Below are 245637 nucleotides of genomic sequence, written 5' to 3' on the forward strand. Positions count from 1 at the left end.
GTAAATAGGCTCACAAAAACCGCTGCGTGGTGATTAGCGGGTAATACTTACCCAAATAGATGCACCGATTTTGAAATGTGGGGCTGATAGTGATACCACTGTTTAAATTAATTTGGCCTACCGCTGACGCCTATATATTTTTTTGTATTTGTTAGATTTTCTTCTTTAGCCAACCAAAAAAAATCTTTATATAAAAAAATAATTTTAAAAGGTTATTCAGCTCTTCGGCTCTGAATACTTTGCCTGTGGGAAAATGATGTGACACAACAGATGAGTGTATGTATCAGTAAATGTCATCTCTGCTGATACATCCATATCAGTATCAATATCAGATATTGGTATCCACTGATATTGGCCCTACTGCATTCAGAAGTCTTGTAAAAAGAAATAAAGTTTGTACAGGACTCACCACAGTGCACCCCATCATTCTGTAGCTTGAAGAACCAACTTTCGGAGCAGTAACTTCTGTATGACTTTATTAGTCGCTCTCATCATGGAGGAATTTTGACCCACTCTTCTTGACAGTGTTGCATCAGTTCATTGAGGTTTGCGGGCATTCAGTTTTGCGCAGCTCTCTTAAGTTCCTGCCACAGTATTTCAGTCAGGTTGAGGTCCAGGCTTTGACTGGGTCATTGCAACACCTTCATTCTTTTTTTCTTTTTTTCTTTTTTTTAGCCATTCTGCTGGAGATTTGCTGGCGTGATTGGAATATTTGTTCTGTTGCACCTAATTTGGTCCAAGCTTTAGCTGTTGGAGTGATGGCCTCACATTTGACTCTTTGATACTTTGGTATACAGAAGAGTTCATGGTCGACTCAGTAACTGAAAGGTGCCCAGGTTCTCTGGCTGCAAAGCAAGTCCAAATAATCACACCTCCTCCACCGTGCCTCATACAGTTGTTGTGAGGTGTTTGTACTGATGTGCTGTGACTGGTTGTGCATTATGATTGGACATCTTCACTTTGGTCTCCTCTGTCCAAAGGACATTATTATTTTAGAGGGCTTGTAATTTGCTCACATCAACTTTACAAACATAACCCATGCTGCAATTTCCATCTACCAACCCTTCAAAACAAGCCATACTTACTCAATTGTACTGTCATGAGAAGGGGGTGTTTTTCAGGAGTTGGGCTCGGCCCCTTAGTCCAGGGAAAGGAACTCTTAATGCTTCAGCATACCCAGACATTTGGACAATTTCATGCTCCCAACTTTGTGGGAACAGTTTGGGGATGGTTCCTTCCTGTTCCAACATGACTGCACACCAGTGCACAAAGCAGGTCCACAAAGATGTGGATGAGTGAGTTTGGTGTGGAAGAACTTGACTGGCCTGCACAGAGTCCTGACCTCAACCCAATAGAACACCTTTGGGATGAATTAGAGCATCCAACATCAATGTCTCACAAATGTGCTTCTGGAAGAATGATCCAAAAATTCCCATCAACACTCCTAAACCTTGTGGAAAGCCTTCCTAGAAGAGTTGAAGCTGTTATAGCTGCAAATGGTGGGGCTGACATCATATTAAACCCTATGGATGAAGAATGGGATGTCACTCAAGTTAATATCTGTGTGAAGGCAGATGAGTGAATACTTTAGGCAGTATGTGCTCACCATATTCAACATATTACTTAGAATTAGCGTGCTGACATTTGCTGCTTAGAAAATGAAGAAAATGAAGTAATGAACTGATGGGACAGCTTTTATTTACATGCATTTATTAAAATAAAAACCTGAAATAATGACTGCATTTTTTTGTTTGTTTTTTTAAGGTTATTTCAATTTTGTCAGAATTCATTATAAGAAAAGCAGAAATGTCAGCTCCAAATTTCAGGATCCCCAAAGTCACTAGATTTCATCATCTGGGAAACTTGAATATCTTTATAACTGTTTTTGATAATTTATCAGATAAGTAAGATGTTTAATTCAGGACCAAAGTGATCATACGACTGTCTGGCAGAACCCTAGAGAGGCACTAATATGAAGAAAAACAGCCGACAGCGGTGCACCAACACAGTATTCGTATTAACTGAACCTCATAGTCGTCTTCTGACATAATTTCCCGTGTAGTGTCTGAGGCGAAAAGCCAAAGTTTGTCTTGGCATCATGCATCATTATCATAGTCTTAGAGGAAACAATCAGAGCAAGCCTCTGTAAACAAATTACTTCCAACTTCCTGTTGTTCAGAAAGAAGATAAGGATGAAGTCTGATAGCAGAGCATGGATTTTTACTTGTTGCACGCCCACAAAAGAGGAAACATCCAAAGGTTCTTTGATGCCCATCTTAGTTATGGGTTAATAAAATGTCACACTTTAACAGTTAGGTGTGATATCAGGCCTTCATTCTAAGAAAATATGATCTTCTATCTGTGAAGCATCCTCTCAAGCAAATGAAGACATAGTAAAATGTTCCCACATTGGATAAACTGGCCACTATGAAAGAGATAATGTGTGCTTTATGTTAGTACCGCCTAATCTCAGAGATTCTTACCTGTCTACAGAAATAAAACTTTAATTTTCTCCTGAAAGAACATAGAGAACATGTTTTTAGGGGCATCCCAGTACAAGCAGAGATCAGGGAGCAGAAATTAGCACTGGCTTGTCTGGAGAATGAATCCCTTGGTTTTGTTTACCTCATTCATTTATTCATATTAGATAGTTTAAAAAAGTTCAATTTGACATTTTCTGTATCCGTGGATGGAAGGTTAATGCAGTAGATTCCCACTGATATGTTTGTAACCTTATTTGGATGATCTGCCAGGAGCAAAAACAGGAAGTGGCAAATGCACTTAAAAATTTATCAATGAGCTAGCAGTCAAAAAGTGTTTACAGCTCAACCCAAATACAGTGAATAACTGCCTCAAAATTATTAAGATTGACAAACAAAAGTGACTTTCCTGCTGATGATTTCTTTCAGCATCTTTGCAGCTTAAAATTACCTTTTTTTCTCTATTACATTATGTAGAAGACTTGAGGTTTAAGACTGCTGTACAAGGTGGTCTTAAATTAGGTACGGTAAATGTATAGTGGTGTATGTGCTGTACTATAGGCCTCTGCTACATAAATCATTAGTATCACTAACTATTATCATTAACTACAGAGGCTGCGATGTGACAGCAGGAGACTTGAGTGTGTTGCTATCTGAGGAACTTAACAGTTTCTTTGCTCACTTTGAGACACCACAGGAACACTCATCCCCTCCACTCTGTGCTGAGCCATTTGGAGCATCAGCAGAGCTACGCCTGGATGTTCTTTGTGGATTACAGCTCAGCTTTTAGTACAATCATCCCAGACATTCTCATCACCAAACTGCACACCCTAGGCCTCCCCCCTCTCACATGTTTCTGGATAAAGGACTTTTTAACCAACTGGCCCCAGATTGAGACTTGGCCCCTCTACATGCACACTGAGCACTGGCTCCCCACAGGGCTGTGTGCTGAGCCCACTCCTGTACTGCCTCTATACCAACGACTGCAGTCCGGCCCACAAAAACAACACCACAGCGGTCGGACTCATCTCAAGGGGAGATGATGCAGCCTACAGAGAGGAGGTCCTGAAGTTGACAGCCTGGTGTTCAGCGAACAACCTGCACTAAACACCATGAAATCCAAATAAATGATTCTGGACTTCAGGAAGCACAGGATTGACCCAGCCCCCCCTCTACACCAAAGGTGAGTGTGTGGAGAGGGTCCACACCTTCAGGTTTCTTGGTGTCCTCATCTCTGCTGATCTCTCTTGGTCAGATAACATCACAGCTGTTATCAAGAAGGCTCAGCAGCGACCTCACTTCCTCCCGCTCATCCATTGAGAGCCCGCTGACCTACTATATCACTGTATGGTACGGCAGCTGCACTGAGGCAGACAGGGTGAGGCTTCAGAGGGTAGTCAAGACATCACAACGCATCGTTGGCTGCCCTCTCCCCTCCCTGATGGACATCTACACCTCCCGCTGCATCAGCAGAGTCAGAAACATCATCAAGGACAGCTCACACCCTGGCTTTGACCTGTTTGACCTGCTGCCCTCTGGCAGGAGCTACAGGAGCATCAAAGCCAGAACAAACAGACTCCAGAACAGTTTCTTTGATTAACCGCACTCTCTTCTGATTGTTCTGTTGCCTTTGAGTTACTGAGAAATGTTAACTGTAACACTGGTCCCACTGCAGTTAACACACATTTGTGAACAAAAGAAGTCGCAGTCAAATAAAATGACACTATACTCTTGTGACTGACAGGTCGCTACATGCAGTTTCCATCAGTTTCTCAGTCAAATTCGTCCTCCATTCGTCACATTTGGCTCCCAAAAGCTAAGATGGCAATGAAGCCTCCATCAGTAACTCTCACTATGTTCAGATTTAAAGACCTAGTGTCTAGGATTTAAGAGGCTCTATTGTATAGTATTTACAATTATATTTTAATTAGTATAGAATTGCTTGAAAATAAATGTTGCTGCTTCATTATCTTCAAATTAACCCTCTTTCATGGCGTTTGCCTTGTTGCACAGCCATGCTAATAGAGTAGTAGAGTCATTGGTCCAGAATTGACAAAACAAACACCGGCTTTAGTACGAGCCCCTGATGTTTTCATATTTCACATTTGGTTTTCCTACATGGCTGAAAGGAGAGAGTGAGGTAAGGGGTATTCAGATGGTTTCAGTCTGCAGCTTTGCTGCTGAATGCCAAACAATAATGTACTTACCCAACTTACATTCAAATAAAAATATAAATGTAAATATATGCAGTACACAAAATTAGACTATAGACAATGTACAGTAAAGTGTTTTATTTTAAAAAACATACTGATTTGTTACATCAGGTTTCTGCAAGATTTACAGCCAATAAATGACATTTAAATAAAATCAATGTGGCTTAAAACTCAGGAAAGAGGTTTAATTTCCTCTGAGGATTCATCTAAAAGTAAAACATCTCTGATTATCCTTTCAGTGTAGTGCAGTCAGGGTAAATACATTAAATCGCAAGTTATACAGATTAGGTCCATAAAAGTATGACTGAGGAGTAAAACAGACACTGGGCCAGGTGAGCTCAGAAACCTGAAACATCCAGTGATCAATTTCTTTACCCATTGATGATGAGTGAGCTGATTTGCTGCGGCATCGTGTAGACAATGAGGGCAATGAAGAGTGTGAGGATGGCGATGATAACCAGAGCAATGATATACTTCTTGTATTTCTTCCAGATGAGGAAGACGAAGGTCTTCATCGGGTTGACAAACCAGGCGAAGCTGGTGGTGGGACGACTGGAGAGACAACAGAAGACAGTTTACATCTGTTCACACCAATGTTTTACCACAAAATGAGTTTTCACTGGGGGTGACCAGAATGGACAGGATTAGAAATAACTTCATCAGAAGGACAGTTCAGGTTGAGTAGTTTGGAGACAAAGTTAGAGAAGCAATGCCTAGATGGTTTGGACATGTGCAGAGGAGGGAGAGTGGATATATTAGATAAAAGATGTTGAATATGGAGCTGCCAGAAGACCACAGAGGAGGTTCATTGATGTAGTGAAAGAGGACAGAGGAGGATGCTAGGGAAAGAGATGATCTGCTCTGGTGACCCCTAAAAGAAGCAGCTGAAACAAGAAGATTTTAGCTGCAGTGATCAGGTGATTTGTTTACAAGGGTGAATAAATGTGGTGACATTTGAGACAAAAATTTACGCCATTAGCCAAAAGATCGACTTTTGTGTGTGTGTGTGTGTGTGTGTGTGTGTGTGTGTGTGTGTGTGTGTGTGTGTGTAGTACTTTGGTTTGTCCAGAGGCTCCGGCTCCTTGCGGGCCCGCCCCACAGGGTTGGCCTCCGCCTGTTCCAGTGTCACCAGTTGAAGCTCCGCCTCCACCTTTCCCTTCATAGAGACAATACACAATATTTGTTGATGTTTAGTAAAATATCAGCCAAAAGACACAGATTTTATCTAATGTAACTAAATATGTAGTTACTGGATCTTGAACTTGTCTCTGCATTAGCATGCAATTCACATCGATGTACCATTAACAGGAAAGTGTTGCCCATGCTGTCGGTGTACTGGATGTCCTCCTCCCTCAGCTTGCTCCTCTTATCCTTGCTCTTCTTTTTCTTCTTGTTTCCCTTCTTTTTGGCTTCCTCCTTCTCCTTCTCCTCCCTCTCAAAATCCTCGGCCGTCTTCAGACGAATCATTGGCCACCAGCCCTTCATCTTTTTGGCACGAAAGATCGAGAAGCGAGGGCTGGCCCGATCCTTCGCCATCTCAATCGTACACTTACTGGATGTCTTTGCTGGTCGGACCATGTCACTGAGACGCAACTCTATGGCACCTGAAGGAGAAGGAGCAAAAGAGGGATGACTGGGTGGAAGATGTTAGTGTCAGAGGTGATAACGCTTTGAGAAGCATTCTGAACGGTGACGGGAAAATAATGGATCAGCACCGAGTTAGTCAATCTGAACGGTTCAGTTTAAAGGGTCAGTTCAACTAAAAAAGGGAAAAAAAAAATTAGGCATCCCTGTCATAAGTTTCTAATGTGTGTTAAGGAATGAAATGTAAAACTGTATTTACTTCAGTATATAATTAAAGCTGTTAATGGCAAAGTTTTCTATTATATTTATGAAATAAAATACTTGCCCCAATGACTAACTCAGTGAATTTTTGGCTACTTTTCATGTTGATGTTGGTCAATTATTTATTTCTTTGTTGTAACAATACTTCTTAGCAGTAAATCTTATAATGTGGGGATGTTAAATGGTGCCACATTTGTAACAAAAATGCATTTGTGGGTTGAGCAGCAGAGTTGAGCATGTGGGTTGTGCCCATAAAAAACTTGACAAATCTTCTGTGTGTGTGTGTGTGTGTGTGTGTGTGTGTGTTAATATAATGAATAAAACAGTCTGAATGCCTCACCCAGAAAGTCATTGGCAGCAATGCGATCGTAGTCCCAGACCTGCAGCGTTAGAACAGCCGGCTGACGAAACTCTGACTCCTCCAGAGAGAAGATGGATTCCTTCTTCTTGTACACGACCTCTTTCTACAGAAGGAGAAGAGAAGATGCGTTTTTTAAAAATGTTGTGTCTCCAGATGCAAACTAATACTTGTTTATACTATCACATACAACTACATGAAATAGCTGCCACATATTTCATGTATTGTGGCACTGTCTAATGTTTGTGTGTTGTGTTCACTGTAAAGAAATTTAGTACGATGTGTGGTCAGAAGCTTAAATGTTTACCAAAGCGAGCACGACAATCAGTCAGACGTTGCAAACATCAGTTCTGTAAATGCACAAAAAGACGTTTCTGCTCCCCACTCTTACCAAGTCCTCCTTCATATGGGATACTTGGATCATTGAGGTTTCTATCTGTAATCTTGTAGGATCTTTACCTTACAAAATCGTTTGATTTGGTGATTTATAAATAAAACCAAACTGAAATCATGATTTTGTGTTTTTTTTAAAGCTAAAATGTGTCTTCGGGGTTGCACTAAAGCAGTGGTTCCCAGAGTCAAGAGTGCTGCGGGCCCCTTAAAAACCAGAAAATCCCATGGGGCCCCCGACTGCAACACAAACTTCAATACAAGAGCATTAAATTTAGGTCAGAGTAATGAGTAATTTCACAAACTAACCACCTCCTATTAGCACTTTTAATTCACTTTTTATATAAAAGTAAATACATTTATATAAATATGTAACTATGCATAATTGTGAGTAATTTCAAGCTGAATTTCTGTCATTACTGCGGCCCCCCCTGCAATACCGTCGGGCCGCGGCCCACACTTTGGGAACCACTGCACTAAAGGAAAGAATATCACCATCTAGATTACAGGATTCACATTCTGGGCAAGACCAGAAAGACCTTAATAGTTCATTGATACCTTTATGGATTATGAAAATGGTAAATCCATCAGTTTTCTTCTTTTTTACAGTATATTTTGCTTTAGATTTTAGGGATGATGCTTTTTATTTAAATAGACCTAATGATTATATAATTGTAGCCCTAGACACTTGAGCAAAGATTAACTGACATGTAGACCGTCAGCAGGTCCAGACTTCACCAAAATGTGCAGGTACCTCAGTAGGAAGGTAGTTGAAACGGAAAACAAATCTCCAGTTGAAGTTTCCTTCTCCAGTCAGAGAGTTGAAGTGGACATCGGTCTCCTGTTTTTCTCCTTCCAGTCCTTTTATCCAGCTGCACAGGGAATACAGCAGAACAGTAAGCCCTACAGGCCAAGCAGGAACACACATAACAGCTGCTGAGCCCATCAAGATTTGGACATGATGATTGATCAGGCCAAGTTAGAATGAGGCAACCTTACACCAATGCAAACCAGCCTTAGTGTGTGTGTGTCTGTGTGTGAACCTAACCCTTTAACATAGATGTCAGAGGACGGGTCGCCTGTGAACGGGTTCACGTCATCCAGAAACACATCATCCGTGTTCCAGATGATCACACGCAGCTCGTATTGTTCAGGCAGGCGGGGCTTTATGTCAATGGGGGGTGGAGGTGGGATGTCAGTGGGAAACATGTCCACCCACATATGAAGGTAACCCTGCAGTACACACACACACACACACACACACACACACACACACACACACACACACACACACACACACACACACAGTTGAATGCATTTATTTGCACCGGTTGCAGTATCTCATCCTTAACATACCTGGGTGTGGTTACCTGTGGCAGTCCAGGATTGTCGTGGTTCATCAGAGATCGGACCTCCAAGTGCTCTGGCACCAGAGGAACAACTCCAGCGATGAACTCGTTCATTTCACCCCAGCGGTGCAGCACACTCAGGGCTGCATGCTCCTCCATCTCTGCCCCCTCCTCTGGAGTCCGCTGGTTCTTCTTCAGCAGATCTAACAAAAACAGCGGCAGCAGCAGGAGTGCTGTTAGAGCTGCTATTACCATTACTGCTATTAGTTATTAGTACTGTGAGAGCTGGAGGCTGCTGTATGAAAGGAGCAGCAGAAGCAAAGTACAGGGAATTGTTATGGGGCAGTTTTGGAACCACCAGATGGATATTATGATTCATTTACAGAGGTACAATTATGCACTGTTTACTTAGGCATCAGAGTAAGAACTACTTTACTTAGTATCAGAGTCTAGATAGATCTAGCTGAATCTCCACCTGCCTGTCTGTTTTTCTTTCTGTCTTACCTTCAGGTGTTGCATCTGGTGGTATTTTGAAGATCTTGTTGAGGACTTTGACTTCAGATGGCCTGTACTCAGGAGACGGGATGCCGTACTTCCTGCAGAGCTCAGTTAAGATAGTTGACGGCTTCTTTGCATCACGCCACATATTGTAACCATCACTGGAGTGAGACACAGACAGACTGTCATTTTAAAGACTTCATGGCAAAGCACTCATCAGCCACTTCATTAGTTACACCTTGCTAGTACCAAGCTGGATCAACTTTCACCTTCAGAATTGCCCTAATTCTTTGTGGCATTAATTCAACAATGCTGGAACCATTTCCTCAGAGATTTTGGTCCATATTGACATGACAGCATCACATAGTTGCTGCAGGTTTGTCAGTTGCACATCCACGATGTGAATCTCCTATTCTACCACATCCCAAAGGTGTTCTTGTAAAATGAGATCTGGTGACTGTGAAGGTCATTTGAATAATTGTCATGTCCAAGAAACAAGTTTGAGAGGATTTGAGCTTTGTGGCATGTTATCCTGCTGGAAGCAGCCAACAGAAGATCAGCTTGTTTGACACTAACAGCCATGCCATGTTCTACCCCATTCTGAACTTCGGTTTGAACTTCAGGAGGTCATCTTGACCTACATGCGTAAATGCATTGAGTTGCTGCCATGTGATTGTTAATTAACTTGTTAATTTACATTAACAAGTAGTTGAACAGGTGTACCTCCTAAAGTGGCCTGTCAGTGTATACTATGTGCATACGAGGTGCAATCATCAAGTTCTGCCCAAAACATTCAAAATTTATACCTGATGGAAATACGACCAAACTCTCCTTCAAAATCACAAGAAGGCAAATGTGCCCATTATTTATTGGGTGGTGAGCAAAGATTTTGTTGTGAATTTTTAATACAAAGCACCTCAGGACATTACAAGAAAACTCCACATTGGTACTCTGACCCTGGTGGATGGACTCATGGTGCACAAACCCATGAAAGTCTGTTTGATCAAGTTTAAGGTCCACGGTAAAATCACAGATGAGCATTATTAGAATTATTATAAGAAATCTAAAATATAGTTTCTGTGCTGGAAGCAGTCCAGAGGTATATATAGAGACACCTTGAAGGGGCGACTGACCAAATTTAAATAAGGTATGTTTTTTGCTTTTCTAGGTGGAGTCACTAAACAGTATAAGTGCACCTTCTTTTTTTTTTTTTTAATTTAACCTTTATTTATACAGGTAGTCCCATTGAGACTCAGTGTCTCATTTGCAAGGGAGACCTGTTTCCAAACATACTAAATTTACAATAATAAAATAATTCAATAAATAGTAAATAAAAATGCCAAATGTTTACATAGTCATACAAAACAAGAACAGGGTTCCAGTGATGATGTGACAAAATCATTTACAAGTATTTTGAAGTCAGTGGGTGAGAAAAATGAGATCTGGTGACTGTGAAGGTCATTTGAATAATTGTCATGTCCAAGAAACAAGTTTGAGAGGATTTGAGCTTTGTGGCATGTTATCCTGCTGGAAGCAACCAACAGAAGATCAGCTTGTTTGATCTTCTGTTAGAAGTATAAGTGCACCTTCTACTTCTAGTATCAGTGTTGTCAGAAACACAGTGTTTCTTATGTATCCCAGTTCTGGTGCTAGCATGTAGTTTGATACCACCAAGTTATAGAATGGGTTTTAAAGTGCCTTAGTCCTAAGACGTGAATAACTTGCGGTACTTACGTGTCGTAGTAAAGAGCCAGACCACAGGAGGCTCTGTGGTTGCTGTAGAACCGGTTCTCCAAGTCAATCCGTGTCTCTCCGATACGGTCATCGACCCCCACGAGATCGTGATCCATGACTGTAATAACCAGCTCTGTCTCCAGCGGGAAAGACACGGTGAGTTCAAATACCCTGAGATACAGAGTGAGACAGACAGTGAGATAAACAGACAGGTAAACAAAGAATGAAATGCAGCTAGACTGACAGGCAGTAATTACAGTAACTACAACAAAATAAAAATGCACATGAAATGTCGTAGTTTTATTCTTTGTCAACTTGGACAAGCTTCCTGATACAGCTGTTCTGAGGAGGCTTCGGTGCAAATGATCAGGAGTGGGATATCTATATGTTTTTAATTCAAGAACTTCAGAAGAGTACAATCATACAACAAAACAATGCAATCTGATATCACCAGCACTATAGTAAGTAATTAAAACTAACATTAAATAGAATAAAACTAAACCAATAAAATTAAAACGAGCAGATCCTAAAACAAGTAAAGTGAAATGACAGATGTTACTGACTCTCCAAATACGGGATTGAGCTGTTTGGGGATGTATCGATCTTTGGTGGTCATACTCTGCTCTCCCACCTGGACGATGAGGTAAGGGTCGGCTTTACCATTTGGGTCTGTGGGCGCCAGGCTGGTGGCCTGCAGGCGACAACTAGATATGAGAAGTAATGGCAGGAAACCAACATCAACTGGGTCCAAACAGATTTGAACCCAGTGTAATGCAGCTGAAGGCACAAAAGAAGTGCTGCATAAAATTAATAACTGTTCACAAGAGAAAGACCTACTTTGACAATGTAGACTCGGACTAAGACTTTAACTGGTGAGTTTTTGGGGATTCCTTTGATGATCTGACAGCTGGTGTCTTCGGTGTCTTCTGGTTCGATTGGATAAACCAGGAAGGAGCCCTGAGGACAGAGAACATGAAATGATAAATACTTTTCACCAGAATAATACACAGACAGACAGATCTGTCTACGTTACCTTGTATTTTCCCATCAGCCTCTCCTCTTCATCCTCCTCATCATCCTCACCACTGGCTCTGCCTTTATACACAGGGAAAACCCGCAGCCAGTCCTGAAATTGACTGAACTCCGCCTCCAGGTCGCCTCTATACAGCTGAACACACACAGATAGAAATTTCTAAAAATCGACCCCAGTTCCTAATCTAGTCTGCTTTCACTTATCTGTCAGCATCACGACTGAGGAAAAACTAAACTCAGAAAATATTCACAACCAAAACTTATGCTTGACAATTACTGAGGCTACTGTGCTCCTAGGAAGCATGGCCATCAGCATCCTGTTTTTTGAGCGGGAGCCAGAAGTGGCCCTATTTAGACAAAAGGGTGGACTGCTGAGGTATCAGGCAATTCTACTGAGCTCAGTTAGCAAGCTGCACCCATAAACTGCGCAGATGCAACAGACAGATATCAGCCAACTAGTGCAAAGTGACAGACTAAGAAAAGCAAAATTTCACTCATCAAAACTTGAGGTCAGTCTTCATGGATGGGCTGTACCACACAACAAGCCACCTCATTTGTCGGGTAATTTCATTATTAATGCTCCACAAGGCACTACCACCACAAACCTGACCCAGAGGTCCAGTTTAGTGAAGTTACAGCTGCCTGTGTTGGCAGCCACCTGTCACTCAAAGGGGCCCCATCTCTAATAATGCACTACTGTAAGGTTTAATGAAATCTCTTTGCTGTTGCAGATGTCATGAAGGGGCAGATTAGACCAAAATGCTTTGTTTTTTAAAAGCATCTTATAAACATATTATTTATTTAAGCTAACGTAGGGTTTTCATGGAAGTCTATGGAACTGATTCGCTTATGGCACTTGTCTTAAATGGCCATTAGAGAAACTGCAGTTTTTAGTACTTTGCTTTGTTTGGCAACTGGGGAACACTCAAAGCTTTGAAAATGTTTCAGTATTTTTATTACTCAGGAGGCCCACAGTGAGTTCTTTGGATTTTGTGTTTGTCCTGACATTCACTGAATTCTGGGACATGCATGCACAGATGTGTTTTTCTATGTGGACCTGAGACCAGCTTTAGAAACCTCTCTTTAACAATTAAAACAAACAGCTTGCTTTTGACTACACTTTCAGTTTATCATTTAAAGTGCCTGAATTTCTAAAAAAAAAAAAAAAAGGACAGTATCTGCCTTTTTCTCATTAATCTACATTCAGTAAATCATAATAATAAATTTAAATATACACAACGAGGTGTGCAAAAAGTGAAGGGCCCTGAATACTTTGGGAATATTTCTGTCTGAAAAGAGAAAGGTTGCTATTGAAGTTGGCATCTGAGACTAACTGGGCTTGGTAGGGTCGCAGCACATGGTTCCAGTTGCCTTGTACCTAAATCAATCCAAGTGAGTGGAGGTCTCCAAGTTCCCCACTTTGAATGGGTTTGGATGGTAAACGCATCAGTGTGGTGCCATGTTTTTCTGACACAGTCTTAAAGCGCAGCTACGATGATCCTTTTTAGCAATGTGGCTATAAAATTATGGACGAATTACTTCAGACTGAGGATCGATTCTTTGTGAAGTCACCTTTAGTGTTGCGATCTTTTTGCGTTTGGGAGGCTCGGGCTCCTCCATCACAGCTTCCTCCTCTTCCTCTTCAATGTTCGCCATGGTCAGCTGGGCTCCCTCTGTACAAAGAAGAATTTCATTAAACGCCAACAAACCAACACACACACACACACACACACACACACACACACACACACTTAGTGTCCTTTTGGACTGGCGTGATTTTGCTGGGGTTGGAACCACTAATGCCGCAGCATAAAATCATATTTTAGAAAATGTGTTTGGTTTGTGTACATAAGGTCCTTTTAGCTGTGTAAAAGCTGCACTTTGTTCATATTTAAAGAGACAAGTTGAATCATTTTCCCATTCAGTTCAGTGTAGTCGTGATTTTATTGCATGAGCATCTAGTGGAAATTAGAAGAATTAGAAGTTAACGAACTCTGTTGATGACCTGTTCTCTGGAAAATATCAACTGTATGTGTTGTTAATATTTAATAATATAAACAATATATTATTTTATATTTTTAGTGTGTGGAAAATGTATTATTTTAAATTAAAGTAATAGTTTAACTGTACCTGTCTCTGCCTGTTCCTCCATCTCCAGCATCTCAGCCGCCTGCAGACAGGATCAAATCATTAGGACTAAGACAAAAATTTCCTGATTACAGAAATTATTTATTTCTTATAAGTTTAAACATATATATATTTAAACATGTTCAGTGTAAAGAAATAATTATAACATATGGTCTGTTGCTGAACTTTCTTAATTACGCACCGTTTTGATTGTTAATTTTTTTAAAGTTTTTAGTTATTACAGATCCCTAACATGTATACATGGGTCTATGTTTAATTTATATCAGCATTATTTTTTAATTACATTTATTCAAGAGTAAAACTAACAGGTGCACCAGGTCAGTATCTCACCTGCTTCTCGAGCTCCTCCAGTGAGGCGTAGTATTTGGACCACCAGTCCAACTCCTCCTTCTCTGGCACCTCCTCCTCTAGCTCCTCCTCCTTGTTTTTAATTTTTTTCAGAGGTGCCTAAAGAGGTTTATTCATCTCTATCAGCATAACATATTTTTCCACTGTGAATGGTTGAAGTCTGATTTTAAATATGTCTGAACAAAACGCCCAGAGCAAAGTGAGTGGGAGATTAACACATACATTGACCAGCTTTAAGGGATTGATGGGAATCTTGGACTGTTTGACTGACAGGCTGCTGAGTCCCATACTCCTCATTGACATCAGAGGGTCCATCTTCATTGAACGCTTCCTCACTGAAAAGACACAAAAATCTTAAGGGGGTGCCAAGAAACTTGTATATTAAAGCCTTGTGGAAACAGGAGCATGGGTTACTAACTTGCATTTTCAGCAAACAGCTCTGGACACCAACTGTGAACTTTACATTCCTTTTGTAGGTCTAACCTTTTGGTTTTGGCTCCTCTTCCTCCTCTGGCTCACCGCCAGCCTCACGCAGGCCGTAGTCCATGAGGTTCTGGACCACATGGGACCCAACCAGAGCAAGGTGGCCAAACGCTCGATGCTCTACCACGAACACTGTGAGAGGAGGGTGGAGGTACGACTCCTCCGGCAACTCCTGATTGGACCAAAAGGAAAAAAAGAAAACACAAGAACTGAAATTTTGACATTTTTAATTTTTACAGTGGTGTGTTCCTTTAAACCTGATTTCTTCTCTTTAGTATCTGTAACTAGTAACTAGTAACTCACCACGTCCATGTATTGGACCACCTCTTTGAAGTTTGGGTAAGTCTTGTAGCTTTGGATCTCCTCGGACTCCAGTTGTTGTCCTGCACACTCGATCCTCACCAGAGGGTGCTCCACCTCAAAGAGCTGCACCCGCTTCAGGTCCCGCAGACCCCAGAGGAGCACCTGAATACATACAGAAAAGGACACAGGATTCGCTAAACAGCCAAAAGTCCACAAAATATATATATATGTGCAACACATCGAGTAGCTGTGTGTGTGTGTTTGGCTGCGGGTGTCTGACCTCAATCCTGAAAGTCTTCAGGACAGGTCGGACTCCCTCAGGGATCAGGTAAAAATTCTGCTCTTCCTCGTAGGTCAGTTCCTGGGGCTCCACACTGCTGGGGAGAGAGGGCTGCAGGGGGAAATGATTTTGTAATTCACCACGTCTGATCAATTCAGTCCTACCACCCGTATGATTTTTCAACTACTCTGGTTTAAAAGAAATCTGATCTTCTGTTGGTAGTTTAGACCATGTTTTCTTTGGGGTTTTTTTTTATATCATGAGTTAAGGGCTAAGCGTGACAGGGTATGATGGTTATTTAAGTTTCGTTATTAATATCTTTAGTGTTGATATTTTCACGTTATTTTCTGGAGCGTTGGACATTCCTTGTTTTTGTGGTGTGTGCGTTTTGAGTTCTGTTTTAGGTTTCGGTTCGTGGTATCTCTTGTTGTCCCCATGTCCCCTTGTGTCCTGTCTGGGTGTTTGTATCTTTGTGTACCTGCATTTGTGTCATGTTTGGTCACTTCCTGTTTTATTTTGGCAGTCCCTTGTTTGGTGTATATAGTTCACCTGTTCTTCCCTGCAGTCTCCACTCTCCCTGGTTGCCTTGCCTGTTTTTAAACCCTTAGTTTTTTCAGTTTCTTATTGTGTCGTCATCTGTTTCCCTCCAGCTGTGTGTGTATCCTTGTTCTTTGTTTTCCCTTTTCTTCCTGAAGGGTTTTGTATTATCTAACAGGACAAAGCTACAAAACCAGATAAAGAACGGCATGAAGAACAGAACCAGGAATCCAAGGTGTTGACCCATTTGAGTATCTGTCCTCCAAAACTTTCCAGATCCTAATCCAATCCAGCATGCAGGATGCAAAGGATCTAGTGTCCTTGTGCCAGAAACCCCAGAGGTCCCGTGTCCATTTGCTGTTCAGATGTAAATGAGGCAGGGGACAGGAACCCACACCATATGAGGCAAATGTTCGTTTGTTTGGTTGGTTTTGTTGTGGCCGATTGGTATAAATCCAATTATAGTTTTATTTAACTTCCACCACTAGACTACAATCTGCTCAACAATGACAGCAATTTTATATTATCACTGTGCAAAGAGGCAATGATTGATCAACTGATAGACTTTACCTCTCCAAAACTGGAGTAGTCCAACTCAATGAGCTCGAAGGCAGCGAGCAGCTCTCCAGCGGAGACCCTCCCCTTGTTCACGTCAAAGAAATGGAGGCGAGGCTTTTGGTACAACTGCTCCACAGTTTTAAATTCCGGCTCGGCAAAAGCTCGACCCAAAGGCTTCGGACCACCCTGCTCACACACACACACACACACACACACACAAAAAAAAACAAATACACACAACACACATTAGCTGCTATGACATCACTTCCTGAATGTACAGTAACAGGAGCCAGATGTGGAAGGCAACAGTAGAAAGTGTCACTGGTTTAAATTCTCATTTGAAGCATTTTATTTTAATGATAAACAGCTTTTATTTATTTTTTTTAAAACTTTCAGCTGCCCCCATTGTGTCCCCACAACAGATCATCTGACCCCATCTCACCCTCTCCCTAGTATCCTCTTCTGTCAGTCCAACCCTCTGCGTGTCCGCCACCTCCTGTCTCCAAACCATACATCATAGCAGGTCTCACCACCATCTTGAAAACCTTTCTTTTCACTCTTGCTGCTGTCATTCTGTCACAAATCACCCCTGAGACTCGGCTCCACTCACTCCACCCTGCCTGCACTTGCGTCACCTCTGGTGCACTGACATTGCTTTGGACTGATGAGCCCATTTAAACTTGCTTCTTGCTTCAACTGACTTTCATTCCTTCTCTCCAGTGCATACTGCCATCTCTCCAGGCCCTCTTCCACCTGCTTCCTACTCTGAATAAATCATGTTTTGGTTGGTATTTGACATTCAAAAATGACAGTGACCCAGGAGAAATGTTGCTCTGGAGAAACAGCCAGTTACAGTGCAAATATGGATTTTAACTGTAGAAACATATTCAGCTACTAGATCATTAAAAGATACGTATCATGTGTTTCCAGCTATGCCACATACACTCTTACAATGTTGGACGCTCCTATAATACATGGCTAAAGTTTTAAGAACTTAATCCCCGTGAACCCAAAGCTCAATTATGGGCTCCCATAAATGCCTGCTATCAGACAGTTTAGCGTACTGTTGGGCCTACATGATGTCAGTGAGAAAGGATATCCTAATCCTAAGTTCTGTTCATGAGAGGGGCAGCCAATCAGTAGAAAGGTGACTTAAAGTGAGTCAGAAGGGAGCTAAAAGGTTTGTTTCAGGTAGCAGAGAAGCCGAGGGGCTGCACCGTGGCCCAATATAGGCGCAGTGGTTAGAACTGTTGCCTCACAGCTAGAAGCTCCTGGGTTTGATTCCACCTTGGCCCAGGCCTTCCTGTGAGGAGTTTGCATGTTCTCTCTGTGTTTGCATAGGTTTTCTCTGGGTACCCTAGTTTCCTCCCACAGTCCAAAGACATGCAGTTAGTGGGGTTAGGGTAATTTGAATGGTTGTCTGTCTTTGCATAATTCACAGTATAATACTTTCTATTTAAAAAAAAAAAAAAAAAAAAAAAAAGGAAAACTCTCATAAAATAAACTTTACCACATCATCATGGTCGTAGATATTGATGATGATGAGGGGCGGATCCCGTTGGAGATCTTCTTTTGTTCCCTCTAGTAGCACTCTGTCAAACATCAAGCACTCACACCAGGCAGGAGACAGTGTGTCTCGCAGAATCTGAACATAATGAAAAGAGTGCATCACGGCTTCTGTGGGCTTCAGGACGACAAACTGCAGGTGTCAAGTTTGAAAGAGGTCGGCTTTTGTATACAAGGTGAGATGCGCTAATGTAAGATGCTATGCTGGTATGGGAAATAATGTGAGCAACATTAAAGACTTGAGTGACACGTAAATGTAAAGCGAGACCCAATAATAGTTATGTTTTGTCACCCTTAATTCTCAGTTTAGCTCATTTCATTCTCAATCATTTTATTTTGAAAGAGAAATGTATTCTGCCGATTCTTGGATGGGGTTAATGCATACACATTTGAAAAGTTATACTTATGACTGTTAAATCTGTGGCACCTACCCTTGTGACCTGGCACTGTGTAGTGAAGACCACCTTGGCAAAAGGGTCAGACAGGCCATCATCATCTGCAGCCATCAGGCCACGCCCCTGATACAGGTGACATCGTAACTGGTAGTACCTACGGTCTGTAGAGAGCGAAAGAGATCTATATTAATCTGACCCAAACACCCAAAATGTCATGATCAACAAGTCAAAATAGAAGAAACTACAAGGCTTTTGCTTTGAAATACAAATTAATTGCTTCTACCGCCATGCAGTAGAAGCAATTAATTTGCTTCTACTGCATGCCTCTCACCTTGGCAGGACAGTCCGACAGGAAGTTTCCTCTTCCCCTCCGTGACAGCAAGAGCCCTCTGCTCCTCCTCGCCCACGTCCCCCTCATAGAGCGGCACAAAGTCCTCAGGTAGGGAATTGATGACCTCTTTACTGTACTTGGTAAGACCAAGCCACAGGTAGACCTCAATCTTCACAAAGATCTCGCTTGCTGGACCCCCCGGAGACTAAAAGGACAGACAGATAAATTTTATGTATACAAATTGCCTCTAATGGTACTAATAAACTAAATTAAATTATGATGTGTCTCACTGATGATTTTAGAGACAGAGCGGATACCTTCATGTAGAGCGTGGTAACTTTGCCACAGTCCCGCCCCCTCTGCTCCTCCACCAATGAGAACAGGATGGAGTAGGCGGGGATCCTCACGTAAGCTAGCCTCTTGTTTCCACTCAGTAACCAGATGAAAGCATCTGGGATGGTGCTCTGGGGCTGAGGAGAGCACAGTGTGGGAGGAGAAATCAGACCTTCAACAAACTGTGCACACAACAATTTTTTAACAACTTTTTTGGTGAACTCTCTTTGAACTCTGACCTCTACAGCCAGTAGGCGGAGCTTCTTAAGGAGTTTCTTGCCCTCCATTAACCGTTGTTTGGCGGTCCGTCTGGTAATCCTCCGCCTGGCTCTGACCGCCTGCCTGGCCAGAAGGATCTGGACAAATGAAGGCATTCAGTGAAACAGAAAGGCCCAGGCGGGTGGATGGTGATGGGTAGAAAGACAGTGCTGAAAACAGACTCACCAAATTCTTCTTGATGAAGTTCCTTCTGCATTTATCAAGGTTGTTGGGACGAGACTGAGATCTCCTGTCTGAGAAAGCACTGAACTGTCTGCGGAGAGAAAGAAGGGAGGACAGGGGAAAGGGGAACAGACCAAAAGACAAATAAAATCAGATTAAACCAAACCAGACTGAACTATTTCTAAGACAGCTTCCAAAAGGAGGACACTGACTTGCAGGAGGCCACAAGTTCCAGCAGCACCTTGTCCAGACGCTCCTTCGCTTTACTCCTCGGCCTCCTCAGGAGCTTTTCCACCTCATCAAGACCGATCTCCTAAAAGAGGAGAGAGGAACAATACGGATGACACTGTATGCATGATTTAACACACATTTCATTTTTGAAATTGGAAGTCCATCGAGTCTCACCAGCCTGTCTGCCATCTTGCTCAGCCAGTTAGCCTGATAGAGGCGAAAGCTGTGGTCCTCAAACTGACTCCAGACAAACAAACAAGGCTTTGATTTCACTAATGGGGGAAGAAGTTGAAGACACTGGAAAGACCTAAAAGGCAAGTAGAAAGATGCAAATAAGAAGTCTGTATGATCTGTGAGTCACATTGGGATGATCGTCTGAAGATACGGGATGACAGTAAATTGTATAATAAATTATATAGTGGTTACCTGTTGTACTCGGTGGGCTGGGGTCTCATGGAAGCAGACACAGATCTGTTCTCAGGTTCAGGACTTTGCACCACCTCGCGGTCCAGCTCGTCCTCTGAATCCAACAGATTCTGCGTCTCCTCGCTCAGATCCTCTCTGCTGCTCCTCAGCTCTTCTCTGCTCCTTCTCAGTTCATCCCTGCTCTGCTTCTTCTTTGACCTCCTAACCTGTACCGCTTTCCCATGATTCCCTGTCAGAAACGCAACAGTAGATGGAGGACAAAGGTTCACGGTTGGAAAAAAAATGTCACATCTGAGCCCCATTTCGTAGGATTTGACCCAGTCTCTGACAAACATTTTACTAAGAAATAAGAATCAGATAAACTGGAAATTAAGATAATTTCTAACTGCAGTCACACAGTGTGTAAACCAGCAGTTCCCTAATCCTGCACACTGAATACACTATTTACCTATGGAGAGTTCAAAGGTTATCGGTTTGGTTCCTACAGATGGGTCCATCATCGTGACTTCAAAGAGAGATGCAAACAGCAGAAACTCCTCCTTCTGTCCCAGAAAACCCTGAAGAGCAAAACAAGAAGAAAATCTGAACTGTGCTCAACCTCCAGCTCCTCAGAGGAAACTGTGCATCATTTTCTCATATTGCACACCTTTTCACTCAGGCAGGTGAGACAACGTTTTAAACAAATTCATTGTCTCAGCTATGCATAATGATTATACCTCCAAGATTTAATTAGTCTGCCTGGAAGTAATTGGTTCTTACCTCAGGGAGAGGGTGGATCTCCTCGACGTCCACAGTTGCGGCCTCAGGTACCTCAACACCCGCCTCCCCTGACTCGTCAGGTCCACTCGCAGCCTGAGACACTACTGCAACAACAAAGACACCACTCAAGTGGATTCTTTTATTCTGTACTCATCCAATGCAAGATTTTAATTCTCAGTTTCACAGGCTGGCACACCCATATCTTTCAGACCTCATTCACCCTTACATCCTTTCCTGTGCCCGCCACTCCGCCTCAGCTGCTCTCCTGACTGCTCCTCACTTCGGTCTTAACACCATGGCTTTTTCTGTGCTGCACCTTCATTAACTAGATTCTTTGACACAGTTCAAATTGCACCTGTTTTATACCACCTGTGCTATAACCATCTTCTTATGTTTTCATTTATTATTCCTGGATTTGAAATCTGTTAATATTGTTCTTGCTGTTATTCTTGTGTTGTAAAGTGACCTTGAGTGTTTTGCACCAAATAAAAATTTTTATTATTATTATTAGCAGTTTTTTGCTCTGTTTTTACTCTAAACGCGTTAAACTCGCCTTAACTGGACACTCAGACAAGAAGACAGAAGTTAGTTAGTTAATCAGTTAATTAGTTAGTTTGTTTGTTTGTGCTTTCAAACTATTTTCCAACCAGAATTTCTTCTCTTCACCACAAATTATTAACTTCTGTTTACTTCAGCTCCGTTAATGTGGCATCATGGAACATAAATCTTATGGGTCAACACAGGCAGTGAGATTCCATTTAGAGTGCATTTTTTAAAATTAAATAACGATGATTTGGCAATCATAAGGTGTTATAATAGGAAACGTTATGCTATGCTCAATCTGTTATGCTTCCTATTTTCTTACATATATAATGCTGGAGTGGGGGATGGGCACAATAAACATAAGGTCACCATATGTGCAAGTCTTCACTCTCTGTGAAAATCGTGGGCTTCAGGCTGCCCTAAATACTTTTTTCCAACTGTTGGATCTGTATGATGTCACAGAGAGTGACTATCCCCAGTGAGGTCATTTCAGCTTTGGCCCCTCTCAACCGCTGTTCAAACCTTCTGGTTATGAGAGGGGGATCCAATCAATAAGAAGCAGGTTTAAGGAGAAGGGGAACACAGCTAAAGCAGCTTGTTTCAGTCAGAGGATGAACTAAATCCTGCACCAACGATTCAGATGGACCAGATGGACCAAGCAGAGAAATGCACTGAAAAATTGTCAGAAAAGCTCCCCTTCTATCTCTAATGGTCTAGTTTTTCTTGACAAAATGCATTTTGGCAGTTTAAACTTTACTTTTTTTCCCCTCAGTTTGACTGACCTTCGTTCTTCTCTTTTTTACTGCTCCTTTTCTTCTTTGAGCCCAGCTTACCAAGTGCTCCTTTCACCTTTAAGGACAAAAGCACACAAGCAATAGATTCATAAAGGGCTGAAGAGTTTCCCAATTCTCACTGAAGTTTCAGTTATTCGTGTACCTTTCCCAAGGCGGCAGAGCCTGTGTCTGCAGTGACAGCCGAGGGGGAAGAATAAATGTCCATGCAGAGAGTGAGGAGGATTCGACCACGGTAGAAGATTCCTTCACCTAGACCCTCATTCAAAGCCTGAAAAAAAGAGTGATACTGTAAACTAGTGTGAAGTCCTCCAGTTTAGTCTATTTAATCCCACACAGCCTGCACCTCATTCCTGTAGATGTCTGGAGACTGAAAGAAATTCTTAGAAATGTTATGTGATTTCTTCCCAAAATTTGGGTAAGAAAACTGATACACTCTCCTTTCTGTATGCAGTGTATAAAGCATCAACCAGCAGCCGGTTAACTTAGCTTAGCATACAAACTGGCAATAGTTAGAAGCCACCAACATTACTCTGTACAAGGGCAACAAAATCCACCTACCAGTACTTACAATACTTAATAATAGGCATATTTTGTTTGATCAGCTAATAAATTAAATATAAAAATTCAAATTGTGGTTTTATGATGATGTTCATGCTACACCATTTCTTGGTGTGAGAAATCATTATTGTTATTGGGAGGACATCAGAGGTGGTGTTATTTTCAGAAAGAAAGCAAAAAACGTGTATTAAACATCGAGTTAATGCTTTAAATGCGGAGTTTGACTGGGTCTGGTGTACCTGGTGGACATCTCCAAGGGTGGAGTTCTGAGGAGAACCGTAAAGATTAACCCAACTTGGGCCAAAGGTGGGGTTGAACCCTGAAGGCAAAAGACAGAAATAAATTCTACTGTTTCAATTAATTAACAAATAAAAAAATGTATTTTTCAAATAAGGTCAGTCTGTCAAACATGTAAAGATGACAAAACCAAAATGTTGATGCTTACTCCTTTGTTGAAACCCTTTCATTTTAACAACGATATAATTTTTATTCACTGATCACAGCTTTGGAAAGCCTTTCATGAAACATTTGTAGAAATAAAGTTTATAAAAAAAAAACAAACATTATGTAATTTTGGGGATGTACCATTCCTGGTCGGGTCAGAAATCTGTTGCAAGTCAAGATAATGAGTTGCAAGAGCAATGTCTCCCATCTTAGAGTCATCAAGGATCTGTACTTTGATTCGCTGCGCCAGAGGAGGAAACTGCTCAATGAAAGAGATCTCCTCATTCCAGACTGGACAGTTAGTGGCTGTGGCAACAGATGTTTCCCCCTGAAAGCAGACACACAGCAAGATTACAAAATCTGACAACTCCATGCAGCTTGCTTTGTGTTCGATGTCCAAGACAAATTTCCCCATGGGGACCATAAAGTATATTTGAGTTTGAGTTGAGTTGAGTTGTAATCAAAAAGAAAATCTAAAAACTAATAGGACTTAAAAATTACCTATTCTGCTTTTTCCTTATTTTCTGTCATATATGACACATGGCCTGTGTTTCAGATAGGTCAGTATATGTAGAAGCCAGAAGCCAAAAGCAGCCCTTGGACTGCCGAAAGTGTTCAATAACAGATATCTATCTATCCATCCAATTTCGTCCGCTTATCCGGGGCCGGGTCATGGGGGCAGCAGCCTAAGCAGAGAAGCCCAGACCTCCCTCTCCCCAGCCACTTCCGCCAGCTTATCAAGGGCACCCCAAGGCATTCCCAGGCCAGCCGAGAGATATAATCTCCCCAGCGTGTCCTGGGTCTGACCCGGGGCCTCCTCACGGTGGGACATGCCAGAACACCTCACCCAAGAGGCACCCAGGAGGCATCCTTGTCAGATTCCCAAAATACCTCAACCGGCTCCTTTCGGTCAATTTAGTCATTTCTATTCCTGACCCTGCATGTAGTCGGTCAGATGGGACATCTCTAATATGGTCAACTCAGGTTCACAGCTTTAGCTGTCAGTATGAAAGCACCACCTGCCTGCTGTCCAGACCTTCTGTTTGTGAGGGTCAGCCAATCAGAAGAAATTTCTCTTAAAGGGGGAGGAGCTAAAGCAGATTATTACAGACCATGAATGAACTGAGAGCATGCAAAAAGGCTCAATATGAAATAAATTTGGACAATTTTGAGCTCTAAAGCTGCTCTAGTAAAATCCAAGAAAAAATAAATATAGAGTCAGAAATTAGCAGAATAGGTCCACTTTAATTCTAGAACTGAACTCTGAACAGTAAAAAGTCTCTTACTGAAGATCTCATGAATGGGTAAGTGTGTCCAGACTTTTGACTGGTCCTATATATCCGAGTACCTGTTGGCCAGCAAAGGTGACCTTCACATAGGGGTCAATGAATACTGCCCTGTCAGTGACAGACATCATGGCCATTAGCCCTGCCTCCATGGTGGGCAGACCCTCAGCCCTGTAGATCCGGACACGGAACCGAGCCCAGGGGCGCTCAGAAGGCATACCCCGAGGAAGCAGCAAGTTCCTGCGTGAAAAAAACACCAAGATCACAATCCATGAATGATACGATATGTGTTGTATGCTTTTATTAATCTGGGATTTATTAGGTTGTTCACAAAAACTAGACCTGGTTATTATATACCCATAAGCTTAAAACTGAATTGAATAAATGTTAGCAACTGATATTAGACCCTTCAAGCAAGAGCAAAATTACTAATGAGACAGCTCAGCATTCTAATCACATCCTCAAAATGCAGGTTAATATTTAAGTTTAAGAACAAATAAGAACAAATGTTAATGATAATGATTACTTTAAAATTAATAACTATGATACCACTGATGCATTAGTACTGACTTTTCAATGTCTTCGCTGGCTCCAGACGAGGAGGACGATGGCAGGCTGGGCATGCTCAGTGTGTCTCCCTTCATTAGCACATTGAGGCTGGCCTTGACATAACCCTTGATCCCTGACCTTGTATCTGCTGGGTCAGTGAGAGGAGCCCACTTCTGGTAGAATCGGTGGTCTGAAGAGGCAAGAGGTCAGTGAGTATTGCACTATCCAAATCAGAGTACCACACTGTGAGAATCCACTGGTACCTGTCTGGTTGTATACGGTGGAGATGTCAATCTTAAAGGTTCCAATGTGGGTCATCAGAAAGGCCAAAGTCCGTCTGTGGAACACCTGGCAGGAGGTAACATCATAGGTGTTCACTTAGCCTACACCCTCAGGTTTCTCACCATGGCAGCAGCATTAGAAACAGAGAGGAAAACTCAGTAGACCTGACCTTTATCTCGATGACCTTATCAAGGAAAGTCTGTGCAGGCTCCTGAAAGTCAAACTGGAAATTCTGAAAGAGCAGAAGATGAGTGGTAAACAGCTGTACAGGACTCTACTGGACTCTACTGTTCTGCTGTTATCTCCACTCTGCAGTACCTCATTGTAGAACGGGCAGTTGGTGGATTTCTGCGTCGCTGTGTGTCTTTTCTGGTTTCCCACTCTGACGAAAACTGCAGGGTTGATATTCACTCCGACCAGCTTCTGAGCCTCAAGGATGTTCACGTTTACCTACACACACACACACACACACACACACACACACACACACACACACACACACACACACACACACACAGGTGTGTGGTCTTTATAATATGCAACAATTTAAGGTAAGGTCATGGGGGGGCTGGAGCCTATCCCAGCTGACATAGGGTAAGAGGCAGGGTACACCCTAAACATGTCGCCATCCTGTCGCAGAGCTAACACAGAGCGACAGACAACATCCACAATCAAATTCACACCTATGGGCAATTTAGAGTTTCCAATTAACCTAACCCCAGTAAGTGCATGTCTTTGGACTGTGGGAGGAAACTGAAGTAATCGGAGAAAACACAACACTAACATTAATTACACATGTTGGAACTTCATGAATGGAGGTCTAATACTCCCCATTTTAACTCTTCAGAGGGAAATAGTTTTTTAAATTTTTTAGCAGCTAAATTTATACATTTTCACCAAAATAGTGCCTTCTGCCCTTTGTCACCAAGCTGCTAGAGCGAAGCAGTTTTTCCCCCGGCTGCAACAGTGACTGTAGATTGATTATTCATCCTTTAATTAATTGCTTTCCAGATACTTCTAACTGGGACAAGATTCCAAGGTACAAAGCAGAGATTACTTAATTAGGGGTATCAAACCTCTTTTAGTTCATATGTATACCATTCTGATGTCAAGGTGGAAAGACTATAAAACTGTAATAAATTTGTTGTGGCTTAATTATGTGTGAAGAAGCAAAGAAACATGAACCATCAGTTATGATAATGAACGGTCTGAGATGTTTTAAGGAAATAGTGCTGCTAATACAAAATAAAGAAAGGCATTAGTCAAACTCATGACCTTACTTCAGTGTAGTACAGCACGCTATAAGTAATGGATTTGCCATTAATAAGCCTGTAAAACTTACAATGATTCATCTTTGGCTCCAATGTTCTAAAATACAAAAATTCCCAAAATTGTGCCCCCTTTTCCTGCATTTTTCCCTCTTTGCAAAGCAATGCAGTGGACTTAAGATTTGTCCTGAGAGCAGGTTGTGGCCCACATGCCACATGTTTGACATCCTTGACTTAAACCATCTGGCATGGGACTGCCAACCTCAGAAACAAATAGATGAACGAACTCACCTGGAAGCTCTGGACTCTGGGAATCGCTCCAACAGAACTTTTAGACAGTGGCCTGCAGCGACTGCACAGGCGTACACGCACGCACGCACGCACACACGCGTGCGCGCGCACACACACACACACACACACACACACACACACACACACACACACACACACACACACACACACACACACACACACACACACACACACACACACACACAGATTAAACAGCAGACAGAAGTCAGTTTAACTTCACTCAGGTGACATACATGTATTATAAAATAGACAGATAACCAGACTCACCTCAACAGTGACGTAAAGATAATATTCAAAACCTCCATGTCCATCATGTCATCATCATAATCATCATCATCATCCTCATCTTCTTCATCCCTCGGAAGCAGACTCTGCCCCAGACGCCGAGCCTCTCTGTCCCACTGATCGAGGCGGCCGGCTGTTCGCTGGCTGGGAAAATATGAGCGACTCAGCAACAAAATCAGAGATAATTTACAGGGAAACTTATTCCAACAGTGTTCAGACATGGACCAGAGTGAGACCCTGTGAATGGTCACCGAGACTCGGTGTGCTTTTCTAAATGGAAACAAATTCACGGAAAACACTCACATTCCCGTTCCACGGTATGAGGTGAGCTTTAGGGAGGGTGAAACTCTTTGTAGCTCTGACAACTCGTTTCTATAATGATTTCAGTTTTGATTCGAGTGTTTTATTAACTGGCTGTTCAGCTCCGCTGGTGTTACCTTTTCACAGATCTCACAAGTCAATAATCACTATCAGCTGAGTTAAAAGACTGTGCAAGTGATGTAAATTCTCACCCCTCAGGGTCATCAAATCCTTCATTTCTGATGACCAGAGTTGATCTGAGGATGAACAAGAAAACAAACTGTGACACTGTGCAAAACTAGACTAAGAACATCCTGCAGCAGCTGCTTTCACAAAACAGGCATTTACTGTGGATAAGATAAAAAAAAAAAAAATACTGTAATATTTCAGTTCAGCATGGACATCTTACTCATCCTTGTCTTCATCTGTGCTCAGGAAGTCAAGTCCATCCCAGGATCCTGCTGTTCCCTCAAGTGGATGAAATCGAATTTCCAGCTCTATATAGATCTAGAGGAAGACAGAAAGATAACCAAGGGTAAGCGTAAGGTAAGTGCAGCCAAGATCCAGACTTCTTCATACAACATGGTGTGCGCTTGTGTGTCCTTACATCGGTCAGGCTGTGGTTGGCATCAGTTAGTGGTTCCCGTACCACCAACCTGCCAGTATTCACAACATGTTGGAGGCTAATGATCAGTCTGCCAAGTAGTCTAGAACAAACAAACATACATTCAGTATAATTTGGACAACATTTCGTGTTTGTACTTAAAACTACAATTTAGACGTTCAATTAAATTCTTCAATTTCATTTATACGGCGCCAAATCACAAACAATTGCCTCAAGGCGCTTTATATTGTAAGGTAAAGACACAAAAACAATACAGAGAAAAACCCAACAGTCAAAACGACTCCCTATGAGCAAGAACTTGGCGACAGTGAGAAGGAAAAACTCCCTTTTAACAGGAAGAAACCTCCAGCAGAACCAGGCTCAGGGAGGGGCAGTCATCTGCTGCGACCGGATGTTCAGGGTCACCTGATCCAGCCCTAACTTTAAGCTTGATCAAAAAGGAAAGTTTTAAGCCTAATCTTAATAATAGAGAGGGTGCCTGTCTCGAATCCAAGCTGGGAGCTGGTTCCACAGAAGAGGGGCCTGAAAGCTGAAGGCTCTTATGATGATGACATGATGGACATGGAGGTTTTGAATATTATCTTTACTTCTCTGTTGAGGTGAGTCTGGTTTTCTATTTTATAATACATGTATGTCACTTGAGTGAAGTTAAACTGATTTCTATGCTGTTTAATCTCTGTGTGTGTGTGTGTGTGTGTGTGTGTGTGTGTGTGTGTGTGTGTGTGTGTGTGTGTGTGTGTGTGTGTGTGTGTGTGTGTGTGTGTGTGGCAGAAGGAGGCTGGAGCTGGCAGCAGAGACACAACATGAGCAGAGCCGGTTGGTTGATGAGCCATGTGCACAGAAGAGGAACTGCAGTTCCTCTTGTGGCCACTTGGGGCTGGTTTGCATGTTCAACGTCCCAGCATCTGAGGGGTGTGGCCACTTCCTCATCCTGGCCTTCACCTGCACTAACTAGATTCACTGAGCTGGACCACTCCACCATGACTGTGATGTTGCTGCATTTTGGAGCATTTGATTGGACCGATCTGACAAAAACTTTCTATGTATCAATTTGTACAGAAACTTTATGCAGCAGTTTTGCTTAGAAATTCTAGTATTTTCTTAGCCTGTGACTTTGCACTAATTAGCAGGTATCTGTGTCTGAGCATTGCACAGATTATGGATTCAGTATGCTAACTAGGCTTGCTAAGTTTTGGTGATAACTCCATCCTCTCATCCAAATCAATGATCAGTTACATATATCTATGTTAGTTCCTCTCAGCAGAGATGTGTGAGAGAGGATGATACATCTTTATTTAAGAACTCCCAGAAACTTCCCCCTTAATTAAATCCAGTTATTTATTTCGTGGACATAAATTAATAGTAAGATATGATGCTTTATGCTGATGCGAGTTCTGGCAATGATAGAAGTACCCAGAGGTGCGGCATTACCTGTTAGAGAAGAATTTACTGCAGTTGAAAACGCTGACAGTCAAAACTTCATTGCCGATCTCTTTACCGTAGTGAGGCCAACGGAAATGCTGCAAGTGCACACACACACACACACACACACACACACACACACACACACACACACACACACACACACACACACACACACACACGCACACACACAGAGGTTAAATTCTAAGTTAACCTTCAATGATTGGTCCAAACCTGACAAAATCCTTATAACTTAGAAACTATGATTCTTACAAGCGTGGTGTGTGTTATCAACATATGGAAAATACATATAAAGATTTATGATATCATGCCACATTTCACCTCTGACCTCTCCTTCAAAAGATTTATCTGAAGCCCAAAATAGTAATAATGGTGTATAGAGCTATTTAAAGCTGTTTCTTACTGCGCTTGTTTGTATTAATAACATACAGGCATATAGGGAATGACATAATGTGTTTCTAAATATCACCTTACTTTGGACCTCTGACCTCTTCATCAAGGTCAAACTTTCATAAAATGTATTTTATCTTTAAATTTTTGCTTCTGCTGCCTTTAGTTAGTATTGACAACATATAGGAAATGATACTGGTATTTAGAGCCAAGATGGCGGCGTGCATAGACGCTGCGGCTCTCGGCTCTTATTTTCAGTGCTCTTTTTTGTACTCTCTAATGTCACTGTGCATTCTGTTTAATGACAATAAAGGCATTCTATTCTATTCTATACGGGGATTCTAATTATCATATTACAGTTTGCATCCAAATTTCATGTCACATTTGACCTCTGACCTTACTTTTACATTTCACATCTGACTTTTTTCAAGCTGACTGCAAAATGTAATTTTATCTTTTATCGTCAAGAGAAAGAGAATGAACTGCCTAATTAGTTAGAAATTAAATTTTCATGCATTCTCACTTAAAGAATTTGAGCTCTAAACAAATAGAAAAATTCAATCTAGATCCAGGAAGGAACTTTGGACATTTTCCACTTCAGCCGTTAATCATCGTGTGATGGTCACACCTGAAGAGCAAACAGCTGCCTGACTCAGTGGCAAAGAACTATACTCAGATATGCTCAAGTCACACAGAGGTTCCTGTATTACTTTGTCTGACGGCAGCGTTTATGTCAACAAACAGATGGTGGTGTAATGAAAGAGGCTTTCCATCTATTTTTGTTTCATTTGTGAAATTATGTCACAGTATTTGTTTAACATGTTGTCACTGTGCTGAAGTTAGAAAGCACAAACACCAGATGAAATGAATCCTCCTGCCTGAAAATGATGGCATGTGCTTCTTTTCAGCTTCATTAGGAACAGCAAACGTGCTGCATGGTGTCGAGGGCCTTTTCTGGGAAAAGCAGACATCTCTAATGTGATCACTTACTTACGGTTGAAATGACACTGGTGCTTTTTGCAGCAACTACTCGCTGATGTGTTTAAGATTCGTGTATGTTTGGCCAATTGGACTTTTCTCTGTATATGTGTCTCAGTCGGGCAAGCAACAGCATAACCCCTCGACACTCTAATCGGCCGGCTCCGTGACCTTACCTGGCTGCCGCTGTGACTCTTAATGTGGGTCAGCCTGATTTACATCTGGTCTGCTCTTTTTTGGAATCTTCTGCCACTCCTCACTCAATCTGTGTCAGGTCTCCTCCAATTCACGGCACCTGTCTGTACCTCCGCCAGTGACCCTGCGTCCCCACCCAGACCCTGCTGTCCTGCCTCGCCAGAGATACATTCACCGAGGGTCTCGCCAAAACTTCCAGCTCGACAGGCCAAAACCCATCCACTCAGTCTGGTCCACCACTCGTCGGCCTCACAAGAATGCCAGCCGGTCTGCTGACTGGATACCACCTCCATCCTTGTTCATAGTCTTGTTACCATCCGTATTGATTACTGAAATTCTTCTATTTGGCCTCCCTCTCAGATCCCTCCAAAAGCTTCATATGGTTCAAAATTCAGCTGCTCGCATTATCACTAACACTACCACCACCCCCCATTTCACCACATCACCCCAGTCCTACAGCAAATGCACTGACTCCCAGTTCAATTCCAAATTCAATTCAAAATTCTTTTGAATATTCTGAATACATTCAAAGCCATCCACAACCTGGCCCCTCCGTATCGATCTGATCTTCTTCTCATCGCCTCCCCCTGCTTCCTTCGTTATTCTTCTTCCATCAGCCTTACTGTACCCCCTGCCCGCCTCAGTACCTTTCAATTCAATTCCATTCCATTTTTTATTTATATAGCACCAAATCATAACAAACAGTCGTAAAGACCCTACAATAAAACAGAATGAAGAAAAGACTGTGGAAGTCTCTCCCTTCAAAACACAACTCAAAACTCACCTGTTTAAAACAGCTTTCTCACTTTAGTTCCCGGGTTATTTGAATTCTAGTTCTTTCATGTTTTTTTTTTGTGGACCCAAGGACACTTAGATCCTTGGGTCACGAAAAAAAGGTGCCTACAAATAAAATGTATTATTATCATAATTAACATTGCCGTCCTCCTCGATAAGTCATTGCCAAAATAACTATATAATATTAAATAATGTAACAACATGCACCGAACCCTTTAGTGCCAGTTACAAATGAGAAAACTCGAATTATAGATCCAAAACAAGGCATTGTGAATTCATTCCTTTACTTTGCAAAGATAAACTTAAAACAAAGCACAAGTTTAACGTGTGTTACTTTATGTTTGTGTATAGTGGCTATAAAAGCCCAACTAGGGGCATGGGTTGGAAATTAGCAATAATTACAAATTCCCATGGTCATCGCATCTGTGGCAGTGGAGCAGTGGGTAGGCGCTCGCCCTGCAGACCGCAGATGCTCGTCTCTGGATGAGTGATCTGGAACCATCATTTCGTTGTGTGCCTTGTGCGCACAATGAGTTGAATCTAATATCTGCCCCCAACTACCACAACAGACCACCAGTCTGATGGATTTTCTTGTAGCCTTCTGCAGTCTTCAAACCACAAATAACTAGAAAAAGGTGCCTTGTTGGTGTCTTGATACCCAGAACTTATAACTGAGGTTATTTTTGTTTTGTTTTTTAATGTGCACTAAAATGTTTGTGTCTTCCTTGTAAGTGTTTTATGAATTCTCATGAAATTGTATGCACACAATAATGTCCTCTTACAGATGAATTCCAGCTGTGTACCTTTTGCCATCATACGTTACTGCCTTTTTTTCATTGTCTGTGAACTTGACTCTCTGGTGGATCACCCAACCAGCTGACAGACCCTAAGGCATGCTGTTGTTGGCAAAAATCAATCCCATGTAAAAAAAAAACAACAAAAAAACACATATATGTATATTAGTTCAAGAGAACAGATTCATTTGTCTTCCTCCAGGTGACTTGTGTTAATAGAGTGCAGCAGAATAAAGTAGATTCATGTCACTAGCAGGTGCGTGTGTGTGTTGAAGGAGTGGTTGTGTGTGTGTGTACTGTAGGAGGGGTGTGCTCTCATATCAGCTCAATTAAAATAGTTTCAATCTGAGGCAGGCACACAACAGCAGCTCCCACCTCCAACACCCACAGACTACTTCTGTCTGTGTGAGGACCCTCACCCGAACTGTGATTGTTTTCTGATTGTTTTCTGATGCATTTCTGTGATTGGTCAATGGCACTCGGAATACAAGTGGACAGCAAATGGAAACCAAAAAGTTTCCAGCACCAAAAATCTTGTCATTTGGTTAGAGATTGTACATGTTCACATGTAGAATAATAGGGTTTACTGACCTCATTGAAGATAGCCACATTCTCACACTGCAGGACTCTGGTTTTATGGCTGAAATCTGGAGGAAGGACAGACGGGTTACGATGCTTTTTTTATTATTATTATTATTATTTGCTTCATATTTATTATTCCCACTCTTGATTCTTTAAGAATAATAATAATAATAATTCAGTAACTTGGTAAGATCCTTTTGAGGAGCTGAACAAAGTAATTTTCACTTTAAGTTGCAACATTTCAAAGAGAAATGTACCTTGTGTTTTTTTGTTTTTTTGCATAGAAAACATTGAGTGCTATTAAATTCATCTGAAATTTCTTTTGAATGAAACTACCTGACAACTACCTACTGTAACTAATGACCAGTCAATTCAAAGTAATGTGATTCACAGTATTTTACATTTATATTATTATACAACATGAATTATTACTAAACCAAATTAATCAGTTGTTGGACCGAAAAAATAATCAGATTGTTCCCTCATGAAAAGAATACAAAGATCTTACCAACAAGCTCTATCTGAACAACAGTAACATTTTATATAAATCTTAATGATTAATGTCTAATAATGTAGTATATAATGGAATAGTGGTCACAGCCAGTCATGCTCGAATACTTTTAAATGCAGACTTTCCCTCCTTCCCTCTTACTGCCCCATCAGTCTGTTGAATGCAGATTTTAAGATGCTATTTAAACTATTGGCAATGTGCTTTGAAGCTTTCTTACCCTTTGTCATATATTTTGATCAAACAGGATTTATTTCCAATAAACACTTTGTGAATCTCAGGCGGGTTTTTAATGTTGTCTCTGGCCCCTCTTTAACACAGATGCTGGAAGCATTGATAGCTTTGGATGCTTTGATAGAGTCCAGCGGGACTATTTGTTCTTCGTTTTGTCAGGTTTGGTTTGAGAGAAATTTTGTCTTGTGGGTAAGATTATTATCTGCATCGCCATATGCTAGTTTAAGATCAAAAGGCATCAACTCAAAGCATTTACTTTTATATTGCTCCACTAGGCAAGGTTGCCCACTGAGTCCCTTATTATTTGCTAATGACTCTTTTGTCTATTGCATTGTGATCACCCAGAAATCCATGGTATAAGCAGAGCGAGTACTCACATGTAGGATCTTGGGGACAGGTTTTGTCTACCTCGGAGTTTATGTTGCTGACATTCTGAGTAATCTATACTTCTGCCCCTTGCTTACAAAAATGAAATCTGACTTTGAGAGATGGTCCCTCATAAACCTTTTCACATATAAAATGAATATCTTCCCACACCTATTATATCTGTTTCAATGTATCTCAATCTTTCTCCCTTTTTCCACAAAATAAAGAGTCTCATTCTACATTTAATTTTGAATAAGAAATTGTGCTATCAGGTGTTACAGAGACCTAAGACTTTGGGTGGAATGGCTTTACCTAATCTTCTGGTCACAAAAATTAGAAACCTGAATTAATGGGCCCAATACCAGGACATGGGCTCTCCCACTTCCTGGCACATTATGGAGGGAAATTTGGTTTGTCCAATATCATTAAAAGCTTTTTTATACTCCCCGCTGCAATCTTCTACCTCCAACTACACTATTGTGGCCTCTTGTCTTAAAATTTTAACCAAAAAGTGTCCCCATTTTGCAATTGATGTAGCTGCCCTTCCTTCAACAACTCAAATTTTCAAAACTCTGTTTAACGTGACCAGCCGGGGCATTGCCCCTACGCCTTAGTAGCCCTCTTTGGTGTCTGCCCATCACGCCCCTAGCATTTCCCCTATGAAAAGAAAAATAATAACCTTCACAACTCTGTTTTATTACAGTTCATGGCATGTTCATTTATTGGTTGTCTCTTTGAAACTTGGTGTCTCTGGTTTTCTGTAATTTGTTATAAAATCCAAGAAATAGAATCTTTAATAAATAAATAAATAAAAAGATCTGCATACTTCACCATTGTGATGCAGGGACTATATTTGAATAAAGTAACACCCATACATGTACATGTGTAGCAACTGAGGCCCGTTTACACGACACCGTTTCAAAATGAAAACGGCGTGGTTTTGATGCGTTTCGGTCTCCCGTTTACACGACAATGGAGTGAAGACAATGTGTTTCGGAAACAGGATCCAGAGTGGAGCGGTTCAGAAACGCACCGGCCTGCGTTGTTGTGTAAACGGTTGAAAACCGGGTGATTTGAAAACGGGTGACTGCCACAGTTTTCCGCACATGCAAATTGATAAACAGCACTCGCGGATTCACGAGTACTTCTTGTGTTTTTACCGTTTTGTATTTCAGCATTGTGTGCAGCAGCGATCCAACCTCATCATCAGTCCACGCAAAACCTCTCACATTGCCGCGCTTCCTACTGTGTCCCTCCACGCATGTGCGTTGTGCGTAAACAAGCTTTGCAAAGAAAAAACACACGGCAACTTGTGGCCTGGCATGGGAACTACGTCGTTTTCATCGTTTCACGCGTCACCGTGTAAACAGAGATCGTTTCTGAAACACTACAGTGTAAACGGAAGGCTGAAACGCATCAAAACGACACCGTTGAAACGGTGTTGTGTAAATGGGGCCTGAATGTGCAGTGGGGAAAAAAGTATTTGATACGCTGCTGATTTTGCAAGTTTTTCCACTACAAAGAATGGAGAGCTCTGTAATTTGCATTTTATTGCATGAAATAAGAATCTCATCACACACCAACCAGCAAGAATTCTGCCTCTCACAGACCTGTTAGTTTTTCTTCAAGAAGCCCTCTTATTCTGCATACATTACCTGTATTAATTGTACCTGTTTGAACTTGTTACTGTCATGGTCCTGGGCTGGTGGCCCGGTGTTTTGAGGTCTTTTAGTAAAAATCTTTTTTTTTGTTTGTTTTAATTCTGGTTGTGTTTGTAGTTATGTATTAGGATTTTAGCTTTCCTTTGTTTTGTTTTTTTTGTTTAGTTTTCCGTGTTGGTTCCTGTTTCCCTCTTGTTGTCCTTCCCGTGATACTGTGGAGTCTCTTGTGTCTGTCTTCTAGTGTTGTCAGCCTGTGTGTTCAAGTAGGTGTCTGTTTAGTCACGTTTCGATTCCCTGTATCAGGCTTTCGTGTGTCAAGTCTGCGTATGTGTCATGGTTGGCCACTTCCTGTTTTGACAGCCTCTTGTTCCTTGTACTTTGTGTTTAGTTTTGCTTCCTGTGTGTAATTAGTTTCATTTGTTTCACCTGTTGTTTCCCCATAAGGTCTTGTCAATGACCTAAAGAGACCACAGTCTCAAAGATGACATTACTAATGCACTATGCCATCATGGATTAAAATCCACCAGGTCACGCAAACTCCCCCCTGCTCAACACAAGGCCCATTTGAAGTTTGCCAGTGACCATCTGGATCAGGGGTCTCCAAACTTGCAGCCCGCGGGCCGCGTCCAGAGGAAGGAGGAGGATGAGTACAACCCCAAGAACACCTTCCCAGCCATGAAGCATGGGGGGGGGGAAACATCATACTTTGGGGGGGCTTTTATGTAAAGTCAAGTTTATTTATATATTTAAAAAAAACGACGTTGACCAAAGTGCTGTACAAGATCTATAACCCCAAGGACTATACTCAAATAAAAATAAATAAATAAATATAAATAAATAAAAACATTAAAAGACAATAAATAACATAAAATAACTAAAAACATTTAAAACAAATACCATAAAAGCAATCGTCTAAAGGGAGGTAGCACTGCAGCCAAATGCCAAGGAAAAGAAATGTGTTTTTAATAAAGATTTAAATGTGTGTATCATATGAGCTGTGCGTATATGGAGAGGAAGATCATTCCATAGCTGTAAAGGGGACAGGATGAGTGCACTGTATTAAAGGGAGGGTAGATAGGGTCATGTATTGTGAGATTTTGGCCAACAACCTCCTCCCTCTGTAAGAGCATTGAAGATGGGTCTGGCTGGGTCTTCCATCATGACAGTGACCCTAAAAACACAGCCAAGCAACTAAGGAGTGGTTCCATAAGAAGCATTTCAAGGTCCTGGAGTGGTCTAGCCAGTCTCCAGCCCTGAACCCAATAGAAAATCTTTGGAGGGAGCTGAAACTCAATGTTGCCCAGGGACAGCCCCGAAACCTGAAAGATCTGGAGAAGATCTATATGGAGGAGTGAGCCAAAATCCTGCTGCAGTGTCTGCAAACTTGGTCAAGAACTACAGGAAAAGTCTGACCTCTGTGACTGCAAACAGAGGTTTCTATACCAAATATTAAGTTCTGTTTTTCTATTGTAACAAATACTTATTTCATGCAATAAAATTCAAATTCATTGTTAAAAATCAAGCAATGTGATTTTTAAAATTTATTTAAGATTCTGTCTCTCACAGTTAACGTGTACGGACGATAAAAATCACAGACCTCTGCATTCTTCTGTTTGGTTCTTCTTATTTGTTCATTGTGTAAAAAATTTAATCCATCGTGTAAATTTCTGAGCTTAATGGACTTTCATAAAACTCCACACACCTTAAGTCTTAAACTAAAAACTTTTTTCCCCCATTTGGCAGACTTGTTTTGCTTTGTGTATTCTTTCTCTTCTTCATTGCACTAATATCCCTCGTGAGGAAGTCAAGCAGGACAAAATCAGATCCTGGTGGAACTGAGTCTCATTCTAACATCAGTCACAAGTCTAAACAGAGAAATCAGAACTTACAGGCGTGTTTGATTCATTTTTAAAGGTTAAACCAAATAACAGGATCTAAAGCTGCAAAAACTAACTCTGCACAGATCTGTTACCACAGTAACAGATCATGTGCCCAATGGCATGTGCAGACATCACACGCATTACTGACCTCTGAAGCACAGCTCGACCTTCCTGTCACATCGTCCTGGTAGGTTGAAGATCCTCTTCAGATTCACAGTAATGGACATGATAACAGACCCCTGTCTTTCTGTGTGTCAGTCTACATCATATCCTTGTGAAGTTGACTCATTGGTTCTTCTGTCTTCTCAGTTCAGTGGTATGAAACTGTGTGTGGGACTGTTCATCTAGTCTTGTTAAAGTGTGTATGTGTGTGAAGGGCAGGTCCTTTTAAATGTTTGAGAAAGCAAATATAGTTGCTCAACTAGTTTCCTCCTTAGAAAGCACACAGGTTTCTGCAGTGCTCACCTGCGCCCTGTTCCAGGAAGCAGTTTTAACTCTGAGTCACTGAACTTTGGGATAGGGAAACAAATTTTTGGTTGCAGCCCAGCTGCTCAGTTCCTTTGAGTGCCTCAGTATGCTCACCTTAAATGGAAAAAAAAAAGTCATTGGAGAACATAAAGAGCAAAGCCTCCACTTTAATCCCATGGAGCTGAAATATGAATGGAAGGATGTTTTTGTGGGACATCACTCATGCTGAGAAAAGTTAAACACACCATCTGGAGGGTAAGCATTGTTCCCCTCAGTTAGTAAAGATAAGAATAAAGTCATGTTTCTACTTCAACAGCAGCAACTTTTCCAATGAAACACAATAATGACGTTTTCTTTTTCCCAAAGTTGCTTTTATTCTTGCATCTTGCACCCTTCAGACAGACAGGTTTATTGTTGGTTATACTGGTTTAGTTACACCGGTAAGTCAATAGTAGTTAAGTCTATTGAGCAGTGGAGCTGGTGATTACAGGAGATGTACTACTTTATTGTTACACCTTTTTAAGCTTAATTTGTTGCTACTGAGAGTTAATGAGATGAGCACCATGTGACCATACAGTGTGTACAGCTAAACTAAGATCATTGTCTCTGAAAATACATTTTGCTATGATCAGAATTGTTTTAGCATTAAACCTGTAAAACTTTGGTGGCAGGAGGTAGAGAATGCGATCTGGGGCTGGAATGAAGAGATATGAAAGCTTGTTTCTGTAACAAATAAAAACATAAATTTTAAAAATTGCCATCTGTAACTTGACTTAAGCTCCTCAAAGTTTCACATTAATAACTTAAAATTTTGAGTTTTGAAGTCATCAGCTGTCCAACAGATCATTGATTCCTTTAATGCAGCCGTTTTGCCACTAGAGGGCATTCAAAAGGGCTGACGACACTTTGTTCACGTTTGACACTGCCAGCTCATTAATACCACCTAATTTTTGAGTGCCCCTGTGTTGGCGTTATGTCCTTCCGGGTAGCAAGGAAATTGCTTCATTAAGGGAGCTTCCTCATTGGTAGAGCTAACGCAAAATTTCGAAGTATTAACATCAAATTCACTTGTGTTCTCTAAATTTGGAGTTATTAACTCTAAATTTTGAGATACAGATGGTGATTTTTTTTTTTTTTTTTTTTTTTTTTAAGTGGCAGAAACAAGCTTCCACAGGGTGGGCATGAGGAATGTTCGAGTGAGCTTTGGGACATGTGGCGTGCAGAGTTTAGTATTTGGGAGCAGCCTGAGATTTTGCTGGGCCCAGGCCTTTCATTTTAAAATAGGAGACCACCTGATTGGGAACCTCAGCGAGGACAGCCTGAGCCAGAGCCGTCTGGGGAGCCTGAAAAGAAAAGAGAGAAATATTAATGTCCATCTTCCTTTGAGTCTGTCTTGAAAACTTTCACTATCTGTCCCTCGATAAGTGTTACTACAACATTACTTTAAAATCAGTGTTTTATCATAGTGAATAAAAATTAAACAATATCTGTGCAATAATTTTCCAATACATACATTTAGATTTTTAGGTATTATGGTTAGTTTTTTAGTCTAGTCTAGAATAGAATATCTTTATTGTACATCCTGTATAATGACAATGAGATTGGAGGAGGAGTTCATCATTACATTAAACGTTTTAAGATCTACTTTTTTACAGTGTCTAATTCTTCAATTTCTGGGTTAACAGTGGTACATATGAAGCTCAAATGTCTCAGATGAGTGACACTAGTAAACCAGCCATGCAGGGTTAAAGTAGTGATCCCCTGGACCTTCGGACTCGGTTCTGAATTAATAAATATTTTCTATTTTTTTTTTTTTTAGTTATTTATTTAAAACCATGACAGAAAAATCTGTCACTTTGACAGATCAGAAAATGGATGGTGGATCTTCCACAACATTAAAGAATTAACATGCAACACTATTACGAACAGTGTTGAGCGCATCAGGGGTTTGATTCCTTTATACTGTAACAACAAACACATTGTGAAGTTCTCATCCAGATCGTGCAGCATTTGTGACAACTACAGGATCAGAGGTGCGTAGTGCAGTGGAGACATTGGTTGCAGGTACCTGCCCCGACTAACCATGAACAGCTGGTTAACACTAAACATATCACTGCAAGGCGGATGATTAAATGGAACTTTGAATTACCATAATTAAGGGACCGAATGGCGGCACTTTTGAAGCACGTTTTTTCACAGACAACACATTCAGTGTTAGACCAACATTTCAAAGATCAATTTTGTTCCCTATTGTTTAAGTTTAGAATACCAAATTCAACAAAAACACCCGCCTCCTTTTTTCTGATCCAATGTTGCCACCTTTTGTGGAAGAAAACTCACTGTTCTGCTGTCTCAAAAGGACAAAGCGAGGTCTGGGGGGCTGGTTGTCAAAGTAAGGTCGGGGGTCCCCACCCTCGGTGCCAAAGCAAGGTCTGGGCAATGCCAAAGCATATAAAGGGAGCATACGAATGCGATACACACGGGGGGGGAAAAAAAAAAAAAAAAAAAAAACACACACAGTGACATGCTGGAAACCTGAATCCGCCCCATCAACACTACCAAAGTCATCAACGTCACCAGAAAAAGTTGCTACCTTTTAACTAGTCGCTTTTGAGAAGGGGGTCTGAGAAGCCGCTAAATCTAGCAACAAAGTCACCAAGTTGCCAACACTGCTTGCTGTGTTGTATGAGAAGTAACCAGCCTATGTTTATCGTTCCTCTGCATCGCCTCATAAATGCACAGATTTTTTCAGTATACACATTGAGTCATAAAGACAATAAATAAGTTTCATTATAACTAAACAATAAAATTCTAAGTGACAGGCCCCATTTGAGCTGAGCCTAAACTTTTCATTTTTATTCTCACATATCGCACACACACACTTACATCTCTGAACTTTTTGTACGGCACAAACTGGACAATGTCTCTGGCGACGGCCTCTCCCGCTGTTGACTTCAGCACACCATCATCTCCATCCAGACGCTCCATGGCCTTAAAGTCGGACGATCCCACCCCCGCAATAATGATTGACATGGGAAGCCGTGATGCCTTAACGATGGCGTCCCTGGTCTGGTCAAAGTCAGAGATCTCTCCATCAGTGAGGATGAGGAGGACAAAGTATTGCTGCAGAGACAAACAGATAAAAGTCAAAGTCAGACTGTGTCTTTCAGGTTAATTTTCTTTTGCAAGTTTCTATGAGTTCACTCACAGTGGCAGCATTGGTCTGTGCAGCACTGGCAGCAGTGGAAGCTACATGGTTGATGATGGGGGACAGGTTTGTTGGTTCAGAGAGTCTGAGCTTAGGCAAAACAGCCCTGTAGGCGTCAAAAATCCCCTGGACGCCTGAGAGTGACAGCAGAAAAACAAAGTAACAAAAGTGAAATGTTTGTCATTTTCAATCCAGACAGGAAGAGGAACAAAAATAAAAAATAAAAAATAGGGTGAATGTGAGAATTTGACATTCCTGTGTTAACCATCATTTCTTGCATAAAACACAGAAACCTGAGATTTCTCACTGCCAGTATGATGCCGAGTATGATCCCATCATATTTACAGACATACACTTGGCAATCAGTGATGGCATAGTTACCTTGAAAAAGTAATCTGATTTCTAAATACACCTTTAAAAAGTAACTTAGTTACTGTACTGATTACTTCATTTTGGAAGCAACCAAATTACTTTATTAGTTACATTTAACAGCTGCCAGTGTTGTGCTAAAAAGTGATTGTCTGACAAAAAGCAATTTTCAGTATTTGCTATTAAAAAAAAAAAAAAAATGATTGCCTGTATTTAAACAGCTGTATATGACTTGACGTATAATGCGTGAGTAGAAGCTGCACTCAGTTTTTGGCAAAGTGACTTTTATATATTTGTTGTTTATCAAGGTAAAAACTGCCACTGACATTACAAATGATTTTTAAAACAAATATGGCTCAGAAGGCTGCAGAAATCACAACAAATATAACGTCACAGTTATATAAAAATATTTTAAGTGGCCAAAAGCACTGGATTGATTATAATGTAGGTACAATAACACAGACGCCGAAAGATTCTCGCAAAACAGGTTAGCTCTTCATTTTTTCAATAACCCTTCATAAAGCATGTTGACTGCATTCTATTTACAATATAAGCAAAGACATTACACATAAAAAGCACACAAACATCAGAATCACTTTATGGCAGACAATCACTTTTTGGCACAACACCGGCAGTATTTTTTTTTTTTTTTTTTTTTTTTTTTTTTGACTAGATGATCCCCTGGGCAATCACTAAGCCCACAGCCTTGAACTGATGTTAATATACATAGACTGGCTCTTTACTTAGGAATTTGGGATTCCCCAGTTCATCACTATCTAGCTACTGCCAGCTATTCACTGACCTAGGTCAGTTGCTAGACATGGGGAATCCCCATTTTTGCCATTTGAGTCAATAATGGACAAGTATATATAGCCAATCACAGCAGAACATGATCACCGTTTTGTTTTGTTTTGTTAATAACCTTTTTGGATTTCACAGTGGGTTGAAGTTAGAGGCCTTGGTAGCTGTGATTGGTGGTTGTCCCAGCATGACACAGGAAGCTGTAGCCAGTTTTAACAACTTGGCAACTTTTGTCACTAGATTTAACAACTTTTAAGACCCCTGGTGACTTTTTCCAAAAAGCGACGAGCAACAAATTTTGCAACTTTTTCTGGTTTTGAAGAGTTTTGTAGATAGGCCAGAAACCTGAAATCCTCCACTTTTGCCATGTTTTGTGTACATACAGCCGTCGTACCACATCCCCCTCATACATTTTGGCATCACTCGGACCGCACTTCGGCACTACATGGAAATGACCATTTATGCATTTTAGCCATGACGTCATATGGCGATTTCTGGTGACTTTTAGGACAACCAATAATTATTTTCCTTACTGAGGAGCTGGCAACAGTGGCTGTAACAATAAATTTCACTGAAATTTATTTAAGTCACTGAACCAGACCTCTGGACCATGTTTGCAGCACTGTTGCAGTTTAGAGCTTTTTAAAATGGCATAATATGCAAAATAATATCACCTGCTTTAAGTTACAACCTGTACAAAAGGTTTATACTTTAGTTTTTTGTTTCTTAGAACTAAAATGCAAATGTGTGTGATTTTACTCAGTTTATAGACACATCTTGCTAACCGCAATTGCTACATTTAGCTGATAATACAACACTTCACCTTCTCCTCTAAATGTGTTTACTGCTGGCTCCAAAAAATACATAACACATTTAAAAAAATAAATAAATAAACAAATAGGATTAGGTAAGAACAAGTCTATCATCTAGAAAAGCTTGGACATGTGCACACTTGTTTTTCATCTTTATAAACAGTCTACAGTAAAATTCTACACACTAACAGTCTAACATTGCTGCTTACATAACCTCTGTCTGGGTGTGTGTGTGTGTGTGTGTGTGTGTGTGTGTGTGTGTGTGTGTGTGTGTGTGTGTGTGTGTGTGTGTGTGTGTGTGTGTGTGTGTGTGTGTATACCATAACAGTAAGGGCTTGCTGGGTTGAAGTTGAGGGGAAAATGATGGTTGTCCACCTGTAGGATCAAGAACAGTTTAATAAACCCAACAACATTGATTTGGTTCAATCAAATCAGAAAATTCCAAAATAATTTTACACCGCTGGGATTAAAATTATATCTCACTTCAGAAACAAACAAACTACAGAAAGCAGTGCTGTGACTGGTCGGTTAGAGAGCTGACCTGGTAGTCTGGAGGCAGTTTGGCTCCAAAACCAAATGCTGGGAAGAGTTTATCACTGAAAGGGAAACAAAATAATCCCTGTTAAGAGTCAAAGATTATAAACACCTTCATTTTAATAGAAGAATTTAGAGATTAGGGTGCAGGCAGAGGGGAAAAGTGTAGGGTTTAAAAGTAAGAGGCTGGTATAGACCGCAGAGTTTAATGTTCAGGTTGGAGGTGTGTAGTTGTTTGGGTGAAGTCTGTTTGAGTGTGCACTGACGTGTCATAGTCCTGGACCACCTGACCCACAGACCACAGAGCATACAGGTACTGGTTCAGCCCATCTGGACTCATATAGTGGAGAGAGTTGGGTGTGTGAGGATCACCATTAGAGCTAGTGAAGTCGATCCCAACCTAAAGTGTTCATATAAAATTAAAAGATATTTATATGTTATTTTCATCAAGTTTATCATCTTCTTTTGAACTGGTCAGTTAGTTAAAAGGTGATGATTAGTAGCTGCATGTGTCCCAGTTGATAGGTCCATACAAAGACATCATCCTGTAAATAAAACCTGTTTGAATCCTGTGTACTTGAATGAGGCTGCTTAGGCAAAATAAACCATTTAAAATGTGTGCATGTGAGCTGATGTTTACATACAGTGAAGTTGATCTGGCAGCCGCCCATCACATAGTCCAGGAAGGTGTACTGACTGGTCAGCTGCACACAAACAGAATCAAACAGGTTTCAAACACAGCTCATAAAGCTTCATATTTCAATACCTCACAAAACTGATTTCCTTTTGATTTTTATTACGTTTTATTTGTGATTTCATAAATAACCATTTAAATTAAACAAATATCCTGTTCAGACACACCTGTAAATAAAGATTGGTGCATCCACAATTCAGTTCTGCAATGCATGAAGTCACCGAAATCAAAGTGAAAGGACAATGAACCCCGAAAAGTGAACCGCTCTTTTATGCTGCACTAATATACTGCATCTTAATTTTATCATTTTAATAACCTTGCAACTATGCCTTCTTTGCCAGATCCCCACTGGGGAGGAAAAAAAAAAAAAAAAAGAAAAAAGATTTAAATCTTAAGAGAATTCCCTTTTAAATAAAGTTGAAATAAAAACAAGCGTACAAAAATACAGCTGTTATAATGTATTAACTCTGTTGTCACAAAAAATATGGAGAATATGGAGAATAATCATGCAAGGTTTCATCAGAATCCTTCAAACCATTTCTTAGAACAAAGACTTAACCACATGACCTTGACCCCAGTGACCCCATATTGCTATGGTCATAAGCTATCTACCCATGAAGTTTGGCAAGTGTAGGTTCTTGGGTAATTGAGCGGACACTTCCATGGATGCCCACCCGCCTGCAATAGGTGATCATATAATATGTTCGTCTTTTGCCGGCAGATAAAAAGTAAACAACTAGAAGGGAACTCTGTCACGTAGTCTCTACCTCACAGCTCTTGACAATCACAACTCCAGAGTTCTTCTTCTTCTGCTTCTCAGGATTGATGCAGTCAAATTGCACCTGGAGAACAACACGACACAGTTCAATGACCTCTGACCAGCAAACTGAAATATGTCACACAGCTTATTATTGTGAACTCACCGGTGAATTGTTTGTGGCTTTCTTCAGCTCAGAGACTTTGGTGGTGAAAGAACCAATCAGATCATGAGATCCATTGTCGTCATAATCAAAACAATCCACCTGCAGGAGGGAGGAGGAGAGTTAACGGAACGGTTGAAGTTGATTGGCTGTCATGAGCTGAAGTGGATACTGATTGGTGTAACCTTCAGAGGTCTTTCAAGGTCGCTGCTGCAGAAGGTCTGCAGAGGAACGGTGAACTTCTTCCAGGATGGATTCAGATTGTTCTTCACCACCTACAAACAAAACACAAACAAACAAACAAAAAAAAAAAAAAAAAAAAAAAAAAAAAAAAAAAAAAAAAAAAAAAAAACACACACCATACTCATTATTATTCTTCTGAATATGCTTTTCTTCATGAGCAAAGCTAAAAGTTCCAAATGTTTAATCTAAGACAGACATTTCATGTTTCAGCCACAAGAAGTAGCTCCAATGTAACATTTTAGCTTTTGAATACCCCTCTATACTGATTTGCAGAAGTTATGACATACTGTTACTACAGTGGTACTGGATTGCTAGCATGTGTTTGTATTTGTTCTTATGTGTGTTAACAATACAGTATCATAACAGAAGTTGTCTGAATAGTACCATCAAAGTTTTTAGCATCACTTTATCCAAGTGAATTCTGCCTACTGTACATACATACATTTTATGCATGTATGGAATAATACATAAAATCTTGGCTGTGAAATGGCGTTTACCTCTGTCTTGTGGACCAGCAGCCATTTTCCATCATCACCTTTTTTGAAAAACTCCAGGAATGGATCAGACTTCCCAAATGCATCCTAGACAGACAAAACACCACATGCCACAAATTTGTTTTAGTAAGCTGTGATGTTAGCAAAACCCCCAATACAGCTGCACACCAGTCAACCAAGGAGAGTTCATTCTCCAAACACTTGATATTAAAAACAACTCTAACCAAGGCTGGAGTTTCAGAAAAGCCTACACTTGAAAAGCTAGTACAAAAAATTGAAAATATATTTTTAATTTCATGCTCAGACACAGGTCCTCCATGAATCACCACCTTATTGTGATGGAGGGGTTTGTGTGTCCCACTGATCCCAGAAGCTATGCTGTCCATGGGTCTCCCATGGCAAATTGGTCCAGGGTGAGGGGCCAGATTTAAAAAAAAATAAATAAATAAAAAAGCTATTCCATGGAACACAGATCAGGCAAGCAAGCAGTTTATTTGCAGATGACAGGGTTAGAGTTGCTCCAAGGGTGCTCCATCATCCTACTGGGAGACTTCAACACTCAAATGGGATATGACAGCGAGACCTGGAAGGGCAAGCTCTCCCTTGGTGGTAACGACTTCTTTCACGTGAAACAATCGAGACCTGAGATCTTTTCATGTGACCCATTTAGGTCACCTGAAGTAAGGTGTGGCTGGGGGTTGAGGGGACATGTCAACAGTGAGTCAATGGCCAGAACTCTCCACCTTTTGGTTTTAGAAGTAAAGAAACTTCTTGAATGAGATGTTTTCATTTATTTTTTTTATTTTTTTAAAGAAGTTCAGTTGCCTTTTATTCAAGCTCAGATGTTCATTGCACATTAAGAATTAAGAAAAGTAGGAAGCAGAAGTTACCTTGGATTCAAGGTTTTTAGCTGCCACCTCCAATGTAATGGCTCTGCTGTCTTTTATCTCCTCTGCTGTGATCTACACACACACACACACACACACACACACACACACACACACACACACACACACACACACACACTAATTTACTATAAAGTCAGTCATCACAATATTGTTTTATCAGTACAGTGATACAATACATACAGTAATGGTTCCCTTCCCTGCAGGTTTGTCCTTCTTCAGCTGCAGAGGTTTGGTCACAGTTTTACTGGAAACCAACTGAAACACACAGTGGAGGTAATGTTTTCATCTTAATCACTGACAGCCAGCTTCTGAACCTGAATAACACAGTTGATCCAGCAGAGGGCAGTAATGATCTTAGAGGACCTGAGAATTTTGTTTCTTAGTGAATACTCATTGCTTATTAAAAGCTATAATGTGTTGTGTTGATATCAAATGATATCAGTTTACATGCCTCAAACCTGCAGAATCAGACTGATGAAAAAAAAAAAAGAAACCTCGTCCTCATGGTTATGACTTAAAAACAGCCAATCAGCACAGAGCACAGACAGTATAATGGGTCAATGTGACCACCAGAGGGAGCCAACACTTCAATAGAAAACTGCAAAGCAATCTGCATATTACAAGATTGGAACTGATGAATTTTCAACCACTCTGTTTAATACTAGTTAATATTTGTTGAACATTCTTTGATTTCAGATTCTCAAATTGCTTCTTTCTTGGTCATGTTCATAATTTTCTGCATTTCAACCATTTTCTGACTCATTGAAAACAAAAGCCCTCCTTTAAGAGCTTTAATTATAGGAAATGAAGACAATTTCACTAATTTACAAAATGCATTTACTTATTCAGTAGACAAAGTAAATGCATTTTGTACGTTTTTAAGTCTGATGCTAGATATAATCCACACCTGGAAAACTGAAAGTAACAGACTGAATGCTAAAATTGAAAGCTGAAACAGTAGGATAGAAAAATAATAGCAAAAACAAGCATGACTACATCCTAAAGAGCTGAATCTGAGACAACTTTAAAAAATATTTAGAATAAATCAGGTTTTACTTTGGTCATGTTTAGTGTTTACCTGTCCAAGTGTTATCTCCACCGCTCCCAGGCAGTCATCATCTTTAAGGTCAGATGTGGAGTTATCAATGTCGTAGACACCCAGCTTCAGATTCTGAACCGTCTCAAAGCGGTAATCCAGCCGGAAACGCTGACTGAAGGACGGGTTGGAGGTGTTCTTTAGCTTCTCAGTGCGGCCCAGCTGACACAGACAAACACCAGAAGGTTTCTCACATTAAAATGAAATCTGAAGCAAAACAAAGATCTATTCTGAAGTGTGACTGCAACATTACCTCGGTCCATTTATCTCCTCCAGAGCTCTGCAGCAGCACGCACAAAGGATCAGAATTTGATCCCACATCTTTATCCAGCAGGTTAGCACAGGAGACACTCAGCTCCACTTTGGCTGTCATCTGAAGGGGAACAGAAACATTAAAATCTGCATATTTTAGAAGTTTAAGTTCAATGTCAGCATAAGAACAGCTGGCAGTAACTTCAACAGTCAGTTTGAAACGTGTTCAAGAGCAGAAACATGAGAGGTCCATATATATCTGAGGAAGTAAATCTGTTGCCTTACTAAACCCAACTCTGTGCATTTTTTGGCCCACTTTCAGTCAACAATTAAACAAAATTTCCTTTAGTATGAAGCAAATTCAATGTGATTTTTTTAAAAAAAGTCTGTCTTCTCTGCAAGAACACAGATTAAAACTCGCCTGACATGTTTTCTTATGACCTGCCACCTGATAAACTGTTTTAATTAAATACAGAAACAGAGGGAGTAGCAGGTCGTAAAGGCAACGCCAACAATAATTTAGGGAGCAGCAGAGATTGACCGGAGATTTGACTTAAGCTGCAAAGCTGGTTAAACGAGTACAGTTCACCAGTACACACAGTTCACACACTCCCACACCGACACACATACCGAGAGAATTAGCATTATAAACCTCATCAGTCACCAGTCGTATTGGATCCATTATATATTATCACATTTAAACGACAAGAACAGATATCAAGGGCGGTGGACAACCAGTCACACAACCCTCAAAAGTAAACTAAACCTTGTTTTCCTTTTTAAAAACAATACAGAGTGCACTAAACAGTATCAATTAGGTACCAATTGCTCAGAATTTCTAGAAAAATAAACAACACACTTACACTGCAAGCTTCTGGTAACTGCGACGAAAGTCTGTTGGTCTTCCCTCAGCAGCTTTAAATAACTGGAGATGTGTTGTAGACAGGTAACTATTCAGTGATTGGACAGCCAGTCGAACACTCGAGTCTTAATTGGACAAAGTAGTGCCCATTTTTTTCAGAGCAAGATGGCTCTGATGACGTAACCAGCCTCTGGACTCCTTCAGAATAAAAGCACTGTATAGATTATCCACTATGTGGATAATCTACATTTCTTTCAAATGAATAATTATGTTAGAGTAATATGGGCAAGAACAACAAAGAGAAAAGTGTACTGGAACCTTCTTAGTCAGGATAGCCACAAGTTATTACATCTGAAATCTGAGTGATTCCAAAATCCTACCAATTGCTGTACAAAGGGGAGAAGATGTGGAAACAACACTATTGCCAAAAGTGCATCCCAACCTTTGAATTCAGGTGTTCTAATGCCATCTGTTGCTACAGGTGTACAAAACCTAGCGAGGTCAATGGATGCTGAGGAACACAGTGAGCAGAGATCAACAACTTGCTGCAGAGTCAATCACTGCAGACTTCCAAACTTCATGTGGCCTTCAGATTAGTTCAAGAACAGTGAGCAGAGAACTTTATGGAATGGGTTTCCATGGCTGACCAGCAGCATCCAAGCCTTACATCACACAGCATAGCGCAAAGTGTGAGATTCCATAGTGTAAAACAAGCTGCCACTGGGCTTTAGAGACGTGGAGCTGTGTTTTCAGGAGTGACAAATCACGCTTCTCTGTCTTGAAATATGATGGACAGGCCTGGGTTTGGTGGTTACCAGGAGAACAGTACCTGTCTGACTGCATTGTGCCAAGAGTAATGTTTGGTGGAGGGGGGGATTATGGTGAGGGGTGTTTTTCAGGAGTGTAACTCAGCCCTTAGTTCCAGTGAAATGTACTCTTAATGCTTCAGCATACCAAGACATTTGTTTGTGGATGGCCCCTTCCTGTTCCAACATGACTGAAGACCAGTGCACAAATCAAGAACCATAAAGTCATAGATGAACAAGGTTGGTGGGGAAGAACTTGTTAAAAAGACAGAAGGGTGCAGTGGTCAGCTCATGCGCATGTGCCAAGACTGTGCTGTGCATGATTTTTTTTTTCTCTCTAAGCCAAGTCAGTCGGGCTTCTACACCATTATGAACACTAATCACTGGCTCACCTGAAAATCAACCTTAGGGCTCACATGGTTGTGGATTTATTCACCTTAGGGCTGTGCAATTAATCAAAATTTGATTTTGATAACAACTGATCACAAAAACAGCGTAATCGACAAAAAGGATTATTGCTAAAATAATTTTGTCACATTATGCTCTGTAATCTCTTAGCCCTGATTTGCTGTCTTTGCGACTCTACCATGTCCCTAACAATATTCACACTGTGGGTGTAATTTGCACTGCACCGGACCACGATTGCCCTGCCCCGGGAAACGGAATGGATTTACGTCCCTGCCAATGTTAATATCAAACCTTTGAATACATGTACGGGATTTTACAGTATGTGAGCAAATTTATTTGGTCTAAATAACTTGGATCTTCCTAATATTATTAGTCATGATAACTGGCATTACCTTTCTATTTATCCATCCATCCATTTTTTCTTCCACTTATCTGTGGCCAGGTCACAGGGGGGAGCATCCAAAGCAGAGAAGCCCAGAGCCAACTCCACCAGCTCATCCGGAGTCACCCCAAGGCGTTCAGGCCAGCCGAGAGATATAACCTCTCCAGCGTGTCCTGGGTCTGCTTCAGGGCCTCCTTCTAGTAGGATATGCTCAGAACACCTCAAATGACTCAAGTGAACCGGATCACCTTACTGAATGACTCAGAATCCATAAGATTAACTGAATTTAGCACCACTGTTTATGCACACGGTGAGCAAGGCAGCAGAGCCATTATCGAGACCATGAGCTCAGGTGGCGTCAAAGAAAAAACTTTTCTGTTGTGCAAACAGGTAGCACTTGTTCCTGTAATCACTGGGAAAAAAGCAAGGAGGAGTAATTTATCCAACCGCCCATTCAACAAGCTTTGTTTTTTTTACACAGCAAACGTCCACAGTAAAGCTACAGAAGCTCAAATAAAATATACAAATGAACTGTTAACTTAGTCTGATGTTTAAACCAGCCAACTTGCTGAACCAATCCTACTTTTTATTGCAGTGATACCTGCAACAAGTAGAGACCAGTCTATGGGGGGCAGGGGTTGTACCAGACCATATGCATTTCAAGGCTTTATTGTGAATTGTATAAATATTTTGCATATACACTTCCAGTCAAAGGTTTGGACACACTTACCCATTCATATGAATGGGTATATACATTTTTTCCCCCAGATGAGCAAAAATACACACAGGCCAGTAAAACTCTGACCTGGGGACCTGGGACTGTTAGGCTGGACAGTGAATTATTATTATTGTTATTAACAGCTACACCATCAGAACGTATGTTTTCTGCAGTAAGAAAAGTTGTATAAAAGCACAGGACACACCTCAGCTCTGAGAATGCTGATCTGCTTGTTTTTCTTCATTGCAGTCACCATATGCTCCTTTAAAGGCCAACAGACACACAAAGTCACTCATTCACTAGTGCACAAACACATGAACACACACCAAATCTAGATGTGATTCTGTCATAATGCTTTTTGCTTGTGCCGAATGTTGAAAGCCTTTCAAGAAGGCAGAGTAAAAGCGATTGCATTTTACACCTTAGTTTACGTTGCATGCATCGCTTATTTTGACATTACTGTACCTGTGATTATTTATGTATTTTTACATTTAAGAAAAATGTATTTTAATATGCAATTCTATTTTATTTATCTCAAGCCACTTTATATTGTAAGGTAAAGATCATACAATATTTACAGAGAGATATCAACAATCAAACCAGCACCCTATGAGCAAGCATTTGGTTACAGTGAGTATCATCTGAGCTGTGCAAATATGGAGAGGTAGATCGTTTCATAGCTTTGGTGCTGCTGCTGAAAAAAGCTCAGTCACTGCTCTGTTTTAGTCTAGTTTTAAGGCCTCTTGAAGAGCAGCTGTGTTCATGCTTTTTTTAATACCAGTTAAAGACGACCTGCCACATTCTGGACTACCTGCAGGTGATGCACAGATGATTGATCTATGCCAAGATATAGGGAATTACAGTAGTCGAGGCAGAGAGTGATAAAAGCGTGAAAAACGTTTTCCGGGTCTTGTTGTGGGAGATAAGGTTTTACCTTTGCAATGACTCCGATTTGATGAAAATGGACTTTGGTAACAGCACTTATTTGCTTCTCCATTTTAAAACTGCTGTCAAAAATAATACCGAGATTTTTTCACAGCAGCATGACAGTGGGGAGCTAAATAACTCCGAGTGCCAGAAGAGTTGTTTGAGGGGTCAAATTTAGCAAAGCATATAACCTCAGTTTTGCTTTCATTAAGATTTAGGAATTTGTTTCTCTTCCAGGACTTAATGTCACTTAGAAAACATTCAGCAGGGGCTCCCATGGATCTCTGCTGTTCTGTTTGATGGGCATATACACCTGGATGTCAGAGAAACAGTGGAAAGAAATTTTATGTTTCCTAAACACAGACTCTAGATGCAACATATATAATGAGAAAAGAATTGGGCCCAGAATGGACCCTTGAGGGTCTCCACCAGAAAGCTTTGCTGCTGTCTCCTAGATGGACAGAGAAACTTCTGTTGGTAAGATAAGATCCGAACCAAGTCAGAACTGTGCCTTTAATTCCAATTAAACCACCAGAGTCAACAGATCATTAAAACCTCTTAAAAGAGCCATCTTTGTGCACAATCTAAAACCTGACTGAAACTTTTCCCACATTACATGTATGCTTAAAAATACCTGAAGTTGCTTAAAAACAACTTTTTCAAGAACCTTGGGTAAAAATGGTAATTTAGATATTAGTCTGTAGTTCGAGAGAACAGCAGGGTCAAGGTTCTTCTTTTTAATTAGAGGCTGTACAACCACATGCTTAAAGGCAGCTGGCACACAACCAGATGCAAGAGAACTGTTAATCAGAGCAAGGATAGTTGGTCCCACTGAATCAAAAGCCTCTTTAAAAGGTGAGAGGGAGCACAGTCTGTGGGAAAATTTACAGGTCTCAATTACTTGAAACGCCAAGTAATAGCTGAATAGCTGAAAGGCTTGGCTTCAAATATATATATATATATATATATATATATGCTTTTCTACTGTGACCCTACTGTGGAAACAGGATTCAGTTCCCCAAAAGGTTCATGTGGTGGAAACATGCCTTCAATACACAGAGGCAGGCATGTCACTGTGCTGCAGAGGCGACCATGTTGGCTCCCTGGAAGAAATTCAAATGTACTCAAAAAGGCACTTTACTCTTGATGCTCTGCAAGCTTTCACTCAGTGGCGGCACTAGGGGGTGCTATAGCTCCCCCTGGAAAAGTCATAGCACCCCCAAGAAAATAGTTTGTCTCTGTGTTTGTTGAGAACTCAAAGAACAAATGATCCTTCATAACACCCTCAGTAAAATGCTTAGCCCCCCCCCCCTATTAGCACCTGCAGAAAAATATTTCTGGAGTCGCCACTGTGTTCACTTTATAAATTTGTTTGATATATTGCTTCATCATAAAACTCACGACATTTTCTATAAGTTATGAGACAGCAATTCAAAAACATTCAGGCTGCAGTCGTTGAGTAGCAAAATAGAAGCTAAATTAAGGCCGTAAAGCAGTGGTCGCAAACTCCGCATCCGGCCCCGCCCCCTACAATCAGGGGCAGGTTGGGGTTGAAATTCAACCCTTGAGCTTGGTTTGGAGAGGCCTTTTATCCACTCATACAACGGACAAACCACAATTTTAAAACGAGAACTTTATTTGCAGGTGCGGACTTCATCTGTGACCGCAAGAGCTGCAGCGCGAGCGCTGCTGTGCTTAACTGGGTTAAAAGAAAATTCTGATCACCGGCCGCTCGGGAACTTCTCGAACCTCCCGATGGCCCCTGCCTACAATTAAGAGGAGTTAGCGAAATAGCAAAAAAGTAACTTAAAGGGCCAAATTGTCTTATATTTTGACATCAATTCGTGGATTGGGAGTAGGGGGCGGGGCCGGATGCGGCCCGTGAGTTTGAGACCTCTGCTGTAAAGCTGTAGGTGAAATATCATTCATAATACAGCATACAGTTTTCCAGCATTTATTTGAAAAGCAAAATGCAACATGTTGGCACTTGATTTAAAAAAAAAAAAAAAAACAAACAAAAAAACTAATCTGAGCCACACCCAGAGCAGAGAAACCAGGAGCTGCAGTACCTCTCATGTTCACTAGGGGCTGCTGTGATAAAATGTAAATGAATGGGAAAACCCAAATATCTGTACAGTTTTTAAGAAATCTCTGCTGTCACTCTTCTTTATAATACATGTGGAGCAAAAACAAAAAATGCTAGAGAAGAAATTGGGGAAACAGATTAGATTTGAAAAAAAAAAACCAAACATATGCCCCTGGCATCCTGACTGGCAAACAAATCAGGGTGGTCCTTGAAGACCTGTCATTGTTGGTGGCAGGAGGTTGAGTGGAAGAATGTGATCTGGGGGCTGGAATAACACGAGTGGGCCTTCAACTTTGTGGTGTTGGTTTTGGGACATGTGGGGGGTGGAGGGTTTAGTATTTGGGAGCAACTTTTGGTGGGTCCAGGCCTTTCACTTTAAAATATGAGACCAGCTGGTTGGGAACCTCAGCGAGGACAGCCTGAGCCAGAGCCTGGGGCCCCTGGAAAAGAAAAAAAAAAAAAGAGAAAGATATTGTTAATGTCTGTTTTCCTTTGGGTCCGTCTTAAATTCTTTCAACACCAGTCCCTCGACAAGTGTTAATACAACATTAGCATTTTAAAAAGTGCCCAATTGGGCAGTTTTCGTTATCGATATCCTTAGCACATACTGCAGTGGAGATGGTGGTTGCAGGATTGGGAAATATTTCTTCAACTATAGAACTGCACTGGTAATTGTAGTGTGGCAGTAGATGGAGGGTTAAGCCTTCAGAATAAAAGAAAACTGGATGCCCAAGTTTGTCCTTGTGTTGGAAAGATGTAATATTGGCTCTGCAGCAATATTTATGGATTACTTTCAAGCAAGAACCCAGTTTAAGTCTGTTTAGTTCATAGTTGCCTGTTTAGGAACAGTACTGCAGTGGTTTAGTGCAAAAACACACACACAAAAAAAGTTTCTTGCTGTTGGCATGAGACGTGACCACACTGTTTATCTTTTCTCTGCATGCCTTCATAAATGCACACTTTTTAATATAGAAGTTATTATTAAGGTGTTTTTTAAGTTAAAATACACACACACACACACACACACACACACACACACACACACACACACACACATACTTACATCTTTGAACTTTTTGTATGGCACAAACTGGACAATGTCTCTGGCGACCGCCTCTCCTGCTGTTGACTTCAGCACACCATCATCTCCATCCAGAAGCTCCATGGCTTTAAATTCAGCCGGTCCCACCCCCACAATAATGATTGACATGGGAAGCCGTGATGCCTTAACGATGGCGTCCCTGGTCTGGTCAAAGTCAGTGATCTCCCCATCAGTGAGGATGAGGAGGACAAAGTATTGCTGCAGAGACAAGCAGATATAGGTCAAAGTCAGACTGTGTCTTTCAGGTTACTTTTCTTTTGCAAGTTTCTATGAGTTCACTCACAGTGGCAGCATTGGTCTGTGCAGCACTGGCAGCAATGGAAGCTACATGGTTGATGATGGGGGACAGGTTTGTTGGTTCAGAGAGTCTGAGCTGAGGCAAAACAGCCCTGTAGGCATCAAAAATCCCTTGGACGCCTGAGAGTGACAGCAGCAAAGGAAAATAACAAAAGTTAAACATTTTTGTCGTTAAAACAATCCAGACAGGAAGACAGAAAAATATAGGCTGAATGTGAGAATTTGACATATATTCTTGCATTAAAACACAGAAGCCAGAGATTTTGATGTTCCGGTATGATGTAATGTTTGAGCAGTCCCCATAGATTCACATGCAAGTGTTGGAGTATGACTGTTAGACAGTAAGCACTTAGCTTAGTTTCATATGGAAGTGCTTATATGAATGGGTGTGAATGGATAAATGCAAACGTGTTGTATAAAGTACTTTGAGTGCTCAGAGCAGAAAAACACTATATAAGAAATAGTCCATTTACATGTTAATACCCAAATTTGCAGCCTTAAAAAGCTTGTTTACAACATTTACAGCGATGGGGAAATCCTTCTACCATCAATCAAAAATATACAAGTTTGGATAATATTACAGCCCCATTTTCATAACAAAACTCTTCAGCAGACATTTGCCCTAATCTTTTATCCAAATACTTTTAGTCACCCCTGGACTATATAATGAGGGACCTGCTCTTTGTCCATAAAAATTATGAACAGAATCAGAGCCAAAGGCCAGCCCTGGCAATCTCCAACACCCACAGGAAACAAGTCTGACTTCTTGCCAGCAATATGGACCAAGCTCTCGCTGCAGTTGTACAGGGACTTGTGTAACCAATATGTCTAATAAACAGCCTGCAGTGTGTGTGTGTGTGTGTGTGTGTGTGTGTGTGTGTACCTCGACAGTAAGGGTTAGATGGGTTGAAGTTGAGGGCAAACTCATAGTGTGGTGCCTGTAGGATCAACAGAAAATTCCAAAATAATTTTACATCTCTGGGATTAAAATTATATCTCACTTCAGAAACAAACAAACTACAAAAAGCAGTGTTGTGATTGGTCGGTTAGAGAGCTGACCTGGTAGTCTGGAGGCAGTTTGGCTCCAAAACCAAATGCTGGGAAGAGTTTATCACTGAAAGGGAAACAAAATAATCCCTGTTAGAGTCAAAGATTATAAACACCTTCATTTTAATAGAAGAATTTAGAGATTAGGGTGCAGGCAGTGGAGGGGAAAAGGGTTTAAAAGTAAGAGGCTGGTATAGATCGCAGAGTTTAATGTTCAGGTTGGAGGTGTGTAGTTGTTTGGGTGTAGTTTGAGTGTGCACTGACGTGTCATAGTCCTGGACCACCTGACCCACAGACCACAGAGCATGCAGGTACTGGTTCAGCCCATCTGGACTCATATAGTGGAGAGAGTTGGGTGTGTGAGGATCACCATTAGAGCTAGTGAAGTCGATCCCAACCTAAAATGTTCATATAAAATTAAAAGATATTTATTATTCTTTACATGTTATTTTCATCAAGTTTATCATCTTCTTTTGAACTGATCAGTTAGTTAAAAGGTGATGATTAGTAGCTGCATGTGTCCCAGTTGATAGGTCCATACAAAGACATCACCCTGTAAATAAAAGCTGTTTGAATCCTGTGTACTTGAATGAGGCTGCTTAGGCAAAATTAACCATTTAAAATGTGTGCATGTGAGCTGATGTTTACATACAGTGAAGTTGATCTGGCAGCCGCCCATCACATAGTCCAGGAAGGTGTACTGACTGGTCAGCTGCACACAAACAGAATCAAACAGGTTTCAAACACAGCTCATAAAGCTTCATATTTCAATACCTCACAAAACTGATTTCCTTTTGACTTTTATTACATTTTGTGTGTGATTTCATAATTAACCATTTAAATTAAACAAATATCCTGTTCAGACACACCTGTAAATAAAGATTGGTGCATCCACAATTCAGTTCTGCAATGCATGAAGTCACCGAAATCAAAGTGAAAGGACAGAGTTGAATCAACGTGTCCTTGAAAAATTAACCCCTCTTTTATGCTGCATCTTAATTTTAATAACCTTGCAATTGTGCCTTCTTGGCCAGATCCCCCACTTGGGAGAAAAAGGACAAAAAGATTTGAATCTTAAGAGAATTCCCTTTTAAATAAATTTGAAATACAACAAGCGTACAAAAATACAGCTGTTATACTGTATTTACTCTGTTGTCACATAAAAAAAAAAATAAAAAAAAAGATTTATTAATTATGTGACTTTGACTTTTGACCTCGGCATAATTTCTTGATATGGAGAATAATTATGCAAGGTTTCATCAAAATACTTCAAATGATTTCTTAGAACAAAGACTTAACCATATGACCTTGACCCCAGTGACCCCATATTCAATCCCAACCTTGCTTTGGTCCTAAGCTATCTACCCATGAAGTTTGGCAATTGTAGGCCGAATGGTTCTTGGGTAATTGAGCGGACACTTCCATGGACGCCCACCCGCCCGCAATGTGTGATCACATAATACAGGGATGGGCAACTCCAGGCCTCGAGGGCCGGTGTCCTGCAGGTTTTAGATGTGTCTCTGCTTCAACACACCTGAGTCAAATATAGAAGTCATTAGCAGGACTCTGGAGAACTTGACTGCATACTGAGGAGATAATTCAGCCATTTGACTCAGGTGTGTTGGATCAGGGACACATCTAAAACCTGCAGGACACCAGCCCTCGAGGCCTGGAGTTGCCCGCCCCTGACATAATATGTCTGTCTTTTGCCGACACGTAAAAAGTAAACAACTAGAAGGGATCTCTGTGTCATGTAGTCTCTACCTCACAGCTCTTGACAATCACAACTCCAGAGTTCTTGTAGCTCTTCTTCTTCTGTTTCTCAGGATTGATGCAGTCAAATTGCACCTGGAGAACAACACAGCACAGCTCAATGACCTCTGACTAGCAAACTGAAATATGTCACACAGCTTATTATCGTGAACTCACCGGTGAATTGTTTGTGGCTTTCTTCAGCTCAGAGACTTTGGTGGTGAAAGAACCAATCAGATCATGAGCTCCATTGTCGTCATAATCAGAACAATCCACCTGCAGGGGAGGAGTAGTTTTAATGGAACAGTTGAAGTTGATTAGCTGTCACAAGTTGAGGTGGATTCTGATTGGTGCAACCTTCAGAGGTCGCTCAAGGTCACCACCACAGAGAATCTGCAGAGGAACGGTGAACTTCTTCCAGTTTGGGTTCAGATTGTCCTTCACCACCTACAAACAAAAACACAAATACAGACACACCGTCCTCAACTTGGTCATCTTCATCATTTTCCAGTGTGTGCTCTTCTCCATGAGTAAAGCTAAAAGTTTTAGATGTTTAAACTGAGGGCATTTTGTGTTTCAGCATCAAGAAAGAGCTCCAATGTGATATTTTCTCTTTTAAACTCCTGTCTATACTGAAAGCGTGGGTTGTGTCATTTTGTAGCGTTCCGGATCTGCTGCCTGTGGTCACCACAGTATTCCTGACTAGAATAATCTAACGTACAGCAGGAGGTCTGCCTTCGTCCACAGCAGTCTAACAAACAGTTATTTGCACAGATGGTTGCTGAAGTTATGACACACTGTTATTATAGTGGTACTGGATGGTTAGCATATCTTTGCATTTGTTATTATAACAGAAGCTGTCTGAATGGTACATAAAAGATTTTAACATCACTTTATCCAACTGAATTCTGCCTACTTCAAGCCAGGAAGAAAAAGTTAAATACATAAAATCTTCCCTGTGAAATAACCTCAGCCATTCACTATGTTCCTGAAGGAGCCCGCCTACACAGCGAAAAAAAGAAAAAGCTTTTGGTGCTTTTAATACATAAACATATTTAAACTAAAAATAGGGGACTTTGAAAAGAACCATCATCATCTCTCACGTGAAATGAAAGTATACATGTGTTTACCTCTGTCCTGTGGACCAGCTGCCATTTTCCATCCACTCCTTTTTTGAAAAGCTCCAGGAATGAATCAGACTTCCCAAACGTATCCTAAACAGAAACACCACATGCTGCAAATTCATTTATGGTAGATGTAGAAAGTTGTGAGGTTAGATTAGAGAAAAACTACCTGAGGAAATCTTTTTTTCTCCCCACCAGCAAAAGCAAGACACAAACCTCTAATACAGCCGCATATCATCAGTCAACAACAGAGGATTGTGACATTAAAAACAACTCTAACGAAGGCTGCCATTTAAGAATAGGTTAAACTTGAAAAGCTAGACACAAAATTTTAAGATATAACTAGTTTTAAATTCATGCTCAGACAGAACTCTATTCTTTCTTCCTGCCCTCTGAATAACTGCAAATCCTGTTTTTTTTTCTCTCAATACCTTAATCTGTACATTCAATTCAGTTTTGTTTATATAGCGGCAAATCACAACAGTTGCCTCAAGGCACTTTATATTGTAAGGTAAAGACCTGAGCTGTTCATAAGACTGTACTGTATGTACTGTTCTCAGTCGTTCAGGTCATGAGAGTCTCAAAAGCTTGAAAAAAGGTGACAGGACTTCTTTAATTAAAAAAACATGTTTCACCTTTCCTCTGTGAATTGCCACCTTATCGTGATGGAGGGGTTTGTGTGTCCCAGTGATCCCAGGAGCTATGTTGTCCAGGGGCTTTGCCCCCTGGTAGAGTTTCCAATGGCAAATTCCACCATCCCCTATGGAACACGCATCAAGGGAATAGTTTACCCTGCCCAGGATAGGGTTAGTGGGACCCCATTCTGGAGCCAAGCCTGGGGGAGGGAGCTTGTCCGATGGCTGGGCATTAGTCTGTGGTGCCCGGCCAGGTGAAGCCTGAAGGGGAGATATGAGCCCGCCCTCCTGTAGGCCCACCACCCACTGGAAGCATTGTAGGGGTCAAGTGCAATGTGTGTCGGGTAGGGATGTGCCGATCCAATGTTCAGTATCGGTCCGATCCTGACCTTAATTACTGGACTGGATATCAGGAAGGAATTAAAAAATGCAATCCAATCCATTAAATAGTGTTTCACCCACATTACCTGCATTACAATTCTGCTGTTGTCTTCTTGTGGGTTTGCGGTTGACCAAAACAGCTTAGAGTTGCATTACCCTCACCTACTGGAATGGAGTGGGGATGAGGAGTAAAAAAACTCCTCAGATTCTAAAAAGTTCTCAGTCACTGCGACGGATTTCCTTTAACACTAAGTGGATCATCACTGACATGTTTTTCCACACCTCCACTGCTCTCTAACGTGTTTGTGTGTTGTGCTCGCTGTGCTGAGAATTTCAGGTGTTATTTTTTTCTCTACTTCAGCTCCCAGAGTGGATCGTTATAACCGCAGTTTGCTAGCAAGCGCTGCCATTAGCACTAGCAATCATTCGGTACAGAAAAACCCTTTCCCTGTCAAAATATATTTTATTCTTTAATCCCTGATTAATGACTAAAAATAGACCTGCAGTCATGGAATATGGTGGGGAAGGAGCCTGAGCTAGTGTGTGAAGTAGAGAGATACTGGCTAGATATAGATGGGCTCACCAAGTGGGTGGGGGTTAAGGGGACATAATCAAGAGTGGGTCAATGACAACCTCCAAAGAGGACAATTCCCACTAGGGGTTAAAGACCTGGGAGTCTCCACCTTTTGGTTTGAGAACTGAAGAAGCCTCTGGGATGAGAAGTGAAACGTCTTCTAAAAAAATAAAGTCCAGTCGCTTTTTTTATGCTCTTCAGATGTTCACTGTGTAATAATTAAGAATTAAGAAATCTAAGAACTGACCTTGTTTTCAAGGTTTTTAGCTGCCACCTCCAACGTAATGGCTCTGTTGTCTCTTATCTCCTCTGCTGTGATCTACACACACAAACCACACTAATTTGCTTCGACATCAGTCATCACAATATAGTTTTAGTATCAGTACAGTGATAGAGTACATACAGTAATGGTTCCCTTCCCTGCAGGTTTGTCCTTCTTCAGCTGCAGAGGTTTGGTCACAGTTTTACTGGAAACTATCTGAAACACACAGTGGAGGTAATGTTTTCATCTTAATCACAGACAGCTCCTGTACCTGAATGAGGAGAGCACAGTTAGTCCAGCAAAGAGCAGCAGAGGTGGCCAAAGTACTGACATTCTGTACTTAAGTAGAAGTACAAGTATTTGTGTTAAAAACTACTCTGGTAAAAGTTGAAGTACTGGTACAACTTCTTTACTCAAGTAAAAGTAAAAAGTACAGGCTCTGAAATCTACTCAAAGAAAGTAAAAGTAGTTCTTTGGAGGACATTTCAACTCTCTTACATCTTTCTCCATCAGTGAAGTTATCGCTCATTCTTTGCTCTCAGTGGAAATACAGCAGCTGTTCTTTCAGCTAGTAGGACACACTGTGTGACAAACTGCACACACTTATTGTCCTTTATGTTTTCTTTATGTAGCTTCTATGTAAAGCACAACTTCCTGTCTTTCCGGTCTCCATGCGAGCTTTGCAGGACCCTCTTCCTGTACGTGTGCGGCTTCCAAAAAAAAAAAAAAAACAATGCTCGCAATCAGGAGCCGGCTCTGGCATTGACCAGGAATGCAAACGTTTCTCAGACGCATTAAACCTAAACGAGCTTGTTTTGAAAATGTAAGAAGTAGAAAGTACAGATATTTGTGTAAAAATGTAGGGAGTAAAAGTAAAAAGTAGTCAGAAAAATAAATACTCAAGTAAAAGTACAGATACCTGGAAAATCTACTTAAGTACAGCAATGAAGTATTTGTACTTCATTACTTTCCACTTCTGGAGAGCAGTAATGATCATTCTAAGATCACTGATTCTTAGTAAAAATCCATTGCCTAAAATGCATAATGTGTTGTGTTGGTTATTATACGCTTCAAACCTGCAGAATCATCTGACTGTGGGAAACGAAACAAACCTTCTCATGATGCTAATGGCGTAAAAACAGTCAATTAGCTGAGAGCAAATGGTATATATGAGATATGGCTCAAGGCGACCATCAGAGAAAGCAAACACTTCAATGGAAAACTGCAAAACAATCTACACATTTAAGAGTGGAACAGCTGGGGGGCCAGGGTGGCTCAGGGCATTAGGAGGCGACCATAGTAAAATTCAGCATTCTGCTGGAAAACTTTAAAAAGGCTGACTGCAATAAGTCTTGTAGTACGTCATGTCCTTGTTTAGAAATTTGGTATTCAGGTTGTTTTTGTTTGTTTTGGTGGTGGTGGTCTTCATTGAGTCCACTTTTAGTATAATATTACATCTAATCCAAACCCAGAAAACTGGCTTTACTTTGTGAGTTAAACCTGGTCATGTTTAGTGTTTACCTGTCCAAGTGTTATCTCCACCCCTCCCAGGTAGTCATCATCTTTAAGGTCAGACGTGGAGTTATCAATGTCATAGACACCCAGCTTCAGATTCTGAACCGTCTCAAAGCGGTAATCCAGCCGGAAACGCTGACTGAAGGACGGGTTGGAGGTGTTCTTTAGCTGCTCAGTGCGGCCCAGCTGACACAGACAAACATCAGAGGTTTTCTCACATTAAAATGAAATCTGAAGCAAAACAAAGATCTATTCTGAAGTGTGACTGCAACATTACCTCAGTCCATTTATCTCCTCCAGAGCTCTGCAGCAGCACACACAGAGGATCAGAATTTGATCCCAGATCTTTATCCAGCAGGTTAGCACAGGAGACACTCAGCTCCACTTTGGCTGCCATCTGAAGGGGAACAGAAACATTAAAATCTGCATATTTTAGAAGTTTAAGTTCAATGTCAGCATAAGAACAGCTGGCAGTAACTTCAACAGTCAGTTTGAAACGTGTTCAAGAGCAGAAACATGAGAGTTTAAAGCAGTTACAGGAACCTGTATCAGAAAAATAAGTAAAGTTTATCCAGAAGTACTGAATCACTACAATCACAAAGTCTCAGCTTATCCAAAGTGGTCACAACAACTCATCTGCTACAGATCGATAGAAACACAATATCTAATCACTATCATACTCTTTGCATCTTTTTTTACAGCAGTTAAACATCTGCTGAGTTTAAAAAAAAAATGCATTGTAACAAGATTTTACTTTTTAAACCAAAATGAGTCTTTGTGGTGTGTCTATGCCTGCGAGCATGATTGGTCCATATATAACTATTTGAGGAGGTAAATCTGTGTTGCCTTAATTAACCCAAGTCTGTGCATTTTCCTGCTAATTTTGGTCTGCTAATTTTAATGTGAAATTCAATGTGTTTATAAAAAAAAAAAAAAGCCTGGCTTCTCTGCATGAACACAGATTAAAACTCGCCTGACATGTTGTCTCATGATCTGCCACCTGATAATCTGTTTTAATCAAATACAGAAACAGAGGGAGTAGCAGCTCAACACCAGCAAGAATTTAGGGAGCAGCAGCCTGAGAGTGGCTGGAGATTTAACTTAAGCTGCAAAGCCAGTTAAACCAGTACAGTTCACCAGTAAACAGTTCCCACACTCCCACACCAACACACATAGAGAGAGAGTTGTATCATTATAAACATTATCAACCACCTTATTGGATCCATTATATATAAACTCTTTAAAATCACAGGAACAGAAACCAAGAGCGGTGAACAACCACTTCCACAATGCGTGAAAGGAAAGTACACCTTGTTTACCCTGTTAAACACACAGACTGCAGTAAACAGTATCTGACCAATTGTTGAGAGTTTCTAGTAAAATAAACACACTTACTGTGCAAGCTTCTGGTAGTTGAGAAGAAAAGTCAGTTTGCCTTCCCTCAACAACTTTAAATAACTGAGGGCGTGCTGCAGACAGGTAAACTATTCAGTGATTGGACAGCCAGGTGCACCCTTGAGTCCTGATTGGATAAAGTAGCACCCCTTTTATTCAGAGTGAGATCGCTTTGGTGACGTTTCCAGCCTCTGAACTCCTTCAGAATAAAAGTGCCATTATAGCAAATATACTTTAAATGGCATGATTGGCTGCAAAAAATTAGAAAAGGCAGGTTCTAAAAATATGATAATCAATCATCCTCATCATTTGACTTATCAATCACACTACAGCCCAGCAGGGATAATCTATTTCATATACATATTTCATTCTAATTAATAATTATATTAGGGGTAATGTGGGCACAGGGACAAAAACAACAACAAGGAAAGCCTACTCGAGTCTTCTTACTCCAAACAACATTAAATTAAAACAATCCTCTGCCACATATTAGTACAGCTGTAATGTGAGTGATACCAAAATCCTACCAATTACTGTACAAAGTTGGCCTGAAGGCTAGCACACAGGCACTAATCATAGCAGCACAGAAACAAGCTCTAAGCATAAGATTGATAGCGGCAAAGCCCCAGATGCAGGCTATGCAGAGATGCACCGAGGCAATCCAGCACATAACAGCAGGGTGCAAGATGTTAGCAGGTAGGGCATACATTGAACACCATAACCAAGTGGCTGGGATAGTATACAGGAGGACTCTGCAACTCCAGGCCTCGAGAGCCCCTGCCCTGCAGGTTTTAAATGTGTCCCTGATCCAACACACCTGAATCAAATGGCTGAATTACCTCCTCAGTATGCAGTCAAGAGCTGTGTCCAAATTCAGGGGCCGCATCCTTCGAAGGACCCGTCCTACGTAGACTGGGTCCACAAAGACCACAAAGGCCAGAAGTGAGCGGCCCCTGAATTTGGACACAGCTAAGTTCTCCAGAGTCCTGCTAATGACTTCTATATTTGACTCAGGTGTGTTGAAACAGAGACACATCTAAAACCTGCAGGACAGGGGCTCTCAAGGCCTGGAGTTGAAGAGCCCTGGTATACAGGAACATCTGTGCCGAGTATGGCCTGGAAGTCCTGGGGTCAAAATGGGATACACACACACACAATGACAGACACACACACACTTAACCTATGGGCAGTCTTTATCCTCCTCCGAGCTTGGATCCTCTACCAGAGGCCTGGGAGCTTAAGGGTCCTGCACAGTATCACTCCTTATGTTGCAGATTTGTCCGGCAAACTTAGAATTTTCTCAAATCATAACCTCCCAGTGTGCTGACAAAAACTGGTTCATCCCAAGGACAAAACTCCAATCTCATTGTACATCCTGTATAATGTACATCCTGTATAATGACAATAAAGGCATTCTATTCTATTCTATTCCATTTTATTCTATTCTAAACACAACCTAAGCAACATAATGTATGCTGTGCAGTGCACTGAGGAGTGGTCGGACCTCTACATTGGACAAACCAAACAGTCACTCTACAAACACATGGCACAGCAGAGAAGAGCCACCTCTTCTTCTTCTGCACCTAAAGGATAAAGGTCACTCTATCGAGGATGCCTGGGACTCTCCACCTTTTGGTTTTAGAACTGAAGAAGCCTCTTGGATAACAGGTGAAACATGCCCGAAAAATTAAAGAAGTCGAGTCACCTTTTTTCATGTTCTTGAGACTATCATGAGCTGGATCACTGAGAATCTACTCAGACAATAGAAAAAGCACAAACAGGTAAATGCAGTTTGGGAGGGTGTGTAGGTTGGGAAGAGGAGGGGCAGAGGATTGTTTTCATTCCTGTGCAGCTCTCTCACACAAACCCAAAGAGCTTCTGCTGCAGTGATTCTCTTTCTGTAAAGATCGCCTTCCCTGAAAACTGATCGCATCCTTTTGTAGAAAACCCACATCTTTTGCACTTAATTTTGGGAAACGTGTCTAAAGTAGCATGCAGCCTCAAGAAAGTACTGAAACAAGTCTGCACACAAATCCACTCTCTATAATAATGTCACTAAGAGCTAAATATGGTGGACTTAAGGTTATTCTTCTGAAGCCCTGATTGTTTGTTATGCTCATCAAAAAACCGCATTCTCAAAATTAAGTTATTACCACATCTATCAGCTATCTCTTGTGAAGTATGACTGTATTTAAGGCCATAAAAGAGAAATGGTGATTATCTCCAGTTCCATCCACTGCCACAGGATCTATAAGAGCCCACAGAGCTCTGATTACTCAGTTTTCCTCAAAAATGCTCAAGCAAAACTTTAATGCATGTTGTCTGTGTAGATTCTCAGTTATCCAGGTCATAGTAGTCTCTGGAGCTTGAAAAAGGCGACTGGACTTCTTTTTGTTTCTTGAAGACGTTTCACCTCTCATCCGAAAGGCTTCTTCAGTTCTCAACCAAATGGTGGAGAGACCCAGGTATTTAAACCCCTGTGGGCGTAGTCCCCTGGAGGTGGTTATGACCCTCTATTGATCATGTGCGTGAACACATGTGCCCAGGTGTGAAGAGGGCGTGGGTCATATTTAATCAGTGGTTTCAGTTGAAACCAATTTAGGACTCCGCTCCATTGTTTCCTGTGGCCTATTGAGGTCACTGGAACAAAGGTGTGAATGGGGGTTGAGACGTCTGGGAAGGGAGCTCAGGACAGCACTGTAAGCGGGGGAAAGTTGGTGACGTAATCCACCTCCTCTGTTCAATGATGGTTGTTCACAGTGGACATAGATGGCTTCTTTCACTCCTCTTTCAAACCATCTGTTTTCCCTGTCCAAAATGTGAACATTGGCATCCTCAAAAGAGTGCCCTTTTTCCTTCAGATGCAGATGTACTGCTGAATCTTGTCCTGTCGAGGTGGCTCTTCTATGTTGTGCCATTCGTTTGTGAAGAGGCTGTTTGGTTTCACCAATGTAGAGGTCCGAGCACTCTTCACTGCACTGAACAGCATACACTACATCGCTGATCTTGTGTTTGGCGGGTTTGTCCTTGGGATGAACCAGTTTTTGTCTTAGGGTGTGACTTGGTTTGAAGTATACTGAGATGTCATGCTTGGAGAAAATTCTTCTGAGTTTCTCTGACAAGCCTGACACATATGGGATGACAATGTTGTTCCTCTTGTCCTTCCTATTCTCTGTAGTTTGTGTTTGGCCTTCATTCCTGTGCATCTTAGCTGATTTGATGAAGGCCCAGTTGGGGTAACCGCATGTTTTGAGGGCTTTCTTAATGTGTGTGTGTTCCTTATGCTTCCCTTCTGCCTTAGAGGGAACACTTTCCGCACGGTGTTGTAGGGTCCTGATCACCCCAAGTTTGTGTTCCAGAGGGTGGTGGGAGTCAAAGAGGAGATACTGGTCTGTGTGTGTGGGCTTCCGGTAAACTTCAATGTTGAGGCTTCCATCTTCCTCGATAAGCACCGCACAGTCCAGGAATGGTAACTTGTTATCTCTGGTGTCCTCCCTGGTAAAACGTATGTATTTATCCACTGAGTTGATGTGACGAGTGAAGGCTTCTACTTCATGGGTTTTGATTTTGACCCAGGTGTCATCTACATATCTGTACCAGTGGCTAGGTGCCATCCCTTTGAAAGAACCAAGAGCTTTACTTTCCACTTCCTCCATGTAAAGGTTGGCTACAATGGGAGACACTGGGGAGCCCATGGCACATCCATGCTTCTGTCTGTAGAATCCATCATTGTATTTAAAATATGTTGTGGTAAGGCAGAGATCTAAAAGTGCACAAATCTGATCTGGGGTGAGGCTGGTTCTGTTCAGTAAGGAATCGTCTTCCTGTAGTCGTCTTCTGACGGTCTCCACTGCCTCAGTTGTGGGTATGCAAGTGAAAAGTGAAACCACATCAAAGGACACCATGGTTTCATCTGGATCCAGTACAAGATTCTGGACCTTGTTAGTAAAATCTGTAGAGTTTTCAATGTGGTGGGGTGTGATGCCAACAAGCGGTGATAAGATGGTGGCGAGGTGTTTGGAAATGTTGTAGGTGACCGAGTTTATACTGCTGATGATGGGTCGAAGTGGGACTCCTTCTTTGTGGATCTTTGGGAGTCCATAAATGCATGGAGTGGCTTCTCCAGGGTACAGGCGGTAGTAAGTGGGGCGGTCAATGGCTTTTTCCTTTTCAAGTTGTTGCAGGCAGCAAACAACTTTTTTCTTGTAGTTGCTTGTGGGATCACGTCTCAAGACCTCATAAGTATTGTTGTCACTGAGGAGTGTAGTAATTTTGTTGTGGTAATCCGATGAATTCAGCACAACCGTGCACCTCCCCTTGTCGGCTGGCAGTATGGTGATGTTTTGATCCTTGCTTAGGGCTGTGATGGCCTTCTTCTCCTGAATGGTGAGGTTGGATGGAGGAAGTCTTGCACTGGAGAGAGTGGCTGAAACTTTCATCCTGATCTGTTCTGCTACAGGATGAGAAAGTTTGTTATTTCTTATAGCGGTTTCTGTTGCTGTGATGAGGTCTACTATGGGAAGCTGTTGTGGGGCTATGGCAAAGTTGAGTCCTTTGGCTAGCACATTTTCTTCTGGTTTGGTGAGGACCCTGTCTGATAGGTTCTTCACCCACTTTCCTTGGTTTCCATTGCTTATCGTGTCGTCCTGTTTGTTAACAGATGAATGGTATGCCTTGGTTTGCAGAGTTTGAAATTTACGTAGTTGTCTTTCCTTGCCTTTGATGTGTTGTGCGAGCTGGGCTTTGTCCACAAATGTAGAAACTTCTTCTGCGATGGTGTGAGGTAAGAGTGATGAGAGTTTCTGCTGAGTCTGGTGGATTTTGTTCTGGAGTGCATCTATGGTGAAATGGACCTGTCTTATCCTTTCACTCAAAAGGTGGTTCTGTGCTCTCCATAGAATTTGGTCAGCTCTATGTCCTTTTACTGTGGACCCAAGGTGCAAACTCTTGGGAACCAGTCTGGACTGTCTGCATCTCAAGTTGAAACGAAGGTGGTTCCTGTAGTCCGCTAGCTTTCTTGAGTCCCTTTCATACTCCCACACCAATTGAAGGGTGTTCCTCCCAAAGTGCAAGGCAATATGAAAAAACACCTCGCCACCATCTTATCACCGCTTGTTGGCATCACACCCCACCACATTGAAAACTCTACAGATTTTACTAACAAGGTCCAGAATCTTGTACTGGATCCAGATGAAACCATGGTGTCCTTTGATGTGGTTTCACTTTTCACTTGCATACCCACAACTGAGGCAGTGGAGACCGTCAGAAGACGACTACAGGAAGACGATTCCTTACTGAACAGAACCAGCCTCACCCCAGATCAGATTTGTGCACTTTTAGATCTCTGCCTTACCACAACATATTTTAAATACAATGATGGATTCTACAGACAGAAGCATGGATGTGCCATGGGCTCCCCAGTGTCTCCCATTGTAGCCAACCTTTACATGGAGGAAGTGGAAAGTAAAGCTCTTGGTTCTTTCAAAGGGATGGCACCTAGCCACTGGTACAGATATGTAGATGACACCTGGGTCAAAATCAAAACCCATGAAGTAGAAGCCTTCACTCGTCACATCAACTCAGTGGATAAATACATACGTTTTACCAGGGAGGACACCAGAGATAACAAGTTACCATTCCTGGACTGTGCGGTGCTTATCGAGGAAGATGGAAGCCTCAACATTGAAGTTTACCGGAAGCCCACACACACAGACCAGTATCTCCTCTTTGACTCCCACCACCCTCTGGAACACAAACTTGGGGTGATCAGGACCCTACAACACCGTGCGGAAAGTGTTCCCTCTAAGGCAGAAGGGAAGCATAAGGAACACACACACATTAAGAAAGCCCTCAAAACATGCGGTTACCCCAACTGGGCCTTCATCAAATCAGCTAAGATGCACAGGAATGAAGGCCAAACACAAACTACAGAGAATAGGAAGGACAAGAGGAACAACATTGTCATCCCATATGTGTCAGGCTTGTCAGAGAAACTCAGAAGAATTTTCTCCAAGCATGACATCTCAGTATACTTCAAACCAAGTCACACCCTAAGACAAAAACTGGTTCATCCCAAGGACAAACCCGCCAAACACAAGATCAGCGATGTAGTGTATGCTGTTCAGTGCAGTGAAGAGTGCTCGGACCTCTACATTGGTGAAACCAAACAGCCTCTTCACAAACGAATGGCACAACATAGAAGAGCCACCTCGACAGGACAAGATTCAGCAGTACATCTGCATCTGAAGGAAAAAGGGCACTCTTTTGAGGATGCCAATGTTCACATTTTGGACAGGGAAAACAGATGGTTTGAAAGAGGAGTGAAAGAAGCCATCTATGTCCACTGTGAACAACCATCATTGAACAGAGGAGGTGGATTACGTCACCAACTTTCCCCCGCTTACAGTGCTGTCCTGAGCTCCCTTCCCAGACGTCTCAACCCCCATTCACACCTTTGTTCCAGTGACCTCAATAGGCCACAGGAAACAATGGAGCGGAGTCCTAAATTGGTTTCAACTGAAACCACTGATTAAATATGACCCACGCCCTCTTCACACCTGGGCACATGTGTTCACGCACATGATCAATAGAGGGTCATAACCACCTCCAGGGGACTACGCCCACAGGGGTTTAAATACCTGGGTCTCTCCACCATTTGGTTGAGAACTGAAGAAGCCTTTCGGATGAGAGGTGAAACGTCTTCAAGAAACAAAAAGAAGTCCAGTCGCCTTTTTCAAGCTCCAGAGACTTTAATGCATGTTATACAAATTAGGGCTGAAATGATTCACCGAGTAACTCGAATAACTACAGAAGTTCATATAACATGTGCAGATGAACTGTTAACTGAGACACTTCTAAAAGTTGCAGGCCTGGACTTGAGGAGCCCTGATCTACACCATCAGAATGTCTGTTTTCTGCAGCAAGAAAAGTTGCATAAAAGCACAGGACACACCTGAGGTCTGACAATGCTGATATGCTTGTTTTTCTTCATTGCAGTAGCGACATGCTCTATTAAAGTCTTACAGACACACAAAGTTCGTGCATTAGCAAACACACTCACTTGTGTATTGGAGTTTGTGTCCCAGTGGGTGGTGGGTCACATATTGGCATTAGCACTTTACATATGACTGGGTAGTATAAGCAATTTCTAACCAACGGCCTGGGTTATTTATGTTTTTTTAATCAAATTTTCAAGGAAATCCATCACTTTCTGTTGTATATTGATGAGAGTGAAGACAGGCTTCTATCCAGGAATATTTCACAGGCCGCCACTCTCGGGGGGGCCCCATGAGATTTTCTGTTTTTTAAGGTTGCCGCAGCACTCTTGACTTTGGGAACCACTGCTCTAAGGGTTACATATGAAGCTCAAATGCATTAAGAATCACAATTCTTTGTTGTGAGCAGACACACAAACACAGTGATGGTGCTCCCAGCTAAAACTGCTAGAGTGGAAAAAAATGATTTCACATCAATCCACAAAGCTTTTAAATAAACTGACAAACACAGGGGAAAAAAAAAAAGTCATGGAAGAAATATTCCTTCAACTATAAAACTGCACTGATAATTGTACTGTGGCAGTAGAGGGAGGGTTCAACCTTCAGTAGGGGCGCAGCTATATGCTTTCTGAGGTGTATGCGGACACATTTTTAGGGGGCAGCAGCCTAAGTAGGGAGACCCTACTTATGCTCTACAGATGCTCAAATTCACACCATAGATGCATCTACTAAGAAGAAGAGTTTGAACCTTGATGACCTTGACTTCAAGATAAAGGTCAGAATAGGAGTTTTCTGAAACTGTGATAAGTCAAGAGCGATGTCACCTAGGATGTTCAAATTCATGCATTTACTAAAAACTTCGGATGATTTAGTTCTTACCATAATAATGCCAATCACAGAAAGTGAGTGTTCTCAGTGGTTTATATTTCTTATGACTTTAGCATTTCTTATTCCTGATTCTTACTTAGCCATTTGCAAATCACTGAGGCTCATGTGCACCCCATTAAGATCTACTGAGACCTGCTAATTATATGTTCTAGAACTTGTGCTTCCAGGGCATTTGTGCCACCTAAAGATTCTACTGCAGTGTTTTAAATTACATCTGCTGATATAACACTGCAAGAACAGCATTTAACATCAGCTTTTAACTATGACACTGAAGCTCCTTTGGTGTTAAGACTGACTGGTATTAAAACTACCCTTTCTGGGTTGAAATGTTTGGAGTCTGAGATTTAAACACAGCATTTTTTTACCATGCAGGAGATTTCATATATGTGACTATTACTGAGAACTAAACGCCTGCATTTTTTTTAAATTTCAAGTTGACTTGTGTGTGGTGGCATAGTGGTTAGCACTGCTGCCATGCAGGTAGAATGACATCTAGAAGGTCTGGGTTTGATTCCACCTTGGCTTGGGCCATTCTGTGTGGAGTTTGCATGTTCTCCCCGTGTCTGCATAGGTTTCCTCCCACAGTCCAAAGACATGCACTTACTGGGGTTAGGTTAATTGGTCACTCTAAATTGCCCATAGGTGTGAATGGTTGTCTGTCTCCGTCTGTGTTGGTCAAATGACAAGCTGGCAACCTGCACAGGGTGCACCCTGCCTCTCGCCCTATGTCGGCTGGGATAGGCTCCACCCCCGCAACCCTGAAGAGGATTGATGTCCTTGTGTTTTATTGTTTGGATTTTGTATTGGCGAAACAAAACAATGAAAGGATTCTAGGTTAGAATATGGTTTTTGGTTTACTTTGTTTTATTTTGAGATCAATAGGGTCTAGAAAGCATTTCAAGGCATGCTATATTACAATTTCAAGATCCTACAATGTTAGAGAGAAAACCCCAACAATCAGATGATCCCCTGTGAGCAAGCACTTGGCAACATTGGGAAGGAAAAACTCCCTATTTATGGGAAGAAACCTCCGACAGAACCAGGCTCCAGGAGGGGCAGCCATCTGCCATGACTGGTTGGGGGTGAGGAGACAGAGAAGAGATAGAAAGACTAGAAAAAGCATTTCCAGAAGAAAATGCACTGTGAATGCTGAAAGATGACAGATTGGAGCTGAAATGCCAAGAAATGCTTCAAAGAGCTGAAACTTGATTTGATGAATGAGCGTACCCAGCTGAAAAAGACAAAAAAGAATGTGAAATGCAAAACAGCTGAAATTGTCAAGAAAGTAGCTAAATTGAACTTGATTTCTCTGAAAGTGAAGAAGTGAAATGAATGCAGAAGGACAGAAAGAGAGCAGGATCAAGCTGAGTCTGAATCCCCAACTGAAAACAGCTGCCCAGAACTGCAGAAGTGCTGAAACCTGTGTGTGTGTTTTATTTTGATAAAGTATTTTCTATTTACCTGATACTGGCCCTGTATTTACTAAGTATCTATCTATACTAAATCTTGCAGTATCGCTCACCACTAAGACAAGCAACCCAGCATTGAACCCAGTGACGGCACCGGGGGGGCGCTAGGGGGTGCTACAGCTCCCCCTGGAAAAGTCATAGCACCCCCGTAGCACCCCCAAGAAAATAGCTTTTGTCTGTGTGAGTTGAGAACTGAAAGAACAAATGATCCTTCATAGCACCCTCAGTAAAATGCTTAGCCCCCCCTTAGCACCTGCAGAAAAATATTTCTGGAGCTGCCACTGATTGAACAACTTGTATGCTGAAGACAAATCCACCAATCAGTTTACAGTATAATCAGCCAATCAGAATGCTCCTACACATCTGCCAATTGAAAAGAGCTGCCAGGTGCACTGTGTAACTGTAGAAATGCAGGCACTCCGGGTCAAATATCTGTTAAATTTGCCTCAGCGCGTGGTCGAACAAGTACTTCAAAATCAAAAACCGTAGTGCCTATCAAAATGATTTTTGAACTTTGATCATTACAAGGACCTGCTCTAAACAGTGGTATATTTTTTATAGATAAGATAAGATAGTGTTTATTTGTCACATGCACAGTTATACACAGTACAATGCACAGTGAAATGTATTTTGTACCTGCAACCTTATATACACACACATATAAATAAGAAGAATAAAAATAAAAAAAAGTAATTCACACTATACACTATACTCTATATACTATACACTATACACACTTTTTAAATTATAATATTTACACTGTGCAATAATGGTCCAGTTAGGGCTCAGAGTTGAGCAGACGGATGGCTTGTGGGTAAAAACTCTTCTTCAACCTTTCAGTCTTAGCCCTCAGGCAGCGGTAACGCCGGCCTGATGGGAGCAGGGAGAAGAGAGAGTGTCCAGGGTGGCTGGGCTGTTTTAGGATCTTCATGGCCCTCAGCCTGCACTGCTTGGTGTAAATGTCCTGCAGGTTGGGGAGGGTGGTTCTGATGGTCCGTTCAGCTGAACGAACCACCCTTTTTAGGGCCATGAAGTCCTGCTTGGTGCAGTTTCCCATCCAGGTGGTGATGCTCCCACGCATGATGCTCTCGATGGTGCAGGTGTAAAAGTTCCTGAGCACCTTGAGTGGGAGCTTGAAGTCTCTCAGCCGCCTGAGGAGGTAGAGACGCTGTCTGGCCTTCTTCACAGTGATGTTTATGTGATGAGTCCAGGACAGGTCCTGTGAGATGGTCACTCCCAGGTATTTGAAGGTGTCCACTCTTTCCACCTCAGCACCACTGATGACAAGTGGATGGTAGTCCCTCTGCTGCTTCCTGCTGAAGTCCACGATCAGTTCCTTTGTTTTGCTGACGTTGAGCAGGAGGTGGTTCTCCTGGCACCAGTTCTCCAGGCGGGAGACCTCTCTCCTGTAGGCTGTCTCCTCATTGTGAGAGATTAGTCCCACAACAGCAGTGTCGTCAGCAAACTTGATGATGACGTTGGACTCTGACGTGGCCTCGCAGTCATGGGTGTACAGTGAGTACAGCAGAGGGCTGAGCACACAGCCTTGGGGGGATCCAGTGTTGAGGGTGAGGGAGGATGAGGTGAGGTGACCCACTCGTACCACCTGTGGTCTGCTGGTCAGGAAGCTGTGAACCCACCTGCACAGGGATGGGCCCAGGCCCAGGTCCAGCAGCTTAGAGACCAGCCTGGAGGGAACTATGGTGTTGAATGCTGAGCTGTAATCTACAAACAGCACTCTCACATAGTTCCCCTTACCAGTGTCTATGTGTGAAAGGGTCTTGTGGAGGAGGAAGGATATGGCGTCGTCTGTGGATCTGTCTGGCCGGTATGCAAACTGTAGTGGGTCGAGGGTGGTGGGCAGTGAGGAGGTGATGAATGTCTTGATGAGTCTCTCAAAACACTTCATCACCACAGAGGTGAGTGCTATGGGCCTGAAGTCATTGGGGCTGCTGGGGTGTGGTTTCTTTGGGACAGGGACTATGATGGACTTTTTAAAGCAGGTGGGAATCACACACAGTTTCAGTGAGAGGTTGAATATCACTGTAAACACAGGTGCCAGCTGGTCAGCGCAGGTCTTAAGGACACGTCCACTAATACCGTCTGGTCCAGCCGCTTTCCTGGTGTTTACACGTCTAAACGCCCTCCTCACGTTGCGCTCCGTCACAGTGAGTGTCTCCGCCCCTCCGGCCGGGAGCGCAGCGGGCTGTCGGCTTCCCGACTCAAAGCGCGCAAAGAAGATGTTGAGTTCATCAGCCAGAGAAGCGTCGGCACTCACCGGGTGTGTGTGTGGTGCTTTGTAGTCCGTGATGGTGCGTAGTCCCTGCCACAGTCCCCTGGGGTCAGACTGTTGTAGTTGCTGTTCCAGTCTGCGGCCGTAGCGATGTTTTGCCTCTTTCACCGCTCTGCGGACGTTGTATGATGCAACCTTGTAGTCCTCCATGTTCCCAGAGGCGAGGCCGGAGTTGTAGGCAACGGTGCGGGACCTCAGGGCGTCGCGGACAGATTTATCCACCCACGGCTTCTGGTTGGGAAAAGTCCTGATGGTCCTCCTAAGTGAAGTGTCTTCAACAACTTTCCCAATAAATCCCACAACAGTTTCCGTAAACTCCTCGATGTCTCCGCCCGCGCTGCTGCGAAACATGTCCCAGTCGGTTGAATCCAACGCACCCTGCAGAGCGGCCTCTGTTTGATCAGACCACCGTGTCACTTCTCTCACAGCAGGGGGTTCCTGCCTGAGCCGTTGTTTGTATTTCGGCATGAGAAGTACAGAGGTGTGGTCAGACTTCCCAAAAGACGGAAGAGGCTTTGCTTTGTAGCCATCTTTGAATGGCCATCTTTGTAGCCATCTTATTTTCCTGGGTTCAAAAATGTGGTTGTGGGAGCATTTTAAAAAAAGGTCTCTTTTTGGGTTTTGAGAAAATCTCCTCCCTAAAATTACTATGGAGCTTAATTGAAGAGTTGGAAGGTATTCCCTCTGCTTGAATCCTCACGGTTTAAAAAGTTTACATTTGTCAGGGTTGAGATACACATTGTTTGAAAGCAGAGAAGTGGCTCTACGTTTTGATGGTAAAATGATGGCAGTAGAGTGAACACTGTGGACACAAGATATCAACAAACCAAGTAATACATAAATAGTTCAAAGTCTTGGCTTCGTTTTAAAGCTTGAATGGTGTCTCTAGCTGAAAGTCTGCTGAAGTAGTAGTTTCAAAGTATGGTGGTTTTGAAGAGGATTTGAAACTTTCCCCAGTCACTGCTACACGAACAGGAGCTGCAGTAAAACTGTCCAGATACATCTGTCCTTAGATGTAAGCTTCTACTGTGACTCATCCTACCGACTGCGGTTCAGACAGACCCCAGATTTCGTTCCTAGTGTCACATCATTGTTTTCTATTTCTGCTTTGATTATTGCCTCTAAAAATGTTTTAGGGTCTCCTGGGACCCTAAAACATTTTTTAGGGTCCCGACACTGTGACACATTCTAAAGTGTCACAGTGTCGGGTGGGTTCAGTCACTCTGTCACAAGAAGAAAGACTCAGATGTCATTCATTATCTACAGGAGGAGCTCCTCAGACTGGGAGTTATAAGTCGCTGGTGTTCCAGCGTAATTATTTAAAATCATCACGTTCAAGCTGTTTCTTTTATTTACAGCATATTTAAAGAGCAGCATGTGTCATTACACAGCATCACAGAGAAAACGCTGGCTTCATGTGCAATTTTCTATTGGTTGTGGGTGACTGTGGAGAGGCGTTTCCAGGATTTTGAAGCAGGCTGGTCTTTAAGTCCGACGTCATTTCCAGGTCCAAATGCTCCTAAATAAACAGCAATGGCATAACCAATGACTGTTAACTATCCACAGGTTTCTGTTAGAGAGTATGTAGGCTGCCATGACAGACTGCTACTTCCGCTGTACGGTTTTATACTTCCGGTTACCCAAAGCCAGAGCCAGAGCTAATGACAAAATTTGGTTACTTTGTGCTGTAACGGGCAGCTTTATTAGTTGGAAAATGAGCTCGGGTTCAACTTGTGCTGTTGTCGGTTGTCACTACATCAGTCTGTACATTTTTTCAAATTATTTTATTCTGTAAATTTGTTCTTTTTCCCCAAAATTATACTACCCAGTTGCACATCCCATTACTATAATTTTTCCTTATGTTTTAAGTTTTCCTTTAATGTACAGCCTCTTATTTATTTTTTTTTTACGTTATTTTATTTATGGTGTGACATTACAGCATGCAGCCTACACAAAGCTTTAACAACGTGTGGCTTCCACATGTAAACACGTAGCAGTTAGCAAGATGACAGCTGCGTGTCTCCCCGATCACAGCCCACGGCCAGTCCAGTGTTTCTGTTTCAGTGATCTGAACATTCTGATATCCAGATAAGTGATTTACCTTCCACAGAATAGCTGCCGCATCACTACATGATTTCCCTAATCAGCGATACAGGAACAGCTGACTGTCTCCACCACTCCACTTTCCCTTAGCATGACCCATGCTAAGTGCTTAGCTTGACCCATGCTAAGTGCTTAGCTTGACCCATGCTAAGTGCTTAGCTTGGCCAATGCTCTGGCTCGCTCTACAGCTGCTTTAAGGAAAATAACGTCGCTTTGTTTGTTCAGTATTACTTTATCGATTTTATTGCTTTGGAGGTAATCTGGTGCTCTTATAATTACGTGATTCCTCGCCATCAACAAGTTCGGAAAATACAAGGTAATAAATAATGTCGATGTAGCTGACTTTGGGCCATAATTTCATGTCATCTACCCAGTCAGTGAGAAGTGACGGGTGAGGCACTGTTACTGAATTGTCCTCGCTGCTTTTTAAAACGTTCTTGCAATGTATCCACCTCCGATATAGTACCATTTACACCAGGTAAAAGAAACTGCAGCAACAGCGCAAACGGAAGTAAAACACCAGCTTCCGCTATGAATGGCGCTAAGTAAGGAATGCTGTGGATTAAAGAAGCTTGTAACATACCTTATCAACTGCAGCCATTTCCACTTCTCTTTCTCATCAGTAAAATGACAGCTGAGTGTGTTCTTTTTTTTCGACTCGGATCTGTTAAAACGTCCAGGGACACAGCATTGCGGCATATTGATCACGTGACAGTTTGGACCCGGAAATGGAATTCTACGTCATCAACCGGATTGCGTGCACGAGGTGTTGTCCGTGCGTTCTTGATTGCGCATGCACGCGCGCGAGATTAAAGAGTTCAAAGAAGCAACGTCATATTAAGAACCTTTGAGCTTTTTTCCTTAAAGACAGCTAAACACCCACTAACACACAAAATTTAGAATAGAATAGAATAGAATGCCTTTATTGTCATTATACAGGATGTACAATGAGATTGGAGATCTTGGAGATTTGTCTGTGAAGAAAGCTGACACTAGACATAGTTACTGTGAGACGAACGAAAAAATGACATTTGAACCTTTGAGAAAGATTGAACTTGACAACAAAATGCCCAGTTTGTCCAAGATAGAAATGGAAAAGGTAGGAAAAACAACTTTGGCAAAATTATTAGGCCATATGTCAAGAAAATAAGAAAACAATTTTTAGAAATCTGTTGAAAGCTTGTTTAAAACTTATTAGGCAAATAAGAAACTGAATTCATGTTTTTATACCCAAATTTGAGCAGACTGGACTTCTCTAAGAAGTCAGAAATTAATCCAGCGTAACAGTCAACTACTAAAACAAATTTCTCTGTTCAGGAGTGCCACTAAATAACTAATCTGCCTTCCTAATTAAAAAAAAATAACCATATACTTTACTTTAGTATGGGGAATGTTAATATATATATATATATATTTTCCACACATTGTTAATATCTAACATTGAACTGTTAATTTCTCTCATGTAATACTTCAAGTTACTTATTTTATCTATTGTGTGTGAATGCAGACAGCTTTCATGATTTTAAAGTGCCATCACAATGAGAACTTTTTGTTGATCTGTATCATCTGCCTCCTTACTAACTAACACCTGTCTGTCTTTCTTAGATCCCAGTAGATGAATGTGGTGAAATGATGCGTAGTCATCTAGACATGCCTTTGGTCACTTTTCCACTTATTGACAAAATCCTAAACAAGTGGATACAAAATGTATCAGATGAGTAAGTCACACGTTTATTTTCATCAAGCATATTATTACCATAGACACAGAAATACAGTGGCTAATTTTTTTTCTCAATCATTTTCAATGTTTTTCTTTCAGCCAATTGTTGGGTTTAACCCGTGGTGACACTGCCATAGATACGCTTGCCCTGGTGTCCGACATGTCCCAGGCACTTATTGAAGAAATTGGCATCTTTTTACTGGAGGACTTCAAAATCCAGATTTCAGCCAACCCACATGAGCATGTTCCCTCGGACAACAAAAACACCTCTGCTGACACGTCTAAGCTGTAAGTCCGAAGCTTCCTCAACAGCAAACACAATTTTATGCACTCATATTTTCTTTTTAAATGAAGCACATTGCATGATCATCGGGTGATTGTGAAAGTTTAAAGAGCAACAGAATTGCTTCCTGTTGCCTATTAGAATGTTTTCCATTGTGTTAAAAAAATCATTCATGTCTTTTGTTCTAATGAAGCTCTTAAATTGTGAAAAAATAGGGAGAAATAACTAAACACCTGACTAAATTCTCTTTTCCTTTTCTAAGAATGAATACTCAAACTCTGACTGAGGGATGCAGTTACTGCAGGGTGACGCAGGATGATGTTCAGTCCAGCTTTGGAGACCTTTTTGATACATGTTTTGGTAAGTTCCTGGAAACTGTACAAAGGCGGTCCCACGACTCAGTCAGGCTTAGTACTTTACTTTCAGTGGAGATCGCAAAGAACGTGAACTTAGCCCTGAGTCATAGTACAGCGGAGACATCTGTGCGACGGCGTAGATCCACACCAGAATCAGAGTTGAAAGAAATAGCTCTTCACGTGATCAACATTTTACACATATGCATGAACACCACGTGTGCTCCACTTTGCACTCAGAGCATCCAGAGTAGTGATGCAGAGAGTTCTGGCTGCTCAAGCTTAGAGGAACACATTCAACCAAACCCTTCAGAAGGCTGCAGAGTGATTCGGCCTCTGCCAAGGAATAAGAATCCTGGCTCCCCAAACTTTGAAGAAGTTGAAGATGAAGATGTTCAAGAAGGCCCCTGCAGAAAGACCCTTACTCCTTCTCCATGTGTGGTTAGACGAGACGTGGGTAGCAATGGCAAGAGTCCTGACTTTCGAATTACTGAGGCTAAAAATCTTGAGCAGCACCGTGTGGAGAGCTTTGAAACAACTCACTCCACAAAGCAGAGTACTGAGTCCTTATCACATTCAACTGAATGTCCACATCCACAGCTTCCTAAGTGTTCAATTGATGAGATCTTTCTCAGGGCCTGTCTTGCAAAGTTAATTGATCACATTGCTGAGAAAACCCATACATCATTTGCAAACGTGGATTTCCATCAGATAGTGACTCGTGTGACAGAGAGGCTTGTGGGAGAAGAGCGTTACACTACACCACAAAATGTTAAAAACTTCCACATCACCATCTACAAAGAACTGTGTCGCAAATTTAGATCCAAATATGTGCTCCAGGTTCTGATGGAAACGTGTGATCCGGCTTTTGTAGCTGCCTTAGTGGTGACGTTAAACGGACAGCTTAAAAAATTAATGAAAAAAAACAAACATTTTTAAGAAGATCTGGAGAAAATTTACAAGGAACAAGGTTTCTCGTGATTGTGAGATTAACAGAGAAGAGTCTCACAGTGAAGAAAATGAAAAGAACAGACAGCGCAAGCGGTACCGAGAGGGCCTGCTCTTCCATATTTAGTACAGGGTTTATACAGGAATCCTAGAGTTAAATTTACTACCTTTTACTACCTATTTTTACTACCAGGATGAAATCGAGCAGCAGCCTTTTTTGGGGTAGCGGGGGATTCACAGCACTAAGCCATGAAAGATGATCGCCCATCTCTCACCAAAGACAAAACTGTATAGGCTTGCTATAGGTATTAAAGGTACTGCACTGCAGTGGTTTGAATCATATTTTTTTAAGATAAGATAAGATAAGATAGTGTTTATTTGTCACATGCACAGTTATACACAGTACAATGCACAGTGAAATGTATTTTGTACCTGCAACCATATATACACACACATATAAATAAGAAGAATAAAAATTAAAAAAAAGTAATTCACACTATACACTATACTCTATATACTATACACTATACACACTTTTTAAATTATAATATTTACATTGTGCAATAACGGTCCAGTTAGGGCTCAGAGTTGAGCAGACGGATGGCTTGTGGGTAAAAACTCTTCTTCAACCTTTCAGTCTTAGTCCTCAGGCAGCAGTAACGCCGGCCTGATGGGAGCAGGGAGAAGAGAGAGTGTCCGGGGTGGCTGGGCTGTTTTAGGATCTTCATGGCCCTCAGCCTGCACTGCTTGGTGTAAATGTCCTGCAGGTTGGGGAGGGTGGTTCTGATGGTCCGTTCAGCTGAACGAACCACCCTTTTTAGGGCCATGAAGTCCTGCTTGGTGCAGTTTCCCATCCAGGTGGTGATGCTCCCACGCATGATGCTCTCGATGGTGCAGGTGTAAAAGTTCCTGAGCACCTTGAGTGGGAGCTTGAAGTCTCTCAGCCGCCTGAGGAGGTAGAGACGCTGTCTGGCCTTCTTCACAGTGATGTTTATGTGATGAGTCCAGGACAGGTCCTGTGAGATGGTCACTCCCAGGTATTTGAAAGTGTCCACTCTTTCCACCTCAGCACCACTGATGACAAGTGGATGGTAGTCCCTCTGCTGCTTCCTGCTGAAGTCCACGATCAGTTCCTTTGTTTTGCTGACGTTGAGCAGGAGGTGGTTCTCCTGGCACCAGTTCTCCAGGCGGGAGACCTCTCTCCTGTAGGCTGTCTCCTCATTGTGAGAGATTAGTCCCACAACAGCAGTGTCGTCAGCAAACTTGATGATGACGTTGGACTCTGACGTGGCCTCGCAGTCATGGGTGTACAGTGAGTACAGCAGAGAGCTGAGCACACAGCCTTGGGGGGATCCAGTGTTGAGGGTGAGGGAGGATGAGGTGAGGTGACCAAAAAATTAGAGCTAAACCTAATATATACAAACAAAGCGTAGGAGCAGGTACGACGGCTGCTGACCTCACCAGCGCCATCTTGGCAATCACTATTGGATTTATTCTATCCTTCTCTGTAACTTACATACATTTCTGCCATGTTCCCTTATTAAATTATCAACTGCTATCAACAAGATTGCACTAAAAACAAATTTTTGTGCATGTCAACTTTTCTCAGTGTAGCATCAAAGAGACAGTTATTGCCTTTATTCAAAGCATGCTCAAATAAACCCTTGCATGAGATTAATTGTAGCTGCAGTGGAATTTTAAGTATTATACTTTATTGCCCTACTGATTTTTGAAACAGACACACCCTGACATAATGACATGAATTAGGAAGTGCGTCTACCACTAATTGCAGCAAACTTGCCAAAGCATTTTTCTGGGTATTTTCTTGATCTTTTGCATGACTGGTGCACATGTAAATCTCTGTTGAGGGAGTTTGACTGCATCCATAATTGTAGAAGACTCTTCATACAAGAGCCTGATATGGTCATTAACAGTGAATAACTATTTTCCTGCGCAACCCACTGCTGAATAATGTAGTGACGGTCTATGGGCTCTGGTTGTAGTATAACATAATAACATAATTTTCTTAGAAGTATAAAAATATATGCTCTATATTCTCTGCTGGACATACAGGGGTTGGACAATGAAACTGAAACACCTGGTTTTAGACCACAATAATTTATTAGTACGGTGTAGGGCCTCCTTTTGCGGCCAATACAGCGTCAATTCGTCTTGGTAATGACATATACAAGTCCTGCACAGTGGTCAGAGGGATTTTAAGCCATTCTTCTTGCAGGATAGTGGCCAGGTCACGACGTGATGCTGGTGGAGGAAAACGTTTCCTGACTCACTCCTCCAAAACACCCCAAAGTGGCTCAATAATATTTAGATCTGGTGACTGTGCAGGCCATGGGAGATGTTCAACTTCACTTTCATGTTCATCAAACCAATCTTTCACCAGTTCTGCTGTGTGTATTGGTGCACTGTCATCCTGATACACGGCACCGCCTTCAGGATACAATGTTTGAACCATTGGATGCACATGGTCCTCCAGAATGGTTCGGTAGTCCTTGGCAGTGACGCGCCCATCTAACACAAGTATTGGGCCAAGGGAATGCCATGATATGGCAGCCCAAACCATCACTAATCCACCCCCATGCTTCACTCTGGGCATGCAACAGTCTGGGTGGTACGCTTCTTTGGGGCTTCTCCACACCGTAACTCTCCCGAATGTGGGGAAAACAGTAAAGGTGGACTCATCAGAGAACAATACATGTTTCACATTGTCCACAACCCAAGATTTGCGCTCCTTGCACCATTGAAACCGACGTTTGGCATTGGCACGAGTGACCAAAGGTTTGGCTATAGCAGCCTGGCCGTGTATATTGACCCTGTGGAGCTCCCGACGGACAGTTCTGATGGAAACAGGAGAGTTGAGGTGCACATTTAATTCTGCCGTGATTTGGGCAGCCGTGGTTTTATGTTTTTTGGATACATTCCGGGTTAGCACCCGAACACCCCTTTCAGACAGCTTCCTCTAGCATCCACAGTTAATCCTGTTGGATGTGGTTCGTCCTTCTTGGTGGTATGCTGACATTGCCCTGGATACCGTGGCTCTTGATACATCACAAAGACTTGCTGTCTTGGTCACAGATGCGCCAGCAAGATGTGCACCAACAATTTGTCCTCTTTTGAACTCTGGTATGTCACCCATAATGTTGTGTGCATTGCAATATTTTGAGCAAAACTGTGCTCTTACCCTGCTAATTGAACCTTCACACTCTGCTCTTACTGGTGCAATGTGCAATTAATGAAGATTGGCCACCAGGCTGGTCCAATTTAGCCATGAAACCTCCCACACTAAAATGACAGGGGTTTCAGTTTCATTGTCCAACCCCTGTACTTGCCTGTCCATTAAGATTAAAGGGCAAAACATTATAAACACAAAATGCTGAGTAATATCAAGCTCAGCCTCAGTCCTGGTAGACTAACTGATCTCAGCATCACACAACATCAACTCATGACTCAGATGATTCCCTTCTCATAACACTTATAATGAAACATGAGTATGCAATTAACTTTTTTTAATAGCTGAATGTGCTGGAGATGTCAAATCAAACACAATCAGCTCGCAAATTTAAAACCACAAGAATAATTATTTATACAAATTAACTAAATAAAGGCTCTCCTTGCACAGTACATTTGTAATCAGAACCCGACCAATTAATCCACAAGTCAATATTATCGGCCTATATTGGCTATCTGCTGAGTTACCATTATTGGTATTTATAACGGTCAAGAGAAACACCCTTCAACTGTGTTTAGGTTGAAGGGTGTTTCATGGCTGAAACACCAGGGGGTACTTTGCAATTTCTCTAGTGGCAACATTTTTTGGAATGCTACAAACACAACAACCAGCTAATTCAAGCTGAGTTGGGCAGTGTAAACAAGTAAATAAATAACTACACATAACGAATGATAGTGAAATTAGAAACTTTGCTTTGCTTAGATTTCACTGAGAAGAAAAGTAATGACACAAGCTTGGATGTTTCTTAGCAACTACAGATGAGACTAAATTTCTATTTTGGGTCTTCATCTCTAAAATGGCTTTTCAGTGCTCAGCCTTCAGAAGGGAACAAACATGGATGATGATATTTTCCAGCTACAATCTACTGCCTGCAAAGTTACTTTCCGAAGGACCTTTTTTTTTTTTTTTACATAATTAAAAACTTAATGAAAGTCTGCTAGAGAAATAAAATGAGTCAGTGTATGGATATAAACTAACATGATCATTCTCAGTACTTTGCGCAGTTTTTTTACAACACAAACAGCCTAGATACATACCTAACTAGAAAAAGCATTTTCAGAAGAAAATGCACTGTGAATGCTGAAAGCTGAAAGATTGCAGCTGAAATGCCAAGAAATGCTTCAAAGAGCTGAAACTTGATTTGCTTACCCCTCTGCCCCAACAAACACCGGGTAAGTGTGTGTCTATGTTTTTAGTCCAAAAATTGAAAAGCAGACATTACAAAAAAATTTGCCCAGGCTGGGAATTGAACCCAGACCTTCATTGCCCCAGTCCAGTGCTTAACTGTGACACAGCTGGCTTTTTATTGGTGCATGCACACGTTTTCCCGCCCAAACTGGGGCAGCTGGAGAGGAGAAAGTGCTCCAGATATACCCCCCAAACAAACGCTTATTATACAAAAACTGGAGGTCCCAATTACAAATTTTTTACAGTGTGAGTACAAGGAGAACCTGCTGAAGTAGGAGATGTATTTATTATCTATCTCTAAAATTGGCTGAGAAATGGCAGTATAAAAAATGCCTTAATTTCGGTTTTTGCTCCAAGGAGAGGAGAAAATTTAACATTGCAGTGAATGAGAGATGGGGAGGGTACACCTGCCACTCTGAGGCTCCTAGTTTAAATTCTGTAAGTGGCAGAGTTTTGGAAAGCACGTTTTCTGAAAGAGCACAACCATAGCTACAATTTGAAGTATAAATTTTTGGGGGAAATAAAGAGAGCTGAAAGAGAAAAAAAAAACTAAAAATTTAAAAAGCTGAAATTCAGTTATTCTCCTGCATGCTATCTTTGACTAGCTTATCAGTAGGCTAACGAACAGTAGCTACAGTTATAGGCTAAGACTGGGCCACAAACTAAGAGCTAATGTCTCTCTAAAGTTCACACTGACTGTATTTTTGCTCTCCTTATTTTACTTTTATTTGGTCTGAGTGTAAAATAAGGCGTCAGTCGGTTTAAGTCACCAAACATCTGACAACTACTCACCTCTGAGGACAAGGAGCAGAATGGTGGTTTGTTTTTTTTTCCAGCTGAGACAATAGGAGGGGGAGTTCAGGGGTGCTCGGAAATTTCAGTGCCAGACTAAAACGATGGAACGAATGTGAAAAGCAAACTCATTACCCCACTTTGATGTCAGTTGACTGATACAGATGTACTTGTTTTGCAAAACATTGCTTTAATTATCAAATTTTGATTTTCCATGGTTTTCAGTCCATTCTTGAGTTATGACAGGCGTTACGAAGCTCATCACAAGTAAGCATGAAAATGAAATCAAGTTAGGTGGAGCAGAGAAACAGTAAAAGCCCAAAATAAAATAAAAATTAACCTGAGGAGTATTGTTGAATCACACTGACAGCATAAATTACACTGTTCCCACAATGTTTTTCTGAAATAGCTGTTTAAATAAAAGCAAACTGCAAAACGTAGGGATTAAATCCATCAAAATGAAATCGAACTGAAAAAACATAAAAGGTAGAGTAATACCTGAATAGTTGAAAAGTTAGATTTTTTTTTTCTCTAGCTCAAACTATGCTGAAGTAGTTAGATCTCAAAGTAGGGTGGGTTTGAAAATGATTTGCAGCTTTCTCCATTGATTTCAAAGGCCCCAAAAATTCATAAAAAGTGTGATATTTTAAAAATTCATAACCGTTACATAAAAGAAAAGTAATAGCATAATTTTCCAGAATAAGCTGAACATTATTATACCAGAATGGTTTCTGTAGCACAAAGTATGCAGAAAGAAGATTTGAGCAAAATGCCTAGATATGTTTAAAATAACTGAAACTTGATTTGCTGAAAGAGCTTAACCAGACCATGAAATGCAAAACAGCTGAAATTGTCAAAAAAAAAAAAAAAGAATGGGGGAGAAAAGGGGAGAAAAACAGCCTGAATTTTAAACTGGAGCTGAAGAAAAACCATAAAGGATGTTGAATAGATTCATAGTTCAATGTCTTGACTTCATTTTAAAGTTTGAATGGTGTCTGTAGCTCAAAGTATGTGGAAATAGAGTTGAAAGAGGAATCTAAGTTTTTTTTTTTTTTGTGTTTTTGGCCACAGTGGCTTTTGTTAGCAGTGGAGAGAGACAGGAAATAGGGGAAAGATACAGGGGAAGACACGCAGGCAAATTGGCGATGTTGAACAGGGCTGGACTGGGACCAAATGGCATTTTTGGCATAGACTGGTCTGCAACTGTGTCTTAAAAACTTTTGACCCTGTCTTACTCTTATTCAATGTGGGCATACCTTTTGCTAATAATACTTTTATACTTTTTTTACACTTACTAAAGTAATGCTTAAATTGCAAAGCTTTTACTTACCAACTCAGTATGTTTTTTAACTCAGAGTTTAGTGAACCTGCTTCCTGAAAAAGGGCCCAGGAGGTGGATTTACACATTCACACTCAAACACTTTCTCAACTAAAGATGCATAAACGTCATGTTTGATCACATTCTCTAACTTTTATTTTATTTTTTTGAGATTAGTTTCCTGGAGATCTGAAGCCCATCTTTCAGGCTTTTACTTGGCTGACTGTGAGCTCTTCATATCTCTCTGACCTCTCCTGCAGTTTCTCTATTTAATTTGTTTTGTTTTTTAAAAGGCAGAAAAACAAAGAATTTTAATTCTTTTTAAGTGGTTACAGTTGAACCTGTGGCTGCAGTGCATTTTGTAACAAAATTAAATGTAACAAACTCAAACGTGGCTTTGCTGTAAGCATAAATTGGCACATTTTAACACTGTTTGTGCGTCCAGCTCATCCCAGGCTGGAGGAACCATGTCAATATCTGTCTATTTTACGACTTCACTTTTGTGTGTGCCAATACAAACCATGATCATCCCAATTGAATAAAAGCTCAGTCTAATTATTAAGCACTTACTTTTTCACCTGATGTTTCCTCTCCATTAATGATTAACAAAGCATTCAAATCTGAAAAGTGTCACGTTTACTCAAAAGGGCACTTTACTCTTGATGCTCTGTAAACTTTAACTCCATTTATAGATTTGTTTGATAGATTGCTTCATTATAAAACTGACATATTTTCGATAACGTCCAATGTCGATACTAACATAATGAGCAGAACTGGTGTGTTCTGCACTGTGATCGAAAATGGAAACATTAAGAAAACAGGCAGTTAAAAGAAATCAAGAAACATTCAGGCTGCAGTCGCTGAGCAGCATAATAAAAGCTAAATTAAGGCTGTAAATTTTATAGTAAGGCTGTAGGTGTGGCTATACTATATATCATTCATAATACAGTTTTCCAGCATTTAGCCCAAAAGTAAATAGCAAAGTATTGGCACCCAATCAAAAAAAGCGAATCTGCGCCACACAAAAGCAGAGGAACCAGTAGCTGCAGTACCTCTCATGTTCACTAGGGGCTGCTGTGATAAAACTGTATTTAAATGAATGGGAAAACCCAAAAATCTGTACAGTTTTTAGAAAGCTCACATCTCCGCTGTCAGTCACTCTTCTTTTATAATACATGTGCAGCAAAAATTTTTAAAAATGCTTTTTCATCTGTGTGTGGCTCTCATTTCTAAACATATGCTAGCAAACATGTGATCTGCATAGTTACTGTGGAAGCAGCAGAAGGAATAATCATCTAATATAGAGTATAGATTTATCATTCCACCAATAGAAGAGGAAAAAAAAAATCAGGAAACAAAGAGATTAATACATTTTGAGAAAAAAAAAAAAACATGATGTTTGCCCATGGCATCCTGATTGGCTAACAGCTAAGTGCTGTTCTGTGATTGGCTAACACATCAGGGTGGTCTCTGGAGCTTGAAAAAGGCGACTGGACTTCTTTTTGTTTCTTGAAGACGTTTCACCTCTCATCCGAAAGGCTTCTTCAGTTCTCAACCAAATGGTGGAGAGACCCAGGTATTTAAACCCCTGTGGGCGTAGTCCCCTGGAGGTGGTTATGACCCTCTATTGATCATGTGCTTGAACACATGTGCCCAGGTGTGAAGGGGGCGTGGGTCATATTTAATCAGTGGTTTCAGTTGAAACCAATTTAGGACTCCGCTCCATTGTTTCCTGTGGCCTATTGAGGTCACTGGAACAAAGGTGTGAATGGGGGTTGAGACGTCTGGGAAGGGAGCTCAGGACAGCACTGTAAGCGGGGGAAAGTTGGTGACGTAATCCACCTCCTCTGTTCAATGATGGTTGTTCACAGTGGACATAGATGGCTTCTTTCACTCCTCTTTCAAACCATCTGTTTTCCCTGTCCAAAATGTGAACATTGGCATCCTCAAAAGAGTGCCCTTTTTCCTTCAGATGCAGATGTACAGCTGAATCTTGTCCTGTCGAGGTGGCTCTTCTATGTTGTGCCATTCGTTTGTGAAGAGGCTGTTTGGTTTCACCAATGTAGAGGTCCGAGCACTCTTCACTGCACTGAACAGCATACACTACATCGCTGATCTTGTGTTTGGCGGGTTTGTCCTTGGGATGAACCAGTTTTTGTCTTAGGGTGTGACTTGGTTTGAAGTATACTGAGATGTCATGCTTGGAGAAAATTCTTCTGAGTTTCTCTGACAAGCCTGACACATATGGGATGACAATGTTGTTCCTCTTGTCCTTCCCATTCTCTGTAGTTTGTGTTTGGCCTTCATTCCTGTGCATCTTAGCTGATTTGATGATCAGGGTGGTCCTTGACGAGCTGTCAACATTGGTGGTGGGAGGTCGAGGAAGAATGTGATGGTGGGCTGGAATGGCATGAGGGTGGGTTTATTTTTTGGAAGCAGCTTTTGGTGGGTCCAGGCCTTTCACTTTAAAATAGGAGACCAGCTGGTTGGGAACCTCAGCGAGGACAGCCTGAGCCAGAGCCGTCTGGGGAGACTGGGGAGGAAAAGAAAAAGAAAGAAAGAGAAAAATGTTGCTGTCGGTTTTCCTTCAAGTCTGTCTTAAAACCCTTTCACCACCAGTCCCTCAACAAGTGCTAATACAGCATTACTCTTTAAAATCAATGCTGTATAATGGTAAATAAAAGCTGCCAAGCACAAAAAAATTAATTAATTAAAAAAAAATCACAATCTCTGTGCCATCATTTCCCATACACACATTTTTAGATTTTATGTATTATGGTTACAGTTTTTAACGGTTACACAGAAAGTTTGAAAATCTGGCTTCTTTACGGTGTCTAATTCTTCACTTTCTGGTGTTAACAGCGGTACTCTAAAGCAGTGGTTCCCAAAGCGTGGGCCGCGGCCACCTGGTGGGCCACAAAGGTACTACAACTATGCATAGTTAGATATTTAGATAAAAAAGTGAATTCAAACTGTTAATAGGAGGTGGTTAGTTTGTGATATTATTCATTACACTGAACTAAATTTACTGCTCTTGTATTGAAGTTTGTGTCCCAGGCAGGTGGGTCACTAACTGACATAAGCACTTTACATATTACTGGGTAGTATTAGCAATTTATAACAGCCTGTATTGTTTATGTTTTTTTTTTAAATCAAATTTTCAAGGAACTCCATCACTTTCTCTTGTAGTTTGATGAGCGTGAAGACAGGCTTCTAGCCAGGAAAATTTCACAGGCCGGCGCAATGGGGGGGGGGGGGGGGGGGGGGGGCACTGCTCTAAGGGTTAAATATGAAGCTCGAATATCTTTAGAATCACAATTCTTTGTTGTGAGCAGACGCACACACTGTTACGTTTCCGCCACCGAGGTGCCGGTGCTCCTGCCAGTGCTGGTGTCGGTTTCAATGAACCGGCGAAACGCTTACGAACGAGCCTGCGTTTCCATGGCGCCTTGTGAACTGATGAGTGTGGGCGGGTCCTCGTCTGGACACAGAAGCCGAAGGGCACAAACGTGGGAGAACACGCTCCCCTTTCTTGTGCTGCCAACATATTTTACAGTCCACACCAACTACTGCAGCATCTGTGTGCAGCACAGAGGTAAACACAGACAGTGATTACGAGCAAGACGACAAGAATGCACTTTGTGTCCTTTTATCTGGGATGGGAACTGATACAAAGCAACAAGTTCAGCCTTAGGGCCCAACCTAATTCACAGCCATGAAAATCGCATTGCTTTTCTCATGTAATACACACCATGCAGTGAGATAGTGGTTAAAAACTTTATGTTGAGACGACAGTCACGCCCTTCTGCTGCTTTTGTCACACGTTCTTCGAAGTTCAAGACCAGCCGGAGCTGAACCCGTTTTTTTCGGCCGAGTAAGTTCACGGTGGAAAAACCGCTAAATGGTTCAAATACTGACACCTGCATCCAGCCGGTGGAAAAAGGGCCAGTGAGGTGTTGGATGGTGCTCCCAGCTAAAACTACTAGAGTGGAAAAAAATTTTTCATTTTAATCCACAAGGCCTTTAAATAAACTGACAAACAGAGCAAAGGTCATTTTATCTATAATTTCAGTTTGTTTTAGTTAGTTTTGTAAACCCACAATACAGTTTCAGTTATCATTTTTTTAATTTAATTATCATTTTTATTTATTTCAGTTAATGAAAATGTTTTTTCAATTCCAGTTTTCGTTAACGATAACCTTATGGCACATACTGCAGTGGAGGCAGTGGTTGCAGGATTGGAAAATACTAAAGACTTATCACACCTGTGGAAGAAATATTCCTTCAACTATAAAACTGGTAATTGCAGTGTGGCAATAGAGGGAAGGTTCAGCCTTCAGAATATTTTAAAAAAGAAAAAAAAAAAGAAAAACTGGATGCCCAAAGTTGGTCTGTCTGTTGGAAAGGCGTAAAATGGCAACATATTACCTTTGCATCAACGCTCTTTGATTACTTTGAAGGAAGAACCCAGTATTAGTCTGTTAAGTTCATATTTGCCTATTTAGGCACAGTGACTGCAGTGTTTTAGTGCAAAAACACACACCTTCTCACATGTCTCACACACACACTTACATCTTTGAACTGTTTGTATGGTACAAACTGGACAATGTCTCTGGCAACGGCCTCTCCCGCTGTTGACTTCAGCACACCATTATCTCCGTCCAGAAGCTCCATGGCCTTGAAGTTGGCCGGTCCCACCCCAACAATAATGATTGACATGGGAAGCCGTGACGCCTGAACGATGGCGTCCCTGGTCTGGTCAAAGTCAGTGATCTCGCCATCAGTGAGGATGAGGAGGACACAGTATTGCTGCAGAGACAAACAGATAAAAGTCAAAGTCAGACTGTGTCTTTCAGGTTAATTTTCTTTTGCAAGTTTCTATGAGTTCACTCACAGTGGCAGCATTGGTCTGTGCAGCACTGGCAGCAGTGGAAGCTACATGGTTGATGATGGGGGACAGGTTTGTGGGTTCAGAGAGTTTGAGCTTAGGCAAAACAGCCCTGTAGGCGTCAACAATCCCCTGGATGCCTGAAAGTGACAGCAGAAAAACAAAGTAACAAAAGTGAAATTTTTTTTATTGTTAAAACAATTCAGGCAGACAGGAAGACAGAAAAAAAAAACAGGCTGAATGTGAGAATTTGACCTGCCCAGGTTAACCAGAATTTCTTGCATTAAAACAGAAACCTGAGAAGAGCCAGTATGATGTAATGTATGAGCAATCCCCGTACAAACATGTTAAAATACCCCCAATTTACAGCATTAAAAAGCTTGTTTACAGCTTGAAACACACAAGACTCATCACCCACAAGAACATCCTCCCACCATCAATAAAAATATACAAATCTGGATAATATTACAGTCCCATTTCATAACAGAAATTCCTTCAGCCGACAAATTCTGCAGAACTATTTTTGCCTTAATTTGGAGGTCTTGCCCTAAACTTTTATTCAAATACTTTTAGTCATCCTTGGGTTAGTAAAAATAAAATACACATTACAGCAAAATTATGTTTTCAATATTAACAAAACTCATTCAATCAAAACATTTTTTAAGCAAGCTGTAAGAGATTGATATTCTGTGATTATGTTTAATATTCCTACAGACATTTTGGTAACCACATCCTAGAACAGACAAAAAAAAAATTTCCATGGTAAACAAATTAGAGAAAGACATTATGTATATATACACACACACACGTCTTTCTATTCATATATTCTATAATAATAAGTTGGACATAACACATACTTACGAGATATTTGCATTATATTATACTTGTGTGTACAGGAATATGACTACATAATGCACCCATACTACATACTCTGCTAATATCAATGCATTATGTATAACATCACTATAATCATAAGGCAATGGCGTACAAACATAATGTAACCATGTTGTTTACAGTTGAGCAATATTGCTGAGGAGCAGGGTTATTATAGTTAACGAAAACGAACGAAATAACGAAAACTGAAATAAATAAAAACTATAATTAAAAGGAAAAAACGATAACTAATTAAAACTGAATTGTGAGTTTACAAAACTAACTAAAACTAACTGAAATTATCGATAAACTGACTTTCATTTTAAGCCTTGTGGATTGATATGAAATCATTGTTTCCGCTCTCGGAGTTTAAGCTGGGAGCGCCACAGGACAACTGTGTGAGTGCGCATGTGCGTGCGCTCACCGCGCTGGTCCGCAAAGTAATTGCTGCGGTCTGCCGAGAAAGCGGCAGAGTCCCGTATGGAGGTTCTTTGAGTACAAACACCTGCACACGACCACAAGGTAATAACACACACAATCCAGCTACACAAGCATAAATGCGGACATGAGGTCGGCAACTTCTGTAGGTTGTGTACAGAGGCCGCAAAGACCCTGCAGGTTTAATTAGCGAGCATCTAACAAGCTAGCTCCAAAACAGAAGCAGCTTCAGGTGGTGAGAACATCAGGATGCAGCTGGATTTGAGCTTTGACTCCTTCAAAGAGTTTGTTTTTGTTTAACACCACATGTAGGCGTTATTAATCTGCTGCACTGATGCTGAAGTTTATTGTGGAGTTTATTGTAGAATTTATTGAGTTTGGGAATTCATGTTTTTCTTTGTTTCTCCCTGTTGATGTTCATGTGTGTCCTTAATATTACACAAATTGAACAGCTCGTTGTTGAATATATTTCTTTAAACGGTATCTTTTGTCAAGTTTTCATTACACAATAGTCACTTTTGCGCCTTGAATCTTGCACCTGATCAGGTATGAAAATACTAAAACTAATACTGAAACTAACTGAAACTAACTAAAACTAAGCATGAAACCAAAAATAAAAACTAATAAAAACGAGCAAAACCACTCTGAAAACTAATTAAAACTAACTGAATTAGAGAAAAAAAAGTAAAAACTAACTAAAACTAAACTATAATGTAAAATCCAAAACTATTATAACCCTGCTGAGGAGTAGGTATGACTTTAATATTGCTCTCTGATGAGTCATAGTCTGAACTATTTATGGCCATGAGTCATACCTGACCAACATGTTAGACAATGCTCAGCCAATCAGAAGTTGGCATCGCAGTCTAATCAATAAGGCTGCAGCCTAGAACTGATGTTACTATAGAAACTAGAAATCTGGGATTCCCCAGTTTCTCAATATCAGTTGCTGTCAGCTGTTCAGTGACAGGTCAGTTGCTAAATATGGGGAATCCCCACTTTCTCCATTTGAGTCATAATGGTCAAGTAGGTATAGCCAATCACACAGCACAATATGATCACATTATTAGGCTAAGCCAATCAGATATGAGAAAAAGGCTCCATATCATTGTCATATATTATCATAGCATTAGAAGCCTGAAATCCTCCATGTTGTTCACGGGCCACTTCAGGTAAATACAGCCAAAGTGTACAAAAAGGGTATTAAACATCCAGGAATACGAATATCGTGTTGCACATCTTTGAAGAGTAAAGAACACATACTCTACCAGATAGGTAAAACCTTATGAATAGACGCCCAGACAGACACAACGACGACAATATCCTCTTGCTTTATATCAGGTGGGAAGATGGTTTGGGTCTCTATAGCCACTATCCCACTTTCTAACAACTGCAGTTTTTTTGTTGTTGTTTGTTTTGTTTTTTTAATAACTAACCTTTTTGGATTATGCTGTGGCTTGAAGTTAGAGGTGTGGCCGTTTAGATTTACAGATGTCCCAATGTGATACAGGCAGCTGTAGCTACAGGTTTCACCTCAGCAAACCGAAGTCACTGGACTGGACTTCTGGGCCATATTTGTGGCACTGGTGCAGTTTGGAGCTTTTTAAAAATGGCATAATCTGAAATCACCTACTTTGAGGTGATTTTATATACACTTCTGGCTCCAAAAAAAATGTGTGTGTGTGACTATATATATATATATATATATATATATATATATATATATATAGATATATATATATATATATATACACATATATATATATATATATATATATATATATATATATATATATATATATATATATATATATATATATATATATATATATATATATATATATATACATATATATATATACATATATATATATATACATATATATATATATGTGTATACATATATACATATATATATATATATGTGTGTATACATATATATATATATATATATATATATATGTATATATATATATATAAAAAAAAGCCAAATCACTAATGTGCAGGGTTCAAAAACCAATAGGTCGCGCCATGTTGGCTGTGTCCATCCCAAAAAGGGAAGGTATATTTGTACAATTTCTATAAAAGTACTGTTTTGCTATGTAGGATTAAGTAGGAATAAATCTAGCCTCTAGAAAAGTTTGGATATGTGCACAATTGCTCTTTTTTCATCTTTATATACAGTCTACAGTAAAATGCTACACATTAACAGTCTAACATTGTTGCTTACATAACCTGTTACCCGCAGAGAGTACTGATAGTTGTAATTAAAACATTTTTGTGTGTGTGTGTACCTTGACAGTAAGGGTTAGATGGGTTGAAATTGAGGGCAAACTGGTGGTATTCCACCTGAAGGATCAAAAGCAAGAAAGATCAATAATCCCGACAGCACTGATTTAGATCAATGAAATCAAATCAGAAAATTCCAAAATAATATTACACCTCTGGGATTAAAATTATATCTCACTAATATATCTCACTTAAAAAAAAAAAAAAAAAAAAAAAAAAAAATTATATCTCACTTCAGAAACAAACAAACTACAGAAAGCAGTGCTGTGATTGGTCGGTTAGAGAGCTGACCTGGTAGTCTGGAGGCAGTTTGGCTCCAAAACCGAATGCTGGGAAGAGTTTATCACTGAAAGGGAAACAAAATAATCTGTAACTGTAGAGTTTAGAGTTTAAGGTTCAGGTTGGAGGTGTGTAGTTGTTTGGGTGAAGTCTGTGTTTGAGTGTGCACTGACGTGTCATAGTTCTGGACCACATGACCCACAGACCACAGAGCAGACAGGTACTGGTTCAGCCCATCTGGACTCATATAGTGGAGAGAGGTGGGTGTGTGAGGATCACCATTAGAGCTAGTGAAGTCGATCCCAACCTAAAGTGTTCATATCAAATTAAAAGAGACATTTATTATTCTTTACATGTTGCTTTCATCAAGTTTATCATCTTCTTTTGAACTGATCAGTTAGTTAAGAGGTGACGATTAGTAGCTGAAAAGTTTGGATGTGTCCCAGTTAATAGTTACATAGAACAACACATCATCCTGTAAACAAAACCTGTTTGAATCCTGTGTACTTGAATGAGGCTGCTTAGGCAAAATAAACCATTTAAAATGTGTGCATGTGAGCTGATGTTTACATACAGTGAAGTTGATCTGGCAGCCGCCCATCACATAGTCCAGGAAGGTGTACTGACTGGTCAGCTGCACACAAACAGAATCAAACATGTTTCAAACACAGCTCAGCTGGAAAATAAAGCCTCATATTTCAATGCCTCACAAAAGTCTCGAGGAATTGATTTCCTTTTGAGTTTTGTTATTTTTTAAACAATAAAATAAACAGTAATGTATTTTTTCTGCCCTAAGCTGTGTCTTCAGGTATCAAAGCTTCCATAAAACTCAAATCAGAACTTCAGTTTAAGAGAGGAGGAATCACTTCAGAGTCTGTCTGGCAGCTTTAGAGTGCCATCCATCCATTCTCTTCTGCTTATCCAGGACCGGGTTGTGGGGGGGCCAGCAGCCTAAGCAGAGAAGCCCAGGTTTCCTTCTCTCCAGCCACCTCCACCAGCTCATCCAGAGGGACCCCAAGGCATTCCCAGGCCAGCTGAGAGATATAATCACTCCAGCGTGTCCTGGGTGTAACCCAGGGCCTCCTCCTGGTGGGACATGCCTGGGAACACCTCACCCAAGAGGCGCCCAGGAGGCATCCTAGTCAGATGCCCAAGCCACCTCAACTGGCTCCTCTCGATGTGAAGGAGAAGTGGCTCTGAGCCCCTGTCGAATGGATGCACTCCTCACCCTATCTCTAAGAGAGAGGCCAGCCACCCTTCTGAGGAAACTCATTTCTGCCGCTTGTATTCGCAATCTTATTTTTTTGGTCACTACTCAAAGCTCATGATCGTAGGTGAGGGTAGGAACGTAGATCGACCGGTAAATCGACAGCTTCGCTTTTACACTCAGCTCCCTCTTCACCACGACAGCCCGGTGTAGCATCCGCATCACTGCAGACGCAGCCCCGATCTGTCTCCCACTCCCTTCTCCCGTCACTCATGAACAAGACCCCGAGATACTTGAACTCCTCCACCTGGAGCAGGAACTCATCCCTTTGCCAGAGTGGGCGCTCCACCCTTTTCTGGCTGAGGACCATGGCCTCAAACTTAGAGGTGCTAATTCTCATGCCAGCCGCTTCACGCTCGGCTGCGAACCATTCCACTGTGAGCTGGAGGCCACCACCTGATGAAGCCAAAAGGACTGCATCATCCACAAAGAGCAGAGATGAGACTCTGAGGCCACAAAGTTTGAAGCCTTCCACCACCTGGCTCGCATTATAGTTTAAAAAGTAAAAGTCAAACTGCTTTTCTGCAGCTGAGCTTTATCTGTATTACCTTCTCATTTGCTTATTTCTGTCACATCTGTTTTTGTGACATTTGAGTTTATCATTTTAATTGCGAGAATCATTATATCATGGTAGAGGGGTTTGTGTCCCGCAGTGATCCCAGGAGCCATGTTGTCCAGGTGCTTTGCCCTCTGGTAGAGTCTCCCATGGCAAATTGGTCATGAGTGAGGGGCCAGACAGAGCTATTCCAACGACCCCTATGGAAAACACAGCAAGGGAACCGTTTACCCTGCCCGGGTTAGGGTTACCAGGCCCCCACCCTGAAGCCAGGCCTGGGGAGGGAGCTTGAGGGAGAGCGTCTGGTGGCTGGGAAGAGGAGACAATGTAATGTATGTTGAGCGGTGGCCAAGGGCAGAGCCCCTGGCAGACTGACCCCTGGCTGTCGGGACATGGAATGTCACCTCTTTTGTGGGGAAGGAGCCTGAGCTAGTGTGTTATGTTGAGAGATACTGGCTAGATATAGTTGGGCTCACCGCAATGCATGGCCTGGGCTCTGCAACCAGTCTCCTGGAGAAGGGCTGGACTCTGTCCAGTCTGGAGTTGCCCTCAGTAAGAGGTGGCAAGCTGGGGTGGGTATTCTTGTATCCCTTCGGCTTGCTGTCTGTACATTGGAGTTTTCACCAGTAGACAAGAGGGTTGCTTCCCTGTGCCTTTGAGCTGGGGAATGTGTCTTGACTGTTGTTTGCACTTATGCACCAAATGACGGTTCAGAGTACGCACCCTTCTTGGAGTCACTGGGCAGGGTGCTCGAGGGTGCTCCATCCAGTGACTCCATCGTCCTGCTGGGAGACTTCAACGCTCATGTGGGCAATGACAGTGAGACCTGGAGGGGCGTGATTGGGAGGAACGGTCTGCCCAATCTGAACCTGACTGGTGTTTTGTTATTGGACTTCTGTGCAAACCACAATTTGTCCATAATGAACACCATGTTTGAACGTAACGATGTCCATAAGGGTGCGTGGCACCAGGACAACCTAGGTCGCAGGTCAATGATCCATTTTTTAATTGTGTCGTCAGATCTGTGGCCGTGGAGAATAGAGGTGCTGATCTGTCAACTGATCACCACCTGGCGGTGAGCTGGATCAGGTGGCTGGGGAGTATGCTGGACAGACCCAGCATGCCTAAATGTATTGTGAGGGTGCACTGGGAAAACCTGGCAGAGGTCCCAGTCCACGAGATCTTCTCCCACCTCTGACAAAACTTTGGCAGCATTCCAAAGGAGACTGAGGACAATGAGTTCAAATGGACCATGTTCCACACCTCCATTGTTGAGGCTGCTACTCAGAGCTGCAAGATGGTTGGTGCCTCTTGTGGTGGTAATCCCCGAACCAGATGGTGGTCTCCATAGATGAAGGGAGCCATCAAGCTGAAGAAGGAGTCCTATTGGGCTTAGTTGAACTGTGGGATTCTGGAGGCAGCTGATGGGTACTAGCAGGCCAAGCAGAACGTGGCTCAGGTGTGGGAGGGGTTCGATGAGGCCATGGAAAAAGACTTTCAGATGGTATTGAAGCAATCCTGGCAAACCGCCAGGCAACTTAAGAGAGAAAAGCAGTGCTCTACTCACACGGTTTATAATGCGAGTGGAATGCTGCTGACTTCAACTGAGGCTATAGTCGGGCGGTGGAACAAATACTTCAAGGACATCCTGAATCCCACTGACATGCCTTCTCTAGAGGAAGCAGAGTCTGGGGACAATTGGGATGACTTGCCCATCACTGAGGATGAGGTCACAGAGGTGGTTAAACAACTCCTTAGTGTCAGGGCCCCTGGGGTGGATGAGATTCACCCTGAATTCCTGAGGCTCTGAATACACTGTGTGCAGAATTATTAGGCAAGTAGTATTTGATAGGAGTCTTTTTATTATTGAACAACAACTATGTTCTCAATCAACCCAAAAGACTCGTAAATCTCAAAGCTTAATATTCTTGGAAGTTGGAGTGGGGTTTTTTAGATTTGGCTATCTTAGGAGGATATCTGTTTGTGCAGGTAACTATTACTGTGCAGAATCATTAGGCAACTGAATAAAAACCAAATATGTACCCATCTCACTTGTTTATTTTCACCAGGTAAACCAATATAACAACAGAAAATTTAGAAATAAACATTTCAGACATTCAAAAACAAAAACAAAAACCAATCAGTGACCAATATAGCCACCTTTCTTTACGATGACACTCAAAAGCCTTCCATCCATAGATTCTGTCAGTTGCTTGATCTGTTTGCGATCAACATTGCGTGCAGCAGCCACCACAGCCTCCCAGACACTGTTCAGAGAGGGGTACTGTTTTCCCTCCCTGTAGATCTCACATTTTATGAGGGACCACAGGTTCTCTATGGGGTTCAGATCAGGTGAACAAGGGGGCCATGTCATTATTTTTTCTTCTTTTAGACCTTTACTGGCTGTGGAGTATTTGGATGCATGTGATGGAGCATTGTCCTGCATGAAAATCATGTTTTTTACAGGACTTCTTCCTGTACCACTGCTTGAAGAAGGTCTCTTCCAGGAACTGGCAGTAGGTCTGGGAGTTGAGCTTCACTCCATCCTCAACCCGAAAAGGCCCCACAAGTTCATCTTTGATGATACCAGCCCATACCAGTACCCCACCTCTACCTTGCTGGCGTCTGAGTCAGAGTGGAGCTCTCTGCCCTTTACTGATCCAGCCTCAGGCCCATCCATCTGGCCCATCAAGAGTCACTCTCATTTCATCAGTCCATAAAACCTTAGAAAAATCAGTCTTAAGGTATTTCTTGGCCCAGTCTTTTTATCTTATGTTTCTTGTTCAAAGGTGATCGTTTTTCAGCCTTCCTTACCTTGGCCATGTCCCTGAGTATTGCACACCTTGTGCTTTTTGATACTCCAGTAACGTTGCAGCTCTGAAATATGGTCAAACTGGTGGCTAATGGCATCTTGGCAGCTTCACGCTTGATTTTCCTCCATTCATGGGCAGTTATTTTTTTTTCAACACGCTTCTTGCGACCCTGTTGGCTATTTGCCATGAAACGCTTGATTGTTTGGTGATCACGCTTCAAAAGTTTGGCAATTTCAAGACTGCTGCATCCCTCTGCAAGACATCTCACAATTTTTGACTTTTCAGAGTCCGTCAAATCTCTCTTCTGCGAGCTGGAGGCCACCACCTGATGAAGCCAAAAGGCAACTTCCTCTTCTGACCCATTTTGGGTCAGAAGAGGAAGTTGCCTAATCAGGAAAGGAAGTTGCCTAATAATTTAGCACACCTTATATAGGGTGTTGATGTCATTAGACCACACCCCTCCTCATTACAGAGACGCACGTCACCTGATTTACTTAATTGGTAGTTGGCTTTCAAGCCTATAGAGCTTGGAGTAGGACAACATGTATAAAAAGGATGATGTGGTCAAAATACTCATTTGCCTAATAATTCTGCACACAGTGTATTGTAAGGTTATCTTGGCCACTGGATTGGCAGACTAGGGTGGTGGTCTCCATGTTTAAGAAGGGGGACATGCTGTGGAAGAGAGCCAGAGATTAATATCAATTAATGATTAAATGCAAAGCGGAGTATAAACAAAGTAAATAAGGTGAATGAAAAGAAACAGTGTATTGTGGGAACCCCCCCAGCAGCCTAGGCCTATAGCAGCATAACTAAGGGGTGGTTCAGGGTCACCTGATCCAGCCCTAACTATAAGCTTGATCAAAAAGGAAAGTTTTAAGCCTAATCTTAAAAATAGAGAGGGTGTCTGTCTCCCGAATCCAAGCTGGAAGCTGGTTCCACAGAAGAGGGGCCTGAAAGCTGAAGGCTCTGCCTCCCATTCTACTCTTAAGTATCCTAGGAACCACAAGTAAGCCAGCAGTCTGAGAGCGAAATGCTCTGTTGGGGTGATGTGGGACTATGAGGTCTTTGAGATAAGATGGGGCCTGATTATTCAAGACCTTGTATGTGAGGAGAAGGATTTTAAATTCTATTCTAGATTTAACAGGGAGCCAATGAAGAGAAGCCAATATGGGAGAAATCTGCTCTCTCTTTCTAGTCCCTGTCAGTACTCTAGCTGCAGCATTTTGGATCAGCTGAAGACTTTTCAGGGAGCTTTTAGGACAGCCTGATAATAACGAATTACAGTAGTCCACCCTAGAAGTAATAAATGTATGGATTAGCTTTTCAGCATCACTCTGAGAAAGGATGTTTCTAATTTTAGAAATATTGCGCAAATGCAAAAAGCGGTCCTACATATTTGTTTAATATGTGCATTGAAGGACATATCCTGGTCAAAAATGACTCCAAGATTTCTCACAGTGTTACTGGAGGCCAAAGTAATGCCATCCAGAGTAAGTATCTGGTTAGACACCATGTTTCTAAGATTTGTGGGGCCGAGTACAAGAATTTCAGTTTTATCTGAATTTAGAAGCAGGAAATTAGAGGTCATCCAGGCCTTAATATCTTTAAGACATTCTTGCAGTTTAATTAATTGATGTGCATCATCTGGCTTCATTGATAGGTAAAGCTGAGTATCATCTGCATAACAATGAAAATTGATGCAATGCTTTCTAATAATACTGCCTAAGGGAAGCATGTATAATGTAAATAGAATTGGTCCTAGCACAGAACCCTGTGGAACTCCATAATTAACCTTAGTGTCTGAAGAAGACTCCCCATTTACATGAACAAATTGGAATCTATTAGATAAATATGATTCAAACCACTGCAGTGCAGTACCTTTAATACCTATAGTATGCTCTAATCTCTGTAATAAAATGTTATGGTCAACAGTATCAAAAGCTGCACTGAGGTCCAACAGGACAAGAACAGAGATGAGTCCACTGTCAGAGGCTGTAAGAAGATCATTTGTAACCTTCACTGATGCAGTTTCTGTACTGTGATGAATTCTGAAACTGACTGAAACTCTTCAAATAAACCGTTCCTCTGCAGATGATCAGTTAGCTGTTTTACAACTACTCTTTCAAGAATCTTTGAGAGAAAAGGAAGGTTGGAGATTGGCCTATAATTAGCTAAGACAGCTGGGTCAAGTGATGGCTTTTTAAGTAGAGGTTTAATTACAGCCACCTTGAAGGCCTGTGGTACATAGCCAACTAATAAAGACAGATTGATCATTTTTAAGATAGAAGCATCAATAATTGGAAAAGGGAGCAGAAGGGAGCAGGAGATTGACAGATGGATTAGGCATGCATCTGCAGTGATGTGAACACTGCACCAGTCTGTCCTGGTGAAGAGGGAACTGAGTGTGAAAGCAAAGCTGTTGATTTACTGGTCAATCTACGTCCCTACCCTCAGCTATGGTCACAAGCTTTGGGTAGTGACAGAAAGAATGAGATCGAAAATACAAGCGACAGAAATGAGCTTCCTCTGAAGGGTGGCTGGCCTCTTCCTTAGAGATAGGGTGAGGAGTGCGGCCATTCCAGAGAGGATTCAGAGTAGAGCTGCTGATCCTCCACATCAAAAGGAATCATTTGAGGTGGTTCGGGCATCTGACTAGGATGCCTCTTGGGTGAGGTGTTCTGGAAATGTACTACTGGGAGGAGGCCCCGGGGCAGACCCAGCACACGCTGGAGAGATTATACCTCTCAAATGGCCTTGGAGTCACTCCGGATGAGTTGGAGGAGGTGGCTGGGGAGAGGGACGTTTAGGTTTCTCTGCTTAGGCTGCTGCCCCTGCAACCCAGACGCGGATAAGCGGAAGAGGATGGATGGATGTTTAATAATTGTAACTGTGCTTCCTTGGCCATGTTCTCACTGGAAAAAAGATTTGAATCTAAAGGGAATTCCCTTTTAAATAAAGTTAAAGTTAAATTAAAAGGTAAACTAGAAGGGATCTCTGTGTCATATAGTCTCTACCTCGCAGCTCTTGACAATGACAACTCCAGAGTTCTTGTAGCTCTTCTTCTTCTTCTGTTTCTCAGGATTGATGCAGTCAAATTGTACCTGAAGAACAACACGGCACAGTTCAATGACCTCTGACCAGCAAACTGAAATATGTCACACAGGTTATTATCAATTAACTCACCGGTGAACCATGTGCAGCTTTCTTCAGCTCAGAGACTTTAGTGCTGAAAGAACCAATCAGATCATGAGATCCATTGTCGTCATAATCAAAACAATCCATCTGCAGGGGAGGAACAGATTTAATGGAACAGTTGAACATTTGATTGGCTGTCATGAGTTGAGGTGGATTCTGACTGGTGCAACCTTCAGAGGTCTTTCAAGGTCACCGCCACAAAAGGTCTGCAGAGGAACGGTGAACTTCTTCCAGGTTGGATTCAGATTGTCCTTCACCACCTACAAAAAATAAATAAATAAAATAAAATAAAAAATACAGAGACACCGTCCTCATCTTGGTTATCATTTTCTGAATGTGCTCTTAAAGCTAAAAGTTTTAGATGCTTAAACTGAGCACATTTCATGTTTCAGCATCAAGAAAGAGCTCAAAAGTGATATTTTCTCTTTTAAACTCCTGTCTATACTGAAAGTGTGGGTTGTGTCACTTTGTATAGATCAGGATCTGCTGCCTGTGATCACCTCAGGCCTGCATTCAAGCAGTATTCCTGACTAGTTTAGAATAATATAATGTCCAGCAGAAGGTCTGCCTTCTTCTACAGCAGTCTAACATTTACAGCAGTCTAGCATTTGTTTTTATATGTTTACAACAATATAACATAACAGAAGCTGTCTAAATGGTGCATAAAAGATTTTAACATCACTTTATCCAACTGAATTCTGCCTACTTTAAGTCAGGAAGAAAAAGTGAAATACATAAAATCTTGCCTGTGAAATAACCTTAACTGTTCACTGTGTTCCTGAAGGATCCCACCAACACAGCAAAAAAAGAAAGATCTTTTGGGGCCTTTAATTCATAAACATATTTTAAACTAAGATTAGGGAACTTTGAAAAGGACCATCATCATCTCTCCCATGAAATGAGATGTATACATATGTGTTTACCTCTGTCCTGTGAACCAGCTGCCATTTTCCATCAGCTCCTTTTTCGAAAAGCTCCAGGAATGGATCAGACTTCCCAAACGTATCCTGAACAGACAGAAGACAACATGCTGACACAGACAGTGAACCAGATCCACGAAAGGAGAATTCACCACACACGGCCGAACTCTTTGTCTTAAAAACAACTCTACCTGAGGCTAAAGTTTAAGAAAAGCTTAAACTTGAACAGTTAAACAAAATTTGAAGATATAACAATTTTAAAATTCATGCTCAGACACAGAACTCTATTCTTTCTGCCTGCCCTCTGAATAAATGCAAAACCTGTTCTTTCCTCAGTTTGTACACTTAAACAAAGTGATTCTTTTAGCACAAAGGTGAGGGGAAGACAGGATATAAAGGACGAGTACCAAGACAGCCAGCAGCCATCCAGAGCAGCAGTTCATAAGATCAAACTTCAGTGGTGTAATATGTCTGTAGGTTCTCAGTCATTGAGGTCATGATAATCTAAAGAGCCTGAAAAAAGGCGACTGGAGGGCGCCCAGGTGGTTCAGTGGTGGAGCAGGCAACCACATGCATACGTCGCGTTGTGGTGCAGGCGGCATGGACTCGAGTCCCGGCCTTTCGCCAGTTTGCACGCGTCTTCCGCTGTATCTTTCCCCCATTTCCTGTCTCCCTCTAATGCTGATAAAAGCTGCTGTGTCCAAAAATGCGATATTATTTATCAAAGGTTGTCCCCTTTAGAGGTGGTCATTGACCCACTGTTGATCATGTGCATTATCATATGAGCCAAGGTGTGGAAAAGTGTTTCGGGTCAACAACTGAGACCTTGTCCCATCCTATCATGTGACCTATTGAGGTCACCTGAGGTACGGTGTGGGTAGGGGTTGAGGGGACATGATTAATAGTGGGTCAATGACAGCCTCCAAAGTGGAAAATCCACACCATAGTTTAAATACCTGGGAGTCTCCAGCTTTTGGTTTGAGAACTGAAGAAGCCTCTTGGATAAGAGGTGAAATATCTTCCAAAAAAAAAAAAAGGTAAAGAAGTCCAGTCACCTTTTTTCAAGGTCTTCAGATGCTCACTGTGTAATAATTAAGAATGAAATAAAGTACGAAGTAGAATTTACCTTGTTGTCAAGATTTTTAGCCGCCAACTCCAATGTAATGGTTCTGTTGTCTTTTATCTCCTCTGCTGTGATCTACACACACAGAAACACACTAATTTATTCGATGTCAGTCATCACAATATAGTTTTATTATCAGTACAGTGATACAGTACATACAGTAATGGTTCCTTTTCCTGCAGGTTTGTCCTTCTTCAGCTGCAGAGGTTTGGTCACAGTTTTACTGGAAACTATCTAAAACACACAGTGGAGGTAATGTTTTCATCTTAATCACAGACAGCTCCTGCACCTGAATTAGGAGAGCATCGTTAGTGTCATCTGACTGATCATCTGACTGTGGTGAAAAAAAAAAAAAAAATCTTGTCATCATGGATATGACTTAAAAACAGCCAATCAGCTGAGAGCACAGACAGTAAATAACGGGCCGTGGTTTAATGTGACCACCAGAGGGAGCCAAACTGCAAAACATTTAAGAGTGGAACAGCTGATCACTGAATCTTGTTGTCAGTTCAAAGAGATTGAATTTGCAACCAGTCTGCTCAATAATTGCAGCAGTTGTTAAACATTCTCTGATTTCAGATTCTCAAATTGTTTCTTTCTTGGTCATATTCATAATTTTCTGCATTTCAACCATTTTCTGACTCATTGCAGACAAAAGCCCTCGTTTACAAGCTTTAATTAAAGGAAATTATAATTCCACTCAAGTTAAGGTTTCACTAATATACAAAATGCATCTACTTATTTCAGTAACTTTATAGTAAAATTCAGCATTCTGCTGGAAAACTGTAAAAAGGTGGACTGCAATAAGACTTAAAGAAGTTTGTCACATGCTTGTTTAGGAATTTGGTATTTAGATATTTTGGTTGGTTTTTTTTGTTTGTTTGTTTTGCTCACAGGAAATGTAAGATTTTTCAGTGGTGGTCTTCACTGAGTTTTTCTTTTAGTCTAATATTGGGTCTAATCCAAACCTGGAAAATTGTCTGAAAGTGACAGACTGGAAGTTAAAAATCAAAGCTGAAACAGTAGGATAGAAAAACAAAAACAAACACAAGCAGGACTTCATCCTGAAAAGCTGAACCTGAGTCAACTACAACAAAATAGATCCTAATAAATCAGGATTTGCATTGTAAGTTACACCTGGTCATGTTTAGTGTTTACCTGTCCAAGTGTTAGCTCCACCCCTCCCAGGTAGTCATCATCTTTAAGGTCAGGGGTGGAGTTATCAATGTCGTAGACACCCAGCTTCAGATTCTGAACCGTCTCAAAGCGGTAATCCAGTCGGAGGCGCTGACTGAAGGATGGGTTGCAAGTGTTCTTCAAACACTCACTGCGGCCCAGCTGACACAGACAAACATCAGAAGGTTTCTTGCATTAAAATGAAATCTGAAGCAAAACAAAGATCTATTCTGAAGTGTGACTGCAACACTACCTCAGTCCATTTATCTCCTCCAGAGCTCTGCAGCAGCACGCACAGAGGATCAGACTTTGATCCCACATCTTTATCCAGCAGGTTAGCACAGGAGACACTCAGCTCCACTTTGGCTGCCATCTGAAGGGGAACAGAAACATTAAAATCTGCATATTTTAGAAGATCAAGGTCAGCATAAGAACAGCTGGCAGTAACTTCAACAGTCAGTTTGAAACGTGTCCAAGAGCAGAAACATGAGAGTTTAAAGCAGTTACAGGAACCTGTATCAGAAAAATAACTCCAAACAACAGTAAAGTTTATCCAGAAGTACTGAATCACTACAATCACAAAGTCTCAGCTTATCCAAAGTGGTCACAACTCATCTGCTACAGATCGATAGAAACATAATATCTAATCACTATCATACTCTTTGCATCTTCTGAGTCTCAAAAATGAATTGGTAACTTGTAACCACCTGCAATTGAATTTTACTTTGTAAAGCCAGTTAAACCATTACAACCAATACACACAGTTCACACACTCCTGCACCAACACACATATACAGAGAATTATATCATTATAAACGTTATCAATGACCTTTTGGATCCGTTATATATTAATCCCTTTTAAACGCAGAAACAAACCCAAGGGCGGTGGCCAACCACTCCCACGATCCACGAAAGGAAACTACACCTTGTTTCCCTGTTAAACACACTACAGAGCGCACTAAACAGTATCTGACCAAATATTCAGCCTTTCTAGTAAAATACACAACACACTTACAGCGAAAGCTTCGCACAGCTGAGACGAAAAGTAAGTCCGTTTTTCTTCCCTCGACAGCTTTACTGGGGCGCTAGACAGGTGAACTATTCTGTGATTGGACAGACAGTCGCAAACTCGACTCCTGATTGGACAAAGTGACGCCCCCTTTATTTTCAGAGCGAGATCGGTATGGTAACTTGCCATGTCTCTGTACTCCTTCAGAATAAAAGCGCCATATTAGCAGATTCGCCGTAAACCAAAATTCTTGAATGAACTGTGGCTGAGCAGCTTTACACTTACCTCTGTGAATATAATCTCTTTGAAGAATTTCAGTCTGGTCCCCTACAGAGTACCGAGACAGCTCTGGTTAACATCACCAATGATCTGCTGGTGGCAGCAGAATCTGTATTTATTCTCATCCTCCTCGATTTCAGTGCAGCTTTTGACACTATTTCTCATTCCGTCCTCCTTCATAGATTAGCTTCTATAGGTTTCACAGATATCCCCTTTCCTGGTTCCAGTCATATCTTTCTCGTTGCACTCACGTTTTTGCTTAAAACCTCCAAATCTTGTGTCACCCCATTCTCTTCTGGTATTCCTCAGGGTTCTGTTCTGGGTCCTCTCCTTTTCATCATCTACCTCCTACCACTTGGGCTTTTTTTTAACCAGTCCTGTCCAGCAGCTTAAGCAACCAAGACTATAGGATCTTTAAAAAGGCTCCTCTTGTTTTCTTTTTTTGTTTTTATATACTTTTATATGCTCTTTGTTTCTTTGTTTCTTTTATTTTATTTTTTTTACTGATATTGGTATGATGTAATTTACCTAACAGGCAAAAAAGAAGTGAAAGAAGGATGGGAAGGGGGTCTTAAGACAAAGCAGAGCACATATAATTGGTTGCCAATTGCTGCGTTTGTAACAAAGCAAAAAAAAAAAAAAAAAAGGAACAAACAGCCCCTGCAACACAAAACGGAAATAGAAACAAGCACCCAATCTTGCTTTTTTTTGTGTGTGAGTGAGCGAGTGAAAGTGTCTGTGCATTCTGTGTTTGTCATGAAGCCTACTTGGCAATGAGGGTGAGAAGCTGCAACGACGCCTCCCAGAGACAGAGAGAAAAGGACCCAGAAGACCCAGACTTCCTGCCGGACCGAGGAGCGGTGAAGAAACGAGGTCACACATCCTGATAAAATCCGCATACCAACCCCAGCAGAAGGACGAGGGAGGCCCAGCCAGAGCCCCCATGGCCAAAGGGGAAAGAGCACCAGAGAACCAGAGGCAGCACTGAGAACAGGGCCTCAAGCTCCCAACTGGCACCCTTGCTTCAGGAGGCCTCAATAAGTCACATGATAGAGTGGGGCAAGGTCTCACAGTGGTTTCACCCCAAACCTCTGGTGGTATGCCTTTTTTCACAGCTTGGCTCATGTGATGACACATATGATTAATAGTGAACCAATGACCACCTCTAAAGGGGACAGAAAAGTTGAGAAATGGTGATCATCTCCAGTTCCATCCACTGCCACAGCATCTACAAGAGCCCACAGAGCTCTTACTCATTTTTCCTCCATCGTGCTCATGCAAACCTTTAATGTACGCTATGTAAATTAAGGCTGCAATGATTCACCAATTGAAATATGTGCAATTTTTTTTTTTTTTTTTTTTTTTGCTTTGGTGCTTCAGTTAATGTGGATCTGTCTACTGATGCTGGCCGGTTCTTGAATCACCCGGTTTAATGAGTCAAATCTTCCTACTGAATCAGGAATCATGAATCCGAGGTCTCGATTAACCTGGATCACATGAGTCCACTGAGTAGCTGCTGCTGAGTACAAAAGGTGAGTGAGTGAGTGAGTGAGTGAGTATTGTTTTATATTCAACTTGTACTTTTTGCACATTTGACATTCTTTGTTTTATTTGGTTGTTGTTCTACATTTAATATATTTTAATTTTGGTTATCTTGTAATTGCAATTTTCCAACGCTGTTCAATTTATTGTTTAAGTCTTTTTGTGTGTGAAATTTAAATAAAAATGTAAAATAAAAACGTGTAACTTAATTAATCTTATGGTGGGGCAGGACGGGAAACTCAAGTGACTCAAATGAACCATTAGTGAATGACTCAGATTAACCGGAGTCCCTAAAATGAACCAAGTTTAGCACGACTGTCTAAACACACAGCAAAGAGCAAGGAGGCAGAGCCGTTACCGAGACGTGAGCTCAGGCGGAGTCAAAGAGAACATTTGTCTGTTGTCCAAACCAGCAGAACTTGTTCCTGTAATCACTGGGAAAAAAATCCTTCATCAAACCGCATGTTCAACCAGCTCTAACCTGAAGAAGAGAGAACTTTGTAGCTGCTGCCATCCACCACTGTTTGTTTTACACAGCAAAACTCTACAGTAAAGCTACAGAAGTTCAAATCAAATATGCAGATGAACTGTTAACTTAGTCCGATACAATTTTTAAATCTGTCGGCAGCCGTCCTGCTTTCTATCAGTCTAAAGGGGGGCGGGGGTATACTAGTCCATATCCATTTCAAGGCTTTCAAAGGCCTGTAAAAAATATATATATAGATGGGCCAGTAAAATGCTAATCCATTGGTGTTGGGCTCAACACTGAATTATTATTAACATTAATTATGAGTAACATCTACAGCATCAGTTTTTCATCATCTGTGTTCTGCAGCACAGGACACACCTCAGGTCTGAGAATGCTGATATGTTGGCTTTTCTTCATTGCAGTCACCACATGCTCCTCTAAAGGCTTATAACCACCCACACTCATTCACTAGCACACCTTAAACACACACACATGAACACACACCAAATCTGCCTCATCGAGGAAACATTACACTGTCAGAGCTCTTTTTGGTTCCACCAAATGTAAGAAACGCTTCAAAGAAGACAGAGTAAAGACGATTTTATTTTATGTCTTAGTTGAGGTTGCACACATACCTTGTTTTTTTATGTATTTATTTATTAAGCCTGTTGTGTCTGGCAGTTTTCACAATCAGAATGATGACCTGAATGCGCTGGTGTACCAAACACATTTGCTTTTACAAGAGCAGCTCTATAAGTGTTCTACAGGCTTCTCTTGTTAATGTTTGTGTTTTTATTTTTATTTTATTGATTCATGCCAGGCCTGACAGGAAGGAAGGAAGGAAGGGATAAGAAGAGGGATAAAAAAGAAAGAGAGAGCGAAATAATACAAACCGGAGAAAACAGAAAAAATAGATACAGAAACACAAACACATAATCACTACACACATTCATATACACATACACACAATCTAGCTACACATACCTTATTTTGACATTACTGTACTTGTGATTATTTACGTATTTTTACATTTAAGAAAAAGTTTTTTAATATGATTTTAATATAGGACATAAATACAATGAACAATGAATGAACTGTTCACACCAAACCCCAAGCGAAGTTTTGCCTCACATTACTTGAACCAGTACACTTGCAGTACACAGTGCAGTGCTGCCATTGTTTTCAGAAGAAGCTCTTCAAGTTTGCTCACTTGCCTTCAAGCCCTTTCCTGTTTTTCCTGTCCCTGTTTAAGAGTTGGACCACACAGCTCCAGCTGCCCACAAACACCAACATTAAACTGGTCCTTCATTTCTAATTGTTGGTGGTGTCAAAAGACTCCACAGTCTCTAGGAGAGCTAAAGATGAGATACATAGAACTTGCCAGATGTAGATTTACCTTTATTTGCACTGTGCAGCATGAATTTGTGTAGACTTTGTTTATAATTAATGCACCATTACTCTTTTATGCTGCTTTGTATAAATTGGATCAATGGTAACAGTTGACTAGAGTTTAGCTAGCAATAATGATTTTACCTCATCTCAAAGGGGAAAAAAATCTTTAAAAATGCAAATCTCCAATGCTTGGGCCTTCCCAGAGCATCGTCTTCCTAGCTCCAATCTGACCCCTGTGTCTGGTGTGAGGGGAGAAGAAGCTGCCACATTAGAGATGCAAGGAGATAGAAGAAGAAGAAGAGGAAGAAGAAGAAGACTAGAAGAATAGATGGTAGCAGTGGTAGTAAAGCACACTTGTGGAGAAGACTGAGTAGCAGTGAAGATGCCAACATGTTGAAGAGAATAAGAATAAGAAGACTGAAGAGCAACGGTGGAAGTGACCGCAGAGTCAACTCTACTGAAGAGCTGATCAAGTTCATCAGCTCTTTCCACGTCACCCAGAAGTGGCTGTCATTCCTTTTTGTTCTATCCAGAGGTGGTACTGATTCCTCTCCACACCTCACAAATGTTACTGTTTTGCAGGTTCATATTGTGTTCTAGGATTGCCCATGTAATAGTTGTAAAAATGTATCTATGTATTAAAACGAAGAATAAATGTAAAAATAAACAATAACAAATATTGTGACAAAGGATAGCCTAAATTTGCTGTTAAGCTACAGCCAATCAGTATCTGGTGGGTGGTGAGAAAGGGAAGTGGAAAGGGAGCATGGTGGAGCTCTGTGTGTGTGTGTGTGTGTGTGTGTGTGTGTGTGTGTGTGTGTGTGTGTGTGTGTGTGTGTGTGTGTGTGTGTGTGTGTGTGTGTGTGTGTGTGTGTGTGTGTTTTACAAAGGCATCATCAGACAAGTTATTGCCATGTAGATTATGTGTTCATATTCATATGACTTGCACAGTTTATGCAATATTTTATGATTTATTGTTGCATTGTGTGGCTGCATAGCACACAAGAGCTATACAGCATTATGTTAGAGCTATATATTATTAAGGCTTCATTGTTGCTTTGGGTTATTTGTTCATTTTAAGTATTGATTTCTGAGCATTATGTTTAAGAAATAAGCTGTCAGAAAGAAAAGTATAGGTCCAGATATGTTACACTGCATGTTATACAGCAGATGACGATCTGAACCACACACACCTACAAAGAAACAAGCCCAAAACTGTAACTTGCACTTATTTTCAATAAAAGGAGCACCATTCTAAATGATCCCCCCTGGTGGCCACATTTTTTTTAATGAACTGGCAAAATATCCTCCTTAAATAACAGAAACAAATATAAAATTAATAATGATAAGTACAAAATAAACAATAAATATAAAAACAAACAATAGCAATAGCTCATGCAAGACAGCAGCATGAACAAGCATATGCAAAAAAACCAGCAGCAACAGCAGCATGACTTTGTGCAATATTAAGATGGACGGAGGGAGAGCAGTACAGCTACACGTCCCCACCAGAGTTCAGCAGACTTGTAGCTTCAGGGAAGAAGCTGTTCCTCAGTTTGGTGGTCCTGCTCTTAATGCTCTTAATGCTCCGAACAAAAAATGTGTGTGTGCTGTGTGTGTGGGGTCCTTCATGAAGGCTGCACAGAGGACTGTCAGTGTCAGCTTCTCCACCACCACGGACATTTACACCCCTTTTTCCTGCATCTAGAGGTGTAAATGTCCGTGGTGGTGGAGACGCTAACACTGACAGTCCTCTGTGCAGCCTTCGCCACCCTCTGCAGATCTTTCTTCTCTTCTGCAGAGCACAGGATGCTCTCCACCACATATCGGTAGAGCGAGGTGAGGAAACTTCTTCTGAAACATGCACGAAAAAAGTTTTTTAAAAATAGTGCACACAAGCCACAAAGAAGCTCAGCTGTTGAATGAAACAGAAGTTGAGTGACTTGTCTTTACAGGACAGATGAGCTTTACTGAGGATTTATAGTTTGAACTGGCCTGGTGCATGTGTGCTTTAGAAGAAGGACAAGATATCACAGATGACAAATGAGTCTCTCAGTTTTGTGTCTAGTTACCTATGTTGTGGTCTTGTTCCTCTAACGTCGGTGTTGTAGTCCCCCAATATACCTGCTTCCCTGTGCTGTGTTGCCAAGTTGGCGTTTCTGTGTCTGGTCATAAAATTAGAATATCATGAAAAAGTTGATTTATTTCAGTAATTCCATTCAAAAAGTGAAACTTGTATATTATATTAATTCGTTACACACAGACTGATATATTTCAAATGTTTGTTTATTTTAATTTTGATGATTATAACTGACAACTAATAAAAACCCCAAATTCAGCATCTCAGAAAATTAGATTTTTGTGAAAAGGTTCAATATTGAAGACACCTGGTGCCACACGCTAATCAGCTAATTAACTCAAAACACCTGCAAAGGCCTTTAAATGGTCTCTCAGTCTAGTTCTGTAGGCTACACAATCATGGGGAAGACTGCTGACTTGACAGTTGTCCAAAAGACGACCGTTGACACCTTGTACAAGGAGGGCAAGACACCAAAGGTCATTGCTAAAGAGGCTGGCTGTTCACAGAGCTCTGTGTCCAAGCACATTAATAGAGAGGTGAAGGGAAGGAAAAGATGTGGAAGAAAAAAGTGTACAAGCAACAGGGATAACTGCACCCTGGAGAGGAAACAAAACCCATTCAAACATGTTCACAAAGAGTGGACTGCAGCTGGAGTCAGTGCTTCAAGAACCACCACGCACAGACATATGCAGACATGGGTTTCAGCTGTCGCAGTCCTCGTGTCGAGCCACTCTTGAACAAGAGACGGCGTCAGAAGCGTCTCGCCTGGACTAAAGACAAAAAGGACTGGACTGCTGCTGAGTGCTCCAAAGTTATGTTCTCTGATCAAAGTCAATGTTGCATTTCCTTTGGAAATCAAGGTCCCAGAGTCTGGAGGAAGAGAGGAGAGGCACAGAATCCACATTGGCTGAGGTCCAGTGTAAGGTTTCCACAGTCAGTGATGGTTTGGGGTGCCATGTCATCTGCTGGTGTTGGTCCACTGTGTTTTCTGAGGTCCAAGATCAACGCAGCCGTCTACCAGGACGTTTTAGAGCACTTCATGCTTCCTGCTGCTGACCAACTTTATGGAGATGCAGATTTCATTTTCCAACAGGACTTGGCACCTGCACACAGTGCCAAAGCTACCAGTACCTAGTTTAAGGACCATGGTATCCCTGTTCTTAATTGGCCAGCAAACTCGCCTGACCTTAACCCCTTAACCCTTGATCAAGGGTTGGGCCTGCCAACACCACTCCAAGCACGCTTTCCATTGTGCTCGGTGATGTAAGGCTTGTATGCAGCTGGATCATTGGTGTGTTACTGACCTCTGAAGCACAGTTCAACCTTTCTGTCACATCATCCTGGTAGGCTGAGGTTTTTGGTTCCAGCACAGCCGCTCAGTTCGTTTGATCGTCTCAGTATGCTCACCGTAAGTGAAAAAAATCATCATGGAGAACATAAAGAGCAGAGCCTCCATTTTAATCCCATGGAGCTGAAATATGAATGCAAGTATGTTTGTGTGGGACATCATTCATGAGAGGTAGACGAGCTAAATAAACACACACCGTCTGGAGGGTGAGCATCCCTTCCCTCAGTAGAAGAAAGCAAAGTTTCTACTTGAACAACAACAAATTTTCCAATGAAACACAATAAGAACATTTTTCTTTTCCCAAAGTTATTTTTATTATTGTCTTGTAACATGCATTCTTCAGACAGGTTTATTATTGGATATAGTGGTTTAGTTACACCGGTAAGTCAATGGTAGTTAGCTGAATGAGCAGTGGAGCTGGTGGTCACATGATGCTGTGGCATCACCAACTATTCTCATCACAGCCTGCACTGTGGATTTATGATTACTGGAGATGTACTACTTTATTACTGTTGCACATTTTTAAACTTAATTTATTACTACTGAGAGTTAGTGAGATGACAGCACCATGTGACCATACAGTGTGTACAGCTAAACCACAATCAGAAATCAATCATGGTCTCCTAAAATACTTTTTACTATAATCAGAATTATTTCAGCATTCGACCTGTGAAAATCCTTCAAATGTGGGAAAACAGAAGTTTCCCTTCGATTAGAAGCAGCAGGTGGGGCGTGAAGGTAACTAACAAAGATGGCACTGACAGAAACAAATGTTACCTATTGAATCTACTAATGTTTGGCAACAAAAATAAAAAAATCTGAATAATGATTCACTTCATTATCTTCTCTGATTGATTTCAAATGCATCTCTCATCTATTGGAGCTACTTTGTTGTAGGACGACCTTCCTGCTCATACAAACTTCAATTTTCTGGTTGTTTTGAGCAAATACTGCAGGTATGTTTTCTAAAATGTTCTGCCACAGATTTTTTTTCCTGGGATCTTAGAGTTTGCATTATTTATTTATTTATATATTATTTATTTATTTATTTATTGCATTTTTGGCCACAGTGGCTTTTTATCAGCAGTGGAGAGAGACAGGAAATGGGGGAAAGATACAGGGGAAGACACGCGGGCAAATTGGCAATGGGCCGGGACTCGCACCCGCACCACAACACGGCATATGTATATGGGCGCCAGCTTCACCACTAAGCCACCCGGGCACCCCAGAGTTTGCATTATTTTGTGAGAATGAAACAAAAATACATTAAAAATTGAACACTGATTCACAATGGGGGTTTTTTGCATATCTGTCCTGTTAATGTTTTTTATTTTTAAAAAAAAGGCAAAAAAACCTAACAATTTTAGGTGTTTTTAAGTGGTTACAGTTGAAGCTGTGCAGCAGTGCATTCTGTAACAAAATTAAATGTGGCTTTGCTGTAAACTTACATATTGATACATTTTAACACTGTGCGTCCAGGTCATCCCAGGCTGGAGAAACCATGTAAATCTCAACTATCTAACTAATCTAACCATGATTATCCCAATTAAGGCTGTAAAGTTTATAGTAAGGCTGTAGGTACAAAGCTATATATCATTCATAATACAGTTTTCCAGCATTTAGTCTAAAAGCAAAGCGCAAAGTATTGGCACCTGATCAAAAAAGCTAATCTGAGCCGCACGCAGATCGGAGGAACCAGCAGCTGCAGTACCTCTCATGTTCACTAGGGGCTGCTGTGATAAAACTGTAAATGAATGGGGGAAAATCCAAACATCTGTTCAGTTTTTAGAAAGATCACATCTCTGCTATCAGTCACTCTTCTCCTATAATACATGTGGAGCAAAAATTTAAAAAAAAAGTTTTTACTTCTGTGTGTGGCACTGATTTTTAAACACATGCTAGCAAACATGTGATCTGCATAGTTATTGTGGAAGCAGCAGGACAAATCAATCTATACTCTATGATTATCATTCCAGCTATGGAAGAGGAAAATCTGGAAACAAAGACTATTAAATGGAATTAAAAAAAAAAAGAAGAAAAAACAAGGATCTTTGTCCCTGGCATCTTGATTGGCTAACAGCTGAGTTCTGTTCTGTGATTGGCTAATTCGTCAATGGTGGTCCTTGAAGACTGGTCAACTTTGGTGGCTGATAGCCGAGTGAAGGGACGCGATCTGAGGCTGGAATGACATGAGGGTGGGCCTCTAATTTTGTGGGGTGGGTTTGGGGAATATGAGGGTAGGTTGGGCACATGTGGGGTGCAGGATTCATTATTTGGGAGCAACCTGACATTTTGGTGGGTCTAGGCCTCTCATTTTAAAATAGGAGACCAGCTGACTGGGAACCTCAGCAAGGACAGCCTGAGCCAGAGCCGTCTGGGAAGCCTGGGGAGGGGGAAAGAAAAAGAGAGAGGAAAAAATATTGTTAGTGCTGTTTTCCTTCAAGCCTGGCTTAAACCTTTTTTAACACCAGCTCTTTAAAATCAGTGTTGCAAAATAGTAAACACCAATATCTGTGCCAACATTTCCCAGGCTCCCACCACTCAAAATCTCATCTCTGCTTTTTGCAGATGATGTAGTCCTGTTGGCTTCTTCATATGGTGGCCTCCAGCTTGCACTGGAACAGTTTGCAGCTGGCATAAGAATTAGCACCTTTAAGTCTGAGGCCACCTCAGCTCTTGGGTGAGGTGTTCTAGGCATGTCCTACAGGGGAGGAGGCCCCAGGGCAAACCCAGGACACACAGGAGAAATTGTATCTCTTGTCTGGCCTGGAAACACCTCAATGTCCCCCCGAAGAAGCTAAAGGAGGTGGTTGGCGAGAGAGAGGTCTGGACTTCTCTGCTAAGGCTGCTGCCCCCCCATTCCAGCCACGGATAAGCTGAAGAAAATGGATGGATGGAGTTAACTGTTATATAGAAAGTTTGAAAATCTAGCTTTTTCTTTTTTGCATTTTTGGCCACAACAGCTTTTATTAGCAGTGGAGAGAGACAGGAAATGGAGGAAAGATACAGAGGAGGACACGTGGGCAAATTGGCGACGGGCCAGGACTCAAACCCGCACCGCCTGCATCACAATGCGGCATATGTATATGGTCGCCGGCTTCACCACTAAGCCACCCGGGCACCCAAAAATCTAGCTTTCTTACAGTGCCTAATTCTTCAGTTTCTGGTGTTAACAGTGTTACTCTAAGGCAGGGGTGGGCAAACTTTGCCGATCCCAGAGTTGGTCAGCCCAGAGATTGTTTTTAGACTCAGAGTTTGTTGATCATGCTTTCTGGAATAGGCCCCAGGAGGTCCTCAGTAGTACACAGATCATTACAGCAGACAGACGATCAGAAGAATCAAATACCAAATCTGTATGCCGCAAAGTCCCTGCACATTAATGCTGCCAGAGACAGGTTAGATTTTAGAGCAGGGATCCTCAAATCCAGGCCTCGAGGTCCAGGGTCCTGCAGGTTTTAGATGTGTCCCTGATCCAACACACCTGAGTCAAATATAGAAGTCATTAGCAGGACTCTGGAGAACTTGACTGCATACTGAGGAGGTAATTCAGCCATTCGAATCAGGTGTGTTGGATCAGGGACACATCTAAAACCTGCAGGACCCTGGATCTCGAGGCCTGGATTTGAGGATCCCTGTTTTAGAGTGTGCTCAGACCTTCTGACTAGGTTTAGAATTAATCAAATGTTTTCCATCATTGATATTTATTCATTTATTTTTTTTAAAAAGTGATGGAAAAATCTGAAGACCGTCATTTTGACAGAAAACTGATCATTGGATCTTCCACAACTATTAAGGACAGTGCTGAAAGCATCAGAGGTTTGATTCCTTTATACTATAACATTAAACATGCATTGTGAAGTCCTCATCAAGATCGTGCAGCATTCGTGACAGGATCAGAGGTGCAGTGACAGCTGAGGGGCACGAGGAACACGTAGTGCAGTGGAAACATTGGCTGCAGGATTGGAAAATACTAAAGACATTTAGAGACCTTTGGTGACTTGCACTGGTCATTCTAGTGCGGGAGCAGAGGGAGGGTCTAGCCTTCAGAATTAAAAAAAAAAAAAAAAAGACTGGATGCCAAACGTTTTCCATCTGGTGGAAAGATGTAAAATAGTAACAAATTGCCTCTGCAGCAACATCCGTTGATTATGGTCAAGCAAGAAACCATATTTGCCGATCACTTCATATTTGCCTATTTAGGCACAGTGACTACAGTATTTTAGTGCAAAAACACTAAAAAACATTTTTGTTTCTTGCCGTGTTGGCATGAGAAGCAACTACAGTCTGTGTTTATCTTTCCCCGTCATGCCCTCAAATGCACACACTTTTTGCATACAAGTTATCGAGTTGTTTTTGAAATTATAATGTTATAATGCTGTTAATTAAATAGGTTTAATTATAATTAATGAAAATTAAAATGACAGGCCACATGGAGTGAGTCCTCATTTGAGATGAGCCTGAACTTTCCGTCTGTCTTCTCACACGTCGCACACACACACACACACACACACACACACACACACTTACATCTTTGAACTGCCTGTACGGCACAAACTGGACAATGTCTCTGGTGACGGCCTCTCCCGCTGTAGACTTCAGCACACCATTATCTCCGTCCAGAAGCTCCATGGCCTTAAAGTCGGCCGGTCCCACCCCAACAATAATGATTGACATGGGAAACCGTGACGCTCGAACGATGGCGTCCCTGGTCTGGTCAAAGTCAGTGATCTCGCCATCAGTGAGGATGAGGAGGACACAGTATTGCTGCAGAGACAAACAGATAAAAGTCAAAGTCAGACTGTGTCTTTCAGGTTAATTTTCTTTTGCAAGTTTCTATGAGTTCACCCACAGTGGCAGCATTGGTCTGTGCAGCACTGGCAGCAGTGGAAGCTACATGGTTGATGATGGGGGAAAAGTTTGTGGGTCCAGAGAGTTTGAGCTTAGGCAAAACAGTCCTATAGGCTTCAACAATTCCCTGGATGCCTGAAAGTGACAGCAGAAAAACAAAGAAACAAAAGTGAAACATAATATGAAATATATTATTTATTAAAACAATCCAGACAGACTGGAATACAGAAAAAATGGGCTGAATGCAGGGATTTGACATACCCAGGTTAACCAGAATTTCTTGCATTAAAAAAACCTGAGATTTTTCAGTGCCAGTATGATGTCATGTACGAGCCTATAACATTTACAGACCCACTCCAAATTCAAGCGGCAATATCTGAGGCTAAATAATCTGAAAAATGAAGCCAAAGCATAATTTAAATAAAAACAAACAAACAAACAAACAAAAACTGCAGTTCCGCTGCTCTAAAGTGAGTCAATCCTCAAAGACTCATGTTTATATACAGTCTGCAGTAAAAGGCTACACATTAACAGTCCAACATCACTGCTTATATAACCTGTTACCTACATGAAGTCACAGAGAGTACTGATACATGTAATTAACATGCTTTTTGTGTGTGTGTGTGTGTGTGTGTGTGTGTGTGTGTGTGTGTGTGTACCTTGACAGTAAGGGTTGGTTGGGTTGAAGTTGAGGGCAAACTCATGGTTTGCCGCCTGTAGGGTCAACAGAAAATTCCAAAATAATTTTACACCTCTGGGATTAAAATTATATCTCACTTCAGAAACAAACAAACTACAAAAAGCAGTGCTGTGATTGGTCGGTTAGAGAGCTGACCTGGTAGTCTGGAGGCAGTTTGGCTCCAAAACCGAATGCTGGGAAGAGTTTATCACTGAAAGGGAAACAAAATAATCCCTGTTAGAGTCAAAGATTATAAACACCTTCATTTTAATAGAAGAATTTAGAGATTAGGGTGCAGGCAGTGGAGGGGAAGAGAGTAGGGTTTAAAAACAAGAGTTTGGTGTAGACTGTAGAGTTTAGAGTTTAAGGTTCAGGTTGGAGGTGTGTAGTTGTTTGGGTGTAGTTTGAGTGTGCACTGACGTGTCATAGTCCTGGACCACCTGACCCACAGACCACAGAGCAGACAGGTACTGGTTCAGCCCATCTGGACTCATATAGTGGAGAGAGTCGGGTGAGCGAGGATCACCATTAGAGCCAGTGAAGTCGATCCCAACCTAAAGTGTTCATATCAAATTAAAAGAGACATTTATTATTCTTTACATGTTGCTTTCATCAAGTTTATCATCTTTGAACTGATCAGTTAGTTAAGAGGTGATGATTAGTAGCTGAAAAGTCTGCATGTGTCCCAGTTAATAGTTACATAGAACAACACATCACCCTGTAAACAAAACCTGTTTGAATCCTGTGTACTTGAATGAGGCTGCTTAGGCAAAATAAAATATTTAAAATGTGTGCATGTGAGCTGATGTTTACATACAGTGAAGTTGATCTGGCAGCCGCCCATCACATAGTCCAGGAAGGTGTACTGAGTGACCAGCTGCACACAAACAGAATCAAACAGGTTTCAAACACAGCTCAGCTGGAAAATAAAGCCTCATATTTCAATTTCCTTTTGGCTACGTTCACACTGCAGCCTGAAGTGACCCAAATCCGATTTTTTCAAATGTGACCCAGGCCACTTGGATATGTGGTCCTAAATCCGATACGTATCCGATCTGTGTATGTACGGCCAGGTCGCATTTATCCGATCTGCACGTCATTGATACTCGACAAACGTCACTATAAAACATGTGTGACTTCTGCAAACATTGAGCACGCTCGCTACATGTTACATTATCGCGTCCTCCAAAAAATCAGAATTGGGTCACTTCAGGCTGCAGTGTGAACGTAGCCTTTGAGTTTTATTATGTTTTATGTGAGATTTCCATAAACAACCATTCAAATTAAACAAATTTTGCAAGAAGTGAGAGAGCTGAAACATATCCCTCTCTTATGCTGCATCTGATGCGAATTTTGGTCCTTTTGACTCCATAAATGACTCCATATAAAATATGATTTTAGACCTCTATTATAAGTCCTTTCTTTAAACAATCAAATCAGTTTTTTTTTGTTTGTTTATTTTTGCCCTAAGCTGTGTCTGCAGGTTTCATATCTTCCTGCAAGGCAGTGCACAGCTTCCAGAAAACTCAACAAATCAAAACCTCAGTTTAAGAGACGACGAATCACTTCAGAGTCTTTCTGGCCACTTTATAGTTTAAAAAGTAACTAGAAAGTCGAACTGCTATTCCTCAGCTTAACTTTATCTGTATTACACTCTAATTTGCTTATTTCTGTCACGTATCTGTTTTTAAAATCTGTCACACTTGATTTTATAATTTTAATAATTGTAATTGTGCGTTCTTGGCTGTATTCCCACTGGAAAAAAGAGATTTTAATTTGAAGGGAATTTCCTTTTAATTAAAGTCAAAGTTATATTAAAAAGGTAAACTAGAAGGGATCTCTGTGTCGTGTAGTCTCTACCTCGCAGCTCTTGACAATCACAACTCCAGAGTTCTTGTAGCTCTTCTTCTTCTTCTGTTTCTCAGGATGGACGCAGTCAAATTGCACCTGGAGAACAACACGTCACAGTTCAATGACCTCTGACCAGCAAACTGAAATATGTCACTTCTTATTATCAGTGAACTCACCAATGAACCGTGTGCAGTTTTCTGAAGCTCAGAGACTTTAGTGGTGAAAGAACCAATCAGATCATGAGATCCATCGCTGTCATGATCAGAACAATCCACCTGCAGGGGAGGAGGAGAGTTAATCCCACAGAGTTAATGAAGTTGATTGGCTGTCATGAGCTGAGGTGGTTTCTGACTGGTGCAACCTTCAGAGGTCTTTCAAGGTCACTGCTGCAGAAGGTCTGCAGAGGAACGGTGAACTTCTTCCAGGATGGATTCAGATTGTTCTTCACCACCTACAAACAAAAAACACAGAAACAGAGACACCGTCCTCATCTTGCTCATTTCAGAAGTTTTAGATCTTTAAACTGAGGATGTTTTGTGTTTCAGTAACAAGAAAGCACTCCAACATGATATTTTCTCCTTTAAATTCCCGTCTATACTGAACGTGTGGGTTGTGTAACTTTGTATAGATCAGGATCTGCTGCCTGTGATCACCTCAGGCCTGCATTTGAACAGTATTCCTGACTAGTTTAGTATAACATAACGTGCAGCAGATGGTCTGCCTTCTTCTATAGCAGTCTAACAAACAGCTGATATTTAACAGCTCAGCTGGATGGCTAGCATGTGTTTGTATTTGTTTTTATGTGTGTTTACAACAATACAGTATCATATCCAACTGAACTCTGCCTACTTCAAGCCAGGAAGAAAAAGTGAAATACATACAGACATGGACAAAATTGCTAGTACCCTTCTGTTAAAGAAAGGAAAAACCCACAGTGGTCACTGAAATAACTTGAAACTGACTAATAAGTAATAATAAAAATTTCCTGAAAATTGGGTAACAAAAACAAGGCATTGCTTCTGAATTGTGGTTCAACAGAATTATGTTAAACTAAGGAAACTAAGGAAACTGGCATGGACAAAAATTATGGTACCCTTAAACAAGACTGAACATAAGTTGGCCAAAGGGACACGTTTAAGGTCCACGGGACAGCAGCCAACCTCCCCGGATGTGACACCATCTGTCGCTGTTTGAGTCCAAGTGGACTTAATGGAAGATGACCGAGGAGGACACCGCCTCCATAAAGGGAGACTGGAAATTGCCAAAATGTATACTGACGAGCCACAACGCTGCTGGGAGAATGTCGTTTGGACACACGAGACAAATTTGGAGCTTTCTGGCAAAACCATCAGCTCTGTGTTCAGACGCAAAAATGAAGCATAGAAAGAAAAGAAGACTGTACCTACAAAACAAAAACAACAAACAGATTTTTATTGCCACATACACATGCATGTAGTGAAATTTAGTCTCTGCATTTAACCCATCACGCATGCAGCAGCACACACACACACACACACACACACACACAGAGCACAATATGCGGAACAGGGGGCAGCTAGAAAGCGCCCGGGGAAACATGGAGGAGGCTCGGTTATGTTCTGGGGCTGGGACTCTGCCTCTGGCACAGGGTGCCTTGAATCTGTGCAGGTACAATGAAATCTCAGGACTATCAAGGCATTCTGGAGTGAAATGTGCTGCCCAGTGTCAGAAAGCTTTGTCTCAGTTACAGGTCAGGGGTCCTCCAACAGGATAATGACCCAAAACACAGCTACAAACACCCAGGAATGGCTAAGAACTAGGGCTGCAACAATGAATTTGATTATAAAAAATCCACGACACAAATTTGTTGCTTTGATGCTTCGTTTAAACTCTGCAGCTCAGGTGTCTCCATGTAAGCGGAGCGTTTCACCCACATTAGCAGCATTAAAGTTCTCAGTTACTGCGACGGATTTTCGTTATTTGGAAAAATAACTCTTTAACACTGAGTGGATCCTCGCTGACACGTTTTTTCCACGCCTCTCTGTGTATGTGTGTGTGTGTGTGTGTTGTGCTCGCTGTGCAGAGAATTTCAGCTGTTAGCTACCAGAACAGATCGCTATAACCACAGTTTGCTAGCAGGCGCTGCCATTAGCACTAGCGACTGTTCAGTACCGAGAGGAACCCACCCGGTCATCCCTTCAGTACCAAGAGGCTCCATCAAAATACTTTTTATGCATTAATCCCTGATTAGTGACTAAAAATAGACCTGCAATAGAAACTTGTTTAGGCGGATGGTTGTGGATACAAAGCATTACAACATTAAGTTCATGCAGACCCCAGTTTTTCAACATAAACACTGATAACACAACAGCAGCAGCTGTTTTACGTGCAGTCTGTCTGCGCACACGCAGTAAGCACAAAGAGGCGGCGCCGTTACAGAGACGCTGAGCTCAGGTGGAGCGAAAGGAAATGTTGGAGGAGCCCCTCATCAACTACCTGATCAACATGTGTCAACAAGAAAAGAGAACTTTGTAGCTTCTCCATCCACCGCTGATCGTTTCAATGAAAAACTGCAGAAAAGGTACAGAAGACGAACACTAATAATAAGACAAAAGTATTTCTTATCCGATTACTCGAATAATCCATAGAATACTCGATTACTCAAATAATCGATAGATGCAGCCCTACCAAGAACAGACCACTGGACTATTCTGAAATGGCCTTCTATGAACCCTGATCTAAATCCTATTGAACATCTGTGGAAGGAGCTGAAACATGCAGTCTGGAGAAGGCAGCCTTCAAGCCTGAGACAGCTGGGGCAGTTTGCTCACGAAGAGTGGGCCAAAATACCTGTCGACAGGTGCAGAAGTCTCACTGAGAGATACAGAAATCACTTGATTGCAGCTTAAAATATTAAGTTAAGGGTACGATCATTTTTGTCCAGGCCAGTTTCAGGAAATCTTTTGAACCACAATTCAAAAGCAATGTCTGATTTTTCACTAGTTAATTTTCAGTAATTTATGTATTGTTACTTGTGTCAATTTCAAGATATTTCAGTGACCATTGTGGGTTTTTCTTTAAAGGAAGGGTACCAACAATTTTGCCCACGTCTGCACATAAAATCTTGCCTGTAAAATAACCTAAACTCTTCCTGATGTGTTCTGAAGGAGCCCGCCAACAAAGTAAAAAAAAATTAAAGGTTTTCAGTGCATTTAATTTATAAACATGTTTTAAACTAAGATTACAGGAAATTATCTCTCACATGAAATTAAATGTGTGTTTACCTCCGTCCTGTGGACCAGCTGCCATTTTCCAGCATCTCCCTGTTTGAAAAACTCCAGGAATGGATCAGACTTCCCAAACGTATCCTAAACAGACAGGAGACAACAGACAAAACTCCAATACAGCTGCACATCTTCAAAGCTTAAACTTGAAAAGTTAAAAGATGAAGAGCACCAAGACAGCCAGCAGCCATCCAGAGCAGCTGTTCCTAAGATCAAACTTCAGTGTGTAATAATTAAAAATGAAGAAAAGTAGGAAGCAGAAGTTACCTTCTTATCAAGCTTTTTAGCCTCCAACTCCAACACAATGACTCTGTTGTCTTTTATCTCCTCTGCTGTGATCTCCACACACAAAAACACACTAATTTACTTTAAAGTCAGTCATTACAATATTGCTTTATTATCAGTACAGTGATACAGTACATACAGTAATGGTTCCCTTCCCTGCAGGTTTGTCCTTCTTCAGCTGCAGAGGTCTGGTCACAGTTTTACTGGAAACTATCTGAAACACACAGTGGAGGTAATGTTTTCAACTTAATCACAGACAGCTCCTGCACCTGAATTAGGAGAGCATCGTTAGTGCAGCAGAGGGCAGGATGATCTTAGACAACCTGAGAATCATTTTAGTTTCTAATAAAAACCCATTGCCTAAAATGCTTAATGTGTTGTTGTGTTGTTAGACATCAAATGATAAACTTGTATCAGTTTACATGCCTCAAACCTGTGGTAAAAAAAAAAAAAAAAAAGAAAAAAAACCTTGTCATCAGGGTTAGGACTTAAAAACAGCCAATCAGCTGACAGCAGACAGTATATAATGGGTTATGGCCCAATGTGACCACCAGAGGGAGTCAACACTTCAATGGAAAACTGCAAAAGGGACGCTTCACAAATATCGAAACTGTGCGCTGTACTTACAATATAACAGATCATAAGAAAATAAATAAATAAAAAGCCTAAGCAGGCTCTTCTTATTTAGGCTGCTGCCTTCGCGACCCGACCCAGATAAGTGGAAGAAAATGGATGGATGGAAAATAAAAGCCTGTAATAGAAGTCTTGTATTTTATAAGTCCATTAATAAGTGAGATCTGCACACATGAACACAGTAAACCTTGAGAGGGTGTGTGCTGTCCCCCTCGACAGGTCCGGGCGATGCCACAGCGTACAAGGGGACGCAGTAGGAGCGCTGTATGTACACAAAACAGGGTGACAGCGGAGTTTTCAGGTTTCCGGTGTTGTGTCAAAAAGGGTTTTCCTTTTTTTTTTTAATGTTTTTTCTTTGCTTATATCGGTAAATATACTGGTGCACAGGATTTATGAAGGGCTTATGTATAAAATGAAGAAATGACTTGTTCTTACCCTCATTAAAAAAAGAATATATTGTAGCGTCTGTTAACACGTTGAAGAAGATGGTGAGACATTGCCAGCAAGAGTTGCTCTTTTATTACCAATTAAAGGGTTGCTGTGTGCCGCAACCACGCCAAAAACAACAAAACTGGACTCCCTCTGACTCTCTCTCTCTCCCTCCCTGCACACACAAGTTCAAAGACCAACAAAACGGTGGGAAATCACAGAACATCTGCACAGAATCATCTAACAGAATCGCTACAATATGAAAGTCACTTTGCCAAAAACTGACTGCAGCTTCTACCATGTGACAAAAATGTTCTTTATGACTCAAAATGATGTTTGAGATATGCTTGACAGATTATAGGCCCCGCAAGTCATTTACAACAATATAAATACCAGCAATAATTTTTTTGGGCAAAAACCGGAAATCACTTTTTGGCACAAGACCAGCTATTCAGATGACAAATCGCTCCACATTAAAATTCAAATCAGTTTATTGCACCCTATAAATTCTAATATATAGGTATATCTGTTAATTACAGGGTGTACCCTGCCTCTTGCCCAATGACAGCTGGGATAGGCTCCAGCCCTCCCGTGACCCTGAAAAGGATAAGTGGAAAAGAATGGATGGATGGATTTTTATTAGTGCAACAATACAATGTTTTAATAGATAGGAAAGAATATATTTGATACCAAGATCTACAGAAGATTTACAGAACCCCGCAAGGGACATGGGAGAAAAAAGAGGGGAAAAAAGAGAGACGTACTTTTGTGAGATACACACACACACACACACACACACACACACACACACACACACACCCAGCTTGAGCTTTTAATTTATATATATATATATATATATATATATAGATAGATAGATAGGTATGTGTCCTCCATCACTGTGGTTGTTTATGAGCTGAGTGGCTGAGAGGAGAAGGGGCGGGGCAGGACTGTGTGTGTTTGTGGCGATGGAGTGATGCAGTGATGGCGTGAGAGCGAGACACTCAGTCAGGGTCAATCCTTCATGTTGGTACAGTTTTGCCGTGGTTGGAACCAACAGAAACTGCTGAATTATAAATTAAAGGCAACTTTTGCTGCAATCTCTCGCCGATCCTTTCAACGTCTTGACGGATGCTGCCGTATCAAGATTAACGTGGAAGTGCATGGCCTAAAATGAAAAGGTTTTGCAAGATCTAGCAAAAGTACATCTCTTGTTTTTTTTACTCCCATGTCCCTTGTAGGGTTCCATAGTTTTAATACTTCCTATTACATTACAATACCAAAGAACCAGGTGAAATTAAATGTCATGAAAAAATATCAACATTTTCTTTGTACTTTTTTTTTGGGGGGGGGGGGTCTGAAAAAGAGTACACTTTGTACACTCTGGAAAATGTCGATATTTGTGAATTGTCCCTAAGAGTGAAACAGCTGATCACTGAATCATTACATCAATTGAAAGAGAATGAATTTGCAACCAGTCTGCTCAACAATAATTTCAGATTCTCAAATTGTTTCTTTCTTGGTCATATTCATAATTTTCTGCATTTCAACCATTTTCTGACTTGTTGCAAAGAAAAGCCCTCCTTTAAGAGCTTTAATTAAAGGAAATTAATTATAATTCCACTCAAGTTAAGGGTTCACTAATTTACAAAATGTATCTACTTATTCAGTAACTTTATAGTAAAATTCAGCATTCTGCTGGAAAACAAACTGTAAAACGGTGGACTGCAGTAAGACTTAAAGAAGTTTGTCACATGCTTATTTAGGAATTTCAAGTATTTTTTTTGCTCACTGGAATGTAAAATTCAATTCAGATAACAGCTGTTCTAATTTAATTTATGCCAATTTTGTGAACTTAAAGGCTCAGATATTAAAAAAATGGATTAAACCTAGTCTTAGACTAAAAGCTTTTTTCAGTGGTGGTCTTCACTGAGTTTTTCTTTTAGTCTAATATTGGGTCTAATCCAAACCCCAAAAACTGGCTGAAAGTGACAGACCGGAAGTTAAAAATCAACAGTAACAACAAAACAATAAAAACAATAAAAACAAAAAAAAGCAGGACTACATCCTGAAGAGCTGAACCTGAGTCAACTACAACAAAATAGATCCTAATAAATCAGGTTTTCCTTTGTGAGTTACACCTGGTCATGCTTAGTGTTTACCTGTCCAAGTGTTAGCTCCACCCCTCCCAGGTAGTCATCATCTTTAAGGTCAGAGGTGGAGTTGTCAATGTCGTAGACACTCAGCTTCAGATTCTGAACCGTCTCGAAGTGGTAATCCAGTCGGAGACGCTGACTGAAGGACGGGTTGGAGGTGTTCTTCAAACACTCAGTGCGGCCCAGCTGACACAGACAAACATCAGAAGGTTTCTTGCATTAAAATGAAATCTGAAGCAAAACAAAGATCTATTCTGAAGTGTGACTGCAACATTACCTCGGTCCATTTATCTCCTCCAGAGCTCTGCAGCAGCACACACAGAGGATCAGACTTTGATCCCACATCTTTATCCAGCAGGTTAGCACAGGAGACAGTCAGCTCCACTTTGGACACACAGTCTGCCATCTGAAGGGGAACAGAAATAGATACTAAAATCTGCATATTTCAGAAGTTTAAGTTCAAGGTCAGCATAAGAACAGCTGGCAGTAACTTCAATAGTCATCAGTTTGAAACGTGTTCAAGAGCAGAAACATAAGTCTTTAAAGCAGTTACAGGATCATGGTTAAATTAGTAGACCCCGTTTATATGCCTCATTGGTGGTCTTGGGGTGCCACCATGCCATCTTCTGGTATAACAGCATAATAACACAATTACAGCACTGGGCCCAGTTGCTGGTTACTTGCATTCAGTATTATTCCATTGATGCCCAAAGATTTTGCATGCTGCATAATTGTTATTTATATATTACAAATGGATTATTTACTAGTCTGTAATTAGTTGCATTTGCATAGTTATGCAAATATACAAATACATCTTTTGGGTGAAAACAGTGTGTTTGATGGGTAGTTTGCTGGTATGAATAATGACACTGAACTGCATCTGTTTCAACTTCTGCAGTTGAGACAGGTCAGTGGACAGAACAGATGTTGTGATGGCTCACTTTAGTATACTGTGTTAAGGTATAATTCACATTATAAAATATGATGTCTCTACAGGTCCGTCAATGTCTGCACCCACTGCTATAGATGACTCATCTACTCCCTCAACAAGTGTCAGCTTTCAAGATGGATCAGCAGCGCTTCCAGTTGACCCAGCAGACTGGTCACTTGCTCTGGACTGATCTGGTCAAGGGCCACTGCCAATTAGCGACAACTTCACATTTCCCCATAAAAATCATATGGATGAAGCTTTCACTGCCACTATGTATATAGGCAATTAGACAGTGGGTAAAAAAATTAGAGATATGCTGGCTCACTTACTCAATGACAAATGATACGGTCTTCTGCTTTTGCTATAAATTATTTTCCCCAAAGTCCATAAAATTGTCTTCCAAGGAACTGCTGGATTGGGGGAAATATAGGTGCACTGCTTAGACAACATGAGAATAGCCAAGATCATTGTGACAATATGGTAAAGTGGAAAGATTTCAGCCTTCATCTTTGTAAGGGGAAGAGTATTGATGCAACAGAGATGGCTCTTTTAAAGGCATAAAAAAAATCATTGGAGAACTGTTCTAATCCATCTGATCAGTAAAATTCTCTCTTTGCACTTAGGGGGTCTGTTGGTACTACATCAGTACAACAATGGCAACTTTCTCAAGGAGGTGGAATTGATGGAATTGATCCAGTCTAAAAGATCACATTAGACACAGATAGCATACCACGTACTTGGGCAAAACTATCCAGAATGAGTTGATAGGCTGCATCAGTGATAAAATAATGCAGAGAATGGTGAGGGAAATCAAAGCACCTGTAATATTAGATTGTACGGCAGACATCCACCACCAGGAACAAATATCTGTTGTGATCAGTACAGCAAGCCTGGACAAAACACCACCCATGAAGGAGCACTGTCTTGGATTTTTAATTGCACCTGAATCCGCCGGCCTGGGCTTGCCAAAGCTCATCCTGAGTAGGCTGGGGGAGTTAAACATCCCCTTCCGGGATTGCCTAGGTCAATCGTATGACAATATGGGGCAAATATGCACAAGAAACAGGTCCCACAAAGGCAGGACAAACGGACTGAGTAACAGTTTTTCCCCCAAAATATCCAACTTCATAACAGTGAAGCTCAGGTGACAATTTAGTTTCAAAGCTTGGGCCGACCCTGCATAAGCCCATATGACTACACTCATTTATCATTTCTACATTCAAAAGAAGCCACCAGTCATCCAACAGACACTCACTAAACAGAGGACACCTGTCAGTATCGTCTTCAACAGCAGCCATAAAGAGAGTCTGGCTTCTCTGCGCGAACACAGACTGAAACTACCCTGACGTGTTTTCTCACGATCTGCAATCTGATATACTGTTTTCACTACAAACGAAATAAACAGAGGGAGTAGCAGCCCCTGAAGGCAACACCACCATGAGATTGAATGAACATTTGATTTAAGCTGTAAAGCCGGTTAAACCAGTACAGTTCACCAGTACACACAGTTCACACACTCCCACACCAACACACATACAGACAGAATTGTGTCATTAAAGGCTGATTAACTTTTTGGTGCTTTTATATTGAAGAGGACATCCTTAGGCCGGAAGTGCTATTATCGCCTTATTGGATCCGTTATATATTATCCCTTTTGAACCACAGGAACTTCAAACACGGGCGGTGGACAACCACTCCCACGATCCACGAAAGGAAACTGCACCTCGTTTTCCCTGCTAAACACACTACAGAGCGCATTAAACGGTATCTGACCAAGTGTTCAGAGTTTCTAGTTAAATACACAACACACTTACACTGCAAGTCTCGGGCAGCTTGGACGAAAATAAGTCCGTTTATCTTCCCTCGACAACTTTTGTTATCCGGGGCGTGTGGCGGTGGTAGACCAGCAAACTATTCTGTGATTGGACACGCAGTTGCAAACTCGAGACCTGATTGGACAAAGTAACGCCCCCCCCCCCCTTTTTTTTCCAGAGCAAGATTCTATGGTGACTCCTTCAGAATAAAAGCGACATGATAGCAAAATGCATCTTAAACAATGAGATTGGCTGCAAAAAAAAATCATCTCGTTAAAATGAGAAAAGGCAGGGTCTAAAAATATGATAACAGTCAGTCATCCTCGTCATTTGGCTTTCCAATCACACTACAGCCCAAGAGGGAGAATCTATATTACTTTCTAATTATAATTAGAGGTAATGTGGGTACAGGGACAAGAATAACAAGGAAAGCATACTGTAGCCTCCTTCTTAGTCAGCATAGCCACAAGTTAGTACATCTGCTTCTGAATTAAGCTGCTGTCTGCAATCCCTGACCCTGAGATCTTGCATAACTAAGGCTTTAACCTCCAAAGACAAGCCCAACAAGACTGAAAGATGGTTAAAGCATCTAGACATACAATTACAAAGAATATATAGAATAGATATAGAACAAATCACGACTACAAACTAACAAAGATAATGTCTTGGTGACAAACGGCTGCTGTGACAGCATCCACTGACAAATAAATAACTGCACCTTTCTAAAATACTTATTTTTAATACCGGCTTTATGTTTGAGGACAAAAGATCATGTGCTTAAAGGCTGATAAACGTTTTGGTGCTTTTATGTTGAAGAGCACATCCTTAGGCCGGAAGTGCTGTTGCAGCTGCTGTTAAATGAATGATGAAGCTGATGTGCTGACCGAGGTGATCAGAAGAAAAGTCCGGATAGACTGAACAACAGTTAGAGCAGCGAAGAAACAGAAACTGAACACAGCATGAGGCACCCTCCCCACAGAGACCGATACGGCTTCATTTTATTCATCCTTTGCAAGAGAACCACAGTAGAGTCTGAAGCATCCCTTCCCTCAGTGAGTAAAGATAATTAAATTAAGTTTCTACTTGAACAGCAGCAACTTTTTTCCAATGAAACACAATAATGACCATGTTTTTCTTTTCCCAAAGTTATTTTTATTATTGCCTTGTAACATGCATCCTTCAGACAGGTTTATTATTGGTTTACTGGTTTAGTTACACTGGTAAGTCAATGGTAGTTAGTTGAATGAGCAGTAGAGCTGGTGGTCACATGATGCTGTGGCACCACAAACTATTCTAATCACAGCCTGCACTGGATTTATGATTATGGGAGATATACTACTTTATTACTGTTACAATTTTTTAAGCTTAATTTGTTGCTACTGAGAGTTAGTGAGATGACAGCACCGTGTGACCATACAGTGTGTACAGCTAAACTACAATCAGAGATCAATCATGGTCTCCTAAAATACGTTTTACTATAATCAGAATTATTTCAGCATTCGACCTGTGAAACTCCTTCAAATGTTGGAAAAATTAGAAGCAGCAGGTGGGGCGTCAAGGTGACTAACAAAGATGGCACTGACAGAAACAAACTACCTACTGAATCTACTAATGTTTGGCAACAAAAATTAAAAAAATGATTCACTTCATTATCTTCTCTGATTGCTTTCAAATCTTTATATGTATATAAACTTTCAGGCTTTTAATTGGCTGACTGTGAGATCTTAGAGCCTGCATTATTTTACGAGACCAAGAGATGAAACCTAAAATTCAAATTGAAAGAAATACAGAGTACAAATATTTGACCTAAAAAACTGTAAACCTGTTTTTTTGCATATCTCTCCTTCGTCTCCTGTAGTCTGAGACTACCCTGACCTGGATGACTGAGAACCTTCACAGACGTATTCCTCTTCGGTAGTTTCTCACAGGAAAAAATAAAGGCACAAAAAATTAAAGTGGTTTAAAGTGGTTACAGTTGAAGCTGTGACAGCAGTGCATAACAAAATTAAATGTGGCTTTGCTGTAAACTTTTTTTTGACACATTTTAACACTGTTTGTGCGTCTAGGCCATCCCAGGCTGAAGGAACCATGTCCAACTATTTTACGATTTCACTTTTTTGTGTCAATACAAACCATAATCATCCCAATTAAATAAAAAGCCAGTCCAATTATTAAGTGCTTAGTTGTGCACCGCTGCATTAATGCTCAACAAAGCCTGGACTTTGTCATCAGTCCATCTATCAGTGGATTTTTTATGTAGCTCCATGATGTTGCCGTCAAAGCACAATGAACAAAAACGAAATGCACTTTTAAAAGTTTTGAAAACGTCCACAGTAAAAGTTCCCATACTTTTGGAAAGATCTATCCCTGAGCAGAGACCTTCCGGTGGAAACAGAGAGGAGCTCGGATAGATGGAATTCAAGCTTAAATCCGAATTTTCTTATGAATTTAAAATTAAAGCATTGAAATATTTTTCCCTTGACTTCAAAAAACATCTTATTTGCACAGGATGCAAACAGCATGAGCCAGCAGTGACGTCACTGTGCCACAGAGGCAGCCATGTTGGCTCCCAGGAAGCACTCAGATCTGAAAAGTTTGTCAGGTTTATTCAACAAGGCACTTTACTCTTGAAGCTCTGCAATCTTTCAATCCATCGATAAGATGTTTAATAGATTGCTTCATTACAAAACTCACATGATATTTTCTCCCAGTGTCACCTGTGTTTCATACACAGCGCCGTCTGGTGTCACTGTCCATAAATGGAGCAGATAATGCTACAGTGCTGTGAGGTGAACAATCATACTTTCAAGACAATTACACCAACTGATTTGAGTTTAAATGATGAGGTTCAGATTTACTATCTGAACTGCAACCGTTACTGACATAATGAGCATAACAGAGCTGGTGCGTTCTGCACTGGGAGCCAAAATGGCAGCAGAGTTATAAAAGAGCAATCCAGAAACATTTAGGCTGAAGTTGCTGTGCAGCGAGAGAGAAGCTTTTTTTTTTTTTTTTGGTGTTTAAGGATGTATGGTTTTCCTGTGTGTTTTCTGATTTACTTTTTATGTGACATTTTACTGTTGTGATGTAACCTGCCAAGGGACTGCATGTGCAAATTAGCTTTAAGCTTACTCTGGCACAATGCATGAAATGGCATCATTTATGTTATATTGTACATGGTCCCTTTGAATAAAGTAAAAATAAGTACGATAAGGCTGCAGTAAAGTTTATAGTAAGGCTGTAGGTGCAAAGCTGTATATCATTAATAATACAGTTTTCCAGCATTTAGTCTAAAAGCAAAGTGCGAAGTATTGGCACCTGATCAAAAAAGCTAATCTGAGCCACACACAGAGCGGAAGAACCAGTAGCTGCAGTACCTCTTGTGTCCACTAGGGGCTGCTGTGATAAAACAATCAATCACATCTCTGCTGTCAGTCACTCTTCTTTTATAATACATGTGGAGCAAAAAACAAACAAACAAACAAAAAAAAAACACTTTTTCTTCTGTGTGTGGCTCTGATTTTTAAACCCATGCTAGCAAGCATGTGATCTGCATAGTTACTGTGGAAGCAGCAGAAGGAATAAATTTATACTCTATAGTCTATGATTATCATTCCACCTATAGAAGAGGAAAATCTGGAAACAGATTTTTTAAAATGGAATTTCTTTTAAAAACGTGGATCTTTGTCCCTGGCATCCTGATTGGCTAACACGTCAGGGTGGTATTTGACAACTGGTCAACATTGGTGGCACGAGGTCAAGTGGAGGAATGTGATGTGGGGCTGGAATGACATGACGGTGGGCCTTCAACTTTGTGGGGTGGGTTTGGGGAATGCGAGGGTGGAGCATCTAGCATTTGGGAGCAGCCTGAGATTTTGGTGGTTCCAGGCCTCTCATTTTAAAATACGAGACCACCTGATTGGGAACCTCAGCGAGGACAGCCTGAGCCAGAGCCGTCTGGGGAGCCTGGGGAGGAAAAAAAGAAAGAGAGAGAGAGAGAGATGTTATCTTTCCTCTGTATGTCCTCAAAAGGCAAAGACTAATAAGTATACAACTTATTGAGTCATTCTTGAAGTTATAATGCTATTAAATAGGTTTAATTATAATTAAACAATAAAAATCTAAATTACAGGCCACAGGAAGTGAGTCCTTATTTGAGCTGAGCCTGAACTTTCCATCTGTCTTCTCACACGTCGCACACACACTTACATCTTTGAACTGCCTGTATGGCACAAACTGGACAATGTCTCTGGCAACAGCCTCTCCAACTGTTGACTTCAGCACACCATTATCTCCGTCCAGAAGCTCCATGGCCTTAAAGTCGGCCGGTCCCACCCCAACAATAATGATTGACATGGGAAGCCGTGATGCCCGAACGATGGCGTCCCTGGTCTGGTCAAAGTCAGTGATCTCGCCATCAGTGAGGATGAGGAGGACATAGTATTGCTGCAGAGACAAACAGATAAAAGTCAAAGTCAGACTGTGTCTTTCAGGTTAATTTTCTTTAGCAAGTTTGCGTGAGTTCACTCACAGTGGCAGCATTGGTCTGTGCAGCACCGGCAGCAATGGAAGCTACATGGTTGATGATGGGGGAAAAGTTTGTGGGTCCAGAGAGTCTGAGCTGAGGCAAAACAGCCCTGTAGGCGTCAACAATCCCCTGGATGCCTGAGAGTGACAGCAGAAAAGCAAAGAAACAAAAGTGAAATATTTTTATTTGTTAAAACAATCCAGACAGACAGAAAGACAGAAAAAATGGGCTGAATGCAGGGATATGACATGCCCAGTTTAACCAGAATTTACAGACACACTCTTGGCAATACAGCATTTTAACATGATATATTTTAAGCTACAGTTATTTCACAAAAACAGAATTTTGTGAAATAAGTGTTTTGTTTTTTTTTAAAAAAGAACTACATTTTTAATTCTTCCCTGTCTTAATCTCACAACCTGGATTACACAAAGTAGTCCAAAGTACTATTAGAGGTGGAGCTGGGTCCAAATTCAAGCAGCAATATCTGAAAAATCTGAAAATGAAACCAATGCATAAGTGAAAAAAAACAAACAAAACCCCCTGCAGTTCCACTAGTGGCCTCTTGAGGCTGCTCTAAAAGTGAGTCAATCCACAAAGACTCACATGTTAAAATACCCAAATTTACACCATTAAAAAGCTTGTGCTTCAATTTTTTTGTTACTTAGCAAGTATGTGTGATTTTACTCAGTTTATAGATGCATCTTGCCAACCGTGCTTCTAAGTAGACTATATTGCCAAAAGTATTAACTCACCCATCCAAATAATTTAATTCATGTTCAGAGCAGAGCTCAGAACAGTGTGCAGAGAACTTCAGTGAAATGGGTTTCCATGGGCGAGCAGCTGCATCCAAGCCTTACATGGACTAGTTCTTATATAGCGCTTTTCTACTCAGTATGAGCACTCAAAGCGCTTATACCCATGCACTCCCATTCATACAAGCACTTCCATTTTTATGAAGCTAAGTGCTTTTAATTAACTAACATTCACTCACATTCATACTCCGACAGAACGGTCAGAGAGCAACTTGGGGTTAAGTATCTTGCCCAAGGATACATTGGCATGTAGCCCGGAGTAGCCAGGATTCGAACCGCTGACCTTCCGATCAGTAGGTGACCTGCTCTACCTACTGAGCTACAGCCACCCCAAGCACAATGCAAAGTGTCGGATGCAGTGGTGTAAAGCACGCCACCACTGGACTCTAGAGCAGTGGAGACGTGTTCTCTGGAGGGATGAATCACACTTCTCCATCTGGTAATCTGATGGAGGAGTCTGGGTTTGGTGGTTGCCAGGGGAACAGTACTTGTCTGACTGCATTGTGCCAAATGTAAAGTTTGGTGGAGGAGGGGGGGGGGGGGGGGGTTATGGTGTGGGGGTGTTTTTCAGGAGTTGGACTGGGCCCCTTAGTTCCAGTCAAAGGAACTCTTAATGCTTCAGCATACCAAGATATTTTGGACAATTTCATTCTCCCAACTCTGTGGGAACAGTTTGGGGATGGCCCCTTCCTGTTCCAACATGACTGCACACCAGTGCACAAAGCAGCTCCATAAAGACATGGATGAGCCAGTTTTGGGGTGGAAGAACTTGACTGGCCTGCACAGAGTCCTGACCTCAGCCTGATAGAACACCTTTGGGATGAATTAGAGCAGAGACTGTGAGCCAGGCCTTCTCTCCAACATCAGTGTGTGACCTCACAAGAATGGTCAAAAATTCCCATAAATACTCTTAAACCTTGTGGAAAGCCTTCTCAGAAAGGTTGAAGCTGTATTAGCTGCAAAGGGTGGGCCCACATCACATTAAACCCTATGGATTAAGAATGGGATGTGACTCAAGTTCATGTGTGTGTGAAGGCAGACGAACGAATACTTTTGGTAATACAGTGAATGTTTACTGTATTCCCAGGGCTCAAAATGTGCAGGGTTCAAAAACCAGTAGGTGGCACCATGTTGGCTGTGTCCATTCAGAAAAAGGAAAGTACATTTGTACCATTTGTACAAAAGTAATGTTTTGGTACATAGAATTAGGTGGGAATAAATCTGGAATCTAGAAGTTTGGATGTATGCACACTTGCTCTTTGTTCATCTTCATATACAGTCTACAGTAATGCTACACATTAACAGTCTGCTTACATAAACTGTTACCCACATGAGTCACAGACAGTACTTACACTTATAATTAAAAGGCTTTGTGTGTGTGTGTGTGTGTGTGTGTGTGTGTGTGTGTGTACCTTGACAGTAAGGGCTAGTTGGGTTGAAATTGAGGGCAAACTCATGGTGTGCCGCCTGTAGGATCAACAGAAAATTCCAAAATAATTTTACACCTCTGGAATTAAAATTATATCTCACTTCAGAGACAAAAACTACAGAAAAACTACAGAAAGTAGTGCCGTGATTGGTCGGTTAGAGAGCTGACCTGGTAGTCTGGAGGCAGTTTGGCTCCAAAACCGAATGCTGGGAAGAGTTTATCACTGAAAGGGAAACAAAATAATCCCTGTTAGAGTCAAAGATTATAAACACTTTTATTTTAATAGAAGAATTTAGAGATTAGGGTGCAGGCAGTGGAGGGGAAGAGAGTAGGGTTTAAAAACAAGAATTTGGTGTAGACTGTAGAGTTTAGAGTTTAACCATTTATTTACCACGGGCCCACCGGCAGGCCCATTAACTCCAACAGTGCTGCCATTCACAGACCTCTGACAATAATTATCATTATAACCCTATGTTGCCTGTGATGAGGATTATCTCAGATTTCAGAAACTGAATTTTTCCGATAGGACAAGTGGTCGCATAATTACGGTAATTCAAAGCACATTTGATCAGATGTTTCAGCAGTGATACGCTCGGCGTAAACCAGCTGTTTCACAGCAAGTAAGGCAGGTAAGAGGTGCATCAGCAGGAATCACCTGCTGTTAAAGGGTTAAGGTTCAGGTTGGAGGTGTGTAGGTGTTTGGGTGAAGTCTGTGTTTGAGTGTGCACTGACGTGTCATAGTCCTGGACCACCTGACCCACAGACCACAGAGCAGACAGGTACTGGTTCAGCCCATCTGGACTCATATAGTGGAGAGAGTTGGGTGAGCGAGGATCACCATTAGAGCCAGTGAAGTCGATCCCAACCTAAAGTGTTCATATCAAATTAAAAGAGACATTTATTATTCTTTACATGTTACTTTCATCAAGTTTATCATCTTCTTTTGAACTGGTCAGTTAGTTAAGAGGTGATGATTAATAGCTGAAAAGTCTGCATGTGTCCCAGTTAATAGTTACATAGAACAACACATCATCCTGTAAACAAAACCTGTTTGAATCCTGTGTACTTGAATGAGGCTGCTTAGGCAAAATAAACCATTTAAAATGTGTGCATGTGAGCTGATGTTTACATACAGTGAAGTTGATCTGGCAGCCGCCCATCACATAGTCCAGGAAGGTGTACTGAGTTGCCAGCTGCACACAAACAGAATCAAGCATGTTTCAAACACAGCTCAGCTGGAAAATAAAGCCTCATATTTCAATGCCTCACAAAAGTCTAAAGGAATTGATTTCCCTTAGACTTTTCTTATGTTTTATGTGTGATTTCCACAAACAACCATTCAAATTAAACAAATATCCTGTTCAGACAAATCTGTAAATAAAGATCAGTTCATCCAGTTTTACCGAGGGCTTATAGAGCAGTACGTACTCCTCAGTGTTAAACTATGTGTGAGATGTATTTTGATAATCCCTCAGATGACAAGGGAGGATTCACAGGTACGCAGCGCTACAGCACTTGAAGGTGGGAGCACAACTTTGGTGGTGCAGCTGTCATTGCGGCAATCACCAACAGGGCAAGCTAACAGAGCTATGATTAGCAGTTAGCAGAAGCCAAGCTAGCAGCTTGTTACTAACTTCACTCATGCACAGTGCCTCCACACTCTGGATATTTTCATAACATGCTAAAGGTTAAATGCCAATTAACTGGCTCATGGCGAGCAGAAACAGAGTGAGGCAAAAGATCCACAATTCAGTTGTGCAATGCATGAAGTCACCCTAATCAAAGTGGGAGAAGCGAGTGGGTCGAAACATATGAATCCTCCCCAGGAGAGAGCTGAGTTGGCGTGGCCTAAAAAAAAAACAACCAAAAAACTCTCTTTTATGCTGCACTACCATACTGCATCTGACATGGAGTCCTGGTTAGATTCACGTCTAAATTTATAAAATATCACTTGTTTTAGCTCCATAAATGATGTGATTTTAGACCTCTATTACAAGTCTTTCTTTTTTTGTCCTGAGCTGTTCCTGCAGGTTTCTAAGCTTCCAGAAAACTCAAATTAAGACTTCAGTTTAAGCGAGGAGGAATCACTTCAGTCTGCCTGACAGCTTTATGGTTTAAAAAGTAACGTAACAGCTTATCAGCTGAACTTGATCTGTATTACACTGTAATTTGCTTATTTCTGTCCCATATCGGTTTTTGTCACACTTGATTTTATAATTTTAATAATTGTAATTGTCCTTTCTTGGCTGTGTTCCCATTGGAAATAAAATGTTTTAATTTTAAGGGAATTCCCTTTTAAATAAAGTATAAATACATTTTAAAAAGTAAACAACTAGAAGGGATCTCTGTGTCGTGTAGTCTCTACCTCGCAGCTCTTGACAATCACAACTCCAGAGTTCTTGTAGCTCTTCTTCTTCTGTTTCTCAGGATGGATGCAGTCAAATTGCACCTGGAGAACAACACGTCACAGTTCAATGACCTCTGACCAGCAAACTGAAATATGACACATCTTATTATCAGTGAACTCACCAATGAACCGTGTGCAGTTTTCTGAAGCTCAGAGACTTTAGTGGTGAAAGAACCAATCAGATCATGAGATCCATCGCTGTCATGATCAGAACAATCCACCTGGAGGGGAGGAGGAGAGTTAATGGAACAGAGTTAATGAAGTTGATTGGCTGTCATGAGTTGAGGTGGTTTCTGACTGGTGCTACCTTCAGAGGTCTTTCAAGGTCACTGCTGCAGAAGGTCTGCAGAGGAACGGTGAACTTCTTCCAGGATGGATTCAGATTGTTCTTCACCACCTACAAACAAAAAACACAGAAACAGAGACACCGTCCTCATCTTGCTCATTTCAGAAGTTTTAGATCTTTAAACTGAGGATGTTTTGTGTTTCAGTAACAAGAAAGAACTCCAACATGATATTTTCTCTTTTAAATTCCCGTCTATACTGAACGTGTGGGTTGTGTAACTTTGTATAGATCAGGATCTGCTGCCTGTGATCACCTCAGGCCTGCATTTGAACAGTATTCCTGACTAGTTTAGAATAACATAACGTGCAGCAGATGGTCTGCCTTCTTCTATAGCAGTCTAACAAACAGCTGATATTTAACAGCTCAGCTGGATGGCTAGCATGTGTTTGTATTTGTTTTTATGTGTGTTTACAACAATACAGTATCATATCCAACTGAACTCTGCCTACTTCAAGCCAGGAAGAAAAAGTGAAATACATACAGACATGGACAAAATTGCTAGTACCCTTCTGTTAAAGAAAGGAAAACCCACAGTGGTCACTGAAATAACTTGAAACTGACTAATAAGTAATAATAAAAATTTCCTGAAAATTGGGTAACAAAAACAAGGCATTGCTTCTGAATTGTGGTTCAACAGAATTATGTTAAACTAAGGAAACTAAGGAAACTGGCATGGACAAAAATTATGGTACCCTTAAACAAGACTGAACATAAGTTGGCCAAAGGGACACGTTTAAGGTCCACGGGACAGCAGCCAACCTCCCCGGATGTGACACCATCTGTCGCTGTTTGAGTCCAAGTGGACTTAATGGAAGATGACCGAGGAGGACACCGCCTCCATAAAGGGAGACTGGAAATTGCCAAAATGTATACTGACGCGCCACAACGCTGCTGGGAGAATGTCGTTTGGACAGACGAGACAAATTTGGTGCTTTCTGGCAAAACCATCAGCTCTGTGTTCAGACGCAAAAATGAAGCATAGAAAGAAAAGAAGACTGTACCTACAAAACAAAAACAACAAACAGATTTTTATTACCACATACACATGCATGTAGTGAAATTTAGTCTCTGCATTTAACCCATGACGCATGCAGCAGCAGCACACACACACACACAGAGCACAATATGCGAAACAGGGGGCAGCTAGAAAGCGCCCGGGGAAACATGGAGGAGGCTCGGTTATGTTCTGGGGCTGGGACTCTGCCTCTGGCACAGGGTGCCTTGAATCTGTGCAGGTACAATGAAATCTCAGGACTATCAAGGCATTCTGGAGTGAAATGTGCTGCCCAGTGTCAGAAAGCTTTGTCTCAGTTACAGGTCAGGGGTCCTCCAACAGGATAATGACCCAAAACACAGCTACAAACACCCAGGAATGGCTAATAACAGAACACTGGACTATTCTGAAGTGGCCTTCTACGAACCCTGATCTAAATCCTAGTGGAAGGAGCTGAAACATGCAGTCTGGAGAAGGCAGCCTTCAAGCCTGAGACAGCTGGAGCAGTTTGCTCAGGAAAAGTGGGCCAAAACACCTGTCGACAGGTGCAGAAGTCTCACTGAGAGCTACAGAAATCACTTGATTGGAGCGATTGCCTCAAAAGGTTGTGCAACAAAATATTCAGTTAAGGGTACCATCATTTTTCACCATTGTGGGTTTTCAGTGCCTTTAATTGATAAACATGTTGTAAACTAAGATTAGGGGAATTTGAAAAGGATCATAGGTATCTCTCACATGAAATGAGATGTGTGCACGTGTGTTTACCTCCGTCCTGTGGACCAGCTGCCATTTTCCAGCATCTCCCTGTTTGAAAAACTCCAGGAATGGATCAGACTTCCCAAACGTATCCTGAACAGACAGAAGACAACAGACAAAAATCCAGTACAGCTGCACATCATCAGTGAACGGAGAATTCATCACACCCGGCCGAACTCTTTGTCTTAAAAACAACTCTACCTGAGGCTGGAGATTAAGAAAAGATATAACAAATTTTAAATTCATGCTCAGACACAGAACTCTGTTTTTTTCCGCCTGCCCTCAGAATAACTGCAAAACCTGTTCTTTCCTCAGTTTGTACACTTAAAGTGAGTCTTTTAGCACAAAGGTGAGGGGAAAACAGGACATAAAGGAGACAGATGAGGAGCACCAAGACAGCCAGCAGCCATCCAGAGCAGCAGTTCATAAGATCAAACTTCAGTGTGTAATAATTAAAAATGAAGAAAAGTAGGAAGCAGAAGTTACCTTCTTATCAAGGTTTTTAGCCTCCAACTCCAACACAATGGCTCTGTTGTCTTTTATTTCCTCTGCTGTGATCTACACACACAATAACAACAATTTACTTTGACGTCAGTCATTACAATATAGATTTATTATCAGTACAGTGATACAGTACATACAGTAATGGTTCCTTTTCCTGCAGGTTTGTCCTTCTTCAGCTGCAGAGGTCTGGTCACAGTTTTACTGGAAACTATCTGAAACACACAGTGAAGGTAATGTTTTCATCTTAATCACAGACAGCTCCTGCACCTGAATTAGGAGAGCACAGTTAGTGCAGCAGAGGGCAGGATGATCTTAGAGGACATGAGAATCATTGTAGTTCTTTTTAATAAAAACCCATTGCCTAAAATGCATGTTGTGTTGTTGAATATTGAACGATAAACCCATATTGGCTTATATGTCTCAAACCTGCAGAATCAATCTGACTGTGGGAAAAAATAAAACCTTGTCATCATTATTTTGAGTTAAAAACAGCCAATCAGCTGAGAGGAGACAGTATAAGGGCTATGGCTCAATGCAACCACCAGAGGGAGCCAACACTTCAAGAGTGGAAGAAACTGATCGGTGAATTATCAGTTGAAAGAAAATTAATTTGCAATCAATAGTAATGAAAAAATTGTGAAACATTCTCTGATTTCAGCTTCTCAAATTGTTTCTTCCTTGTTCATATTCATAATTTTCTGCATTTCAACCATTTTCTGACCCATTGCAGACAAAAGCCCTCCTTAAAGAGCTTTAATTAAAGGAAATTCATTATAATTCCACTGAAGTTAAGAAGGTTTCACTAATTTATAAAATACATGTACTGGAAAGAGTTTGTTGCTCTATAAAAAAAAAAGCCGTCCATAAAGCTAGGATATCTTACTATTCATCACTGATTGAAGAAAATAAGAACCTCCAGGTTTCTTTTCAGCACTGTAGCCAGGCTGACAAAGAGTCAGAGCTCCGTTGAGCCGAGTATTCCTTTTACTTTAACTAGTAATGACTTCATGAATTTCTTCACAAATAAAATTTTAACCATTAGAGAAAAAATTATTCATAACCTCACAAAGACATATCTTTATGTTTGGCTGCTTTCAATACTACTGACATTTATTTAGACACTTTCTCTATGATTGATCTTTATGAGTTAACTTCAATGGCTAATTCCTCCAACCCATCAACATGTCTATTAGACCCCATTCCTACAAGACTGCTCAAAGAAGTCCTTCCATTAATTAATGCTTCAATCTTAAATATGAACAATCTGTCTTTATTAACTGGCTAAATATCACAGGCTTTTAATTAAGCAGTTACTTAAAAAGCCATCACTGACCCAGCTGTCCTAGCTAATTATAGGCAATCTCCAACCTTCCTTTTCTCTCAAAGATTCTTGAAAGAGTAGTTGTAAAACAGCTAACTGATCATCTGCAGAGGAACGGTTTATTTGAAGAGTTTCAGTCAGTTTCAGAATTCATCACAGTACAGAAACAGCATTAGTGAAGGTTACAAATGATCTTCTTAGAGCCTCTGACAGTGGACTCATCTCTGTTCTTGTCCTGTTGGACCTCAGTGCAGCTTTGATACTGTTGACCATAACATTTTATTACAGAGATTAGAGCATACTATAGGTATTAAAGGTACTGCACTGCAGTGGTTTGAATCATATTTATCTAATAGACTCCAATTTGTTCATGTAAATGGGGAGTCTTCTTCACACACTAAGGTTAATTATGGAGTTCCACAGGGTTCTATACTAGAACCAATTCTATTTACATTATACATGCTTCCCTTAGGCAGTATTATTAGAAAGCATTGCATCAATTTTCATTGTTATACAGATGATACTCAGCTTTACTTATCCATGAAGCCAGATGATGCACATCAATTAGTTAAACTGCAGGAATGTCTTAAAGACATTAAGGCCTGGATGACCTCTAATTTCCTGCTTCTAAATTCAGATAAAACTCAAGTTATTGTATTCGGCTCTACAAACCTTTTAAAACATGGTGTCTAACCAGATACTTGATGGCATTACCTTTTCCCCCAGTAACACTGTGAGAAATCTTGGAGTTATTTTTGACCAGGATATGTCCTTCACTGCACATATTAAACAAATATGTAGGACCGCTTTCTTGCATTTGCGCAATATTTTTAAAATTAGAAACGTCCTGTCTCAGAGTGATGCTGAAAAGCTAATTCATGCATTTATTACTTCTAGGCTGGATTATTGTAATTCATTATTATCAGGCTGTTCTAAAAAACTCACTGAAAAGCCTTTAGTTGCAACATTTTGTATCAGCTAGAGTACTGACAGGGACTAGAAAGAGAGAGCAGATTTCTCCCATATTGGCTTCTCTTCATTGGCTCCCTGTTAAATCTAGAATAGAATTTAAAATCCTTCCCCTCACAAACAAGGTCTTGAATAATCAGGCACCATCTTACCTTTCTTCTTTGGAACCAGCTCCCAGTTTGGATTCAGGAGAAAGACACCTTCTCTCTTTTTAACGTCAGGCTTAAAACTTTTCTTTTTGATCAAGCTTATAGTTGAGGTTGGATCAGGTGACCCTGAACCAACTCTTAGCTACGCTGCAATGGGCCTAGACTACTGGGGGGGTTCCCATAATGTACTGAGTGTTTCTTTTTCACTCATTTCTTTTCACTCTCTATGTGTTTATACGCCACAATCATTTGTGTTATTAATGTTGTTGTAATGTTTTTATTAATGTCTGACTCTCTTCCACAGTATGTCTTTTGTTCTATCTCCCTCCTCTCAACCCTAATTGGTCACAACAGATGACTGCCCCTCCCTGAGCCTGGTTCTGCCAGAGGTTTCTCCCTGTTAAAAGGGAGTTTTTCCTTCCCACTGTCCCCAAGTGCTGCTGATAGGGAGGTTGTTTTGATTGTTGGGTTTTCTCTGTTATTATTGTAGGGTGCTTACCTTTGAATATAAAGTGCCTTGAGGCAACTATTTGTTGTGATTCAGTGCTATATGAATAAAATTGAATAAATCAGATTTTCCTTTGTGTTACACCTGGTCATGCTTAGTGTGTACCTGTCCAAGGGTTATCTCCACCCCTCCCAGGTAGTCATCATCACTGAGGTCATGGGAGGAGTTGTCAATGTCGTAGACACCCAGCTTCAGATTCTGAACCGTCTCGAAGTGGTAATCCAGGCGGAGACGCTGACTGAAGGACGGGTTGGAGTTGTTCTTCAAACGTTCAGTGCGGCACAGCTGACACAGACAAACAACAAAAGGTTTAAAATGAAATCTGAAGCAAAACAAAGATCTATTCTGAAGTGTGACTGCAACATTACCTCGGTCCATTTATCCCCTCCAGAGCTCTGCAGCAGCACACACAGAGGATCAGACTTTGATCCCACATCTTTATCCAGCAGGTTAGCACAGGAGACAGTCAGCTCCACTTTGGACACACAGTCTGCCATCTGAAGGGGAACAGAGACACATACTAAAATCTGCATATTTCATAAATTTCAGTTCAAGGTCAGCATAAGAACAGCTGGCAGTAACTTCAATAGTCATCAGTTTGAAATGTGTTCAAGAGCAGAAACATGAGTCTTTAAAACAGGAACCTGTATCAGAAAAATAACTCCAAACAGCAGTAAAGTTTATCCAGAAGTACTGAATCACTACAATCACAAAGTCTCAGCTTATCCAAAGTGGTCACAACAACTCATCTGCTACAGATCGATAGAAACATAATATCTAATCACTATAATACTCTTTGCATCTTCTGTAAACATCTGCTGAGTCTCAAAACATGCATTAGTAACAGGGTTTCACTTTGTAAACCAAAATGAATGTTTGTGGTGTGTCTATGCCTGCAAGCATGATGGGTCCATATATCTGAGTATCTGTGTTGCCTTAATTAAGCCAAGTCTGTGCATTTTTCTGCCACTTTTGGTCAGTGATTAAACAAAAATGTACTTAAATCTGGAGCAAATTCAATGTGACTTAAAAATGTTTTTATGTTCCTTTTGGTAGAAGACCAAAACCTCATTATTGGTACGTCACTTAAACCGGAAGCTTTCAGCTGAGTTACCTAAGACGACCCCAGCGGAAACAGCAGCACAAAACCACCAGAAATGCAATCATTCATTAACCACAAACAGCTACAGAATTTTACTGAAGTCTGGTCAGATCGTAGTTTTGTCATCCGGAATTATTGTACAGTCATAAAACAGTACAAATGTAAAAGAGGTTATCTGACTGTGAGAGAGGATAGCTGTGATGATTAGGAGTCCTAAAGAGTTTTACATCAAAGATTATTCATTTTATCCTGTCACACTTGGCCTCTGTAACACTCTTTCAGCCATAAACCCATATTACTGCATTATCTTTTCCGCATTCAAAAGAGGCCACAACTCTTCCAGCAGACACTCAGTAAACAGAGGACACCTGTCAGTATCTTCTTCAAAAGCAGCCATAAAGTGAGTCTGGCAGAAGGAGTAGCAGCCCCCGAAGGCAACACTAGCATAACACACACTCGCATCAACACAATATGTATATAAACTGTGCCATTACAACCGTTATCAATCACCTTATTGGACAGGTTATTTAATATCCCTTAGAACAGAAACCAAGGGCGGTGGACAACCACTCCCACAATCCGCGAAAGGAGACTACACCTTGTTTTTCCCGTTAAACACACTACAGAATGCACTAAACCGTATTTGACCAATTGTTCAAAGTTTCATGTAAAATACACAACACACTTACACCGCAAGCTTCGGGTAGATGAGATGAAAATAAGTCAGCTTGTCTTCCCTCGACAGCTTTAGATACCCGAGGCGTGGGGAGTGGGAATAGCGGGGTGGAAGAGAAACAAACTATTCTGTGATTGGGCAGACAGTTGTAAACTCGAGTCCTGATTGGATAAAACAAGTGTCAGTAACGCCTCTTTTTCTGAGCCTGTTCAGCATGGTGACGTTACCAGTCTGTGGACTCTTTCAGAATAAAAGTGACATAAGAACAAATACTCAAACGGCGAGATTTGCTGCAAAAAAAAAAAAAAAAATCAGCTTGTTAAAATGAGAAAAGTCAGGTTGTAAAAATATGATAACAATCAGTCATCCTCCTCATTTGACTTTCCAATCACACTACAGCCCAACATGGATAATCAATATTTCTTTCCAATTAATATTTATATTAGGGGTAATGTTGGTACAGTGACAAGAACAACAACAAGGAAAGCATAATGGAGCCTTCTTAGTCAGCATAGCCACAGGTTAGTACATCTGCTTCTGAATTAAGCTGCTGTCTGCAAGTATCGGAATCAGTATTGTAAAGATTACTGTACCAACAGCAAACACCAAAGCTGATAATGCCAATAACACAAAGATGACAGGACCAAGAGAAAAAGGCTCAGTGTCCCTGAGCTTAAACCTGTTGGACAGTCCTGTTGTCCTGTAATGTATCTTCATTAATGTATCTTCAGTCCTGTTGGACAAGTCCAACAGGACTGAAGATACATTAATGAAGATACATTAATGATTCAAGGATCTAGACACATAAGTACAAAGAATATATAAATGATCATGACTATACAGAAATCACATCAAAGATGATATGCTCCATTTTTAAAATTTTCGCTACTGCACAGTGCATCTGTATTACACTGTACTCTGATTTTACTAAAGTCCTGCATGCTTATGAAGCTGTTAAAATTACAGTAAAAGCCAGTAACAATACTTGGAGATCAAATTTATGTATTTGCAGTTCAAGATGTTACCGTATTTTTGTTTTCTGACAGTGGGTGTGGTGATTAAATATCACATCAAAAATCTGACCTGACAGAAAGCCTTATCTCAAGGTCCCTTTAACACCTTTCAATCTCATCTTCATCTAATCTAATCCATCTTCATCAATCTAATTTCCTTCAAAATAAGTATCTATCGATCTATCTTGTCCTCGAAAGTGGATTGTCATTGCTCCTTTGTAATAAAACTAACAGAAAGATAATGTCATGGTAACACATGGCCGCTGTGACAGCATCCACTGAAAAATAAATAACTGGACCTTTTGAAAATACTTATTTTTTAAACCAGCTTTATGTTTGAGGACAAAAGATCATGCGCTTGTTTTGGTGCTTTTATGTTGAAGAGCACATCCTTAGGCCGGAAGTGCTATTGCAGCTGCTGTTGAATGAATGATGAAGCTGATGTACTGAGGTGATCAGAAGAAAAGTCCAAATAGACTGAACAACAGTTAGAGCAGAGAAGAAACAGAAACTGAACACAGCATGAGGCACCCTGCCCACAGAGACCGATACGGCTTCATTTTATTCATCTTTTGCAAGAGAACCACAGTAGAGTCTGAAAAGCATCACATTAGAAACACAACAGTAAAGGCACAAACAGGTAAATGCAGTTCAGAGGTGTGGGTGGCAGAGGTTTGTTTTAATTCCTGTGCAGCTGTCACACATAAACACCACAAACACAAAGAGCTGCTTCAGTGATTCTGCAAGGTCACCTTCCCTGAAAACTGATCACGTCACCAATCTGCAGCTTCAAGAAAGTGCTGAAACAAGTTGGCACACAATCCACTATCTATGATAATATCACAAGAACGTTAAGCTAAATATTCAGGACATAAGGTTATACCATTCATCTGAAGCCCTGATTTATCAAAAAACTGGATTTCAAGATTATGACCACAGCAGCTATCTGACTGAGTAGGAAAAACATATATTCTTGTTAAGTTCATCGGGACTGCATTTAAGACCAGAAAAGTTGAGAAATGGTGATCATCTTCAGTTCCATCCACTGACACAGCATCTACAAGAGCCCATGGGGCTCTGATTACTCAGTTTTCCTCCAAAATGCTCACGCAAACCTTTAATGTATGCTTCGCAAATATATTGCAAATGTAAGATTGTTAAGGCAGTTTCCATCATTTTAACATTAAAATTACACAATCTACAGGCTACCAGCCATAGATGTAAAACACCAAATATGAGCCATCAACTAGTGCTGTGTTATCATTTGTGCAGCATAACTGTACAGCAGGTGCATGCCAGAGGAAATATGATTGCAATGTAAACTAACTGGAAATACTAAGTATTTTACGCACTAAATGATTACATTGAAATAATGTGTAATATAAGGTCACATTTGTTTATGTGAAAGTGAGTGAAAAAAATTATATTATACAATTAATATATTAATTTTATATATATACACACACACACACACACACACACACACACACACACACACACACACACACACACACACACACACACACACACACACACACACACACATTTGGTGTTAAATTGTTTGCATCATTCTTTACAATATAGATGCCATGTTTCTTTGCATCATGAATTAATCAGATGTAGGCTGTGGATATACATTTCTGTAAAATGGAAATACTAACATATTAAAATTGTTCTTTTTAAAGCTGAAGCAGTCAGGAATCTAACGCAATTGCTTCATATGTCTTTTTAAAAAAAACAGTGATCAGTCCTGTCATTAACCTATAGCACAACTTCCTCCATTTCCACTAGTTGACCAGTAGTTCTTTCTCAAACACCAATTGAGTTACAATATAATGAAAAGATTTTCATTACTTTTTTTTTTTTTAATCTCCTCTGTGAATCGCCACCTTATCGTGGTGGAGGGGTTTGTATGTCCCAGTGATCTGAGGAGATATGTTGTCCAAGGGTTTTGCCCCCTGGTAGGGTCACCCATGGCAAATTTGTCCTGGGTGAGGGGCAAGACAAAGAGCAATTCCAACAACCCCTATGGAACATACATCAAGGCAACAGTTTACCCTACCCGGGATAGGGCTACTAGAGCACTACCCTGGAGCCAGGCCTAGGGAGGGAGCTCGAGGGAGAGCGTCTGGTGGCTGGGCATTAGCCCGTGGTGCCCAACTAGGTGCAACCTGAAGTGGAGACATGGGCCTGCCCGCTGCTCAGAGCTGCGGCTGAAAGGCAGTCGGTGGGTGTTGTGGTGGTAATCCCCGAACCAGATGGTGGTCATTGCAGGTGAAGGGAGCCATCAAGCTGAAGAAGGAGTTCTATCAGGCTTGGTTGGCCTGTGGGATTCTGGAGGTAGGTGACAGGTACTGGCAGGCCAAGCAGAACGCAGCTGGGGCAGTGGCGGAAGCAAAGATTTGAGTGTGGAAGGAGTTCGGTGAGGCCATGGAAAAAGACTTTTGAAGGGCCTTAAAGTAATTCTGGCAAACCATCAGGGAACTCAGGAGAGGAAAACTACTCACATGGTTCAATAGTGCGGGTGGGGTGCTGCTGACGTCAACTGAGGCTATAGTTAGGCAGTGGAAGGAATACTTTAAGGACCTCCTTAATCCCACTGACATGCATTCTGCAGTAGAAACAGAGTCTGGGGACAAGAGAGACTCGCCCATCACTGGGGGTGAAGTCATTGAGGTGGTTAACCAACTCCTTGGTGGCAGGGGCCCCTTGGTGGACGAGATTTGCCCTGAGTTCCTGAAGGCTCTGGATACTGTAGGGCTGTCTTGGCTGACACGCCTCTGCAATATCACGTGGAGCTCTAAGGCAGTGCCACTGGACTGGCGTACTGGGGTGATGGTCCCCATCACTAAGAAGTGGGACCAGAAGGTGTGTTCCAACTATCGGGGGATCACACTCCTCAGCCTTCAAGGTAAGGTCTATGCCGGGGTGCTGGAAAGAAGGGTCTGTCCATTAGTTGAACTTCAGAGTCAAGAGGAACAATTCAGTTATTGTCCTGGTTGCATAACACTGGACCAGCTCTATATCCTATTGAGGATATTCGAGTATGCATGGGCGTTCAGTCTACATCCATCCAGTCTACATGTGTTTTGTTGACTTGGAGAAAGCATTTGACCGTGTCCCTCAGGGTATCCTATGGGGGGATGCTGCAGAAGTATGGGGTATCTGGCCCATTGTTGCAGGCCATTCAGTCCCTGTACAAATGCAGTGAGAGCTTAATCCTGAATGCCAGCAATAAGTTAGACTTGTTTCCTGTGGGCGTTGGACTCCATCAGAGGTGCCCTTTGCCACCGATTCTGTTCAGAATTTTTATGGACACAATTTCTAGGTGAAGTCAAGTGGCAGAAGGCTTCTACCTTGGTGGCCTCAGGATCTCATCTCAGCTTTTTGCAGATGATGCAGTCCTGATGGCTTCATCAGGTGGTGGTCTCCAGCTTGCAGTGGAACAGTTCACAGTCGAGTGTGAAGCAACTGGTATGAGAATTAGCACCTCTAAGTCATGGTCCTCAGCCAGAAAGGGTGGAGTGCCCACTCTGGCTCAGGGATGAGTTGCTGCCCCAGGTGGAGGAGTTGAAGTATCTTGGGGTCTTATTCATGAGTGATGGAAGAAGGGAGCGGGAGATTGACAGATGGATTGGGGCTGCGTCTGTAGTGATGCGGACGCCGCACTGGTCTCCTATGGTGAAGAGAGAGCTCTACCCTCACCTATGGTCACAATCATAGGTGACTGGCCTGGGAACGCCTTGGTGTCCCCCCAGATGAGCTGGAGGAGGTGGCTGGGGAGAGAAAGGTCTGAGCTTCTCTGCTTAGGATGCTGCCCCTGCAACCCAGCCCCGGATAAGTGGAAGAAAATGGATGCATGGAGATTTTTTTTTTTAAATACAATGCCACCAAGACAAATTACCTACCCTAGCATCAGTTCTTTTTTGTGTTGCATTTATTAAACTGCATATGTTTCAAAATTTTTTTGTTGTTTTTATTAAGAATTATTTTCTTATGTCTTCATACTATTGTATATTTGGGCTTTTTTTATTATCAGTATGATAGGAGACATTTATTTTCACATTACCAAATTAATAATGAATAAGAAGGTGGCAACTTTATCACTAAATGCCAAAGTCTTCCAAGCTCCACCATGTATGCCACTAACTACTATATAAACTCTACCATCTACCAGCTGCCAACTATGAGCAACAGGTACTAGTCTGTAATATCTAGAGGTGACCATCTATGATGTAATGTCTCAATTTACATTCCACCATCTTCCTTCACCAATACAAATTCCACCACCTACAGCAGTGGTTCTCAAATCCAGGCCTCGTGGCCCGGTGTCCTGCAGGTTTTAGATGTGTCTCTGCTTCAACACACCTGAGTCAAATATAGAAGTCATTAGCAGGACTCTGGAGAACTTGACTGCATACTGAGAAGGTAATTCAGCCATTTGATTCAGGTGTGTTGGATCAGGGACACATCTAAAAGCTGCAGGACACCGGGCCACGAGGCCTGGATTTGAGAACCACTGACCTACAGGTTACCATCTACCTTCTGCACCATCTAGAGGCTATCAACAGTCAAATACTACCTACAGAATACTTCTCACAGAGCACTATGCACCATCCAGCCACTACCTTCTGTAGAGCACCATCATTCAACAATCACTTTCTATCTGCAGGCTACCATGTGTTGGTTATTATCTAGCATCCACAAGCCTCAACCATCAACAATGGCTTATACAACCAATGAAAGTTTACATAAGCTACCTTTTGCACCATCTATTGGCTACCAACAATCACTATTCCCACACTACTATTCACAGAGCATTATCTACCATCTACAGAATATCATTAACCAACACTTATTTTCTGCACGCAGGGTACTATCTACAAGCTATGTACTGTATTTAAAACCAAACACTATGCTATCATACACATGCCTCTACCTGGCATCATCTACATTATACAGCCATGAAAAAAGTTTACCATTTTAAGCCATCTACCACCAGTCACTTTCTATCCCTAAATCACCATCTACTGGCTACCATTTATAAGCTACCTGTCTTCCCAACAACTCAAGACTCTTTAGGCTACCATCCACAAACCACTACTATCCAAACAATAAAATCTAGAGGGCATCATCAACTTTATACAATCGTCAAAAGCTTCTGATTTTCATGGTACATTTATCAGAAATCATGTTTTGTCTACATGCCTCTATCCATTTGGTGCTATGTACAAGCTACCTTACTTGCCTACAAAAAAATATTATCCAAGATTTCATCCACAGGCCACTACTGGGCACTATTTACCTTCTACATCATCTATAGCCTCCCTTTTAGAGGGATACAACATGCCATCAACATATGCTACCTACAGCTCATTCATTTAACATCTAAACACTACCATCTGCCTTCTTACCATTTACAGCCTACCACCCACCAACAATCACATATCTAGAAACGACTATTTTGACTACCACCCAGGGGCGGAGCTTCTGGAGGGGCTGGGAGGGCGGCACGCCACCGGCCCGGGGCTAGAGGGGGCCCGGATGGGAGAGAGGAGAGGAGAATAAGATTTCAGGTAGCCAGGCCTCTGTCACGTCCGAGGTGAGGTGGAGAAGGAGGGCCCTGTCTTGATTATATCGCAATATGCATGGCTCAATGTGCACAGTATACAACCCACTATACATAACCCATCATTCATGTTTTACACGGGGGTTTTAAAGGTTGCCACAGTCAGGACTGAGTCATGGTTGCTCAAAACTTTACAAGACCGACTGACTTTAGTGATGTAGTAGGTGTAAAATATTGAATAAGATGTTGGACTGCATGACTGGCTTTATTTTCACTCTAAAGGCCGTTTCACACCGGACGCGCTGCGTTTTTGCGAATAAATCGCCCTCATAAAACGCACTGTGAAAGAAAGGAAGTCGACATCAAGCGATGATGTAATGAGGTTGTGATGTTTCTAAACAAGAGAAGGAAGAAACAGATTCTGGGTTCCTCCAACTCATAAGAAAGCAGCAGCAGGGAGAGTTTCATGGTTTGATCCAGGAGTTGAAGCTGCATCGCGGCCGCTTTGGCGCATACTTCAGGATGTCAGTGGGCAGTTGTTATTGGCAGAGTTGGGATCACATGTGAGGAGGCAGAGAATAATTTCAGAAAGCCGACTGGATTAGAACAGCGTGTAGCTGTGTGTCTGAGGTAAAATAGTATGAGTTTACTGTTCCCAGCTGTATATTCAGTACATCGGTGCGCGTTTTGAGCTATGAACTCGCATGTTGCTAAATGCAGCGCTCTGATTGGTCAGATCCGTTTGTGCGTCTGGTGTGTAAAGGACCGGACGCATAAATTTCGTGCGAATGTTTCGTGCGTTAAAAACATTTTTCGGACTCGCCTGTTCTTAATGCAGCCGTTCACACCAACCTCGTCATTTCACAGGACGAATTTGCAGCATTTATTTTTCGGTTCAAGTTCGATTTTTCTGAACAAACAGGTCTGACCAATCAGAGCGCTGCATTTAGCAGCATGTGAGGTCATAGCTCAAAACGCGCATCAATGTACTGAATATACAGTGATATGGGACAATAAAATCATAATATTTTACCTCAGACACACAGCTACATGCTGCTCCGGGTCAGTCGGCTTTCTGATATTATCCTCTGCCTCCTCACATGTGATCCCAACTCTGCCAACAAGAGCTCAAACTGTCCCACTGACATCCTGAAATATGCGCGAAAGCATCCGTGATGCAGCTTCAACTCCTGGATCAAGCCATGAAACTCTCCCTGCTGCTGCTTTCTTATGAGCTGGATGAACACATAAACTCTCTTTCTTCCTTCTCTTGTTTAGAAACATCAGGGCCTCATTACATCATCGCTTGATGTCGACTTCCTTTCTTTCCCAGTGCGTTTTATGAGGGCGATTTATTCGCAAAAACAGCGCGTCCGGTGTGTGTGTAGGTTACGCGACAAGTTCACACCCGAAAGATTCGGAATTTCATGTCGTTTTTACGCAACACACCCGGTGTGAAACGGCCTTAAAAAGGCCTTAAGTGGAGCATTTTTACGGACTAAGCTAAGATGAGTGGCATTTCATAACATACACATTCCCACTGTTCTGGGCATGTGTATGTTGTAAAATGATGTTTATTATTTGGGTATAAAGGGCCCGGTCATTTGCCCCGCCCCCGGCTCTGATTTGCTCCGCTAGTGCTACCACCCACTAGTATCTTCTACTACCTAACCACAGCATCCATCTGCTAAAAAAGAACCACCTACAATCCATCTACAGGAGACTTTATAGCCTAGGCTACACTTCCTATTCACAGGCTACCATCTATTAGCTACTATCTACAAATGAAATGCGATGTAGGCTCCCACCCACAGACCACTATCCAACCAACATCCATAGGTCACTTTCTTCCATCTATACAACCAAGAAGTTACAATCACCTATCTATCCAATGGCTACCATATGGAAGATACCTTCTCCAGCCATCTACAGGGTATTTATAGGATTAAAAAACAAACAAAAAAAGAACCCTACCAACTACCATGGACTTTCTACAGGTTAATAGCCATCTGATAGCTACCATAGGCCCATTAACTTCACTTTGATTGTTGTTTTCCATCTAATGGGCAATGTCCACAATCTAGTGATTCAAAGGTATAAGATTACCATCTGCTCCCATTTTAGCAAGATTAATATAAATGAATTATGCCCTTGTAGAGTAATCTAAGAGTAATGATAATGATGATCTACAGGCAGCACCAGAAAATTTTCAGGCTATTGTTGATAAATTATGTGCTTTGAATTTCACTCACCTGCAAGATCTGCCTTCTGGATGTGTATTTATCAGGAGGGTGGAAACTCAGTAGCTGAATGATTGACAGCTTAATAGCAGTCACTCTGGGATAATTTTACCCCTGCCTTACACTCACTCACTCACTCACTCACCAACACACACACTGGACAGACTTACTTGTCAGGATTTGACAATCAGGATCAATTGTCAGGCTTTTTTTTTTTAATTTCCATTGCATTTTACTTTCTCCCCAAATACCAGCTTCACAGCACAGACACAGTCATCTTTCCCAACGACCGTTTTTTAAAGACAGTACTTAAGTTCACTTTATTAAAGCCTGCTTAGCTCTCACACACAAAATTCAGCAATGCATGCACATACAGTTGAACATCATCATTGTACCTGCTTGGAGGTTAACCATAATCTTAATGCACTATATCATATAACCATACCATTCTTAGAGCCATCAACTTCCCTGTTAGCATCAGAGGGGAGGTGGTGAAAAATACAGAATAATAAAGTATTACAATTTTAAAGAATTGATAACATCTACTGTGAACTTGTGAGAGCTCAGTTACTGGGCATTTGTTGTTGTAGTTTCATAAAGTTAATGGTTATATGAACAATGGCTGAAGCCTGGATATTAAAAAAACAATGAATACTTTTGAAGTACTCAGTAGTTGGGGATAGAAGTTGAGAATCAGTTCCAAACAGCCCAGGTTACAGGACTTCTGTGTTTCTGAGCTTAATGCTTCCTTTAAAGATTACTGGCATCCTAGTCTGAGAGCTGCACATTGTAAAACTTTCATGTCAGACCTTTTTGTGTTTTTTTCTATACTGTCATCCGACTCATAGAATAAAACAGTTGTGTTGATGCTGAAACCCTATGTATGCCTCCTCCCCCTTAGACAAAAAACTCTACTTGGTAACAAGTAGAAGGAGAACTGATACTAGTATCAATATTAATGCCTACTCATACTACATTGATGACTGACATTAAAAGGTCATCTGTACTGGAAACAAGTCCAACCGAGTCTTCCATTCAGCTTCTACAAAAACAACTCATAATCAGACGGTGAAGAGCAGTCAGAAAGAGCTCATCGCGGGTGAGGAAGATCCTTTTATTAGCTAAAGCAAAGGCGACTCCACATCATATAGGGTTATACGTTCATACAAGTTTTCACACTGACAATAGAGAAAAACAAACATAAGCTTATAGAAGAAAACATCCAAAAAATTATGAAACATACAACAAAAAGCTACCAAACTAAAAACACTACAGACTTAATCTTATCGCTCTATAGTCCAAATATCTACTGAGCATGTGCTGCGGAAAAAGGGTAGCATTGTTCAAACACAGCAAGATGATTTAAAAAAAAAGTGAAAAATTAAAGATATTCAGCAGCCCACTTTTACAAAATTATACAGGAGTCAGAAATCTGCCCATCCCACATTCTCTCATATCAACAGATGACTGTTGCAACATAGATTTCAGTCAACATTTACTCCAGCAAGTGTCTTTCTTTTACAATGGCCACAGAACTTGATGTCAGTATAAGTTTTTCCACAGCAAAGGGGCATCTCAACATTTTACCAAAGCAACATTTGATCATGGCAACATACCTTATTTTAATCATTTTACCACAGCAACATGGAATGTGGAGAATTACAGCAACAGAGCATGTTAATATCGAACCACAGCAGCGCAGCACATTTAAGCGTATACAGCAATATTAGCAAAGCAAAAAAACAGGTGTGTTCAGTGCGTCAAATCTTGATATGATTTCACAATAAACTTTGTTGTCATTAATAACTGGAAAAGAAAGGACCAAAATCCTTCCATCATCATCATCATCATCATCATCATCATCATCATCACAGCAATCTTAATCATGAGACCGTGCTATCAAAGTCAGTAGAGGAGTTGCAGAAAAGAGCAAAGTCATAGTTTCCTACTAGACAGACTGGAGGGGATGTGGCTTACCTCCCAATATCTACACAAAGGGTTAGTCACAGAACAGGGCAAGGTCTGAACTGCATCCAGAATCTGGTATGGTTTAGGCTGGCTTTGTTTCTCTTTAATGATTGATCCTGGTAATTGTATCATCTTATTTACAGTCAGTGTAGGGACTTTAGCCCAGGCTTATCTTGACTTTCCGTGCCCCAATAGGTCGGTCATTGAGGTCCATAACTGCAGCAGAAGCCTCCTCGTGGCTCTGAAAGGCCACCATGGCCTCTCCAGTTGGCAGGCCTTTTTCATTAAACTGTAAGCAGACTGAACCAGGTAGCACCTGGTAGCCATAGAAGAAATCCATGATTTCGTCCACTGTTACAGTGAAGGGCATGTTCTGCAGCTTTACAATTGTTGGGCCAGTGGCACCACGTTGACTGCTGGGATTATTGGCTCCTCCGGGGGCTGGCTGGTTGCGGAGACTTTCAGCCCCTGGAGTGAACACTGGCTGTCCAGCCACCCCACCGCCTGGACGGCCCTGGTTGTTGTTGGCCCCTCCCCCTCGGTTCTGTCCTCCCCCACCTCCTTTTCGGTTGGCATTATCAAAGGGCACCAAGCCTCTCAGCCCATCTTGGTTGAATGGAGCACCTCCTGCAGCTCCACTTCGAAAACCGGGTGGCTCTAAGATTGGTGCTCCAGGAAGACCTGCAACTAGTGGGGGAGCCACACCCAGATTCACATCTCCAAGCCCTGCAGCCAGTGGAGGGAGAGGAGGAGGGCCTGCTAGCCCATTTCCTGGGGCTGAAAATGGAGTCACAAAGGGGGGGCTGTTAAGGTTCCCCATAGTGTTTCTGAGAAAGTTGAACTCTTCACCACTAATCCCAGCAAATGGATTGATCTGGGGTTGCTGGGGGTTGGTTTGGGCTTGCTGGTGCTGGTTTTGGTTCTGCTGGTTCTGGTTGCGTTGGCCCCTCTTATTTTGGGGCGGAGGATTTCTTTCAATTTCTTTCATCTGCTCAAAGGTCACAAGATGCACAAAGGCATCCCGTCCATTGAGTTTTTGACGGTGCAGTCTTTCAGCTTTGCGAGCATCTTCCTCAGTTCGCAGTTGGAAGATTGCTTGCCCCAAACCATTTCCATGGCTATCTGTCAGGACCTTCAGGGTCTCCTCATAGATCCCCACACCCTCCAGAAAGGCTCGAACATCCTTCTTGGAGATGTTGTAAGGGATGTTGGTGATGTGGGCGCAATTTCTGGGAGCTTTTAAGCCATCCTGGCTCTTGCCATCCCCCTGTGATGCTTCACGCTTACGGATGGCATCAATCTTTTCAAGCATTCCTTTACGGCTAATTGGGTGAACCTGAATGAAGCGGCTGCCCATATACTGCATATGAGCACCCAGAGCACCCTTGTAGTCCTGTTCTGATTTGAACTCAAGAAAGCCCTCTCCTGTGGCTCGCCCATTGGGGCCATAGGCAATGTAGATGCTGTCTTCTACAACGTCCAAATTCTTAAAGAACTCCTTAATCTGTTTTTTGTCTGCCTCATACGGAAGGCCTTTCAGGTAGACACAGAACTCCTGCCGGTGTGGAGATCGTGACCTTGCTCGTTGATCCCTACTTCCTGCCTCAACATTACCACGGCGGTGCTGCAGATCCTGTGACTCATTATTTGATTTGCTGCTATTGTGAGGAGCATGGCCTGCCAGCCCATCATTGAGGCTGGCCCACTGACGCTCAGAACCTGGGGTGATCTCAATGAATCTTTGGCCCATCATGCCACCGCCACGCTTCACTGCTTCAAAACTGTCCTGAGGTGAGAAGAATTTCACCATAGCTCTACCAGTTGGCCGACCCTGTCCATCCCTCATCAGGCGAATGCCATCCACCCCCAAACCTCGAAAAAATTCTCTGACTTCTACCTCTGAGCAGGAAAACGGAAGATTCTGCAGAAGGACAAACAACTCATCAGGACTAACAGCTCCTGCCCCAGTGGCTACAGCAGCAGCCGCTTTCATGTGGGCTTGAAGGCCAAGTGAGGCCAAAGGAGAGAGAGGGTTAAACAACATGGGGTTAGGTGTCCCAAGAGGAAGGCCAGAGCCCAGTCCAGCTGGGGGAGGTAGAGAAGGGTTGAAGGGCGGTAGGGAGGACATATGTGGAAGGTGTGACATAGGAGGTACTGGAGGTCCTTGGGACAGTGGGGAGATAGTAGGAACAGGAGGAAGTGAGGACACTGGAGGAGGAACTGGTATTGTAGGTAGTGTGGGCATAGGAGGCATGGAAGGCATACTGGGAAGTGGAGGGATGGGTGGGGGGCCTGCATTAAGAGATGCCAGAGCTGTGGTGATTGTGGGGGCAGAACTGTAGCTGTTGGGGAAACTGGGTACCACGCTGGCCAAGCTGGTTGCTGCCTTGTTGTTTGGTGGCTCCTGAGATGAGCTTGCTGCCGTCACTGTGGTTGGGGTGTTACCAAAACCCTGGTTTCCATGGCTACTGCTTCTTCCCCCTGCCCCAGACTGTACTGTGGGTATAGGGGCAGCACTTGCTTGACGGTTGGCATTTCCTGCTGTAGGTGCAGCAATCTCCACAGCCCCTGCTCCAGCTTCAAATCTGCGGCGGCTGAGTTCAATCATATTCTGCATTTCTGTCTTGCTGCTAAGCAACAGCGACACTTTGGAGCCCTTAATGGACCCACCTGTTCGCATCATCCCCAGTCGTGCATCCTCATCAGTGGCAAAGACGATGAAAGCTTCGCCATGTTCACCCCCCACGATGTGCACTCCCCCATCAGGAATGGTGAGGCCAGAGAAGAAGTGCCTGATGTCCATGGTGCCGGCCACTATGGGCAGACCCTGCAGTCTGATGACTACCGCCATACTGACTGTTAAACAACAGCCCTAAAACCTGGGGAGAAAGCAACACTGCCATCAGATGAAGAGCAGAAAGAGTGACCAATCGTTTCCAGATGCTTGCCTTGTAAATTTAGATGAGTCTCTTTTGCATAACCAACAATGCTTATAATTTTAACTGCTTCATAATAACATATTTTTAATTTTTCACTGCTTTTTGTATATTGCCATCTGGAAACCAGTGGTTTTTGGAAGGGGTTTAGGGAATGGGGATAAGAATTTTGCAAAATTTGCAAAAACTGTCAAAAAAACAAACAGTCTCTCTGAGCCACTTAATAAGTTAGCTAAGCTTTCTTTTTGGCAATTATGTTATCCTGCCTAACATTTTTTCTAGATCACAACAGAAGAAGAATCTTAAACATTAACATAGCTTCAGTTTTTAATAATTGCGAACTGTTGAAAACAATGCACAGCAAGAATAAATAAATTAAGGAACAGCAAGAATTTCAGGCAGGCTTAAAGAGAGGACAAAAGAAAAAAAAAAACACTCCAGATAAAGTTGATATGTATATTCTCTCCTAAAAATGTCATGAATTATAAATATAGAACATTTAAAAAGACCAAAATGTGTTTGACATGCCAAGCTGTAAAAGTCATTTATCATCTGTAATATCTTGTCCTCTTTCTAAAGCACGCATGCACCAGGCCAGGTCAAATGCCATAAATCCTCAGTAAAGCTCATCTGGCTTGTAAAGACAAGTGGCACAGCTTCTGTTTCAATCAACAAGCTTTTTCAGGTTTCAGCAGAACTTCTTTGTGGCTTGTGTGCACTTATTTTTTTAATAATCTTTTTATTGCATGTTTCAGAGGAAGTTTCAGCAAAACAGCTCAGCCCACTAGCAGGTTTGCAAATAAATCCATAAATTAAAAAAATAAAAAATAAAAAACGTATTTAATTGGAAATTAAGAATTACAGTGTATCTGGAATGAAGTGATTGCTAAATTACCTAACAGAATCTGAAAGTCCAGGGTTTCCACCAGTGTTTGGGGCCTAAGCACTTCAAATTTTTGTAAAGTTTTTTTTTTTTTTTTTCCCCTTGAGACAAGCTAAAATTATTGCTAGCTACACACTAGTCTACTGTTACCACTGGCCATTTTTACACAAAACAGCTTAAAAGAGTAATGGCGTATTCACACCAAATGCAAAACAAAGTTTTCATGATTACAAACGTCTATGAAAATTCATACCGCACAATGTAAATAAAGGTAAATCTACATCTAGCAAGTTCTATGTATCTCATCTTTAACTCTGTTCTCCTAGAGACTGTGGAGTCTTCTGACAAGTTTAATGTTGGAGTTTTGTGGGTAGCTGGAGCTGTGTGGTCCAACTCTTAAGCAGGGATGGGGAAAAAAAAATGGGCTTGGAGACAAGTGAGCAAAATTGAAGAACTACTTCTGAAAACGATGGCAGCACTGCAATCCTACTTGTCCCACTGGCTATTATGAGTAAACATTTGTGGGTTTCCAAAAACACCTGAGCAAGTGTACTGGCTGTAGTAATGGGAGGCAAATCTTCGTTTGGGGTTTGGTGTGAACAGTCTTAACAAAAAATTAAAATAAACACAAAAACACAACAGTGAACTGACCCAGGAAAAAGTTATGATTTAATACCATTCACCTTTAGCTTTTCAGCTGATATCTGTCCACTACTTAAAGCAGGTAAAATTGTCTCTCATTATATGTGTACAAGGTTAACCGTAATTCATGTTGTCCACGATAATATCAGTAGGGCTGCAACAATTCCTTGAGTAACTCGAATAATTTGATTATAAAAAAAATCCTCAAAGCAAATTTGTTGCTTCGATGCTTTGTTTAAACCCTCAGATGTCTGTGTAAGTGGAGTGTTTCACCCACATTAGCATTACAGTTCTCAGTCATTGTCTTCTTGTGGGTTTAATGCCGATGGGCAAACCAGCTCAGAGCTGCATTACCGCCACCTACTGGACTGGAGTGTGGATCAGGCGTTAGAAAAAAAACCTCCTCAGATTCTAAAACTGCAACAGATTCCCTTTAACACTGAGTGGATCATCGCTGACATGTTTTTCCACGCCTCCACCGCTCTTTGCCGTGTTTGTGTGTTGTGCTCGCTGGGCTGAGAATTTCAGCTGCCATTTTTTTTTTCTCTACTTCAGCTCCCAGAACGGTTCACTATAACCATAGACATAGTGCTAGCGAGCACCACTGTTAGCACTAGCGATTGTTCTGTACCGGAAGGACCCCTTCCCCGTCAAAATATTTTTTATACTTTAATCCCTGGTTTGTTACTAAAAATAGTCCTGCAGTAGAAATGTATTTAGGAGAATGCTTGTGAATACAAAGCATTACAACATTAGGCTCTTGTAGCCCCCAGTTTTTTGGGGTTTTTTTTGCATTTTTTGGCCATAGCGGCTTTTGTCTACAGTGGAGAGTGACAGGAAATGGGGGAAAGATACGGGGGACAACACGCGGGCAAATTGGCGACGGGCCGGGACGCGAACTTCACCACTAAGCCACCCAGGCGCCCAGCCCCCAGTTTTTGAACATAAACGCTGATAACACAACAGCAGCAGGCAGTCTGTCTATGCAAGCCCAAAGAGGCGGAGCCGTTATAGAGACTGTGAGCTCAGGTGGAGCGAAAATAAATGTTTTTCTAGCATCCAAAGGAAGCTTTTTTTCCCCCTGTAACCACCATTAAACCTTTACTGGGAAACAGCTGGAGGTTGTTCATCAACCACCTAATCATCAAGTGAAGAAAAGAGAACTTTGCAGCTGCTCCATCCACCGGTGTTTGTTTCACACAGCGAAAAACTGCAATACGGAAGTTAAAAAATTGCAGATAAACTGTTAATATGAAAAAAGTATTTCTTATCCAATTACTCGAATAGTCAATGGAATAATCGATACTCAATTACTAAAATAATCGATAGTTGCAGCCCTATATACGATTTAAAATTTTTACATGACATAAAAGTGTCTTTTGTTTTTTAAATCATTGCTGTAACAATGCCATGCGCTTATGTAGTGCGTGCAACAAGAAGACAAGCCCCGGCACATCTGAGAGCAAAAGCTGCCTTGAATGATGCGATGATGATTTAGTTCAAAGTGCTGTTACAGTAAAGTCTGAACAAGTGTGTGAATTTTGATAGCTGTAGCTTAAGGTTTTATGGAACAGATGCCGCTGACACTAGGGTTTAATCCCGGGACCCGGGATTCCCGGGAAATGTGATCAGAACCATTTCCCAATTCCCGGGAAACGTCAAGACGGGAAACTGGGAAAAAAGTCGCATTATATAGCCTATAAAATATGTCTGCCCTGAACAATAAAGAAACATCTGTTTAACTTCGAGTGTTTCTTTTCCTCGTTTGCAGCCGCTTACTAACAATCATGAATTAGGATACGGGCCTAATGTGTGAAGAAAGTATCATGAAATAGATTACTTAACATATTTCGCTTTTAAAATGGAGTTGAGTAAAATGTATATTTTTTTGGCTATAAGGATTGGCCAGTTTTTCAATAGACGATTCACAACGAACCTACTTTAACCCTTAGGCATGGCGTTATAAATTTGCTGTTGCCAGAATGGCAATTACCAAGTTGTAGTGCATTACTCAAGGCCCTGTGTTATGTCATATTATAGTGTAGTACGGTAGTTAACTTTTCAATGACTATTACAGCGTTCCACTGGTGGAACGGTGTGCACGACAGCGCAAGTGGCTGAGCCTTTATCAATGCTGTGTGGAGATGAACCGTATTGTTTTGCGCCAGCAATTGTAAAATAGCTTTGTATAATTCCATGTACAATGCAGGAATATTCAAATTATATTAAAGGGAGTGTTGAGGAACGATACAACACCGCATAGCTCGAGCAATCGAATGCCGAGATGTAGATTTTATTGCATTAATCAAGCTAACGTCGCCCCCTACTGGGCATAACAGGACATAGCTGGAAAGCTACCTCTACAATATCAAAATAGGTTAAGCCCGACACAGGCTACAGAAGGCCTAATTAAAATTTAAAAAAAACCAACTTTTTCCCAGGATTCCTGGGAAATGGCTCGTCTTTTCCCGGGATTTGATTCATGTCATTTTCGGGAAAAATATTAAACCCTAGCTGACACCAAGGTTATGACTATAGCTTGACTTTTTCTTTAAACAGCCAAGCTAATAAAACTGCAAGTATCAATGAAATTTTTTTTCTCCTATATCATCACTGAAATATTGTTATGTAGTTTTGAGGCACCCCTAGCACCCTCTCGCTGACATTCTCTTTATGTGCACAGAGTATTCATTAGTGGGTGAATAGTGGCATGTTAATCCTTTCTTCACCTTGTTCTAGCCTCAGTGACCTTAAGAAATTTATTACTTTTCTGGCAGAAACCCAGCTGAAGCCCATTTCCAATATGGGATTTTCTTTTTTTTTTTTTTTTTTTTTAAATAAGAAGCAGATGATGAAATGTCCTACAACCCAGTGCATCTGAGGTTTACCAAGGCCTTCAATCTCACCAGTGGTGCTCTGTGTATCAAGCTCTGTTTTTAACTTATAAATTGGCTGCAGTTAAGTTCATCAGGTTGCCTACCATGCAATCCAGCAATTCTGCTTGTTTATTCAACTGTGAAATATTTCGTGCAACAGTAAGCCTTCATAAATCTCATGCAACTTGCAACTCACCAAAGCAACTAAGCTGTGTGTATAGTTTCACTGTGTAACTGACAGAGGTTTTCTGCTGGATACTGAAACCTGGTGAAAAGGCCAAAGAAACAAGCATTCCTGTTTTTAAAACATCATGACTGAATTCAACTTTTCACAGAACAGAATGACAATAAATGTTATGTTAACATTGAGCCATTGACAAGATGGTTTTGGCAGGATGTGCTTTATCAGTTTCAAGTCTTTGTGTTCACTCGGTCTCAAAAATATATGGAATATTATCCAAGTGGTGTGTGGTGGAAGAGGTTAGCCCTACAACTAAAAGCTTGTCTTAACACAGAAATGCACACCAAAATCGTTCTAGAAGCTCTGCACGCTAAACTTGGAAATCTTTTCAAACAGATAAACATCTTAACAAGACAGCAACAAAAACTCCTGGCCAGAAGCAAAGTGGAACACCGGTCCAAAGCCACCTCATCATGACCAAGACTTGCGGTGCACACCACATATCAAACTAAACTCAAAAATTCCTCAAGTTTAGGAAACCAGCAACATGAAGACCTCAGCTACAAAAAAAATTTAATTATCAACAATCAGACAACCACCACCTTTGGAAACAGTCAGCAACAACCAACAAATGCCAAAGCAACACCCCGGCAAAGATCACAGTGATAACCAAGTCCAGCAGACAGAACTTCAGCATCTTTTTACAAAAACAGCACAACAAGAGGAACATGGCAACCAGCAAATATGCAACACACAGTCAACAATGAGCACAAATCTTTGGCACAACTTTTACAGGAGTAATAGCAGTAACTTATCAATAAAAGCAACATCTTCAACATTTTGACAAAAGCAATCTCAGGTACATGTCAACCAGAGCAACATTAGCATTACACCAACCAGAGCAACATTAGCATTATATCAACCAGAGCAACATTAGCATTATATCAACCAGAGCAACATTAGTATTACATAAACCAAAGAAATATCAGCAACTGATTACCAGCACAGCACCAAAGACAGCAGCTGATCAGAGGAAAAAGTAAAAAGCAATGAGGTGCAGAGCAACATGTTTGTATGCCAGGATGCCACCCACAGCTCAACACACCCATCAAAATCATTCCCGATATTAACATTAGCATCATCAGTGCCAGCAGTGCACAACTTCAACACCAGATTATCAGCAAATATACCCATTGCGTCTTCGAAATGAATTTTAAACAGATTTTTATTCAGAACATCCACTACCAACATCAACAGCAGCAAGAGGATAAAACACAGCAGAAGAGGAAACAGCAACAAACAAAACTGTCAAAGGCTCGAGTAACCAGAAGCAAGTTTGAACGTTCAGCTTGTATCAACACAACAGAAACACACTGAAGCTTATAAATGACAGGAAGAACCCTCTTGCAAACAGCCAGAAAACCAGAAACGTATTTTCAATAAAGCAAATTCAGAATCAAAGGGGGAAAAAACAAGCTGCCTTCATTTCTCAGTTCAACGCTGGAACGGGTAACTGGTCACATGCTGTCAAAGCCAATCAAACAGTGAAACAGAACATGAAGCCCGTAAGACCATAAATAAACCCAATGCAAAGACGGGCACTACTGAAGAACAAGGATAAGGGACTCTCCATTCACCATCCAACATGGAGATCAAGTCTCAGATCGAACAATGAGACTGCATCTGGGAAGAAGAGCTCCACTGACCTGCACAACCTGAGAGCCAACAGAACAAACAAAGAAACACCACCAACACTGGGGAAACTGAGGTAAATATTCCTGTTTCTGTGTTCAGCATCCAACTCACCAACTGGTGATGGATTTACTGACGCAACTAAAGCCCCTTTCAGACATGCACCTTATGTTAATGTTTTGGAACACTGATATACAAGTCTTATGTTTGATTAATAGTGTACATAAAAGTAGGGACGCACCAATATATATCCAAACGTCAATATGGGCTGACTGCTGTGCTAGAATTAATCATTACTTTCAAATATTCAAAAAGTCATAAAATTATCCATTTTCAGGTTATACGTTGCAGAAACTTGTGTTTTTTTTTTTCTAGACTAGTCAAACATCAAATTTGAGTGAAAATTTTTAAAGTTCACAACATTGTTGTATTGTCTTGTTGTGGAGCTACCCTCTCTTGGTGCTTCTTCTATCATGACTGATCTATGATGACTGATGATAATACGACCTGCGTTTGCAGATGTCATGTCTGAAAAGAGCGCATGTTCATAACTCAAGTAAACACAACCATTACCAACCACCAGAAACACCCCAATACTGTCTCCATGACTACCCAGACTCACATTCCAACAACATCCTCTGACGTCACAGCTCATCCTTTAACGTCATGACCCAAGGGCGTGGCTAGCGGTTTCTAATGGTCAGCGATAGGCGACACCTTAACCACACAGCGAACTGGGCTACAGACAAAAAACGTGCAAACCCTCCAACATCCTCTCCACTCCACCCAATAAATACAACACAAGAACACGAACCGACCCACAGTGAAAAATACAAATAAATCTCGGCTTAAGACACTATTTTACACCAAACTTATCTACACTTTTTCTTATGTTATCATTCATTAAGCTAAACAAGCATTCAGACAGTACAAGAGTTTATAAAGTCGCAGCTAACTATCAGATTCTCAGCTTGTAGAGCTTAGCTTCCTAGCAGGCTAACACTCCATTAGCGACCTAGCTGGCTGTGATGGTTGCTTTGTGTGTGTGTGTGTCTGTGTGAAGTGAAGCGGAGCTACGAGCAGGATGCGTCGTTTTATCGGCTCCTGTCGCGCTCGGCTCCCGCTGTGATTTCGTCTTTTAGCGAGCAGCCGCGGGTGTGTTCTTACCGAGAAATTTGTCAACAAACACACTGAGGTTTAACTCATGAACGCGGGTCTTTTCTTCTCCCTTCTGCAAGCTGCTGCTACTGCGCGAAATGTCGGCGCAAACACCGCGATGACACACGTGATGACGCGAGAAGACGAATACTGACTGCAGAGCGACAACGCCGCCTGTCGCCTGGGAGAATGAGGTACTTCACTGCGTTAATCATATCTGTGAGTACTCTGCAGCACAGCTGCAGGGCACACGCTCCCTCCTAATAATTAGAACACGTGCATTGTTCTCCAGTAAAAACGTAAAAAAAAAAAGAAGAATCTCCTCTGGTGCCATGCACAGGAAGGGGCCACTGGAAATGACTGCTTGGTGCATGTGATTACTGATGCACCTTTTAATCTGCTCATACTTTGCATAGCTATTCCACCAAATTTTTATGCAAATATTGTACTTTTTACTGATTAGGATTTCCTTTAAAATTTTGTTAGTTTTTTTTTCAGATTAGAAAATACCAAACTTCTAATATATTATATTATACACAGTACTGTTCAAAAGTCTTGTGCCAGCTTTCATTTCTTTATATTTTTCTAGGAAAATGTGTGCAACCATATATGAAAATATGTTGTATAAGACAGGGTTTGTACAATTTCAGCAATATATACACACACAGACACACACAACGTTTTGGGGGGGGGGGGGGGGGGGGGGTTGGAGTTTTTAAAAAAATAAACACAAGTAAAATTCATCAAAAGTCGATTGCATAACCAGAAGCAGCAATTTTATTTGATATTAATGTGCAATGACAAGTAACAGAAGACAGTAGATGCTGGAGTCCAATAAATATATCAAAAAGAGGCTCAGACTAAATCTAAGATCACAATACAAGAATACCCCCCCCCCCCCCCCAACAGTGTTGTCACAAAAACCCACATTTATCAACCAATCGTTTCTTTCTGTTTAGACTTTCTCAATCATCTCAGGATTTCTGTCATCAGCCACAGACGTGTGACAGAAGTCTATCTTTAAAATCAGCCATTGTGGTCAAATTAGACTAAGAGAATAATGAAACTGCTGTTGCTAATACTGTCTTGTTGGGTATTTCACTGAGAACTGCTGATGATACACTGACATGGTACTAATGAATGGCTACTGAACACTGACGTGGGAACATAAGACGAGAGTATGAGACACAGAGGACAGTTTATAATCTGCAAACAGTGCCGGAGACATAAATCTTTGACTCTCTAGTGAAAAGGTCTGACTCAAATAATTACTGGGTGAATCATCACATCCTGCTGTCTTCAGTTGCTTTCTCTAGTTTTGCTGAAGCAGCACAGCTCTTTGTTTCACTCAGGTTGTTGCCTGTGTTTTTTTTCCCCCTTATTCATCCGGCTAGCTTTGAGGTTAACTGAAGTCTGATGGTATCACAAAGCTTGGTCAGTAAACAGTAACTGTGCGCCTCAGTAAATGTTAGATTCCAACTTCTTTTGTTCTAGTTGAGTGAATGTGTGACGGGGCCTCTCTGCAGGGAGGCTGATTACTGGAATTCCAACAATGAAAGGGCTACAGAGAAGCACCTGGATGCAGTTCTCCAAAAAAGCCACAAGTCCCTGACATGCTGATTGGCTAAAAAGCTTTTCAGGTTTCACTTCAGTTTTATAACTTCTTTTACACTACATTCCTGACTGTTGAACATATTTTTGACACTGCTCTCAGGTGACAGTACACAGCAACAACATGAGGGGCTACAAAGCTGCAATGATCTATCAGCTGCAGTAGCAACGTGACATCTCGATGCGTCTTAATATCACTTTTTGCTGCCTCAGTAATACAATTTCCTGCAGGTTTCAACATTTCTTCTCACACTAATCACTCCATTTATAGTTCTGATGATACTGCGTGTAACTGCCACTTCACACAAGCATGCTCCCAAGTGTATTTGGTGTTAACGAAGCTAGCTGTTAAACAGCTTCATGATACCTGTCATCAAGATGTTAGATTTAGTGGAGCCAGATCACCCAAAGAGAGTCAGATTAAAGGGACCTCTATGCCATTTATTCCACATCTGTCACACTGTGCAAGAGCAGTCTTAGAAAAATCTTGGCCTGATCATACTGAGATACTGAGGCATGTCAAATTGTGCGATGGATGCGTAGTGGATGACAGCTGCAATGTTTTTAGGAAAAAGAATGAGAACAGAGACATCATCATTAACTAAAAAAAAGAGATTCTTCTTTGTCAAAAGTCGCAGTTTTGTTTTGATTGTTTTTTTACTTTACAGCCATCACTATGTGCCTGCAAGTTTGTTTTCCCCCTAAAATATGAAATGTTGTGCCAGCTGGTGTATTCTGCATTGTTTTGTTATCATATTCTGATTAGCTGCTTTGTTGCAGCAGCCCTCCTGTGAAAACGTCCTGGATGTCTCTCTGAATTGCAGCAGGGGAAGTCTTCAGTTGTTAAAGCCCCAACTCAGCCTCTGGTGGACATGTCTCACAACAAGTACCATATTTTTGTTGAGACACATAAAGAGTGCACTGGATCTTTTGTCTCATGAATATCATCTTAGATCTCAGAGCGTGTCACAGCTTCTGAATAATTTTCATTTGAGACAAAGTATTAGCCTTCTGGGCAATAGAAGAAAAAGAATAGATTGCTGTGCGTTGGTCAACTGAGCAATATCTTCTGAGAGAGCAACTGGAGGAGCTTCTACAGAGACACTGAGCTACGGCTACAGACAGACTTCAAGTCGGGCAGGAAGTTTGTGCGTGTTTGTTTACAGGAAGGAAAAAGCTGGTCCGTTCCACGAATTTTTTGGAACAAGACGTGGAAAGAGTCTAATGCTGCGTCCACTTGATGCTCTTCAGGTCGATGCCTTCTTGAACCATCTCCCACAGAGGACTGAGAGATGGAAAGAGAGAGGTAGGGAGGCGGGTTAGTGATTGTTACCAAAAACAAGGTCATCATCCAGCATTTTGTATCAACTGTATTTATGTAATTTACAATAAATTTCTGCACTGTGGTGACCGAGTGCTGTCAAGCTAAGCTTACCTCATCTCTCGGAGTCTGCGGACCTGCTGGATGCATTTCTCTGCCGTGTAGTCAACCTCTTCTTCAGTGGTGAACCTGCCAATACCAAACCTGACACAGACAGAAACACCGACATTGAAACTGAAACTAGAGAACAGACAGGCTGCAGGTAACCATTTCTGCTTATCCTAGTTTGGATATTAAACAGGTTTGTTCTCCATGCATTTAATGTAATGCTAATTTTGATCAACATGAGAAACGGGGTCAGAGCCACAAGGAAGGTCATCATTAACCTCCTGGATCAGGATTATGATCAGTGTTTGTACCTGATGGAAGAGTGAGCCAGATCTTCATCTGCTCCAATAGCTCTGAGGACATATGACGGCTCCAGAGACGCTGATGTACATGCACTGCGCACACACAGACACACACACAAAAACCTGGTCATCTTTTAAGACTTTGTGCACACTAATACAAGGTTTCCGGGTTGTATAATAAGGATATACCTGTACTCTCAATGCAGGTGGTGTTACTGACATTTATATCCAATTTATAAAAATAGCCCATTTCATGGCCTTCAAATATTTCAGCAAACTGTTTTAACTCATCTCAAACTTTGCAAAGTCTGTAATTAGACTGAGTCAACCGTGGACTACATGAAACTTGTTTACTCTCTCTAATGAGGAGTGGGCAGCACACCTCCTCCAGCCCCTTCCCTTCAGTTGAAGTCTGAAATCATGTTTATAACATATATAATGATGGCTTTCACACTATTTTGCTTTTGGGACAGTGGTTCTGTGATTTTGAGCAGAGGATGGGGAATGAATTGAGGGGAGTGGAGGTGCTCATCATTGGATATCCTCCAGCAGTCTGAGTCTACAGCAGCATATCCTGCCTCCTATTCTACTTCTGGAAAGTTTGGGAACCACAAGTAAGCCTGCAGTCTGAGAGCAAAGTGGAGCTTCTACTGGGATAATATGCTATGGACTCTTTAAGATCTAATAGTGGCTGATCATTCATGACTTTGTGTGCGAGGAGAAGGTTTTAAATTAAAATCCAGATTTAAAAAAGGAGCCAATGAAGAGCAGCTAGTGTGGGAATTGTACCGTGTCCGCACAGGTGGAGATGGTAGGACAGTTGATCCGTAAAAAGCACAAGAATTGTTCAGCATTTCCTGTTTCACGCAACCATGCCCTCTTTTCAGTTTTTGTATGCAGTAGGTAACGGTACACTTTAAAGGTGCACGAATGTGCATGAAAAAAAAAGTCTGTCTGACCTCCCAGATGACAGAGCAACATCCTTCAGGGCCATCAGCAGACTCTCTCCTTCCACGTAGGCAAAAGAAAGGTTGATACATCCTGAAAACACACAAACAGCCAGAGACAGAAACACACACACACACACACACACACACACACACACACACACACACGGTCAGAGGTGTCTGTCTAACTTCCAACAGAAGTCTGGCCCCCACTTTGGCAGTCTTTTAAAGGGCCGTCTGAGGTTTAAGAGTTGGTCTCGGGGTTCAGGTTGGAATCAGGTATAGGTTAAGGTTAGGATAAAGTGCTAAGGAATGCATTCTGACAATGAATGTGCTCATGAAGACTGCTATACAAACAAGTGTGTTTACCGGGGTAGCGTTGTTCCGGATCTCCATTCATGATGACGTCAGGAATCTCAGACATGATCTTTTGGACCAGACGATTAGCCAGCATGGACACCCGCTGATGATCATACTACACACACACAAATACAGACGCATATTAAGCTGCACTGGAATTTGGGAGCATTTGGTAAGTCTTTGGGATGTTTCACTCTGTTTATTTTACCTCCATTTCCTTCTGGGCGATGCTGCAGGCAGCTCCCAGTCCAACAGCCAACGGGGTGGGGACAGTGCCAGAGCGCAGCCCCCTCTCCTGCCCGCCCCCATTCTGTAGCGGCTCCAAACGCACCCTCGGCCTGCGACGTACATACAACGCACCCACACCTGGACACACACAGCAATTTGCATTTATCTTTCAAAAGACAATCACGGTCTAACTTCATCAGTTGACTGAAAATAATTAATGTTGAAACTCAACGGATTGAAAAACAAATGCACGTTTAATTTCAATGTAAACACAGATTTGAATAAAAAAAAACTAAAAGTTAAATGAAAATAAAGAAACCTCTTTTCCAAAAAGGAAATTCTTTGGATAAACAACCTACAAACTCTCCTAGTTTTATATAATTTATATGTAAAACTAGAAATGGCCCCTGTGAGTGAAATGAGCTCAGCTGCCTCGCTCTGCCCATCAATTAATTTAGGGTTATACTTCCTGCTGACAGCACTAAACCTGACCTTTGGGTCCGTAGATCTTGTGACCGCTGATGGACATTAGATCAATTTTCCAGTCAGAGATGCTGACGGGAATCTTCCCAATGGCCTGAGCGGCATCAGTGTGGAAGAAGACTCCTTTTGAGCGACAAATCTGACCTGTGGACGGAAAGAGTTAACGCTCAGATCAGAGCTCTGAATCGGCTCCACGTAAGCACAGTAATCTGATTTATACCGGATTGCTGGCAAATTATCCCAAACTACTTGTCTGCAGACATTATGATTGTATTTCATGTGTTATTATGGTATGTTTGTGTTGCCATGCTTACCAATCTCCTTGACCGGCTGCCTGACTCCAATTTCATTGTTCACGGTCATCACCGACACCAGCGAGGTGTCAGGACGGATGGAGGCCTCCAACAGCTGAAGATACAAACAAACACGTAGTCAGAGACACTGTAAGGAGGAGACGCAGCAACGCTAAAGCAGCGGTCACCCACTCCTACCCCCAAAGCGTCAATCAACTTTTTTCAAATTTTATACATGACCTATAGGGGCCAAATTAAATTTTTTGAGCTACATATCATTTACCATCTTCAGTCAATTTATATTTAGTAATATTGATTATACATTACATGGATACTGTCTGCATGCACATGATGTGTGTGATCTCTCTGTTTACCTCCAGGTCCAGCAGTCCGTTCTGCTGGACCGGCAGGTAAGTAACGTTGAATCCTTCTGCTTCCAGAATCCGACACGAGTCTAGGACGCATTTATGTTCGGTCTGAGTGGTGATCACATGATTCTTTTTGGCCTTGTAGAACCGAGCTACACCCTGCAGGAGAGGGAGCAGAGAGATACACTGAATTAGAGAAAAACATTTTTTTTTTAGGTTTTCTCACACTTTTCATTTTCTTTCTGCTTCTATTTCCTTCTTTGTTCTATTGTTACTGTGTTTTCATTCTGTATTCATGCTGTTATTTCTACAGTAAGTCGTGTTTCCATCACAGGGACTTTCCCCCTTGAATGGAGAGCAGTACTTTCTGAAAGTTTAGGAACTCAGCACATTGAGCCTAGCATTTTCTGGAGTTGTGAATCCAGTGTGCACGAACTCAATTACCTCATTTAAATCCAGGAAATCAGAATCAACAGCAGCGTGACTTTAATTTCCTTCCTCTATTCTTACGGTTACTGCAGTGCTGCTTGTTCTTTGCTATTCATGGTGTCTTTGGTAACGCAATCCTACTGGACTGGAGTGAAGCAGTGTGTTTTAGATCCTCCTGGCCCAGTGACTTTTGTCCTCTGTAGCAGATGTCACATATTCATGCACATCGTTTAAGTTTTTCAGGAAACTCAATTAAATCCTGTACTCTAAAGAGGACATCCTGTGCTTTCTGAGGATATGTCATGTGACAGGCTGGCATGTCGGGAACTTTATTTTGATCTCAATCCAAAAAATCCATAATGGCCGGCCTTGCGGCAAGCACATTTTTTGCAAAGAGGAGAAGTCAAATACTGTTACCTTTTTGTTGTTTTAATCACAGTTATCAGATATGATTTTGTTTGTAACAGTATTTTCAGTTTTAAAAGCAGTTAAATAATTTATATTTTGAAATAATGGTCTTTGAATAAACTGTCAGGACCATCTGTATGAACTTTGATACCTAACCCTTGTAGGTAACAGGACTGAGGCAGAGAGGATTCTGTATAAGATGGTGCAAAAGTACAAGATTTTACACCATCCACTACGGCTGCCCACTGGTACCGCAGGGGTCTGCTTGCCTCCTGGTGTGCAGTCCATCAAATCGACCCTTCTGAGGCCTCAGCCAGGACATCCTGGCATTTTCTAATCTCCCAGTTACTTAAAGGTGCCCAGAGGCTTACAGTTCACAAGCCTGGACCCTCGGTTCCCCCATGGAACCCCCCATAGTCATCGGTGCTCTTCAGCATCCTCAGGAGGTAGCTCTGCGACAGGCTGCTCTGTGCCCTGGCTGGATCTTGACAGAGTATATCAGGTGCACACAGATTTTTAGCAAGACAGATCAGCTCTTTGTCTGCTTTAACCCTGGAGCCTCGGGGAGACCCAGACAGTCAAAGTTGTCCATTGGGTAGTAGAGGCCATTTAGCAGGCGTATGCATTTTCAGGTCCTCTCCTCTCATCCAGAGTACAGTGCGGACACTTCATGGGCATTGTGGAGGGCCATTTGTGCCACTGCAACATGGTCACGCACGTTTTCCAGATTCTACATCTTACTGAGGCAGCCAGTCCCTCCTTCAGAGATTGGGGGTGCATCTCAGTAGTAGCCAACTGGGCACCGGCTCCACAGTCGATCTAGCGTCTCGTGGACCAATCAGAGCGGTTGCTCCATCACGGCTTTCCCTCTGCGTCTTCCCTGTCAAAGTGGCCAGTCACATTAAGCTCCAAAAGCTCTGCCGAACCAGTCAAAAGTCTTAGCAGGCGTAGAATTCAGCTTTGCATGCGTAGAGTTTCCTCACGAGAGTGTGAAACTACAGCAGCGCAGGCACAGCAGACACTCACGTAGGCGATGCTTCTTCGCACGTGCAGCTGTTGAATTTACTCGTGAGGAATGAATAAACTGACGTGTAAAAACAGATGCTGCTTTTTCTTATGAGCTGATTTATCTGCCTCATCTTCACAGAGGTCTTTAGAAACACAAACAACCAACTGAAGAAGTCTTTCAGAAATTTCCTTTAACTAAAAGTTCTCAAGTGGTTGACAAACTGGTTTTATCACAACCTTTTATACTCAAATGATGTATAGTTTGATTTCTCTATTTCCACACTTTTATTAACTTGTTATCAATGTGTTATGTATTTTTATGCAGTTCTTTTTTTAAATTCCTCAGGTGTTTTTCGTTCTTTTTTTACAGTGGTCTTGTGTTCTAATCTGATCTCCACACTTTATGTTCTGGATCAATTTTCACCAAACCTCTCACTGTGGTGGAGAGGAAAGTAAAGGCTTTCTGTGTGTGTGTGTGTGTGTGTGTGTGTGTGTGTAGCTGATAATGAAGAGGAGCAGAGTAGGACCTTGATAGCCATGTTGTTTGACTCTGTGGCTCCGCTGGTGAAGATGATCTCTCTGGGATCAGCTCCAATCAGATCAGCCACCTGCTGCTCAGAGAAAAACAAACAGATTCAGTCAATCATAATCACTCACATGATTAAGTGACTCTAATCTGATTTTTCCATATCAGATCTGGGCCACTCCTATACAAGTATGTAGATAAGACTGCCAGATCAAAATTCCCTGACATCCTGCTCCTCCGCACAGACTGTCTCTCGACTTTGCTGTCGTCACCTCACAGGCCGATAAAATTTAACAAGGAGGGAGAGCAGCAACAGTGAAGAAGGTCAATGAAGAGACAAGGACATTTCTGATTTTTGGACACATATAGGAGCTTCAACTCAAACCAAACTACACAGGACTTAGAATATTACAATACTCCTGTGGATATTTGTTATGACACTGACTGTATATCACCATCATGCAGTTTTTCTTTGAAACTTGTGTGTTCTGCGTTAGCTTGAAGCTGCAGTGGAGGTGATCTCGTCCATTTACTCTGAGACGTGCATGAGGCCTGGGGCTCTGTGCAGACCACAGCTACACCCGGGTGAGCCAAAATTATGCCAAAACGGGCCAGATTCAAATTAGCCACAGCCTCTTTACACTTCAGATGGAGCGACGCTCTACCTTCCGAGCGGTCTCCATGGCGGTTTCGCTCTCCCAGCCGTAGGCGTGTGTTCGGGAGTGAGGGTTACCGTAGTAATTCACCTGGTACGGCAACATGGCATCCAGCACCCGGGGATCCTAAACACACACAAACACACACATATTAAACTGTACAAAGTACAAATAGGTTTAAGTCCAACTCTCTCTGACATCAGTTGGAAAAGCCTTAAACTATGACGGCATCCTTAGGAACAGTTACCATGGGGGTGGTTGCCTGGAAGTCCATGTAGAGGGGGCGAAGCTCATCCTGCTCAAGTTTCTTGATCAACTCTGGAGCACAAAATACAGTTAACTGAAGACATTCAAGAAGTTTTTAAACACCAAATTACATTTATTAATGTTTCAAAAAATTCAAAGTGTGAAAATGACGGGAAAACAATTACTTCAGTGCTTCCTGACAGTGAGTTTGATTTAAATAAATAATTTATTAATAATTTATTACTGATCTCAACCTGAGTAAGTAGCAGAAAATGGATAAATAGATTAACTAAATTCTAAAAATTGGATATTTTTCATACATTTATTGTGGAAGTTTTATAAATCAGTAAAGTCACAAGATGTTCATTATATTTATTAAATATAATGAATATCTTGTGACAAAAGTCACTGTGATTTTGTCACAGTTTTCTGTTGGTTTTTAAATGGTTTAAATATAAAAAAAAAAAAAACTAAAGAAAAAAGAAACGCAATTACAACAGAAAAAAAAATGGTCATATGAATAAACTTAGATTTGTATAAAATAATAAATTAAAAATGACTTAATAAATTAAGGCTGTATCTAACACTCCTTTAATAGAGGTACATTAACTATGCTTCTTTATTTTAGTGCTCCTCTGAATGTCTTCTTAATTCAGATGCTCCCTTTAGGGCTCCTCACAGCGGCTCGTCTGCCTCCATCTCACCCTGTCCCTACCATCCTCCTGTCACACCACCCCCCCCCTCTCCGTGTCCTCCTTCACTACATCCATGAACCTCCTCTGAGGTCGTCCTCTTTCCCTCCTGCCTGGCACCTCAATATTCAGAGTGCTCCTCTGAGTGTAGGTTTCAAAATTCAAACAGCATTGAGAGTGCTGGAGAAAATGTGGTGAGATAAAGACAAACTACTTGAATATAAACAAGGAAACTCTGTTTAGTGTTTTATAAGACTTTAAGACCTGCCTGAAAACAGCAAGTCTTATTCAGCTGGTTTTACTCAGTGTTTGATCAGATCTGCATGACCCTGGAATAAAATACGGGGTAAGAAAACTGTACCAGGTAATTGTTGGATTAATCATTAGTTGTGCCATTAAAATAACAAATGAATTACCCCTGAATCAGCATCAAACCATATCTGTATGGACGGATGGATGGAAAACAAATACATGGGAGTGCATTTTATTATTACTCGTTTCTCTTCATTTAATGAGCAAAATCTTCCCATTAGTTTACCTGTAGAGCGGTTTCTTTTTTCACCTGTGTGTCCAGTAAAGAGCTGAATTCATTAAATTCACTCACTCATACACCGGCAGGTCAGTGTGGCGACAATGAGCACTAATTTCACCCTCACCCCACATAATTTAATGCATATGTGCAACAACCACTTTAAACACTGATTCCCGCTTTGACCTTATGGTAATGAAGTCCATCAAAGATCCAGAGGAATGTGCCAGATGTTAACATTATAAAACATGAAGAAAATTAAACAGAAAATATGAAATTAAAGCCTTAATTATTCTGTCACATTGCTTATTTTAATTTTGCGCCAGTCAGCCAGGTCCTGTGAACTTCTCGTTTTTAAAAGATTTCATTGATTATTTGTTTACATTTCTCCGGCCTGGCAGATGTTTCAGTTTACAGATGTAAAGTTTCCTGCCTCCCCACTAAACTGCGTCACTGAGGGATTAGCTTCGTGCTAGCTGCTCCCGGTGGGAAAACCTTCCTAGTTTGCCCGGGGGTGCTGTTACCTTTCTGCGGGAAGCTGGCGGCCGTCCGCTCGGAGCTCAGCCGGAGAGGAAGCCACGCGGCGGGCCTCAGCAGTCGGGAGGAGAAGGTCCTGCCCGGGGCAAGCATCTGGTCGGTGAACTGGCTTCAGCTGGAGGACCTCTATCACAAACAACACGCTGATCGTAGATTAAATACCAAAAAATATGGCTCAGACCAGTTTAACTCACTGGTTCCAGAGCGAGAATATGATTTTAAATAACGATTTAAGAGCAAAGGTTAAATTTGAGTGAAGTTTGATGCCGCTGCCGCCTGTCAGTGACGTCCAGGTACAAACAGAAAACGTTAACGTCAAGGTAAATAGTCAAAACGAACACGTCCGTGTGAGAATTTCAAAACAAAAGTTTTTCCCAACCCGAACTTAAAATCCACAGGCGACTAAAATTAAAATAACTTTCTCTGAGCTCTAATACATTATGATCATAACCCTAACCCTAACGTCATGTTTTGGCGAAAAGTAGAATGGATTTGTTTTCTGGTAATAAATAATAATTTTTTTTAATGTTGATTGTTAGTAGGATTATTTATTGTTTTTGTCCTCATATCATCAAATGAGATAAAAAATTGAAAACTAAATAAATACAAATGAATAATTAAGCAAAAAAAAAAAATCATTGCTTTAGGTTAGGGTATTCAGTGATGATGACTTGGATCTCACAGGATTAAAACTTTAGTATTCAGTAGTTTAGGTTCTGAATTTAAAATAAATGATAATCATAACAATATAAAACCAACAGAAATGATCAAATCTATCAGAAATTAGTTATAGCCTGAGACCGAAACATCAAAACACACAAAACATCAAAACATAGAAATATATTTTTTATCTTAAATTTTCTTTATGTGTATCCATTACATGTATGAATATTGATTTGGTAATATTTTCTACTACTGCTACTGCTAATAATAATTATTATTATTTATCAGATATGTAGAGAATTTTGATGGCATATTTTGAGTTTGAAACTTAACTATAAATATGCTAAGTTGTTATTAAACAAAAATAGAAATGACAATTAGATGACCAATAGAACAGATGTCTGCAAAAATGGCTCATTATTTAACTATTTAATTATTTAATTGCAGTGGAATATCTGTTAATTATGTCAAATAAGATAACAGAAGATATACTTTATCACAGAAATTGGGGAATTTCTGTGTTATTCCCCAAAATAGTAAACACAACCCACTGCAGAATAGTTTCATAAAGTCGAATACATCATTAAATGCAATTTGACACAAAAAAGGAGCTCAGTTGGTGTAAACAATACTCAATTCAAATTCAGAATGTTTTATTTTGACATTTCCGCCTTTCTGCAGCGCCTCCGCTTGGTCACTTTGTTTAGTTTGACGCAGTTCGATGTCGATGCTGTTTCATGGTTGCACAAGAAACGAAAATAAGAGGCGGGACTTCCTGTATACACTCGTCTCTTTTATTGGCCAATCCTTTGTGTTTGGGTGCTGCTTCAGCTTTCTGATTGGCTAGAGCAAAGACTTTATGCAACGTGAGTTCAGTCTTTTCTTTACAAATTACTTTTTTGCTTCGGTAAAATTGTCGCTTCAAAATGACTGTTTTATAACTACTTGTGTACGTTTCAAGAGAAACACTTTACATTCAGCATAGTGTCAAAATAGGAAGTTGAAAAAGCCACCTCACGAAAATTTTAAAAAGCAACAAAAAACAAATAAATAAATGGAAAAAAGAAAAAAAATCTGTCTGGAAGTATTTTTTAACTTACCTCCAAACCAGCAGGTGGCGCTGTTGATGGTCACCAAATACACCTCTAAAAAAAATGAGACGAAGAAGAAAAGGGAGACGCGGAAGGAAAGAAGAAGCAGAAACCGAGTTTAGCCCATTAGCTAGCGAGCTAGTTTACTCTTTAAAAAGCTATATGTTATTATTTTAGCTTTTTAAAATGATGCCGGAAATGAGCGGCTTCTCGCCGCCGCGGTGGCTCTCTCTCTGAGGTGAGTTTGGGGTCAGTTTGTGTCCGCTGATGATGATGTGGAAGCGCGCAGAGAGCAGCTAACCTGTCAGTATGCCGCTCCGAGGACGACATGAACGTTGTCTGGGGCTTTTTATTTTTATCCCTGTCAAATAATCTGACGGTGTTATGTTTCAGGTAAATTAACGAACACGTTAGCTAGTGGTTTATTAACATTTTACACGCGTTTCCTGCCTGTAGCTGCTGCACTGATGGTAGTTTTTAGAAGATGAGATCAAACTCGTTTCCTGCACCTTACATACCAACACTTAACCGTCTCCCTGTTATTTACAAAAACGAATAACAAAGACAAAGGAGAGCTCAGCACTGAGGAGTTCAAATTTTTGAGTCAAATATGTTGGCACCGAAACCTGCAGTATTTGTATTGTGTGTGTGTAATAGTAGCATTATTGTATTTTGTGTCAATATTATTATATAAAACAAATATGTGTGCACTTTTTCATCAGTTCACCTACAGTTCAATAACTTGTGTGGAGACAGTAACCACGAATTTTATTTTTTTTTGTCATATTTAAATGTTTCAGATCACATTTTAATACTAGACAAAGATAACCCGTGTAAATACAAAATGCAGTTTTAAGTGGTTTCATGTATTAACTGGAAAAAAGCTATCCAAACCTACCTGACCCTGTGTGAAACAGTGATTGTCCCCTAAAACCTAATAGCTTCAATCAAGTGTTTGTAATTTGTGAGAAGAGTCTTTCACATCGCTGTGAAGGAGTTTTGGCTCACTCTTCTTTGCAGAATTGTTTTAATTCAGCCACATTGAATGGTTTTCCAGCATGAACTGCCTGTTTCAGGTCATGCCAAAGCATTTCAAAGTGAATTTAAGTACAAACTGTGACTGCTCCACAACCTTCTTTTTTTCTTTTTTTTTTTTTTTTTTAGCCATTCAGAGGTGGACTTTGCCACTAACCCTGTGTTATCAGAAAAGGGCTGTTTTCTAAAGCCAAAGTTATCTGTGACTGTTATACAGTCCTGATCAGAATATGGGCCACAGATCATCTTGATCTGGGTCCTTAAAAAAATCAGTAAAAGCTGTAAGTGTAAAAGGAGGCTCACCCCATTTTCTTAAAAACTATAGTTTTTAGCACTAATTAATAGAACAGGCATCAGATGTCTTGCCACTGAGTTTGTCGTCGGGTGGATGGACTTTAGCTCTGCAGCTGGTTGTCCTCGATCTGCTCTGCAACTTTGATGAGCTCAACATAGCAGTACATCAGCTAGTTCCCCACCTGCTGCAGGTTCTTGTTAGCGTGTGGCTCCACCTCGCAGCGGTGCTCCAAAGCAGAACAAGACCTACTCTGTAGCTGGTGTCTGTTGAAGCCCGGAATGAGATCCTGGGGAGCCCCGCAACGTTAGTTAAATTTTAAATTTAATTATTATTTAATTATTTAAATGCATTTAGATTTGACTGGTCACTGGGACCATCAGGTCAGTTGGACAGAGGTTACATGTCTTGCCTGTCTTAGAATCTGTTAGATTTCTGTCCCAGAGACAGAACTCCGATAAGTGATAGAAGATGGATGCGTGGTGGTCACCAGTGCATAAAAATTGCATGTTAGAATCACCATCAAACTGTCTGTTTTTGAAAGTTGTTTTTCCTACTTTTGGTGCTCTCTGGTGACATAGAGTGTGTATTTCCTAACAAGGTCTCAGGCACACAGCACTGACAGTAAGCAAAGAAACTGCACCCAGCCTTCTGTTTGTGAGGAACAGCCAATCAGCTGAAAGTTGGCTTAAAAGAGGGAGGAGCTAAGACAGCTTGTTTTAGGCAGTGGATGAACTGAGGGGCTACCCTGAGGTCCAGTACAAAATAAGACTTATTTTTGACTCATGTAGCGCTAATCTAATAGAGTCAAATAATAAACATTTGGAGATGGATATGAGCATAATAAATCCGCTTTAATTGTTTATCAAATTAAAATGGTAGTAAAAATGTTATGGTAAGCCACAAATTATTTTAGATAATGTGTCCGCAACTCAAGAGCAAACCTTTTTGTGTGAGTGGCCAAGAGTGCAAGCGGGATAAACAATGACCAGATTCAGATTAAATATATAACAGTTTACACAACATCTGCCCTTTCAGTCGTGGTGGCTTGCTGAAAGTTGTCACGTGACAGTTGATCTCTTGGGTAAACTCACAGGTGACGCAATGCTCCAGGAGCCTGCAGCAGCTGAAGATCGACGCGTTTGACTAAGAAGCCGCAGCCACCGCCGCCATCATGGGAACAACGATGAGCGAGCCGTGTATTTACGATAAACTGTCCGAGAGCATTGACATCCTCCGTCAGTCGGGCTACCGCTACGGCATGTCGGAGAGGGAGATCGAGAGGTTCATCAAGCAGGTCTTGGAAACCAACGAGCCCAGAAGAGATCCACCACAGTTCCCCATCCTGAGAGCCACCATCAAGGTCCAAATATAAACAGTTACACTGCTGAAACAGATTAGTAACTGAAGACCTTTGTCACATAGAGGGGCTTTGGTTAGAGTTTAGTTTGTTCGTGTTGTTAATTAGTTTGACAGACTGCTTTAAGACTTGAAGTATCAAAATCCAAAAAAGTAACTTTGTAGATGATCCAGTAAATTTTCTTGCTCTGAGTTTACGCTTCATGGCGGTTCAGTCGTGTTCTGTCCTGATGAAGGAGACATTTGTCTGAGTTGTAAAGTTTTTTTTGTTGTCTCTTCAGTTTGTGGTGGCTGTGGGCTTCCTGCTGGTGGTGGTGCTGGCCTTCACTTACCCCCAGAACGCCCCTCAGCTGGGTCTGGTCAATCTGGGCTGCTACAACTGGTCGTCCCCTCTCAGCCACGTCCGCCTGCTCTCCCTACCCATCGCCAAGAAGTACAACCTGCAAGGTGTGAATTATTTCAGATTCTGTTCACGCTCAGACACACGCACACACAAGATTTAGAGGAACTTCAGTTTTTGGCAGTGCTTTTGCTGTGGCTGTGATGAAGACGTGAAACACTATTCGAGATACTTTTTAATGTGTCAGTTTCCCCGGCACAAGCGGGGGAATAACAAGAACAAAATAACAAGTTGGCTACAAATAACGAGTTAGTTGTGTAAATGTTTGTGTTTGTGCTGCAGGTTTTCATGAGTGGTGGAGTGCCGGCTCTCTCAGACACAGTCTGGTCAACTGTTCGGGATGTGCGGAGATTTCCTCGGTGCTGGAAGTCCCCGAGAGCCTCAGAGGGACTGTGACTCTGCGACGGGGGCCTCAGCTTGTCCTGCTGAAGGTCAGAGGTCGATGCAGTCAGGGTGGCCATATGATCTGCCTCATATCATGCCCCTGAGAGCAAACCTAGTTAAAAATCCCTTTAAGATAAGAAAGGACTTTATTATTTATAGTGGGGAAGTTCACCTAATAAACAAAGTGCATAAACATCACTTTCTGCCTTTTTAACAATTTAACCTGTTTAGTTTCTGGCTGTATTGTTTCTTAGCGTAACCGCTGTCTTTATGAAATATGTAGATGTAAACTTTTCTTTCCAAATAATTAATTTTTTAATGACAACACTTGAAGAATTAAGAGCAACATAATAACAACTACTGTGCTGAATAGATAATATATGTGCATATTCGGGGAGCTGTTCAGACACGTGCCAGAGAGATGAGAAAAGTGTTGAAAACAGTTACCACACTGGAGAATGTCAACACCAGTGGACCTGTAAAAAAAAAAAAAAAAGTGTTAATGTAACCACAGCCAGTGACACCATGTGCAAAATGTTAAGTTTGTTCATCCTTGTTTTTTCCGTTTCTTTGTCCGCGCTGCTCTCTCCAGGGCGGGGAGTCCCTGAGCGTCCAGCGGCAGCAGCTCGAGGAGCTCTATTTGGCCCATTCGGGCTCCATGTCCATTCTGCTGGAGGAGGACGATGACCTGCACAACCACAACCTCGGCCTCCCTCAGGGACCTGCCAACTTCACGCTGCTCTGGTACTCAGCTTCTTTAAAGTGGTGCTCCATCTGCTCACCACTAAACCAAAAGTAAAAGCTGCACCACTAAAACATCTTCATGCAGGTGGACACATACACGGTGTAATAGATGGTCGAAAGTGCCTTAAATCTGCATTCACCAACAGGAGGTGACTCATCTACTTGTAAAGTCTGGTGACTGTAGACTTTCAGACAATAGACTGACTATGCTGTCCCTTTGATCTTTAAAACTTGTGGTCCCAATTAGAGTTAAAAGGGTAAGAGAAAGCCAGATTATGTTTTAGGGTGAGCCAGCCACCAGGTTGCTACCCTATGAGTGTGCAGACTCAGCTTGAGACATTAAAAATTGGACTTTGCAAACCCACGGGTGAGCTGACTGTGGCCTGTTTTTTTTTTTTTTTTTTTAAAAAACAGAATCTATGTGTGGTCACAGCTGTGCATATTACTTCTGCAGGAGGTTCAGCTCTGGGACCCGGGAGAAAGTATTGAGGTGGCTCTTTCCAAAGGCTGAGCTGTGCCCCCTGCTGGACAGCGCCGGGACCATCCTGCAGCGCTGCCTGGTCACCCACAGCACAAACTCTCAGAGCAAGGTGAGTTCAGCTGTGTTCATATTTACTCTCACTGAGAGACCAGACCAGACATATTATATAGAGGTTGTCGGTCTCTCTGTGTTAGCCCTGCTACAGGCTGGCGACCTGTACGGGTGGTACCCTGCCTCTCGCCCCATGGCAGCTGGGATTGGCTCCAGGAAAAGCAGCTAATTGAAGTGTGCGGTTGTGTTTATTAGCAGATCGTAGACCTTGAGTGGCCTTATGCAGTCGTCTTCTTTAACAGCAAAAGCACACCTTTCAGCCTTTGTTGTAACCTGCCGATTGTTTTTCAGGGTGTCAGGGTGCTGGGCTGGCTGGTGGTGGGTGAGGGGCTGCCAACAGTTCGAGTTCTGCCTGTTCAGCGCTGCCAGAAACACTGCAGCTCCTTCAACCTGTGGCTGACACCTGGAGACATGGGTAACACCTGCTGCACCTGCACATTTTTACACACCAGACTAAATACAGATTTTTAAATAAGAATATAGTTCTTTGTTAGGCTGTTGTTAGTTATGACTCGTGTGCACATGAAAGAAAAGCTTAAAGTAATATCAGTGAAAAATAAAGATGTTATTGTGTATGTATGTTTAATTTAAATTTTTATGCAGGTAAGGACATTATTTATGTTAAAACCACTCTGTATATCTTCTAAAATCAAAACATTTAATCTTTTGTGTGGCTGCTGAAGCCGCCTGATCTCAACACTTACTGATGATTTGCTGTCCCCTCTGACCTTTGACCTGCACAGTATACGCTGACCCTCGGTACTGGCAGATGGAGCTCTTCCCCGGCCGAGGCCAGAACATCATCTGCGATGGGTCGACCTTTTAAAACGTCAGGCGGTGCGAAGAGAAGAAAGGAGCAGTTCAGGGCTGGACCGTAATGTGCAGGTTGGCGTTTCGGAGCTCCTCTGCTTTTCTGCAGCTCCGCCCACTGATGCCTTACAAAGTCCCGATCTTTTTTTTTTTTTTTCTGGTGCCCTTTCTTTGTGATAATCCTTCCAGCATCTTCGGAGAGCTAGAATCACTGCACACGTGGAAGTTTGAGGAATGAAAATTGATTTTTCTTTTAACAGCTGAAAGTAATCTGTGCTCGTGCCATAGCTTCACACAGATCTTGGGTGCGTTTCTCTTTAGTTTGCCAGGTCCAAGATCTCCGAATCACCACCAACACCTCCGACTAGTCAGTGATTTTTAAAGCCATGTCTGCTGTTGTGCTTGTTGGCAAGCCCTCCTTTGGTTGGAGAGGGGAAAAAAAAACAAAACTAATGGGATAAAATTAAGCACATTATATATTTTTTTGTCTGTTTATCGCCACGAGGGTCAGTGACACGAAACCGGAGACACCCTGAGCACCACGTAAGACCGAATGCTGAAGAGAAATGAAATGAATCCGCTGCCTGCTGGCAGCTGACACCGGGCTGGATTAACCTGGAAAACTGTGGCATTTAATCTATAATAATTTGATTAATTGATCAATATAAACTGAAACTGGGAGTAATCCAATTATAACCAGTAGGAACGCAGGGAGACCCCACAGCTTCTTCTAATGCCTGCTTACATTTTTGCACTTTCTGGGAACTTTAAAGGAATTTTGGTGTAGCATGGATTCATATGGACGTGTTAAGGGAGTCGGACTGTGGTGAGAACGTCCAGCTGCTAACGAGCAGATGATGCTCCTTCTGAGTGATGTCTCTGAGCTGAGTGGGAGCTGAGCTGCTCGGTGCAGGAGCAAACGCAGAAACTTGAACAATTTTCCAGCTTTTCTAATGCATCCGTGAACAATCACCACCTGTTCTGGCACACCTGCAGCTTCGTCTGGTTTTTTCCTGTATGTTAAAGGAACAGTTCATCCAAATTTTTTGAAAACCGCACTATTTTTAGTCATCTCTGTGGTCTCTGAAACACAGCAGATTTTATTTGAAGTCTTTTTCAGTCTTTGCATAATTTAAATAATTTCCTTTAAAGGCGATCTGTTATTGTCCTTTCCAGCTCCTACGTACAATTTCCATGACTCACAGTTCAAAATGATCTTTATTTATTTTATGCTGGCTTGATTCAGTCTGTCTGAAACAAGCCTAGCTCCTCCCTTTATGCCAACCTCAGCTGGTGGGTGGGGCTTCTTTCACTGATTCTTATTATCTTTTTAATTTGGTAAAAACTCTGGCTGTTTTTAGTTTATTTTAGTCACAATACAGCATCGATTGAGATTTAGTGCTGTTCGTTCTCCAGCAGCCATCATCTAAGCATGATCACTGGGAGGGTTAATGTAGAGGAGAGGCTCACTCTGGTGTTTTTCAGCAGCGACACGCCCCACAGTCCACTCTTACAGAGAAGACGGAAATCGTACAGACATAAGCCACAAAAATGAGCATGAACTTGAATTACAGGTGACCGAATCATCAATCACTTTGGGGATTTGAGACGATATTGTGAATTTTGTTGTTCGTAAAGCTGGTGAAGTTGAAGTTATGTTTAAAAAGTCAGTTTTTGTGCGTGAACTAGAAGGGAATCCATAAAGTGGCGTCACGCTTCACCTTTTTATTGTTTGTTCTCTCTAAAACGTCTGTCAAGGCAGAGATGCGAGAGAATATATGGGTGAACTGGCCCTTTAACAGCCAGTTTGCAACACTAACAGCACACAGCAGGAGACGGGACAGCTCTTACTGATAATACACACGAAAGCTGCTTCTCTTTATTTCAGTGTCACTATTTATTGTTATGGTTGTATAGAAATAGAACCATTAATTTTAATAATAAACTGTTGTAATATTATATTTTTGATTATAAAGTGGGATCGTCAGCACAGAGAACAGTGGAGGATATATTTTGCGCTCAATCGGGGTTTAAAAGTCTGAATATTGTTGGATACGTTTGCCAAAGTTTCCGCATTTTAAACATTTACAGCAGCAAAGCAGTTAAAGCAAAGTCAGGGGCCGCATCTATGAAATGTTCGCTTTGCAGGGCGATGTAACACTTTTATGAGGAAATTAAAACTTATCATGTATTATTTGTTTCCATCTGCGTGGAGTCATTGAGTCTGTCTCACACGTTTCATTAAAGCAGTGTCTCGTGATTGTATGGACTTGAATAGATGTGAGTGTGGATGGTTGTCTGTCTCTTTGTGTTAGCCCTGCAAACAGGCTGGCGACCTGTACAGGGCGTACCCTGCCTCTCATGCCTCTCCCATGGCAGCTGGGATAGGCTCCATTCCTGTTCTGCTCTTTGCACACTAGTTATATATATATTTTACAAATGCTAAGGCTTAATGTCCAAAGCATCTACATATTGTGTTGATGAGAGGTCAACTCAAGCTAACTCAAGCTAAGATTAAAAAGAAATTTGAGCTTTAAAAAAGCAGCACCCATCCCAAAACACTTCAACACAGCCACTGGTACAATGCTGCCCCCTGGTGGTGAAAGACTGCAGTGCCATTTTAGAAAGTAGGAGCCACAAAATGTTTTAACAAGCTTATTTTCTACTGGAAATTAAACTTCTACGACAGTCTTTGCTGTTGTACAATTCTCTCAAATTTTAGTTAGAAGACTGGTGTGCAGATTAACACATTCACTTGGCAAGTGAAAGGGTGACGGTTCAATTCCACCCAGAGGCACAAAACCCCTTTGGTGTTGCGTCAGGTGTAAAACTCAACCAAATCAAACATGTGGCACTACCTGTGACCCCTTGTGGCAAAGGAGCACCTGAAAATAGTTAACCATTTGCCTGCTGTCTTTCTCTTAATGCTGCTGGAAAAGATGTTCTGAAAACACCAGTTTGTTCTCCAGCTCCTGAGAGAACCATCTGGAGCTTAAGCTGCTAAATGCTCACCAACCAAACCAAAAGAAGGCGCTAAATGAGACCGGACGGCTCCACAGTGTGTTTATTTAATATCAAAATATTCGCATAGATAAAACTGCAGTTTACATGTCTGTAAAGCACTGAAACATAAGTGCATCTTTGTTAGTCTTCATGTGAAAATGTACAACAGATACCAGCAAACATCACAGCACAGAAACGGGGTGAAAAATTAGAAGCTTGTTACTTGAATACATATCTGTATGAGTAGTTCTCAGGTAACTGGCAGCAGGGGAGGTGTCGTCTGTAGTGTGCCAGGAGGATATTTAAAGGTAATATCATTAAGGTTTAAAAAATAGTAAACAGAGTGGTTTGGACTTTAACATGACAGTAAACAATTTTTCCTCAACAGCGCACCTTTAAAGCAGCTGTAAATGACAAATGTTCCAACAGGTAAAGTGGACTGACTTTGGAAAGCTTAAAATCCTTTTAAAAAATGTGCTAATCTATAAGAAAGTGAGTTATAAAGTTACAGTTTTTAGTCTTTCTGTAGGAATGTTTTAACACCTTTACATTTGCTGCATGAAAAAAAAAACCCACCCAGCATGCAGATAAACTTATTTCAGTTAAATGACAGTTTAAAGTCGGGAAAACTGTTTGCTGACCTCAACGAGCCGGCGGCTCGACTCCAAAAAACTGGCTCAGATTTAAACGGCTCCCACAGACTCGTGAAGGAACAGCAGTAACAATTTTTATAAATCAGCACAAATAATTTTTTTTTTTTTTTAAAGAGCAAAGTGCAGAGAGATTACATGGTTTGACAGAATAGTGTAAAAGCATCACATTTACAGGGTCAGATCACACACACACACACACACAAATCTCTCCTGTCAGTATCATCTCTCCAGTCAGACGGGTTTCATGTAGTTTCTCTTTAGACAGTTCTTTCTCCACCAAAGAGTTTTGGGGGGGACCATAAATGCACACAGGTGTGGGTGTGCTGTGTTTATTATAACGTCTCGCTGCTTTTAGGACTCTGATTTAATGGTTTTTAATGCCGTGAGCAGCTAAATTCACTTTCACGTCATAGAGGCAGAGGAAGAAACCTTGAGCATAAGTGTCAAACCTTAATATCTGACTGCATATTACAGTATCATAAGAAGGAGGACACATATGTGTGTTCTGACCCTGTAAGAGCCACCGCAGCTGTCATAATACTTTTATAAAATGCCTTTAAATTTAATGTTTAAAAAAAAAAGGGGGGGGGGGGTTGGTGAAGGCCACGCTGCTCATCATGTTGCTCCCGCCAGCAGTGGAGACGCTTCAGAAGGTGCACGCTTGTTGTGATGTGACGCAGCGATGCGTCTGTGAGTCGAGTCATACAGGTGGCTGCTCTGCAGGTCGACTTCTGCTCGCAGAGTTATTTTCTTCATTAAAAAGAAACAAAGAAAAAGTTAGGAAGATGCGTCTTTGTAAATGTGGACATAAAAAAAGGAGAGGATGGTACTGATCTCATCTAACTCGAGAGTTAGCAGCTGCTGTGTGCTGCTGTGTGAGTGAGAAGAGGAGTACCTGAAAATCTCTGATGTAGGTTAAGAAGAAGCTGATGAAGGAGAAGGCCAGAAACCACTCTGACACTGTGCTGACAATGTGAGCCGTGTAACCCTGAAGGAAAAACAACAATAATGCTAAACAGAAAGAGTGTCGGCAGCTGGATCAGCACTTTTCTGTTCCTGGCTCAAATCAAAGTTCTTTCTAAGATCTAATATATATATATAAAAAAAAACATATTTCTCAAGTTGAGTACAATCTTAGTAGCACTTCTGAAACTCGAAACTTTATTACTGTGAACACACAGAGGGCTACTGACCGTCTCGCCGGGAGTCCAGTGGAGTTTGCGAGGAACGTCCACTCCAATCAGACTGGTGTACATGATGACTGAAGATATAAACACTGACAGGCTGCTGAGGATCACACACGGTTTTCAGAGTCATCAGGACATGAAATCAGACACGAGAGACTGATATAGAGATAGATGCAGCCGCTGTGATGCACCCGTTGGTTATGGAGTGCATGTTTTTATCCTCAGTGGTGGCATTTTGATTGATTGCCTGGTGCCATTTTTACGGGGGGGGGGTTAGTGCTAAATGATCAGCTCACACTAGCTAGCATGATAAACTGCAACACGTCAGTTACTCGACATTAGCGTCAAAGTAACTGACTGAATTTTGTGCACTCAAACTGAAGCGCAAACTTCTTGAAGAGGCTTCAACGTGATTTGAGCCAAATGATTTCTCAGATGTCTCCATTAAATACGCTCCAAAAGGCACCGAAATGGTCAACGGGTCAAAGTTAGTGAAGATGAGGCCCAGCAGACGGCTATTATAGGCACGCTTGCCAATCAAAGCAGGGTTTTAACTTTAGTCTGCAAAGCAATTCACACAAAATACCAACTCGAGGTACTTCTGCTTGGTTTAGATAAAAGCTGCAAAGAGAAGTAACTGAATATAATCACTGCAACTCTAGAGTCTGTGCATCACCGGGTCTAAGGATACTGCTGATGATGCTGCCCAAGGTCCAGGCCCCGATACCGAGGCGCGCCAGGTAGACGGTCCTGCTGTGGATGTGAGGGTGCATGTAGTACGAGAGCAGCGTCTGAACGATGATGTAAAGAGCCCCGAACCCAAAGGTGAGAATTGCCCCCACGAGGTGCATGTAGAACAGCGTCGTCTTCTGCTCTGACAGACACACAGATGAAACGCTCAACACTTCAGAACCCGAGTGGGCGGAAAACGATCCCAGACCAGCCAGCGGCACTCACCTGGAAGTTTGCCACCACGCACATGCCGAAGGAGCTGGTCCAGCCCAGCCAGAGCCCGATGCAGTTCAGCCTGAGGAGTTTGAAGTCGTCCTCACCCAACAGACCCTCCACCTGTTTGTAACGCACGTACATCGTGGCTATTCCTGCAAACACAATAAGCATATCAGCTATAATGTGTGTGTGTGTGTTCACTGGCATTTTTTACACACAGAAACAGGTTCACATGTGTTTTATATGACCATCTTTAGAGAATGCAATTTAACACAGAGCCTGTGTGTGTGTTACCTAAAAAGGCAGACACGTCCAACATGATGCCAAACACACACCTCTCTGGCGCCATCGTTCCTGTGTCACTGCAGCACACGACAGGTCGTAAAACTTTGGTTTATTTGTTATAAAAATGAAGGTTAAATGAATTTGTCTTCAACATCAAAGAGATGAAGAGTTTTAGGACGTTTATGCATCGAAAATGGCAACAACAAAAAAATTTAACCTGGAATAATGTTTGTTTATAAAGCATAAAGCATGAAGTCCGATGCTGATGTTTATTTACTGCGAAGAAAACCTGAACTTTAAAAATGTCTCAGCAAATCTGAGTGTTGCTGTTTTACTTTCTGTCTGAAATCAGAGACTCGTTATTTCAAAAGTGCCTAAAAACTTTGCATCAGCCACAAACTGTGAAATTAAATACCTGAAGAGATTTCTATGAAATTTAAATTTCAACTAAACAGCTGCTCAAATCATTAAAAATATTACTAACAAAGACACTTAAAGTGACTAAAATGATTCCTGTAGCCTCTCTGTGGGCCCATGAAGAAATCTGATCAGAGAAATTATTCCACAGCGTCCTCATTTTCAGTCCTCTGTGTGTGTGTGAGTGTGTGTGTGTGTGTGTGCTCAGACCTGATGTACGGCACAAAAGGATCCACGTGTCTCAACACCACCGCTGTGATGTAAGCAAAGATGAAGGACGCGGCCGTCCAGATGACCAGAGCAGCGGGCAGGAAGCACAGACCCTGCTGGAACCACCACATGGTGTCCTCACTGTTGCTGCTTCACCCTGGCCTGTTCCAAAACATCATCATCGTTATTCAATTATCTGGGCATATTTAACGACTCAGTGCAAAATGTTACTTTCATACTGTAAAAATAAGACAGAAGGACTCACAGCTAGAAGCTGAGCCTGGTATCTAAAATGCAGGTAAAAAGAAGAGCTTTCATATGCTCTAACTTGGTTTGATCAGCTGCTATTCATGGTGATGTGGCCTGTTAATGTTTACCCAAAAGGTTTCCTCCAGTAATAAAACATCCAGAGTGCCAAAGCCATTGAAACTATTACATATCCCATTACACTGATATTCAAAGTAGGTTATTAAAAAAAAAAAAAACATGCATGCTGGTTAGATTTCAGTCTGACTTGTTTAATCTGTTAAGAGTCCAACAGTCTATTTATTACACTGATGTTGAGACCTGACCGAACAATGAAAGAAGTCTTTATTTTTCCTTTCCTTCAGTCTCACGGGCACAAATACCTGTGAGAACATTCAGACAACAAACGATGAATAATTTATACATTTTGTTTGCATCTGCATGTGGACGAGTTTGAGTTGGGTCACGTTCACGTACATTTAAAAAAAAAAAAAAAAAGCTGTTGAAAGTAGGAAGTAAAATCTGAGGTTAAAAGTAGGCCAGCGTGACGTGGAATCTTGAATACTTTCAGTTATGTAGGAGACATTTTGTATCCAGTAAGGAAACTTTCAAATAAATATATCTGCGTACTCACTGGGAGGCATTTTAGTGCTTCCAATACAGAAAGTGAACTTTCTTCAGTGAAAAACAATATTTTTCAAATGCGATTTTCAGTGTGTTTAAATAAATATAAAGACAGTGTTCAACATAACATTTTCCCCACGTGATCAGACTTTCAGTGGTCCACTAAAAAAGCCAGTTTAATTACTTTGTATGCTGCTATTTATAGTTAGATTTAAATTATGTATGTAGGATGAAAACCATTGTACCTAAAGCTTTAGAATAAATGTAGAGGAGTGCTGAGCCACTCTTTAGATTCACCCCTGCAGGCATCACTGACAGAAACACCGACGGGACGGCTGCTGTCAGCTTTCAGCAAAGTTTACAAGAAATCTGCCAAATTTAGAAGTGAAACGATTTTTAAGATTGTGGCAAATGAAACAGTTTGACTGCAGCTGTAATTTTGATGTGTGTGAAACAAAAAGGAAGTGGACGTGAACATGACTTTCCTTCTCATTTGAACTCTTTATACAGGCGGTTTGATTAAAAACTTTGGTTTGAATTTTAACGAGAAAATACAGACTGTAAATAAACGTATCCACAGTCACCGGATAAAAACAGGCCAGCAACTGGTTGTTCAACATGCCCAGCATACTTTCCCCCCCCCTGGCTCTGAGCCATCATGGCATCGTTTAACATGTACAGTTTAAAGAACACGTCTCTCATGCTTGGAGTAGGGTGGCCAGACGTCCCATTTTATTTCCTCCTTTTCCCACATACTGACTCAAGCACAAGTGCTGATCTGGAGATGCGTTCCTGCTGAAACCCCAAAATAATGTTTATCATTATAAATAAATGTATTAAATATATTTTAAAATGATAATTAGATAGTACCAACCCCCCCCCCCCCCCCCCCCCCCCCCCCCACACACACACACAATTTACTGGATTATAGGAAAAGCTCCTCTGAATGATAACAGGTATCATTTGGTCAGTATCAAATGATACCTGTCACATGACAAATGTTTGTGTCATATTTCCTGATATGTTTTATGTCCCTTTCTGTCTGACAGTGTGACTGATCTGCTGCAGGTCCTGCAGAGTTTATGTTGCCTCACACAGGAGGATGGACTTCATTTTATTTTGTTAAGCCGAGGTGAATTATTGTTTAACTCATTTTAACTGATAAAAATGGTGAGTAGCACAAAGAGGAGCTCTGGAAGTCCCCTTCTATTCACTGAGGAAGTGAAACAGAAGTATCTTTTAATTAGCGCACAGAGAGACGTTCACATACAGTTCCAGGATTTTGACATCAAACTACGCTGCAAATGTCCCACGAATTTAATTATAAGAAAAAATAAACACCCAGCTACTAACGGAAGGAGCAAAATACTTATCGAGCTAAGCTGGCAACATTTTGCCAACAAATACTGATAAAAAGCTTTACAAAACATGCTTAAAACATGGCTAAAATCACTAAATTAATAGCAGCCAGTTAGCCACCTACAGCTAACTGAGTTAAGCAGCCTCCACTCATTAACAGGCTGAATGTGACATCTTTATTTCAGGTTTCTCTCCTGAAGCAGACCGCTGTGACAGTGAGGAACCAGCAATCACAAGGACAGAAAGTCAAGATTTTTTTTTCTGCCTCAACATAATGAAACTCACGTTATTCGAGTCCCGCAGCGACCATGAACCTGCTCCGCCGACAAAACTGCTCCAATCACGCCTTTGCAAAACCGAACCAGCCGCTCAGACCGCCGGTGACCGCCGTTAATCGTCGGAAAAGTGGCCGACTCCTATTCAAAATATAAACTTTTAAATGCGCCTACAACGTCCGTGTTCCTCACTCGCAAACTGCGCATGCGTCTTTAAAAAAAAAAATCAAAAAAAATCTCATGGTTACCTTATGCCCTGAGTTTGGACTGGCAGGCGAACCTGCAGGTATGGAGGACAAACAGGCTCAAAACTGACAAACCAACATAAATGACTCAATGGGAAAAAAAAATCTCATTAAATCTGCTAAACATAAACTAAAAATATAAATATGTGATTTGATTGATATTTATGATTTTGTTTTTCTTGACTGATTTTATTATTGCCTTGATTTATTTAATTTCTCAGAGCAACGGGCAGTGCACAAAGAGATGGTGAAAAGAGTTCAGGTGGGGTGGAGTGGGTGGAGACACGTGTTGGGGTAAGTTGTGACTAAAGGATAGCAGCAAGAGTGAAAGCGAAGGTAGGGAGCCCTGCTATGATGTATGGTTTGGAGACGATGGCGCTGACAAAAAGAAAACAAGGACGAGCTGAAGATTTTCTATGGGAGTGACCAGGATGGACAAGATTACAAATGAGTACATCAGACAGCTCAGGCTGAGCACTTTGGAGACAAAGTTAGAGAAGCAAGGCTGAGATAGTGTGGACATGTGCAGAGGAGCAATAGTGGATATGATGGACAAAGGATGTTGAAGATGGAGCTGCCAGGCAGGCAGGAGGAGAAGAGAAAGACCTCAAGGGAGGTTCATGGATGCAATGAAGGAGGACATGCAGAGGGCTGGTGTTGACAGAAGAGGACAGGATAGGGTGGGATGGGATGGAAGCTGATGATCTGCTGTGGGGACCACTTTGTTAAGTAATTCAGTCACTTCAATCCTGCTTAAGTATTTCCATTTATATATTTTATTTATATAGTCAGTTTTGATTGTCCATGATGTGGGAGACACAAACTCAGCCTCAGGGCATTTGCTCTTGCTTTAATTGCATATAGTAAATATTGGATTTTCTCAGCATATTACAGATGGAATGAATGTTTCCTATTGAAGAGCATCACAGGCTGTTTGTAGATTTGTACCCCCAAAATATTTAGATTCCCAATCATCATTTCATGATGCATTATCCCGAGTGTATGTGCCAAATTGGAGCTTTAGTGCATGTTTGGAGTACAAGACACGAAGCCAAACACAACTTCTTTAAGGCCAGTATAAAAAAATTTCAAGAACATAACAATCCTTTTCAAAGAAACATCAGATAGCTCTCACTTATCTTTGGGAATCCTTGTCTGTTAAAGGCACTGAGCCTGAGCCTGTCAAATCCAAATCAGAGCATTTTCAAATTTAGATGTCAAATGAAATACATTTTAACTCGGTTCAAGCAGACTTTTGGTATCAGAGATGGAGTCGACAAATGCATAAGGTTAGAGTTGCTACACCTCATGATTAGAGATGCTTGAAAGCCCTTTGATGTTCAAATGTCTTATGGGGTACAGACTCATTTTTCTATGTTGTGCCTGATGGCTGGTTTGCACTGGGCGAGCAACCGTCCTCAGCGACCTCATGTTCAGAGCACTGTTTTGTTCGGGGTCACTGTGCAGAAGCCGTGCTCACCTGCTGAGCCCAGCGTCAAACCCTTGGTGAGAAAAAAAGCACCTGGATGGTGGAACAGGTGCACTAACTGATAGTGTTAATGTAGGGAACACGGTGAAGCTGACTTAGAGAGAATGAGCCCTAAACTGCTTTAGTGTTGACCTGTTACTCTGTTACTGTGTCGCATGAGTCATGTGTCATTGATGAACTTAATCCTACTTCCATCAGAATATCAAAAGTTGTTTTAAATTGTTTTAAATTTAAAATGTTCTTTCAGGTCTTGGCAATCAGGAGAACATAATCATTTTTCAAAAGTCATTGCTCAAAACCAAAAATGAACAAAAGAAAGTCCCTTTGGAGTCTTTGCTGATGATCACTTAGACCTAAAAGGGTTTAAAGAGAGAAAAGCTACAAGAACAAGAAGATACAATTTTCTTTTAATTGTGTTTCATGTAAATCTACTTCAGCAGAGTAGGAGAATTAAAAATATGGAGCTGGAAATCAGCATTTAATCCCATTTATGTGTTTTATGTGCATGTTTGTGTAGCAAACCTTTAATTCTGTGGCTTAAGGCACTTTAGATGTTGAGATTCTTATCTGTGAAGCAGAACCTCCAGGGAGGCATCTGATCCTAAATCCTGTTGCGGCACGACAGCGAGCCCAAACATGCTGCCAGATTCAGCAACAAGAAAAGAAGGAGCTCCAGCAGATGGTGGACCCCACAGAGCTCTGATCTTCACATATTACATTCAGTCTGGAGTTACATAAAAAGACAGAAGATAATGAGACAAACTAAATCCACGGGGGATCCGACAAGCTGCTTCGGGAAGCTTTCTAGTACCATGAAAAACTGTGTGCAAGTGTGCAAGGAAGAGGAATGGTGGCATTTAAAGGAGCTAATGTCACCACTGGGTGGCAGTATTTTACCAGAAACTGCTAGTATAGCTTGAAAGAAACAAGATTAGTCAGCATTTGGAGTGGGGTCGGGCAGTGCCTTTGCACTGTTGCCTCACAGCAAGAAGGTTCTGGGTTCAGACTTTCTGGTCAGCCGGGGCCTCTCTGTGGAGTTAAAGGTGAAAGATCTTTAATCATGCAGTTTTCCAACTTCCAGTGTAAAAACGTATCATAAAACAATACACAAACTAACTGCAGTCTTTAAGAACTTAAACTGATTTGTGGGCTGGATAAAATTTTGCACTGTGCCAGTCTCAGTCCCCAGGCCTGGAAATTGACACATGCGGACTGAAACTGTGACTTTAGCTTTAACCTCACTGGAGGGGTCAATAGTTAGGTTTTTCTTTTGTTACCCATACAGAATGCCCAGATAAACTTAGCATAAAAAATAAGGATTTATATAATAATGATAGTTTGTGTTTGGTAAATTAGTTCTTTGTTGTAACAATGCTTCTTGGCAATAAATCTTATACCTCTGGAAAGTCTGTTTAATTTCCCCTCCACCCTGTTTGGTGTTATTGGATTGGATGACTGCTGGTTGAAGAATGTTAGATTCAACTCATTGTCATTGTGCGCACAAGGCACACAACGAAATGATCGTTCCAGATCACTCATCCAGAGACGAGCATCTGCGGTCATGCAGCCAGAGACCGGGGCTACCGTTAGGCAACGTGGTTTAACCGTCTTGCCCAAGAACACAACACAGCGCAGGGACAGGGGCTCTAACCGGCAACCCTCCGGCTGCAAGGCGAACGCCTACCCACTGCGCCACTGCCACTGAAAGCTTCCTCCACACCATCAATGGGATGCTATCCCACAGCACTGTGTGATCAGCATGAGGAGGAGGTGCCAGGCTGTTGTGGCTGTGCATGGTTCTTCCACATGCTGCTGAGACCTGTTTGTTAAATGAATAAATTCAGACCTCAATCATCCAATCCAACAAACACCATCAAACAAGAGTCAGCAGTAGAATAAGCTGTTTGGCAAGTTACAAAATTCAAAGACAGTATGAGATTTATTGCATTGTTACAACAAAGAAATAATCAAGTTTCCTTACTTTTTGTGCTGAATTTGTGAAATACCTTGTGTTGTACTTTCAGGGGGTTAAAATGATGTCTGGTACTTGAGGAAAGCCAAAGAGAGTATGTATGTATAATCCAATATGAAAAAGTTTCCTCCACACCATCTAGTCCCTGGATTCAGAAGGATATCACAATGTGGATACATTTTGTGATTTTTTTTTTGGATATCAAGCCCGTATCATTTTGACATGCATTTGTGAATGGTAAAGAATTCTTCCAAAAATTCCTGGATCCAGATCCAGGAATGAGACAAACTTGCAGGTGAATCCATCACTTTGATGTTTACAGTTAAAAAACACAAGTACAAACCTGGTTCCGGGCTGGAGTATGAAATTTATTTGCAATGGAGCAGGAGAGATTGTCAGGTGACTGTGATTACCATCTGGGAACACAGTGTAGCACACACTGGAAAAATACCTGAGCTTCAGCAGTCTGACCATCAGAACCAACACACAGTGACCACACGCTTCGTCTCGGTCCGAAACAATAGAAAACAAACGTGTTTAAGGCAAATCTTTACTGGTAACAATGAGAGCGGTGACCTGACATCAGGAACTATAAGATGCACACGAGCATTTGTTGATACTGAATTTCACAGAGTGGTTATGAAAAGTTGTTTTTCCGATCATACAAACACTCTCCGGCTATAGTACAAAACTATACAGCAGGATACACGTGCAGATTAGAGCATCAGCTTGTTTTCTCCTACATCACTGAACAGACACCAACTGCAGAATTCAAAGGGATCAAAAGATTAAATGTAACATTCAGTCAGCGCCGCTCTTTAATGCATTAATGTGCATCATTTACAACTATATATTAAAATAAAACAAATCAACAAAGGGTGGACTCCTTAAAAAGACACTTCAGCCAAATCACAAAACAGCCTCTGACCCCCCCCCCAAAAAAACTTTTTCTCTCTGCCTCCAAACCAAAATGGAAATATTAGAAAACTTAAACAGTGGCTTTCGCAAAAAATATTTCAAACCTTTTAAAATTGTTTTCCCCCCAAAATTGAAACTAAATTCTGACATTTAAAAAAAAACTTATATAACTTCTTAAAATGAACTTTCAGAATTTTAATTCATTTTACTCTAATACTGCAAATTAAACTGGCATTTAATTCTCAAAATTACTTACCTACTTCACCCTACAAACTTTACTTTTTATTGTGCAACATATTTTTAATGTCCTTTTCACTGGATACAATTTTATTCTCAGAGTATTGTAAATTCGTTCCTTTCCTTTACCCGCAGTGCTGCTTTGAGGAATTACTGTAGCTTTATTCTCAAAATGTTACATCTTCAGTCTGAATCATTTTATAAATTTTCTTTGCTTAAAAAAAAATTCAAGAAACTAAGAAAAAAAACATAAGCTATCAAACCTTCACTGTTGAAATATCGGGATTATTTTGTAAGTGTACAACTTTAAATATTTTCCAGTTTTGTCTGATTACATTTTCTTTCTGTGATGCCTTAATCTCAAAATACACAGAACTTTAAACTTTACCCTCATTGCAATGTTTTTCTTTTAACCTTTATTTTCATTACACCCGTTTACTCAAAATGACATTATTTGTATGGTATAAAACATAATACACAGCCATAATATTCCATCTTAAGGCATTAGAGGACAATGGGTTCTGTGATTCTGGGTGAAGTGGTCCTTTAACACTTATGTGTAGAAGGCCTTGTTCCTATGAATCAATAGCCAACATTCTCTCCTCATCCAGATAACGCCACCCGAGCTCATCCAGCTGAGACAGTGACACAGCTCTGAAGACTGTACACAAAAAGCCTCTTGCTTCAGTCAACACTTGGCATTGTGGGTCATTTTAAACAAACCGCAGAGGCATAGCACAGCATCTACAGGCGGAAGTGTTCAACAACAACAACAAAAAAAAAAGTAACACAGGCACAAAACGCAAAAGCGAGAAGCTAACCTCTGCTGTTACGGACAAACATGAGCTCCACATGAACACAGGCCATCACTGCAGGTCCTCTCCGGAAGCAGCGACGCTCAACAGTCGGTTCGAGGTGTAACAGCATCAGACGACGACGTGGAGGCAGAGTGAGCAGCAGCCACATTTCAAATTAACACATTTTTATTAAGTTTGATCTGGTTCTCTTCAGTCACCACCTTAAAAACTGTGACATCATGTGACTTCACCTCCTGCAATCTCTCACGTGCACCTGTTCTGCTGCAGCGGGCGTGCGTTTTGGAGGAAACAAGATGTACTGTGCAGGGGATGGTAATACTGAAACACAAAGCAGCGACTGAGCGACGTAGGTGCAACACAAGAAGGCCCGACACTCCAAACTTTGGGAAATGTCATGAAAAGGAAGCAACTGACCTAAGAAGAGTGGCCTGTGTACTAAAACCTGACAAATCATTAAAAATGAGCTAAAATGTTGCACTGCTTGAACATACAGTGTAGTTTTATTTTGACTCTCATAACCTGTCACGCTGCAGGGAATGAAGAAGACCACTCCCCCAAAATGTGCCATTTCTTCCTGACTTGTTTGGAAAAAGCACACAGACAAAATGTTTCAGAAAAATCATCCGAAACAAAGAAGCAGGCAGGCCGATTAGTTTACTCATTATTGTGGAATTTGATGCTTAAAAAACAATAAATAAAGCCACCAGTGGAGAGGAAAATAGCAGAGATCAGTGACAGAGCTGTCTGGAATAAGCAGCTGCTTCACACCATCTTAAAACATTTTGATCTTTGCTCACATCAACTGAAAAATGAGGAAACCTGAGAGTTAAATCATTCATGAGGTCAAAAGTAGCTACCGAAGCCTTTCACACACACACACACACACACACATCTGCACAACTACAACTCAGTGAATGAATCTGTGACTTATTGTGTCTTCCACCCACTTGCTCTCGTGCACAACCCCCCTCTCACATTTACTATAAAAACAAATGCAATCCCAGCCCCAATAACAAAAGTACCACCTTCACAATGAACATATCAGCAAAGAGCTTGAAAATAAACCAAATCCCCAGTGCAAGTGGCAGTGAATTAATCTGCAGGTTTGTACAAAAAGGACGTTCAGGTTTGCTTTAAAAAAAAAAAAAAAAAAAAATTCAGTAAAGTTGGCATCAAGTTTCCTCCAAAACCACATTTTGCTGATGTAAAACAGCTGCTCCGTTTTGTGTAGTGGGATAAAGTGTCTTTAAAATCATATACATGAAGGAAGGTTTAATAAATGTGTCACAGAAGGATTTTTAACTTAAAAAGAGAAACACAGACATTGTAACAGTTTGGTATTTACAATAGCAAAAAAGGTAAAGTTACAAAAATTATAATCATGAAAAGCAAACAGAATGAGTCAGTTCCTATACATTTTCTTGCACACGAACCGTTAAAACACACCGTTAAGTTTCTCTCCTTGAACACACTGAGTAGCACCTGTACTCTCCTGAAAATTTTGCTCTTTGCAACCATAAGTTTGTCAGAAGATTTCTTAGTACTGGAGCAGAAGATGAAACTGGTATAAATTTAATTCTGCACTGGTGAAAAAGAAACAATGACAGTAATAATCCAGTATCTTAATATATATTATTTGTCCTGACATTCAGTTGGCAGAAGCACACAGTTTACACCCCCCCAACTACGTGGAAAACAGAGGGAAGAAAAAGGTGAGTGCAGCTAACGGGAAGGGGGCAGAGTCAGTAATGGCCGGCGTGTCCTCAGTGAGAAGCTGAGCTGAGGACTGAACAAGGCTTGATTTTGAAAACAAAAATGTGAAGATGGCAGGCAATCTGGTTGCAAACACTGACACAGTAACGCACCAAGTCAAACAAGGAAATGATCTGCAGGAGAGAAAGAAACAAGGTCACTCATTAAAGGGCAGAAAAAGTAGCACTTTCTATTATGGCTCAGTAACTGTGGGGAAATAAGAAATTCAGAAATCCTAATTAAGTGGTAATAACTTGCTAAGTGATAACCAAGTAATATCTTGTACCGACAATGGGTTTAGCTGAGTAATATTACACCGAAATTTATGTAACTGGGTAACAAGGGAGAGGTTAGTGCATTAGGCATGCATGTTGTGTAGAATGCTGGAGACATAACGTAGGATTAATTCCATCATTATAATATGGTAATAGCATCCTAATAAGTTGAAACATCAACCAATATTGCCTTATTATTATGAGGTTACCACCACTTTAAAGTCAGCATATAAAAATTTAAATGCACAGATGTTACCATTTTATCACTAAAAGGTTATCCTAACGTTACCAATATATTACTATATTAATTGCTAATTGGCTTTGCTTCAAAGTCATACACTTGTTTCCACATTACCTCCCCAGTCTCTAAATGCTTACTACCCAACCGCATACATTACAGGGTAATATTATTACCCCACTATTGTCACATTTTTGCTCAGCTGCAATATTAAGTGAAATCAAAATTACTATTACTTTTATATATATATAAAAATTGCGGTGGTGTGTAGGTCCTAGGTTTGATTCCACCTTGGCCAGGATCTCCGTGGGTTTTCTCCGGGAACTCTGGTTTCCTCCCACAGTCCAAAGCCATTTAATTGACAGTTAATTGGTGATTCTAAATTGCCCATAGGTGTGAATGGTTGTCTGTCTCTTTGCGTTAGTGAACAACCATTCACACTTATGGGCAATTTAGAATCACCAATTAACCTAAAGCAAGTAACTGCATGTCTTTGGACTGTGGGAGGAAACCCACACACAAACGGGGAGACCATGCAGCAGGAGAGCATGAAGTACTCAGTTATATCTTTTAAAGCGCCAAATTGTTTTTAATGTCAGTTTGGATATTTCATTTTAAGAACTTTGGTTTCTGTAAGTATGTGGATTGCCAGCATTTGATTAAGCAGAGCAGTTTATCCTTGTAATTTTTGTATTTGTTAAAAACAAATTAAGTTGTCTGGGCTAATTTGGAAATTGTGTCATTGTCATTTACAACAGACTGGGCCCTGTCTGCAGCACATACAGCAGAGTGTGTACCACAGCAGAGCAGATGGTGGTGCAGACTGAAGCAAGGTCCTCATGGGGAACAAACATCTTTTATTTCACTTGTCATAGTTGTAAAAGCTCGTCTTACTCACTATCTTATTTTGGTCCATTTTGAATGACTACATTTTTAACACTTCATATCTATAAACTAAAGGCAATAATGGGCTTCCATACAGCACAGACAGCAATCAGTGAGAAGGTTCGACGATTACTGATTAAAACAGCAGCAGTAACTGAGCACAGGTGATCTACACTGAGTACACCTGAACATCAAAGCCCTTTAGACATTGTGACTATCAGAGCAGGAAAAGGAGATGTAAACCCTGAATTCTACCACTACCAAACCGCAGACACGGCCCAGCTAAATATAACATCCATCATTAATGATATTAGTTACTGATGTGATTTTCCTGCTTCTCTCTCTCACACACACACACACACACACACACCATGACCATATCTATCCAAACATTGTGTGTACTTACCAGTGCAATCCAGAGCACCAGGTACTCATCAATAAAACTATTGAAATACTGATCCAGGAACAGTAGCCCTGGTCCCAGGAAGGCTAAATCGTGGAGATGCATCTCGCTTTTTGTCATATGTGCTACCTGGAAACACACACACACACACACTTTCAATTAATCAGCCTTTTCTGCAAGGCACAGAAGTTGTTTGAAGTTTCAGTTTTACACACAAATTGTGTTTAACTTCTTCTGCCACAGTTTGGTTTGGTAGCCTGACTAATGAATCTTGCATGCATCTTAAATTACTGAGGAGTTTGTTCCCCCTTCTCTGCTCTCATTTTTATAAAGTTTGGGCTGTGAACATCTTCAGAGACGCCTCTCATCCAGCATCTCTCGTCTACGAGGAGGAAAAGAAGACAGTTTCAAACAGGAGATGTTCAGAAGTCTCTGCCTGGGGATTTTTGTGAGAGTATATACTAAGCTAGGATAGGCATGATTAACCTCGTTTTTGTCAGTGGAAACCTGGGTGAGAACATGCAAAGTTCACACCAAAGGTCCCTGCCTGGACTTGAACCCCTCTTGCTGCTGTTGGCAACAATGCCAACAAACTGACAGACCATGCTAAGTACTAGTAAGCTCAGTTAAATGCTATCCTGCCTGATCCAAGAGCTCAGCTAGGCTTAAAGCAACAGCAATAAAATTAACTGCAGAAAAATCCCATTAATAAACTAAAGAACCCAAGAGTTAAATGTTGGGAATGTTATGTTCCAACTGGGATTCACAATTGTAAAGCAACTGTGATGGAAAGACCAAGATCGCGGTTACAAGCGGTGGGAATTGAGAGTCTCCTCATTGTCTGGGCTCTCAGAGATAAAGTGGTCATTTGGGAGGGACTCATAATAGAGTCACTCCTCCTCCACATCGAAAGGAGGTGGGTGTGGTGGTTTGGGCATATGATCAGAACGCCTCCTAAATGGTGAGGTGCTTCATGGATTTTCAACAGGGAAGAGACACCAGCGCAGATCCAGGACAGCCTGGAGAAAGAGATGATGTCTCTCAGCTGGCGTAGGGACAGTCGCCTGTTTAGAAATCCTTAACCAATAATTACTGTTTCATTGATTAGTTGAGATGAAATTAAAATTGCTAAATATACACTGTAACCCCCTCATATCTATTAACAGCTTACACTCTGCTGGTATGTTCTCTACTTTGTGAACCTGGTAAGTTGTATTTTACCCTCACCCTTTTTGGGGTCTGTTGATGGAACCAGTCAAACAGTTACACCCTGTTTTCAGGATTTATGGTAAGTTAGGCTAATCACATGTTGGACCTCTCTCTGTAATGGATGCTCAGAAGTAAAACTTGGAAAATGTGAAAATCTTCCTTGAACTCTGAGCATCTGTAATCCTCTCCAGACTCTCTTCATACAGGATAACGTTGACCATGAAATGATTCACCAAGTATCAATAACAGTAACCAAAAAAAACCAAACAAACAAAGAGTACAGCATTAATTCAGTAAATTATATATAAAGAAAAAAAAAAAAAAGTATGTTTGACTTACAACTAATTTATTGGTGATTTTGGCTGAGACGAAGCCAAACGCCAGGATATAAAGACACGGGTGATTTTCAAAGAGTTGGACAGCAGACTTTTTGTATATCATCATTGCCAAAATTATGACTGAACCAATATGTAAGACTGGAGAGAGGACACTGGTTCCCTGAAGGACAAAGACAATAAAAAGACAATGTCAGTGGAAACCTACAGTGGAGCTGCTCAGGTAAAAATCTGACACAAACTAAAGCTGGTTTAAAAACATTTTTACTCTGAATGGAAATCAATACTTCTAAATTAATTTGAGCATAATACATTACACATATACACTTGACTCATCATACCAAAAATAAAACCTCACTCATCTCTCATAACCCTGTTGCACTGATGCAGTGCCATATCTAGAACCTGTTCTGTGCATTTCCTCCATGAAGACTGGTGCTCATGCCAAAATACTAGCAAAACTGCCGGGTCAGAGGTTGGAGCCACTGCTAGTGTCAGTGGCTTCAGGAGGGGCTGCCAAAAGTAGTGCCTCATAAATGAACCAGATTTAGACAAACTGTGCTGTCAGCAAAGGTAAGAAAACATTGGAAGAGCTTACAAATGACAATAATTACCCCTCTACATATTCGAATTTTAAGGGGCTTCTCAAAGTATCAAGAAACTTGTACTTGTCTTTTGTTGTATATCTCTATGTCTTTCAAATATTGTGTAGCTTTATGTCATGGTGGATGTAAATTAGCAGTTTTGCTAAAATCTGTCATGTGTTGATCACTTATTTTTATATAGATATCCATTAACAAGATGCAGCTGATACCCCTTTTCCACCGCCGGGGTTCCGGTGCTGTTCCCAAAAGAACCGGAGAAAAGCTTAGGAACGGGCCCGCGTTTCCACCGCGCTTGCGAACCGCTCCTTTATGTATGAGTGTGGGCGGGTCCTCATCTGGACACAGAAGCCGAAGAGCGCAAACGTGGGAGAACACGCTCTCCTTTCTTGTGCTGCGAACACATTTTACGGTCCAAACCAAACTACTGCAGCATCTGTGTGCAGCACAGAGGTAAACACAGATAGCGATTAGAGCAAGACGACAAGTACGCACTTTGTGTCCTTTTATCTGTGATATGAACTGATACAAAGCAGCAAGTTCTGCCTTAAGACCCAACCTAATTCACAGCCGTGAAAATCGCTTCGCTTTTCTCATGTAATACACATGTAAGATGGTAGAAAACTTTCGTCACGTGTTCTTGGTTCCAGACCAGCTAGTTTGCGGGGCCCGAGTTGAACCCGTTTTTCAGCCGAGCACTGAGTGCTTCCGCGGTGGGAAAACCGGTGAACGGTTCAAATAATGGCACCGGCACCGGAACCCCGTCGATGGAAAAGATTAACTTGGGTACATGAGACGTAGCCTCCACATTCCTGTGTAAATTACCCCATCATATGTTCCCAAGCCGCTCAAAACATTGGGCAGCGCTCATAAAGTACCAAAACAAAGCTCTGCAGTGCATCAGTGGAAAAAAGGCATCAGAAATCATATGGATTCAGGACAGGATGTTGAGGGCTTACTGCTATTGTGGATCCATTTTTGCCCACGCCTCCTGTAAAAATAACTCTGAAATAATTGGTGCAGGAGAAGATGGCTCCTAACAAAGTGCAGATGGCAGGAACCATTTTCATCTGGATATTTAGGATCGGAATCTGGAAATCAAGACATTAACACGGAAAACTTGTGAATGCAACACAAAACAACTCCTGATCAGACATCAAATTTCCACCTATTTTTGTACCTTTCAGAGCATGTTCATTATTATACCCTCATTGAGAGCTTCATGACTAATGTTAGAGAATACTAAAAGTGCTCACTTCTTATAACCATTACAGTAAAACAGTCTAAACATCAACGTTAGAGCAGCATCATTTTAAAATTATCAAGTTAAACATCATGACATCATTATGGACTCATTGTCATTGGTTCCAATTCCTTCAGATTAAGATCAATCAGAATTACCAGTGACTGCCAAAAAGCAGATCCTCCCACGGCGGCCAGCAAATACATGATTATAATGAAGATTTGCACCTCAGTCACATCAATGCTGAGTGGGAGGAGAAAGCAGAGAGTTTACAGTGAGAATTAGTGACGTCTGAACGCACACAGTCATCCTGCAGCCTTCCCCCACAACACACTGCTGGACATGGAGCTGGTTCCTCTGCTCGACACGTGTTTGTTTTGGAGGTTAAAGGTGCGATCAGTAATATTTCACTGGCTGTGTCACCAAAAGGACGCGTTTTATTAGCTGAGTGAGTCACTCACCTGCTCTCTTAAGGTACCTACACACTTAAATTTCAGCAGGTTTACTGCAGGGCACACTGCAGCATGGATCTGATAAACTTTGCTAGGACATCAAGTTTGATGCATGTAGACTTTGAAAGGTTTGCAGTTTCTCTCTTTGTTTCCATGTAATCATCACTGGTCACCATCCTCATTGGTGTGAACAGTTGGAGTAGGGCTAGGCGATTAATCTATATTAGGGGTGGGACTCGATTAAAAAAATTAATTGAATTATTAGAAGCTTTGTAATTAATTAATCGAAATTAATCGCATTTTAATCACATTTTAATATATAACACGAGAAATATTAATTTAAGTTTGGTTGATGAATGAATCAACATACATAAGCTTAAACGTCAAAATTTTATTTTCCCACCAGTCTACTACACAGACCAATGAAGGGTGGAAGTGCTCCTGTGATAAGCAAACTCCTGAAATTAAAGTTAAGCTTCATAACTGGATAGTTTTATTCAACATTAATGTCTCAATTAATATAGTTGGAAATTAATCATTCGCTCAGCTGTATTCCTTGATGTTGTTATGCTTGTTTTAACAGCTTATTTTGAATAAAGACTTAAAATGAAACCACAAAAAGGAGCAAAGCGTCGCTCTCCGTTTAACCAGCTGTTTTTACACAGCTGTGCTTCGCACTCACAGTTGGTAGGCGACATGAGCTACGCAGAGGTGAGGGCAGGTGACGCTGATATGAAGGCTAGCGGCTCACTTCCAATCTTTGCGGTCTTCCTGGGCTGCGAAGGACGTGGGCCGGGTCCTTCGAAGGATGCGGCCCCTAATTTGGACATCGTGCGTCGATATAATCTGTATGCCTGGAACTCGTGCACTGAGAAACGTTCCACGGTGCAAAGTGCGATTAAAATGCGTTAAAATTTTTAATTCGTTAATTTCCCTGCAATTAATTAATCGAAATTAACGCGTTAAAGTCCCAGCCCTAATCTATATGTAATTTCAATCAGAAGTTTATTTTTTAATTTGATTATGAAGACACACTGATAAACTGTTTGACTCAGTTTTGCTACAAAGCTGACAGCTTGTCTTGTGTAATACAGTACTGTGTCAAAGTCTTGATTCACCTCTCATTTCTTTTTATTTTGCTCTCAAGGAGCCAGACTTTCTTCTAATTTTTTAAAGTGATTTTGAGAAATACTTTTGAAGTTCTTTCAAAGTAGCAGAGTTCATCTGGAAGGATGGCTAAGCCATTCTTACACTGTGCCACAGGACATGTTCTGGGAAGAAAATCAGTGGCAACAGGTCTTAGAATGAGAAGCCCAAATTTTAAAGTTTTTGTTTGGTTGCCAATATGTATGGAGGAGGTCAGGAGAGAAGTACAACATCCATCTGTAAAACACAGTGGAGGCTCTGTCATGGTTTGGAGCTGCATTTCAGCCAGCGGTGTTGGGAATCTTGTCAAAATTGATGAAATTATGATCATAGAAAACGATCCGATTTTGATCCACCAAGGAAATACCATTTGGAAAGCTTCTGATTGGCAAATGCTTTTTAGTACAACAATGATCCCAAACACAACACCAATGCAGTAAAAGCATACCTGGATAGAGAAAGACAAAACAAAACAGACAATGGACCCCTATCAGCCATGGACTGGCCTCCCCAGAGCCCGGACTCCAATGTAGGATCATCTTGACACAGAACAAAAGGCAGAAACATCCAAAGAACACTTTTGAATGTCCTTCAAGAAGCCTGGAGAACTATTCCTGAAGACTACTTAGAGGAATTACAAGAAAGCTCCCTGAGAGAGTTCAGTTTGTGTGGTCACAGCAAATACTGAATTTTAAGTTTGTTAGAACTGTTTTTGGCTTTGGCACCGTATTTACGCTCACACGTTTCAATAAATCTCTGCGGTCATTTCCCATTGCAAAAGAAATGAAGGGTGGCTCAAGACTTTTGCACAATACTGTAAATCAAGTGCACCTCTTTCTGTTACACCAGGACGCTTTCAATTCTCTGAAAGGAAAGTTAAGTTCAGCTCAAGCCAAGATGATGGCATGAATACAGTTTCTTCCAATTTTAAACAACACCTCCAAGGTTTTATCAAAATATTAATTTATAAATATTTAACGAGGTAAAACACGAAACTCTTCAAATTAAAAGCTCTAAATTAAAATCTTAGAAATATTACGTTATATTTGGCAAATGAAGCGGTTTCCTGAAAGTGAGCTTCCCTCAGCTGATTCTATATTTTACTGACTGCACCTTCAAGCAGAAATGAGTGCGAGCTGAGTTTCTCCATGTGACTCCATGCAGGTCAGAGTTCATTGCGGAAGCGGACAGCAGTGAGCCATGCAGGCAGCAGCCAGGAATTTTACCATCACGTTCCACAGGCAGGGACCCACAGCAGCTGTGAGCATCTGTAATCCTGCCAGACAGAGCTGCACCTCTGTTATGTCAAATCTACACACAGAACACATCCACATTTATTCTGGCTCACCTGCACAGGTAAACGCTGCGATCTAATGAAACTTCAACTTTGATATTTGATACTGAATTCCTGAAAGAACTTTTTATGACTACCTGACACGTTTCAGTAGGTAAAGTCAGAAGGTGATTAAAAATAACTTGATTCCATAAATGAGGTTCTTTTTTAATCTAGGACCCCATTATTTTTAGACTAATAGTGCCAAACTTGTAGATGTTTACTTTTAAAACATATAAAACAGAAGCTCTTCAATAAAAGTGATTAAACAACCAGAAAAAACTTTTAAGTTTTTAAGTTAATCACATGAAGTTTTCATGTCACCCTCTTTTGTGAAAATTAGGGATCATCCTGGTGACAAACTAAGCGAATTTACAAGTCAATGAAAGAGGCGGAAAAAAAGTACTCAGAAAACAGTCAAAAATCTAATGGATAGGATCCAAAATGATCTCTGCAGCTATTGTGCGCACATTTAAGACCCATCTGAAACTTAATAGTATCCTCTGATAATGAAATTGTATTGCAAAAGCCACTGAAATATGTGGCACTTTGCCCCACGCCTTATATTGCACACATGCAGTTAGCAGAGTGGGGCTAATGTTAGCAATGCTAACACCAGCAGACTTCTTTGCTGGTAGCTTAAAATCTGCACGACTGTGCAGAACCGGCCTGGTGTCATGGCACGACGTAGAACAGTTACAGAAAAGTAATCTACTTGTTCACGTTCATGGAGACGAAGCACGTTTCATGAGTGCAGTGTGCACGTGGGCCAGACGCTTCAGCCAGGACGCTTCAGCCAGGACGCGTCACCGAGACCAAAAAAAAAAAGCTAACTCACTAGTTTTATTGGCTAAACTTAAGTATTTTCAATGTCTAAACCTACGTGAGTAGTTTTTTTTGTTTTATTTTAAATAATTAGTAACACCAATAAAACAACACAGTTGTTTTGTGATAATCTGTCCAAACTTTTGTCTCTGGTATGAGGGACAAAATTATCGGCTCGTATGTTCTTCAGCCCCCAAATGTGGATTTTTTTTTAACCCTATAAAAATGAATATATTTATTCCATGTAGGTGGACAAGATCAGAAGAAATGAGACAGATGAAAAGTAAAAATAAATAAATAAAATAAAGAAAAATTTGTCTCCAGAAGTATAAATCGAAAAGATTAAAAATCGATTTAATGAATTGGCGTCAGACTGTGATGGTGCAGTAAGTGGTTACGTATTTCTTGGACGCGTGATAAAAGGTGAAATTTCCTGACACAAAGCCCACGTACAGCCGCTCATTTTGGAGATCAAAGGAGGTCTGTCATTGTCTTAATTTTCACCGCGATCGTTTACAACTTCCTGCCACAGAGAGAGACACAAAAGTCTTCAAAGCAGCAGTTAAGTAGTGGTGTGCATTAACAACAACAAAATAAATCAATAATTTGTTTAACCAACTAGTTTTTCTTTTGGTGCCAATAAAGTGAGGGGAGCAACATTTAATCATCTAGGTGCACACATAGTAAATCTTACTTTCTTTTTTAACTTTGACCTTTTCAAAAGGATCTGAGGCAGCATGACTAGCATCTGCTGTCACTTTGCTTTCACACAGACAGTGTGTGAAACACTGCTTTTACTTTAACCCGCGCAGTGAGCCATCAGTGAGAACTGCTTTGAAATCAGAAATGAAACAGATCTTTCCTAAGATGAGACGAGACAAATGTCTGCAAACTGTTCTTTAAAGAAAAAGAGAAGAAAATAAGCAGTTTTTATTGACTCACATCCCAAAGCGCAGCGTTCCTGACACATACGTTTGCCAGTGGGCACAGTAGAACATAAACATCCCGGCGAAGCAGCAGAAGAACATCCAGTCCGGGTTGGTGCCCAGCTGCACTGCTATACTGGTTCCCAACACCACAAACACTGCAGAGACAAACGTCACAGCACACATCTCGTTAACTGGGCTTTCACATTTTCGGAAACACAGAATCAAACAGGACAGAAGCTGACCGGTGGAGAGGGAGTCACAGCCGTGGTCAAACAGCTCGCCCAGCGGAGAGCTGCTGTTAGTGCGTCTGGCCTGCTTCCCGTCGATGGCGTCCAATGACTGGTAGATGAACAGACCCACAGCGCACAACAGGTATGCCCAGAGAGGAGCCTGGAACAACACACACACACACACACACACACACACACAAATATTCACATGAAGACGAGGTCTCACTGCTTTGATGCCCACATACAGGTGCAGTCTAATGTTAATTTTTACATGCGGTGGGTGGTGGTGGACTAGAGAGCATCCCCGTGATGTTTTTGTATTCACCTCATTAACATACATATTGCGAGGGAGGGGGGGGGGGGGGGTGTCAAACTGCACTCCATTACAGCTGTGCTAACACCCTTCATAATGCATGCTGTGTGGCCCAAAAGGGAAGGAGAGTGCTGTGAAAGAGGAAGACACACTGGAGAGCTTAGTTCCTACATTCAGTATAAAAAAAAAAAAAAGGTATCAGTGTGAGACCCTCATTCACATACAATAATGACTGATGTAGATTACTTTAGTGACTGACCAGAGGTGGGCTGATATTAATTTGAACAGCTATTAATTTGATATTTATGACAAAAGCAGCAACGTGCCATGAGAAGTATTGATTGCAAGCACATCAGCTGCCTTTTTTTTTAACCCCCCCCCTGCAAATAAACAAGAAAAAAAAAAGGAACTGGAATAATTATAGACACCCCCCACCCCCCCACCCACTTCATTTCATGAGGCTGAAGGCAGTTCCAAAGAAAACCGGTGGTGTTCAGGTATGTGGCCTGTCCAGAGAAACCAGGAAGTTGTGTAAAATGTTTTCAGTGGAAGTTAAGTAAAGCCACCTCCCACTCTGATGGTCACGAAGCTTAAGAGACACAATTACAAAACTGTCTACACAGATATTTCTCACTTGCTCCGACTAATATGTTTTTATAATTTGGTTCAACAGTTAATGTGGTCCCTGACCCATAAATTAGGTCACCTAAAGGTTACTTGATTTGAAACAGGCATATTAGCACAGACCATTTATTTCTTATTACCCATGTTTAATAGCATATTGATAAGCGCTTATCTTCATAACGTCCACATAACAGGCACGCCCAAGCAGCAACTTCTGAGACTGAGCAGTGAAGCCAACACAAAGTGCAAAAAATGCTACAGTTCCTCTGATGCCTACTTGAGGCCATATATTCCCATGTTAAAATGTCCAACTGTGTAGCATTAAAAAGCCCATTTACAGTCTTTCAACATGGTGGTGGCTATGTTTTTCTATTATATACCGTTTTTTTTAAAACAGCGCTTTCATTCATGAATTAAACGGAACATCGACTTCTTATTTGACCTTTTATTGTCTCACACCCCCTGCTGATGTGTCACATTAAAAGCCTTCCTGTAGCTCTCATGACCTCATCTCACTCTTTTCTTATATGCTTATCTTTTAATTTGAAGTAGACTTTTCATTATGGACCTCATCAACATGCGCTTCATCCTCTTTCAGATTAATGACTAACCTGCTCAGTGGCAGTCGGGCAGTAATAGACGAGCACAAGGGTGGTGAAGATGTTGGTGGCCAGGCCGATGATGGTGATGAGATTGGGTGCAATCCAGGAAGGGACGCGTCCCACCAGCCATTCCCAGTAGCGCTGCATTAGAGGCTCCAGCAGGGAGCGTCCAGCACTGCTGTACCTGCAGGGATGGGCAGCAGGTGGTGACAGGTGAGTCCCAGAGGAGCAGCAGTTGGGTGAACATTAATATGTTTACTGACTTTTATGAGGGCTTAATTAGCAACTGTGTTTAAATATAGCTCCACAAGCTGCAGAAATAGAGTTACAGCTGGCAGTGCTTGAGTTTGTCAGCTGCAATGAAACCTAAATGAATCAAATTCCTCCTTGTCCTTGTTTAAGAATTATAAGCAGCTACAGGGAGTACTTGAAGTTTGATGTTGTTAAAAGAGGTTCTGTGAGTTATAAACTGAAGGGTTCACCTAAATTTCTCAGCTTGTACTCTAGTTTATTACTGAATATATTCAATAAGGATTTGAAAAGCACAGCTGTTTGTGCATTGGACCATAAACAACATAACATCAGCAGAACGTTAAACCAATAACCTTAAGTCCTGTGAATTCAGAGCCAGCTGCCTGCCAGTCCTTTAAATCTGAAAATGTTTTAAAACAGATTTAATAAAAGCCTTTAGAGAATATTCAGTCATCTTAAATTCAGTTTGGACATTTTTCTAATGTTTTCAGTTACGTCACTGCAAGAATTTCACCCCATCTGGCTCGTAACACCCTGATGGAAACCCTGAAGATGGTGGTTTCGCTAGCCAGCTCATTAGCCTCAGAAAAGGGAGGATCAAAGTTTAAAAACTAATGGCTTCAAAATAACAGTTCATTTTCATCTGTGGTTAAAAACAGGTCTGCCACAAACTTGGGACAACGGGATATCATTTAGTACAACGATGTTTTCTGAGCACATTAACAAACATATTTAGATAAAGCTCTTAAATACTTTAATTTCATTATTTTACTCAGAAATGATAAACATGATTAACTGTGAAGAATATATTTTCAGGCCTGATGCATTTTCCCACAAGTTTGATCTTAAATTTAGTTTTATATGATATGAATAATGTGTTGAATTCAACTCAAGGTGTGAATCAGTCTGTCCTGAGAGTCTGAAAGAAAAGAAAACAGCCACAGGGCTGATCTGTCAGCAGTAACATCAGCCCTGACATGCCAGCTTTATTTTCTTTGAAACCAATAATGAACACGTAGCCACGTGTTATCCATATATATAAAAAAAACACTACTTTTAAATGTCACATTTGAACAGTATAGAGTACCAGAGCAAATCTCTGCCAAGTCTGAGATAAAGTCACAAATTTTCTTGAAGACATCAGGTTAAAATATTTTAACATATTTGTGTCTGAGTGGCTCTTGGAAACCTGAAACAATATTTCACTTTATGCTCTTCATGTTGAAACAAGTCTGAGAGAACACGTGCAGGCGTGTCTTCTTTCAACCTGAGGAGCACACAAATGCAGACCCGAAGCTTAAGTTTGTACAGAAAATAATCACAATTTTAGCTACTTCGCTTGTTAAAAACATTAACTGGAAACTGATATTGTAGACAATAATTATGAGGATTCTGCTCCATCCACATCAGTCTGTTAAAAGGGCATTATGGGGCAGCTCAATCATGGCCAAAAAATGACATGGATTGAGATGAACAAGATGATTAATTAACCCAATTACTTCCAGACCAAAAAAAAATAAAAAGAAAAAAGTTATTTTATTATAGTTTCAAAAAGATGACACTTCAATTTCCTTGAACTTTAATCTTAATTGAATCAAATAAACTAATTAAAAAATAAATTCAATTCATTTTCTGTCTGAAACGGGCTTTTATCTTCTCCCTTTAAGTCAGCCCTCTTCTGATTGGATGCCCCTCACAAGAAGGTTTGAACAGCAAGAGGGCTTCTGTGTGTGAGACGATCACATTATGGATATCCCCTCTCTTTGACATCATACAGAGCCAAGAGTAGAAAAAAAACTGAGCATGTAGAGCAGTCTGAAGCCTGCACTTTTAGCTTATAAGGATCATTGCAGTGACCACAGCAGGAACCTGTGTTACCTGTGTTCTTCCAGTCTCTTGAGTTGGTGTCGAGACAGGGGGGGTGAGGGCAACTCAATCAGCCTGCGCAGGACTCCAGGGGACAGCCAGCAGGTCGCCTCCATGCCCATGCCCTGTCCCAGGTCCTTGTCCCGGCCAAGGCCTCGGCGAGTACGCAGACCCCCCCCTTGCTGCTGCCCCGTCGCGCTCATGGAGCCCTGCTTCCTGCTGGTCTGGTCCCTGAAGGCTCTACCTCTGCCACTGCCCTGCCTGAGGGGCTAAAGATCCACAGCGAGGCCAGATGATGCCTAGGACGAAATTCAACAATCCAACATCATGAGACTGCCCTGTGGAAATATCTCAGAAAAAAAAAATACAGCTTCACAAATCCCAAAAAAGCAATTTCTTAGGCTACAACTAAAAACTATTTTTTTTTCTGATAACTAGTTCATATTTTAGGCTACTCAATATACATCACAATGTTAAATAAGGTGCCTCCAGAACTCTTACATTCTCTGACAAATCCGCACACTAGCGGAGATGCAAACCTGAAAACAGATTATATTTTTGCTTAAAAATGACTGATTTGCACAAAAATTACTATAAACACTTCACTAGTACCTTAAGGGGGGTAATGCATCACCAGCTAAGACAATTATTGCTGGAATAGTGGATTTTTTTTTCAAGCAGAAAAAAGTATCAGCATAAAGTCTAAACCATATTTAGATCTTCCTGCAAAACTGTAGAAATACTCTGACACAGTTCCAGTTTCTGATGCAGAGCTATTCTGATGTGAAACAGGTCTAAAATCATGAACTAATAATGGAGGCCCATGTTGCAGGTCTCTCTGACCACCCTGAACTACAGATGCAACATTTCTGAAAGTGAAACCAAAACTGTCACAGAGACATTTCCTGTGACACCCACATGGACATGTTGATGACTGGTTAACGCATGCAAATCTGATCTAACGTTTAAACACGGTTATGGTAAAAAGCAAAGCGGAAATGCATCAGATGATCAGCATCATGACAAAAACATTTCCCCGATTTCTGTTATTTATCTCCTACAAATAGAGATAAATGATCACGTATTATTTTGAAAATCCTGGCGTAAAGGGATTTTGAAAATGTGACGTGATTCAAGACCTGAACAATCTGCCAATCAACAGATTACCTCAAACATCATAATGACGTATGATATACATTAACTGACAGCTTCAACATTTTCCCGATACATACAGTTAAGACTATCTGACACTTCCTGTCAGCGCTTGACAAAGAAAACGGTTCTTTTTGCAAATATTCAGGTTGTTATAAAATTAAGAATAACACAGAGATGCCTGACAGGCTGTTCAGGCCACTGAATTGCAACTCTCTGGGAGTTTGACTTTAACAGTTTAATCTCTCTAGTGTTTCCTGGGCCTCCTCCCAGTAGGACATGCCCGGAACACCTTGCCCAGGAGGTATCCTCGTCAGATGCCTAAACCACCTCAGCCTGCTCCTTTCAATGTAGAGGAGTAGTAGCTCTACTCTGAATCACAAACGTCTCACCCTCTCTCTAAGGGAGAGGCCAGCCACCCTTGGGAGAAAGCTCATTTCTGCTGCTTGCTTCTCCGATCACATTCTTTTGATCAGAGCTGGTCCTCAACTGCAAAGATGGTGGTGTGCCCACTCTGGGTCAGGAACACGTTGCTGTCCCAAGTAGAGAAGTTTAAGTATCTCATGGGTCTTGATCATGAGTGAAGGGAGCAGGGAGGCGGGTGATTGACAGGCAGATGTGGATGCTGTGGTGAAGAGAGAGCTGAGCATGAAAGCGAAGCTGTCCATTTATCAGTTGACCTATGGTCAAGAGCTCTGAGTAGTGACGGACAGAATGAATGGGAACGTATATGTATAAATTTTATGCATTTTAAAAATGCATACTGAGAGGACATCCACATGAAGACATACTGAACTTGACTCTGTACTGAGGTTGTAAGGACACTGCTACAAAGATAATGAGCCACCCAGTTAGCCTCACAGGTGTCTATGAGTAATCAGATTAATTATACTCCTCATAATATTCAGAGGCAAGACTCATAACTGGGACAGCAGGGCACATCTAAACAGAGCAGGCCCATGTGGTGCTGATGACAGGACACAGAAGAGCTGAACACAGATTAAGTCAATAAAACTATATTTATGACGCTATTAAGATATTATTAACACTGGCAGGGCTTAATTAGCCAGCTGTTGACGCTGCGCTTAATGAACCTTGTATACGTTTCTAAACTGCTTCTTGTGACTGTCATTTGAGCTGCTCACAAACCTAGGGCAGCAAACAACCTGCTTCTTGGGACCTAGCACACTCTGTTAGCCCGCTCCCCATCAGCTAGCGTGTGCATTAGCTGGACTATCTGCAACGTTAGCCCAGCGAAGGGCTCCGAAAGACTCGTGTCAGGTTGGTAATTTAAACTTACACTCTTGCTGCTGGCTTATTATCTCTTCGTCATGCTTACTTTGCTAAAGGTACCACTGCATTTTCAGCATATTGGCTCAAATCACACGGAGAGTCCTAGACCTCCCGTAGTGACTGCGGCTAGCTCACGCTAGCCTAGCTGGCTAACCTGAAGAACGCTAGCAAGATGCTGAACGTAATGCCGACTGACCTGGGCGGTTAAAGGACGAGAGTCGCGGACAGTCCGAGGGGCAAGTGGGAGTGCTTCAAGCCGACAGACAGCACCTTTCTGTGCGCGGTTAGCTTTGTGATTTCCCCTCTATTACTTGGAATACCAAAGCAGCGTCTGCACCTGTAAGGTGGATCACCACGACCGGTGTCACTGTGGTTTGACACAGCAGGCTAGTTATCGTTAGCCATCAGGGAAATCTCGCGAAGTTTCCTTTCGAAAGGGGTAAATTTTGCCCTGAACAGATCTCACAGGTACACATCCCGCTCAAACACCAGTTCAATTTCATTTATATAGCGCCAAATAAACAGTCGCATGAAAGTGCTTTATATTGTAAGGTAAAGACCCTACAATAATAGAGGGAAAAGCCTAACAATCAAAACAACCCGCTATGAGCAAGAACTTGGCAACAGTGGGAAGGAAAATCTCAGGAACGCAGGAAGAAACCTCAGGCAGAACCAGGCTCAGGGAGGGGCAGTCATTGGGGCTGAGGGGATGGAGACAGGACGAAAGACACTGTGGGAGACTGTCTGTTTCCCGAAGCTAAACGAGAGCTGGTTCCACAGAAGAAGCTGAAGGCTCTGCTTCCATTTCTACTTTTAAAAACTCGAGGAACCACAAGTAAGCCAGCAGTCTGAGAGTGAAGTAATGGGGTAATATGGTACTATGAGGTCTGTAAGATAAGATGGAGCCTGATTATTTAAGGCCTTGTATGTGAGAAGAAGAATTCAATTCTGGAGTTAATAGGGAGACAATGAAGAGAGGCCAATACGGGAGAATTATGGTCTCTCTTTCTAGTCTGTTACTTGAGCTGCTGACAGACCTTCGAGGACAAACGACAGCCAAATGTGTTCAGTTTCATTGGCCACATACAGCCCGAAGCTGATAAGATAAGAAATCCCTTTATTGGTCCCACAATGAGGAAATTTCATGTCAAGACCAGTAAAACCACTGCATAAAAACACCCCACCAAACATTCTCCTTCCTTTATATCTGTTTCTGCCATTGAAAAAAAAAAAAATTACCAGAGGTAAGTCAAAATTTCAAGTTATCTCAAAATTTTGACTTACTTCTGACAGACTGAAAACCATCACATGCAGAGTTTTTGTAAGCAGTATTTTTCATCTTATTGATTTAAACAACTTGTCCATTTCCAGAAAGACTTAATTTTCCACCTAGTTTCACTCCTGTGTAGTAAGGCTGGTATCACCACCCTGGGAACAGGGATGCACTTCATTGAAGAAAAAAAAAACAGCGTCTCTGTGGGGGACCGGTTCTGGCCCCTTGGGCTGCATACTTGATGCCCCTGGTATACTAGAAGAAGGCTGCTTTGAGAGATCTTTCTTTCAGAAAGGCTTCTTTTCTTTTGTATTTTATTGTAGGTGTAGCATATGTTACATTTCCTTTTTTTGGCTTACTGTATCCATAGCATGAGTTATTCTGGCATTTCTTCAGGGCTTGTGTGGGACGACCCGGAGATGTTGAGCGTGTAATGCACCATATACTTTGAAAGAGGGTCTAGAAAGTAAAGTAAAAGTACTGTACTCTACCACCCAGTCTCCACCAGAGCAGTAATCCTGCTCCTCTATAATGACAAATAAAGGCATTCTATTCTATTCTATTCTATTCGTCCTTACTGCTCACATTCGTTTCCTCTCACCTTCTAGTGACTCTCATGTGGCTGAAGAGCAAACCATCTGCAAGACTCACTCACCTGTCACTGTCAAGCTGGTCCACGCCATCAGGAGATCCCAGGTTAAACACTCACCTCTGCACTTCACCTGCCTGGCCATCCTCTAATAACTCTGGCAGCCCGCAGAGATCAGACCAGTGGCCCTCCTCGACGTCTCTGCCTCGCTGCTCCCAAGCGAGCATCCCGACCAACTTTCTCGAACACCTTCTGAAGCCTTCCCGTAACAATCCAGCATCAAAATCTGCCTGGACTCGCTGTCCCTTCCTTTCTCCCAGAGTTGATCCTCCAAGTTGCCATTTCTGTTCCCCGGGATCCTCCTTGTTGCTCAGTCAATGACAATAAAACCAATTGACTGTCAATCACTCACTCTTGGGTCTTGCTTCAGAGTCTGTTCATTAGTAGTGCCTTTAAATACCTTGACATGAACCTGAATTCATGGATCTCTTCTAGTTCATTTTGATCAGGACTTACTGCCCAACTACCCACCAAGAGGTGATACCAAGATGGCAGCCGAGTGGCGAAACTTGCTTTGAGAAGGACTTTGGGTCAGCACTACAGTTTAGGATTGACAAAATACATCAGTGAATTGTTCTTTAGTTTAGGCGTGTTGGCAAAGAGACAGGTATGCAGGCATGTAGCCCATCCAGTCACAACACACGGTCTCCATGCTGGACAGGCTTTTTACAGGCCTGTGAATGCCCAAGAAACTGTTTTTTTCCCCTTTATCCAGGCTATAAAAAGCCTTTAAACCCACGTTAAAAGAAATGCTGATTTATTTAAGTTTTCTAGTGCGGTCTTGACCTCAAAAATAATGTTACCCATCTTCTCTGTTTAAGGCAACACCGCACAGATTTATTATCTTTCACCCACTTTAGATGCTGCAAACCTTACACCCACCTTTATTACATCCAGAACTGATTGACAGCAACAAGTGGTTTTCAGGAAGTTCAAAGAGCAGCAGCTAAAGTTCGTAGATCCAAAAAGTTTGATCATATTTCGCCTCTCTGGGTGTGTTTGCAATATAAGCCAGGCCTAATTTCAAAATCACCCTCCTGACCTTCAGGGTCCTAATCAGATTATCTTTCCCCTGACATTTCCAGCCCTATTACTCAACACACACCATCACACCCTTCATGCTGGGCTCTTAACTGTCCCTAGATTCAGTAACTAAACTCCTTTGGGGGGGGGGGGGGGGGGGGGGGGGGGGGGGTTGCAGCATTTGGACACAGAGCTCCTCAACTTTGGCACAAACCTCCAGTCCAAGGTCAGGAGGGGGGGGGCTGAGTGCAGATTTTCAAATCCAGACTCAAACCTTCCTCCTCATTTCTGAGTAAAGATTCAGGTTCATCAAATGACTCAAATGTAAAGACGACCTATTCTGCTCATTTTCAGCTGCATATTCTTTTTATTTTGGGGTTCAGAGTAGCTTTGCATGATTCACTGTTCAAAATAATCCTTATTTATCTTATACTGGGCCTTGATGCAGCACCACAGTATTTAAAAAGCTGTTTTAGCTCCATTCCTCCTCTCTTTAAGCCAGCTTTGTTGTGAGTGGCTCCCCCTCGTAAAAAAAAAAAAGAAGAAAAGCTGGAGCTTCTCTGCTCATAGCCAGAGCTGTGTGCCTGACAACACTGACATCAATCAAAGCCAGGAGTAGAAAAACTGTCTAAAACCAAGCGTTTAGCACAACGTGTCACATTAACCTTAGTCTCACAGAGATTACATGTGCTTCACTGAGCCAGAGTCTTTATTATAGCAGGTATTTTGAAAAATTACCTTTCATTTTAATTTCAATGGTCAGTGGAACAAAGACTGCATTTAGACAGACAGACTGATGTTTACTGATGATGATGTGACTGCTGACACTTTTTGCTCAGATTCAGCCAAATGCTGCAAAAGTGATTGCTAAGACAAAGCACAGTAGGTCCCCTTTAAGCAGTGAGCCGACACACAACCATGAATCCACATAGTTTAATGTAAACATTCAGAAGGTTAAATGACAGGAATTCAGATCAGCGTTACACACATCCTCCCACTTCTCTTTGTACACTGATCAGACGCATTCATAGATGTTACTGAGAGTCTGTGAAAATTCAAACTGCTCTATATGACATATTAAACTCCACAGTTCTTACATTTTCAGTAGTGAACCAACCACAATACACACTGACTTTATTTTACTCAAAGCTATGGTATAATGCAGCCAGGAAAAGCTCAAAAAGCATAAAGACCATGCTCATTTTCCAACATGCTGACAGCTGCATAAAAGTTACACAAAACCAAATGCAAATGATGTCAAATATTTGCAGTAAGATCTAAAGGGTTTCATTCTTTCCCTCCTTTCCTCTGAATCTTTCACAGTTGCATCAGTCTCACTGAGTGCTGTGGCTGCAGCTTTAAACAGCTCCCTCCTTCCTTCCCGCATTAAAGACTTGCTCGTATTTGTGATCGTTCCCTTTGTAACGTGACTACACTGTAAAGGCTGGAAGTCAAAATCAGTAGAAGAGAACATGCTGAGTTAAATCACTCCATGCTGCTATAATTAAACACTCTTCCCTGCTGCCTTGTTTGCCTTATTGTGTACACATAACACAGTTACTATCACCTGCAGCCACATTATTGTTTTTAGGTAGCACAACCTTGTCTGGATCTCTTCTTACAGTCTTACACAATGAACAAACACAATCTCCCAGATTACCGTATAATACGTATTTTCAGGTTAAGGGAATTTAATTGTTGCATGGATAAGCCAATGTTCAGGAGCAGCCTTCAGATTTCTCTGACCTTGTTTCTTTTTTTTTTCAGTCCTTTTTGTGAGTGTTCACATTTTCCTTTTGTTTCCCATTTTTCTTGCTCTGTGTTGTCTCTTTGAATTTTGTGTCTCACTGGTTTTCACTAGTTTTGTCTTTGCTGGATGGTTTGTGTCTTTGTCTCCTGTGCTTCTCCTACTGTCTCGAGCTGCATTCAGTTTAGATTTTTGCACCTTAAGTTTGCTGTTAATTCTATATTTAGTTTATTAGCTCTTCTTTTTGAACATATCACAACACAAAGTGCTGTGTGTTAAGGTTCATATCCCTGCAAACCTGTGCAGACAGGGAAGCTGTGGGCAGCTGCAAGACGGAGTGTGGCTGTCAAGCACACCTTCAAAAAAAAATATCAACAACGTTGCGCATCATTTGATTCAGCTAAAGGAAGCAAAAGAAACCAACGAGAAAAACTTTTAGTGATCCTCACGTAGGTTCGTAAGTGAAACTTTAAGAAACAAAAGCACTTCTGAGATCTGGGAAAGAGTGTAGCTGCAGCTGCATTTTAATAAAGTAAATGTGTTCTGTCTCGTGCTTCAAGTCACTGTGGACTTTTAGTTACAGAGTGGACAGTGAAGAGGGTGCTGTAGCAAAACAAATGAACCAATTCATTCAGTCAAACAAACGTCATTTTTAATTAGAAACATTATGTTTCACTCCAACATATCTGAGGGGTCAGATTATTCCTCTGCCCGGGACCTTGGATGGAGGTTTCCATGCTGTTTGTCTGCCAGCAAGATTACGAAAAAACTATGTAAAAGAATCCATTAAACTTTGGTTCTCATCCAGATCAATTTCTTTAAAACTGCACTCCAGCCTTTGTGTGGGAGCTCAAAGTGCCCCTCCGGTCTCTTTCCTACACTTTGAGTTTCATTAAAGATGCTTTTGTCTGAACCTTTACATATCTGTGTTTGACAGAGGACAATGAGAGCTGGAGAATATGTAGCAGAGCCAGGTGATGTATATCAAGGCTGATGTGTTTATAATTTGTAGCATGTAGGCAGGAGGAATCCGCCAACAGTCTTTTTAACATTTATGCTTGCTGTAGCGTTACCAGGCAGAAAAATATATTTTTAAATTTTAGTAGTTTGCTCATCATACTAAATTAAAGAGTTACAGCATTTAATTTACAAAAAGTGCACCTACTCAACTTTGGTAAGCAGCTGTTAAAAAAAAAAAAAAAAAAAATCACAAACTGAATTGCACGATTTTAGTGTGATGAAGTAGGATTTGTAAAATATCTGCACAAAAAGCTTATTTTCCATGAATAAGAAGAAATATAGCCGATTACATCAGCTGTCCTCACAGCTGTGGATCTGTCACAGTTAAGGTTGATAAAAGGGGAAAAACCTTAAGTCTTCTATTGTTTTTCTAGATAATTTGGTGCATGTTGGCCTTGACTCGTGATGCTTTGATCATGTTCCTTCTTGCCAAGTAAAAAAAAAAAAACACCCCAAGACATTAAATATTTATTTTAAAGTCTCTGGAATCATAAGCATGTGTGAAATCACACATTGAAATCCTGCCACTATACCCACCAACACACTTTGATGCAGCTTTGATAACTAAACTTAAACCCAGTTTTAAACACTTCAGACACATCTGCAGCTGAAGGGGTGCCTTGGCACTCCAGATGATTTTGTAGTTGGGCTTTAGGCATTTTATTATACAAACAGTTGACACAAAAAATGTTTTAATATATGTGTAGCTTCATGTTTGTGCATCAGTGCGTTGTTAGTCGTCTCCGTTTGGCAGGTAGGGATTAAAGAAGTCTCTCAGGAGGCTCCGGACTTGGGCGTTCTGGGAGCTTCCAGCGTCGGGGATCAGTGCTGGTTTCAGGGCCAGGTTCAAGACCTTTGTGGGGTTGAAAGCGGCAGAGCGGGTCTGTGCTGTGTGGAGCCCCTCGATTGCACTGGACAGCCAGAAGAGTCTCTTGAGACTCTGGATGTTTCGGCCGCGGTCGTGCATCAGCTGGTGTTCGGTCACAGCTCGGCGACTGCAGCGAGAGGACAGACAGCAGGAAGCAGCTGCTGGTCAGTACACAATTCTGGCAGCAATCACGAATGACACGTTTTATCCAATCACAGATTCATTCATAGAAACAAAAAAGAAGTGCGTACATGACACAGCAGTGTCCATTCATTTTTCAGCACATGCATCCACTTAACTTTGACTTTTGTCAAAGTTGGTCAAAAAATAGACAAAATGCACAAAAAATAAGTTATAGTTATCATTCATAGACAACTCTGTAGATAAACATTGAAATAAGGTGGGAACAGTGAGCCCACCTGTTGCTCTGTTGGCACTGGCTGGTTACAACTATGACAAGAAGCATGACAGCGAGCCACTGCACAGGCCTGTGGGACATCTGCATCTTCTGCAGCAACAAAAACAGAACACATCAAAAGCTGTCATATAAAAGAGAAAATAAGCCTTTCTGAGTGCAAATCAGCTGTTTAGTTTGATCGACTGCTAGCAGCCCAGCAGTTGATCCCATTTTGTCTGTCAGTTAAATTAAATATGTAATTTTCTTTCTTTTTCTTTGTGGCACACTTTTTTGTTTCTTCAGGATCAAAATCATCCACCAATTCCCAGGAAAAGAACCACGAGCTCAGCAAACGGACGAAGCTCAAACGTTCAGCAGAGATGAGTCGTTTTCACACATGAACCTCAGAGGACTCACAGGCACATCTTCCACTGTTGTCCTTTCTTACATGTCGCACACAGCAGGAAAGAGACCACTTCAGACACTTTAGCACTGCTGGAAATACTCTGTGGCATTCAGGCATGAGAGCTGCCTGTGTAGAGTGTGCAGGAGGCAGCAATATATGCACACTGGTACAATATGACATCACATAGAGGACATTAAAAACTGCCTAATGTTCAGTCGGACAGACATTTATGCTCTCGTGCTTCTCTGTCAGGTAAGCCTCGGAAAGGTTTTGGGCTGCAGAGCAAGTGTGAAAACGTCTCAAGTGACTGAGTGGGTTTTTCTTGTGGTTAGGGTGATGAGGTGCCCCACTCTATTTGGGGACTGCACAACATTTTTATCCCTAATTCCCACATACTCACACAATGTCCAACATTTTTGACAGGAGAAAGGTGCTGCTCGAAAAGAAATGTGGTTATCTATGGATGCATCCCTGCTGAACCTATTAGCCGACAGAAAAGCAGCTAAAATAAAAGCTAACAAGTTATTCAGACAGAAAAGGAGAACATGGGAATGTACACAGACTTTTGCATAAGAAAATACAAAAACTTCCCGTTTATGCTTGTTGTATCTTCTTAGCGAGGGAGTTTGAAAAAAATTGCATTAAAATAAAATACAATATATTTTTTCTTTAAGTTAAATATAAACTTTCAGACCACCGCTCAGATTGTTGCCTACAAACACACTATTTGCCCCACATTTAGGTGGGTGTCAGCAGATTTATCTTGCAACACATTGTCAGGTCTTGACTCCCTCTTTGGGACCCAGTGAGTTAGATCAGTGACTGAAATACAACAGTATACAAAATATAAGATACTACTTTACGTGTCCCCTAACAGGAAAAAAAAATACAGACCTATAACTGACCCCTAATATGAGATTTTCACCTCCATTTCCTCCATTTCACCTTCAGGAAATCAGTGAGGATGTAAATTTGTCAGCTAACAGCAAACGAGTTTCCCGCACACCTGCCTCTCTCCTCTGCTTCTATACATTTTTCTACCATCACAATCCAAGATGAGCACAGCTGCTGTTTTCTGCCTTGAAGCAAACTACAAACTTTTCATGAGGCTCCATACTTGAGACGGATTATGCTGTAAGACCACTTGAACACAGAGAAAGGTGTTATGAGTAAGTGGAAGTCACAGGGAGCGAATGAGCTCCCAAACTCAACAACAAATCAAGCTGATTGATTCTGTTCCATCTGAGGAACCAGCTCAAAGAATAAATAAAACAATAAAACATGTAAAACCAGCGCATGAATGTTTCCAATATTGCATTTCGTCCCGTCTTCAGTCAGTCTGTCCACGAAGACAAACGGCTCCACTTTCCTTTTACTGAATCTGAATTTCAGTTTTATGAAGTTCAGTTTTAACTGTCAGTATTTGAGTTTTTGTCCGGTTAAGATCATACAGCTGTCTGACACAGAAACTCCAGCCACATTTTAGTACAAAATTATGTATAAATAAAAACAACAAAAATAAACTGAAAGCTTTCTTAATGCAATCAGACTCTTAAAAAGGTACTTACATCGGCCCTGTAGGTGACTGCAGTTCTTCTGATGATTCAACACTAAGCCAACTTCCTATTCGACCTCCAGACCTTTTATAAAGGCGTCTGAGACAGACAGACACACACAGACACACACACACACACACACACACACACACACACACTTTGTTCAGACCTCCCACTGGCTTAATTGAAAATGATACATTTGATTTGGTCCTGAAACAAACGTCAGCACATCATCTCTGTCATGTGATCTCCGCGTATGAAAAGAAAAAAAAAATGAAGCATTTTCTGGGTTATTTGTATTGATAATTTGATCCCAAAACAGCCTCTTGCATCCCAGTGTGACAGTGGAGGAGGTTTACACACATACATGCTCTTTACATAAGCAGGTGTTTTCAAAAGGAGGATGAAATTCAATTGGGGGATTATCATTTTTCTATTTTCTGGTCTAATCCCCTCTCGTTCCTCTTGCAGATTCATGCTGTCTAACAATGGGGCGAAGAAATGGGGCTGAATGGGTTTATTGATGTTGAGGGTGAAAACACAGAGAGGGATGAGTCAGTGTGAGCGAAGTGAACGTCAGCAAACCATCTGTCAGCTCAGCTTTAAACTTTTCTAAACGATCTGTCTGCAGTTAAGATGTTTGTCGCCTGGAGCTCTTCTCCGCATTACAGCCACCAGCACTAATGAACCCAAACAAACTGGAGCCACTGGTTGCTGTGGTGGCACCGCAGTCATCATTAGAAACGCAGTCGTCTTGACAACACCTTGCAGGGCGAGTTTCCCTCAGTGAGAAATGTGGGCTGCCATCGGAGGCTCGTGGGTGGAGAGATGGGAGTGAGAAGAAGTGATTTAGTCCATTAAGGAGTAAATGATGGCAATGTGAAGAAACTCAGAGAGACAAACAACAAGAGAGGAGCTGTGAGGGTGAAGGAAGAGAAGAAACTAATCAGCTGATGGGGGCTAACGTCTCTCACGGCAGGAAGTGAGTGGTTACATGACTCACATCAGAACCCAATACTCTGTTCTGTTTCAGAAAGTAGATTCACTGATAAACTTTACCTTTTGTGCAGCACAGTTGCCTGGGTTTGAATCCACTGGCCAGCTGAGGCCTTTCTGTGTGGAGTTTGCATGTTCTCCCAGTACCTGCACTCCAGCTTCCTGCCACAATCTAAAGGCATGCATGCAGGCTAATTGTGATTCTGATTTGTTTTTAACCCTGTCTTGTCTGGCAGGTTTTGCAAGCAGAATTATGATCTGAATGCACTGTTGTGACAAACATATTTGCTCTTCCATGATGAGCTCTATAGTTTCTCTATAGGCTCCTCTTCTTAGTGTTTGTCCTTTTATTTTATTTATTTATTTGTGTTATTTTTCATATAAATGTGTATGTATTGTAGCAATACTGCAGTTGACAGGTGGGGAAAAAGCAATAAAAAAAAGCGAGGGAGTAGAAAAACTACACAAACCAACAATTTTGTTGAGTTGTGTGTTTGTGTAAGTAAGAGAGTGTGAATGTCTGTGTCTCTGTCACAATGTACTTAATAATGAGGGTAGAAAGCTGCAGCTCCACCCACCAGAAGCCAGAGGCAGACAGTGAAAGACCCAGGAGACCCGTGCCGCTCGCAGCCCACCAAGAACATTGAAGACCCATGGCTACACATTCCAGTGACAACCACTTACCCACCCCAGCAGAAGGGAGAGGGAGGCCCCAGACAGAGCCCCCCCCCCAGCCAAGGGGCAAGAGCCCCAGAGAATCTGAGGCAATGGGAAACCAGCCTCCCCAGTACAGGCCGGCGGCGGGGCCCTAGGGCCCCAGGTGCCCGAGAACTGCCCAGCAGAGCCCAGTGACTCTGTGATAAACTAGTGACCTTTCCAGGGTGTATCCCGCCTCTCTCACTATGACAGCTGGGACAGGCACCCCCCACAACTCTGAATCGGATAAGTAGTTAAGACTAAAATCTATCAATCACATTTTTAAGAACTTATGGCTTTATAAGGTAAATGATATGGACACAAGTACTGGGCCAGTTACATATTAAAGCTACAGGAGCTGCTTGGCCATGGAAACCCATGCCATGCAGCTCCCGGCACACAGTTTTTGTGCTGATGTTAATGCCAAGTAACTGACAACCCAGAAACAGGTAACAAAATCCAAAGGCACGAGGAAGCATAGGGAAAAACACTAGGGATAGCACAGCTCAGTGCGATACCTCAACAAAAAGGGGAGACAAAGATAATAAATACAAGAGGAAATGAGGGAAAAGGATATAGGAGGGGAACTGTCATGGTCCTGGGTCGTCTGCCCAGCGTTTTGTGTTTAGTTCTGTTTTCACTAAGTTTTGTTATTTCCTAGTTTGTTTTGGTTTCGGGTTTTGTTATCATTTGTGGTTTTCTAGTTCTCTTTGTCCCCGTCTCTCCTGTGTCTGTGGTCTTGTCTGTTTTGTCCTTATGTCTTAACCCTGACCTTCTGTTTTCATATTAAGTTTTATTCCCAGTGTTGTGACTAGTCTGCATTTCTGTCCCATGTCTGAGTCTCTGTCTGTTTCCTAGTGCCGTGCTCCCTGTTTAGTTTTGTGTCAAGTCTGCGTGTACCTTGTTTAGTCACTTCCTGTTTTATTTTGACAGTCTTGTGTTCCCTGTGCTTTGTGTTTAGTTTTGCTTCCCCTGTTAGTTTCATTTGCTTCACCTGCTGTTTCCTCTTGCTCTGATTACCTGGTGTGTATTTAAGCCCTCAATTTTCTTCCGTTCATTGTCGCGTCGTTGTCTGTGTACCGGCTGTGTGCTTCGCCGCTCCTTGTAACCCTTAGTTTTAGTTCCGGCCACAGTCCAGCCCAGTTTATTTGTTTGTATGGTCATCATTTTCGATAAAGTCCTTTAAGTTCATTTTTCACCTTTTCTGAGTCCTGCTTTTGGGGTCCGCCTTTCCTGCCTGCCACAGCAACCATGACAGGAACATAGTTGAGACTAATCACGAAAAAACAGACAAAGGAAGTAAACAAAACACCAAACACACAAGACCCAGGTCACCAAAATAAAACAGGAAATAATGAAACAAAAGGATGGAATAGCAGGGAAAAGACAATGTTCAAAATTAGGAACCAAGACACTGGGGGGGTGCTCAAGAAAACCAAGAGTGACAGATTTAAATAAGGAAAACTCAAAATCACTGGGTAAACATACCCAGGAGCATAACAGTATCTTCTCTATATATCATCCAAAAAAACAAATGTTTTTAATGGCAGTTAGCTTCTTGCCAACTTCCTGTTGCTGAAGTTTGATGCAGCATGACTGTCCTGCACTCTTACCCTGGAAGTACACCCTCACAGCTTTGTACTGTTCTTTGCTCAGCTTTCCATTTTCCATTGAGGCGACTGTTTGTTGTGATTTGGCGCTATATAAATAAAATTGAATTGAATTGAATTGAATTATACAGATATCTGCAGGTCTCTTGGTCACTATGCAGTATGTATGACACACAGTACATAAAACAAGAAAGCATAACCTTGGGATCCTTGACCCATGTCATAACTGTCACATATACTAACAGCGGTTTGCCCAGTTATCTTTCTTGGATAAGATAATTACAGGAAAAAGCTGAAACTGTCCTGAAATCTGCTGTTCCAGAGTTCAGGCTAATTTAGATAAATGTTACTCAATAATGTGTACATTTTTAGAATCAATGTACATTTGGAGTCATCGGTATAATGAAGCATTACTATTACGTAGTTCCATACATCTTTTGTTGTTGTTGTTGTGTAGAGTCCATCAAAAGCCAGAATAGCTTGAGTTGTTATTTAAATAAAATGCACCCATGAGAGTTAAATAATGAGTAAACATGTATTCTTTGATTGGCACAAGAATGTGTAATACGCATATATATGATGATTACTGCACCTTTTGCTGAGATTGTTTCAGTCTATTAAAGCTTTGACATTATAATAAAATAATCTTTATTAGTTTTTTTTCAAAATCCAGTGCTTCACAAGGTTTAACAAAATGAAGCAAAGTCATAAAATGACTCAAGAACACTCTCGAGCAGGCCGACATAATTCCGTGATCAGGAGTCATCGTCATGAATGGAAATAGAGGTTTACAACAACAAGGTGGAAGCCGCTGCCTACACTGACACAGGATCAGATTAAACTTTACCAGAAAACATCTAAAAAAAAAAAAAATTTGCACAGTTCTGGAAAAAAATTTCTTTGGACAGATGAACTTTTACCAGAATGAAGGAAAGAAAAACAGAGGAACAAAGAAACAGCTCATGATCTGAAGCACACCACATCATCTGTCAAACATGGTAGAGGCAGTGCTACAGCATGGGCATGCATGGCTGCCAATGAACCGGGTCACCAGTGTTTATTGATGACATGACTGCTGATAGGGCTGTACACTTCATGCCTTGAGGTGACTGTTTGTTATGATTTGGCACTATATAAATAAAATTAAATTGAATTGACTTCAACTGTAGTCGCTGCTCAGATTCAGCCAAATGCTGCCAGACTGATCGGACAGTGCTTGGCCCAAAGCATACTGCAAAAGCAACACAAGAGTTTCTCAAAGGAAAAAAAAAAGGGATATTCTTCAATATCTCAATGCAGCAGAGCATGCTTTTAGTTACTGAAGATAAAATAACTGAAGACAGAGAGGCACAAGCAGCAACTGAAGGCAGTAAAGGCCCAGCAGAGCATCTCAAGGGAGGAAATGCAGCATTTAGTGATGTCCATGGGTTCTAGACTTCAGGCAGTTATTGACTGCAAACAATTTTCATCCAAGTGCTAAAATCAATCCTCATATTTATAAACCGAATTCCTAAGAAGCTGGGAAAATAAAATGAGAGTTCAGTGATTTGAAAAACTAATAAACCTATATTTTATTCACAATAGAGCAGAGAAAATATATTAAATATTTAAACAGAGACATTTTACTATTTCATGGAAAATTTTAGCTCATTTTGAATTTGGTGGCAGCAACACTTCTCAAAAAAAGTAGAGATGGTGGAAGCAAAAGGCAGTAAAAGCAAGTGGTGTTAAAAGGAAACAGCTGGAGGAACATTTTGCAACTAATTAGGTTAATTGGCCTCAGATCAGTAACATGGTTGGATATAAAAAGAGTATTTTAGAGAGGCAGGGTTTCTCAGAAGTAAAAAAGGGCAGAAAACTGCATTTAAAACAGGCATGAGTTTGTCATGAAATCCCTGCATGGGCTCAGGAGCACTTCCAGAAACCACTGCCTGTGAACACAGTTCACTGTGTCATCCATAAATACAGGTTAAAGCTCCATGATGCAAAGAAGCAGCCATATATGAACATGATTCAGGAACGCTGCTGTCTCATCTACCACCACCACACCTATTCTGTGGTCCCACAAATCGAAATTTGAAATTCTTTTTGGAAAACACGGATGCCATATCATTTGGACTAAGGAGGAATGGGACCACCTGGCTTGTTATCAGCACTAATTTGAAAAGCGTATATCTCTGATGGTATGGGGGGGGGTGCATTAGTGCCCATGGAACTGGCAGCTTGCACATCTGGAGGGGCACCATTAATGCTGGAAGATATGTACAGGTTTTAGAGCAACATGTGCTCCCATCCACATGTCTTTTTCAGGGGAGGCCTTGCATATTACAGCAAGACACTGCTAAACCCCATACTGCATGTATTACAACAGCATGGCTTTGTAATAGAAGCGTCCGGGTGCTGAACGGGCCTGCCTGCAGACCAAAGCTTTCACCAATTGCAAACATCTGGCACATCATGAAACCAAACATACAGCAAAGAAGACCCAGGACTGTTGAGCAGTTAGACCCCTCTATCAGCCACAAATGGAAACATCCAGCAGCTGCTCTCTTCAGTTCCCAGAATTTTACAGACTGCTGTTCAAAGAAGAGTGGATGCTGCACAGTGGTTAACATGGCCCTCCCCCCAACTTTTTTAAGCTGTGTTGCAACCATCAAATTAAAATGATTTTTTTTTCTTTAAATAGTATATGTTCTCACTTTAAACATTTGATATGTTTTCTATGTCCTGTTATGAATAAAATATGGGTTTATGAGATCTGCAAATCACTGCTTTCTGTTTTATTCACATTTATACAGCATCACAACCTTTTGGAAAGTGGGGGTGGCAGATTTGTTAGTTTGTCCAGTTACTTTTGAGTCTCTAAAAATGGGGAACTATGTATGAACATGGGTGTAACTCCTAAACAGTTAATGCAATACTTTTGTTAAAGCCTTCAGGTGAAACTGAAAGTCTGCACTTAAATCACATTTTGATTGCAGAGAATTCCGACTTCCAGAACAGACAGGAAGAAAAAAGAACACAGCAGGCTGTAACACATCTCTACCAGCAGTTCTCAAACTTTCTGTGGCATATCCCACTTCAGAAGAATCATTAATAATAATAATAAAAAAAATGCAACTTGTAGTTAAATAATGGTCCCCACCAATAGCATCAGTAAACTCTTGCTGATTTATTTTTCCTAAAAAATTCAGCTTGTTCCTTTGGTTGTCCACCTCCTGCATGCAGTGGCTCTGCACCACAGTTTGAGAACCATTGCTCTGCGCAGTGGTCTGGTTTGGGAGAGTGGTGGAGGAAATCAGCTGTACAGCAAGCTGTATCCACATGGGGGCAGTGTTGTACTGAGCAGCTCAGTGCCACTAGTGAACCATTCAGATTTAAAGGACACGGCAACACTAAATTCATCTGCTGTGTAGGATACAGGTAAATACATTAGGAGTGCTCAGTAGCGCCCCACAGAGGCTGCAGTGTTCATTACAGCCACAACATGAACATACATCTTGTTGATTTAGTGCTTCTTACAATTATTTGTCATGGAGCAAAGTACATACATTTCACCTTTTTGTGCATTTATATTTACTTTGTTTGCATGGTCTCAAATATTCCCCTCCTTGACCCCGTTAACCCCCTCTGTCCCTCCAGGAATGGTGCCAACCAGAGTCCTCGTTATAACCAAGACACAACCCATGACCTGAGTCCAGCTGGATTCAAGTTAAATTTGTTAAGATTCACCACATTTTACCCTGCGGTGAGCCAGAATTGGGCTCCTCTCTGCCAGTTTTCTTAAATGTACCTCACAGAGTGGAGGAATGAGGAGGTTTCCAGAAGAGCTCAGAGGGAGGAAACACAGGTGGATCGTCCAGTAGGTTTTTGGACAGTGATGCAGTTTTTTGTCATTTTGTCTCTGTGCAGCACTACGATGGATTTTAAAACAAACACGTAAGATGTGACTGAAGTGCAGACTTTCAGCTTTAATTCAAGGGGTTTGACAAAAACATTGCATTTTTTTATACATAGTTCCCATTTTAAGAGCCAAAAGGAATTGTAAAATTGACATGGGCAGTTTCATGGCTGGGTAAGGCTGTTCCTTTGTTATTTCATGACATATTAATCAGGTATAAAAAAAAAAAAAAAAAAATCTGGAGTTCCCAGTGTTGCATTTGGTAGGTTTTCACTGGAACTCTCAATATGAGGGTCAAAAAACCAACAAAGTCTGCGCTCCAATGACATCCTAATTGCTTGATTTCAAATCTACTGTTGTGGTGACAAAATTACATGCAAAAAAATGTCATATGCTCTTAACTATATAAGTCCTATCAAGATGCGTGACATGTAAATGCTGCATGTTCAATGTGTCATATGCAGCCGGCATCACCTCAGGCTATGGAAAGGAAAATCTTTCAGTGGCCCTTTTGTCTCTCCATCCTTGAATTACTTGTGTCTCAAGGAGGAGATGCAAATGAAAGAAGCAAGGCTACAGCCCTGCATAATGAAACGCACTACATCAAAACACCTTAAATATACCACCTATTTAAGATTTATGAAAAACATGAACAGTCAACATACAGTGCAAAGTCTAACGTACCCGCATTCATCAGCATTTGTCAACAATTATAAACTCTCTTAAATTATTCTGTTACCTTGATGTCACCTCTTGGCTTTGGACATTTTGAAGTCTCAAAGTCATCGTTAATGCTAGCTGGCTTCGTTAGCCAGCTGCATCTAGAAATGTCTGGGTGCAAGGCACAGACACCAGCATCTGCCAGTTAGTGTTCAGTAACAGACTGCGAAAACACTAGAATTTTACTCTGAAAAACTGAAGCAAAAGCTGGTTGTATTTCACAGCAGGACAGTTATTTGATAATTTCATTCAAATGTTGCAAAAGGTGCCACAGAGAGGAGAGGTCCGCTTCTAATTCCAGTTTTAGGAGCAGGAATTTCAGCTGCTGTGAGAGCTTCAATCTTCATGCCCATCTCTCTAAAAAAGAAATAAAACTTTAGTTTGGAGTTGTCTGGATGAGCTCGTGTTTTGTTCTCAGTGTTCCCCTGCAGTAACTGCTGCCTGCTCCACTCTGTGTGTAGGGGGAGGAGCCATCTTTGGAACCATTGACATTAATGCAACTTTTTTTAAACAACTAACTGCCAAAGCGTTATTGTGCGTTCACACCAAAGTGAAGCAAAGCTTCGTAAGAACATGGTTGCTGAAGTGTTATGGAAACCATCAAATATTCGTCCCTACCTGCTAACAGGTGGAGGTCAACCTACAGTTGGTAGGAAGGTGTACAGCTTTGCTCACTTTTCTCCCAGCTCTCATTTTCTTCGTCTCTCTTAGATATAAAATATACCCAATGTTTGTAATAGTGTTACAAAACTGCATGTTAGTGTTCCAGGGTTAACTAGCAAGGGCTTGGCCTCTACTTGGATCACCATTGTCTTTGAAACAATGGAACTGGATGTGGAAAAATGAAAAATGCAAATTCACTTCCAGGTTTTAGGATCCCTGGGCCCCTCTCTGGCTTTTTCCAAAACTTTATGATTTCCTGCATGTGATGCATTTAGGGGACATCTGTAAATCACAGCTCTAACAAAATAATCTGGGTTACACTTTCTCCCAGCGTTCTCTGGTCTTAGTTTTATTAAAGTACGCCTGACAATAAAATAAAATCACAAGTTGACACAGGTTTATTTCAAATTCCAATGGCTTTATTTTATGTATATAGATTTGTATATATATTTATTTATATATTTATATATATTTATGTAACAACTTGTACTCAGTTGCTTGATTATCATCTTTTGTTCAGCTTAAGTTCAAACGACATGACACTAAGACCAAGGCATTCCACATGTTCATATTTTACAAAAGAGTAAAGAAAACAGTGTGTGTGTGCGTGTGTGCGTGCAGCTGCTGTACACAAACACACACACACACACACACACACACAGATCAGTGTACAGGTGTCGTGGTTCTGTCTGTACAAAGAACTGAAACACAAAAAGCAGATAAAGACGGAGACGAGCGGACAGTGAGAGCGTGAGGGAGAGAAACCGGATGAACCACTGGAGGCGAACTGGAGGATTCTGTTGCATAGATTGAAGCAAACAGGAGGAGGATGTCTGACAGAAACAGACAGGATGGGAGTGAACAACAGGGAAGGTGACACACACACACACACACACACACACACACTGAGGAAACACACCTTCATCGAGCCAAAGCAGGTGCACGCACACACGCACCCACACTCACTCAGGGAAGCACAGGAAGTTTTATTTTGGCTCATAAACAAACCACTGCTGAGGCTCAGAGTCAGGACAGGACCAAAGACACCGAGGTCACGACCTCTGCGTTTCAGCCAACGGAAAGCTAAAGGACCACCAAAGCCATTACACGTCCTTCAAAGGGAGACGCAAAATGTTTGTGCAAAACTTCACGTCAGTCCATCCAATAAAGGGGTCCAGCTACTTCGCTAAAACGTCACCCTCGTGTTGCCTTTAAAGGAGAAGTCAGTGTGAAGGATTTTTCTCTTTTAGAGAAGGTCTGATTGCCTCTGCGGGGTGACCAGATCTGGTGTCCATCTTGAAGCCAACCAGGCTTCCTCATCTAACACAGGAGCTCACGGTGTTCCTTCATCTCAGAGGGAGAAGAGTCACCATCTCAGAATCACACACGTTTGTGCACATTTTTCATTTTTGACAGTGCAAGTTATTCAGATATGCTAATCTGGACCAAAGCGGCGGACCAGAAAACCAGTGCTGTGCTGATGTCAGCTGGGACGTAGAGCCGTGACTCCAGCTTGCTTCTTTTAAATCAGATTTATAAGTTTTTAAAAATAAAAATAAAAACTTTTACATGAATAACTGTTATTAGCACAGTGTTTAACTCTTGATGTTGCATTTGAATCTAGAATGGCTCCTTCCTAAATTGAAATGCTTTGCTTAAATAATTTAAGTTTAGGTTGCATTTTAATCTTGTTTTTCTGCCTCTATGATTGTGTTTTATTGTGCGTATTATGTGCTTTTGTAGAGCACTTTGTAACACTGGTTTGATTCAGGGTAACTCGGCTCAAGCCAAAAAGTTTGGCTCCATCTTTGTAATTAATTACAACTTGGTCATGCACACAAACTGCTTTTATGAACACAATTTTTGAAGGAACATATTGTAAATTTTACTACTTTTAGGCATTTAAAAAAAAAAAATTCATTACATTTTTGGATTTTAATGGTGGAGAATGAAACACAGATTTCTGACAGATTTCATACTTCATGCACTTTAACTCAGCCACTTTAAACTTTACAGCCTGATTAAAAAAAAAATCTCTAAAATCTCAAATAAATATCAAGTTAATGAGCATTATAACACTTATACAAATCAAATATTTGAAGAGAAATATTGTCTGTGATGACAAAATTCTTGTTCTCTTTCTGTCTGCTGAGACAGATTAACTTCATCTGTGGAGAATATTATCCTCGCTCCGTTAAAGGACAGAAAAGTATCTGATTTAGAGATTAGACTTCGTGGCATTACGCACCCTGCTGAGAGTCACCCCGACTTCTTTCTTTGCGATGTGACCGCAAACAGGTGCAGTTTCTGATTTTCACATCTCCGAAAATGTGAAGAGCGGCTGCTTTTTCTTTGTGTTATGTAAGAGTAAAATGAATATCTTTGGATTTTGAGCTTGTTTTATGACATTTTGAAAATGTAACCCTCAATCTAAGAGAGGAAAACAAGGCAGATCCCACATTTCACAGACAAAAACAGGAAATTTCAAAGAGCTCACACGGACAAAGTGAATCTCTAAATCATATCACGATGCTGATTTATCTGCAGTAAAACACATCAGTCAGGCTCCAACATGAAGACAAACATTTTACAGATGAACAACAAACTCCGTTATCCTCATTTTCCTGTCCAGTGTGGCCCGCAGAGACGCAGGAGGACAACAGATCAATGGATGTGATCAGCGAGATGAATGAACGCCCACCTGAACCACATCATTCTGAGGGTTTTGGGCCTGTTTAACTGCCATCGCCTTCCTTCCTCCCTCCTCCTCCTCCTCATCCCTCCCCTCTCACTGCACATAAGTGGGTGATGAGTTCAGGAGAGTCTGTAAATATGAGCGTCTGTGCGGTGTGACGGAGGACGAGGAGAGGGGTGGATGAGTGGACTGATCTGTTGAATGAGATGATGAAACAAAAAAAAAAAAGAAAAGAAGAAAAATCTTCATCTTTCATCAATCCATCCATCAGAAGTTGCACAGTTTTAATTTCCTCAGTGTTTCACCTCACAGTGCACATACACGTGTGTGTGTGTGTGTAATGTTGCATGTGTTGGGGGCGTGTAACTGAGATTCATTTGGAAAAACGAGTCAACATTTGGGATGTTTCATTCCATACTAAAACATGCAGAACACAGAACACTGAACACGTATACTGAACAGTTAGTTTTATCCAAATGCAGTTTCTCTTTTTTTTTGTTGTTGTTTTTTTTATATTTTTTTCGTACAGAGTGGCTTTAGGATACACAGAACACGACAGAAACCAATCGCACCAGGTTGGACATATTGCTTTAAACCACCAAATTTTGTATATATGTCATGCATGCCACATAGATGATATTATGTTTATACAAAAATAACACCAACGCCTATTACTGTGTATCATAGTAATTACAGAAAAAAACCTTTCAGTCTTTTTTGCAATGAAGTTCAACTGAGAAACCTTATATATCTATGTATTTATATCTAATATATATATATGTACAAATATATATATACATACTAGACATAAATATATAGATATACTATATAAATATATAGATATATATGTTAAGTGGTTATGAGTTTTCCAGCTGTGATATTCCAGTTCGTTTGAACCCTTTTTTTTTTGTATTATTTTTGAACTTTTAGGTGGTTGTGAAGGTTCTCCACAGATTTCCTGTTGTGAAAAAAAGGCAGTGCTCTGAAGAAGAAGCAACGCAGTCAAAATGCAACAGTGGCCGGATAAGAAGTGAGTTCCTTCTCATACAGAAATCCTAATGAGGAAGAAGAAGAACAAAAAAAAATCTGTGGCAAAATGAGATCTCATCTAGTTCAGGAACGAACCTTCGGAGAACTAAATCCAGGTGAGGATTTTCAGTCCGCTGCCGAGTCTCGTCCAAACTGTTTGCGACGTGGCTGAAACCAGAAGCACAAACAGGCCGCCACAGAGTCTCTGATTGCGCGGCTGTGCTAGTGCAGCTGGCATGAGATGTGAGGGGCAACCAGTCCAAGCAGTCCAACGTATGACCACCGCGGCCACAGCGAGGCGATGGCACTTGAGAGCGGGTGGGGTGGGGGTGGGGAGGGGGGGACACTCTTATCCAGATGGGAGGGAGGAGAGGGGAGAGGAGGGGTTGACAAACTTGTGCAGAAGAAAAAACGACTTTGGCAGAACATTCTTAAAGCTTTGCTGGATGATGATTGGCTGATTGCCCCCTCTCCCATTTCCTGTCACCGACACAGACAGCAGGTACACTTCATTCACTTATATGACAATATTTACACTGTACTGACTCTAAGGAGGAGCGCAGGTGCTGAGCAGTAGGACAAAACAAAGAGGAAACACGTCATCGTTTGGAAGGCGTGTCTCATTTACAGCCAACAGAAACGCGGCGGGAAGAGGAAGTCATGTCACCATTGCTCTTACAGTCCTGCTCTCTTCCCAGAAACAGCCTCTGAAAGCTCAGTGATGACTTCCACAGCTGCAGCGGTGTCCCACCACAGGCTCCGCCTCCTTTTGGGTCTGAATTTCAGGACCCCCCAAAAAAACAAACAAACTGAAGTCCAGGACCAGGCCGAGACTGTTAGGGCCCTTTTTAAACAGGCGCCCTTCAAGCCCCCGGTATGTAAACATCCACATTAACAGCTTTGACTAAATTCATAAAGCTATCACTGGTCCTGGATACTGTAACAAATGTTACCTTTACAAAGTGGAGCTGTCACAAATAATAGCTCTGGGAGTTTATTGTTTAGGGGAAGCTTTGATCGGTTTACCAGTGTGAACCCAAACCCAAGTCAATGTGGTCACAAAGACATTCTGTCTAATCTGGCTGGGCACAGTGCTAAATTTTAGAGCTGGTCCACCTCAGTATCTTAACCAGACGGGGTCTTGCATCCATTTTGGATCAGAGCCAAAAAAGGCCTACAACAGCAATGAGATCACCTAAAGCTTGATTGATAACTACGGCATTGAATCCACACTGCATCCTGATGTGCACTTTACCAGAAAAGTAACTACAAGTTGTAACGCGGGACATGCAGTTGGTCCACTCTGTAGTACCAAAGCTCTTCTAGAAGCAACTGGCACAACTCGGCAGCCTCCGAGCGCTTATTTGGGCAGTTCTGAAATCCAAAGCATTTTTCAAGTTTGCCGACTTTGCCCCAAAATAAGATTTAAGAAGCTTTTTTTCACCGTAAGTGAAACTTGTACCATCCTCTTCTGCCGTTTCTCCCATAGATTTAAATTCAGGTCTGTCTTTCTCACCTATGGCTTTGCTGTGCATACACTGTAAAAGTCATTGATTAGCACAAGGATAATGCCTCTGTTGAACCAAATGTAATAGGCTGTGATTGTATCACAATGCAATGCTAATGCAATGGCTGCTATTCTGCCAGTGTACACATGGCGTTTTCTCATTTTCATAGCTCAGCTCTCAGTCACTTCTCTCCTTCCTTTGTTTTAGTAAAAGTAACTGTTGTTAATGTCCAGCGTGAACAACTTAGATTCACTCGTGATGGCAGAGCAATGCAGACACACTCGGGCTCAAGTGTAAGTAAAGATGCCCGCTCTATGGTTCTACGCTGATTCAACACAGGACTATAA

The 245637-nt window shown here is 41.3% G+C and overlaps 12 protein-coding genes across 20 annotated transcripts; 2 read left to right on the forward strand and 10 right to left on the reverse strand.

The window, feature by feature from the left end:
• Window positions 1–4887: 4887 nt before the first annotated feature.
• Window positions 4888–38412, reverse strand: fer1l4 (fer-1 like family member 4). The gene is made up of 48 exons (XM_030729454.1): window positions 38259–38412; window positions 33471–33526; window positions 29716–29804; window positions 28267–28366; window positions 28069–28166; window positions 27872–27916; window positions 27342–27503; window positions 27054–27114; window positions 25813–25944; window positions 25664–25726; window positions 25476–25560; window positions 25234–25402; window positions 24726–24903; window positions 23519–23705; window positions 23173–23252; window positions 22518–22643; window positions 22364–22430; window positions 21039–21142; window positions 20728–20836; window positions 20280–20508; window positions 20028–20160; window positions 19835–19935; window positions 19626–19713; window positions 19421–19537; window positions 19166–19318; window positions 18849–19053; window positions 18554–18678; window positions 18067–18201; window positions 16569–16742; window positions 15462–15572; window positions 15182–15343; window positions 14879–15050; window positions 14618–14730; window positions 14378–14494; window positions 14030–14069; window positions 13472–13572; window positions 11901–12035; window positions 11705–11824; window positions 11431–11558; window positions 10868–11038; window positions 9140–9294; window positions 8657–8838; window positions 8335–8519; window positions 8041–8158; window positions 6879–7002; window positions 5993–6297; window positions 5749–5849; window positions 4888–5245 (listed from the first exon to the last, which is right to left on the reverse strand). Exons 1-48 carry the CDS (start codon window positions 38335–38337, stop codon window positions 5065–5067), a joined length of 6171 nt encoding a protein of 2056 aa, XP_030585314.1. The 5' UTR covers window positions 38338–38412; the 3' UTR covers window positions 4888–5064.
• A 1267-nt stretch (window positions 38413–39679) lies between these two features.
• Window positions 39680–49912, reverse strand: LOC115780080 (copine-3-like). Its single transcript, XM_030729047.1, has 16 exons — window positions 49773–49912; window positions 48911–49030; window positions 48640–48819; window positions 47742–47816; window positions 47544–47615; window positions 46657–46740; window positions 46102–46191; window positions 45920–46018; window positions 45764–45838; window positions 44947–45006; window positions 44569–44702; window positions 44310–44364; window positions 44089–44143; window positions 41787–41920; window positions 41465–41701; window positions 39680–39921 (listed from the first exon to the last, which is right to left on the reverse strand). The coding sequence occupies exons 2-16, from the start codon at window positions 49028–49030 to the stop codon at window positions 39805–39807; spliced, it is 1587 nt and encodes a 528-aa protein (XP_030584907.1). The 5' UTR covers window positions 49773–49912; the 3' UTR covers window positions 39680–39804.
• A 5038-nt stretch (window positions 49913–54950) lies between these two features.
• On the reverse strand, window positions 54951–87499 carry LOC115780078 (copine-1-like). 3 transcript variants are annotated; one of them, XM_030729044.1, is made up of 16 exons: window positions 87462–87499; window positions 64065–64184; window positions 63794–63973; window positions 62414–62488; window positions 62258–62329; window positions 60427–60510; window positions 59654–59743; window positions 59474–59572; window positions 59309–59392; window positions 58197–58256; window positions 57809–57942; window positions 57557–57611; window positions 57381–57435; window positions 56484–56617; window positions 56162–56398; window positions 54951–55538 (listed from the first exon to the last, which is right to left on the reverse strand). In XM_030729044.1, the coding sequence occupies exons 2-16, from the start codon at window positions 64182–64184 to the stop codon at window positions 55431–55433; spliced, it is 1587 nt and encodes a 528-aa protein (XP_030584904.1). In that variant the 5' UTR covers window positions 87462–87499; the 3' UTR covers window positions 54951–55430. The 3 variants fall into 3 exon arrangements, with proteins under 3 accessions (XP_030584904.1, XP_030584902.1, XP_030584903.1); XM_030729042.1 differs by lacking the exon at window positions 87462–87499 and adding an exon at window positions 79514–79649; XM_030729043.1 differs by lacking the exon at window positions 87462–87499 and adding an exon at window positions 65183–65320.
• Window positions 79855–82402, forward strand: LOC115780081 (uncharacterized). Its single transcript, XM_030729049.1, has 4 exons — window positions 79855–80029; window positions 80536–80648; window positions 80750–80938; window positions 81196–82402. Exons 1-4 carry the CDS (start codon window positions 79871–79873, stop codon window positions 82223–82225), a joined length of 1491 nt encoding a protein of 496 aa, XP_030584909.1. The 5' UTR covers window positions 79855–79870; the 3' UTR covers window positions 82226–82402.
• A 26-nt stretch (window positions 87500–87525) lies between the features above and the next one.
• On the reverse strand, window positions 87526–109692 carry LOC115780079 (copine-1-like). Of its 3 annotated transcripts, XR_004019958.1 has the most exons (17): window positions 109615–109692; window positions 108853–108972; window positions 108582–108761; window positions 107583–107657; window positions 107427–107498; window positions 106304–106387; window positions 105551–105640; window positions 105369–105467; window positions 105200–105286; window positions 98121–98180; window positions 97720–97853; window positions 97559–97613; window positions 97273–97327; window positions 93674–93807; window positions 93352–93588; window positions 91125–91312; window positions 87526–90248 (listed from the first exon to the last, which is right to left on the reverse strand). XR_004019958.1 is itself a non-coding variant. In XM_030729045.1 (16 exons), the coding sequence occupies exons 2-16, from the start codon at window positions 108970–108972 to the stop codon at window positions 91202–91204; spliced, it is 1593 nt and encodes a 530-aa protein (XP_030584905.1). In that variant the 5' UTR covers window positions 109615–109692; the 3' UTR covers window positions 91010–91201. The 3 variants fall into 3 exon arrangements, 2 of the variants coding, with proteins under 2 accessions (XP_030584905.1, XP_030584906.1); XM_030729045.1 differs by lacking the exon at window positions 87526–90248 and having other exon boundaries at window positions 91010–91312; XM_030729046.1 differs by lacking the exons at window positions 87526–90248; window positions 109615–109692 and adding an exon at window positions 109429–109484 and having other exon boundaries at window positions 91010–91312.
• A 7330-nt stretch (window positions 109693–117022) lies between these two features.
• LOC115780019 (copine-1-like) lies at window positions 117023–133703 on the reverse strand. Its single transcript, XM_030728945.1, has 16 exons — window positions 133605–133703; window positions 131137–131265; window positions 130866–131045; window positions 127784–127858; window positions 127627–127698; window positions 127360–127443; window positions 124458–124547; window positions 124273–124371; window positions 124106–124192; window positions 123063–123122; window positions 122666–122799; window positions 122402–122456; window positions 122226–122280; window positions 121568–121701; window positions 121246–121482; window positions 117023–119101 (listed from the first exon to the last, which is right to left on the reverse strand). Exons 2-16 carry the CDS (start codon window positions 131263–131265, stop codon window positions 118988–118990), a joined length of 1605 nt encoding a protein of 534 aa, XP_030584805.1. The 5' UTR covers window positions 133605–133703; the 3' UTR covers window positions 117023–118987.
• Window positions 133704–134733: 1030 nt separating this feature from the next.
• Window positions 134734–171372, reverse strand: LOC115780018 (copine-1-like). 5 transcript variants are annotated; one of them, XM_030728943.1, is made up of 16 exons: window positions 171276–171371; window positions 148699–148827; window positions 148436–148615; window positions 145521–145595; window positions 145366–145437; window positions 144889–144972; window positions 143091–143180; window positions 142906–143004; window positions 142742–142825; window positions 141510–141569; window positions 141109–141242; window positions 140545–140599; window positions 140360–140414; window positions 138136–138269; window positions 137814–138050; window positions 134734–137570 (listed from the first exon to the last, which is right to left on the reverse strand). In XM_030728943.1, the coding sequence occupies exons 2-16, from the start codon at window positions 148825–148827 to the stop codon at window positions 137454–137456; spliced, it is 1605 nt and encodes a 534-aa protein (XP_030584803.1). In that variant the 5' UTR covers window positions 171276–171371; the 3' UTR covers window positions 134734–137453. The 5 variants fall into 5 exon arrangements, with proteins under 5 accessions (XP_030584803.1, XP_030584802.1, XP_030584804.1 ...); XM_030728942.1 differs by lacking the exon at window positions 171276–171371 and adding an exon at window positions 150122–150239; XM_030728940.1 differs by lacking the exons at window positions 134734–137570; window positions 137814–138050; window positions 138136–138269; ... (10 more) ...; window positions 148436–148615; window positions 148699–148827 and adding exons at window positions 159286–163777; window positions 168432–168500 and having other exon boundaries at window positions 171276–171354.
• A 2467-nt stretch (window positions 171373–173839) lies between these two features.
• Window positions 173840–182632, reverse strand: nfs1 (NFS1 cysteine desulfurase). Its single transcript, XM_030728760.1, has 13 exons — window positions 182306–182632; window positions 180562–180632; window positions 180324–180440; window positions 179660–179743; window positions 177294–177446; window positions 176941–177034; window positions 176636–176770; window positions 176124–176281; window positions 175925–176030; window positions 175568–175649; window positions 174618–174701; window positions 174313–174402; window positions 173840–174162 (listed from the first exon to the last, which is right to left on the reverse strand). Exons 1-13 carry the CDS (start codon window positions 182409–182411, stop codon window positions 174099–174101), a joined length of 1344 nt encoding a protein of 447 aa, XP_030584620.1. The 5' UTR covers window positions 182412–182632; the 3' UTR covers window positions 173840–174098.
• Window positions 182633–184159: 1527 nt separating this feature from the next.
• Window positions 184160–191882, forward strand: c5h6orf89 (chromosome 5 C6orf89 homolog). The gene is made up of 8 exons (XM_030730431.1): window positions 184160–184310; window positions 186496–186762; window positions 187040–187205; window positions 187441–187589; window positions 188135–188286; window positions 188741–188876; window positions 189170–189293; window positions 189622–191882. Exons 2-8 carry the CDS (start codon window positions 186574–186576, stop codon window positions 189702–189704), a joined length of 999 nt encoding a protein of 332 aa, XP_030586291.1. The 5' UTR covers window positions 184160–184310; window positions 186496–186573; the 3' UTR covers window positions 189705–191882.
• An 854-nt stretch (window positions 191883–192736) lies between these two features.
• dram2b (DNA-damage regulated autophagy modulator 2b) lies at window positions 192737–199093 on the reverse strand. Its single transcript, XM_030729395.1, has 8 exons — window positions 198906–199093; window positions 196392–196553; window positions 195774–195841; window positions 195489–195631; window positions 195223–195400; window positions 194538–194620; window positions 194240–194332; window positions 192737–194094 (listed from the first exon to the last, which is right to left on the reverse strand). The coding sequence occupies exons 2-8, from the start codon at window positions 196520–196522 to the stop codon at window positions 193960–193962; spliced, it is 831 nt and encodes a 276-aa protein (XP_030585255.1). The 5' UTR covers window positions 196523–196553; window positions 198906–199093; the 3' UTR covers window positions 192737–193959.
• Window positions 199094–202948: 3855 nt separating this feature from the next.
• On the reverse strand, window positions 202949–222928 carry cept1b (choline/ethanolamine phosphotransferase 1b). The gene is made up of 10 exons (XM_030729752.1): window positions 222730–222928; window positions 220101–220387; window positions 217980–218154; window positions 216444–216591; window positions 216215–216356; window positions 211675–211759; window positions 211233–211364; window positions 209676–209834; window positions 208131–208256; window positions 202949–206460 (listed from the first exon to the last, which is right to left on the reverse strand). Exons 2-10 carry the CDS (start codon window positions 220289–220291, stop codon window positions 206338–206340), a joined length of 1281 nt encoding a protein of 426 aa, XP_030585612.1. The 5' UTR covers window positions 220292–220387; window positions 222730–222928; the 3' UTR covers window positions 202949–206337.
• A 6050-nt stretch (window positions 222929–228978) lies between these two features.
• Window positions 228979–230847, reverse strand: pth4 (parathyroid hormone 4). Its single transcript, XM_030728896.1, has 3 exons — window positions 230842–230847; window positions 229533–229621; window positions 228979–229240 (listed from the first exon to the last, which is right to left on the reverse strand). The coding sequence occupies exons 1-3, from the start codon at window positions 230845–230847 to the stop codon at window positions 228979–228981; spliced, it is 357 nt and encodes a 118-aa protein (XP_030584756.1).
• Window positions 230848–245637: the final 14790 nt, after the last annotated feature.

This window comes from Archocentrus centrarchus, chromosome 5 (genome assembly GCF_007364275.1).
Source record: "Archocentrus centrarchus isolate MPI-CPG fArcCen1 chromosome 5, fArcCen1, whole genome shotgun sequence".
NCBI lineage: Eukaryota > Metazoa > Chordata > Actinopteri > Cichliformes > Cichlidae > Archocentrus > Archocentrus centrarchus.

What these genes read in the sequence shown, in the direction of transcription:
- LOC115780018 (XM_030728941.1), bottom strand. Translation starts at nt 163,749, where the DNA reads ATGGCGGTAGTCATCAGACTGCAGGGTCTGCCCATAGTGGCCGGCACC.
- nfs1 (XM_030728760.1), bottom strand. Translation starts at nt 182,411, where the DNA reads ATGCTTGCCCCGGGCAGGACCTTCTCCTCCCGACTGCTGAGGCCCGCC. An exon ending in ACGGACTGCTGGACCTGGAG is followed by an intron (nt 177,035 to 177,293) that starts GTAAACAGAGAG and finishes TTGTATCTTCAG; the next exon opens with CTGTTGGAGGCCTCCATCCG. An exon ending in CTGGCTCACTCTTCCATCAG is followed by an intron (nt 174,403 to 174,617) that starts GTACAAACACTG and finishes TGTCTGTGTCAG; the next exon opens with GTTTGGTATTGGCAGGTTCA.
- LOC115780080 (XM_030729047.1), bottom strand. Translation starts at nt 49,030, where the DNA reads ATGACAGCCAAAGTGGAGCTGAGTGTCTCCTGTGCTAACCTGCTGGAT. An exon ending in TGCTGGTCCACAAGACAGAG is followed by an intron (nt 46,192 to 46,656) that starts GTAAACGCCATT and finishes TTTTGTTTGTAG; the next exon opens with GTGGTGAAGAACAATCTGAA. An exon ending in ACCTTGAAAGACCTCTGAAG is followed by an intron (nt 46,019 to 46,101) that starts GTTACACCAATC and finishes TCCCTCCTGCAG; the next exon opens with GTGGATTGTTTTGATTATGA.
- c5h6orf89 (XM_030730431.1), top strand. Translation starts at nt 186,574, where the DNA reads ATGGGAACAACGATGAGCGAGCCGTGTATTTACGATAAACTGTCCGAG. An exon ending in CAAGAAGTACAACCTGCAAG is followed by an intron (nt 187,206 to 187,440) that starts GTGTGAATTATT and finishes TTTGTGCTGCAG; the next exon opens with GTTTTCATGAGTGGTGGAGT. An exon ending in GCACAAACTCTCAGAGCAAG is followed by an intron (nt 188,877 to 189,169) that starts GTGAGTTCAGCT and finishes ATTGTTTTTCAG; the next exon opens with GGTGTCAGGGTGCTGGGCTG.
- LOC115780079 (XM_030729045.1), bottom strand. Translation starts at nt 108,972, where the DNA reads ATGGCAGCCAAAGTGGAGCTGAGTGTCTCCTGTGCTAACCTGCTGGAT. An exon ending in ATCTAACCCTTACTGTCAAG is followed by an intron (nt 93,808 to 97,272) that starts GTACACACACAC and finishes TGTCACTTTCAG; the next exon opens with GCATCCAGGGGATTGTTGAC. An exon ending in CATACAAACAGTTCAAAGAT is followed by an intron (nt 91,313 to 93,351) that starts GTAAGTGTGTGT and finishes TTTCCTCCCCAG; the next exon opens with TCTCCCCAGACGGCTCTGGC.
- pth4 (XM_030728896.1), bottom strand. An exon ending in CAGTGCCAACAGAGCAACAG is followed by an intron (nt 229,241 to 229,532) that starts GTGGGCTCACTG and finishes CTCTCGCTGCAG; the next exon opens with TCGCCGAGCTGTGACCGAAC.
- LOC115780019 (XM_030728945.1), bottom strand. Translation starts at nt 131,265, where the DNA reads ATGGCAGACTGTGTGTCCAAAGTGGAGCTGACTGTCTCCTGTGCTAAC. An exon ending in AGCTGGTCCACAGGACGGAG is followed by an intron (nt 124,548 to 127,359) that starts GTAAACACACAT and finishes TTTTGTTTGTAG; the next exon opens with GTGGTGAAGAACAATCTGAA. An exon ending in AAACTGCACACGGTTCATTG is followed by an intron (nt 124,193 to 124,272) that starts GTGAGTTCACTG and finishes GTTGTTCTCCAG; the next exon opens with GTGCAATTTGACTGCGTCCA.
- LOC115780078 (XM_030729042.1), bottom strand. An exon ending in AGCTGGTCCACAGGACAGAG is followed by an intron (nt 59,744 to 60,426) that starts GTAAACACATGT and finishes TTTTGTTTGTAG; the next exon opens with GTGGTGAAGGACAATCTGAA. An exon ending in ACCTTGAGCGACCTCTGAAG is followed by an intron (nt 59,573 to 59,653) that starts GTTGCACCAATC and finishes CCTCCCCTGCAG; the next exon opens with GTGGATTGTTCTGATTATGA.
- fer1l4 (XM_030729454.1), bottom strand. Translation starts at nt 38,337, where the DNA reads ATGTCCATTACTGTGAATCTGAAGAGGATCTTCAACCTACCAGGACGA. An exon ending in GCCAGCGAAGACATTGAAAA is followed by an intron (nt 24,904 to 25,233) that starts GTCAGTACTAAT and finishes TTTTTCACGCAG; the next exon opens with GAACTTGCTGCTTCCTCGGG. An exon ending in AGATCCACCCTCTCCCTGAG is followed by an intron (nt 20,837 to 21,038) that starts GTAAGAACCAAT and finishes TTTGCTCTTCAG; the next exon opens with GGTTTTCTGGGACAGAAGGA.
- cept1b (XM_030729752.1), bottom strand. Translation starts at nt 220,291, where the DNA reads ATGAGCGCGACGGGGCAGCAGCAAGGGGGGGGTCTGCGTACTCGCCGA. An exon ending in GGAACGCTGCGCTTTGGGAT is followed by an intron (nt 211,760 to 216,214) that starts GTGAGTCAATAA and finishes CCTCCCACTCAG; the next exon opens with CATTGATGTGACTGAGGTGC. An exon ending in CTGCTTTTTGGCAGTCACTG is followed by an intron (nt 211,365 to 211,674) that starts GTAATTCTGATT and finishes CTTGATTTCCAG; the next exon opens with ATTCCGATCCTAAATATCCA.
- LOC115780081 (XM_030729049.1), top strand. Translation starts at nt 79,871, where the DNA reads ATGTACAATGAGATTGGAGATCTTGGAGATTTGTCTGTGAAGAAAGCT. An exon ending in CCAAGATAGAAATGGAAAAG is followed by an intron (nt 80,030 to 80,535) that starts GTAGGAAAAACA and finishes TGTCTTTCTTAG; the next exon opens with ATCCCAGTAGATGAATGTGG. An exon ending in TCTGCTGACACGTCTAAGCT is followed by an intron (nt 80,939 to 81,195) that starts GTAAGTCCGAAG and finishes TCCTTTTCTAAG; the next exon opens with AATGAATACTCAAACTCTGA.
- dram2b (XM_030729395.1), bottom strand. Translation starts at nt 196,522, where the DNA reads ATGTGGTGGTTCCAGCAGGGTCTGTGCTTCCTGCCCGCTGCTCTGGTC. An exon ending in GGACGTGTCTGCCTTTTTAG is followed by an intron (nt 195,632 to 195,773) that starts GTAACACACACA and finishes TTGTGTTTGCAG; the next exon opens with GAATAGCCACGATGTACGTG. An exon ending in CTTGGGCAGCATCATCAGCA is followed by an intron (nt 194,621 to 195,222) that starts GTATCCTTAGAC and finishes GCAGCCTGTCAG; the next exon opens with TGTTTATATCTTCAGTCATC.